The sequence below is a fragment of the Mesocricetus auratus genome, unplaced genomic scaffold, assembly GCF_017639785.1.
Source record: "Mesocricetus auratus isolate SY011 unplaced genomic scaffold, BCM_Maur_2.0 Super-Scaffold_100007, whole genome shotgun sequence".
NCBI classification, from domain to species: Eukaryota; Metazoa; Chordata; class Mammalia; order Rodentia; family Cricetidae; genus Mesocricetus; species Mesocricetus auratus.
Genome location: NW_024429191.1, coordinates 68,287,704 through 68,576,061, shown reverse-complemented (window position 1 = coordinate 68,576,061; position 288,358 = coordinate 68,287,704). Strand labels below are relative to the sequence as shown.

Below are 288,358 nucleotides of genomic sequence, written 5' to 3'. Positions count from 1 at the left end.
GTGCCCCTGTCTTGATTACTTTCCTCACAGCCCGTGGGGTGAAGTATTTCCCAGCTACAGACAGGAAAGCCTGTCTCCGTTGCCCAGTGCCCTCAGATCTGCTTTGGAAAGCATGTCGTTTCCATCTGCCCACTTAGTTGTGGTCCTGGCACTCTAGAAAAGATCATACGCTTTGTCTCTCTTCTTACATCGCATCTTCTCTTGAGGCAACGAATGTTAATAGGACTAGTCGTTTAAGTATGTGATAAAGGAGGGAAAAGAAGTGGAAAAGGCTTTGGTAAATTTCAGTTGTATATGCTTTGCATAAAATGCAAATCACTTGAAGGCTATAGTCATAGGTGTCTTGCATTGCATCCCTAATACTTAACCAAGTGCGTGGCACTTGGTGTCTCAGTGAATAAATGAACACAAATGGGTGGGAGCTAAACTGGAAACTGTGTCTTAGCTATGGGTGGTACATTATACTGAGCAAACATGTGTTGAACATCTACTGTGTAGCAGGCACCGTGCTGCATTCTGAAGGCGAATAAGATAGGCTAAGTTCCTGCCCCCGTGCAGCTTGGTCCATTATTACTCCCATTTCCAAGAGAGACAACAAAACAACATCATGACAAACCCATGAATACTATGAGATGAAGAAACCAGGGATGGGGGGGGGGTAGGCAGAGAAGTATTTCATGATGAGGGAATAGGAATAAAGGAAGTATTTTATGCATAAAGATTTACATTTATGTTTTTATTTTTAATTGTGTATATGTATGGTTTTGTTATGTGAGTGCAGATACCCACAGAGGCCAGAGATATTCAGTCTCTCTGGAGCTGGAGTTAAAGGTGGTTGTGAGCTGTCCCATGTGGAGCTGGGAACCTGACTCTGGTGCAGTTACATGGTCTTAACTGCTGAAAGCAAATCTCTTTCCCCGGGGGTGCTTTTGACACAGCTGCTGATCTGATTGCCCAACCTGCCCTGGAAGAATAAAAAGCAAACTTAGAATTAGTAAAAGTAATATGAGGTTGAAGGTAAAAGTCAGATGAAGGGGCTCTGGAGATGACACATTCAGTCAAGAAGAAGCGAGTTTAACCTCCTGGAATGCTTGTGGAAAAGGCACTGCCTGCTTGTGATCCCAGTGCCGGAGACACAGAGGCAGGGGTATCTCTGAGTTCAAGGCCAGCCGAGTCTACAGGGTGGCAAGTTCCAGGAATGCCAAGGCTATACAAAGAAACCCTGTCTTGAAAAACAAACAACAAAAAAGTGTATATCACTGAATTTGCAATTCATTTTGTCAACACAGAACATGTGTCTCACCTTCTACACCCTGGATCTTTAAGTCAAAGTCCATGTATTGTTGTTTTTTAATCTCACACTAGATAAAGCTCAATAGATATTTACAGAAGAAAGTGAAAGTGTGATTTATAACTTTCAAAACCTCTTTGAACTGTTTTCTGTTCTGGCAGGAAAAGACAAATTGAGCAAAAGAGAAAAATGAACTAAGCATGTCTGTATTAACTAGTCCCACTAACATTGGGAATATAATGGATTTCAATGAAGAAGGAAGTATGTGGCTATAGAACTTGAAACTTGGTTGTGGTGACAGATTTTAAAGCACGTACTCAGCAGTGTTGATGTGCCCAAGGATTCAAAAAGTCACAGCAGAATGACACTGGTATGCAAGGGAAGAAGATAAACCCTAAAACCAAAAGACAAGGTTGGTGTGTTTCAAGGCAACTTCTGTTCTTGTGAATTAATTAGTCATGTTCCTGAAGAATTGGTTTGGCACATGGGAGCTGCATATTGCCATAGTTACCTGAAAGTACAGAAATCATCCCATATATAATTAGCCCCGCTGGATTTCCTGACTGGTCTAATTCACAGTGGGGAAGTTCACCTTTCTCAGCATTTTTTCTGCAGGAAAGAAAAAAATATAAATCGATTGAATAATAATGTTTCCTTGGATATGGACAATCCAGGCCTAGACTTTCTGTAAGACATCAAACCAAAGGATATTTATGTTTAGATCTATTGGTTTATAGTGAGCAGCCTTGTCATCCCAAGAGAGATTCCATGCATTTAATTTGGCACCAGCTTTAGGTTTCTGTTTGATAACCACACAACAAAAGAGCTGGTCCCTAATTAAATGCATGGATTACTTGTTTAAGTGGTAAAAGAATTTAATATGAATAAAACCCGAGGGAAATAGAATGTACATACTACACACAGTATATGTTTGTGTATAGATGTATGTGTATGTATGCATAGATACATAGTATTCTTTCTGTGTTTGTGTGTATGTGTCTCTCTCATTACATACCTTTCTTAGATAACAGTCTCCCTTTCCCAAATTTTAAGACTGCCCCTAAGTCCAAATTTCATGTTCATAATAATACCTGCAGTTCACACTTGTATGGAATTTACAAATTAAAATCCACATGCCCTGATGAACTGGTGAGAGGGGGCAAACATTTTATTTCATACATGAAGAGCTGACGTTCATATAAATTACATGTCTTTTGTAGGCCATACTTAAGTGACAAATTGTTCAGATTTTCAGAGTGAAGGTTCTAGTTCCAGGCAGGCTGAGGTAAGAACGAGTGCTGTACCCATAAGGGGAGTCCCACTTTCCCACAAGAAAGGACAATGGCGCTTTCTAAGCACACTTCCCATTTTCCAGGCAGGAGAAAATACTTGAGTAAGTCTGCAGAAGTCCCACAGGAGCTCTAACTAGGAAGGAGTATAAGGGGTATTGAAATACAAAGAAAGAGAAATGACTGCTTCTTCCACAACTGTGTTGATAGTTTCTTCCCTAGGGTTGGAATTGCCCAAAAAGTGTCATCGATGAGAGTTGTTTAGCTGCTTTACTGTTAGGTTGTTATAATGTGAGTTTATTGTTTTCAGTTACCATGCAGAGAAATGGGCTTCTGACAGACATGTACATTCTTGTGAATTTTAACACATACATAGATACATATGCCATCAAGAATGCTAGGGGACTTCTCCAGCTTCTGTGTGTATACATACTTTTCCCTATTGTGTGTGTACATCACAGTTTGATTAGTTATCTACCTATTGAAGTTCATTAGGTTGTCTCCAGAGTGTTGTTTGTTTGTTTGTTTTTGTGGTTGTAGAAAGATATTTTTGTAAATAAGTCTATTAGTTTTTTGCATGAATGTAAATGTTTATCTCTCTAGGTGAAATACCCCCAGAGAATTACTAAATCACATATTGTGTTCCTTTTCTATTTCTGCCATTGCAAATTATCACAAGCATAGTGGGCTAGACAGTACAGATTTATTATCTTACAGTTCTGCAGGTCAGAAACAGCACTGGGATGAATCCAAAGCATCAGAAGGCTTTGGGAGGGAATCTGTCCAGGTTATTGCCAAACTTCAGCTCCCCATAGGTGTAGAACTTGGTGGATGACCCTTCTCATTCACAGCCACAGCTAGTCATGGCCAGTCATGTCATCTCTCTCTCTCTCTCTCTCTCTCCTCTCCCTCCCTCCCTCCCTCCCTCTCCTCTCCTCCCTCCCTCCCTCCCCTCTCCCTCCTCCCTCTCTCCCTCTCCTCTCCCTCTCCCTCTCCCTCCCTCCCTCCCTCTCTCTCTCCTCTCTCTCTCCCTCTCCCTCTCTCTCTCTCTCTCTCTCTCTCTCTCTCTCTCTCTCTCTCTCTCTTTCTCTGTCTTCTCTGACCTCGCTTCGTCACCACACTGTCACACTCTGAGACAGCCAGACCCTGATAATGCAACATAATTTCAACTTCTCAAAGCCTATGCCTTAGACACATCTGTAGAGTTTCTGGGGCTTTTGTGTATGTCTGATCCATGACATCTAGAGATGACAGGTGAGTATGCTGCTCATCTAGCTTTTCAAGAAACTTCCAAGACATTTTCTTGGAAGAAATAGAATGTCTATGACAATTTTTTATTCCCACTGTTTGTATATGAAAGTTCCAGTTGCCCCATGTCCTTGTTACCACTTGGTTTTGTTGGTACGTTTTAGTTTAGCCATTCCCAGGGGTATACACTGTGGAGCACAGACTCCAGGTTCAGGGATCTGATGACATCTTCTCACCTCTGCAGGCACCTGCACTCATGTACATATCACACACACACACAAAAATTAAAACAACCCTAAAAATAATAAAATACATTTTAAAGAGAAATATTGATGTCAATGTGTAATTCTAACATAGTTAGATACTGGGATTATATGAGTGTGGAGTGTAGATGTGACCTCCACCAATAACCACTTGGTTAGTCAAGTGACAGTCAAATGAAATCAGGAAAAATTTGAAATCACCAAGAAGTCATTACAAAGAATAGGGAGAGATTATTCACCATGCTGAATTATATAGGTGTACAGATAACACACCAGTGTGGAGGACTGTGATTTCTGAGATCTAAGGACAGCTGCTCATAGCAGAAATGGTGAAACTTAGCAGGGAGTAAAAATTTTATAGCAAGCTTTCTGGAAATTCTCATCTATGTCTGTATAATAAAGCAGCAATCTGGGGAATCTCTTGAGATTGACTTTCAAATGTCTGAAGTTGACAGAAGCCATCCCAGAGAACTTGGAAGTCATAATTTTACATGTACCAAAACCCAAGCAGGAAATAGAATCCGTCACAGATGGTCTGAATGAAGATACGACTCATAGGTAGGTTGGTGGTGGTTCAGAGAACAAGCAAGCGATGGTGAAGAACTCTCCTACACTACCAACCCAAAAGAGGTAGAAGCCATTTCTGCTTTGAGTACTTCAGGATATGGATACACACATCTCTGGGAGGCAGTGAAACCTGAGCTGTGGAGGAGAAGGCTTCTTGCCATGCTTACAGCATCAATGCAAGGGGCAGACAGACAGGGGGCAGCTCTGAGGTGACTCCCTTCCTTTTCCTTCCTGTCCTGCAATCTTTGGATGTTTCCCAGAATCACATATGAGGAAATCCCAGGGAAGGTGGTCCCCAGGGCTCTGCCTCATTCCAGGGCATGAAGATGATCCCAGATGGAACTGAAGATGCGGATGGGTAACAGCCAGGATAAGGAAAAATCCAGTGATTTCTGATTTGTGAGCCAGAAGACACTGGCTGCGAACCCAAGCATAAATGGGCCAACCATCTATTCAGTCACTGATGCATAATTACTACACATGTTTTAGGGACACTGGTGCTGCTTATGGATGAGATGTACATAGTTCTCGTCTTATGAGAGTTTATGACACAGCATAAGAGGCAAACAAGGAGGTGGACCCATCAGAGGAATATGGTGTGCTTAGATGAATGCAGTGGAGGCATCTAACCAGAAACAAGAAATCAGAAGGAATTCCTAGAGGAGATCGTATCTAAAATAGAGAGGAAACTCATTGGTGAACATTATCCGGTTGGATACAGGATGCTTTAGAGTAATGGCAGAATAGTGAGAGAGTGTGACACTGTGCAGGTTAGGATAGCCATAACATAGCTTTCAGGTGGGTGGTGAGACACAGATATTGAGATTTGCTTGAAGTAATCTTAGAGAAGGTTCCAGAGATAGCCGTGAAACTCTGGAGATGCTTGGGTGCTGTCCTAAAAATACAAGTAAAACAAGGAAAGGCATTCAGCTGGGTGCCGTGGTTGGTTTTATGTGTCACACTTCCTGCATTGAAAAGTATTCACAAAACAGGGGAAACATATTTCTGGATACGTCTGTGAAGGTGGTTCTACAATGTTAGCATTCAAATCAGTAGACTAAGTAAAAGGTGTTCACCTTCCAATGTGGTGGACATCATTGTATATGCTGAGTACGCAAGTCCAGTAACAAAGGGGAGAGAAGGGAGATTATTTTTGCCTCTTCTTGAGCTGGCACTCTTATTTTCTGTTCTCAGACATCAGGAGTCTGGTTCATGAGACCTTAACCTCAGGCGAAGCTCACACCAAAACCATCCCACACCAAGGTTCACAGGTTCTGGTCCAAACCTCAGCTTCTCACCATTGGCTTCCTGCTTCTCAGAACTTCAGATTTGCCCTGAATTATACTCTGTCTTTCTTGGATCCCAGGTTTATAAGCAGCAAACGTGGGAGAACTCAGCCTCCAAAATCATCTAAGCATCCCTGGTGTCTGTCTGTCTATCTGTCATTTATCTATCATCTATTTATCATTTAATTTCCTAAATATTTAGCTTACTATTTAATATAGATCTATTTGTAGCTATAGCTCATTTGTCTATATATATTTCTATCTCTGTAGTTGTACATATAGAACTGGTTCTAAGTCTCAGGAGAACTATTACTAATACACTGGGTAATGGCATAATAAGATGTGTGCATGTGTACATGTTCATATTTGTGTGTAGATGTACTATGTGTGTGCATGTACATGTACGCATGCATGTGTAAGCCAAAGGTTGATGTCAGATGTCATCCTCTATCACCTTCAATCTCATTTTTTGAGACACTGTCTCTCAATAAATCCAACCCACCAGTTGTAATAGACTGGCTGGCCAGTGAGCCTGGGAGCCATCTACCCCATCCCCCACAACTCATGATCTGTCTGTATGTGTGCACAACCACAAGAAGCTTTTAACACGGGTGCTAAAGATCTAAACTCATGTCCTCACACTTACACAGCAGGCAAGTGACCAACTGAGCTACTCCCGATGCCCCTTGTTCTTTTCTCACAGATATGGAGGACCAATGGGCAAGCAGCAGAAGTACAAGATTTACAGAGTGTTCTCTGGCCATGTGTCTCAATGTTTTTCTACCTGTATGAGAACAGTCAGATCTGCACTGTCAGCCCCAATGGACTGCTGAAGCTGTGCATGGATGTGAACAGTGCTTTGGCAACTACAGGACACAGTCACAAATCCATCTACTGTTGCAATGAAAAGCAAATGTGGCTGACACTTTTTTATTTTCCATGGAAATCTGTGCAATCCTCTGACCTATTTCCCAAAGCACAGAGAGGAAATGGGGAATAAAGCACACAGGAGCTGGTACCCCTAGAGGAAGGTGTTCATCCCATCGCTTTCCAAACGTTACCCTGTCCTCTTGGCTGTGCGGCATATGAACATCGTCCAACAGTACGAACTGATGCACAGCTGAGAAGAGATTTGTTGTGCTTTGTTTTCATTTTTGCAAACCTTCTTATGACCACAGAGGGGATAACTAAATTAATGCCATATGCCTGTGAAATCCCTCTGACAGCTTTTATTGTAATGGAAGATGACAATGGTTATCAGAGCAGAAGAAACATGCTTGAGAAAAAGTAAATATCAAACACCTTTTGGGAAACAAGGTCCCTTTCATGACCTTTACAGCTGCCTAGCTCTCTAGAGTGTGGCGCCCAGAGTTGGATGACGACAGTGTAACCAGGGTTTCCTCTTGCTTGAAGAAGTGTGCCTTCTCCCTCTGCCTTGGTTGTGCAGAATTTTAAATGTCACAATAATCACATTTTCCCCCAGGATAGCATGAAATATCACTAGAGCTTAATGGAGATGAACAAATGATCGAATTTAGTTGCTAGTGATATATTAAGTTGGAAGAATCAGATCTATCGTACAAGCTGTCCAACCTCTGAATTGTGTTAACACAAATAGGAAATCAAGTGATAAAATCTAGTGTTTCTGAGTCCCTTACCATACATACAATCCTGTTCCAAGTATTTTACACCTATCATTTAAACCCAACAGTCCTTTAGGGAGGCATTACCATCCCCATTTAACAGATCAATTCAAATGATACATTTGTTGACCTACACAAAGCCATGTGATTTGTGGGCATGTGACTGTCCCTCATGATAGCCATATGTGCTTGACAAAGTTATATAAGTGCTCTAAGCTTCATTGGCAGGAGACAGATAACATCTTAAGATGGCACAGGGTTGAAGAAAGTAGATTGATTACATGCGGCACATTGGTTTAGTTAATCGCTTGCTACATTATCCAGAGTTCTCCAGAGAACCAAACAAAAAAGAAAAAGAAAGAAGGGTGTATATAGAGAGAGTGGGTTGAAAAACTAGGTCGATAGGTGATAGACAGAAAATAATGAATGTATGAATAAATATGAAGATAGACAGGCAAGCAGATACATGCATACATACATACATACATACATACATACATACATAGATACATAAATAGAAGGTAAATAATACTTACAAAGATTTATTATAAATAATTGACTTGTGTGATGTACTGGCTAATTTGATGTCAATTTGGCACAGGATAGACTCATCAGAGAGGAAGGAGCCTCAGATGAGAAGGTGCCACCATTATCAGGCTGTAGACAAGCCTAGAGAACATTTTCTTAATTAGAGGTTGGTGTGGGAGCACCTAGCCCATTATGAGTGGCGCCATCACTGGGCTGTTGGTCCTGGGTTCTATAAGAAAACAGGCTGAGAAGCCATAACCAGCAAGTCAGTAAGCAGCACTCCTCTATGGCCTCTCCATCAGCTCCTGCCTCCAGGTTCCTGCCCTGCTTCAGTTCCTGTCTTGACTTCCTTTGATGATGAACCATAATGTGGAAGCAGAAGCCAAATAAATCCCTTTCTTCCCCATGTTGCTTTGGTCAAGGTGATTCGTCACCACAATAGTAACTCTAACTAAGACGTGTGATTATAGGGGCTGAGGATCCTGCAAACACTTTATCTTCAAGCTGAGGATCACTGGGAGCTGCTGAGGTAGGTCTAGTATCTGGAATTTGCAAGTCAAAGAACAGAAAAGGTAAGTCAAAGTGTAAAAGAAGAATGTTCCAACTAAAAAACAGTGGTGCCGCAAGGAAGAGTTCTTTCTGAACCCACCTCACCCTCACCCGGCCTTCAGTAGATCGGGCCTTTGTGACTTGAAAGGGCAGTCCCTTTAACCAATTCCACCCATTCAGTGCCACTTTTATCCAGAAACTCGTCCACAGACACACCCAAAACATGGGTCTAATGAGTTGTCTGAGCACCCCAAAGCCAAACCAACTTGACACATAATGTTAACCATCCCACCACAGGGCACTTTGTTAACAATGTCACTATCAACTGGCACTATGACTTGACATTCTGTGAAGCATTTTCCATATTTTCTCAAAACCTGAATCAACCATCAGTATAACGGCAATGAAACCAAAGACATACGTACTTTTCTTCCACTAGAACAATTTTTATGAGTTCTTTGAGAATGTTGTACAATGAGTTTTGATCATATTCAGCCTCCTTCCCCTAACTTTTCCGGAATCCACACCTTCTTCCCTTCTCACCCAGCTTTGGTCTTTTTGCTTTTTCCCTATCAAGGCCTACTTGTGCTGCCCAAATATTCTTGTATGTGTGATCTTCAGCAATTCACAGCAACAGTTATACCAGTGAGACTATTTTCTCAAAACTCTTGGTAAAAGTTGAATGCTAATTCAGATAGGAGAATACCACATGTTGATCCCTCCATATAAAATAAATACTTATGGGGCTGTAGAGGTGGTTTGGTGGTTAAGAGCACTAGCTGCTCTTCCAGAGAATCTGGGTTTGATTCCCAGCAGATACATGACAGCTCACAACCATCTATAAGTCCAGTTCCAACCCAACCAATGGCCTGTTTTGAATTCTAGAGGCATTACACACACATGACACATGGAAATAAATGTGGGCAAAACACTCAAACATAACATAAGTAATAAAATATTATTTTTATATAATTAAATAAATGCTGAGCAAACAGCTTCTTACTAGTCATTTAGGCTAGGCCTGTTAGAAAAAAATCATAGAATCAGCTAAGATCACATATTCTGTGCATGGGCATCTTATTAGACTCCCACATCAAACTACATAGCAATACAAATTAACTCAAACATGAAGGCAAGAAGATCACACATACACTACCACCACACCACACCACCACCATACCACAATGCTCTGTGCTATTTTCCTAGACACCAACTTATATCTCAGTTTACCGGAGAACTCAGTTTTTTTTCTGTCTATGTTCAGTGATACTGAAAGACCCCGGCCCAGTATACACAGACAGCTGAGGCTTATGGAAAATTCCGTTTCCCCCACAGCTCAGCTGAATAGTCATTTTTTTTTTATCAGAAGGGAGCTCAGCTCAAGGTCCTAATGGCTGAATAGTCACTACTATCAGAAGGGAACTCTGCTCAGGGACACAGGTGTCTGCTGTCTGCATAGCCACACAGAAACCTATTGTTCCTCAGATAGGGCCAAGGCCGAGACTTGAGTTCCAAGCAAAACCTCAATTGCCCTCGTTCTGAGCCCCAGCCTCATTTAAATTGCCCAATCAGGGTCCTGTAACTAGGCTTCTCGCTTCTGTACTGTGCTTTTTGCTATAAAAGAACCCCTGAGCCCCCAGCTCGGCGCGCTCAGCCCCCCAAGACTGAGACGCCCGGGTACCCGTGTGTAAATAAAGCCTCTTGCTGTTGCATCCAAGCTCGTGGTCTCGTTGTTCCTTGGGTTCGGGTCTCCCTCCCGTGAAAGTCCCCCGCCTGGGGTCTTTCAATACGGTTGAAAGGACTTAAGCACTGCACTCCAAATGCAGCACTACCACATATTGGCCATGTTACCTGGAGCCAAATACTCCCGTCTGTGCGAGAACCTTCTTCTGTGGTCATGAAGCCAACTGCACAGCGTTATTGTCGAGGTGAAGACGAGTACCCATCTGTGTGGCAGCTAGCGCCTTCTCCACGCCTGCAGCCTCCTTTCCCACTCTCTATTCCCTCCTCGATGAGAGAAAAAGCAGACTGTTTTTAAATCGGTACCGGTTGGGAAAGACAAAAAAGATGCTGTCCATTCCTCTCCACAGAAGGAGACTGCTGGAATGGGAAGGCCTGTGGGAACTATCAAGTTGAACTGCACCTGGTTTCCTTGGGATGTGGGGTGAGGAAGTGCATTCGGGTCCACCCTGGTCCACCTGTCCAGACATTTGCTATAAATTGAGATTTTAGTGCCACCATCTATCGACATGCTTCTTCAAACAATTGCTCACAATTTAAACAACAATGAATTAATGTCCAAGAAAAATAAAAAAGGAATGAAAGTAGTTAGGAGGGAAATGCCTTTTTATAGTAGACGCCGTGAATAAACTTTCAGAATAAAGCAATGTGTGGAAACAAAAGCTCTAGCTGTATTTTAAGCTAATACAAATATAGGAAATGAGTTTTCAAGAATGAATAGTTTCGGTTTTCAGCAGGGCCGCCAGTGCTGCTGGTTGTTTAGGGAGCCGAGCAGGGGCTGGAGGTGTGGGAGGCCTGCCACTCCGGCTCTGGGGTCGGATGGATAGTTTCTTCTTCAGTTGTGAGCTCTTCGGCCACATCCGCTCCTTCGCTTTCAAGGTTGAGGAAGAGGAGGATACGGAACTCATGCTGGTGTTGAACATGCTGTGTCTTACCGAGGGGGCCAAGGACGAGTGTAATGTGGTGGAAGTCGTGGCCTGGGATCATGACAACCAGGAGATTGCAGTCCCTGTGGCCAATCTCAGGTTATCTTGCCAGCCCATGCTCAGTCTGGATGATATCCAGCTCCAACCACCTGTAACCTTCCGCCTGAAGTCGGGTTCTAGTGCTGTGCGCATCACTGGTCAGCATCGGATTGATTGTATAAGCAATGATCTTTCTGAAGAACGTGAGGATGATGAGAGTGAAGAGGGGGGAAGTTAAGCATCCTTCCTGCCAAAAAGCACAAGGGCAGGCCGTAGCCTTCTTTGCCTAGGTTGCTGCTTACTACAGGTATCGTGTGCCGTATGTTCCTGGACAGGTTTCAAGAATTGTAAATGTTCTTCTCTTGTTGAAGAGGAGAGTTGGGGGAGGCAGAAGGTGGGATGTGGGAACACCAGACCTTGAGCAGAGACCCACTTCCCCTTCTGCCTGGGAGTAGGCAGCTGTAAGACAATGTTTAGTAAAAACATGTTTACTAAAAACGATACAATAAGTTCCTGGAAAAGGCCTTCCCACGGAAACCGCCCTGACCTCGACCTTGTCCAAAGACTAACCGCACCTTCAAAACCCACACACATCCACCTCTGGTCAGGGGAGAACCAGCCAGGGTAGAGGAGAGAGCAGAAGCTTCTCTGGTGGGAGCCTTTCTTAGGAAGTTTTCTTGAACCTTTTTGGAGCCTGTTTAAAGTTTTCTTTATATCGTTGAACGAGTCTCTGTGTTGTCAATCCCCGACACCCTCCGCACGTTCTCGGACACAGGCCGAGAAGCAGACGTGACAGTGGGAGGGACTTGGATTGGCGCTAAGAGAACTGGCATTCTCCATAGGTCCTGTGTTTGTTCCTACAGGTTACCTAAAGCTTCCCTTTTCTGTTGGGGGTGGGATGACCTTTGAACATCTCTCCTGACCTATCTCCCCCCACCTGCCCAGACTGAAAGTTTTGTGAACCCCCCAGGTTCAGTTCTCAGCCCTGCATAAAAACAAAAATGAAGTCAGAACAACTCGTTTTTTAACACTTTTTACATTTTTAGAAAAAAGTCTAAATAAAGTGGTGTGTGGTTTTTTACAAAAAAAAAAGAATAAACAGTTTCATTGCATACTAAGACTTTCAAAATGAATCCTATTAGAATAAACTTGAGTGATAAGTGAAAGCATGTAGTTCCATGAAGGAAGGGGTATGTAACGAAAACACTATGTGGAGAAAATATGAAAATATACATATATGATAACTCAGTTTTAGAGGAGTTAAGATACTCAGATCAAAGGAATACCAAAGTGGTACAAAGTGACTGATTTAGGAGTAATAATGAATTCTCAGCTTTGGGAAGAGGAAAGAAAATGGTGAATTTATTTTATTTGTGGGGCAGTGCATGGTTTTTGGATACAAACCTGGAGAGGAATTCACCACATCCTGTTGCCTTGTGTCCATCAATTAGCATCTCAAGAATCTGTTGTACATATCCAAATTCTATGATTTTCATTTCTCCTTTTATTTGTTGGTGTGTGGAGATAGGAGGTACTCATATGTGCCTACCCATGAAGGCACAAGTGGAGGCTATAAGCTGGTGTCAGACTGTCTCCTTCAGTGGCTTCCCTGCCTTGGTTTTTGAGTTCCCTGGTATGGCTAGACTGGCTGACTAGATGGGGTCCACCTTCCCACCCCTCAGTGTCGGAATTACAGACACACAGTCTAACTTTTACCTGAGTGCTGGGGATCTGAACCCGGGTCCTCATGCTTGTGTAGCAAGCACTTTACCCACAGAACTATCTCCCCGCCTTCCCCGTTCTTTTTTCTTTCTTCATTCTTTTTCACTCAGATTCATATGCTCATTTTTACAGTTGTCAAAAAAAAGACAGGAAACTTCAAAATTGACCCAAAATTTAAAAAAGCAAAAAAAAGCACATTCATCAAATCAAAAGAGATCACAAAAGGACTCTTTGAGGCACAGGAGAAATATACTGGTGTCCGAGATTGCCTGATGCAGATAGAGTGCTTTGAAAACGAGTTCCAGACCTCGAGTGAAGCTTCTGTCTCCCTTGGGAGTGTATTGCCAACACTGTAGCCCAGAGAGTGATGGACTTGCCTTCTGATTGGCTGTTCATAAAAGTAGGTAGCACACTCACTCCCAGAGAGGATGACAAACAGAAAGGGACTAGAGACAAGCATGGAGACCTTGCTGCTGAGGTGACTTCTTACATTAGAGGTGGTTGGGCTTCAGAAGGACTCAAAGAGGCCACTGAGCTGCTAAGAATTGCTCACAGCCAAGAGCATGCTAAGATGCACTGCCTGCATGCTGTCTGCTAATGCTGCTTGCTGCAGAGTGGTTTTTAAAAAATAGTTCCAGAGCTCTATGGAAACCTTTCTTTGACTGTCAGAGATCATGACAAGTCACAGATCTTGTGAGCCAGTACACACCTGGCTGGTCTCAGAGACTAATTGTCTAACATCCAAGAGCAGGCCCCTTGTCCTCCCAGGAAGGATTTAGAAGTATGGGTCGTGCCATTGACAAAGCCTCCTCCCAAGGTGATGAGGCTCTCATGAAAACACATGGAATTCCCTCCAGAGGAAGCTGTCAAAAACCTGAAGGAGGGGGCAGAAGAAAGAAGTACAAGTAAAAGAAGTCACAGCCTTCCGGAACTGTCAATCAGGGATTTGAGGGGATTTAGGAAGAAAGCAGTAAAGAGGAAACCAACTTTTCCTATCATGTTTATAGCAGCCAAGCATAAGATTTAAAGATGCTGGCTATGACATAACAGCCCAGAAAGATTAAATCAGAGCAACTTCAGTATTAAGTGTGCCAGATGCTGTGCAGAGCTCCACAGTCATTATCTTGTTCAATCTTTCTGACGTCTGTGATAGGTATGGTTGTCACTGTCCCCTGACAGGTGAGGAAACTGAGCCTTTGAGCTCATGCAACTGTAAGACCAAGCAGCAGAGCGTTAAAACCGCTGCTGGATGTTGCCTCTGCAATGAAGACATGTAGACAGCCGTGAGCATCCAGCAAATACTAATTAGCGATAGCTCATGTTGTTTGGGTCAGATAGAAGCATGACTGGATTAACAGAGAGCTGGTCCTGAACCGTTATGTAACACGGTGTATGTTACTTGGTGTATCTATGTTACGTTATCTTCATCAGAAAGGAGGGGGCTAGATTAGATGTTGTCTGGGGAAAAGGACATGAAGAATAAGTCATACGGCGAGCCAACAAGTCAGAGCCACGTGTCATGTCTAAACCAGAGGCCCCACTGTCACTTCAGTCCAAGTTCCAGCAGCCTAAAATTGCTTCTCTCCCCCCGAACGAAGATGCGTGGGGACTGGAAAGATGCAAACCTTCCACTCCACAGTCCCCTGTGGCTTGGCTGGGAAGGGCACTGCCATAAACGGAACGGCCCCTTCATCACAGCCACCATTGCATTCTCAGTCACCACATGGTCTAATTGGGCCCAGGCAAAAACACTGTGCCCACTCCTGACTTGGAAGGACCCACAGAGGATTTTCCTCTTTGCTCAGCTCCATGGCTCTTTTCTAGCAATTGGAATACAGAGATATTTTCCACCAAAAACGACCACATAATGACAGGAAAAAGCTGTTACAATGTGTGCAGAGTAAAACCATCATCTTGAGTATTTTCAGACATTCCTTTGCTTTCCTTTCAAAAGGAATACTCTCTTTTTTTCCTTTAAAGGCATTCAAGAGAAGCGATTGGTCAGAATTCACTGGACCACAGATGACTTTTATGTCCATCCTTAACCCACCCCGCCTCACCCATTTCTCATCTTTACTCCGGAGCCATCTGCTCTCACCTTCTCCTTCTTCTCATCTATCCAGACTCTCGAAGCCTGTCTCCTATGAGAGTGTGTCTCCAAGTTCCTTGGGTAGACATTGGCACACTTCACAGGAGTGAATCCTATACAAGCTGAAGTCCATTTCTTCCCCCCATGCATTTCTTGTTTTTCATTTTTTATTACTCAGCTGAAAGCCTGTATTCAGATAGCCATCCAACAGATACCTGGCAAACATGCTGGAAATATGCTTCAAAGTACCAAGGAAAGTATTAACCAATAGACTAAAGGAAAATACATTATGATGAATACATTTTTAATAGGGGTCGTCAAGCCGTCTACAACAGTAATTAGAGTAATGACCATATTTCCTTTTGAAGTTTCATGAAATATGTGCCATGAACAACCTGTGTGTACAGAATAGCCAAAGACAATGTATCTGGGAGAGGAAAAGATAGATTTTTTTTTCTGAAAATCCGAGTGCATTTACAACAGAGCTTACTTTAAGTCTCACCACATCCCAGCAGATGGGTGAGAGGATCAACCTCCCATCTGCAGGCTTCACCACGGAGGAGCATCACTGCCCTGGATCTGAGAGGACAGGAAGTCCAGGTCAAATTACATGTTCCCATTAGAAGGAGATGAGTTAGAGTGAAAGAGTGGGGGTTGAGTTACCACGTGACTTTTGTTGAAGATGACTCAGTAAGGAAGCTTAATGAAAACTGTCATTCCTGGATAGCTTTTAACAGTTCTATGAACCCTATTCAGACAGGATTCTCCACAAGGAATAGACGCCACAGAGAACCTGTGGTCTGTTCCATGTGCATTCACTGGGAGGCATGACTGCAAACTGAGATGATCTTCGTTGGAATTCTCCCCGGTACCTTAGGGGCTCCTTGACTCTGGTCACACATCATTTTCTTGTATTGGAAAGTGGAGAAAAGAAAACTTGTCGTATGTCAGTTAAGGTAGGGACACAGTTTTTACCCTCCTTCCCGCTGGTCAATGGGCAAAAACAGAAAAACTGACAGTGTGTTATAATTTGGGTCTTAAATGTTCCTCCCCCAGGTTCATGCGTTAAATTCCTGGTCATCTGGTGTGAAGATGTAGGAAGGGGTGAGACAGTTAGCAGATATGACCTTGTAGACATGGCCTTGAATGTGATACTGGAACCACCAAGCCCTTCATTTTTCCATCATTGTTTCCTGGCCACCACAAGTGAGCAGCCTGCTCAACCTCTTGTCCTACTGCCATAACATTTTACCAAAATCAATAGAGTCAGCCTACCATGAAATGTAATCTCTAAGAACATGAGCCAAAGTAAACCTTTCTCCCTGTAGGTTGAATGCCTCATGTAGTTTGTCACAACGACAGAAAACTGCCTGAGACACTTGACAAAATGGGAAGAATTTGGCCAGACTTCAAGTGTTGGGATAAGCTGGTTTTAGAAAGGAACCACAGAGGCAGACATCCTCAGACATCTCCTTCAAGTCACTGACTTTATCTACAACTGGGTATTAAACATCTAGTGTATGATAAGTGCCATCCCAAGTCCTGAGAATATGAAGAAAAACAGGATACTCGCTATGCCCTCAGAAATCCTACAGGCTACTTATCAAGACGTTCATTAAATGTGCACACACAGGGGCTGGGTTTGTGGCTCAGCTGACATGGTCCAGTACTTGCCTAGCATTCAGGAATCCTTAAGTTCTGTCATTAACACTGCATAAAATCTGGCATGTTGACTGCTCAATGCTTGTAACCCCAACCTCAGGAAGGAGAGTCAGGTAGGTCAGAAGTTCTAGGTCATCTTCATCTATGTGAGTTGGAGACCAGCCTAGAATACAATACAAGCTCAAAACAGAAAAAAATGCACATACATGTGTGGATAGCATTTTGAATGGGTTCCCTGAGAGCCTATGGATACACAGTGTCTTCTCTTCCCTGTAAAGGTGGCCTTATGAGACAAAGGTTCATCGACACTGAGACGGGATGAAAAAGTAAGGATAAGAAGACAGATGTTTTACTTCATTCACAGGTGATTATTGTTTCTTAATATATACCAAACTCTCAAAAATAGATAGAAAACATAACGTTGCTGTCTGGCCTAGGCCTAAAAATCCACAGAAAAGGAATGAAAGAAATTGTACTGCTGCCAAATAGTATTATCATCAATAAAAAAAACCATAGAAATATGACTAGGCAATCGTGCTTCTGTCCTCAAAGGAAGCCAGCAAGAACACCCAGGATGTACTCCAACATTGTGGTTTAGGTGACAATTTTCGCACTATCCCCAGAACTTTTGCACTGTGAGCATAAGTGATACTCGAAGTGCCAGCTGGTATTGTTAACAACTCGAAGCATTAATGCAATACAGTGACGCCCTCAGAGAAGAAATAGAACTGATGGAGAAATTAACGTGTTCAAAAATAAAGGCTTCGTCTGCTGATGCGCTTGCATCTTCACACATGGTAAGATTTACTCGGAGCTAGAAAGGCAACAGCAGTCAATTTAAGTCCATAAATGATAGCCCAGGAAAGGTCAATGCCTCCTCTGAAACATCATGAACTAAGTAATGAGGGTTCCTTTGAATCTAGAGCCCTTGTCAGTTTTTAAAGTATGTTTGTACATGCCTTGGAGATTTGGGTGTGGGAATATGAGGGTCTGGTATATGTGTTTATGTGTGCCCAGGGATGCCAAAGGAGAATATCAGGTGTCCAGTAAAGACCAGTCTTTCACTAAAGTTGAAGCTAGATATTTTGACTAGCTGACTGACCATTAACAAGCTCCTGGGATCCCCCTGTCTCTGTCTTTTATGCTGGGGTTATGAGCACACATAGCCATCCATGACTTTGTTTGTTTCTTTTAAAAAATGGTTCAGGGGGTTTGAACTCAAATCTTTGTGCTTGCACAAGTATTCTTACCCACGAAGCCAACTCTCCATCCCCCTTCAAAGCATCTTTACATTCCTTCTTCCCAACAAATTCTGAAAACAAGGGTTACATACAAATCTGTCACTCCCACTGCATGGGTGAGGAAGATAACGCTTGTGTGTGTGTGGGAGCTACAGGGAGATTATTTCTAGAGGGGTCTTCCTGAAGCATGGTGGAATGGTGGGACCTATGTTCCAGTTTTCACCCTAACACTCTCCTAATGGACAGAGGTAGGATTCTCAAACCATTGGGGCATATGAGACATCTGTGAATCAAAATGCAGAATGGGATTCAGGAGCCTGGGCTGAGACAGGAGAGTCTGCTTCTCCCGGTGACTCTGCTGGCTCTGGGGTGTCAGTGTTCCTGGGAAATGGACAGTCTTCACAGTCAGAGCCAATCTTAGACTATTTCTCAGGAGAAATTATTTAAATGATTATGACAAAATAACAAATCTCTGTCTTCAATGCCTTTTTCTCAGGCAGCACCTATCTCTATCTGCTTGATGTTTCTGGTGTCTGGATATTCTCTGTCACAGTGCATCTTGATGGGAGATGTCATCCTGTAAATATGTTTTTCTTATTGGTTAATGAATAAAGCACTGTTGGCCAATAGGGAAGCAAGATAGGTGGGACTAGGAGAGGTGGAGGATTCTGGGAAGATAGACAGATCGGCACCATGTAGGACCATGTAGATATACATAGATTAGTAGTTATGGGTTAAGAATAAGAAGTTTAGGGAAGGGAATGAAGATAAAAATAACTCAATAAAATGTGAAAATGGGGCCGGGCGGTGATGGCGTATGCCTTTAATCCCAGCACTCGGGAGGCAGAGGCAGGCGGATCTCTGTGAGTTGGAGGCCGGGCTGGTCCGACAGCCTCCAAAACAATACAGAGAAACCCTGTCTCGTAAAACTAACAAAACAAAAAAAAAAAAAGAAAGAAAGAAAAAGAAAAGAATAAGAAGCCCAACAACTTTATACTAATATAGTATCCATATGTTTCTTTTGGGCAGAGAAGTGCAGCAGGACCTGCCGTTAAAGCATCTATCAGGTCTCTTTCCCTGGCCTTAGCTTCTTATGTTCCCTATCCAAGTCTCAGTCTCTAATTTTCTGTCACTGTCCCTGTTTGACCAGCAAACCCTATCTTTGACTTTACAATGACAAGTTGAAGCCTTCTCCAAAACAACTAAGTCTTTGACTCTCTGGGCAATGACTGCACACCCAACAAATCAGCATACTTCTGATGCTAATTATCCTGTTAGAATAGACCTCCACAGTCGAAGTGCTTAGTCTCCAAGGCTCCCCCAACTTCTTTTACCAGTCACAAGCCCTGGACCTCCCATGAACATAGTTAACAGGTTACAAATTATGGATTCTCATGATCTCCCCAGATTCAAAATTTTACTAGAAAAATTCTTAGAACTAAAGAAAACAGTATTTTACTGACTACTGTTGGCTATTATTAGATAGTTATGAAGAAAACATACTAGTCATGGATAAATGGACATGAAGAATAGAGCAGTAGTGCACAGAGTTCCCATGCCTCTGAGAACACCTCTGTCAGAACGTTGGTGTATTCACCAACCAGAGGCTCCCTAAACACTAATATTTAGAGAGTTTAATGAAGGGTTTCTCACATAGACATGAATGGGTAAACCATTAACCGTCATGAGTAACCTTCACCGTCAGCCCTTCTCCCCATTCCAGGCTAGGAACCCCAGCCACAGCCTTTTTATAGCATATAGAAGACATTCCTGCCACTCTGGAGATTGAAGAGGTTTTCTTAGAAGGACCGTTTCCTTAGAAGGACCCAGAAATACAGACTTCATTTATGCCACCCATGGATTTTTCACATTTTGCTTTCTTCATTATGCCTTGCCTCCTTAAGCAAAGACCAAGGCACCATGCTGCTCTCCTATGCAACAAACAAAGAAGAGTTACCCTCACAGGGAGCTAGCCAGTCATCACCTCTTCATTGGGTGCTCCTGTGTGCTCCACAGGCTTAGTGTTTTGCCATCACCTTCCCAAAAATGAGACTCAAGTCAGTTTGGGACAAGCCCGAGATATCAAGGACTAAAACAATAGGATTTTGGTGGGTTTTAGAACACATAACACCCAAATACCTTAATGGGGAAATATTAAGATACACAAAAATAGGGGTGTCCTATGATATTTTATTGAGGAAGAAATCACTTACGTGAGACACCAAGAAAGTCGAGAACCAAAGGCTACTCTCCAGGCCTAAACCAGAACCCACAAAGAAAGAGTCTCCTCCCCCTAGCTCTTTTTATCCCCCATAGGTTCTCTGTACCTGTGAACATATCCAAATGGGCATGGTCATAACTGTGGGTACATAGACCTCTCCCTACAATATCTTGACAACCTTGACATTGGAAGACACCACTGCAAGTTTATAAACTTCCCCAGAGGAAACCCTGACCCTCATGTAGGAAGCACCTTTCCTTCACTCAGAGGTAAGGAACATCCTTGTTTCTGAAGCTGAAGGAATGAAAAAATACAAAAGAGAATTAGAATAAACAGGCCAGACTAAATTTTCCCCAATCTGTTGACATCAGTTCATGTCTTCCTTTTCTATTTGTCAAAAATGATCTCCCCATTACCAAATCTCTTATAAAATATACTCAGGTGCATCTTGTTGGGGTCTTCATTTCCTTAAGAAGGCTCCTGGACCACATAAAACTTATTAAGCATGTTTACATAAGTGGGTAAGACCTTCCTTTATCTAGATATACCTGATATACAATCACCCTAACCTACACACCTCGTGTTCCAAATTACATTCAGTTTATACAGAGTGCCATTGAGAATTCTCATACCTTTCTAACTATCTGATTTTTGCAAAGATCTCTTTCTCTCTTTTTCTCTCTATGTATGGTGGTGGTGGTGGTGGTGGTGGTGGTGTGTCTGTGTGTGTGTGTATGTGTGTGTGTTGTGTTTGTACGTGCATGGACTTGCTCATAAATGACATGAACATGGCATGCAAATGGAAGTGAGAGGACAACTTGAAGGAGTTGGCTCTCTCCTTTGACCATATGGGTCCCAGCATCTGAACTCAGATCATCAGTCTTGGTGGTAAAGAACCTGCAGAAACATGCTGCCTTCCCTCATGAATAGAATTTTTATGGTATGCCAAGACTATTTATTCACCCATCTTCCAACAACTAGACTGTAAGCTCCTGAAAAGTATATGCTTCCCCAGCATATGCCACCAGTTCTAGCTCATAGGAAGTGCTCAGTAATTGTGAGTGAAGAAAAAATGCATGGATGAGCCGGGTGGTGGTGGCGCACGCCTTTAATCCCAGCACTCGGGAGGCAGAGGCAGGTGGATTGCTGTGAGTTCGAGGCTGGGCTGGACCGACAGCCTCCTAAACAATACAGAGAAACCCTGTCTCGTAAAAACCAAAAAAAAAAAAATGCATGGATGGATGGATGGAGAGATGAATGAATTACAAGAACAGCCTCTCCTAACCCCAAAACAAAATGTTCCAACCAGGACACGAAGCACATGGAGGTAGTGTTCTTAATGTCAGCTAGCATCTGCCTTGTGTTTCCAACAGGAAAGCAAGCATTCCCCAACCAGGCTCTACTGATTCCCTCTCTGGCGTACTGTAAAAACCGAGAAATGGACTCTCCATGCCAGAGGGAGGACTGGACGAGCCCCTTTAAAATAACTAAGATTAATTTATAGATATATTTAATTAAAAATTTCAAGGAAAATAAAGAGACTTGAGACATTTGTAGATTTGAGCATGGCGCATGCAGCTAACATCCTGACCACGCCAATGGCCATTTGCTGTGCTGTTTTGGGTCGGCATCTGCTGCTGGTTAGCAAAAATTCCATTCACAGCTGTCCAGATGAATCAAATGTCCAATTAGCTTTCTTTTTCCTTCTGTGACAGGACTCTGCCCAGAAGAAAATCTTAAAACAGAAAGCATAATAGAACAGAGTTTTATGCATTTTCTTGCTGAAAACACTATTCTGTAAACTCTTGACTGTTTTAGAAAAAAATGACAGAGAATTATCAAAATCTTACAACACTGTCTTTTCCACACATACACTGAGGTTCAGATTTTTCCATTCACTGTGCTTGCTTTCTTGATAGAAAGCTTCGGTCTGTTCTTTCTTGTTCTTCAATTCTAAAAAGTCACCAGCATCCTAAGCTTGCCATCTACTAGACATGGAAGCAGGAGTGACTCCTCTCACAGAAAAAAAAAAAGCCATCTCCTGTCTCCAATGGAAACTCTAAGGTGACAGTAAACTGAGCTCAGCCCAATCTATCGATTTCCCTTAGTGATGAGAGCCAGAGCTGATTTTAAAGGATGTGTCAAGGTACTCCAAAAATAACTAGGATTTGAACTAGAAAAAAAAATAAAAAGACTGCAGCATGGCCCAGGAAAACGGTGGGTGTGCCTCAACTGTTATCAACTTTTTGAAGGTTTCCTGTTTCACTCAGAATAACACTGCTTGAGCGGATCACTGCCTGGCCCTCATCTTAACGGGCACCCCTCTTCCCTTGGCTCCCACACCCAGACACACTAACCTGTTTCAATCCTCTCTTTCAGTGAGCCAATGTCCTTTTCTCTCTGTAGCCCTTACCAGGGTGTCGGATTTTGTCTACCAATAAAGATAATTAGAGTTTAATTAATTTCCTGGGACTCATCCCGGGCTCATTCTTAGCACAGTGCCTTTCCCTTAGACATCAATGAGAAAAGGCTTCCTCACTTCAGGGTATGGCCACACCATGCCTGGTTGGGGGCGGGGGCGCAGGTAGCCTTATTCTCCCTTGCCTGGGAAAAGGGAGCCAACACTTTCAACCAGGCAATCACAGCCAGGTTGTAACCCACAAAGCACTTCCTTGGACTCTTACTCTACAGTCTTTCCTGTTTCAAAAGGGAAAATGAACACAAAATGCAGAGCTGTTATTCTTCTTAGTGGCCTAAGATCACCAGTTACTAAGGAGCAGACGGGCTCTGATGGAGGTCCTTATGTCCTGGTCCTTCCTACCAACCTTCCTCTTTGTCCCATCATTCTCCCTGTCTTGATGGCGACTACCTCCTGCCAAAATCTGGAGATGATTTCTTTGGAGGAATCTACCGTAAAGGAGAAATAATACAGTTTGCTTTCAAATTCGATTGAATGTGCAGCGAAGTCAGCTTGTAAGAGGAAATGTGTTTTCAGGGTTCATGTTTAACAATTAACAAATGTGATGCATATATTAAAAGCAAAGCAATTATTTAAAAGGGACTGTGAAGTCAACAAAGCTCTCTCTCCCTCCTTCCCTCCCTCCCTCGCTGGAGTACTGCTCTATCCATCTTAATAAGGACAGTTGGAGGAATGAGACACATCTGTATTTTCTTCTGCCCCCAGAGACGGTTTTACATATGCTTCGCTTAATGGAAGTTCCCCCATGGTCGAAATTATTTTCTATTCACTGTCACATCCCCGTGCCAGAGTTGATTTTTTCTGACAAGCTTCACTGTTAACACTGCAGCCCAGATGTTTCCATGGCAGCATGTAAGCCGGGGCTGCAGAACCAACCATCCTCTCCACAGCCACACTGGTATTTAAAGCGATAATCACAAGAACAAGTTTTCAATTCACTTAGGCTTCCTTGTCTTTTTGCACTGTGGTGGTATCACTTTATTTATAAGCAATAAACACCTCTTTTTAAATGATTGTTTGGTTGTTTATTTTCACTCAGTCAAGGTTAAAATTAAGAAAGAGGAAGAAGATTGGAGAGAAAGGGAGAGGAGGAAGGGTTCCTGATAGACAAGAGGAAGGGGAGTCAAAGAGGAGGCTACTACTGCTTTTGTTATTAATGACAATAAATTTAAATATCTAATTCCTTTCTCAATATTAAGTTACTCAGTAATTACAGCATTTCTCTTTCCCATCAGCCCTCAATTCTCCTCTCAGCATGCCTAGGAAATTTGAACATATTCCAGGGAAGAAATCCAATCAAGATGTAACTGCCAAGGTCACACAGGAGGAAATGTCCAACACAAAGATAGGGAAAAGCGAGATAAGTCTCCCTAGGACATCTGCTCTGTCTGCATTTGCATCCTCAGCAGTTTTCTTTCACAGTCAAATGTTCAGAACGGAGAGCCAGGCTGCAGGAGCAACAGCCCAGCAAGGCTGAGCGAGTGTGAACCCAGGTAACTGTTGCTGTCAATGCAACTTGCAGGAAACTCAGTCGGAAGCATATTTCATAATGATGTTTGGAGTTCTCATTAAGTGGTAGGGTAATTGGCATAAATGGTCATTGATTTATGTAAAGAATGGAGTTGCAACTGCATCATGAAATTCTTTTCCTGTATTTATTTATCAGCATTGTTTGGAGTAGCAACAGTATTTTGCGTTTAACTTGTTCAATAAAAGAGAAAGAGATTTGTGGACAGACAGACAGACACACACACACACACACACACACACACGAGTGAAATGATGCCAGAATCAACTCAAAAGATAAATAAAGCTCCCTCTATCCCAACCCACACTCTCTTCTTCATCATGACTCAAATTTCCATTCTTCTCTCACCAACTTAGTCCCCTCCAGGTACCCCTGGGGTCTCCTAATCTCAGAGAACATATATATATATATATATATATATATATATATATATATATATATATATCCCTCAAACATGATAATTTAGGTGCCAGAGAGTCTAAGAAGAAAAAGAGAAATCTACTCTACATATGTACTGTGCCTTGGAGGAAGCGGGTATATACTGATGATCTCATTTACTTTCTCAAGAATTTAGCCAATGTGACATTACACATAATTTTGTAGACAAATAAATTTAAATGACTTATTTGGGATGATACAGATGTTCATAAGTGGTGAAATCAGGAACACACATGCCAAATCCTATTTTTTTCACTATGGTAAGATAGAAAAATTCTTCAGAATGGAATTGCAAATGGCACTAACTACAAAAAGACAGAAAGGGTGTAACAGCCCTCATTTATTTGTAATGAATATTTCATCCATTACTGTCCTGTCACTTCACTACCATGTGTGATTCCACTGGAGGCAGAAATTATTGATCTTTTTCTACCCATAATGCATTTTCGAGTGTGCACAGACTTCCAAGCAGTTTAGTATTGGAAGTATATTCTTCTAGCACATCTACAGAAACATGGGCACACAGCCAAGCAAGACCATCCCGTAATCGTCTCTGGAATGTGGTAAGGAGAAAGCTCCATCCGCTCCCTGTGTGATCTCAGCGGGAGCATTATCATTCTCGGGGTACTGGAAGCTATATTGGGAAGGCAGGAAGAAGTTTGGCTACTATTGTTGAGAACAAGGTAGACCCGATGAGTCTCTCTTTAATTCCTTCTGCTCTTGCAAAAGAAGTTTGTTTTAAAGCTTAGAAAACTTCTTCTGATTTTCCTTCCAAAGAAAGAAAATATGGGGCTGGAGAGATGGCTCAGCTGTTAAGAGCACTGGCTGCTCTTGCAAAGGACCTGGGTTCAATTCCCATCATTGTGGCTTATAATCATAATTCCAGTACCACAGAGTTCTGTCCTCCAGAGGCACTGTATACACGTGATACACATACATATATGCATGGAAAAAACATAAATATAATAAATAATAATTAAAAAAACAGTTGACTCTTGGTCAGATCCCACTTGTCACTCCTCTAAGAACTGGGTCCTCTTCCCAGTTGAGTTGGATGACCTTGCTATATACTATAGTATCTTATGTCACATAACTCACATAAGCACACAGCACTAAAAGTCACCAGCACCACCTTTCTTACCCTTTTCATGAAGAGCTTGTCACAGAAAATGAATATGTCACAGTTACTGTATTCACAGCATTTAGGAAAGTAACTGGTACATAAAAGCCATTGGGTGTTTGGAGAACAGGTGGGTTATAGAGAACTAACATCAACTTTGAATGACGTTTCAGACTCAAAAATGTTGAAAATGACCTTCCACATGCAGGAAAATTGGCTCCATTTTCCATGAGGTGCTCATGAGAAAAAAATAGAACCAGTAGATAATTAAAACCAAACACACAGACACATCTTAACACACTTTTATATAATATATAATAAGAATTAGCTTCTGTGAATTACATACAGAGCCAAATGGAACTGGCTTTCTCATACCTGATGACAGGTGTTCAGGGAAAAGCTGCTGGAGTGTATATGTGAGACTCTTGGTGACACTCTCTCATCTTCTGGCCTCTCCTATTTCTATTTGCAGTATGCCAGCAGACTTGGGGATGTCTTTGGAAGGAGCCTCCTTTATGTCTTCTTTCACTGTTTCAAGATTTTTTTCTCTCTCTCTCCCTCCATCCCTTTTTCTCTCTTACTCCCCCTTTCTCCTTCTGTCTCTCTAGTAGTTTTACTCTGTTGTCTATAGGTACAGGGTTTTGATATATATTATAAAAGCCTATAGCACTACTTGAAAATAGGACTTCATTTTCTAAAATCATGGCTGGAAAATCTTAGTCACTGTCTCTACACAATGCTTCTTAGCCCCATATCCCTTCCCCTTATTTCAAGACTCTGGCTACATACATACCAGCCAGTTCTACCACACCTGCCCACTCTTAATGTTGTTCTGGATATTTTCTACTGATCTTTCCATCTACTGATTTCCTCTTTAGCTTTGGCTAATTTATTATGAAACAATTTAGCTTAATTTCATTTCCTGTATTTAATTAGTTCAATGTGGTTTTGTTGTTGTTGTTGTTTATTCTTTGCCATAGAATCCAATCCTCTACTGAAATTATCCATTTTGTCATCTAACTTAACACAATAATTATAAAATTCAAGTCTTACAAACTCTAATTACCTTGGAGTTTGTGTGTGTGTGTGTGTGTGTGTGTGTGTGTGTGTGTGTGTGTGTGTGTGTATGATGTTTGGTTAAGCCTCATCATTTTGCATACCTGTTTTGGTTTTGTTGACATCTAAATTCAGTGTTTGAAAAATTATGTCTAACTTTGTACTTGCCATAATCAGAGAAACAGTCTTGAATTTTTTTAAAAAATTGATTTTGCTTGTGACAACAATCATAATAGAATATAACCCTGATCTCCTTAAACCTTTAGAGCTGGGATTTCTACTTTTTTTAATACCTACTTTCAACTTGTAGTTCTTCAAGAATCTGAAAAGAAAACCACAGAGTATTTATTTACCAGGTTCAGTCCTCTTTGTTGGACTTGAACCTTGAGTTTTGACATTATATTCCCTGTAGAAAGAAAAAGAAAATGTTAATTATTTTTTTAGTAACCAAGTGACATCAACTGTGCTCAACTCTATGAACTTTCTCTTCTATGGATCTTTTTTCAAGCACTTGCTTCCTTGGCAGCTCTCTAATACTTCACACACACACACACACACACACACACACACACACAGAGAGAGAGAGAGAGAGAGAGAGAGAGAGAGAGAGAGAGAGATAGTTAGACAGACAGAGACACACAGAGAGATTTGTCTCTAAAACATATCATGGGACATTTCATATACAAACCACATATACCAAGTCAAGAATGGTGACAGACAACTGTAATCCCAGCATTTGAATGACTTTGGTGACAAAATTATGTTTGAGGCTAACCTCACTTTTCATTATGAGATTGATGAGAGCAGTAACAGAGTGTTGTGGTTTAATATATTGCTGCTATTTTTAAAAGCAGAGTCTTGCAATATAGCCTAGGTTAGCCTCAAACATAATTTTGTCACCAAAGTCGTTTTTTTCTGAAGTTTTCTGAAGAGACTTTGTTCCAAGATTGCTCAAAAGTTTAAAGTCCAAAGTCTCTTCAGAAAACTTACTCTCTAAGTATCAAAGCACAATGGTGTGGAGCAGACATTCCAATTTCAAAAGGGAAGAATAGGATACTATCAAGAAGCATTGAACCAAAGCACAGAGAAAATCTATTAGAATAAAAAGTCAATCCTGAAGGTACAGATCTGACACCCAGGGCATGAATGGCATGATGTGAACCCCAACCGGATTAGACAGTTTGTACCTTTGACCTTACTGTCTGAAGACCATATAGCTAATTTTGTGGATTGGCTTCATTCATTGCTCATGGCTTTCTTTGACTAACAGCCCACATCCCTGGGTCTCTACCTTCCTGGAATATTGTTATAGTTTGAATGTGAAATGTCCTCCATTAGTCATGTGTTTAAAAATTTGCTCCAGAGACATTTTCATAATATTATGTCACCATAATCGAACAATACATTGTTCTTCATATCCATCAAACAAGAAATTCAAATGCCCTCTAACTTGTTGGAACTAGAATTTTCATTGAAATAATTAATTGTTGTAATTCATATGTATCCCATTTTCACATTTTATTGAGTTATTTTTGTCTTTATTTCCTTCCCTATACTCTATTATTTTCAAAATTTTTTCTCTATTTTTGATTTTCTATCACTATAGGTATGAAAACCTTTTTATAAGTTCCATGTAACACTCATAGCATTGCATTTTATTCATCATTAAAATCTGTCTTTAAAAACATGGTTCCCAGCTAGGGGAGCTGTTTTGGGAGGGTGGAGAATCTTTAGGAGATGAGGTACAGCTGAGGACGTAAGTTACTGGGTTGAGGCCTTATGTAGCCTAGCTCTCACCCTGGTCCCAGCCTGGGTTCTTTCTCATCTTTCTTACCACAGAGCTGTGAACAAAAAGCCTCACATTCCTATTGCCACGAACCTAGCAGCTTCAGTCTCTCTGCCCTCAAGCTCGTGTGAAATATATATCTTATTAGGGGAACCCTGAAGACAAAGACAATAAAGGAAACTATTGAAATGGTTTGTGTCAAAGGTAACAATGGCTTGGGTCAGGACAATAGAAACAAGAAAAGTAGAGAAGGCAAGGGTTCAAAACAGACTTCATGTTTTGTGAGAGATGAATAATAGAAAGAAAAGACATAAGCCTCCACATTGTTCTCTACGGTTTTAGGAACATTTTATAGCAATTTCACACAAGTAAACACTTTGAGTTTGTCCCGAATCTGCATAATGGCATTAAGAGGACTGTAAAAATCCTAATAAAGTACAATAATTTACATTTGTATTTAAGAGATAGTAAATGAATATTAAATAAAGTATAAGGGTAAGCAATTTGTACTGGGTGACCCATTACAAAATTTTATGACAGGATGATTTAAATTCATGAGTCCATCAATTTGTACTAGGTACATAAATACTAATGCCCTCTTTTAATTAAATGTTACACACCATTAAAATTGCAAATTACATCCAAGCTTACTCATGAATTAGGTAAAATATTAAAAGTTAAGAAGGAATGAAAAAATAGATTTATATAATAGGAAAAAACAAAAATATTGATCCTGCATTTTATATATGAAAGAAATACTACACACAAAACAAAATGAATGTCAGATGAATTAAAAATCGAAACCTTCAGTTACATTAAGAATATAAACTCTTACAGGTCTGTGCACGTTGTGAAAACAAATGACAAGGTTGGGGATGCAGCTCATTGCTGGAGCCCTTGAGGGGCACAGGCAAAGCTCTGGGGTTTTCCTCCAGCCTTGAAAAGCACACAAGAAAGGTAAATGACAAACATGTCTGCATTAAATGAAACCTTAATAGAACAAAAGACATCATGAGCATTACAAAAGCCAAGATATAAAACCAGCCTAAATGCTCATCAACAGACAGATGGATACATAAGGCATAGTCTGTATGCACAATTTGAGTCTTCTGTCATAAAGAAGACTCGAATCAATCTTTTTGCATAAAATGCAAATTCAGAGAGACAAATATTGTCATGTCTTCTCTCACACATGGAATCAACTTTTTAATATAAAAATTGACACACATACATATGTAACATGAAAACGGGGCCTTTGAAAGAGAAGAAGGGGTCTAAAGGAAAAAGAATGAATAATAGAGGGTAATGTGGGGAAGAAACAAAATATCACACATTTCCTCACATATGAGAAATCTATATTTAACTATACACAGACGTATATCTAGTATAAGTATGTACATAAACATATGGCATTAATGCAGAAAGGACACCATTTGGAGTAGGTGAAGGAACTGATGAAGGGGAACAAAAGAAAAAGAGGGGTGGGGGAGCATGTGTGAGCACAGTAGAGTTACATATGTAAGTGAAAATGTCACCAGACACCCACCCATTATTATCTTTTATGCCAAGTAAAAATTAGTAACAAAACAAATATCAAAAAGATAAATATAAACATGTCTTTTCTCATATGTGAAAACCAGATTATATATCTATAATACTATATATACTGTATTAAAGTAAAAAGGGTCTATGATAGGGGAACTAGGGCTCTAAAGAAAGAGGAAGGGGAATAGCAGGATAGGGTAATGGGAGAGAAGAAGGACAATCATGCTCTCTGTCTAGTCAGAACCTAAATGCACCTGTGTGGGACGTGAAAGAGGACTGTTTGAAGCTAGGAAGCAGACCAAGGGAAGAGAGGAAAAAGCAATGGAGGATGTTTGGGGGCCTGAACAAAAGATAATGACATAGTATGTGAAATGTATGTAGGCTTAAAAAGGCAGAAAGAAAGAAAAATCATAAGTAAATGCTAAGTAGTACTAAGCAATAAACAAGCAATAGACTGGAAAGATACATAGCACACACATTTACCAGCTATGGAGAGAGAGGCAAGGATGGGGAGAGAACACTTACACAAGTCCAGAGAAAGTAAAGCACACTGTTCAATCGAAAGGCAGAACAGGTAAACAGACAGTTTATATAAAAGGGGAAATTGGCAATAAACCCACTCAAATGTTCAACTTCATGACAGTAAACATCTGAAAATAGCAATCAGGCTTTTAAGTTAATTGGTGTTTTTTTTCTCCTTGCTTTAATTGTTTTATTATTTTATGTGTCTAGGTGTTTTGCCTGCATGTCTGTCTGTCCCCCACATGCATGCCTGATGCCTGTAGAGGTCAGAGGAAGACATTCCGATGGTTATGAGCTGCTGTGGGGGTGCCAGGAATCAAACTGGGGTCCTCAGAAAAGCAGCCAATCCTCTTAACCTGAGCCACCTCTCCAGCCCAATGGGAATTTGTTAACCTCCAAGAACAAATATTTATTTAAACTTTTAATGAGGGTATAAGGACATATAGAAGTTCTTATACACACTTATAAGATAAATTGATACAAGTTTTACAGAAATAAATTGGACAAACTTAAAATAAGTATACTATCTTATAGCAGTGTCTCTTAAAATTTTTGATACTTGGATAAAAAAATATATTAAAGTATCATCTCTATTAGCATAAATTAGAAATGGCTCAACATCCTTAGCTATCAGGGAAATGCAAATCAAAACAACTCTGAGATACCATCTTACTCCTATCAGAATGGCTAGAATCAATAACACCGAAGACAATTTATGCTGGAGAGGATGTGGAGAGAGAGGAACACTCCTCCACTGCTGGTGGGAATGCCGACTCATACAGCCTCTTTGGAAATCAGTATGGAGATTCCTCAGGAAAATGGGAATTAATCTACCACTAGACCCAGCAATTCCACTCTTAGGCATTTATCCAAATGAGGCAGGTTCATACAACAAGGGCATCTGCTCCACTATGTTCATAGCAGCATTGTTTGTAATAGCCAGAACCTGGAAGCAACCTAGATGCCCCTCAACTGAAGAGTGGATAGAGAAAATGTGGTACATTTACACAATGGAGTATTACTCAGCAGAAAAAAACAATGGAATCTTGAAATTCGCAGGGAAATGGATAGCACTGGAAGAAACCATCCTGAGTGAGGTAACCCAGTCGCAAAAAGACAAACATGGTATGTACTCACTCATATATGGATTTTAGATATGGATCAGGATAGTGCCAGTCTGCACTTCCACAGATAGAGAGTCTGGGAAACAGGAAAGAACCTAAAAGATATGCATATATGCATAGTACCCAAGAGAAGAGGATGGAGACAAGATCCTCTGAATGGATGGGGAACACGGCGAGGGGTGGGGGGGAGTGGGACCTGGGAAGAATAGAGGGGGTAAAGAGGAAGGGAGTTGGTCATGGGGGAACAGGAAGTTGAGGGGGTGGGGGTAGAATAGGGGGAAGAGGGAATCATAGGATCGAAGACAGATCAGGCACCAGAGTGACCTGGAGTGATCTAAAGGTATAACACCAATTGGCCAGCTAAGCAATAGTGGAGGGACCACCTCGAATGCCCATTCCTGATAATGAACTTGATGTCTATAACCATCCGGGAGCCTTCATCCTGTGACTGAGGGAAGCAGAGGCAAACACACAATTAATCACTGAACTGAACCCAAGGAACCCAGTGACAGAGAGAGAGGAGTGATGAGCAAATTGGCAAAGAATGGGCTGGCAAAACCAGCAGAGACAGCTGATCTGAACAGGGGAGTGCTCTTGGACCCCAGACCGACAGTGGGGAGGCCAGCATGGGACTGATCTGGACCCCCCAAATGTGAGTGTCAGTGAGAAGGCCTGGGCAACCTATGGGGCCCTGAGCTGTGGATCAGTGTCTATCCCTGGTATACAAACAGTCTTCATGTGCCTATAGCACAAAGAGAGATGCTCTCTCAGCCTGGACTCTTAGGGGAGTGCCTGGACCCTACCAAGAGTAAAATGACAGACTCTAGATATCCCCTATGTGGAAGGATTTGGCAATAGGGTGGGAGGGGGGGGAAGGGGAGTGCGGGAGGATGGGAGGGAGAGGGAACTGGGATTGACATGTAAAACAAGCTATTTAAAATTAAAATAAAAATGATAAAAAAACAAAAAACAAAAATAAATAAATTAGAAATGACCTTATACTTCCAAAGTAAAAGAATGATTAGCTGCTGGTACATTTATTAAATAACATTATATATCTATTAAAATGCAAGATGTATCTATACATATCACTTTATAATATTTTCACTTGTTTTTTAAAATAAGTAAGTACTAAGAAATTTTAGGGTGGATAGTTCCAAAATTAAGAGTGTCTGCTATATAATCATAAGGACCTGGGCTTATATCCTCAGCACCCAGGTACAAAGCCAGGTTTGGCTTCACACACTGATAACCTGAACACTGTGGAGAGCAGAGATAGGAGGGCAAACTTCTAGGGCTTGCTAGCCACCAGGTTCGATGAAAAAAAAAAACCTATCTCGAAGGAATTAGGTGGAGAATGATAAAACAGAACACCAAATTTCTTCGTCTGGCCTGTGTACACATGCATACACTTGGGCGCATATCACACACAAACAACACGTATACATTTATGCACAAATGTGTAGTAAAGAAAAAATGTAGTATGATAGCTTTAAAATGTCTACATTTGTAATTATCTGTGTGTGTGTGTGTGTGTGCTTTGCTGAATAAGTTGAGCTCAGTAACCAAGCTGTACACACTTTCAAGTCACCCCTTCCTACTCATATACCTTCCTCACACAGATAGCTTCGTTTTGGACCACCCTGAAGCATTAAGAACTAGTTAGTCCAAATTACACTTCTGTAGGGTGTATTTTTCTTTGCCAGTCGCCTGGGCCCTGCTGCGCTGTCTGAACCCCCAAATAACACACAAGACACTATATTAATTATGAAGCTGTTGGCCTTTTGCTTGGTTTCTTACTATCTCTGACTTAAGTATTTAACCCAAAATTGTTAATCTAAGTATTTCTCTTACCAGAAAAAAGGGTCCGGACATCTTACCCCTCTGGCCACCTACATGGTGTCTCCCTGTCTCTTTCCCAGAATCCTCCTTGACTCCTAGTCCCACCTATTTTGCTTCCCTATTGGCCAACAGTGCTTTACTCAACAACAAATAAGAGACAGATTTACAGAATGACATCTCCCATCACACTTCTATTTCACTTTTCATTTAAAATCTCTCCCCTCTTCCCAGAACATGCATAATCATAGTTTGGGGGCCAGCATTGGAGATGATAGAGAAGAATTCTTTCTTTCATTCATCTTTCCTTTCATCTCATCCTGGTTGAGGACTACAACTGGGTCCCATCATGCAAAAGGAGATTTCAAAGGAATGTCTATGGTCTGGAGTTTGTTGTACTGATGATATCAGTCATTTGTAAATTTGAATGTTTTATAAGTTTTCATGTTTTACTAATACTGTCCATTTTGATGGTATTCATGGCTCTATGGTTACATCTTTGTCATAATAAGGAGTCAAATTATTTGCCCAGTTTGGTGAACATTCTGGTAGTGATGAGCTTAGAAACCAGTGTCACATGCCTCTCAAGAATCCATGACAATTCTACAGTATTTTCTCATCCTTTGCACCACTTAGCTAGGTAATGAGTAATGAACACTCAGGATTGTTGGTTTGATTGCAGATGGTGAGCTTCCCCATTGCTTCTGGAGCAGCAAACAGAGTCCTGTGTAGATTTCTACTAGATGTTTTACATGCTGTTGTAGTTACTGACCACACAACTTACAAGTTGAACAAGGACACTTCTGGGTGTGAAAGCAGAAGCTCCTCAGGAGCCTCACGACTGTTGGGGACAAAGATGATAATATGGTGGAAGAGTTGGAGGGGAAAGGATAGAGGGAGGAAGGTGTAGAACAGAGGTAGGACACATCTACATGTTCTGTATGCAGGTATTTAAATAATCAACTACTTTTTAAATACCATGAAGAGTGAAAATCCTGAAAATAAAGTAGACCCAGGAGAGAGAGCATTATTGAAAGTTAGAAATGTCAAGTATCATGAACGCAGAGGAATGGAGAGCCACCAGTAGGAATAAGGGAGAAAAGATGCAAGGGAGAGTCTGAGGGTTGGAAGGAAATGATCCCACTTGTTTTCAACTCATACAGACAAACAGTAAATGTAAAAGGAGACTGAAGACAGATGGAAGACAAAATGACTTTGAAACACAGACTATTCATCTGTCTGGGAGGAGAAGAGAGCAGGGAGGAGATCAGACCCTTGACAGAGGGTTGTGCCAAAGATTCTGGGAGGCAGAAGAAATTCCATGTTCAGCTCAGATAAGCCAAGGTTCACTTCATCCTGTCCTCTCTGTTGAGAGCTAGTGGGAAGGTCCCATGATGGGGAATCATATTAAAGACTGCAACAAATTACCTGGACACGTGGTACCCCCCTTTCCTCACCCATCTATTACAAATGAGAATAACCACCTCAATTGTGAACAACTGGGAAACTATGTGGAATCCACACATCTTTAGAGTCTGATCACTGTATTTAAACAGCATCTCATCTGTCTGAGAGCAGAAATTGATGGGGGAAGTCCTGTGTATATGTCAATAAAGCACTGTTGGCCAATAGGGAACCAAGATAGGTGGGACTAGGAGTCCAGGAGGACTCTGGGAAGGAGAAACACAGAGAGTCAAGATGTAACACCATGGGGTAGGAAGCCCGGAAACTTCTCCCGTAAGAGAAGTACTTAGATTAACAATTATGGGGTAATTACTTAAGTCAGAGCTAGCCAGTAAGAAACAATCAAGGCCAACAGCTTCATAATTAATATAGCCTCCTGTGTGTTTATTTGGGACTGATGCGGCTCTAGAACAACCAGGCTGGCGGGAAGGCTTCTCTCAAGGAAAAGGCTTCCCTTTACAAGAAATAACAGACTCTGTCCCACGATCAAGCAGTTGGTGCAGTTTCTTGTCTGATGTTGACACAGTGGACATCTTATCACTGTGGTTCTGTTGGTCACATTCTGTTGAAAGATAGATGTAGCCTCCAGACGAGGTGGCTTCCCATCTTACCATTCACTTGCCTCTTCTGAGAAGTTTCCACTCTTGGGGTCAGTCACAGTTCATTATTCTGTGCAATTCAGAGCATCCAGAAGATAGGCTAGTGCAGAGTATGTTCATAGACATACAGAAAGAAGGAAGGTGGTGTGTGTGTGCGTGTGAGAGAGAGACAGAGACAGAGACAGAGAGAGTTTGTGTCTATGTGCATCCATGCATTTTCATGTTTGCCATTTATTTAGTGGGGGGTGGGGAGAGACTTCAGATAAAAATGATTAAGGACAAAATATCTGCCAAGTGTGCCCAAACTTTATATCTAGAACAAGCTCTCAACTTCCCGAACACTGTGACCCTTTAATACAGTTCCTCATGCTATGGTGACCCCCAACCATAAGATTAATTTCATTGCTACTTCATAACTGTAATTTCACTACTATCATGAATCGCAATGTAATATCTGTGTTTTCCAATGGTCTTAAGCAACCCCTGTGAAAGGGTCTTTCAACCACCACCTCCCAGAGGGGTCACAACACACAGGTAGATAACTGCTGATTTAGAATACTTCCCCTTCTCAAATTTCAGGTGAAGACACAAAATCAAAGACAAACTTAATAAAGCTATATTTTAAAATGTCACTTTATGGCTTTCCTCCTTAATGAGAAGAGCCTGAACAGAAGAGGAGTCGGGCTTATTAAGCTCATTTTTTTGTTGTTCTATTTTTCTTGTTCCAAAGAGATCCAAGATTCAAAGCCAGGACAACAAAGGAGCTCTCATTCCCCTTTATGGGCTAATATGTTTGTTTTGTTCACTTTAAATTGGGCTTAAATTAGGCCTCAGAAGGAGGGAATTCATTAAAATCCTGATTTGTGGTGCTGGCAAGTTGCCATCTAAAAGGCCACTAGCATCGCTCTTGATACAGCTTAAAAGAGAACAAAACAAACCCCAAAACAAGATCGTGGTCCCACTTGCTGCCAATTTATAATGGTTTCATCAGATGGCAAAATCAGAAAGATGAAGACATTGATTTCTGATGGGCAGGCTTTGACCACTGAAAATAAGAGTAAACGTATGCCAGGTTTGTATCTTTCTAATAATTTTATGAAGATATAAACATAGAAACCAACAAATAGGCATTAGTGTTATAAAATTTATATCAGATACAATGCATAAATTTGTATTTTTCCACCTAATCTTATATTGTTACCCTTACTTTTTGCCACTGATATATTCTGTGAAAACCAATGTTCTGTGTCTAAATAACTTCCATCCTCAGCTAGTCATAAATCATCATTAACTTGAGAATTCCTTCTCACTGTCTGCAGAGATGATGCCCATTTTTACCATTTAGTGAGGAGGAGATGCTGCTCAAATATAAATTTTTTTCAGAAACAGGATTTTTTTCTGTGTAACTCCGGCTGTCCTGGAACTTTAGACCAGTCTGGTCTTGAACTCACAGAGACCCACCTGTCTCTGCCTCCATGAGTTCTGGAATTAAAGGTGCAGGCCTCCATAGCTGGCTTCAAATATAATTTTGACACCAAATATTCTTTAAACTCTCAGTAGTGGGTTTTTTTACATTCAGAGTGATGCGAATTCTGAACCCTTTGGAGCTCCTATTTGTCGCGTCTGCTGCGCGGCCTGTGTCCGAGAACGTGCGGAGGGTGTCGGGGATTGACAACACAGAGACTCTTTCAACGATGTAAAGAAAACTTTAAGCAGGCTCCAAAAAGGTTCAAGAAAACTTCCTAAGAAAGGCTCCCACCAGAGAAGCTTCTGCTCTCTCCTCTACCCTGGCTGGTTCTGCTCTGACCCCAGAAACTGATCTGGGCGTGGCAGAAGGGGCGGTTAGTCTTTGGACAAGGTCGAGGTCAGGGTGGTTTCTGTAGGCAGGCCTTTTCCAGGAACTTAATGCCCCCAGGCATTGTATTGTTTTTAGCAAACACGTCTTTAGATTGTCTTACAGCTGCCAACTCCCAGGCAGAAGGGGAAGTGGGTCTCTGCTCAAGGTCTGGTGTTCCCACAATTCACCCCTTTTTATTTTTAAATGAGGCACTCCTGGCTTAGGTCAAGTAGGGTCACCCTCCCTTTCCCGTCATTGGGGGACCTTGAACCCCTGTCTTAGGCGGGAGGGGTCTTCCCCACAGGTGGCCCGTCATCAGAGCACCCCAACTTTAAATCATCTGTAACCAACCTTCATGGCTATCGGGATTGCCATGGGCTAGGCTAAGCAATACTTGGTTACGGATCTCTTGCCTCTGGGACAAGGCACGTTTGAGCCCGGCATAAAGCCAGAATGCCTACCGCCACTGCCACCATTTCCAGGACCCCCATTGACATAGCGCCTCTCCATCACCGTACCCATCACCAGATCTGGGCCATAACATTCTACCAGCCTTCGTCTGTTACAAGGGTAACCCACACGTGATTTACATTCTGTTACAAGGGTAACCCGCATGTGATTTACATTTACAATTTGATGAAGTTTACAATTGTTCCAAGATCTGCTCAGGAAAGCATTTAGAAAGTGCACTTGCACAGATACATTAGGTACAATCATTGATGTTACACATGTAGCATTATGAAAAATATGAACAATAGGCTTGTTGCACTATCCACAGAGCACCAATTTGTTCCTGTGGTGATGCAGTTTGTTGATTTAACGTCAGCTGATTATGCGACTTGAGTCAAAGTCTCCTTTTTGTCGCATTAGGACAAGTTGCACCTCTCTAGAAAAATACACTGGCCTAGTCGTGATTCCAGAAACAGGAACCATCAAGTCTGATATTTCAAGTGACCATGTCCTGTTCAATTACTTAAAAGAGGCTTTTGCCCCTCATCACAGTCCATACGAATGTCCAAAGGTTTTAAATGGGTCCTTTTTTCTCTATTGGCTTCATGATGAAAACTCATGGGTCCGGAAGGTTGATGCAGCAGGTCTGTTGAGAAACTGGAAATCTCGAACCGACTGTTTTCTTTCTTTCTTGGGCTCTAGATTCGATGACAGCAAGGGTCAGGAACACTGATTTAGGAGATCTCACTCAAACTGGCTTAGGTAGGCTCCCATGGTCTCAGGTCCAGTTTTTCTCTGCTCCATGCCGAAGCTTTTATTCTTTTCCTACAAGAAAACACAAACATGCCCTCGACCCCAAATTAGGGTCTTCTCCACTGTTTAGTGCATGGATGTCTCCATTTGACCTGAGCAATGGTTGCTCAAGTTCCATCATGCCAGAATCTGTCTGAAGCTCACTGGCATTCACATTATAAAATTTTTAAATGAGGAGTGTATTATTTGATGAGTCATGTGGGGACTGGGGACATTATTCCCCCTTTTTTATTTTCTAAAAAAATTTTTTTGAACTGTTGAAGCTGGACCATAATAGTAGAAGGATTTGTCTACCCTCCTTGGTTAACTATCTAGATAAATTTAGATTATTTGTAGATGACCATTAAAAAGGACATATCCATTAAATATTTCCCAAAAACTTCTGAAAATCACTCAAAGATTGTAAACTATACTGTGTCCAAATAACTTTTGAAAATTATTTGAAGTCTGTGAGCAGTCTTTCCCAATCTAACCTGTAGAGCTCTCACTAGCTGACAAGGCCTCATTTGTATCTTAAATTTTTCTGTTAAAACATTAACAGACTGGCTGGATGTTCCTTTTGTCTATATTTCAAGCAATCTAGGTAGCTTCTTAACTATTTTTGAAGGGATTTAAGTATCCTTTTAATCATATAAGCAGTTCACACTCACGCATTCACAATCACATTTCATACATACCGGTGTGGCCACACCATACATTCAGAACATACATGCATCTTTCAGTCATCCTTTTTCCCTAGGTCATGATTAGTCTGTTGCAATGAAGCTACCTTAATTGAAATCTATGTAAAAGAACAACTCCAGCCAATCCTTGAACTAAAAGGTTAAAAAGTCCTGTATGTTCTTTATCATTCCTCCATTTGAGCTACAGTCATGGGGTACAGCTGTACCTACTCCTTGTAACTGTAGATGCAAGGTAGAGAGGCCAAGCTTTTGGCCAAAAGTTTTTAGAGATGACTCACAAAATAGAACTTAAATGTAAACAAAATTTTCCATTCTATATACCTTTGTCTTTTTCTTTTTCTTTACTTAATACCAGTACCTTTTTACTGTTACAAATTTTTTGTTTCACCCATTTTTTTTTTAAATCAGGGTTTCTCTGTATTGTTTGAGGCTGTCAGTCCAGCCTGGCCTCGAACTCACAGAGATACGCCTGCCTCTGCCTCCCAAGTGCTGGGATTAAAGGCGTGTGCCACCACCGCCCAGCTTGTTACCAATTTTTTTTCTCTGTATTATTTGGAGGCTGTCTTGGAACTTGCTCTGTAAACCAGGCTGGCCTTGAACTCAAGAGATCTGCCTGCCTGTGTCTCCCGAGTACTGGGATTAAAGGCGTGTGCTGCCAACGCCCGGCTATTCACCCATTTTCAATCCAACTTTCAACCCAGGATGTTCCCTCATGCAAAAAGCCTTAAGATTTACACAATCCACCCTCCAATTGAGGGCAATCTCTGGGTTCCCCTTTTTCCCAACCTTAGTGTCAGGCTAAGGCCTAGAGATTTAATCCAATCCCCCTCCAACTGAGGGCAATCTCTCAGGGTCCCCTTACTTTCCTGACCTTTGTCAGGTGAAGGCCTGGAGATTTAATCAAATCTACCCCCAACTGAGGGCAATCTCTCAGGGTCCCCTTACTTTCTGACCTTTGTCAGGCGAAGGCCTGGAGATTTCATCCGGTACCCCTTTTAACACATCCACATAGCCTTACTGGCTAGCCTTTTAGATCTCTCAGTTCCCCTTTACTTTCCTGACCTCAGTGGATCAGGCGAAAGACTGGAGATTTTTTATTTTATTTCTTATTTTACCCTTTTTTTTTCATTTCTTTTTTTCTTTTTCTTTTCTTTTTTTTTTTTTTTTTTTGAGACTGGGTTTCTCTCTATCCTTTTGGAGGCTGTCCTGGAACTTGCTCTATACACCAGGATGGCCTCATTCCTTCCTATCTCTGCCTCCCGAGTGTTGGAATTAAAGGCGTATGCCACCAACACCCGGCTCTCTGAATATCATAGCAAACATCCTCCCAATCTGGGACATTTAAGCCTTCCCCACTAATGAACCATGGGCTCCCTCGTTCAATCCATTTTAAAAAGCCTGCCATGGTTGTAGTCCCCTGTTCTTCAAGCAACTTTTTACGTGATACTGTAATTTAAACTTCCAGGGACTATTTCCCATTGTTTCTTTTCCTATTTTCCTCCATCTGTCCCTAGCTGGCAAAAGGGACGACCCCGTCCACTTACCTCGCTTTCACGATCTCGGTGGGACCTCCAATTGTCGCGTCTGCTGCGCGGCCTGTGTCCGAGAACGTGCGGAGGGTGTCGGGGATTGACAACACAGAGACTCTTTCAACGATGTAAAGAAAACTTTAAGCAGGCTCCAAAAAGGTTCAAGAAAACTTCCTAAGAAAGGCTCCCACCAGAGAAGCTTCTGCTCTCTCCTCTACCCTGGCTGGTTCTGCTCTGACCCCAGAAACTGATCTGGGCGTGGCAGAAGGGGCGGTTAGTCTTTGGACAAGGTCGAGGTCAGGGTGGTTTCTGTAGGCAGGCCTTTTCCAGGAACTTAATGCCCCCAGGCATTGTATTGTTTTTAGCAAACACGTCTTTAGATTGTCTTACAGCTGCCAACTCCCAGGCAGAAGGGGAAGTGGGTCTCTGCTCAAGGTCTGGTGTTCCCACACCTATTGGGAGATGTTTCCCATATCCACGGAACTTGTCACCAGGACTCCCAGAAAGGTTATGACTGGGTGAAAAGGAGTCTGGACACCAGAAGCTTCTCAGAGGAGATATCAGACCTCATACCACCTCCCATCCCAGCCTGCCTCACCTTCTACACACACCATGGAGAAAGGGATGGATGCTGTCATCTGTACTCAGGAAGTGGCTTTGCCTAGACACCCAGAGAACTACCTAAGTGTACCCTGGGGGTGGGGACCCAGCTGAATGGAATCTAATCCATACTTTGTGCACATGAGAATGAAGAACTGAAGACGGGAGCTCTTGGTTAAGATCTAAAAGAAACTGTGTCTCTATGGAGGATCCCAGGAAGGGGAAATAGTTAAGATCTCCTGGGTAAACTGAGAGGGGAAGTAAAAGGAGGGATGGGGGAATGGGAACATAAGTGTTCAAGATGGCCAAGTTAGCCGGGCCGTGGTGGCGCACACCTTTAATCCCAGCACTCAGGAGGCAGAGGCAGGCGGATCTCTGTGAGTTTGAGGCCAGCCTGGTCTACAGAGAGAGTTCCAGGACAGCCTCCAAAACAATACAGAGAAACCCTGTCTCAAAAAAAAAAAAAAAGTGGCCAAGTTGAGGGAGGGACAGAGAGGGAGAGCAATTAAAAGGATATCTTGATAGAGGGACCCATTATGGGGTTAGGGAGAAACCTGGCACTAGGGAAATTCCCAGGAATCCACAAGAATGACCCTAGCTAAGACTCCTAGAAATAGTGGAGAGTGCCTGAACTGGCCTTCCTATTTAATCAAATTAGTGACTACCGAACTTATCATCATAGAACCTACATCCATGAATTGATGGAAGCAAATGCAGTGCTCCACAGCCAAGCACTAGACTGAACTCCTGAAGTTCAGGTGAAGAGGTGAGGAGGGATCATATGAACAAGGGGGATCAAGAGCATGATGGGGAAAACCACAGAGACAACAGACCTGAGCTAGTGGGAGCTCAGGGACTATGATCTTGCAGCTGGGGAACCTATAGGGGACCAAAACTTGGCCCTCTGAATGTGGATGACAGTTATGTGGCTTAATCTGTTGGGAGTAGTGCTTGCAGTGGGACCAGGACTTATCCAGGGTACATGAACTAGATTTTTGGAGCCTACTCCTTATGGAGGATGCCTTGCTCAGCCTTGATACAGTGGGGAGGGGCTTGGTCCTGACTCACATTGGTATGCCAGGCTTTGTTGATTCCCCAAGGGAGGCCATACCACCTCTAGGGAGTAGATGGGGATGGGATGGAGGGAGGTAGAGGAGGTGGGAGAAGGAGAGGGAGAGGAACTGGTGCTGGTATGTAAAATGAAAGGATTCTCTGATTGAATAGTTGTACCATCTAGCAGCACAAGAAGATTTGACTGAGGATGTTGGAGGTGGGTGGCGTGACACTCGGCCACTGAGGGAAGAGTTTGGCTAACTATCTAAAGAGTTCATCCTGTCCTTAGAACTAGGAGCTCCTCAGAGCAGCCCCAGAACTCCCCAAAGGCTTTAAACATCTGAACCAGACAGAGTGGTGAACAGTACCAATGCAATAGGACATTTCCTGTCCTCTGACAGCACACACTTCCTCTCCTGTCCCCAGCCTTTGGGCTGTAAAGAGCAGAGGGACAGAAACCCCAGCAGATGATGGTGCTTTTGGTTCAATCAAAATTCTGGCTTTAGACTAAGCTGAGAATGTTTAGATGTCTAATGTGACCTGAAGATTTTTTAATGATCTGAAAGACACTTGAAGCATCATGTCTGCCTCAGAATACATCCAAAAGGGCAGGGAAGTGTTCCCTCCTAAATGGAGATGTAGAAGCAGAGAAAAAACAGGATAAACTGCTTTCAAATACTGATGTTCAGTATTCCAGTGAAGATTTCTTCAAATTATACTGTTTATATAAAAATAAATAAATCACAAAGGGAGTTAAACCAATTGGAAAACTGGAATTCAGCTAATTAATCAAAGAGAGTACAGACAACAGCAGATATCAAACCAGTCAGCCTGTGGATGGTTCCTTAATGTTATCAACTTGCTTTCTCTGTAAGTTATAATCACACCATCTATGTCAGCTGGAAACCTCACAGTAGACTGTGGCTTAAACTTGCTTGCCTAGCATGCAGGAATCCCCAGCAAACAAATACAAAGCAAATGCCCTTTGCTAAGAAAGAAGCTTAAGTCAAACCAGGAGTTAGTGAGTAGTTATTTTATCTTTTGGCACTGAGAAACTATAACATAAATAATAGGCATTAATTATCTGACCACAAAACTCATAGACAACAAAAAACATAATTTTGCAAACTTTCTGTAACTCAATTGAATACCTATCCAGTCTTTAGTCTTCCTGACACAAAAATGTCTACTCAATCCATCACTCATATGTAAAAGATACACTTCAGATTTCCTGTCATCCAACAGAAGTCACCACATGTATGCCTACTTCTGTTCTACTCAGAACCAGTAAGAAGGAATCCGGCAGTTATAGTTTCCCAAGCTCATAGCTGGGGAAAGAGACCGTCTGCCTCAGACACACATCTCCATCCGTTACCAAAAGGCCCATAGAGGAGATGTGCAGTGATAGAGGTCAGCTAGGTGTTGTCTCCTCCGGTCCTTTACCTCCTACATGGGATGTATCCCCCGAAATGAAGAGTAGAAATAAGGGCAGTCAAACCCCATAGGAACCACCTGTTTGCCTGGCATTTTAGTTCTCTAAATCTGGTAATGAGAAATGACAATGGAAAAATTCTATCCCCATAACTCCTATGTATCAGACAGTGAACACACTTTAACTTTATAACAAAGGCAGACTAATATGCCTGTAGCTTGAAATGACTTTGGAATTGTCTAGAAAGTTAACTGGGGAGGGCAAGGTCTCACCTCCATTCATCAATCACTTAGAATTATATGATTAAAAGCCCCTATGAGGTGAGGAACATTTTTATCATATGACTTAAACAAAGGTCTCACAGGACAGTTGTAAGTAGAGGGACATAGTCTCTGATCAATCATAGAAAGAAAATAGAATTCATTCCTATGCCCCCTCCCCATTTGAAGAAACAACAGAGTGGAAAGAAATTACTTGTCTGGGTTCTTTCTCCAAGAGGCACAATCAGGCTTAAGTTCATGAAGGAAGACATGCTAGCATGCTAGACGAGCGTCATCCCAGTGAGTGACACTACCAACCTAGAAGCTTCTCTTTAAAACCACCAACTTACTCTCACTTCTCCCAAGTTTCGTTAACATGGAAAGTAGGAGAAAATGAGATGAGAGAGGTCTGTTCCCACTCAGGTGTGGGTAATAATACAGAGGTTTGATATGCTATCAATTTTTGGCTTTTTTTTTCCCAAGATAGGATGTCTCTGTGTAGCCCTGGCTGTCCTGGTACTAGATCTGTAGACCAGGCTGGCCTCCAATTCAGAGAGATTCATCCAAGTACTGGCATTAAAGGTGTGCACACCACTGCCTGGCCTGAATTAGTGGCTTTTAAACCTTCCTTCCCCCTCCTCTCCCTGACAGATCCTGGCAAAGATGAGAGTCATGTACTGGTTTCTTGCTGCTGGGCTGCCATTCTGTCCTGTTGTGACCTCAGTCCATTCTATCACAACTACAACCATCAGAGCCTTTACTTCATCTTGCTGCTAAATTCCTAACTTCCTGGCTAGCCTCTGGCTTGATCTTATCTTCAGCAAGAGGGGGGACATTTTTTCTCCCTAACAATGTTTTAGCAAGCAGCCACAGGAGTCACCTGGCTGTTGTTTTCATTCATACATGCAGCAGGTACCTAAAAACGTACTCAGCTATCAACCACCACATGCCGGGCACTGGGCTTTCATGTGGCACACCGGGTAGGAAGACAATGATGGTAACTGTGGGTTTGGCAGAGTGCGTTATCTTTTGTTGGTATTATCACAATTTTCTGCAGAACATCGGTCAGACAAGCTGCTCACGCACAGAAAACCGTGGAGTGGCACTTTCCAGGCTGGCAATTTACCTGTTCATCATGCTCAGCATCTCCAGCCAGCTCACCTCTCCACATTGAAATGAATCTTTTGCTCACTCAGGCACTTCCCTTTTTCTGCACCTTTCATAAACATTTTTTTCGTTACCACATCACAGGAGCCAATACTTCATCCACTCTTCACTGCTGTCCCCAAGAGAGATTGGATATGCAATTGAAAATAGAATTGTGTATGTCCTGGTAGGACAGAACTATGTTTGTTACATGTGAAAAGATAAGAAAGAATATTTAAACCCAAGACCTGAATATTCATAGTATTTTAAAAAATATATAGGCAAGGAACTGTTGGAATAACAAATGGGGATACATTTCATATGCTTTGCTCACTTTTCTTGGGGATGAATAGTAAAGAAACCATAGATGATTTTTAGAAAGCAATGACAAGATCATGTTTTTGCTTATCTTACAAAATCCATTTATTATTTACTGAGCTTTGAAAGTAGGAGAACTTAACCAGGATTGTCCTAAATACTACGGGATCTCCAGATTAAGGTCAGATATCTAACTCAGTTACTTACCCTTCCCCTTCAGGATAGATTTCCCCCAGCCTCCTGAGACAAGATCATGTTATCTAGTCCTGGAAGGGCTACAATTTACAATCCTCCTGCCTTAATTTATCAAGTGCTAGAATTAGAGTTGTATGCCATCATTTCAAGCTATTTAGTATAGTTATTTTATTTTGCCCTAAAATCCTACATGGCAGAGACAACCAAAGTCCCTTTTTGTCTTAAGGAATTTTGTAGTTAGGTGTTTGAGGCTGTACTGTTGTAGAACATTATTTTAAGATGTGTTACATTTGTTTATGCTGTGGAATATTTGTCTTAATGATGCAAAGATGAGTTGCATTCTTTTATGTTGCGTTTGTTTAACTCTGTGAAACTGTGTTACTTTGTCTGTCTAAAACATTTGATTGGTCTAATAAAGAGCCTTATGGCCAATAGTAAGGCAGGAGAAAGGATAGGCAAGGCTGGCAGGCAGAAAGAATAAATAGGAAAAAAAGAAAGAAAAAGATCAAGGAGAAAAATAAAAAAGAAGGGGCCAGCCACCCAGCTACACAGCAAGCCACCGAGTAAGAAGGAAAGAAGGGTATGCAGAACCAGAGAAAGGTAAAAGCCCAGAGGCAAAAGGTAGATGTGATTAAGTTATGAAAAATTGGCTACAAACAAGCCCAATCTAAGGTCAAGCATTCATAAAAAAGGATAGGCATCTGAATGATTTGTTTGGGAACTGGGTGGTGGGCCCTCCAAAGAGCCAGGAAGTTAAAAAAAAAAACAGTCAACTACAATGTACTTCACTATTTGCCATAAATGTAAATTCTATTAATTGTGCAATCTGTTCATCGTTCTTTGGGATAAGGAGGCTGGAAGTTCAGACTTAAATGCGAAAACAGGAACCAATTATTTTCAGTTATTCCCAACAGAGCACATCATGATCCTTCCACAACAAAGTGAGATCCTCATCAACAAATGTTTCTGGATTGAAACCAGCAAGAAGGCTTGTTCTTCCTGTTTATTGTGAAGTTGCTTTTACACATAGATTTTTTTTTAGTGAGGGGAGCACGCCTGTTGGATGAACTAGGATGGGGTAAGAATGGTGTTGCAGTGTAGACAGGATAGAACCTAAGCAGCTATAAACATTTGTCATAGTGTAATCCTGTGCACTGTCATTGGCCCGCCTACTCCCATGATAGGCATGTACTCAAGAGGTCAGTAAAATTGACTAAACAGAGACATACAGATCTGTGTGATCTAGGGACTTCAGATTGTTGCAAACTATGACAGAACCTACTTGCAGGAACAACATAGAATGCTAACTTGACTGTCTTGAATGTCCAGGTGTAAAATAGATGTCAAAGACTATGCCAGTTTCCTGCAGTGATTTCATTGACGAAGGGCAAATTGTCTACATGAGAGAATCAATGAGTGTATGGACCCAAGGGTTCTGAGAGTGTGAATGCAGAATCAATGCAGGAGTATAATATAGAAAAGCTTCCTGAATAAAGCAAGTGAAAACTTGATCCCAGTCTTATAGATAGTATCCAACCTAAAGACATCCACCACAATAGAAGACAGTTGTTTAGCTAGAGTATAGAAAAATGGGCATCAGAAAGGCCACATTTGGCATTATGCACCCAGTACATACCACAGGATACTTTCTAGAGGCTGCATGTAATGTCCTTTAACAGAGCACACAGTACTTGACTAGGACTGTCTCTAGGATCATCTCACCAACTCAAGTTGAACACCAGAGCCTTGACTTAATTAGCAACTGTCTTAAGTAGTTAAATTCTCTGAGTTTTGCTTCTTCATCTGAAAAACTGAGACAATAATAATAGTTATTTGTCTCCTCTTTGACCTGAACACGTTGTGAACAGACTACATCTCCCAGATTCCTCTGTAATTTTAGGAAAGATTGATCATGAGATCGATTTCTGTGCAAGGAAGTATGAAGTGAAGTATTACATGACTCTTTCAAGTCTGCACATAGAATATTCCTCTGCATAATCTACCATCTTCTTTATCCACCTATGGAGGGATATAACAGAGCCTCCAACATCTGGAGTATTTGAGTGGCTATGTGATACAAAGTCCCATTACCAACCCAGAGCTACCTCTCATTTAGGAATTAATTTAACACAGAATTGAATCATTTTACTTAATGTGATGGTTTGAAAGAAAATGGCTCCCAAAGGGAGTGGCACTACTAGAAGGTGTGGGTTGTTGGAGGAAGTGTGTCAATGTGGGGGCAGGCTTTGAGGTTTCATATGCTCAGGATACTGCCCAGTGTGGCAATCAACTTCCTGTTGCCTCTGATTCAAAATGTAAGGACTCTCAGCTTCCACATCACACCTGCCTGCACGCCACTATACTTCCTATCATGATGATAATGGACTGAACCTCTGGAACTGTTAGCAAGCCACCCCAATTAAATGTTTTCTTCATAAGAGTTTTTGTAGTTGGCTATTTTTATTTGTTATTATTAGTCTTTTGGATTTTGGGGGCCTGTTGTCCAGCTCCTAAATAAATACATATGGAGATTAGATGCCCAGCCTTAGCTTGGTGTGTTTCTTGACAGCCTTTTTAAACTGTCCCATCTACCTTTTGCTTCTGGGCTTTTATCTTTTTCTATTTCTGTATACCTTTCTATACTTCTTACTATGTAGCTGGGTGGCTGGTCCCTGACATCCTTCTCTCCTTTTCTTGTTCCCTTATCGTTCCTACCTGATTTCCCTTCCTATTTATTCTCTCTGCCTTCCAGTCCTTCCTGTCCTTTCTCCTGCCTCGCTATTGTCCATTCAGCTCTTTATTAGACCAATAAGGTGTTTTAGACTGGCAAATTAACCCAACTTCACAGAGTTAAATGCAACATAAAATTATGCAACACAACTGTGCATCATTAAAACAAATGTTCCACAGCATAAACAAATGTAACACATTTTAAGATAATATTCCATAACAAGTTTCCATGGTCGTGATGTCTCTTCACAGCAATAGAAAACCCTAACTAAGACACCTAATTTTTCTCTTTTATTGTTGTTGTAAGACTTGAAAGACAAGCATCCATGTAAAATATGTGGAATAGTTCCAAAGGCCTTACATTTTGTGATCATTGTTCTTGTTCTGGACTAGACTGATGTTCCTTGAGCCTGGTGCAAGTGTGGGAAAAAAATGAACTTAATAAACCCAGTTCAGCTGTTATCTCATTCATTGACTTTAAGAATACCATAGTAGCCATTGAGCACTGCACAAGGTGTGGGTGGGTGGGTGGGTGGAGTACATGCTAATTCGATTAACTGGGACTCCAAAGGTTGGGTGGCTTAACGGCTGTACACAGTAGGAGGTTTGTGAGAACAGCCCAGCACTGTACATGTATCTTGTCTTTATCCAGTTTGGAATTGTGAAGTAAGAGGGATATGGGGACTGGTTTTGGATGTATTTTTTCTTGCTAAACCACTTTTATAATGTTTTGACTTTGATTTCTTGGCATTTTCCATATCTATTTAGCAGTTTCAAACGCAATAGAACAGACCATAACCTATTGCATCCTTTCCTCATCATATAAGTTACTAACTTCTCTTCTATTTAATGTTCTACCCTCATGTCCTAGAGTAAAGACTAATCCCCTTATAGATAAGAAAGCCCATATTAGAAACGAATTTAGTGACATGATTATTAACCCTTTTAGCTATTTACATCTTACATTATGTTAATTACGTCTACGTCCCATCCTAAATTATTCTGTATGGCATTTGCAAGTGTCTGAAGATTGTATTAATGTTTGTGGACATGGATGTGTGCAGGTGTGTGTGTGTGTGTGTGTGTGTGTAGGTGTGTGTTCTTGTGTGCATGCACGCATATTCATATGCTTATGAAATAGGAATCATTCCTCAGTTACCATGCACTGTTTTGTCTTAGTTTGTTTGTTTACTTTTTAATATGGTTTCTCACCAGGTAGTCCAGGCTGGCTGACCAGTGAGCTCCAGGGATCAGTCTGTCTCTGTATCTGTAGCACTGGGACTACAAGTGCACACGCGTGTGGGCACATGCGTGCACGCACGCACACACACACACACACACACACACACACTATGTTCTGCAAGGGTTTGGGGACCAGACTGAGGTCCTAGTGCTTTCAGGGGGAGCACTTTGTCACCTAATCTCTTCCCAACCTGACATGCTGTTTTCACCTGTCTTCCTGTCTGTATGATTGTTTTCACTAACGGGAGCTCTGTGAGGTCTAGGCCTTTGCTTGTCTAGCACTGTGCCTCAGCAGCCAGAACAGTGCCAGTCACAAGCAGAATCTCAAGGGACACTTTTCAGAATGTGCCGATGAATTTTTTTGAATGAGTAAATAATTTCTATGCATTGGTTTTCCTGGACTTTTTGGGTTCTTGGAGACTAATCAAAGAATTTCTAAGCCAACAAAGCTAATTGATAAATCCTGAGCCAAGAGTCCAGTGATTGAGTAGCCAGGAGGCTGGAATCTGAAGGCAGTGTGACAGCATGGCCATAAGAAATATTTGGGAATGAGGAGAAATTTGCAAATCAAATTCTGGACATGTCTGTGGAGATGGATTCAGCTTATTGTCACATATTACAATTCGTTATATTCATTGCTGGAGTCAGGAAAAAAACCCTCAGAACTCCTGGGATTACCTCACATGGGAGAAAATGCTGAGGTGAGATATCATCTGTGAAGAAATAAGTCTTGTCAAATTCACCTCACGTTTTAGGGGTTAGGGTTATTAAATGAGGCTTGTCAAATTCACCTCACGTTTTAGGGGTTAGGGTTATTAAATGAGGCTTGTCAAATTCACCTCACGTTTTAGGGGTTAGGGTTATTAATGAATGGAGCCCAGGACTGATCTACAGTAAAGGACTCTCTCACAAACAAGAAAGAAAAAGGTGATTAAACTGACAAAGGACTGAAGAACCATTGTGGAGGATACAGCAGGGGTGTTTGGTGATGGACCTCAGCGGATTATGGAATGCCTGGAATACATGCTGATCCAATCTGGACCACGGAGATAGGAAGGAGAACACGTGGGTGACAGGATCATGCCCCCACAAATATCTATGTAACAATGGACTGAATACAGCAAGTCTGAATTTAATAGATACATATCAAGGCACATGCGTGGGTTCTACAGATCAACCACATATGTGATCCAGCTGAACTCTTCTAAATTAACCAAACCATTTCCAAGCCATATAAGCAGTAATACAGAAAGTCCAGACCCCAGCACCAAATAGTGAGCCTTTGTGACCAATACAGCCAGATACCTTGTGCTTTGCACAGTTCTGTGCCTTGGTGCCTCCCTGAAGGGAATCTGCTGTCTCCAGCTATGATAGGTACAGTAACCCTCTACCAATATGATCCTTCCTGACGCTGTTTTGACTTCTCTTGCTTTACACGCCATCGTCTCTGAGCCTAGTCTCTGGCAGGCACAGCCATATACGTTCTGACCATAGACAGCTCAAGGATGTAAGATTTGGTGGATTGATCAATCTTTTCAAATAAGAAAATGTAGGCCCTCGGGGCCCTCACTTTTCTAGAAGTAAGTATAAACTGGATCTAAGCATAAAAATATACCAGTGCAGCCTGAATTGCTGTGTTCACATCTAAACCATCTTGTAACGGTTTAGAACTGAAATACTTTCCAAAGGCCCTTCTGCTAAAGGCTTGGTTGTCAGTGGGGCACCGTTTGGGATGCTGGAACTTTTAGGAGGCAGGCCTTAATTATCTTCCTGCCTCCACGAGCAGCTGTTGACTCTGTTGACTTTCTCACCTACTCTGTGAGGACCAGACCACATACTGAGCTAGGACTTGCATCTGGGCAAGTAACCCAGAAGTGTATCCCCAAAAGTGGAAATGAGAAGACCGAACAGTCTACCCTAAGAAAGAATCTTACTTCTTAAAAAAAATATATATATATATATGTATATGTGTATGTGTAATTATTATATGTTATATCCATACAAATATATATAATGAAAGCCTGAAGAAGATAGTTAATTTCAAATGTACATATATTTTCATTCTACATACACATATGTATTTATAGAATAAATGTTCCTCATACTTGTTATCACTGTCATCTTCCTCCAAATGTCTTATGCTAAAGGCCAGTTTGCTAAAGTGTGACAATATTTGAAAATAGTTGGGCCTTTCTCGCAGATAGGGCCCAGTGGGAGTAAGTTGGGTGACTGGAATGTCCTTGGAAGGGGAACTGGGGTTTCAGCCCCGCCCCACGCCACCTCCATTCCTGCCACACACATGCTTCCTGACCATCAGGAGGCAGGCAGCTTCCTCTGCCATGTACTTCCTGCCATGATTTTCTGTCTATAGGTCCAAAGGCACCAGAGTCACATAAGCAGGGGCTCAAGTCTCTGAAGTCCCAGAGCAACATATAACTCCTTTTTTAAGACCAAGTGCCGCTCTGCAGCTCAGGCTGACCAGAAACTCACAATGATTCTCCTGCCTCCTGAATTTTGGACTCCAGGCATGTAGGACCACAGTCAACCCTTTTATTTTGTAAGTTGTTTATCTCAGGTGCTGTGTCACAATGATGGAAAATGTGGTACTTTGTTGCTACCTTTTCTGCATTGTAATATATTAAGATGTTTTAACCATGAAAGTATTCTACTTCAAGACCATTGAAGAATGAACGGCAGAACTTTTTAAACAACAGTTTAAACTTTACTATGAAGAATTTGTAAATACAAAAATCATGTAGCAAAATTAGTCAGATCCAATGTCTAAACATCTCAGTGAACTTGAATGCATGCACTTAGAATTGTATTTTGCCAAGGTGAGTAGTTTGGAGAATAAGGCTTCACTACTTCCAAGTTTTCTTTAATTATGACTTGATTTTCTAAGCACTTATTATATCAGAATCCAGCCACTGTATAGTCAAGGATAGCTCTCAATGCCTCCTTCCCACTACTCCGTTTGGCACCTCTTCACCTTCTCTACAGAGAGAAGTGGAGGTGACTGGGGTTGACAATGCTTCATCATCTTCTCATCAATTTTTGAGTGATGTCACAGAACTAACTTGGAGAAGGGTCAAAAGCATAATAAACACCATCTTCAATATGACCTGGAAGGATGATAATTCCTTATGATGTTGGGTTGTTCTCCAAGCAAATCCAGAGAAGAAGGGAGAAGCCTAAGTAAATGACATCCATATAGCATATGGTGGTTCCTTCCCTATCATCTCCTTGGCTTCCTCCCCTGGGGTAGAGAGGAAGAGGTGAGATGTTATATTTTTTGGAAGCCTTCCACTGTCTCTATCTATAACTGGTTTCTTCTCTCTAGTGGCAAACCAGAATCCTCCTAAGCCACAGTCTTAGTTACTGTTCTATTGCTGGGAAGAGGCACCATAACTAAGGCAACTTTTTTTTTTAATTTTTAATGTGTAGCCCAGGATGGTCTCAAACTCTGATCCTCCTGTCTCTGCCTCTTTCAACAACTCCTACTGGTGTGCGCCACCACAACTAGCAACTAAGGCAACGTGGAGAAGAAAACATTTCACTGGGAGCTTGCTTACAGTTTCAGACACTTAGTCTTATATCATCATGGTGGAGAGTCTGGCAGCAGGCGGGCATGCTGCTGGAGAATGAGCTGACAGCTACATCCTGATTCACAGGGAGCAGGCAGAGAGAGTGAGATTGGAACTGGAAAGGGATTTTTAACCTCCAAGCCCACCCCTCAGTGACTCATCTCCTCCAACAAGGTCACACCTCCTAATCCTTCCCAAACAGCTCAGTTCCCTCCTGACTAAGCATTCAAATATATGAGCCTAGGGGTCAGTTCCATACAAATCTCACAGCTACCTAGAAGCTGTGGTGCTGTGGCCCACTCTGGTTTTCAAAGTACAGGGATGCCTGAAGACCCCACCTCAACTTCTGGAAGGGATGGGACTTAGTGTATATTTGAAAGCTATACCTAAGTGCTTTCAAACCCCCTTTCAGAACTAATGTGGACCTCCCTGTTCCCACCTCCCAATGAGCCCTCCTTGTCAGCTCTTGTCTGATTACCTATCCTCAGGTGGCAGCTCAGAGCCACCTGTGATGGGAGCACCAGTGATTGCCTCTTCACAAGAGTCTGCGGCATGGCCCCTGGTCTCTTAATTCTCATTGCCCCCTCTGTATCATAGTTATAAATGTGCACCTCTCACTCCCCTGCTGGGTCCTAGGCTTCTCTCTGTCACAACATCTGTTTCCTCTGTTTTCCCCTCACAGAATTTGGAAATGAATATTTACTGGAAAAGCTACATAAGTTCACGGTGACAGACAAGAACTGCTTCTTTCTGTTTCTTCTAGGGCACTTCATACATCTATACTGCCACCTGCCAGCTCTTAGGCTTCCTGGTGCTCCAGAGTGAATGCAGGTTTCTTACCCAGCACACACCCTTGGTCTTCATGCTTCCCCTAGCACCACCTTGCCCTGCAGGCAAGGAGTGGCTCTAAACACAATCCATAAACAATGGCTCCTCCCAGCTCTTCCTTCCCCTGCTCAGTAAAGCCATCAGATGGCACTAACCCTTTCGCTTCAAGAGGAAGCAAGAGCCCCTTCATGGCCACCACTGCAATGAGGCGGCTGGGCGCAGCAAGAAATGAAGTGACCACAGGTACAAAACCCAGGCTCCATCTTAACTTTCTCAGTGTGATATCCTCAAAAACAGTTTCTCACCCAGAATTCTTCTCTGCAAAGAAAAAAAAATTGCAGCTTCCCAACCATTCCCAGTTTGGGAATGGTTTAATGAAATCTTGTATGAAAATGAAGACCAATAAAATAAGTGAAAACCTGCTGCTCTGGTCGAAGTTTAAGAGAATGTGATTCACCCTTTCTTTCCATTTTCTCTCCTGCAGCTGCCTCTATAGGCCCTGGGAACCTCTGGAAGCAAGTTGAAGGCCATTGAATGGACAGTCTCTAAGCCAGTTCTCCTAGCCAGCGTGACTAATCTCACAAGGTTGACATCAGTGATGTCCCAACAAGGACAGGGGTTGAGGGAAGCAAAGCATCCTGGGGAAGATTCGAGAAGTCTACCTAGGGACACAGCTGTCTTTCTGTGCACAGGAGATGTGCCACACCCAGACATTCTCTGGGCTTTTGCTCAAGGGCAGGGACTCTGTTTTGTTCATCTCTGCATTCCCACATCTTAGCACTATGGCTAAGTCAAAGTTAGCCTTTCTCATTATAGCTGATGGCGCTCAGGAGGGATGAGCTGCTTCCCATGACTCCTCTAACAAAGTCTCAAATTCCACCTGTCTTTGCACCTAAACTAGTGGTACATGTGTCTACACACATCACTGTGGCACATGTATCCACATGTGGTGTCTCAGACAGCAGAAGACGGGACAGTGAGTCTTCCTGCTCTGCCTCACAGACAGCTGATGTGGTGACATAGTCCGTGGTGAGCACTCAGGGACTGTGACTGACTGACTGACTGAATGAATGAATGAATGAATGAATGAATGAGAATGTACAGATTCAGATGCTTCTGTCTTGGAGAGAAGTATGAAGCATGTGTCTCTCTGATGACTTACGTGGCACTGTCCTACCTTGCTCCCTACGGCGGCTGGACTTTGTTGAGGCACTGTCAAGAGCCACCCAAACCCACCCAAGTGTCTGTTCTTCATTGAACCTGCTCTGTCCCCTTTCTGAGTATAAGGAGTCCTTTGCCTTTTCTTTTCTCACAGATTCAAGCCATCGACATTTCCTTTTCCTCTTCTTTGAAAATAACACAGCATGGGTCAGGAGAGTTGGTGCAGTGGTTGAGAGCACACGCTGCTCTTGCAGAGGACCAGGGTCTGGCTCCCAGCACCCATATTTGTGGCTCACAATCATTTGTCACTCCAGTTCCAGAGCATTTAACTCCCTTTTCTGACCTCCATAGGCACCAGGCACACTTGTGGTGTGTACACATGCAGGCAAAACACCCGTATGTACCTAAAACTAAATAGCATTTAAACATTAAGATAACAAGTAATGTAACATAGACTAGCATACTATACTGTGATGTCATAACATAATAATACAACATTAACATAACCTGTCCAGTCCTGCGCTCTCCCCCTTCCCCTTAGAGCTTCTTATCTGGTGGTAAGGCTCTCAGGTTGGCTTCTCAGCAGCCCTTAGAGTTGTGCAGAGGGTTTCTGTGGTGATTCAGGATGGGGAATCCTGTTCCTGTCCCCCTCTAAGACAATATATACCAGAAAAGACACTGGAGTTAGGAAGGGGACTAATAAAAGGAGAGAAGAGAGTCAAGGGACAATGGTGCACATGTATGAAAATGTCCTAATGAAGCCCACTAAGTGACAGCATTAATACAAAAGGCGAGCAAGGCAGCCGAGCTGCAGGAGGTGCAGACAAGGCAACTAGGAGTTAACTATACACAACTGGGCATGCGGCTCCCTGCTTTGGATTAGCTACGCATTTTTTTTTTCACTAGCAATATGGGAGGAGACCCCTAGGGATGGGAGCAAAACCCTAATGAGATTTAATATGTCCAAAGCTGAGTTCCTGGCTTTGCTCCCATTATCTGCTTCTCTCCATCTCAGAAACTTCACTCTCCCCTGCTCCTGTGTCAAACGGGATGCCACCCTGGGCCCCTTTCTGTTTCTCACAGCCCATCTGCAGTCTATGGAGAGATCCTACTGGTCCTACCTTCAACACACATTCGGAAACTGGTCATCCCTCCCTATTACTACCAGTTGCCACTCTATGCCAGTTTCTCTGCCGCAGCCCTAGTGACATTCAGGTCCAATAATTGATAATTGTTTGTAAAGGGGAGGCAGCCGTACACTCTGCTGTGGCATCTCTCATATCTATGCACCCACTAGGAGCATAAACCAACCTCCCTCTCCTGTAAATTGTGACAAACTAAACCATCCCAGGACATTGCCAGATGTTTTGCAAGGGGAAAGAATTATGTAGTTGATAACCACTGCACTAGACTGAGCATTATTAGCTTTCCCCTGGATGGCTGCAACGGTCAACTGTGTGACCTCCCTCTAACAGCCCTGACCTCCCTCCCACCTACAGGCTATTCTCAGCTACTAGGAGAACTCATCTAATCAGGACTCCTCATCTTTCCACTCTTCTGTTCATCACCCTCCCAAACCTGTCTTCATTAAAACCCTATCCTTCAGCAGATTAAAAAGCCCCACCCAACCCCCACCAGCCCCACCCACCGCAATCACCTCCTTCACTCTTTTCTCTTATTCTGCGAGCTGCAGCCACCACATGGCCCTCTTGTTTCTTGAATGCCGGGCACAGTCCTACTTCAGGACCCTTATGCTTGACACTGCTCTGGGGTTCTGTCAAGGATGGCATAGCCGAATGTATGTAGAATAGTTAACATGGTATTTGTCACTCAGTACACTCAGAAATGTGAGCTAATGTTGTTTCATGATTTTTACGTTCAATTCATGAAACATCTTCCCAAATCACCATGAGTTGCTCAGAAATATTTGGTAAGTGATTCTGGGCAGAGGTTGTGAAAATGGCTGTAGAGGAAAGATTCTCAAATAATTTCTGGGTAAGGTATAGAGACATCAAGAGAAAAACACAAAGCACACATTCTCTCTCTGTCTCTCTCTGTCTCTCTCTCTCTCTCTCTCTGTGTCACACACACACACACACACACACACACACACCACAGCCTTTACATCTGTCTCCTTGATGGAATTCTACACAGCACAGTCATGCTCCAGTATTGTTCCCTGGGAATCACCCCTGAGTCAACGGAGATGCAGGAGGTACCATTGTTGTTTCCCTTGAGACTTTGTGGCTGCTTGGGATGAAGAAAGCCTGAGAAAACATGCTGTGCATGAATTGACAGAGTAACTAATATCACTGTGGACAGGACAGGACAGAAAACAAGGTCCTACAAATGTATTAGTGTCCTTGGATGTCCACCTCCATTGTCTCCTCATATACCAAACCCAGTCTTTAGACAGTGAACGTGGATGTATATCTAAAATCAATAAACACCAATTCTTAAACTTGCTTTATAAAATAAGCTAATTTTTCTACGAATAATAAAACCTACAGGGTTCCAAGTCTGCACTCCTCTCTACCCTTACAGCAACCTTTTCTGTTTTCAGTGCTGTCTCCGAGGTCATAGGGAAAGTGCTTAGACAAATGTCTAGCTCTATTCTGATAAGGATAGCACATATCCAGTGAATACAATATATTAGTATTCTTACCACCAATATCACACCTACTATTTCAACTTGCCCATGGAAGGTGGACTTGGTTGCACCACCTTGAGGTAAAAGATATACAGTCAGAGATGCTCACCAGAATTTGAGGTCCTTCTTCCTCAGACCCAGTTCCACTTACCTACTCTGGTTGAGTGGAGCCACACAACTAGCTCTAGCTAAGACTTGTAGAAGCAGCAAGAGTCACCTCCTAGCTGGAATATGTCGTTGCTGTTGCAGGTTCTTTGAGTTCTATTTTCACTCTGACAAAGAGACTCCAATAATGACTGTGTCTTCTGTCTCAGCCCCCAAACTAGAGCAAAGATGAGATGACAAACCAACCTGTAATGAAAAAGAGGTAAATCATTACTCTTTGAAACTTCTAGGATTTAAGTTTCTTTGTGACTGTGACTTACCCTGACTGACAAACATTAGTAACGTCATATCTGAGAACAAGCTATGGCATAGCTGGTGTACCACTAAAGTAGGAAGCCACAGCTTACAGGGAATGCAAGAAGAATTTTCTCATTGGGCTAAGGAAATGGCTCAGTGAGCATTTTCTGCATACACATAACTGTAAGTACCTGAGTTTGGATCTCCATCACTCAAACAAAAAGTCAAGTGGCGGGGGGGGCTGGAGAGATGGCTCATTGGTTAAGAATATTACTGCTCTTGCAGAGGACCTAGCTTCAATGCCTGACACCCACATGGCAGCTCACAATCATCTGTAGTTCCAGCTCCAGGGAGGTCTGATGTACATGGCACACAAGGCAAAAAACCCATACACAAAAAAATAAAGATAAATCAATCTTTTAAAAAAAGGTTTTCAAGGCAAGTGTAGCCACACACCTCTGTAAGCCCAAAACTTCACCGATGGTGGAGTGGAGACAGGAGACTCTCTGGGGCTTGATGGCCACTGATCTAGCTGCAGGTTCAGTGAGAGATCCTGCTTCAAGGGAATAAAACTGAGAGGGTGACAGTGGGCAGACAGAGGAATGCCCTCTTCTGACCACTGTGTAGGAGTGCACACACACACACACACACACCACACACACACACACACACACACACACCGGGGGGTGTTGAGGAGGGAGGGAGGCAGGCAGAGTGAGAAGAAGACTATTACAGAATAGATGTATCTGAGGGTTTGATTTGTTCTTTCTTTGTCACACAGAAAATGTAGAGAAAGGAAAACTAGACTGGATAGAAATGGAGAGAGGCATTGTGTGAAGCTCCTTACTACATCACAGCTGTTCCTTGTGAATACATCTTAAGATATCCTGGTCTATCTGGCATGTTTCACTCTCACTTTGATCCCTGAGGTCCTGTTGGCAGTCATACCTGTGCCATCACCTGAACACGTTAGTACCCTCTCATGGCAACCTATCAGTCGTTGGGGGGTTTTCAAATACTGTTGAACATCAAGAGGGAAAAAGAGGATCTCTGGTCTTAATACTTGCCACCTTCATGCAAGCATGGTCAGGCCCACCCAGTCCCTTTTAAACTCCAGGGTTATGGAATGGGTAGCTTTGTAATGCCCCCAGCTGACCTCCCAGTTTCTGAAATATGGACCTGGCCTGTTCGTCTACCCCTTGGTGAACGTGAGTTCAATTCTTAAGTGGTCATCTTTTAGGATTTGGGCAATTTTCTGCTTGTAAACCTGTTCCCTAACAGCCTCTGAGGGTTTTGGTTTTTTGATTTTTTTGTTTTGTACCCAGGATTTGAATATTACTTCTTTCTGTGACCGAGCTGTTTAACAGGAGCAAAATTTGGGTGTGGGGGGGTCTCACCTATGAAGACCTAACTCAGACACTATATGTTACATGACTGTAGGATGTTGACTGTGTCAGAAACACCCAAGCCTTCTTCAGCTAGAGACATCCTCTCTGAAAAGAATTTACATTTCCTTGTTGTTTTTATTTGTATATAAATCTGTGACTCACTCAAAGAATACAGCATTAGCTTCTCTCACCGCTGTGACAAAACACCTAGCCAAAGCAACCTAGGGAAAGATGGTTTATTTGGGCTTGAAGGGACACAGCCCATTGGGAAAGGAAAAGAATGGTGGCAGGAGCGTGAAGTGACTAGTCACGGTGCCCCTGGCCAGGAAGCAAAGCAGAGATGGATGATAATGACAGTACTCAAATCTCTCCCCCTCCTTCGTTCTCTCTCTCTCTCTCTCTCTCTCTCTCTCTCTCTCTCTCTCTCTCTCTCTCTCTCTCTCTCTCTCTCTCTCTCTCTCTCCCTTTTCTCTCTCCCACTATCTCTCTTCTTCCCTCCATCTCTCCATTTCTATCCAGTCTGCTGGACGCCTAGTCTACAGGACAATACAGAACACATTGTATGAGTGTGTGCAGGGGGAAAGGGTCTTGTTTCCTCAATGAAACTTCCTTGGAAACACCCTCACAGACACGCCCATAAGTGTATCTCCTAGGTGATCCCAAGTCACCTAGTCAAGAAGATAATAAAGATGAGTTCTCCTAACCACTTTCTCCACAAGACTTGTTCTTGGTTAGAGGCCAAGAATCCTGACCCAGCCTCGAATGCTCTTATGAATGTGTGCTTAATTATCAGATTCATATATGGATTTCCAGATCGCCCACATAAATCCACACATCTGTTGACACTTCGGCCTAGAGCAAGGCTTGCACTACAGCATAAAACAATGGATAGATAACAAAGGCTTTTGAAAGACAAAGAGAAACACGCAAGTAAAAGGGTCTGCACCTCTGCCATATGGTCACTCTTAGGATGCCCTCGGTGAACTGTGGTCTTGGAGTTTCTTAGAGCCATTTTCGGGCTGCTATTACTGGTTTTCAAGGCAAAGACTGCAACGTGGCATTTCTGTATAGTCACCATCCTGTGACCAGCCCGGTTTTGCACCTTACAGCATCGCTTCCCTCTCCTGGGTGCTGGTCCTGCTCTGGACACACCTTGGACTTGAGTTGATAGTAGTTAAATGCCGCAAGGACCTGAAGGCTGTGGGTGTGCTGATGGTGTGTGCTGCTATGGTCAGCATTTGGCAAACATTCTCAGGTCTTCCCTCTCCTTCCCAAACAGCTAGTTAACTGGTAATGAGGCCTGTTTGTCTTGTTTTGTGTGGACTATGGCAGGAACCAGAACTGGGGAAGACAAGTGTGACAGATATTCTTGGTGGCCACATGCGAGCACATACCAAAGTGTAGCTGCATGAGCAGGCGGGAAGGAAGCCGGCGTCTTTAAGAGCTTACAATGCATCTTACTCCAGCGCCTGAGAGTAGCACCTGGATACCCTGGATCCTCACCTCCCTCTCATCGCCTCTCATTCCTCTGACACAATGTCCCCATGGCACGAACTCTGGCCTCTTAAGAGTCTACCGTGGCTCCTGTGCTCACAGTGTCCAGCCGTATACACAGCCTTTCTCTTTGCTTGACTGAACCTGACCAGTCCTTCAGGACCCTCTCCCGCCGCCTGTCTTCTTCACCCACTCTCTCCGCCTGCCCTGAACACCTGCCACACTGCATTAGTCTCTACAGGGGCTCTTGACTGCTTGCTGTTGGGTACTGCTTTAAGATTTGTCAAGGGCCTGTCTGCTTCATTGTATGCCCTTTGACTTCTGGGACTTAGGCATACAAGCCCTTTGGGCTTTTTGTTTGTCTCTTTGTTTTGTTCCGATCTTTTGTTTTCCAAAAGCACTGTGCTTCTACATGTCGTAGGCACTGACTGCTGACTGTATGGGTAGACGAAGAAACAGCGTCTCCACCGTGGTGTCTGCAGACTCCCTTTTATAGAATTCTGCCAAATCAGCAATGCTGATTTCTCATTTCCCCGGTGGTGTTTTCAGTAGCAGGGAAGTTCTTCTGTTCTTATGCTAAACTGGAAAAGTGTACAGCTCAGGGAAGAAAGCAAACACACTGGCTGCAAATGTGCAGGAAGATAGAGGCTGTCATTCAGCCCATCCCACCTCGCCTGGAATAGCAGGAGTGGAGTGAGGGACACAGTGGCTGTCTGCCCACCACTCCTATCTTTGGTCTGTTTTTTTTTCTTGGTCCCCCAAAGTTCAGAGGCCAGTACACAAGCCCAGACGAATCGGCACGGTCCCTAATCCTGAGTTCTATGAAGGGCTCAGATATGCACACTGGCCCTAGCACAGATCAATGAGTATGAGGAAGCATGAGTAGGAACCGTCTCAGAAAGGCTGTCTTACTAAGTATTTTAGTTAGACAACTGTCTCATCAGAGTTCTTGCTTTGGTTATTTTCTGTTCTTTGCAGCCAATCCCAACCAGTATGGGAGTAACTGTTAGCTGCCCACAGAATAACTACAAAAATAATAACATCCTAACAGCTCGGAGCAAGCAGGAGAGTGAAAGCTAATGACAGGTGTAAAACTGCTTCATTATGCAAATATTTATCTCTGGGAATCCCTGGGTAATACCCCTTTCCTTAATAGGCAGGACTAGGGAGGTTTATCTGAGGAGCCCCAAACTTTCCATGCAGATTATAAGAATGCTTGAGACATTCAGGCGCAAGCTGAGTTGAGCTGGCAATGCGGCAGATTCTGTAAATGAAAAGGAAATGGTTTACATGAAACCCCAAACCAGTTGCCCCACACAGTGTTATATTGTTCCGTTGTTGTTTTTTTTTAATTTTTGTTTTTTGTTTTCTAATTCTAAAAACAAGTTAGTCCTGTAAGGTGCACAATTAAAGCTATGCCAGTGCCAGTAGTTAGTAAGTCTGTGTTTCCAGTCTCCCCACTCTTCTCTGGACCTTTCTAGAGTTAATGGGTTAGTGGAGGGGTAACTAGGGGTGGGCGTGCATGTCATCTCTCACACAAAAGCTAACATCTTGCACACTGTTTATAGTTGTTTTTTTAAAAAGTCAAGTCACATAATAGAACTTGGAGTCTGTAACCAGAGCTGGGGGTGGGCGGAGTTGAGGCAGGAGGATTGCAGCTAATTTGAGGTCAGTCTGTGCTCTGCTACAGTGTTAAACTGCCGCCAGCCTATTCCCTGAAAAAGATTAAAAGCACACAATGTAGTTTGAAGATTTCTCTGCTCGGATGCCTAGAGAGCTATTTCACAGCCACTGCTCTTTTCAAGCGTGGTCCAGCCATCTTTCTCGTTTCCGCGAACTGAGACCGTGATGCTGTCAGGTACTGAGGTTATGCATCCCTTTGCCTTGACAGAGCTGCTCTGATACTTCTTTAGGGGGGCCTCAAAATTCATATGATAAATTCCGAGTTACAGATTTCAAAGGGCAGCTGAAACTCCTAAAAGTCCTTGATCTGGAGAACTGAGTCTGACGCTCCAAACTTCAGGTCCACGGTGACCACAGCAGTACCCGTGAACCCCACGGTCTGCATCCGCTCCTCCTGCAATGCTACCCCAGGACTGTGCAGCCCTGGCCCGGACGCCCGGGCACGTGCGATTCCACGTGAGCCTCCCGCCCGGAGCGCAGAAGCCCAGTACGCATGCGCCTCCCGCCACTGAAAGTAGGTCAGGCTCCTCCTCTCACGTGACCTGCTCCCCTTAGCTACCCTCGGCGCCTCCCCGCCAAGGCGCAGCCGGGTGCGCTCGGCAGCCAACGTGATGGGGCTGGGCGCGGGCGGGCGCGGGCAGGGGCGGGCCGGCCGTGCGAAGATTTGTAGGTTCTCCTTCGTTCAAAGAGCTTGATCGGGAGTCGGGCGGGCAGAAGCCCATGCCGCGCGAAGAGGCTGGAAGCAGAGCTGCAATTGAATGGGGGAGGAACCTGGGCTAGGAGCTCAGACTGAGTCCACTGTTCCCCATCTTCCAGACATTCTGCAAGACAAGAGAGAACCTAGGTCACCTGGAAGTGAAAATAATCTCAAAGATCTTTAGCAGTCGCAGTGTGTACCTGGGACAACTCCAACATTCCTGTAAACACACTTGGAAAGAAAATGCAAAAGAAGTTAATGGTTCCAGGAGTTTTGCAGAAATATCTCACAGTCCCCATTTCTAATATCCTACCCACCAACCCTAGAAAACACTCCTTCTAATGCAGGCCCCCCTTTTCTGTACGAGGGGGCTGTGAACGCAGCTCCTAGATAGTTGAAACTAAGCTTGTGTGTACTGGAGAGAATTGATTCCTGCTCCCTCCCCATGATTTTGAACTTGTTGCATGGTATCTCTGTCTCCTGGAGTGCAATCCAGAGGGGCAATTGGTAAGCCAAATCAATGGGTTACCATGCGGCAGGTTATAAATCTCTTGACAAGAGGTGTACCCAGGAGTTACATAAGCAGGGGAAGAGGGGCGTCCAAGTGCAGGGGTGGATACCCTGAGTTTTGAAGGCTAAGTGGGAGTGAGCTGGCAGAGAAGCGAGGCCGAGGGGGTGGGAAAGTGTTCCAAACAAAAGGAACTACTAATAGTTACATAATATTTCCCTGGGGAGTTTTTACTAGAATTGTCTTAGCCATGCACGTGGCTGAGATGTATGTTATTTATGTGTATGTGAGTCTAAGCTGATCTGTGAAAGAATTGTCAGTAGCCATGTTTCTCTCCTTCCTTTACTTAGGTAACTCCTAGGCATCAGGTTGCTATGAAAAAAATACAAATATCTTGTAGCCCATTCTTTTCAGTGCTGAGGGTGGAGCCCAGGGCTTGCACATACTAGACCAGCAGTATACCAATAAACCATCTCCTCTTCCTTAATTTTTAATTTTTTATAAACACTGTCAAATATTTTCTAAAGTAGTAGCAAGATAACAAACATTGAGTATTACTGTTAAACATTAAAAATTAGCATTAAATTGTTATACAGTATTTAGCATTCAACTGGTAAATTGCCAGTTATTTATTTCAAACACAAGAGAGCTAGTGTGACTAACACTCAGCTTATAAGGATGACATAAATCCCAATGCATGCACTTCTAAGTTCTGTGAGCCATCATAACTAATTGAAATGAAGTTTGGAAATTGGAAAATGTCCTATCTGTTCATTTAATCCACACAGGGAATCATAACAGGAGGGGGGATATTAAAGGGTTGCAAATGGAATGAACTCCTTGTTGTGAATCAAGAGTAACAGAGATAAAAGCTCCCCCCCACACACACACCCCAGTCAGGACAAGTGACAAGGTGTGTTGGTGTCTGTTGCTATGGCAATCAACTTAAAAGGAGAAATTTTTGCTTTTGGCTTGCCATCTCAGAAGTTTCAATGCATGATCACTTGGCCCTGCTGTTAGGGTTAGGGTTAGGACACAAGTTTGGAAAGTAGAAGTAAGAATGAAGTTTCCAAGAGCCCATAAAAGACACACACCCAATGACATAACTGCTTTCCAGTACTTGCTAATAGTACCTCAGGCTGTCACCCAAGCCGTAGCATAGGACACTCTAAGGGCATTCCAGAGTTGTTTTAACCCCCTTGCTACAAATGTTAAGGAAGCTACAGCAGACCCCAAGGCATCTAGGTAACTTGACCAAAGACAAGACTATCATATACAATAGGGAGGCTGGGTAAACATTTGGCAATTTGCAAACGCAGGTTTGCCCCCCCCTTGTTAATCGCATTGGTATCTGTCCAAGGAGATAATGTTGTGACATTCAGCATTTGGAGCAGGACATGATGGCTTACACCTTTCATCTCAGCAGAGGCGAGAGAGGCAGGCAGATTGCTTTGAGTTCAAGGCCAGCTTGGTCTACATAGTGAGTTCCAGGACAGCCAGGGCAACACAGAGACTGAGATAACAATGCTTTGCCCGCATTACGTCGCACCATCAAGGAAAACCGGACCAGCTTCAGGCTATAGGCCACACTATCACTATGGCTATTTTCATAATATCCGTTCTGTGTTTTGTGTATCCATTCATCGTATACTTTCAGAAGGATAGGAAAATCTTCCTCCTCTCATATTCAGGGGTTGGCCTAGACCGAATATATCAGGATAGTGCTATTGCTTTTTGTTTTTTGCTAGATTTTTTTCTTTTATTGCTTTTAGTTTATTGTGGCAACCCTTGACATAAAAGTCACCACTTATATGAAATTTTTTAACTTTACAATGAATTATCATTGCTTAGTATTATAAGTCGTCACTCTGGAAATTCTCTTACTTGACTAAAACCTGATGCCCATCCATTTGCAACTCCCCATACTCCCCTTTTAACCCCAAACATCCTCCATCCCATATCAGATCTTATACAGTTTGAGATACTTCATGGATGCTGAGCCATGCAGAGTCATCTACATTGTCTCATATGGAAATTTTTCCTTCTTGCTAAAGGTTACAAAGTTATTCTACTGCATGTTCATATCACATTTTTCTTATCCTTTCATCTGTCTGTGGACCCTTAAGTTGTCCCATAATTCCCATCTCTCTTCATACACTCTTCATATGCGGATTTGGAATGAATGCAGCAACAGCTCTTAGAAAAGGCTGGCACACATTAAGAGTTCAGTGAATAGCAATTGCTGCTACTGCTGCTGTTATTTCACTAACAATGACTGCCTCATTCAGAGGCATTCCTGAACTTACTTTGGTGCTATTCTTTCTCCTTGAGTAAGGGTGAAGAAGCATGGATAGTTTTTATGTCGTTCTCCCACTTTGGGGGAAGGCTAACCTAGCCACTGACCTAATAAACAGAGGGATGGAGAAAGCCACCCCTTTATCAGACTACACTTGCAGACTTTTCTGTTGGTTGAGCCAAACACATGTTATCTATTGTTTCCATCTGCAGAATTCATTTTTTTGTTAATTGCTCACAAAAATCACCCTGATGCATGCATTGCTCTACATTTAGCTGAGGCACTAAATAATGATACTGGATTTTTTTTTCTTTCTGGGCATGAACATGATAGAGTGAGTGAAATTTCATCTCCATGCAGATGAATGCAATGTCCAGTGTACCCATTTCCTGGAGGTTGGCAGAACAGAGTGCCACAAAGTCACTGGAACTGCCAGGTTAACTCGATCCCTCCTCCCTCAACTACAGATGAGCAGCAAGAACAGAGAGACACTCTCAGACCAGCCAAGCTGTCTGGAAGAACTACCTTGAAGTAGTGAAGATCAGCCAAGCTGACTGGGAAAGGCTCAGACTAACTGAGCTACCTGGAAAGACACTCTCCAACCTGTTCAGCTGACAGAAGGTTGTCCAGTGTGAGCCAGGTTCCAAGCTTTTATGAACTATCATCCATACTGAGATGGGCTTTGGTGATGCAGCTGTCTTTGAGTCATTTCTGTAAGTATTCCTTACTCATACGACTGTGTGTAACCCCAATAAAACTTACTGGCTCACCAAGATGGACTTTTGTAGTATCCTTACATTGGTCTGTCATTAGTTCCCTGTCTGGGATGAGTAGACATTTATTCATGTCTCCCCGGGAATAGTGCCATGCAATGTGGCAAAGCCTTGCACATCTGCATTTAATGACACAGTTTAGCCTATAACATCCAGCAAGATGTTAAGCGTATAATATGCATTGTTTGGCGTCAGACACATGCCTGTATCTTAACTATCTCCTTTACGTTTTGTTTAGGGTTTGGAGACTGAGATTGGGCTTAGAAAAGTCTCATCTGAGAATAGATCTAGAACGAAAAACAAACAAAAGCGTGAAGTTTTGGTCAGTCTACCACCACTAAATGTTTCCTGAGCAAGCAGTTCATGTTGGTGTCAAATGGAAAGCAAATGGGAAAGGCATTCTGGGTGTCTTACTCCTTGTTTGTTGCTGTGATGCTACAGGACTTGCCTCAGGATGATTTGTTTTCCTCTTTCCCCTTAACATTTATTGGTCAGACTGCTGGTGTTCTGTTGGGCAGTGGGACCTCAGCTCTTAGCACTGTTAGACGACTGTGTGCACTTTCCAAGTCCAGTAAGGCAGCATTCCCAAAAGGAATAAGAGCTTGGCTTACATTTTGAGATTGGCCGTTGAATTGGGCAGATTGTGCTATAAGGGCAAACTGTGGAACACAGAATTCACTTCCCACTTTGGTCTCAGTTTCTCTCAAAGTGAAAGGAAGCTGTTGGAATCCATGGTTTCTAGTGTTGGCCTATTCATCAAATTAGTGAATGAAGAGAAGGCATTAATAAATGCCTCAGGTATTATTCCCCCAAAACCTTTCCCAGTATGCAAGTGGCCGTGAAACCTCACTTACGTCCCATATTCATGACAGACTGTGAATGTGTGTCCCTGAGAATGAGATGGTCCGGGTGTCTCATCTTTGTACATCTGATGGTCTTTATGTCATTGTATAATTCTCTAGTTTTCTGGAATGAGGGAAGGAAGAATAATTACATGTAATGGAAGACAGACAGCCAAGGAAAATATTTTATTATTGCTAACCAGTGTGCTTTGGATACATCCCAGGAGAGGAAAACTCAGTCTCAGAAGATCTTAACCAAAGATGCACATCAAAGTCACTTGTGAGATTTGCTAGATACGCTTGCCTGTGACTCCACTCCTCAAAAAATGTGACTCAGTAAACCTGGAGAAGGTACTGCATCTATGGATAGTTCTGCAAATGCAATGCTGCCTACCACCAGCTCAGAGCTGTGAGTTTGTGACTAAACCACCATTCCTTCATTTTTGTCAGATTTTTGCAATGTTCTTTCACTCGGTGTTTCTAAAACATCATGCCTTACCCAATACAGGTCCCATTAATGGAAACACATATATGTAAATAAGAGGGACAGACAACTCAGGGCTGGGACTGTTGTTCAGCAATAGAGCATTTACTTAGTGATGTGAGGCCCAAGGTTCAAACCCTAGTACTACCAACAACAGAAGGACAGCACATCTTTTGTCCAAAGACACACAGTAGAAGCCTCAGTTGATTGTAAGACATAAACTGAAGCAATTCAGACATTAGTCTGCCATTGCAAATGTGGTCAGCATCTCTTAAATTGTATGTGATGTTCTGCTACAGACCTTACTCATTCTAAGCAACAGCAAAAGTTTGTTCTTCACAATAGATGGGGAGCAATATTTGAAATCAGTGCTCTTTGTTAAGTCACCAAGGTATATTCTGGAATTACAGCACTGAAATAACAAGAGCCTTGATCCCATCAACCCTCCTGGAGAGTTTACTTAAGGAAATCCTATTTGTTTATTGAAGTGTAAATCAAACAAGTTCTAGCTTTCAATTCCTTCAACTCACATTTCTGTTGCTATATTAAGGAATCAAAAAAAAATAACACTGAAGGAGAGAAAAGACTCTCCAAAACACCAAGAGACAGTTACTTGTTTTCTCTAGAGACCTAACTTTTGGGGCAGCAGAGCAAGAAGAAGTTTTGGTGTCAAATGTAATGGAGTTGACCTCGGGTTCTCTCTGGCCACGTCTAGTTCACACCCACCATTCCTCTTCTGTTTTGATGTCTGAGCTTCATTGTGCTTACCTGGCTCCATGGCAGCGTTGCTATGGGGATCATAGGAAGGGCATTATAGATATAATGCCCAACACATACTAGGTATTCTTAAAAGATTAAAAGCATCATCATTATCTTTTTTTTTTCCTTTTGCAAAATAATAGGCAGCTGCAAAGAAGCTCTGTTTGCTCTTCCTTCACAGTTTCATCTCAATGAGATGAATTCAGAAGGAATTAGACTAAACTTGGAAAGTTCTTAACTGCCTTTTGTAAAGAGAGCATCAACTCTGATATGTATGCTTCCCTACAGACGGAGTACAAAATGTTAGTATGCCTGTGACATTTGCACAGGAGTCAAACTAAAGACTCCGAAATGTCTTTAGATTACACAGGAGCTGTAAATTCAGTTTCACTTGATATCTGCTGAAGACTCAGATTTAGTGAGTATGGTGGTTCAATCCTGTCATCTTAGCCCAGGGAGGGCTGAGACCAGAAAAGCCAAAGTTTGAGGAGAGTTTAGGATCCATAGAAAGACCAGAATGACAAAAAACTCAGTGGAGATGAGTTGCTGCTTTGATTTGGTTCAGTCCTTTTCATTATGGGAGAAAGGCTTCCCAACAAGAGACACACTTAAAAGATTGCAGGTTCTTACAGGACCTAATAGTCAGTTTAAGGCAAGTGGCTCTAAGGCATACTTAGTTGTTGTAAGGGAAGGGGAGGAAAAAAATCCAGACCTTTAAAGAATTAGCATACTCAGGTCTTGAACTTGCTTGAGAATGAATTTATGTATCAATGTGTAGAGACAAGAGGGAACAGAAGGGGATGATTTTAATCATAACACCAGACAGTTGGAATAGAGGGAAAACTTGAAGTATTTTAGAAGTGGACCTTTGCACCAAATGACATGGTAAAGTGTACAAAACGTAGCTAATTGGTTGAAATCGCTGGGCTACCATGAAGTTTAAATGGAAAATAAATCTTTTTAAAGTATTGATACAATTTTTAAAAGCTACTGCATCTTATATTTAAGGAAGAGTTTTATAAATGACCAACTGTGGACACAGAGTTTGTGTCACTTGACTCTTAAGATGGTTTTCCAAGCCGTCTTTTTTGGGGGAGGGGGTCTTTTATACCATTGGATCCCCTTACAGCCCACATTTACCATGTCTATAAGGCTGTTTTCATTAAAAGAAAAATAGTTCCTGAAGATCCACATGGCAACCCGGATATGAGTGGGAGAGATGACATGTTCAACGTCTCCTTTTCCACCTTTTTTAACATTTCTTGTGTTTAGGATATGGATCTATGGACTGGAGAAACCTATCAGAGAGAAAATACATGCTATGTAAGCATGTGAACTGGAGCTCAGACCTCCAGGATCCACATAAATGCGGGGTGAGCCTGGTAACCCCTGTAATCCCAGCAACTGCAATCCCCAAAGCAAGGTGCCTAGCTAGAATAGCTAAGTCGGTGAGCTCTAGAGTCAAATAAGAAACCCTGCCTCAACATACATGGTGGAGAGTGATCAAGAAAGACAACCAGTGTCAACAACTGGCCTCCACATACACCTGCACACACATGCCCTCACATGCAAACTCGTAAACGCATACACTCATGTGTGTACAAGTACAAACACTTATGGATGCACATCACACACACACACAGACACACACACACAGACACACACACACACATACAGATTTTAAGAAAACGTGGATCCAGCGGACGCAGTGGTGAATCTTATTCAACCAAACTGAAGAAGGCCATCCATTAGAGAATGAGCAACAGCAGAGAGGAAGCCTGTGTCTACCAACAAGAAGCCCTAGAGCAGCTGTGGAATGGTGGGGTATGATTTTTCCTGGGAAGGCATGAATGAATCTGTGTTCATCACAGGTGGGCTGCCAATAGCAGATCAAAAGGCCAAATTCACCCAAATCTAGCTCAGTGAACCCATGATTTGACTGAAGTTACTTTCAGGAAATTGGGGTCACTTAGAAGAGAATGGGTGATTCCAGGAACTTCACCAGTGAAACATCCACCCCTACTGGGGTTGATAACCCACAAAAACTGTATCACTGGAGTGCTTGGCACAGATTTAAAGCAATTGTAACCAAGAGTTTTCTCTCCTCCAGCAATTAATTGCTCACTGCTTTTATATGCCTTTGGGAGCATGGGGAGAGGGGTCACCATTATTTTAAGTTTCTTGTGAGTATCACAAGCCTTCTGCACCTCTCTCCCCCCATACAAAAGGGACTGTTTCAACACAGAGATAACAGTTGTGCAACAAATGATCACGTTCAGACTGTCATGAGAGAAGAAATAAACCTCTGTTTAGTTCACGATACTACAAATTTGACATGTGCATGCGTCAGCCAACGTCTTATCACTGTAACAAAATACCCTAAGTAAACTATCGCGAATGCTCAAGGTTCGGTTATGATTTCAGAGGTTTCAGCCCATGATCCTCGGCCTCATCAGTGTGAGGCCTCATCATGGTCAGGAATACATGGGGTGGCAAAGCTGCTCACCTGACAGCAAGGGAGTGGGAGGGCAGGGCGGGGGACAAGATACCTCTTTCATGGTGTTCCTCCATTGACCTACTTCACCTCGGCCCCAACATCTATATAACTTAACCCACGACTACATCTTCACTTGACCATTTAATTATGAATCCATTAAAGGATTCATCCACTGATGAGATGATATCCATTGTCTCTATTTCTGAAAAAAAAAGTAACTTATAGGCGAAAGAACTTTAGTTTCATTCACAGTTCAATTTTCAGTCCATCATGGCAGAGAAATCTAGATAGCAGGAGCTTGAAACAGCTGGTCACATCAAATCCACACTCAGAAGGCAGAGATGCATGCTCTGCCCAGAGAATAGTCTTCCCACAATTAACACGGATCTTCCCACATCAGTTCAGTAATCCAGAAACCCCTCCCTCACCCAAGGCGTAACTGGAGGCCTATCTCCCAGGTGATTCTAGCTTTGGTCAACACTAACAACACAGCTATTGTGAGCCAAGTGAGGCAAGTATTTCCCTAAAGCCCCACTTCTGAACACTGCTGCCTTGAAGACTGAGCTCTTAGCACAGGAGTCTTGGGAAGACATTTTGTAGCCAAACCACAGCACAGTGAAAGCAGCCAAATTTATATTCTATTATTACTTCATATTGTGTAACTTCCCTTCTAAGAATTATAGCATTTACGTTTCATTTTATGACCACCATTAGTTAAAATGTTCGGACTTTATTTTAGGTTTAATACATGTTAGTGCTCATTGGTAACACTGATATACACTTCAGCAACCGACACTCCAGCCATACAGAGGTCCTATGAATATAAGACACGGGAGTGAGGTACTTCCCAAATTCCTAAGTGCTTGAATGATAATTTGACTCACTCTGGGCTCACGCTTATTTTTCTCGTAAATCTCTAGAAACAGCCTCTGTTTTTTCTATTCTTTTACTAGTTCTTTAGAAGAACAGTGTTACAAATATATGTGACAATATCGATCAATGTTTAACCATCTTTAAAGAATATCATAAAAACCTGCAATGTGTAGAATCCTGACAATACCATGTTTTACTCTTATTTAATTTTTATTTTTCTTCTGTTAGCATCTTTAGACACATTAACTATCTTTTTTGTTTGTTTGTTTGTTGGTTGGTTGGTTGGTTGGTTAGTTCCTTGGTCCCTATAGCCCAGGCTGGACTCAAAGCCCTTGTATAGCAGAGATTAGACTTGTATTCTTGATCCTCCTGCCTCCACCTTTAAAATGTTAGGGTTACAGGCATGCACCACCATGCCTGGGAGCTCAACTATCTCAACACATTCATCCATTCAACAAATACTAAATAAAGTGGGCTTCTGCTCCCCTTATCCTCAGGTGTCAAGCACTGCTCAACAGGCCAAGACTAGAATAATGAGCAGGAAGGCAGTTTCCACTCCACGGAACATGCCTTTTAGCAAAAGTGACAGAAAATAATTTTGCAAATAGAAACTAAACAAGAGCATGTTGGATAGAAATACATTCCAGAAAGAGAATCCAAGGTGATGCCATGGTGTGACAGCCACAAAGCAATGGATCAAAAAGATATCCCATGGTTTCGGTGGAACCATGCAAGACTGGGGTGGGGGGCAAGCTATTCACCCGGGTTGTCTTTCTTTGTCATATTCAGTGTCCTGGTGGGGAAGTCCCGTGTATATGTTAATAAAGCACTGTTGGTCAATAGGGAAGCAAGATAGGTGGGACTAGGAGTCCAGGAGGATTCTGGGAAAGAGACACAGGCAGACATCATGTAGCCGCCATAGGAATAAGAGGTCCGGACCCCTTTCTCCAGTAAGAGAACTATTTAGATTAACAATTATGAGGTAAATGCTTAAGTCAGAGCTAGCCAGTAAGAAACCAAGCAAACGGCTAACAGCTTCATTATTAATACAGCCTCCTGTGTGTTCATTTGGGACTGATGTGGCTCTGGAAGCAGGCTGGCAGGAAGGCTTCACTCTACAGTGTCCAGCCCTTTAAAAGTCCTGCTGAGGAATATGGAAAAGTGATTTTTAAAATGCCTCTTGAATCAGACCACTTCTCACCATGTTAGCGGTCACACATGCAACTAAGCTACCGTTGTCTCGCTTGCTCCTCGCTTTCTTGATTGAGCTACCCTCTGGAGTTCCCTTCCCACCCAGTATCCACAGGGACTTCTGAAAATAAGTCAAATTATGTCACTGCCTTGCACATAGCCTAGCGATGGCTTTCTGTGATAGAGAGCTATTTTCCCATATTTCTTTTTCCTTCAGAGATGAAATCTAGTTGGGGCCAGACACATTTCTCATCTATCTTTATAGTCAATTTTGGCCATGTCACTAAAATCTAGCCAATGAATGGGTCATGAACAGAAGTGGTGTGGACAGTTTTGAGGTTGTGCTTGCAAGAAGAGGACTTTCCCCTTCTTTCCTCTGTTGTTGACTGCAATGAAGACCCACATGGGAGGGTACTGCCGTCTGCCATGCTGAAAATGGCAATTTCAGTGGATGACGAGCTGAAGGGAAATATGGTTCCAGGCATTGTGGAAGTGTCAGACCATTTATGCTCAGATTACTACACACGAAAGGAAACACTTCTGTGTCCTTCAGATCACTACCATTGGGAACATGAGTGGAGACGATGTGCAACATTTCTGGATTGTGTCCTTAGGAGACCACCTTGCCTTTCTTTGCTTCCACACAGTAGTAACAGATACAGCAGCCATGTTGCACTCAGAAATGGAAGCACCACCTTGAGGATGTCAGAGCCATCAGAATCCTGGGTTGTATATCTCTGAATAGTTATGTGACCAAGAAACAAATGTATTGCTGGATTTCCTTGTCCTGCCTGGTCCCGCCATCCTCTTTTCAGCCCCAAATAAACACACAGAGACACTATATTACCTATAAACTAATGGCTGATGATTAGGGCTTCTTATTGACTAGCTCTGTCTTAATTATTAACCCTTATCTGTTAATCTATGTATTGCCACAAGGTTGTGGCTTTCCTGTAACCTGGCATGTTACTCTTTCGGCAGCCTGGCACATGGAAATACATAGATTTATAGAAATGGGTTAATAATTAAGACAGAGATAACCAATAAGAAGCCCTAGCCTTTGGCCAACAGTTTAATAATTAATATAGCATCTCGGTGTGTTCATTTGGGGCAGAGGGCTATGGGACCTGCCTGGAAAGAAAGTGCCACCAACACAAACTTGTGATGTATTGGAACTTGGGGACATCCAGAATCTCTTGGCCACAGCCTCTTAGGTTCTGTGTAAGTGATATATTTCTTATTATAATTCAGTGAAACTTGAGGTCCTTAATTAGAAGAACATTGTGTGTCTCTCACAAGAAGACAATACAGTGCCTGGAATAAGATTAAAAATAGATTATTCCCCTTTCTCCTCCTCCTGTTCACCCAGCATACAATTTTAATGCCTGTGACTCTGGGGCCCTAGGTAACACCTGCCATTAGAGAAAACTGCTCAATGAAAGGATAGCCTCACTAGACGTGTATATCAGGAGGTGTTGTGTTACAATCTGAATTTCAAGAGGTTCTAGTTCTTGAGGAAGTTGAGAATTGTTGACTGTATGCATTACAGCTGTCACAGAGAGCTTTCTGTCCACTCTGAGGCTAGTTTTCCTGCTCTTCTCAGAGCGCATACAGGAAATGAGTACGCTGGACACTCAGTGGCAGAAGCTTGATGCGTTAGCAAAGTGTAGTACTGGCACTTTGTTTAGATAGTTACTATCTCTAAATGTCAAGCCCACTGCTAGCACATCAATTAAACCGTGCAGCTACCAGAGTCTTGCTTGGGATGTTCATGGGATCCTGAGGAGAGGTTTTACTTTACCTAGTTCCCACTAGCTGTTCAAACTGCAGGGAAGAAAGGAAGCCAATGGGCTTTCCACTAAATACCAAAAAACGATGTAGGTATGTTTGCATGCAATATTTCCATTATTCTCTCACTAGACTCCCTGAACAGCCATTATGATCCTGTGTTTACTAGTGGGAAAATTGAGGCTGGGAAGCACTGATCATTTGACTAAGAATGATGAGCAAGATGACTGTGAAGCTAGATTCACTTCCATGCCCGGATCTAGCCAATGTCCATGCCCTGCCCTCCATGCCAGTTCTGTCCCCTCTCTGCACAATCAGTGCCTCTGACTGTGGGAGATAGAAGTGACAACTTGCCGAGGAGACTGGAGATTGGCATTCTGTTATGTCTGCTCCTGGCTTGGAGCACTCTGGGCTTCAGTTGCCTTGCTGGAATACATGGGTTCTGAGACTTGAGGTAGATGGTCTCCATTCAGCCTCAGTAGGAAACAGGAGTGTGGAGCCCGCCTGCATCTGGTACAGGAGTGGCAGGAAGAGCCCCACGTTAAGCACTCTCGCCCAACTTCTCCTTCATTTCCTTAGACTGTCCCTCCTCCTTCTGGAACTCCAGGCACAGCTTTCCTGTGTTGTTCAAGAAAACCAAGAGTCGAGTGCTTCAATCACTAGCTAGACAGCAAGCATTATACTCTGATAGACAAAGTTTTCTGCCCTACTGGAACTTCAGTATATTTCAGTACTGGACACAGGTCAGGCAAAAACAATTAAGTATTTTTAAGTATGAATAAATAAGTATGAGCAAATAAGTATATAAGATGGAAAGAAAGGGAGGAGAGAGAGAAGAAAGGATGGGTAGATGGTTCACTGGGTAACATGTTTGCTGTGCAAGCATGAGGGAGGTTGAGTTCTACCTTCAGAAATTTCATTAAAAAGGTGATTATGCCTGTTTGTAGACCCAGTACTGGGGAGAAAGGAGGCAGGCAGATCTCTGGAGTTTGCTGTCCAGCCAGCCTAACTAAACAGCAGGTCAGTGAGAGACCATCTCAAAGAGAGCGGTGGACAACTCCTGAGGAACAACATCCCAGGTTGACCTCTGGCCTCCACATACCCACACATACATGCATATACCTTCATGCACATACATGATCGCGCACGCGTGCACACACACACACACACTCACACACACACACACACACACACACACACACACACACTCACACCCCCCAGAACATTCCCTCATGAATCTTATGAGTCTTCTCTCAGGCTCTGCTCCATTCACTTTCATACCCCAGTTGCCCCTTTGGTGCCTCTGAGAATCAATGTTCACATTTTCAGTTTAGAAGCTGATAATCACACACAGTCCTGTTAAAAAGAACTTCGTATAGACTTGCAGTTGAATAAAGCATGCTAAGTCCAGAGGTAAGAAATACATGGAAACTGAAAATTGATATATAGTAATAGAGGACAGATCTGTGTGATCTGGGACGGGAGGAGAGACGGAGGGACCAGAAAGGTCCAGGAAAAACTTTTTTTGGTGGGGGGGTTGGACATTTTTGTATTTTGATTATAGTGATGGTTTCGTGGGTGTATAACAGATGTCAAAACTAATCAACTTGCATGTGTGGTTTGTTATATGCCAATTAAACTTCAATAAAACTATCAAAAAAGAAACAAGTGCCCAAACTGTTGTTAAACAGCTGAGTAAGTGCGTTTTAGACTTGGGGATAGACCAGGAAGGTGGAAATCAAAGGTGTGGCTGGGCAATGAAAGCCAGGTTAATCCTGTCATCTCAGGTGACATGAGCTGTTGAAGCACTCACCTCAGTGGAGTGGGAGTTGCTGGGAAGATCTTTCACCGTGTGGACTTGGGTAAAAACAATTCACACTCATTGCTTCAGAGTTAATAAAGAAAGGTCCACTGTTGTTTGTCCTGTTGAAGTTGTTTGTCCCATGAAACTGGGGGAAAAGCCTCATACTTCTGTGTGATAGCCTCCTTTTACCAGCTTCATGAAAGTTAAATCTGCCATGGTAAGAGCTTTGACACTATGGGAACCAGCCAAGGCTGTTCACTTGCCCAAAGAGCCAGCTGTTGAACAGACATATAGATTCAACAAGATAATGGTAGTTTCTAAATTCATCCGAACTGTCTATAGTTCAGGTCTAGGGAACTGTCTCCGTGGGTAAAGGACATACTGTGAAAGCATAAGGACCCATGTTCAGCCAACCCCTTCTTCCACACCCCCCCTGCAGCTCCCATGTAAAAACCTAGGCATGGTGGAAGAGACCGATTGACATCCCCCAACATCCACACCAACATCTGGTGTCCACCCACAAGTGTTTGTGAGCACGATTGTACACGCACCTGCACAGAATGGCAGGGCATACTGTTTATAGTACATACTCTTGGGTTTTCTTTTCTCTGGCTCCATTCACATCATGTGAGGTTCATCCCTGCTGTTAACATGGTATGAAATCACTAAGAGGAGAATGAATCTCTGCAGGGAGGTGAGGGCAGAAGAGAGGAACAGTATAAAGAGGTAGTTTTGGCCAGAGTTTTGCTACCAAGAGCAGGTCTGAGTACAAAGTTAGCTGTGTTCCAGAAGGATGCTTTGGGCTAGAATCCCTGACTTAGGGGTCATTTGGAGGTCACAGCCTCTGGAGAGTCTCCTAGGACCTGGACTTGCCTTCAAGGAGGAAGTGGGGGATTTACAAAAAGTAAACTGTGTCTTGTCCCAGGAGAGACACCAAGGAAAGGATTTGTTGCTGATAGTTGGAGGATTAGGGACACAGGAAATGAACATTGGACCATAGGAGAAGGGGCTCTTGTGGACAGGCAGATAGCAGATCTAAGACTGAGCTTTCCACGCTTCTGCAGAAAAAGTCAGTAGCAGTGCAGTTCCTTGGTTAAAACCTTTGCTTTGAATTGGCATGGGAAAGGAGACTAAGGCACCACTGGAGGAGAAAGCAGAAATCTTATCTCATTGATAAATGTATACTGATAAGACACTGGGGTGCTGGTGTGTGTGTGTGTGTGTGTGTGTGTGTTATAGAGGGAGGAGGGGACTCCTTTACCTTTCAATACACAGAATCCTGAATGAATTAAAAGAAGAGAACGTTGTCCCCATGCCTCTGTGTTTGCTTATTCAGTTACAGATTTGATATTTCTATTTAAAGTCCTGGGCCCAGTGTCTTTGACTGGGAGACAATGTCTCCCCACAAAACTCTGCTGAAGCTGGTGGCTGGGAAGGAAAATACCAAGTGCTTGGGATCCAGAGGAAGGAAAGCAAGATTCACCCTCCTTGCTAACATGTTCAGTTCAGACTTTTTACTTCCAAAACCATAAGAGAGTTCTGTGGTTTCACACATCAAATCTGTGGTGTTAGGCAGCTCTAGGAAACAAGAGGCATCTCTGAGAGGCAGACTGGACAGCTCAGGCATTAATACAACTTGTTCTTATAGAGCAATGGTTCTCAACCTTCCCAATGCTGAGGCCCTTTAATACAGTTCCTCATGTTGTGGTGACCCCAACCATAAAATGATTTTGGTTACTACCTCATAAATGTAATTTTGCTACTGTTATGTATAGAAGTGTAAATATCTGATATGCAGGATATCTGATGTGCAATCCCCATAGGGATGGAGACCTACAGCTTGAGAACTGCTGTCATAGAGACTCAGGTTTGATTCTTAGCACCCATATAGCAGCTCACAATGAATTCTAGGGAATCTGATGCTATCTTCTGACCAGGCATAGGCATGGTACACAGATATACAGGAGCATGAAATGGTCATTCACATAAACTAAAATAAAACTTGAATAAATATATATTTTTAGAAAGCACATACATATCCTACCTCAGACAGTCAGACAGCACAGACTTCAGCAGTAGACCCAAGGATCTACACTCTGAATCGTTCCTCTGAACATTGGAACAATCAAGTTTGCCTGCTACTGGAAAAGAGCAGCCAGCCGAGTATGGCATTGGTCTCTCTGGACTCCAATAGGTCAGTACCGCAAGACGTTTTTGAAATAGAAGTGGAAATCTCATAGGCTGCCTGCCATTTTCTTAGCAAAATACCCAAGACAATTAGGCAGTGGTGTGAGATACCTAGATGATTAGTTACTGGGCCTCTGTAACTACCTAAGTGCTGACTAGTTGGCACCTGGAGGCACCAGGCAGCAAACACAACAGTGGGTCTCATTTGGATGGGAACCCATAGTGCTTGGGCGTGTTCTGAAAGGAATAAGGAAGGAGAGCTGAATGGTCAGGAGTAAGCCCCAGCAGGTAAACAGAAACCCAAGCCGGAGAGGTAATGGAGAGTGTGGGAGGCATTGATAACAAACACAGCTAGCCTTCAGGGGTGGATAGGAACTGACAGGCAAAGGAGGAAGGAAAAGCCTCCCATTCTGTAGTGATAGCTTTCGTTCCTTCAGAGGTGGGCAAGCAAGAACAGTTGAAACTGGAGAGGGAGAGAAAACAATCCTTCTACAACCGGACCTGCCCAAGCGTATGGCCCAGGCAGATGACCCTGAACTTTGGCACTGCTCCCACTACCTCCGCCCCATAGAATCTACACATACCTTCAAGCAATGACGGCCTGTCTTCCATGCCATTCCCAATGATGGTAATACAGCTCAGATAGAGTGCCTTGCAAGCATGAGGACCTGTGTTCAATTCCACGAATCCATATAAACCTACATGTGGCGACATGTGCTTAAAATCTCAGCACTAGTGGGAGAGAGAGGGATATCTCTGGGGCTGCCTACTTAGTGAGGTCCAAGACAGGGAAAGACCCTGCCTCAAAATAAGCATGATGAATGGTACCTGAGGACAGATGTCCAGTATTGCTCTGTGGCCAGTATGTAAGCACATGTGAGCACATGTGAACACACTCCACACACATGTAACAATACAACACACACACACACACACACTGTAACATACATACAACACAACACACACACATAACAATATAAGACTCACACACATATAGCAATACAACATTCACACACTGTACCACACACACACATATTGCACACCTATCTCTCTCTCACACACACACACAATACAGCACACATACTGCACCACATGTGCACATACTTAAAACACCACACACACCATATACAAAAACAATACAACACACATACATCACACTACACACACACACAAACACATATTCACACATACATACACACACACACCAACTAAAATCAAGGTAGAGAATTTTCCTGTCAGTGGAGGGAATCCAAAGATAACAACTCTTGAACTCTGGGGTGTGGCATGCCCCAGTGTGCACCTCAGGTGAGTTTGTAGAGAGGGAAGGAAGCATCAGGAACAGAGGTTAACAAGGCAATGAGGAGGCCTTCAATACTTGCCCTGTTCTGCACCAGCCAGTTTGACTTTGGCCTGGGGTACAACTCAGAGCTATGTTTCATAAGGAATGTTAGCAGCTGACTCACAGGGTTGTTTTAAAGATGGATGACCATATGGTATGCAAACCTTCTAGCAAAGCCTCACCAAGGTGGAGTATGGTAAACAATGGCTGTGCCTCTTACCATCATCCAGTAAACCTCACATTGCAGAAAACTGAAAAGCTTGTACTTCCAACTGTGCCATTGCCACCTGTCTGTCCTGACTGTCCTGCATCCTCATTGCCTTCCTCCTTGGTCCACTCATATCTTCGAAACCTTCCCCACAGCTGCCCTACGAAGACTACTCTGAGTTTCCAGAACAAATTGCCCTTTGTACCGCCATCCCCACCCTTCCATTAAAGGTAGATGGTCAAACTGCAGGGCCTTGGGGCTAAATCTGTACCCTTGCTCTCATCTTCAGGGCCTAGACCAGTGCCTGGTTCAGAAGAGCCCTCCACTGGCGGTGTGTGAATCCAGGAGAACCTGATGCTGTCATCTCAGTAAAGCAGTCCTGTTGAGAGCCCATCAATCTTAATGTTCTCTACCTGGCATTAACAGATGGAGAATAGTGTGCTTGGAGCCCAGTAAAGCGGAGGCTAAGACCTCAGGATTGCTACCTCCTGCCTGGTGCAGAGACCAGCAGGTGCCTGATAGGCATAATGAGCAGGAAGAGAATAACCTTAGGATTCATCAGTCCACCTCATGTGAAAAGGTCTAAATCACTTCAGGCCACACATAATCTTTCCTCTCATGTCTCTCCCCTCAGTCCAGGTCCCTGGGATGAATGCCTACATCCACCCAGTTGCTCAGCTAGAGAGAAACCAGCGAGGCTCTGTGCACCTGGTTGCTACTGCCTCACATCGTTAAGGTCATGCTGGTCACTTCTGGTGCTCTGATTCCATGTTTAGCAAAAAGGCTCCCACGAAGAGCAGCCCTACAGGGCAGAGAACACTCTGTCTAGGGACAGGGGGAACAGGGGGGATGGGGGGACAGGGATTTTTTTTAAGTATTGCTTGAAGTTCAACATAACTGGCATGTGCCTTTGAAAGAATTCTCGTCTAAAGAAAAGCTGTGCCAGGCTAATCTGGCTGCACATGGGACACCTACGTGTCTTAGTTAAACCAGCTTGCCCTGACCTGTACTAAGGGAGACAATTACCAATTATCCAACAGAGACATTGCATATATAGACATAAAATTGGCCAATCATTCATGACATGGCTCACACAAGAGCCCAGGAACTTCATAGGACGTTGACAATATTGATGAATCAGAACCTTATCTTGATGTTTAAGGCTCAGTGAATTGAGGGGAGTAAGCCCTGAGCTTTTGCATGACTGTTGGTTGTGATGGTTTGAAAGAAAATAGCCCCCAAAGGGAGTGGCACTAGTAGGACGTGTGGCGTTGTTGGAATATGTGTCATCTTGTTGGAGGAAGTGTGTCACTGCTCTGAGGTCTCATATATGCTCAAGATACTGCCCATACTGCCCATTGTCTGAGACTACTTCCTGTTGTCTGCAAGCCAAGATGTAGGACAATCAGCTGCTTCCCCGGTATCATGTCTGCCTGCATCATGTTGCCATCATGTCACACCATGGTGATAATGGACTGTATGGCTGGTTTTATGTGTCAACTTGACACAAGCTAGAGTTATCAGAGGAAGGAGCCTCAGTTGAGGAACTGCCTCTATAAGATCCAGCTGTAAGGCATTTTCTCAATTAGTGATCAACTGGGGAGGACCCAAACCAAAGTGGGCAGTACAATCCCTGGGCTGGTGGCCCAGAGTTCTGTAAGAAAGCAGGCTGAGCAAGACAGGAAAAGCAAACCAGAAAGCAGCTGTCTTCCATGACCTCTACATCAGCTCCTGCCTCCAGGTTCCAGCTCCACCTGAGTTCCTGTCCTCACTTCCTCCAATGCTAGACTATGGTCTGGGAGTGTAAGCCAAATAGACCCTTTCCTCCCCAACTTGCTTTTTGGTCATGGCGTCTCATGGAAGCAACAGTTGGCCATGGCTTCAGGTCCCCCAGCTCTACTGGAGGCACTGTCTGCGGCAGTACTTGATCTACAAAGCTTGTTTTGTAGTCTTCTCTTTATCCTTGGCCTAAAAGTGAACTCTGGTGATCTGAAGTTTAGAATGTAGTTATGCACGTTAGCTGTGGTAAACTGTTCCCCTGACCCATAGATTGACTGAATTACACATTTGATTCTGAATTATGGTAAACCCCTGCGTCCTTACCTTCAGTCTTTCCCCTCAGCTATATTTATTCATTTTAAAATGCTACCTAATCAACACAATTCTATTTTGTCACCCCTTACTATGAAAGAAGATAAGGGCAACTCTACCCTACTCTGGATACCTGGAATCTGCTGGATTTTATTATTATTAGTAGTAGTAGTATTAAATTTTAGGTTGCAGTTTTTGAGGTTAGGATAAATGTGATGAGGCTACCTGGTGAGAGGGAAAGAGAGTAAAAAAAAAAGATTCGTATTTAAATGCAAAATAACCTCTAGCAATGCGGACTTAAAGAAATGGGTCCAGGTTCATCTGTGGGTATACCTCAGAGGAAAGAGGAAATGAAGTCTCCAATAGCAAGCCTTCACCTTAGTCTATCCTTCAAAGTTTACCGAGCACTTGTCTGTGCATTGCAGCATTTCGGTCTCCTAGTAACTCTGCAAGCCTGGGAAACAGGCATCTGTTTACAGTGCACTCAAAGAGAATGGAGAGCAGATGGATTATCCTAGGCCACAGAACCAGAGTTGAACCAGTTGGAAATCCAATGGGTTTACTAAATGGATGTGTGTCATTTGTTCTCTAGCTAGAGTCCTGCAGAATTGTTTTTAACTCATAACTTGCATGTGTGCTAGCTAACCACAGAAAATGGCAAGTCTCTCATTTCTCCGGGCCTCATTGTCTTGTCTGTAAAATGGGATAATAATGCCATATAGCCTATACTGTGTGACGAGTTATAGATGACATAAGGAGTTACCAAGATTAATACTTTGTATCACAGTTAAAGAATACAGTTAAGTACATTGTAAACATGCTGCTGCCACTGCCTCTTCCTCCTTTTCTCCCTCCTTGCTGTTGCTGATATATGTATTTGTGACAGCAGGTACCCAGGAACCAATGTACATCTGACCTCAAATGGTGCTCTCACTCCGTGTAATACTCTACATTGTTTTCCTTTCTCTTTGCTATATATGTTTTCTTTCTTTCTTTCTCTTCTAAACAACTTCCTTGGTCTTCTACCACACCTTCATAAGTCCTTCCATCTATGCCTAGTGTCATTCTTTTTACACCCCTCTTAGTATTTGCCATTGACATTTACCAGAGCAGTACTGGGCTTAGGGAAAGGGTCGGGAAGCCTAGCCACTAACTATCCTTTCACTAGTCATCCTTGAAGAAGAGCCGAGCATTCCCAGCGCATGCCTTCGTCTTGTTTTCTATATCCGTGAATCCAGAGAATCCATTCTTCAGTAGTTAATGGAATTATAATAGTCCTTTTCAATGCTTTGGGTGAGTTGGAGGCCTCTAGAAGACAGGAAGGAGCAATCCTTGGTTTGGCAATTTGATGCTTTTCACTGTAAAACTAATTCCCTGGATAAACTGGCAACGGGATAAACAGGTTCACCTAGAGCTTTGGCCCCACCATACAATGCACCTCATAATCTCAGGGCAGTCTACCAAAGCACAGGTTCCCAGGCCCTGGGAGGGCACAGGAGCAGGGCAGGCACTGTGTGCAGAGCTGGATTTCACAGTCACCAGGAGTCTGAAACAGACACAATTCACATGGCAAGGACCCTCCACAGAGCTTCAGGGCCAGGGCCAAGATGACTCACTCCATCTGCCCCTCCCATTCCTCTCCACAGCCCCAAAGTGTCCCTACCTAACCTTAGTGTTAAGTCTCTTGAAATGACAACAGGTCTGTACATGAGGCCAATTTGCAAAACCTGAGCAGGGACTCACAGCTAGCATAGAACCTTCCTTCCTTCCTGTGGTCTGTTCTGTTCCACTGTCTGAACAGCAGACTGATGGGTCAGAAGAGAGACAATCAACAAAGTTCTAAGGACTCTAAGGATGCTCAGTCATTGTCCATTGGGATTCAGAGATGGGGCCAGGAAGGAAAGGCATCCCAGAAAAGAACAGCATGAGTGAAGATGTGAGAGACCAGGAGGCATGGACTGTAGTTATTCCCAACATAGCCCCTGAGCTCCTGACACTGGCTCAGTGTGGTTTATCTTTGCATCTCACAGATAGCAATATGCGCTCATTGTTCAGAATGGGTATGGAATGAATGGCTAATAGGTCATTCATATGAAACGAATATAACTGAATGAGTTAGGTGGTTACTCTCTCTGCTCCTGCTTAACTCCATGCCCTATGTACTCCCCGCCCTGTTGACTCAGGCCTAGCCACACACCTGATTCTCACAGATGGGACATCGGCAAGTTAGGGCTTCCGGGACACAGCACATTGGGGCTTATCTACTTTGCCGAGAAAAGACATGGGGAAAAAAAACTCAAGGAGGTCAAGAGAGAAGAGAGAGACATTGATATTACAGGGGGAAAAAAGAAAGGCCAACCATGCAAGCATCCCAGCAAAGTTTCACCCACAATACAAAGTGATGAGAAACAATAAAATGTTAGATGTATATGAACCACTAGTTTTGGAGTCTATTGCCCAATAACAGAAGATTGGGATGGAATTGTCAGGACAAAACAATAGCGTGGCATGGAAGGGTCTTGAAAATGGACAAGTGCTATTTCTTGGTGTAACTCATGATGTAAGTTCAGGTCAACCTTTACGGTGATTTGCAGCTCTATATCGACTCAAGAATAAGTCTGAGGGTGGGTGCCACCTTTCCTGGCAAATGGAGAGCATCGCAGAAGACCACAGCTGAATGCAATGAGGAGATAAATGACTCGTGGGGAGCATGGCCCCTAAATCACAGCTCTTGCATGTCTATGTCAGGGAACGTTTCAGAAGTGGGAGCCTAAGGTTTGTAAGAGAAAGAAGGCAAGGAAGTCTGCTGTGAAGCAGTGAGTCCTGTCATTGAAATTCTGGAACACAAATTATACACTTGAAGTAGAGAGGCAGAGCTGGAGAGAAGAGAGACTCGGCGGTTCTCAACCTTCCTAATGCTGCCACCCTTTAAGACAGTTCCCCATGCTATGGTGACCCACCCAGTCATAAATTGTCTTTGTTGCTACTTCATAACTGTAATTTTGCTATTGTTGTGAATGGTAATATAAACATTTTTGAAACTAGAGAGTTACCAAAGGGGTGGCGACCCAAAGGCTGAGAACTACTTGTCTAAGGGGATAGAGCCCCAGGGCGTCTATATCTGGAGATGACTAGGCCCACCGAAAGTAAATTATATGAACCCACTCCTCAATAAGCTGAATGATTAATCACCATGCCAGTTTATTCATCTGCAATGAGAAATATTTCAGAATCGCAGTGTTAGGCGCTCTCCGGTGGGAAGGAAAGGATTGCTCAGGGCAGACAGATTCCTTGAATCAGTACGGGTTTCCTATGTGGAACATGGGAAAGTGAGGAAGGGCAGAGAACCCTGACCAGGTGAGCACCGAGGAATGCTAATGCGTGGGCGAACAGGGGGGTCCACTCTTAGGCTTGGAAACTTCATTTGTTTCTAGTCAGAATGCTTGCACCTCTCTTGGTCTATTGACCCACAGGGTTGTGCAGAGAAATTAAGTTGGGAAGATACTTCCCTCTCTGAAAAGATTATGGGAAGGGAAACTTTTTGTGTGTGGTGGTGGTGTGTGTGTGTGTGTGTGTGTGTGTGTGTGTGTGTGGTGTGTGTGGTATGTATGTGTGTGTATGTGTGTGTGTGTGTGTGTGTGTGTGTGTGTGTGTGGATTAACAGATGTCTTCTTCTGTTTTTGAGACAGGGTCTCTCACTGAGCCTGGAACTCATCCATTGCCTAGGCTGACTCATCAGTGAGACTTCAGGATCTCCTTATTTCTGCCTTCCCACAATGGGGTTACAGACACAAGCTGCTGCTCCAGGCTTTTCTCTTTCCCTCCCTCCCTCCCTCCCTCCCTCCCTCCCTCCCTCCCTCCCTCCCTCCCTCCCTCCCTCCCTCCCTCCCTTCTTTCCTTCTATGTGGGTGCTGGGGGTCCAAACTTGTGTCTTCATGCTTATGTCCCAAGTACTTTATCCACTAAACCATCCCTTTAGCTCCCAGTGAGTCTCTTCTTTTGTGAAAAACAAAACAGTTAAAGGATTTGGGAAGTTCATGAAAAGACTCCAAGCCCAGCTCAGGCACTTCTCTGGAATCTCCCTCCAGGAACAAATGCCCTGTTAGCTCTATTGCTCTGTGTGTGTGTGTGTGTGAATGTGAGTGTGAGTGTGAGTGTGAGTGTGTGTGTGAGTGTGAGTGTGTGTGAGTGTGTGTGTGTGAGTGTGAGTGTGTGTGTGTGTGAGTATGTGTGTGAGTCTAGTTATGTTTGCTTCAATGGCAGTCTTTAGATGGCTCACTCTTGACAGTTAGATTTACATCTTGTCTATCTTCTGTAGACGAGACCCTGCACGGTCACTGGCATGCAGTGGTGCTCAATACATGTGCACTGAATTCACTGCAGAGGTTTGGGTTTCTGGAATCCAACACCACAAGAGCATCTCAGTTAGAATGTCACTTTACCATTCTGTCCTGGTTTTAGCCTGAGGAAATGAAGGCGGCGAAATCATCCATCCTTTTTCCAGGAAACTTGTGCTGGGGGAAAGAGCTACAGCTGGCCAAAGCCACTTGTTATGAGCTTCCCGTGCCCCGGCGAGTGCCCTGCAGAGTTCCCTGGATTTTAGGTTTCTTCTTTCCCCCTCTCTTGCCCTTCACTCTCAATGGTGTCTCCCATTAATATTTGCACCCCAGGGACCCCATCTATGGCCACAAAGGCCTTGATGTCTCATTGAAAGATTCTTGCACCCACAGGTCTGAGAATACAGCTCACTGGTAGAGCACTAGCCAGACATGGATTAGGCCTAAATTCAGTCATCACTACTGCAAAAACTACCACACAGACGTATGGGGCAGGGGGACTTCCTATTTGCTAGAAAATGTATAATGGGGAGGGGAGGGGTTAAAGGAGGAAGAGGGCTATGAGGATACAGCTGGTGGGTCTCCACTCACCAGCGTGAGATACTGAATCTCATCCCATCCATTCCACACCTCAGCACCGATGGGAAAAACACTGGCCACTCCACCAGCTTTCAAACGGCCAGAGGGAAGTGCAGCAGTCACAAATGACAGAATCCCGTTACCTTTTAACAAATAGTTTATAAACATGTTAATTGGAATTCAGACAATTACATCTGTGGCCAGTTACAGCTGTGCTAGGTCTTGTAAATACTCCTGAAATCTCATTTAGTGTGTAAGTCTCTCACGCCATCCTTCCTTGCAAGCAAATGTCTACCTCATTAATTCCCTCTGACAGCGTGGGAGATGGTTCACTTCAGCTCAGTCTGCCGCTCCCGTCTCCGTTCTACGTTTGCACCCTGCTTAGAATTCAGGAAAGTAGTTATTTTAGGTCGGATACGGAGTTGGGCTAAAAAGAAGGCACAAAGCTCGCCAGGGGCCAGGAGAAATACTTAGAAGTCGTCTACTTTAAGTCTATCCAAACGGACATTTCCTAAACTTAGCCTCTGGTTGGAGCCGCCCGAGAAGCTTTAAAAACCAGCGATCGCCAGGACATCACCACGGGGGTGAGGTGGGGGTGTTCTAATTTAAATCTAGGGTGCCATTAGCCACCTTTTTTTTTTCTTTTAAAATCACTAATTTTCACGTTGAAACCCAGTGATGCGAATTCCTCATTGCTCTACTCACTCTGGAAAAAAACTAAGAGCGAACACGCAAAAGGAGACGAGGTAGGGGTGAGTGGGGTTACTCAGAGCCCAAGGCAGCAAGTGAACCAGGAAATCTGGCACCTGCGCTTTTAGCAGCCCACCGTCGCTGCAAGGTCCAGAAAATCAGAGCGTGCGGCGATGCTACACACGCAGTCCTGGCAGGGCGGGGATAGTGGGCGGGGATGATTGGTGCTCCACCCCTGCACGCCTATCGGCGCGCGGTGCGGGCCCTGACGTCACTCTTGTCAGGGCAGCGGCACATGGACTGCCTGATGTGCTGAGCCCGGCGCTGCGGAGCCGCGGAGCGCGGGGAGCAGCGGCCGCGGCGGGGAGGGGGGTGGGGCGGGACGGCACCGCCTCGGGTGCTCGCGCAAAGGGTCCGCTGCCCGCGCTTTGCCTTCTGCTCATCTGCAGCCGTCTACATTTTTTCTTTTTTCTTGCAATTTTGAACATTTTGCAAGACTGAGTGGTTGGAGGCAGGTGAGAGCATCCCGCAAGGGCCTCTGAGGAGCCCTCGGTGCTGAGTGCGCTTTCCCGGGACTGTCAGCATTGAGATCCAGAAAGTTTTTTTTTAATTATTATTTTGATATTGTATGCTGATGTATTTACAAAGACAGAAGTAAATTTTTTTTCTTCCTTGTCTGCAACTGTTTGGAGAGCGAGTACTTTTGGTTGGCAAAGGACGGAGGAAAAAAAACTCATCAGCATTTCGGGGCGGCGATTGGCCTTCTTTTTAAAAGACAATTGAGTGCATCACGATGGAGAAAATGTCCCGACAGCTCCCCCTGAACCCCACCTTTATCCCGCCTCCCTACGGCGTGCTCAGGTCCCTGCTGGAGAACCCGCTGAAGCTCCCCCTTCATCCTGAAGACGGTGAGCGTTGCCTGGGCAGCAGGGCTCAGGGAAGGGACAACATTCCCAGGGATCCCCTGCTTGCCCTGGCACCCACATCTTTCTGCCCGTCGCTTGGCTTTAGTGAAATTGGGGGGGGGTCCACTCCTCACTCTTTCTCCTCAAAGCAAAGGGGATCCCTCCGGGGGTAATATTTAAAATAGCGCTGGTGACCTGGCCCGCACTGACTAGGTCTGTCCTCCTGCAGCGCAGGTGACAGGTGAACTTGACAGGTCTGGATCGCTGCCGAGGGTGACCGGGCATGAGCTTCCGCGGGAGAGCCTTGTCTCTGTGACTAAGGAGAAATGGGGGGACTTAGAGCAGGGGGTCCGAGTAAAGCGGGACGGGGGGCGTCTCACTCGGCAGCCTGGATATTTGGATTGTGTTACTGTTTCCGTTACTGTTTTGTCTTGTGAACTCACGCGGCTTGAGCGGAGAGGCTTTTTCTCTCGCAGCAGGGCAATTCACAAAGCGGGGTGGGGGTGGGGGTGGGGGAGTGGTCTGTCGGCGGGAAGCGGTGCACGCCTCCAGCGCTGACACTTTCTCGGTGCACTCTTCCCGGTGGGAGGGGAGAGCTGAGCAGGCTCACGTGTAACCGCGTGCAGGAGCCTCCTCTGGCTTGAGCCCTTTCTTGGTAAGTCTCAAACCTTCCCTAGGCAACCGTGGCTGGAGCTGGGAAGACAGGGACAGGGTGGGGTGGAGGGCATGCATATGAGACCGGGCGGGGGAACTAACTGATGCCCCACGGATTTGTGTTTTGGGCGGATGCAGGTTCTTGCCTTTGCTGGTATCACAATGACAAAAGCGAATCATGCGGCTCATGAATAAAGTCTTGAAAGATTATTTAACTGCAAATAGCTTCGGGGTGTTCGAATTATTTTCTCTGGGAAAGAACGCCTGTTGCATTGCGAGAGTTGCTGGTGCTTGATTGCGCGTACAGACCGCCCCCACCCCAGCCCCGAGCCCTCCTGCGCCTTAAGAAGTAGCATTTGGGAGAAAGCGGATGTGGTAGGCTTTTGCGGTGGATGTTTTAAGTCCAAATCGCTAATGAGACTGTGGAGGATTTGGAGATTAAAATGAGTGCCAGAGGAGCTGTATATCTCTGAGGAATAAAAACTCAGAAGCAATTCTGTAATCCTAGATTCCGCCCACACCTGGATATCGGCAAAATGTAGAGAGCTTGGTAAAGACCAAATCCAATCCGGGGGAGCTGTATTTCCCGGCAGAAAACAGCTGCATTCTTCCATCCTACTGTAGAATTCAGCACCTTTGCAATAACACTGCTTCAGATGGGATGCATAAATGTACACCTTTCTTTCTTTCTTTTTTTGGTAAATTAGGTAATATTTAAATGTTTGGGGAAAAGAAAGAAGAAACCACCGTTTAAAACTAATTTACTCGTTTATAAATGTCCCGGTGGCTTTTCAAGTAGATGGATGAGTTTCAAAGTGCTTCTCCTCAACCCCCCCTTCCCACCCAGCACCCATGCCCCACAGGCCCCTGACTCCTTCCGAGAGAGGAGCCTCCTTATCTTCCTTGTAAATGGGGATAGTTGTAGTCTTGCAAGTTTATTGAATTAATATATGGAAAGGGATAGTGTAAGAACTAGATACATAATATTAAGGAAATTGGGGGGGCTGCTTTACTAAGATTAACCCGGAATACTCTGGCTTATAAATCTGAATGACCTTCAAGTTCTTACTGTAATCAATTTGTGAAAGATAAAATCATGCCAGGTTTATTGGTGGTTTTCTTAAAAAAAAATCACATCAATTGTATATAATCTTGGGGGTTATTTTCCCAGCATAGATTTCAATGACTTATTCCTTCAAATAACACACTGAGGACTGTCCCCTTGTTTTTATTCCAAATCAGCCTGTAGCCCCGTTCTCCAGACCAGTGCTTTCTTTCCAAAGTAAATAGGAAGATGTTGAAACTCCAGACTCACAAAAGACAGCGGCACCCAGAGGGCCTCAGTGCCCCCGAGAAGTAGTTTTATAACAGATGGCAGGAAGGCTTTTCTTTTCTGTTTTTAAAACAAAGCTCACCTTTCCCTTCTTCAGCTTTTAGCAAAGATAAAGACAAAGGAAAGAAGCTGGACGATGAGAGCAACAGCCCGACGGTCCCCCAGTCGGCCTTCTTGGGACCCACCTTATGGGACAAAACCCTTCCCTATGACGGAGATACTTTCCAGTTGGAATACATGGACCTGGAGGAATTTCTGTCAGAAAATGGCATCCCCCCAAGTCCATCGCAGCATGACCACAGCCCTCACCCTCCCGGGTTGCAACCGGCTTCCTCCACTGCACTGTCGGTCATGGACCTCAGCAGCCGGGCCTCTGCTCCCCTCCACCCTGGCATCCCATCTCCGAACTGTATGCAGAGCCCTATCAGACCAGGTAAATTCTGGACAGTTCACCCTTTCAATGTGGGGGTCAGGGGAGAGGTTGTCCTGAGTAGGAGACCTTAGCACGCCTTCCTAGAGAGGAGCCCTCTCCTCTTTCTGTTTTGAACAGCCTTCCTCCTTCAGTGAACATGCGCAGCTCTCACTTGCAGGGTCGGTTAAATTCGGACTCTATGGACCTGCCCTTAGAAAGCTGGTGTTTTCAAGTCTGCGGTGCGAACACAGAGTGTTCATTTTAGCCAACTCCCAGGAGAACCAGCTTCAGACTGGAGTTAATGGCCTAATGGGTTTGTGTAAACATCCATCCTATCTCCTGCCCCCTTCCCCTGGTTCCCAAACACAAAGGTAATAGAATCTTGCTGGATAATTTGGGTAGACCCCAGAAGGTTGGGTTAACCCATATCCATTCCTCTCTGACCTAAAGAGGTCAATGCCAGTGGAGGTGTGGGACACTTGTTTTGGTTTTCCATCTATCTCCTCTTGTCATTGACTAAGACCTAGAATCCAAATACAAGGAGGCTGTCTTACGCACTGAGGCTGAGCCTCTTTCTTCTTAGCACTCTGTGTTCCTACGAGCCAGCTGCCTTTACATTACTTTCACTGGCATCCGTTCATCACATTTATCCCACCTTTATCAGGGCTTGTGACGGCCGGGGAGAGAAGCTTCAGTAAGTATGTGCTTGTGTGAGGATCAGAATTTGACACCGAGTCGTCATGTAAAAAGCCAGGCATGGTGGCACATTTGTAATCCTAGTGCTGGGGAGGTGGTTACAAGAGAATTGCTGAGGTTATTGGGCAGCCAGCCGAGTCAACTCAAACACACGTGCACCCACATGTACACATACACCCCTCCACTTAAACAGGCTCATACTTTTACACAGATGAATAATAAAGGGGGTTTTAAAATGACACAGAGGCTTTGCCTGGCATGACCTAGGCTTTAAAGCCCCTTGCCAAATGAGCAGGGATAACCACAGGCTAACGCAGCCCCGGATCCATATCTTAACATACCACAGCAGCATACAAGAAGATCATTTTATGCACAGGTACCAGGAACAAAGATTCAGACTGATAAAATTGACAGGAAGGTCACTGAACGGAAGGCCTTAGCTGCAGGGAAAGACAGAGGGCAGGACAATGAGAGATTTGTGTTAGCATTTGTGGTTGAACTCTGTGTTCTGACTCAAGCAGAAATTTCTGTCACCCACAGAGCAGGGTTTAAAGGGAAGGGAAGAAGGGGAAAGAGGAAAGATCGCACCTACCTTTATGGGTTAGTGCTAGAGTTCAAGTTCACCCTTTCATGTATCTCTGGGCTTTCAAATGTATTTTACCCCCATCTCCCAAATCCACTTTGGTTGATAAGTCTAGGCCATGGTTCTATTGGAATGACGTCTTAACCCGCAGCTACCCCCAGAGGCTGTATTACCCCCTTGATGTTTATTAGATGGCTTGCTATGAAGAAAGCATAGTGCCAGCGTCTTCAGTTTCTTTCCTGGGAGAGGCAGCTAGCAAAGCCCATAGCTCCTCCATGTCGGATGTAATGACGTATCATAGGGAGAGAGCAGAGTCCCAGAGAGTAGACACTGGCACCTCCCACATGCTGCTGCACAGCTGAGTGACCTTAGCAATGGCATAAATTCCTGAATCCTCAGTTTCCCCTTTAATAGCAAGGTATAATTTCAATTTGATGGGGTTCTTTCGCACCAAGGTCAGAAGGCTAGCTTCGGGTATTTTGTTAATTCAAGTGGTTGTGGTCATTGCTAACTTTTACTGTTATGACAGTGTCACCTGAAATACCTTCCTAAAGTCACTAGATACAGTACACAGCCTTTCTTTGGTGGGGAATATCAGGAGTTTTTTTCCCAGTGCTTATTGCCTAGGGTGTTCCTACTGAGACTGAGAAATTGGGATCTTAGAATTTGAGGCTCAAGTAATTTCTCAGAGCTCCTTAGAGACCACGGGGGACCATGACTCAGGTGATGGGGATTCCCAGAGAGTTGCTGCCTATAGCAAGGAGCTCCCAAGTGTCTGCGGATATCACCTTACTAAATTACAAAAGAAACATACCAAGGGGACTGGAAATAACCCCGGCACTTAAATATCCTTTAAAATAATAGTGGAATTGCATTTCAAAGTGATTTTATTTTTGAATTGAAAACCCAGTGATAGTTGTAACAAGAAAAATAATCAAAACTCTTTTTCAAATGACAATAGATAAAAAAATCACATTCTGCCATTCATACAATGTTGCTCATGATACAGATTATACTGAGAAATGAAATTCTAGGGGACATGGACTTGATGGATTTGTTATCTCAAGCCAACCAGAAAAAGGACAAAGTTCTTGACTATTCTGCATAGCTCACAGGAGTGACCAGAATAGAAGCACCAAGTGAATCTTGAGGAAAATAAGTCCTCAGAATGGAAGAGTGCAAATGTAGCCCTGAGCATTCTGGGAACTGTGTGATTTCAGACTCAGCTGAGATTTCTCAACTTTGGCACTCTCCCTTGAGGGCAAGGATGTGCTATACAGCCTTGTGGATTATAGGATATTAAGGGTATACCTATTTTTCCTTTAGATGCCGGTGACACCCACTCTCCAGTTGTGGCAAGTAAAAATGCCTTCAGTCATCTCCAAAAGTCCCCTGGAAATAAAATCACTCCTAGCTGGGAATTAATGACATGGACCTTCAACTTGGGCACAAAATCTAGACTTAACTTAAGCTACTAGCATAAAAAATGAGTGCTTTTTATACCCCCATAATATGCTATGGCAAAATTTTTGGGAAGTTGGAGACGTTGTGTTGCCAAGAAGAAAAAAATATGTATATTAATAAGAGTGTTCTGCACTTTTAGGGGATAGAATGAAGTCATCAAGATAGCCAGAAAATAGTGCAGCACTGTTCAAACATTTGCCTTAACTGCTTTCTCAGTATGCAACTTTTGAGTTATGCCCAATGGCATTGTGTCAATAGTGCTGCCTGTCTGGGTGAAAGGTAGGGACGCCAGACTGACAAATCATGCAGGATAAAATGGATCTAGCTCGAGACTACTTTGGAAAGGCAAGGTGAGCACAGTTGAAAACTGCTCATTGTGACCACTCCTCAGGCCCTTTCCCTATGTTATTTATCCTGATCCAATTCCCCCAAGCAGGTGTCTGATCAAGGAATGACTCAATATCTGAAGAAACAAAATTTTTCCTGAAGACCTATTCCAGAGACATAATGAAAGCTGTGGAAGTGGTCATGATGCCATGGGTTGTCCTGTTCTTGAAGGGGAGAGTGGTGGGTCTTGGGTGTGGGGGCTTCAGGGTGTCTGAATGCATCATCCTGGCTGTTTGCAGCCAGCCCAGCAGGACAGAGGAAATCATTCTGTAGATTCTGTAGGCTGTGTCATTTGCACAGCAGATTGTATCAGAGGTGGTGGGGGCAGTGTGCTCCTGGAGGTCATGTTCTGGTTACTTAGAAAAATAAGAATCTGTTTGCCCTGAGAACTGAGTGACTACTTTAAGGACAGCTGTCCCTTTAGGGACAGTCATCTGTAGCAGACAAAGGCAGAGTTATTTTTAAACCTGTGCTTGTAAAGATGGATTTGAAACTTTTTTTTATAGCTTTGGGTGTCCTGCTGCTTTAAGGCTCAGATTCAATGGAGAATTAAGGTTTTCTTTCCAGTCCTGAGCCCAGGAACTGAGCTGCGGTAAAGGCTGGGAGCACAGAAAGGCAAAAAATCCTTCCTTCCATGTGGTCACATGGGGGAAGAGGAGAACTCTGAGTGAATGGCACCGAGAGAAGGGGATGGATGGGGACATGGGCTGTAGCTTTGCAGCGGGCAGTTGGTGTCTTCTTTCTGCTTGTTGGTAGTCCTTGGTGGTAGGACTTCTGACATGGGAGGGAAATCCCAGCTATGGAATTTGTGTGATTATGTGGGGAGCTCTGGGCAGATGGTTTTAGGATTATGGGAAGTCCCACAGGGGAAAATGGATGAAGATTACTTTAAGGACCCATAGATCATGTATTTTCCTACCCAACGTGTGTCCGTCTGCTGGCTGGGAGTCCTGTGAGTGATGGTATCATAAATACCACCTTAAAATCTTGGCAGTTTCTACTTCATTTGGATCAAGAGAATTCTGAAAGAGAGACAAGAAGCCCTGTTTGTTCTGAATGTAGTCTCTTAGAATTACTTGTCTTGTCCACCATGCCCTGGGAGAGGCAGAGACTTAACTGTTCCCATGTCCATGTTGCTGACATGGACAGAATAGCAAACTCTTACCTGGGACAAGAGATATTTGGGAAGAGGAATAGAAAGCAAGACAGCTTGGTGGTAGGAATGCAGGCTTTGGTACTGGAGGTTGAGGTTTTTATCCTAGACACACCCTTGACTTGCCAGGTCATTTTGTGTCTGCTGCTTAACCTCTCTAAGCCCCAGTTTACGTGGAAGTAGAATGGAGGCTATAAATAATCTTTCCCCCTTGGAGTTTTATCAGGCTTAAACAAGATAAAGCATGACAAAATGCAGTGCAGTGCCCAGCACAGTATAAAATGCCCTTGTGAGAGCAGTGGCAGGGGAAAGGAATGGCTGGCTTCCCTGTCCCCATTCTCCATTTAGGGATGTGTTCATCTAGTCCTCTTCCCTCTGCAAAATTAGGGCATGCTTGCTTACTTTCTTCCCTCCTTCCTTCCCTCCTTCCTTCCTTCCTTCCCTTCTTTCTTTCTTTCTCCCTCAGCACGCACAAGCCCAATGATCATTCTTGCATCTGGTGTGACCTTTCCCTCCTGGGTTAGAATGAATTACTTCCCTGATGTTAGCCTAGCAGTATCGTCTCTAGGTTAGCAGCTCCTATTCTGCCTGTGGGAAACAACCCAGCATCTATCCCCCACCCCTAGGTCTCATGGGAGCCCTGGACACCCTGGCTGCCTGCCTGCAGGACCGTGTGCTCCAGGCACGTGGCCATGCCCTGTGGAGCTTACCCAACTCTGGGTGGTGTCCTGGCTGGTCTTTTTTCTTTTCCCCTCCTCCCTCCTGCTTCTCTTCCCAGGAGAACTATAGCAAGTGCCAGTGAGCAATTGTAACCCTGACCCCAGCATGAGAAAGCTGAGCTCCAAAGGGAGGGCCATTGATAGGCCAGGGAAACCTGTTCTGTCCAGCATCCAAGCCAGCCCATAAGCCTGGCCCTCTGGCCTGCCTCTCACAGGCCCTTTCTCCTCTGTCTTTCCTGCACCATGGCTGTGGGCAGGATTCCTGGAGGCCAGCTGCTGCCAAGGGTCTTGGCAGAGCGTTTTCAGTTCAGTGCTGTGCCTACCAGACTAGAAAAATAGCACTAGAAAGACAGAATTAGGTGGAGGAAAGGGAGCGATGGTGGGGGGGTTGGGAGAAAGCCTTGATGACATCCTAATGCAGAACGCCAGAGGGTGAAGAGACAGCGATGATTTATTATGTGACTCCGGCACCTCTCTTCCAACGTGCACTAATCACTTTTACCCAGGAATCATTTTTTATGTCTTAGCAGTGAAAATGAAGGGGAAAAGGAAGATAGAGGAAGTAATAAGATGGGAAAACGCATTAAGAGCAAACAAAAGGCGGGGAGGGACAGGTGCTACCGTGTGTGGTCCTGTGATGGTCATTCTTTGTGTTTGACACACATGCCTACCCCCTGCATATATCTTCACCTAAACCACTGAACCATTATTTTGCCATAAACTTAAATTTCTTAAGACCTAATGGCCTGGTGGCCCCCCACATATCATGTGTCTCAGGATGTTCTGGGTCTGAGCGTGGATATCCACAGACAAGGTAGCAATGGCTTCTAGAGCATGGGCTCCGAGAGACAGAGCCAAGTGTCAATCCTGACACAGCCACTTCCAGGCAACTCAGTTGATCTCAGGTAAGTCATTTAAGTGATGTGAGCTTCTGTGTTCCCATCTGGAATTCTGGAATAATCATCGGATCTCTTCCATAGGGTTGTGAAGGTCATATGAGACCGTGTAGAGCAGAAGCCCAGAGCCTGGTGCACAGCCACCGTAAGCAGCACCTGTCCCCAGTCCCCAGTGAGTGTCATTCTTTTAGGGGGTTGAGGCAGAGACTCAGAGTCTTGACACTGCCCTCTGGGTTTTTTATTCAGGTGGTCGGCCATGGCTAATTTTTCCCTTTCCTCCTTCTTCCTCACTTACAGGATTTAAAAAAACTGAAACAAGCAAACACAAGGCAGCTTGAAGAAGTTCTTGCTTAGATTTATCTTGTGAGTTATTTGCTAGGAAATCTTCCAGTGCCACAGCCTACATTTTTTATAGTAAGTTTTTAATAACCGCACTTGACCCTAGGACAAAGAAAAGCAAGACTTTTTAAGATGCTGGTTGATACTCCTGGTGACCAGCAAAACTGTTTATTAACATTTTAGAAGGTAATCACCCCCATGTTTTCCTTTATTGTGCACATCCTCAAACTTCCTGAACTTTCCTTCTGCAAAAAGGGCCCAGCAGACATGGTGTTTCCCACAAGTCAGCTCTGCCTCTTTCTCCAATGATACAGAGATTGGACTGGAGCAGGGAAGGCTGTAAGATGCCAGGGGCAGGATGGACAGGCCCAGAAATAGCATCAGGTTTTGCTTTGTTTCCGTTGTGCTCCTGGGGGAAGACAGACGAGGCAGGATCTGGTTGCTTGTCTCCAGGGGGGGTGGTCATTTCAGAGGGAAGTTCAAACCTGCAGCGCACAGATCAGTGCCAGGACAAACCGTGCTCTCGGTGCCAAGTGGTGAGTTTATTGAGACCTCAAGTGTCTACTGAATAAAGGATGGTGAAATGTTAATGAGGAAGATACATAACTTTTAAAACTAAGGAAGGGATCAGTGTCCTCCCTAGCTGACAGACCCCACAGGAAGTGCCCCAGGCCTGGCTTCCTAGAAGTGCTGGACCCAGTGCTGGGGCCCCAGGAGATGTGGGAGAACTAGGTTGGAGAGTGGAAAGTGAAGCCCACAGTGCTCGGGCAACAAGGTACAGATTGAGAGTGGCTGATGCAGAACGTTTGTCTACAGGAGACAGTAAAGAATGGGTGTGGTCTATGGTCGGTCGCCGAGAACCTCATGCATAGCAGTCTACAGAGCCTCAACTGTGTCCGGAGGCAGTGGGGAGCCATTGGAGGGTTATGTACAGGGAAACAGTGTGTGAACATTTCTATTTGGATTCAAGGTTAGATTTGAAACATTTTTAGAAACTTGACAATAGTTTCCTCTGGCGAACTAGGATTTCCTTATTTTTTTTTATTATTTTGAAAATAAACACTCTCCCTCCAACACCAAACAGCTTTTTAGAAACATGATGTTCTAATTGATCTAGATGAAGTAATTTCAAAACACAGGGTTTAAGTTTCACTTGTGAAACCCATAATTTTGGTGATTGGGGGAAGCACTCTCTGGCAAGAAAATAGTTGGAAGGATCTGAATGGTTTAGAATTGAAATGTCCAAAAGCAGAGCTGGCCTCAAAGGAGTAAAAAATAGATTGTAATAAACTCAGCCCATTAGTGTTCATTGCTTTTAAATGCCTCTATTTTATACGGCTTACTAGGTTTGCAAACATGTATATTGAACCAGTTTTTATGAGCACATTGTGTGTGTGCCTGTGCATTCGTGTGTGTGTGTGTGTGTGTGTGTGTGTGTGTGTGTGAGGTATATACACGCAAGTGTGGGAGGAGTGAATGCCTCAGTGGTACAAGCAGTCCTTGGTCATAAGGATTAACTGAAACAGTAATGCAAGCTAAAAAAATACCCAAGTTTCTGGCCAGATTATTGATTTTACTTGAGAAACAAAGGAATCATCATGGCACTGCTGTGCGCTTGTTATCTGACCTTGTATTTGTGGCTTCCGTCTTCCCTGAAACCAGAATGAACTGTCCCTCACGCTTATATCATTCATATGTATGGGGGCAGGTATTGCTAGATAAGACTTTGTGGAAGGTGATGGGATGGAAAAGAGCTGCAGAATCATACAAGCATGAAATCACTTCTTTGGGTCCCCTGAAGTATGCACATGTCAAGCTAGCATCACAGGAGACTGAACAATTTACCATGACCCAAACCAGATCCCTTAATAAAGATAAATAAACAACAGGCGGGTGGGTGTGCAGGGTCACCTCCAGCTGCACACAGTGGACAGTCCCTGGGATGACTCTACTAGAGAAGAAATCATACAGCACATGCCCGTTTCCCTGTGACTGTGTATACAAAGTTTCCTAAAACATTTGCGTTCCTTTAAAGGTGGCGCACGCCTTTAATCCCAGCACTTGGGAGGCGGAGGCAGAGGCAGGCGGATGTCTATGAGTTCGAGGCCAGCTTGGTCTACAGAGTGAGTTCCAGGACAGCCTCCAAAACAATACAGAGAAACCCTGTCTCGTAAAAACAAACAAACAAACAAAAAAACCCAAAAAACAAGCATTTGCGTTCCTTCTCTCCTGACTTCAACAAATATCATTACCATCTGAAACCACCAACCACCCAGTCTCATGTTCCCTCCTCAGAAAAGTGACTGGTCACATCAAGTTCCTAAAAGTTTTATTTTTTAAAATTTTAATCTGGCATGTTTATTGCTGTTATTATTGATGCAGGATGCTTTGGAATCTGCAGGTTTTATAATGAGATATAGCTAGTGGCTAATGGAAACCCCTTGGTACTCCCGCCTTCCTTGCAGACCCTGAATTCCAAAGAAACAATGAGTGCATGCTACAGAAAGATGCTCTTGGGACCCACAACACTAAATCATCTGTGACAGAATGTTCTTGCAAAGAGTGGAATTGCATAAACGGATCGGCAGAAATAAGTGCTTTGGCAGAACTCCTTGAGTGGGGAAAAGCGCTGTTTGCTCTTCTAATTAGCTCTGGGTAGCAGTCTTCCCTGATGTCTTTGCTGAGGAACCCAGGCTGAGGTCTCCTCAGTGGTCTGTTAGAGCTGCCATATTTTTAAAAGGACCCGTGTGTGTGTGTGTGTGTGTGTGTGTGTGTGTGTGTGTGTGTGTGTGCATGCATGCATATGTGTACTTGTGGGAGTCAGAAGACAACCTCAGATGTCAGTCTCTTGAATACAGTCCACTTCCTTTGAGACAGGCTCTTGTTGGCCTGATCTCACCAATTGTGCAAGACTGGCTGGCCGGTGATCCCCAGGCATCCCCCTGTCTTTGCTTCCCCTGTGTTGGGATTACACCACTGGCTTTTTATGTGAATTCCAGGGATAAAACAACATCCCCATGCCTGTGAGATAAGCAACTTATCAGCTGAGCTAGCTCCTCAGCCCAAGTGCTACCCCTATCATCGGAAAGGGTGAAGCATGCTGTCCACCCATGCACACAGAATGACTCTTGAGTTGGACTGAATGAGAGAGAAAGAGGAAAGTTTGCCGGTGAGGGAAAGGAAGCCACAGGGCCCTGACCAATGGGAATCAGTGATGGAAACTAGATGAGCAAGATCTCCCAGGTACACAGCAGTCAGCTCACCCAGGGCAGAGATTACCATACCCCTAGGATTATACGAGCTCTGTTAAGGATGTGGACAGAGAAAGGCTCATGCTTGGCACAGAAGACTTCATCCTATTCATTATGGTAAGGACTTAAGAACACACCTTGCATTTTGCTCAAAGGAACTATGAAACAAAGGAAGACCTGCTCTCTAAGTCAATCACAATAGCATTGCTTTACTTTCATTATACTTTTAAAAAATTACGTTTACTTATTTAGTCATGGGGGGGGGCGCTTACTGTGTGCCACAGTTCATATGTGTAAGTCAGAGGACAATTCTCACGGCTTCTTTCCTTTTACCACATATGCCCTGAGATCAAACTCATGTTCTTAGACTTAGCAAGTGTCTGTACCCGGTGAGTCATCCTGCTGTCCTTGTATTGCCTGTAAAAGACCAAAAGCCCTAGAAAGATCAAAGGCAGGGGGGGTAGAAAAGTAAGACAGAGGAGAAGTAGAGAGAAACAAAGTCTGGGTAGACTTTCTGAGGATGACAGCCCTGGAGTGCCGACTTTATAACAACTGCCTAGGTTTCGTTTCATTACAAATGAGTTCTTTATACTGACCTACATTTTCAGGGAGGTAGACTGTCACATTTCTTCATAGAATCCACAGTAGGTTTAAATGGTCAGCCAGCAACATGCATGGAAATGAACAACTTTTAAGAAGTTTTGATCCATATAAAAGTACATTTCGTTTTTAGCTCATGAATGAAACTCACCCAAATAGAGAAGGTCAGCCAATAGTATCCAAGTATTAGATTCCTTACATGTCTGAAGGTGTGCTGTCGCTAGTGTGGGTATTTTATCAACCAGGCATAAAGAAACATTTGCGCCTGCTTGTGTCTGTTTCTCGTTTTTTGACTTTCAGCTTGTCTGGTGGTGGCATTGCATTGACTTAGAGTTTATGATCATTTGGTCTTGAATCGGTGATACTGGAATTTGCATGCTTTGTTTTGTATGTGTGTAGTATGTTCATACATCTATGTTTGTGTGTGTGCATGTGCACATATATGTATGTAGAGCCCGGGGATTACTCTCAGGTGTCTTCTTCTGTTGCTCTCCCTCTTATTTTTTGAGCCAGCATCTTTCACTGAATGTGGAACTCACTGGCTGGCCACTGAGGCCCAGGGTCTTCCTGCCTCTGCCTTGTCAATGCCAGTATTATACATGTCCATTATCATACCTGACTTTTCATGTGGGTACTGGGATCACAAACTCTGGTCTTGACACTTGCACAGCAAACATTTCACCCAGTGTGTCTCTATAAAGAAAGATTCTATGAAAACATAATTTGGGGAGCACATTTGACTTACCTGAGCAGGAAATAGTCATTAAGGACTTTAGCCATGAGTGTCTGCATTGCTCTTTTTAACCACGAGTTTGTGAAGTCAAAGAATCTCTGACACAGATGTTTCTCTGATCACATTTGCGTCCTCTTCACATTGTTGCCCTTTGCCTCCTGCTGCCCCCTCCAGTGCCATTTCACATAGAAGTGTTTTCTACTTCTATACTAAAATTCCATGTAAGTGCATAAAAAACCAAATAGCTTTTTTGCATTGATTAGTCATCAGAGAGCATGTCGTAGACAATCCCCAATGATAATTTTTTTCTCGAATTTTGCTAATGAAATCTCATCTGTCTGAGCCACTTCTCCGTCATCCCCCTTTTTATTGAGACGTGATTGCTAAGCATCTGCCCTTGGCTTCACTGTTTGCCAGCCACTGCCTTTATTTCCTGCATTCCTGTAAGATAATGGAAATAGCTGCTTCCATGACTCCTCCTGGAGGAGTCAGTGAGGTGGCATATAGGAAGCCACTGCCTATGTACATGACAAATGGTGACTTCCATCACTCCTGTTCGTGTTCCGCAATTATTGTCTCTCCTCTTCCTCTTATCACCTGTGGGCACTTACGTGTGAACACACCTGTGTGAGTGGGAGGATGGTGGATACCGTTCCACACCTGTTGGGTCAAGCTAGGCAAGAGCCGGTGACCCGGTGTGCATTCGCACCTGTGGGAAGATGCACACGTTTGCAATGCTATGCCTGAGCTTGTTGCCGTTAACCCTTCAAGATACCACAAGCTTTCCTGGATAGCTCATCTTTGAAGCTAGAGCTTGTATTCATCTGTATCCTTCACACTGCCATCCTCCAACACTGCTGCAGTGTGTAGAGGAGAAAGAGTGGAGATACATGTCTCTTTATTCTTAAGATTGGTGGCAGTCCCCTCTGTCTTCTTTGTGGGGGACACCTCTGAGTCACAAAGGAGAGAGTTGACTGCTGTCTCTATTTTGGGGGTGACACTCTTCTTAATGGGAATAAACAGGATAGTGGGTTTCCAAAGCTAGCATCCCCACAGGTCCATGTTCCCCTTATGGTTATCTCTTCAATGCTAACTGGGGAGCATCCAGTCAGACAGAAAAGTGACTAGAAAAGCTCCCACAGGAAAAATGCTGTCCTTTACTTGATGTGAAATGGAAACATAAAGGGACTGCTATAAACAATTATTAAGAAAAGTGATTAAGCTGCTCTGTCTTTGCTTTCATACCATGGTAGAGGTGTGAGGTTCTTGGCGTAGCTATTGGCACTCTGTCACGTGCTGTGCACTCATGTGGCTAACGTAGGGTAAAGCAGAGGTATGACAACCCAAAGGGATTACACAGTAGTAGCATCACACCTCACACCATGCTCCCCTCTTAAGAAGGATGTTTCATCCCAGATAAAACACCCTCATAATTTCTTCTCATCCTCTCAAGTTTCGCTGGACTGTCTCCTTTTATAAAAGATTAGCTATGATCCTCCTAAATTTAAACTAGCAAAATGCAATATGGAGTCATCACCACATGCATATAGGCTTTTCTCTTGTGTGTGTGCGTGCGTGCGTGCGTGCGTGTGTGTGTGTGTGTGTGTGTGTGTGTGTGTGTGTGTGTGTGTGTGTGTACATGGATGCATAGGAGGTTGACCGAGGTAAGTTACATTAAACATGATATCCATGAAACAGCCTAGGACTTGGCCTACCTGGGAGTTGAGAGTGACATTTTAATTCAGAGTTCCATTCTATTGTTTAAGAAAACTTTCTGAAATGCATTTGTAGTTCCTAGCGTTGGAGTATCCATTTCAGGTTGCTAGATTGAGTCGTTACAAGTTTCCTGATCTCATGTAAAGTTCTTCTGTGTGACTAGTTACAAGAATCACCTTATGCTAGCCTCCTCTCTGGGTTTTACTTCTTTGTCTACAAAATGAGAACAATGCATGTCGTCTCTGTGTCACAGATGCAAGCTAAGCCAATTAGGAAGTGTACCAAACAAAACTCAATCCAAAGTTCAAATTGGGTTGGCTTTATTATTTCCACTGGATTTGAAATGGCAAAGGGGGAAACATGTAGCAAAACCACTTCAAAGGTAGTGAAGAACGAAGAGCTTGTAGTCAGCCAATTTAGGCTTGGCAGTCACTTTGGCAGGATGAGGATGTGTGTTTTTGGACAGGTGACCACTACTCTCAAGGCCCTAGCGCTTTTGTCTGTGAAATGCAGGTGCTGGCTTTAGCTTTGTGATTCTGTGTGCTAAGACTCCTCTGAACTGTAACATTAATAGTCACATTTGGGGGGCCAACCCCCACACCTCCAAAAAACAAAAAAACACTTTTTAAAAAATTTCTTAGAGTCATGGTGCCAAGGAAATGAATTGAGAACCAAACAGCCTGCCACTTATAAGAGTCAATGGTGTTTAAAAACTAAAGCTTTAATGCCAGGCATTTGACACCATTTGAGGTAACGAAACAATTAAACTGGGTTAAAAACAACCTTGACTCCGGATGAAAAACCACTGGCTTTTTAAACATTCCAGAGCTACTCCGATCCTCAGTAATCTGTCTGGAATCATTGCTCCAAGGTTAGGTTACATCAGCAGTGGTTCATCAGCCAGACAGCATACAAGGGGGAGGGGGAGGGGGAACACCAAGGTCCTCAGCTACCTCTTTTGATGGCAATTTTTCCGTCTGGGCTTTAACTGTTCTTTGCTGTGTCTGGATACAGGTTTCTAGTACTGTTCATGGTGGTAAGTTTCATCTCACAGCCAGAAATGTCATCTTGAAAGATTCTGTAGCTCGGCCTGGATCAGTGGAAAGGAAGAGTTCTGGGATTAATTAGCAATATCTGCCATGCTAAAGTGTGGTAGTACTGGTGCCAGATATTAGCTGTCCCTCCAGAGCAGGTTGGGAAGATCCTTTAGGAAGGATCCCCTACACTGGGCAGCAGATCAAGGACTTAGGCCAGTGTTGTTTCCGGTGTCCTGGAAAAAAAAAAGTGTTTTCCAGGCCTCCAGCAGGTTCTGTTTTATTCCCTAGGGGAGGTTCACTCTAGTTAAGTGAGAGAATGGAAGAAAGGAAGTCTGTTGGTTCTGCTCCACAGTCACAAGACAGGAGCTGCAAGGTCAAGAAAGTTGGAAACTTGACCATGTAATTCCATGGAAACTCCAGTGACGATCAGGCAAGGTGCCCCCTGGCCTAGCAAAGGCAACCGCAGACCACAGATCCTGCCTGCCTCTGGCCACAAGGTCATGGTTACAGATTCCCTGGACACTAGGCCCTTGGTAGGCAACCAGCCATACACTCCATATCCAATGGTCCTGGAGAATTTGCCAGTCTATTTAAAATTAAGGGTGCCTCTCAGTTACCCATGCTGATGGAACAGAGCGTCTGAGGTCTGTTTCTCTTCCGCTTTGGAATGTGATTTATGCTTTTATGCTGTTGATCTGCTTTCCCGGTGATGTTTGAGCATTTCAGATTTTTTTTAAAATAACAGTGGAGGGGGTGAGGAGTGCTTTTTGCACCTCTCAATGTGTTTCTCGTAGCCAGCCAAATATCTCTGAGCCTCCTCCCTTTAAGCCCATGAATGGTACCAATGGAATCATTACACCTACCTTGTATTGTATTGCTGTTACTATGTGATCCCTGGAATCCTGGTAGCTGTGCGACAAGGGGTATATTCAGGAGTGTGTTGGGCAGTGTTGGGGCCTGAAGACTAAACATAGTGAAGAATCTACTGAAGGCCTCACAGGGGCGCAGAGTGGCCCCGACTTCCTTTGTTCCTGCTGCTTCCTGTTGTTTTCCAGTGACTGCACTTGAGCTCTGCATACAATTAACTTTCAATTACCCTGAGCCCGATTAGTCAGTTTGCAGATTAACTAAGGTGAAGGCTCACCTGGGTCTGTGAGTAGCTCTTCAACTCAGTTGCTCTTGCTGATTAATTAGTTGGTTATGGCTGATTGCCTGATCTAGGATTCTGAAGTCCTGGGACCAGGCTACTTACAGAGTGGGGTGGTGGTAGTGGGCAGGGGGTGGCCAAGGGGCAACTTTGTCCATGATCTTTTACTCTCTTCAGCCAGAAGTTTTCACTAGTCCCGGAGAGCTCTCTGAATTCTCTAGCCCAAATCCCTGAGGGGTCCAGACATTCCCTGGCATCCTGCTGTTGTACCCTCAACCCACCTTTTGTTCCAACCAACTTTCCAAATTGGGAAATTTACATTGACCGCGGGGTGCCGTGAATGTGAAAGTCATTCTGATTAGAAATCTAGTATGTTGAAAGTAGGCCAGTACACAGCAATGGGGACGGCAATCCCCCTCTTCCTCCTCGGTTTGTAAACCTCCTCTCTTCACACATAGACTGACAGCACCGGATTCCATCAGAGGTCTGTGGAAGTTAAGGCCATGGTGACAATGGGGGCGGGTGCTGCTTGCTAACGCAGTCTCCTCAAGATCCTGATCTACCCAAGGTAATTGTTTGGGATGCTTGTGACTGGCTTTCATTTTCATTCTAGTTCACAGAAAGCTGACCACCTTTGCCTGAGTCCCCATGGGGTGGGATAGCAGTATGTATGCTGGCCATGCCTTACCCAAGATCAGAATAAACCCTGTAGCCTGGAGTCAAGCTCTCACCACATCTTGGTTTGAGCAACAGATACGTTGAGTGTTAGTTGTATTCCTAACCTTGAGAAAGTGTCCACTAAGGATTTAGGTCTGTGGATCCCAAAGAAAGAGGGAACATGCAGACATCGTGTTTGATGGGGGGGGGTCTCTTTGGGCTGCCCTTAGGACTTAAGCAGCCCTCCCTGGAGCACCTGACATGCCTTCCTCCCTGAGTTCTCATTTCCCAGACCTCCGTGCCATGGGTTCAGCATCCATCACCTCTTTCTAACCAGGCCCATGGGTTTCTTTGGTCCTTCATGTTTCCCTAGGGCTGTCAGTGTGTATGTACAGTCTAGAGATCACATTTTATTAACACAAAGAAATCTGCTTGGGCTGCCTGGTTTTACAGTCACGTGGAGAGAAATGTGTTTCTTTGGTCCGCCAGCCTGCAGCTCTCTGTGCAAAATACAGCAGAGAGCTGGGCACTGGGCCAAGCTTACATTTCACTTCAGAGCACACTTTCGAATCACTCCTTGGCAGAACATCCCTGGCGGTGTCTATTTGGGGAGTAAGTTAGAGAAGTGTTGTTTTTCTCTTATGAGCATGTCAGGAGATAGGACCTTTAGAACGTGTTTTACTTTCCCATCCTCACATCTTCAGGGTGCCCAAATATCGATGTGATCCAGCAAAAAGGAAACCACAGCAGGAGAAAGAGAAGCCCCATTTGTCCCTGGCTGCCCTGCAAAATCAGTAAGCACAGCCAGCACTGCCTGGGATGCAGAAAGTTAGGCCAGGGTAATAACATCAAAAGCTAAGTTCTGCAACTCCGGGGGCAAAGGAGCTCCTCTCCCAGATAAAACAACATTGTTGTCCAAATCTTTCATTCCAAAAGATCTGAGACTTCCCTAAAGTTGGGCCTTAGCCAGCCAGCGAAGGAAGGAACTCCAGCAAGCCTTTGGAATGGTGAATGCTATGAAAATAAACAAACAGAACTCTTCCATTCCCTTCTCCCTCCCTCGTCTATTTTTATTTCTCTCCCCGTTGTTCTTTAGCACTCTGCAGTACCCCGCCTGCTCTATACTGCTCCTTTCCCCACCTCCGTGTTCTCCAGGACCGCATTAACCATTCTGCCTTCAGTAAAACAAAATGCCTAACTTCAAAAGTGCGGAATCTTAAGAAGGGAAGTCTAATTTGGGTAACCTTTCTCGGCTGCCTCTTGTTCTCTTTTTGTGAGTTGGTGACCCCAAGCCTAGCTCGAGCCTGAACAGTGAAGTTGCTTTTGGAATTTTAAATCCCCTTAAGATCAGAATGGAATGGTTAATGCTGGCATAGTATGGGCCTCTCTACTCCCTAATGAGCTAGACCACTGTCATTGTCTTTGCCATCACCCCCGCTCAGAAGTCACATAAGGATTTGAAACTTGGGAAGGTTGCACTTCTGTCAACACTGTGTGGCCAAGCAGCAACTGGTGGGGACATAGAGAGCCTTCCCTGGCAGATGCATATGCCCGCTGCCACTTCATAGGCCAAGTAGCCACTGGGAAGGCCCCCTCCTCTTGTAGAGGGTAAGGAGACTCTCAGGGCCAGGCTGCAGCCTTCTGCTGGTCAGCTCCTGGCAAAGCCTTTGCCTTCTTTGCAAAAGGCAGGTGACAGAGACCCATCCACCTGCCTGGAAACCTGTTTGTTCGTAATTAGCTTTAAAAATACTGCCAGGTTCACACATGGCTGCTGGGTGTCTGGGTGTGTTAAACTCATTGGGGAAGTACATGGGTGCCACTTCACAGAATCAACGCTGTGGCCGTCACATTAGTCACTCCAGGTAGGGTTACATCAGGTTATCGGGGAGATGAAGTCACTTTGCACCTTCCAAGAGATCTTCTGCAAGTGTTAAGTGCTGAGGAATAGTAGGAGTTCAGAAATCTACTCAGAACCGCCTTCTCTTCATATAGGAGACTGGAATATTTCTTAAGTCTTAGTTTCGTTTTTGGAGGAGACTGGAGATTGAACCAAGGCTTTGAACATTCTAAAGATGCACTTTGTCACTGAGATACGCACTCTCAAACCCATCATGTTGTTGGTGGGGGCAAGTAGGGGGTGCTTGACAAAATTCCCGAGACAGGATGGAGAGTCAGCCACCTGTCAACATCAAGTGTCATTTCTCCACTGTGAATGTGTGGACTATTTTCTCCGTGTGCTAGGCATGGTAAATGAATACCTAGCTAGTTACTATTTGCCTCCTAGGGAAAGATGATCGACCTCTATCCCAGTTAGGCAGTGTTTGGGGGAATGTAATTTCATTTCACAAGTAACAGTGTACGTCTTTGGACCACTATAAAAATAGGACAATTATTATTCAGACTGTGCCTGGACTAGGAATCAATCATTAAGGTTGTAGGACAGGATTGTGGCCCCTCCTCTCACCAGTGTTAAACCTGAGGCTTGCAGGGATTTTTGCCTTTTCCCAAGGAAAGGAGTGTAGAAACTGATCTTCTAGGCTCCTGCAGCTTTCTATACTTCATAATGAGATCTTGTCAATCCTTTGTGACTATGTTTTTGTTGCTAATACCTCGGACATATGTTTTCTACCAGAAATGGTAGCCAGGAATCATTAGTTGAATGAATGAATGAATGAATGAATGAATGATGCATCAAAGACCCTGTTTTTGTTAGAAATGGCTTTAAATAGATGCTTGTGCTAGCAGAATTTTTTTTCCCAACATGGCGGGTCCTGATAGCACAGTGAGCTACCAGGTATACTTTCGTCAGTGGGTCTCAGGTGAGGTCAAATGAAGTCTCCTGCAGCTGATGCAGTGACAGGCTCTAGGATCCTTCACATATAACACTCACCATCTTCTTTTTTTTTTTTTTTTTTTTTTTTTTTGGTTTTTCGAGACAGGGTTTCTCTGTGGCTTTGGAGGCTGTCCTGGAACTAGCTCTTGTAGACCAGGCTGGCCTCGAACTCACAGAGACCCACCTGCCTCTGCCTCCCGAGTGCTGGGATTAAAGGCGTGCACCACCAACGCCCGGCCACGATCTTCTTTTCTTGTATGTCATTGTCTTCTGATTGATTGTACTCTATGAGAGTAGAGAATTTAGATGCTTGCAAATCCAGGGGGATATCAAATTCCAGTTCTCCCCCCTTTAATCACAGAGACATGTCAGGAAGCTAGTTGCCCACCTGCATATGCCCATATCCCCTGTTAAGAGTTCTTAGAACCACCCAACAAGTTCTTAGCTGGGATTTAACTTTTAACTGGGTAAGTAGACACAGTCCAAGTGGGTTGAGGGAATAGGGTGTTAATTTCTTTTTAAAGTAAATATCCACTAAGAAAATGGCTTACGTGGTAAAGTGCTTGCTTTACGAGCATAAGGACCTGAGTTCAAATCCCCTACTACCTACATAAAAAGCTGATGCAGTCACACACACACAATCAAGTTACATTTCTTTGATTAATAGGTAAAGGCAAGCACTTCTCTATAGACAATGCTAGCTGTAGCCTCTTTGCACGTGGGATATGACTGCTTTCCACCAGCCAGCAGTTGCCACTGAGACAGATGTGACCAGTGCTGAAGAAAACCACATCGCCATTAACTGCAGCCACCACTACAGTGTCACTCGAGGTGCAAGGGTTAGCTGTTTCCTCCCGATGCCCTCACTTCTCCCTGGATCCATTCTGAGCCTACCGTCCGGTGTGTCCATGCCACGGCGTGGAATGTGAATCTCTGGCAGTGATTGGAGTCATTAATCCTTCCCACATTCCCCATGCCTAGGCTCATCCATACGTTAAGGAGAGGAGGAGCCCTTTTACCTGCCAGGTCGAGTTCTTTAGATACAAGTACTGCATAGCATTATCCACTCACTATTATAGTCACGTGTGAATCTAACCACTGCAGGTCAGGCCTTAAGAACTTTGTTTTCACAAAAGAAACGTTTCGTTTTTCAGACCAAACTGCACTGATTCCACATCTGTTTTCTTTAATCTCTCCTAGAATTGCCCTTCCGTCTTATCACTACACACACCTGATTTTTGCCTAGTTCATGGAATCCTGCATTCCTTTTGTTTATTCTGTTTCAGAGGGCAAGAGACTGATCGACCCAGGCTGCTTCCGGGCTCCACCCTGGGGTGCAGAATGGTTTTGTCTTGAACAATATGGAGAGACCCCTTTCTCAGTGAGCCAGAGAAGCAGACATGTGAATAAGCAGAAGGGCTCCGTGCAGACTCGAGGCACAAGAGCAGCTTTGCCCCAGTGACCTCAGGGTGGCAGCAGGAGGACCATTGGGCATGGCAGCTGCACTAGACAATAGCCAGTCATCATTGTGCGCCCTTGACGGAGGATGGAGCTTTCCCTCCCCTTCTTCCTGGGAAGCCCTTACTCTGGCAACCGCACCCTCTGCTCCGAGTTTCGACCTTCTGTCCGGCAGGAGGTAGAAAAGACGTAACTCCCTAGCTACCCACCCCTTCTTTTGTGTTTATGATAATTCAGGCTCCAGGCTACACAGTTTTATATGTGTTATCTCATTAAACTCCAAAGCCACCCCTGGGGATTACTGGCGTTAGTATTAGATTTGTACTGTTATTGCTGTCCTTTCCAGATGAGGCGGGGAGAAAGTGAACAGAATGGGCCGGAGAGCAGTTCACTGGCAAGGCTGGGGCAGGATGCAGATGCCACCATCTGGCACTGCGGCTCTGTGTTAGGTCACTGCAGCCTCCTCCACTATTCAGGAGAGGTGGTCTCTTTGCCCACAGGGGCTAGCAGAATGCTGGGGGCCATCAGTGCACCTGTACCCATGGTATGGTATGGTGTGGTGGCTGCTAGGTCCTGGGACTCTGAATGGGGAGGGGACAAGAAGAGAGAAAGAGGTTTTGATCTGCAGCATCTCTTGAGTCCTAGGCTCTCTTCAGCCAGCAGCTAGGGAATCTAATTTTAAAGGACAGCCAGACCAGCTTGCAAAACACAAGGTTTATGTTTAAATCATGAAGGTTTAGTTTAAAAGTGAATTCTGTGCTTTTGTATGACTTGCAAAACCTCAGCTCCTTCTGACATAATAGCTGCAGAGATGTCCCCAGAAAGAAGAACTTGGCAATCAAGCAATATGTAGGAATGGCCGAGGGGAAGGTGGGACCATGGAATGATGTTGTGTCTCTGAGGCCGCTGGTACCCAACTCCCAGCATAGTCAAACAAGTCACAGCCCACACTGCCCAGTGCAACAGAAGATATGTGAATACGGTCAAGAGAGCCTCCATCTTTCATGAATAGGTTTCTCTCATATGGGCACATGCCCGTATGTCCTTAGCGAGACACATGCGTGAGTACCTGACTATGTTGCGAATGAGCTGTGGGTTTAGCACCTGGTGAGATGTGGGAGGGAGCTAGAGGCACTTTTTCAGTATTCCTGCCCATCTATTTCCCCGTGACACACCTTGCGAGGGTTCTTTTAGCTACACACGAAGGAAGTAGCCTCTTCCGGGATGCTAATGAGAGGCAGTACAGGGCGTGCAACCTCACTTGGTAAATATTAGTTTCCTTCCCCTTCCTGTGTGTAAGGCAGGTTGTAGGAGCGAGTGAGGCTTCAACAAGTCAGGGAGCAAAAATAGCTCTGCCTGTGAGGATGTGGTCTCCTTTTCCCCGAGTGTGGACCAGATGTCAGGCTGCCTGGTGAGGACTCAAGGAATGTGACAGCTTCCTTCTGCAGGGTTTCACTGCCTCTCTCCAGATGGAAGCCTCCCTTCCCATGTGATTTCTGGATCTGAAAAACAAGAGCAAAAAGGGAGGACGGTTCAAGAGGCTTGTCCTTTATCGAGAGCATGTGTGCATGCCTGGATTTTAGGCATTACCTTCAAGTCAAGACGCGGCCATCCTATCGTTCCCCCCCGGCTGTTTAGTGACGGTAAAAATGAATGGAAATTACAGCCTGTGGGTATTCATTTTGAGCAGCTTGTGCTCGTTTCTGACCTCACATTTATTCAGAGGCAACTGTCTGCTGTGCACAGAGCCCGGTGTCTATGGTTGAGATACAGGGAAGATGTCGTCCTCTGAGCTGCTAAAGCTTATGAGCTGCAAAGGAGACGAATACTTGTGACTGGAGTGTGACAGGAAGTAGGGGGAAAGCTATGAATGATAACCTCAGCACAGGTAGAAGAGGGATTAGCGGAGATGAGCCTCGATTCCATCCTCAGTCTATTGAAGAGTAAGCAAAAACGACGTCAGTAGACAGGAGGGATTTCTGACTTAATGAATTTGACATGACCTAATGAGTTTTTCCCAACAGGCGTTAACATGTACCAGTAATTTGTAGGGAAAACAGGAAATCTGCACCAGCGAATCACAGGTGAGAACCAGTCAGATTGTTATAGGACAGAGGACGTGGGTCAGAAAAGAAAGGGGGGAAAGACAAAATATGAAGGGGGAGGTTAATACTCATCCTGCCTGAGTCTCCTTCCCCAGATGAAGGAGTTTGTGGCACTCCCAGGGAGCCAACCATGTGTCTTAAACATGGTGTGTTTAAAGGTGTTGGGAGGTTAGAAGAGGCATGATTGATTTAGAAGTTGCTGTGGCAACACACCTACTTGTAGAGAGTCGGTGTCTGTGGGAAGGCAGGCAAGCGTGTGGCTTTTGCCCTGGACTATCTTGTATCCTGCTTTCACCTGCCCTGGGCCAAAGGTCTGAACAAATTCAAAAGAACAAATGCCCCACGTGGCTCATTGCAGCCAGTCTTTGTAAAACTGACCCTGGAATAAGATAAGGAGGTGCTTAGCAAACCAGCTAGGTTTATAGGGAAAGAGTGAGGGAGAGGGACCTGGAGCCAGCTTGCCCACTCTTCAGGAAGCATCTCTCCATATTGGGAAGCATGGAGTAGCCTGTGGATTTCCATGAAAAACAGAAATGCATATGACCTCCACAAGTGTAAACTGCCTTTGTTATAAGCAGTAGCACAGAATGCTTTGGGGACATTAAGTAAAATAGACTTTAGAGTGGCAGAGAGATTTGGGTTAAAGAAAAATTGGCTGTGACAAGTTTCAAAGACACCAGTGCTTGCCTCTGTGGCGCCACCTTCTGGCAAATCGTTGTATAATGTGGTTGGAGGCAAGCTTTGATTTGCAAATCCCTGAAGCAGAGGCTCCTTCTGCCAGTTTAGTAGTTCATAACTTTGGCCTCACGCGAGAATGACTAGTGGCAATTCCTGACATTTTCTATTTTTAAATATTCCATTACAAAAGTACTGCAGTATCATTCTTAAAGACAGGACTGTACAGCAATATAGCCTAAGTTCTTACAGCCTATTTCCAGACTGGCTTGAAACAGTCTCTTGCATGCTCTTTCAGAGAGTTCCTTTGCCTTTGTAAGCATATACATATATATGTGTGTGTGGGTGTGGATGTGTGTGTATATTGTGTGTTTGGAGATATGAAAATATATGTATATATACTTATGCACCTGGCACTTGCTGTTGCACAACTTGCCTTTTTAATATCTGTTGGAGAACTATCCATATTAGCACATAGAGCTCTGCCAGCTGCATGGAATGCTGTTGTCTGGGTGTTCCATGGTTCATCGTTGCTTCTAGGCATTTAGATTGGTTTCTTCCACAGATGCCATCCTTCATGTTTGTAGTAGACCTAAAATTTAATTCCTAGATGTGGAAATGCTGGATCGAAGTGTGTAGGCTCCAGAGGAAACGAACTAATTCACACTCCCACCAGAAGCATGCAAGAAAGCTCTTTCCTCTTTCGTTGACAAATCAGAGAGCCCCAGCCACATTTTCAGATCTTCTGATGGAGCTGGGAGGGGTGCTGGATGTTAGTGTGACCTCAGTGTCCCTAAGAGCCTCATAGGTGGATCTCTAACAAGGGGGGAGAATATGATATGGGTAGAGTAAGGGTAATTGCCTGGTCATGTCTGTTGAGATCTGCAAAGCAAGACCTCATGCACTGTTGTGTATTGGGAAAAACAGAAGAATTATTTCTTCTGAAATTCTCATTAAGCAGGGCATCCCCATTTAGATAGACATGACATTGGATGATTCTGTATTCATAAACATGGTATACTGAAGCAACAAGAGCCAGAGAAGTGCCTCACCAAGTTGCCCAGGCTGGCCTTAAGCTTGTTATGTGGCTCAACCTGGCCTTGAGCGTCAGTCCTCCTGCTTCAGACTTCCGAATAGCTGGTGTCATAGGCATGAGAATGGCTGGCGTTATAAGCATGAGAATGACTGGTGTTCTAAGTATGAGCCACCATGCTGGGCTTCTTTCTTTTTCATTCTGAGGAAACTTCCTCCTGTCCCCTCCTACCTAGGGTTTTCCTAGCATTCTCCTTTCATTTCCATTGTGAGAAAACTGTCCAAAAGCAACTTCAGGGAAGAAAGGGTTTATTTAACTTACAATTCCAAGTTTTAGACCATCACTGCAGGGAAGTCAAGGGTGGAACTTAAGCCTCATATCCATAGCCAGGAGCAGAGAGAATAAACATGTGGGTCCTTGCTGGTTTGCTTGCTGCATCTGGTATTCCGCCTTGCAACAGTTCAGGATCCCCTGCCTAGGGAAGTGTGCTGCCCACATTCAGGGTGGGTTTTCCTACATCAACGAACAGTCAAGACAATTCCCCCCCAGACATGCACACCCGCCAACCCGATCGAGACAATTCCTTAAAAAGACAGTGTTCCTGGATGTTTCTTGGTCATGTCAAGTTGGTCGTAAAGTAACCACCAAGCTTAGCATATCCTTTCTTTTCAGTCAACTCATTCCCATAGTTAGGTAAGGATTGATTGTGATATGGGGTTTCGTGTGGGAAGTATATACCAAATGGAGTGTTATCTGTCAACACATTGGAATGACAAAGGGAGTTGGAGGCTCTAGGATGTTCTTGCTCCATGGACATCTTGAAGAGGACTAAGATGGGACTTCTTTTTGGTGCACAGGCCTAATGGTCATGGGCCAGAGGATCTGAAAGTGAGCCACAGGCATTGGTGATACAACTGCTTCACGACCACTCAGTGCTGAGTTTCTGTTTACCAGGAAGTGCGCAGACCTCACCTTGTGTCTGTGAAAGAGAAAAGCAGGTTTTGTCCCATGAAGATTTCTGCACAGACTACATTATGCAGAAGCCAGATGGGTTCAGTTTGGCTGATCTTAGTGCAAGCTGGGAAATTTCAACTGAAATAGCACATTTCTAAGGAGTTGTCTGGTGTGGAATATTGTTCTCATGTGTGTATAAGAGAGCGGCAAGGCTGTAGGGCAAAGCTGAACTACTGTATGCTTAGATGAGGATGAGGATTTGCCTGTACCCCTCTTTCCTGTTTACTGGCATATTAAGAAGAGCCTTAAGACACCCCCCCTCATTTTTTCTTGCTTGCTGTATCAATGGCTGTTAAACAGTTTTTTTCTCTCACTCAAGACTTGAATTTATTTAGAAAATCCAAGTAGGCCTTTCTCCAAATCTTGGCTTGCATCTGAATATAGAAATCAGATGTATCCACCATGACTGTTGATTCAGATTAGAGATATCTGTAATAGACACGTGACTGTGTAGTGTTCCCTTTCCTACTGCCTCAGGGACTGACGATGGAGCTGTGCTTTTTCGTGATGTCCTCCCTGTTATGAAGAAAGCATACATCCAGGTACATATCAGTTAGCACAAGAAGACTTGGCCGTTGAATGTGTGTATGACGCTAACCAGCCCAGAAGTGAGTGCATTGGAGATTGGAAGCCTTGAGATCTTGAAAACACACAATTCATTTTGTGTAGGCAACAGTTGACCTTGTGGAATCAACTCGGTTTGTTCTCTGAGATCCATGTTCCTGACTAAGTATGCCACCAACCCCTACCCTCAGAACTCCCACCACCTAACAACACATGTTTCATAATCTTTCAGAATTATAAATAACAAATAATATAGAGAGGAAGCTACCGTTGCCTGTGGTATTTTCACAGCCTATGGGGCAGATGCCCCTGACAGCAAACCACAGAGGATGTCTCTACTGGCATTTCCCTTGCCATTCTTTCTTCTTCCATACCATCACTCTCCAGACCTAGATGTGAAAACACATAAAACGACGGAGTAGCACCATTAGGTCACAGGTTTACTGGACAGTACAAAGAGGTACCTTTATCAAACTAGGTTTCTCAGCCTGTTAAGATGCTCTTATGAGTATCCCACAGAGATGCAGGCACCTAACACCCTAAGACACATGTGAGAGCCCCAGCATTCCTGCCTCATGCGGGAGCCATGTGAGTGCTGCTTGGAGGAAATCATCTGGCATTAGCTGTTTGTGTTAATGATGTCTTTGGTCTTTGGTGGGTGTGTGGGAGTGGAGGTGTAGAAAGAAAGGACTTTGGAGTTAGCTTTGTCTTTGAATGTAGCCTTTTCCAACACACCGTTTAAGCTTCAGCAGTGGACTTCATTTGTTCAGTTGCATTGTTTGTCTGTTTGGTTGGGTTAGTTTTATTTAAAAGACAGAATCTGGCTCCTAGCCCAGATGGGGCTTGAACTTGCCACCCACCCTCTTGTCTCCACTCCCCCAGGGCTTTCGCAGATGTGCACCTGCACACTCAGCTTCTACTGTTTCTTACTTGTTTCATGGAGGTGATATGGTAGCTGCTTGGTTAGGAGGCGTGGTAACTGCTCATGGGCCAGCAACAGAGCAGTGAGAAGGATCTCTCTTTGCTCAGGCCCATTTCTGTTTTGTGAAAAAGCTAGTAGCCTTTACTAAGTATACCACCCGAGTCCCCACTTGCCTGTCCCTACAGGGTCAACACTCCTTCCCCAGGATCTTTTCTTTGACTTTCTTGTAGCTGCGTGTTCTCTCCTGGAGAGGCCTCAAGATCAGCATGTCTGTCGATGGTTAATGTGGCTTTTCAGACATCTAAATCTACCCGTAAAACTGAGGCACCTGTCCTTGAGGCTTCTCCATCAGATGTCCATAGGCAGACAGGGCCACCGGACTCTGCCTCTTCCCCTGAATGTGTCCCCTCTGCCTATTCCAGCCTCGGTGAGTGATAACACCTCCTACCCAGGTATCCACGTTAACATCCTTCTCCTCTTCCCATCGGGTTAGCTAAAACTCACACTTATCCCACACCAGTAGGAGTCTTCTTCCCCTAGTGCATGCAGACCCTCGTCCATTCTGGCTCTCTTCTAACGCTGCCTCCATGCAATAGCCGCATCCATCTTCCAGAAGAGAGTCATGCACATCATGTCCTCATCCTGATCTCCCCAACTGGCTCCCATCTCCTGGATGGTAAATCTGAACATCTCTAACTATTCCCTGCTCTCAATCCACACCGCTTGCCCCTGAGTTCCAGCTGTTTCCCAACTGGTTTATGACTTCTGTGTCTGGAGCCTTCATTTGTTCTGTTCCTTTCCCTTGATCTTTATCTCTTTACTTTCTGGCCAGGTTCCAGACTTGGTCTAACATAGATGCCAACTCCCTTTGAAAAGTGGTTCCTAATGTCCTGTAGTCCCTCTAAAGAGACAAATTAACAACCAACCTTTCGACTGTAACCCTTGGCTCTTTGGACAGAGTTCTTTCAATCACTTAACACCCTGAGCTCTAATCATCTGTGTACTTACTAGTCTCCATAGCCAGACTGCGTGTTCCTAGAGTTTAGATTTCCTTTTTATATTCTCAGAACCCAGTCCATAACAGGAACCAACCAACAAAGGTACTTATAGCAAACACACACATACACACACACACACACACACACACACACTCTCTCTCTCTCTCACACACACACACACACACACACACACTCGTATATATTATTTTATCAGCAAGCCTTTGTTATTGTCCTGTATAAGTCATGGCTATGATCTTGCCTGAAAAGACGTGCAATCAAGTCTGATGACTGGTAATTACTTAAAAGTCAAGAGTCACTTCATATGATAGAAACTCCAGACTGGCATGTGTTAAGTGCAAAATGGCATACATAGTAACCTGAGAGAGATCAGTTTGCCCTAACTCCAGCTAACTTTGTCATAGTTCAGGGCTTCTTAGGTGGAAGGAAAAGAGCTTGAGAAATGTGAATCACAAGGCAAAGGCAAGACACCAGTTTGGCTTGGGCAGATTGTACGAGGCAGGGGCGATACGCCTCACCTTGGAGGTAATCCACTATCAAAGGGTTGGGACTGAGAGGCACTGGAAAATTATGGGCTGCTTTGATCATGGGGAAGATGTTCTTGGGATAGCAGATGGCAGACAGACCAGGTACAAATACAACTTGCTTGTCTAAGTGAATAGGCCTGCTTCCAGCCCACGACAGGGGTCCAAAACACAAACGAGGGACTATACTGGACCCCTATATGACTCCACCCAGAGGGAACCTTGACTATTCTTCCAACCTTTTATCTCATTATTTAATGCCAGTGCATACTGGGGCTCAGGAAGTTGCCCCGAGGTCCCCGGAACTGAGGAGAGGGCCTTTGGAGTCCAGACCACAGCTCATTTCTCCATTCTGCCTGAGAGTAGATGGTTAAAGTTTAAAGCTGGACAGCATTGAGAAATAGCCAGTTTCCGGGCACGAGGAACCCTTCGAGAAGGGTGAAGGTCAACAGAAGCTGGAGGTGATCCGGGCTTGAACACATCCAGGCGGATGACAGTGAGGCTGGAGGCACTAACTGGCAGGCCATAGCTCATTTAGCACTCTGTGTGAACTTACGTGCAGGGGAATTGCGAGAGCACTTGGATAGAAGCCAAGGCAAGGAGGATTGGGGGGGAGGAGCACATTTACTTGTGGATGCCAAACTTGGTGCCTCTTGCAGAGAAAACTCTGTGGCTCTCCTTGAGATGCCACAGACACACCTGAATGCTATTCATGCTATCTAGAAGTTGACGTTTTAGACAATCCTGTCTTCCATCCTCCATTTTGTTTAAGTTGGCCTGGGGTTGGGGAGAGGGCAAAGGGTGTCACTGTGGAGAGCGCAGGCCCTTTGTTTGCGGTTCGGTCCTAGGTTCAGAGTGGCCGAGAGAGCAAACACGGTCTCCTCCTTTGCTCTCCTGCCTCACTGCCCCCTTCTAAATCCAAACCAAAGTCTGCACGTAGCCCAAAGGAAAACCATCAGTGTAATAACTAACCCTGGCAGCACTTTGTAAACTGCAGGTTTCAAATGACTAGGCCTGCACATTTCCACCAACTCCAGCGATTAAAGAGTCTCGGGGGACCCAGGCAGTGCTGATGCTAGTGCTGGGTATTGCCGCTGAAAAGGGGAAGAGCCACTTTCTGAAAATAGACTGCAGGTATGGGCCAGCTCATTTCCCAACTCCATAAGGAGGTCGCCTGTCCTAGGGGGAGTCAGGTAGATTGCTTACTGGCTCAATTTCTCTAACTGTAAAATGTGCCCATTTAGTCCCACCCATTTCACAGGGTTGGCAGAAGGGCAGGATGAGGTTATAGATAAAGGGCAGCAGATATCCAGAAAGTTCTAGGTGTTCATGTTGCGAGCAGAAACCCTCCACTCTTCCTCTGTGGAGATACGGTGGCATTGATGGCCATGGTCTCCTTGCGTACCACAGGGGGCGCTGTAGTGGGTTGACTGTAATCTATCTCCATTCTTCCCACTCTACTGGGCCCTTTGGCTTGCCCTTTACTATGTGGGGTTATTGAAAGGTAGCTTGGAATGGCCATTCTTTACTCCGCCTCTGTCACCTCAGCAGCCTTGGGAAGAGGGATCTATCTGACTGCTGCCCCCTTGCAAAAGGATCGCTGTTACGCCAAACAGTTGAGCCAGCCAGCAATTGGCTACCTGACTTCATCTTTTATTCCCCAGGACTTAACCCTACCCATGCATTCCCCACCAGTGCAGAGGAAACTAGGAAACTACCCCATTTCTGTGGGGTGGAGTGTGGACAGGGAATAGGTGTGGGCCGGGGATCAGGGTGGGGGTGGGGTGGACATCGTTTCCCATCCCATCCATGGCAACTGCATCCGATTGTAGGGCTTCAGAGCTGCAAGATCCCAAATGGAACTCACGCTGGTACTCAGCACGGCTGGCACTGTGAGTTCGTTAGTGGCCTCCTGAAGGGCTGTCACAGTGACAGAGAAACCACAGAGCCATATATGCTGACTTCTGCCACTCTGGGATGCCCCCACCCAGGTCTTCGAGAGGTTCTCAGTTTAGGGAACAGGATGCTCTGTTGTCCTCTTGATGATACAAATGGGAAGGCCTAGGGCCACACACACTCTGACCTCTAGTTGAAACATCTGTTCCCTCCCCACCCAACTGGCTTCTGCCAGGCTGTGGTTGTGAGCTCTGGTCCCACCGCTCAGCGGGTTCAAGAAGGCAGATTTTGCTGACAGCTCTGGCAAGAGGCCTGATGACAAACACCCTTGGAATGAGAGGCCTCGCTAATCCTCCAGGCCAAGCTCTTGCCAAGTTAGAAGCTGCCAAGTCAAGTCAGGGCTACTCTGAGTACCGATACACAGCCCTGGGCAAAGTGCTTGTCCTGGGCACAGGGTCACACTTGGTGGTGTCTAACAGGCTTAGCAAGGCTAGGGTTGGAGGAAATGGCATGCCAGGGGCATGGCAGGTGAGATGTTCAGGCTCCAGACCTACACAGGACCTTCCCTCTTTCTGTGTGTCCCATGGTTCTAGGTGAGGTGAGCAACATTATCTGTCTCCCCAGTCCACAGGCGAGGGGGATAGGCCTCTTCAGGATTTAGTGACTGGCCCCAAGCATCAGAGCTCTGTGGGGGAAAAGCCCTCATCTGTCTGCACTTTTTTTTTTTTTTTTTTTGAGACAGGGTTTCTCTGTATTGTTTTGGAGACTGTTCTGGAACTAGCTCTGTAGACCAGGCTGGCCTCAAACTCACAGAAATCCACCTGCATCTGCCTCCCAAGTGCTGGGATTAAAGGCGTGCACCACCAACGCCCGGTATCTGTCTGCATTTCTGATGACCGATGTTCCTTCCTCTAGGATAGGTCCACAGAGAAGGATCCTGTGTATGAGTGAGAGCCTCACCACACATTAATCATCATGCTAATCATTTATACTTTTATACTCATTAGAGTATAGACAAAACACTTCTTCCCCCACAAAATGACCTGTAAGCCAACTTCCTGTTTATATACAGAAGGTGTATGTGACATGTGACGCTCTTCAGGAACCCTGTCTCCTCAGGAGCAGGGCTGTCCTGTTTACACAGAGGTTTCTTACATACGCTGATGAGAGGGACCACAGTGGCAGGCATGCTAGCCCCGTGGGGCAGTGGTTGTCTTGATAAATGTGGTCCCCGCTCTCGCTCTCTGCTCTCTGCACAAGTTCACTATTCCAGAACCAGAGCCATGAGGCGACAGAGCCGTGACTCAGAAGGCGAGAGGAGCAAGGATGGAGGCCCGAATTTTCTGGGGCTTGTGTGCGTGACAGAGGCTGTATTTGTCTCTCTGGATTGCCAGCTCTTGTCTGGGCGCCCATTGAGCTGGAGATGGGATCTGAAGAGACCTTTCTTCCTCGGCTACCCATGAGAGGGAGGGTGAAGTAGAGGAGAAAGTGAGCCTGTAGGGGCTGGCTGACTGGTGGCTGAGTGACCCAATGTAAGTGGTCTCATCACTATGGCCTCTCTTTTTCTTCTGTAGGACATGAAACAGTGTCCCCTGAGCAGGGCAGGCTAATGATTCAATGTGGTTCCGTTCAGAGAATCCCTAGCCCAGTCATGATGCAATGCTGCCCCTAGCTTGCCCTAGAGGCAGAACCAGGCTTCACGGCCCCAGCTGTGGTACATCTTGCCTGTTGCAGAGTGAAGAAGAGGAGGTGAATCTGACTTTGTTATTGGGCATGCCCGGCAAATGACACTGTGTTTCAGAGCTGATTTTGTTCCTCTGCTTTCCATTCCTTTATTTCCAGAAACACCTAGAGAGTGAGGATACTGATGATTCCACTCTCAGAGAGATGGTGTGAGGATTAAACATGATCTTCCTGAAAAGCCTGGTGGAAGCAAGGGTTCCACCTGGTTACTCCTCGGTTAGGAACAATGCTGCTCAGGGCAGGGAGACCACCTGCTTGCCCCCAGGATGCTCGGCATCCATCTTCACACTAGAAGGAACAGAGCAGCTCCCCTCCTGCTGTTTACACACCAGGGCTCAGATGGCTCTGCAGATTTCCTGCTTACCCTTGTTTCTGCTGACAGCCTGTTACTCAGTGAATAGAGGTGTTGGATGAGAGCCTGGAGATCAAAGGCATCTTTACAGTGGGACTTTCTTTGTATTTATTCTGCAATCTTGAGAGTGAAGACTTCCTGGCACCATGTCTGAGTAGGTCTTGAAGTGTGTGTGTGTGTGTGTGTGTGTAAAGGGGGAGATTACTTACACACACACATGTGGAGAGAGAGAGAGAGAGAAAGAGAGATACATATATATATGTGCGTGTGTGTGTGTGTGTGTGTGTGTGTGTGTGTGTGTGTGTGTGTGTGTGTGTGTGTGTGTGTAGGCCAGAGGAAGATGAATGGACTACTGCATTATTCTCCATTCATTCCCCTGAGTTATACTGGTGGGCAGCACCCCCGCCCCCTCTCCCCCGGGATCTTGCTGTTTCTGCCCCCTCAGGGCTGTGATTATAGCAGCATCAGGACCGTGCTTGTTGTCCTTGTGCCTGAGATGCTGTGATCTGGATTCATCCCCATGCTGTGCATCAGGTGTTCTTATACAGAGAGCCATCTCTCCAGCCCCAGGGTAAAACTTTCCATCTATGTCTTTTTCTTTTTCTTTTCTTTCCTCCTCTGCCCTTTAACTCCTTTCCCCCTTCCACATCCTTTCTTTTTATTTAGTCTTGTTAAGAGAAGCTTTTTCTTTTGCTAGCCGCTTTGGTTTATCCCCCGCCAGTCGCCTGGGCTCTGCCGTGCCAGCCTGGTTCTAGATCCGCATGAGTCCCAAATAAACACACAGGAGGCTATATTAATTATGAAGCTGTTGGCCTTGTTTGTCTCTTACTGGCTAGCTCTGCCTTAAGTAATTACCCCATAATTGTTAATCTAAGTATGTCTCTTACCGGAGAATAGTTCCAGGCTTCCTACCCCCAATGGCATTACATGTTGACTCTCTTGTGTTTCCCCTTCCCAGAATCCTCCTCGACTCCTAGTCCCTCCTATCTAGGTTTTCTATTGGCCAGACAGTACTTTATTGACAAATGCACAGGCAAATAACAGGACTTCCCCAACATAGTCTGAATTTCTTCTTTCATTCACTCTTTTGTCCCTTCATTGGTTTCTTCCTCCATCCCATCTCTTGACATCTTTTGACACCCCCCACTTCCTCTTCTAACTTTCTAGCTCCTTGGGTGATCTTACTCAGCAACATTTAGTGCAGCCTCCTACAACATATCCAACAAGACCTGCCCACTTGAAAATAAACGTTTTTGTTTTTCAGATTTTGAGAAGCAAAGATTCCCCTTTTTGAAAACAAAATGAGAAAAGTCAGTCCCTGTTCGAATGCTATAAAAATAATAATGTGGAACGAGATAAATACTAAGAGGAAACCCAATTATATGGGCAGTGGGTGAGACCGAAGCACGTCAGAGGCCGGAAGGAAATGGCGCAGGAACTGGAATCAAAATAATGCAAAGGAACAGGGAAGCCGTGGAGGGAAGAATGCTGTGGGTAGAGACAATACCAAACCCCCAGGCCTGAGGCAGCGGGCGCTTGAGTGTGAGTGCAGAGTTGGGGCTAGTGTGGGAGAGGAGTCAGCTGTGCTGTCACGTGCGACAGTGGGCTGGTTCCGGAAGCTTTGATACCAGAGGAGACCTGCCTGGGTGTCTGCTTGCAGAATGTCTTCTGGCGGCTGGGTCGCATGGTTGGGGCATGGATGGAAGGACAGAGAACGCTAGGAGAGCAGGGGTTCCGAGGTTCTGGAGAAGGCTGGTGCTGGCTTGGAAACAGGCATGGGTAAATCTATGTGTGAGTCAGTCTCTATGATTGTAGAATCTACATTTTTGCATTTGTGGCTATATATAGACCACTCGCCAAGTTCTTTCCAGGTACTATGCATTATGTTAAACATTTTACTTGTACATTGTCTCATTCCTTTTCACATATTTCTCTCCCTGGTTGTGTCGCCAACAGTCTCATCTTTTATAGTCAAGGAAATCAAAACTCAGAAAGATACTATAAAAAATATCTTTGTCTCACTCCAACTCGGTCTTTCTTTCTCTCATTCTCCAACTCTCTCTCCTCCATCTCTCTCTGCCTCTCTCCAACTCTTTGTCTCTCTCTCTCTTTCTTTTTTTCTTTTTTTTTCTTTTTTTTTTTTTTGGTTTTACGAGACAGGGTTTCTCTGTATTGTTTTGGAGGCTGTCAGTCCAGCCCGGCCTCGAACTCACAGAGATCCGCCTGCCTCTGCCTCCCAAGTGCTGGGATTAAAGGCGTGCGCCACCAACGCCCAGCTCTTTGTCTCTCTTCATCACTGTGCATCTCTCTGTCACTCTGTGTCTCTGTCTTTCTATGTGTCTGTCTCTGTCTCTCTCTGTATGCATCTGTCTCTCTTTGTGTGTGTCTGTATTTCTCACTGTGTGTGTCTCTCTCTTTGCCTCTGACTCTCTATCTGCCCATGTCTGTTTCTGTTTTTGTCTGTCTCTCTTTCTGTCTCTCTCTCTGTTTGTGTATAAGACCAATCATTCCTTTTCCCAAACAGATTTTGATGGGGTGTGGAAGAGCAGTTTATTTTGTTCTTCTATTCCCAAGTGTCCTGACGTATAATATACTTGTGGCAGAACTGGAATTAGAAAGAACCCAAGCATGCCTCACTTTTCAGTTCAACATTACCTACTTAACCTCTGGCTTAATGTGAACGGGACCATAAACATCCCCCATGCACAGTAGCTCAGTTCCTGGGTCAGTCATCTGCTGTCATGAGAATGCTAACCAGTGGCAAAAACTCAGGAACATACGCAAGTGAGGATTTATTGTTCCCTCATCTGCATTTGATGTGAGTCAGTCAGTGGCTGTTCTGACCTTAGCTGGACCCATGCATCTAGGGAGAGGGTGATTGAGCTGATCCTCTGGCCTCTCCAGTGCCTTCGTCTTCCAGCAGGCTCGCCCAGACATGTGTGTGGTGATGACACGTGTGCTATTGAAAGAGAGAACCTGCGTAGTGCCTTTAGGCCCAGCTGCAGAAACACCAAAGCATTCTTCCCATATTCTCTTGGCCAGTGCAAGGTAGGAGACTGGTCCGCATTAGAGAGGCTTGGAAATAGATTGTGGCTAGGATTGCACAGCCACATGGAAAAGTCCTGGGCAGGAGAGGGCTGGGACCTTGGGCCACTGGGATATACCAGCACTTGTAGGGTGCTTATTAAAGGGAATTTCATCCCCTGCTATCAAAACAGAAATTAGCTGACCTGGACTCAGGGTCTGGGGAGATCCACATTTTTAGGATACGCCCAGGAGGTTTTTCTTTAATCTCTGTACATTATGCAAACTCTCCTTATTGATCCTGAAATACAATTATAGTCCCCTAAGGCAATGAGCTTCTTATATTTTAGAAAAAGGGATTTCCAGGAACAGGGGTGTTTTATATTGAAGCAGTCAGGCTGTGAACCCCCATTGTGGTTTTCTCCTGAAATCTGGGAGGTGCCAAGAGAATAAAAGGTGTCATTATGACCATCTGGGATGCCCAAGATCTTATCAAGCAAACAGGCCCAAACTAGTGGTGGAGAGAGAAGTAAGCACGAAAGAAAGACCCCAGAGCAGGCTTTGGATCACAAGGCTTTTCACCCTTCGGACAGAGAGGGATCCCATTGGCCAGTGTAAACACCACCTCTCCTTTTCTCAGCCTTTCTTCATAGAGGATGATTTCCCTCAGCTTGCTCATGCTCTTGAGTAGCAAACACTGAGCAATATGTCTCTGTCTCATTTTTCATGGATGCTTTAATCGAATGCCTGTCTACTTAGCTACCTGAATGAGGCACACACCAGAGAGGTTGCTGTTGCCACAACTAGCCTCGAGAACTAAATAATACATAAAACAATTATTTATTACTTGGATGCAGAACACAAACCAATGGCCTGAGCGGAAAGGACACAGGCTGCTGCTGTCCCCTTTCATTGCTGGCTGCCAGCTAAATCAGCTAACTGAACAGGGCTGCTAAACTCTTACTAATGAGGGAATGACAAGATGTCAGCTGGCCTCTGTGGTGACTGAAGCAGAGGCCAACTTTGGGGTTCACCTCTATTCCACCCTTTCCTCCAGAGTTTTCCTTGACCTTTCTGGAAACGTCATCACGAGGCCTGTAGAAAAGAACCCAGTGCCCAGCAGACTGTAGGATTACCTAGTGGGGTTGAGCCTGCATAATTTAAACCAAACCTTAGAGAAACATCAAGCTTGAATATAGAAAATACAGGGGAAAGAAACACACACACACACATAGTTATCTTAACATTTTTTTTAAAAAGGTGGCACATTTTAAAAAATTTAACATTCTTAATTCTGATTTGAAAAACAACTGCCAATACAATAAGGGTGGAACTAACTCCCTAACTGAGGCTGTGGCCCAGCAGGCTCAATGGGGTGTGTGTGTGTGTGTGTGTGTGTGTGTGTGTGGTGGCGGATGGTGTCAGCAGAGGTTTGTGTGTGTGTGTGTGTGTGTGTGTGTGTGTGTGTGTGTGTGTGTGTGTGTGGTGGCGGATGGTGTCAGCAGAGGTTTCCATTGACGTCTGGACAGTGGGATCAGACATCTCACCTCATTCCACCTCATATTTCAGGTGCCGCTGATTCAGTGAGATTAAAATTCTTCAAAAGAAACAAATGGGAATTATAAGCATTCACAACAAGCAAGCTGTAACTGGCCCTAAAGGTGGCTGATAAAAGTATTCACTAAAACGTTAAGAAAAGTCGGACTTGCTAAAACTGTTAGAAGCAGGATGGGGGGAAGTGGCTGGATATGAGTCTGGCATCTTTTGTTTTGTTTTGTTTTGTTTTGTTTTTGTTTTTGCTTTTTCAAGACAGGGTTTCTCTGTATTGTTTTGGAGGCTGACCTGGAACTCATTCTGTAGACCAGGCCTGCCTCTGCCTCCTGAGTGCTGGGCCACCAACGCCCAGCTGAGCCTGGCATCTTGAAACCAGTTCCTTTGTACACACCAGCAATAACTAGTTAGGAAATACGGGAACTAGTAGCAGCTCTAAAGAGCATTTAAAATGAATAAACACTGAAATAATGCATGCTTTTTAAGACCCCCCAAATAAAACTGGGATATTCACTATGTTATTGTTCCTGCATGGTTCACTTGTTATCTTCACCAAAACTCCTGATGGAGATTTTAAATAAAATGCAACAAATGCACTCTGAAACTCACCTAAAAGGATGTATAGATAGGAACAACCAGAGACATTTTTTACAAAGAACAATAATGGGGACAGAACTTGTCCTGTCAAATGTGCCTTACCAACATCAGTCATTAGGATCAAGCATTTGGGAGGCATTAGTTAAAATCCTTTTTATGTTGTACATGAAAAGAAATTCTGGGTGACTCAGAATAAACCAGCTATAGTTGTAACATATAAAGGTACAGGGTTATTTACAGATATATTGGCATACTGAACTCTAATTTTAAAATTGAATCAACACTGAACTCACAAGATGGCTCCGTGGGTAAAGGTGCTTGCCACTGAGACCGGTGGCCTGAGTTTGATACCCAAGACCCACGTGGTAGAGGGAAAGAACCCACTCCCCAGTATTGCCCCTGACCTCAACTCTGTGTGTACATATGAGCCCACACAAATATTCACACAGGCTCACAGAATAAAATACAACAAAAGTATTTTTAAATTAATAAACAAAATCTACTTCATTTTAAGTCTTTTTGAGAATTTCAAATATGTTTACATTATCATTTTCACTACTCCCTCTCCCCCTCCACTGTACCTGTGACCCCCTCACCCTCTCAAATTCATGCCCTCTTATTTAATTTCGCATATGCATATACATACATATATTTATATCCTGCTAAGTCTATTTAGTGTTGTTCCTATATGTGGCTAAGACTGAGAACTTAGGACTGAATTGGATAAAGTGTTGGTGGCTTGTCCCTAGAAAACACCAATTCTCCCTCTCTCAGAAGCCATTAATTACTGTAGCTCTTCATTCACAGGTAGGACCTTGTAAGATTTCCCCTATCCACGTTGGCATGTCAACTGGTGGTGTCATTGTGTTGGTCTTCTTCAGGCAATGGTACCGTTGAAATTTTAAGAGTGTGGCTTCCCTGTCATATAGAGAGGACACAGTCTCATAGCACATTCAGATCCTCCCAGTCTTCCAATCTTTCGTCCCCCTCCTCCTCCATGTTCCTGGAGCCATAAGTGTAGGAGCTGTGTTGTAGCCATAAGTGTAGGAGCTGTATTGTAGCCATAGGTATAGGAGCTGTGTTGTAGCCATAGGTATAGAGCTGTATTGTAGCCATAGGTGTAAGACCTGTATTGTAGCCATAGGTATAGGAGCTGTATTGTAGCCATAGGTATAGGAGCTGTGTTGTAACCATAGGTGTAAGACCTGTATTGTAGCCATAGGTATAGGAGCTGTGTTGTAGCCATAAGTGTAGGAGCTGTATTGTAACCATAGGTGTAAGACCTGTATTGTAGCCATAGGTATAGGAGCTGTATTGTAGCCATAGGTATAGGAGCTGTATTGTAGCCATAGGTATAGGAGCTGTGTTGTAGCCATAGGTGTAAGACCTGTATTGTAGCCATAGGTATAGGAGCTGTATTGTAGGTGTGTCAGTTGAGGTTGGATAAAGCTATGAGGGGCACAGAGAAGAAGTTGTCACCCAAAAAATATGTGGGATGATGAGGATGACTAGTAACCAGAGAAATGAAAATTTGTGCATATCAAACTGTCACCACTTTCAAAATGAATGTTTAGTTGTATGAAATTTGGACTCATTTATGTCTGTATAAGTATGAAGAGGATAACATTTTGGGCAAAATTTGAAAGTACATTCATTACAATATTAAAAAAATGTACTTGACTTTGTGTGAGCAGCCCCGTTTCTAGGGATCTCCTGTGCTTAAAAAACAGCTGAATAAGCTCATTAGCTGGAGAATTATTGGATAAATTATTATATTCAAACTGTGGGGCAACACTGATTCATTAACAACAAAATAGAGACTTGGGATGGAGCTGGGGGTAAGGTGACAACGCTTCATTAACATATAAGAGCCCCTGGGTTTGATCCTTACATAGCAATACGTTTATTATTGCATTTATATTTTTATGTCTAAAAATATGAAAAAATCAAAATAAGATATATAATCCCATTTGGGTTATACTGCTTATGTGTAAAAGCCAAGGCATAGTGGCGTAGGGGTATAGCCCAGTGGTAATGTGTTTGTCTAGCATGTTGGAAGCCCTGGGTTTGATCCCCAATACCAATCCCTAACATTTTTCAAATGTTAAATATTCAAGGCATAAGAGAAATCATCAAGGTGTTCATCTTGTCGGGGGTGGGGGAGTGGGGGGCTAGGGAGGGGGAGTTTTGGGAGGTGCTGTGGAGAAAAGAGCCATGGAAACTGCACATTCACTTTCTTGACATGCTTCTTCATCTGAGGTTTTGCTGTGAACATTTTTGATAATTTCCAAGTAAAATTTAACTCTCTGCTCAATGTCAGCAATTCTTACATTAGAAATTGGAAAGTCTATAAACGGTAGGGAAATCTAACAAAAGTCTTTCTCCCTGTGACCTAATGACTCTTGAGAGTGTTCCTTAAAGGGGAAAACAGCCTCAGCAGGAGGTAGTTTAGCAGAAAGGATGGCTTTGTCTCTCAGTGCTTAGCCCCTTTCTGCTTGACACTGGGGCAGCCATTTACTTGTGTTGAGGTCCACTTACATTTTCCCATTCTGCAGGAAAGGCTGACCTGCTTCTCCATAGAAAAGGGCTACAGAGATAGAATGCTAGAATGTTCTGTCTAAATGGGAAATGTCATTGTTAGAATGACCACGGATGCCGGTAGAGTTCAGGGTCTCAGCGGGCCAACCCAAAAGAGAGGATTGATTGCTCTTTGCCAAAGAGGAACATGGAAGCAGATACCATAACAAGGAGTTGGATGGATATGAAATGGTTAAAATGTGAAGAACTATGTACGCTGGTAGAAAGCGTGTGTGTGTGTGTGTGTGTGTGTGTGTGTGTGTGTGTGTGTGTCTGTGTCTGTCTGTGTCTGTCTGTGTGTGTCTGTGTGTGTCTGTGTCCACTCATACATGCATACTTCTGTGTGTAAAGCTTAAAAACAGTGAAGATAGCATAACAGACTGAAATCTGAAGGAGGAATTGGAAATAATGGAGACAATCTATTTGGGAAGTATTAAGAGATGACTCAAAGCTCAGCATGGGGGCACACGCCTTTAATCCCAGCAGAGCCTGAAGCAGGAGGATCTCTGAGTTTAAAGCTAGCCTTGTCTATAGAGTGATTCCAGGACAGCCGGGGCTACACAGAGAAACCCTGCTTTGAAAAAAATAGGAGCACAGCGGGGGTGGGGTGGGGTGCGTAAGGAAAGAGGTGGGTAAAGACACCAAGCCTGATAATAATAATCTCAGTTCAGGGATGGCATAAATTTAATCCCCAGGACTCACATGATGGAAAAAGAGAACTGACTTCTGCAAATTGTTCTTTAACCCACCCCCCATACACTATAATATATATATATATATATGTATATATATATATATATATATATATATGAAGATAGGAGAGGAGAGGAGATGCCTATAACGTGTGGGCATGGTGGGAGGGGGGCAGCTGGTGATAGGACGTTAGGAATATTGTTATTAAGTTAAAATAAATTTCCTTCATGAAAAATAACATCCCTATGTGATGGAGATGAGGTTCCTTTTAAAGGCAAGGTCGGGGACACAAGATGAAATTATATTATCTCCATCCTGGACGGAGCTCTGCAGTCCTTAGAAGCTAGAGCTGTGCTGCCGCTTGGCTTGGCTAATGAGAAAACCCCATCATCTGCCAATGCCTCAGGGGCTGTCTCTTCCTTTTTGGCAAGCAGTACACAAAGAGAGCTCAGAGCTGAGAAGGAACCTAGAAGGTCATCTGGGTCATTTATTTTTCAAGCTCCCTTCTAGGCCTTTTCAGAAACAGGCATGCAGGGGTTCATTTTCACTGCAATAGAAGCAACGGACTTCATGCTTCACCCTGGGGAGGGTTCTTAGATAAACCTAAAGATTTCTTCACCCACAGGGGCTACCTTTGGCAATGAGGAAGAAGAGGAGCTGGGCCAAACACAGTCAAGCTGTGTCCTCTTATTTCTTCCTCAAGCGTGAAAGGAGCAATTGTAAAACTCAGATGAAACCGGAAGTTAAGCTTCAGGACTCCCAGCATAAACATTTGGTCTGTTATTAAGTTCACTTTCACAAGCTAGACAAAGAAACACACTCCACCCATTGTTCCATGGATGTTTGTGTAGTTCAGTGGCTTAGTCTGTAGAGGGTTCAAGCAGAAGTTAGGTTGTCTCCATTATGCCCTTCCTGATCTATCTTTTTCTAACAGTGTGCCTGGTGTATCTCAACAGCCTTGAACCTGACCCGTTTCCACCTATGCCCTCTTCAGTCCATTAGACCACAGGTCTTTTTCTACGTAGCTATTTGTTCACTCCTCAAAGTCCTCCAGGGACATTCGGTGTCGTTTGTGATGTCCCCGCAGCTCACTTTACCTGTGGCCACATCTCCTGTAGTTTTACCTACACTTGTTCTGTGTTCTACTTCTGGGTTCCAACTACTGAAGACGATTTGTAGCTTCTCAAAGATGCAAACTGGAGGGGTGGGGATGGAGCACAGTGGCACAGCACTTGCCTACAATGATCAAGGCCCTAGGTTTGGTCCCCAGTATAAAAATAAAGGGAGAGAGGGAGGGAGGGAGAAGGAGGGAGGGGAAGGGATGGAGAGGAGGGAGAGGGAGAAGGAGGGAGGAACAGAGGGAGGGAGGGAGAGAGAGAGAGAGAGAGAGAGAGAGAGAGAGAGAGAGAGAGAGAGAGAGAGAGAGAGAGAGAAGGTGTTTAGGGAGATAGTGCCTACCACAAAAACATGAGGACTTGAGTCAGATCCCTAGAACCTATGTAAAAACCAAAAATGGAGAGGGGATGGAGAAAGGTGAGCCCCCTGAAGCTCATTGGCCAGCCAGCCAGCCTAACTAAATTTATGAGTTTCAAGTTCGGTGAGAGACACCGTCTTGAAAAATAAAGGTGGAGAGTGATGGAGAAATGGCCCCCATTGTCTGCTTTTTGCCTCGCATGCATACATGCACACCCATATGCATATGTCTGCATACATACAAGTACACAACACAACGATGCATACACTAAAACACTTGACAGTGTCCATTAACTTAGTGGCTAGAGTATACCTTTTTGCTGATTGCTGTCTATTCCAAGATGTAGCTGGACCAGGTGTCACCACCAGTTTCACCGCACTCAGCCTCATCTATGCTATGATGGTTTCCTACATCTGGATGCTTGGGAGATTTAGTTCCATGCTTCTACCGCTACACTCTACCCTAACTGGCTAACCATAGGTATGTCTCTGTGACTCACCTGGGAAAATATCTATTCCTAAAACCTTGTAACTATCCATCTCACCATCCAGCATTCCCAAAGTAAGAAAGTCCTTCCACAATCCTCCCCAAAACAGCATGGTCGGGTCAGTCCCAGTAACATTCCACTCTCTGGTATCAATTTCTGTCTTAGTTAGGATTATTATTTTTGTGATAAAACACCAGGACTAAAAGTAGCTTGGAGTAGAAAGGGTTTATTTAGCTTACCCTTCAACATTACAGTCTGTCATGGAAAGGGGTCAGGACAGGAACTCAAACAGAGCAGGACCCTAGAGGCTTTCCATCCATTGAAGTTTCCTCTCCTCTCCCCAAAAGACTCCAGCTTGTGTCAGGTTGACATAAAACTAACCAACACAACGAATGTAATAGGAAAGTAAGAATGTGTATTTTGTAAACTTTCTTCATCCTGTTTGTGAACAAGTACCCATGTGCCTTTGTTTTACCTGATGAGACACAAGTCAATCATGTTCTGCCTGCTGTGTTCTCAGAAACACAGTGAAGATGAATGAGGACAAATGACAGTAGGGTGAGATATAAGTTGGTTCAAGACACTCAACACGCCTAGTGAATCACTAAGTGGCTCTGTCCTGGGCTGGCTTAGAGTTGATATAAATTAAAATTCCTGTGTTGTTCCAGGCCAGCTGTTGCCAGCCAACCGAAATACACCAAGTCCCATTGACCCTGATGCCATCCAAGTCCCTGTCGGGTATGAACCAGACCCAGCAGACCTTGCCCTCTCCAGTATCCCAGGGCAGGAAATGTTTGACCCTCGCAAACGCAAGTTCTCCGAGGAAGAACTGAAGCCACAGCCCATGATTAAGAAAGCCCGCAAAGTCTTCATTCCAGATGATTTGAAGGTAAATTGGAACTGGTGACCAGGCTGTGGGTAGATGGGAAGCAGGAACAAGAGAAAGTAAAGGGTAATTCCAGCAACGCTGCACACACTTGGAAAGGAAGGACCCATGCGTTCCGATTGTGTTTGTTGGCATGTGACTTCTGGCACAACCCGTCCTCTCTAGGAGTTTTCTGAAATTTGCTTTCATGTCTTTTTTTTTTTTTAAATATTTTATTTATTATGTATACAGTCTTCTGCCTTCATGCCAGCAGAGGGCCATGTGGTTGCTAGGAATTGAACTCAGGACCCCTGGAAGAACAGTCAGTGCTCTTAACCGCTGAGCCATCTCTCCAGCCCCCTGCTTTCATGTCTTGATACTGATCAGAAAGAAGGAGAAGCAGTCAAAAGCTGGAGAGATGTTAAATCCCCAAAGGAATCACACTGGCTCCTCTTTACAAGGGGTCCCATGAGCCCATGTATCAAGCCCAAATCTTCCAAGGTTACAAAGGAAAAAAAAAAGATGACTTGAGAAGGGAAACTGGACCTCAGTTTTCTGAGACATACTCCTGTGTGCATTGTTTGTTGATAGTGAATGCTCCCATTTCCCTGAGTGCCTTGGAGACTAAAGCCTGAACTCCGCCCTCCATATTGCTGACTCTGGGTGACCAGGATAGCGTATATTGGGCAGAGATGGTGGAGTCACTGCTGTCGTTTGTGTACCGTGTCAGGTTCTCTTAATGTTATCTCAGCAGTTTGTTCTGACTGGGTTTTCTCGACTGTGTTGAAGGGGATACCCCATTCACCCAGGGAAACAGACTTGCCTGTTCATTCTGGCACATTTACCTTAGAAAGAGATATCCCGGAAATTACGCCAGCACAGAACTATTTACGATTAGCTATTTCATAGGACTTTTTCTGTTCATGCCTCTTTCCAATCACGAGAACAATAAATGCTTATATGTGTGCAAGGCATTAGGTCTAAGTGTCATTAGCCCCTTTTGACACCCGATCTCCATTGCCCAACCCTAAATATGCTTACTAGTAGAGACACTCTCTAGGGAAATGAGAGTTTGGGACATTGTGTGAACTGATATAGGCCAGTCTTTCTACCTTTTCATATCTAGAAAGAACATGGGAGGCAGATGTACACGAAAGATCCAAAGATGGTTGACATCCCCACATCTGAGAACTCCTTAATTGCTGCAGAATGGACAGGTGTCAGGGCTGAAGGTCAGAGTTATCACTTTACAGTAGGGGATATGGAGAAGCAGAAAGGGGAACTGAGGTGAACTCCACTTTTAGAGCAAGACCGGTTCTGAAAAGGTCATGTTAGCATGTTAGCCCAGACAAGGGGCCCTTGTCTTCGACTGTCACCCTAAGAATCAAAACCAAGAATGTTGACAGGAAAAATCCCAGAAAACCTAAACTTCTCAGGGCTCTGATGGTTAGACTGTAAAGGGCCATGGTATTAGGTCCAAACCGAGTTGAGCACCTTCTTGCAGTTGGTCATGTGTTCGTAGTCACCTAATTCTATGTATTTCAGAGTTTTAGCCCTTCACCTAAACCAGGAAGCCTATTCAGCTGGGGCTACTTCTTGACTGGAAGGTGGTTTAACAGAATGCTACTGAGTAGTAGTTTGAACTTGTAGTCAGACCTTCACAGAGTCTCCAAGTTTGCATGTTTGAAGAGTGAGCCTACTTAATGGCCCGTGTACCCTTGGCAGCAAGAGGCCTTGAAAACCATCTGTGCTGGAATGATATGTATTGCTGCTGTCATGGCTAAGCCTCCCTTTCCACATGATGGGTAGGAAACTGGCAGGAACCTTCTCCTTCAGTGTGCCCTTTGGGGTTTTTTCCAAATGCAGGTGAAGCCACAAGGCACCAATCTGGAACTGCTGAGAAGCAGGAAGAGCTGGGAGGTGTTCTTTCAGTAGAGAGGACTGAGCGGGGGTGGGCGGGAGACGAGGTATGTGTGCGTCCTCCAGAACTGGATGACAAGCAAACCCACAGCATTGGGTGGGGCCTACTGAGAATGGTTTTCCATCCCCTTGACAGACATCTTTCAGAGGTTTAGGGGATGCCAAAGTGAGGCAATCTCAACATCGTAGTCAGTCTCATAGAAACTCTAGTCTGTAGAGAAGAGGGGTGTGTTAGTCTGTTAGACGTGGCAAGGATGAGTAGTAGATCCCTGCTGTGTGAAGGTAACCCAGTAGCCAGATAGCATCAGCTCCTGGCAGGATGGAACGGGGGGGGGGGTGGCCCTGTGTCTATCATTCCTTCTAGAGGTCCTGCCTCCCTGTCTCTGTTCAGAATGATGAAAGGAGACAAGCTGATTTTTCTAGGTCAGGACATCCCTTCTTCCATCATTCCCATCTTCTCCAGCCTCCTGCTTAAGAGCTTTATTCTCCATTCCATACTTCTGCTACTGCATGTGTGGGCAGATGAGGCTGGAGCACCTTATGTGTGCTAAGAGGTCTGAACAAAAACGGAGCTAAGTCTGAAAAGAACAGAGTAAGAGGAGTTGATTGTTATACTAAGATCAGTTGGTGACTCCGTGGTCCCTACAGACATGATCAGCATTGTCACAGAGTGCCAAATCCATTCTACAACTTCCCAAAGGCTTGTTCTCATGGGCAGCCTCACCTTCTGCGCTCATGTTCCCTTGTGTGTAGGTTCTGATCTGTTCTGACTCAGCCCTTCATCGGAATGTTCTTGGAAACCACACTCCTGGGCATACTGACAAGTGTGGTAGGCTTCCTGATACTATAAAGGGGGTGGGGTGGAGGATGACAACCAAGTGAGACAAACAGCCCCCATCAAAGCTGGGTGCTTTACTGTTGTGAAGATACCTTTGGTTCCCCTCGCCTATGTGATGTCACTGGGTTTCCCAGGACCTCCCAGCCATTCTCCTTTTCTGCCATTCCCACCAGCTTTGAGAAGCACAAAGAACAAATTCTACCAACAGCCGCAGCATACCTGTCCACACTTGCTCATCTCGGTGTTCCTCAAAGGGCTGCTTCCTCCCTAAGACAAAGTCTCATGCCAGTCATTATGAAGATCACTTTTTCCTCTTGTGACACATTATGAAATATATAGCAGTCTAGAGACACTTTGTGAGCAAAGGGCAATCTTGTGAGCAGTCAATAGGAAGTACCTCCACACACTTTCCATCTCACGCAGCTGTCTTCACAAAAGGTCCATGTCCGCTAAGGGTAATGGACAGGTGGGTGTAGGGGCAGACCGCTGATCCTGAACTTCTTTTGCAGCCTTGAGCCCCACCCATGTGAGTGACTTCCTCCAATGTCAACTGTCTCTTGGTATCCGGAGAGAGGGGAGGGATTGGCCTCACCCATTTAGTCTAGGTGATGTGAACTACAGTATCACCTTTGCTAAGACAGAGGTATTCGATGTAGCAAGTCATTGATACAAAAGGAGTTAAATCATTCCTTCTGGCACTGTTGCATCAATGGATTTAGAAGGTCCAAAAGATCCCGCATTCGTCCTGGGAGCTTTCCTTTCTCTTGGTAGAGAGAGCAATGATGGAGGCAGATATGGGAATTCCAGATGGGGTAATTGAAGCCCAGCAAGCAGTTAAATAGGAAATTAGAATATATTGTTTAAATGGTAGCCATTAGTAGGAGTACATTGAGAGCTAATACATTTTTTAATTTCTGTTTTCAATTACTGAAGTATACATGCCCCTAATGTGATGTTCTGATAGCTCAGGATGTAAACTAAAAGGTGGGAGATCCTCCTTTTATCTGTTGCCTCACTGATTTGGTCCCTCTTATAGAGGCACCTGTATTGGCCACTATAAACCCACCTGGGCCTCCCACAATTAGTGAAGTATAATTTTAATCAAACTGTGATAAGCATGCATGTTCTCCAGCAGATTGATGTTGCTTCTACTCTCATGGTAGTGTACCACACAGGTCTTTGCAGTCTCCCCCACCCTGGTCTTTATTTGTAACAACTGTAGAGTAACCCTGTGTGTGACTCTATGATAACGTAGTTATCAACTCTATATAGATGATTCGATTTCCTCATTTTCAGCTTTTACAAACAACTCTATAATAAAAAATTGCACCCGTGTCTGCGTACATGGAGAATGTGAGGAAATCATAGAGGTGGAGTTGCTAACATCAACAGTGCGTTCGTTAAGATAGGTTTTAGAGAGACTTGGCGTGATGGTGCTGAGGAGGCAAGGGCAGGAGGATGAGGAGTTCAGGGGGGCCATCCTTGGCTACACAGTGAGTTCAAGACCAGCCTGGGCTATATGAGACCCTATCATAAGGGGGAGAGGGTAATTAGTTAGTTAATAAACAAAAATTATGTATGTATATTATTGGGAGAAATGACCATATTGGCTTCCAGCAACAGGGTCCCAACTTAGAAAAGCCTACATGTGTATTCATGGAAGAAAAATAAAATAAGTTTTGTTTTGTTTTTTAAGAAAAACTTTCAGCCAAGAGAGTGAAGAAATTTGGAATGGAATTTAGGGTGTGTGGTGAGCCTGCAGCTTTCAGCTGAGCTCTGATCTCTGCTGTACTGGGCACACAACCACATTGGGCAAAGCCTGTCGTGACAGGTCGGTCCTTTCCCTCGGAAGGAAGCCATGGCTGGCAGACCATTCCCTCAGACATGTAGAAGCTGTAAAGGAAGGAGACGGGAATTAAGAAACCCAGGCTGGTGTCCCAGCACACCCTTGGCTGACACCCAGTTATGTGCGGCTGAAACCTAATATCTTGTTTCTCTTTCCTTCTGTAACTAATGAGCAGGATGACAAGTACTGGGCGAGGCGCAGAAAGAACAACATGGCGGCCAAGCGCTCCCGTGATGCCAGGCGGCTGAAGGAGAACCAGATTGCAATCCGGGCCTCGTTCCTGGAGAAGGAGAACTCGGCCCTCCGCCAGGAGGTGGCCGATTTAAGGAAGGAGCTGGGCAAATGCAAGAACATACTTGCCAAGTACGAGGCCAGGCACGGGCCCCTGTAGGATGGCATTTTTGTGGGCTGGCTTTTGGATAGATGGACAGCTTGTTTCCTGTCTGGTAGCACCACACCCAAACCAACCTTTCCGACATCAGCACTTTACCAGAGGCATAAACGCAACTGACTCATATTTCGGTGTGCATCTGTGTGTATGTGTGTGCGCGTGTACACGTGCTTAGTTAGGGTCCCGTGTGTGGTCAGCGGTGTGCATGTGTGCGTGTGTGTATTCCTTCCCACTTGCCATTGAAAGATAGTCCTCTTGTTGTCCTTTAGTTCCGAACAAGAAAGGTGCCATCATGTTTTTATTAGATTCTGGAGACCCCTGTGAGGTTTCCTCCCCTCCCTTCTCCACTCCTGCCCCTTTCCCGCCTGGCTTCATGTTCCAGCCAACTGACTTTCCCAGGGTCCGCGTAGCTTCAGGAAGCAGGGCCCTGGTAAAGCAGTGGATCTCAGTTATCTAGAACATAAGCTCTTGTTTCTGTTTCAACCACGAGTTAACATGCTAAAAAGGTGCACAGCATACCCTAGCACTACGCAGCAGCTGAATTCCTTCATAGGTTGCCCCCTCTTTCCCTTCCTGCCCCCCCTTTCTCTCTCCCATCCTTTCTCGTTTTCCTTTCAGTTTTGGTGATAATTGTCTTCAAATTTAAAGTGCTGTTTAGATTAAGTAGATCCCGTATTTGCTTACTGCTACCTTACTAAGTTTCCTTTTAATTCTACCGACCCCAGATAAGTAAGTACCATTATAGAACACAGAGTGTGTTTTGCACTGTCTGTACCTAAAAGCAATAATCCTAGTGTACGCTAGAGCATGCTGCCTGAGTATTACTAGTGGACGTAGGAAATTTTCCCTACCTAGGAATTTCACTGTCTTTTAAAAAAAAATCAAAATTAAAGTAATGCATTTGCGCATGACCAGAATATTCTCAGGACAGGGAAGCAGAGGGCGATGGGAAGCCTAAGAATGAGGGGTTGACTTATCGGTGTGGAAGCCAAAAACTAATGCATCTTGGAGAAGCCTTTGCCATGGATGTGCTTCGTTTTGCTGTCTCCCTTCTCCCACACCCAGCCCACTTCCGCTTTTCTAGTTAACCTTTTCCATTTCCCTCTTGATATTCAAAATGATTGAATTACTTAAGATTCAGTTCACCCCCCTTTTTTGTAATATATATATTTTTTGGGAGGATATTTTGCTGTTTTTAGAACTCAGTTAATTAAGTTAAAAAGTTGATGTTTTTGTAAAGCTCCCTTACCCCTGTGGTGTCCTTTGAATGCCTCACAAATTAATGATTCTGGAGCCTGTGTTTCTTACCCTCTCTGTTTGCTTTTGAACATATGTGCGCCTATCAAGTGGACTTCTGAAAAATGAATGTAAAAGACACTGGTGTATCTCAGAAGGGGATGGTGTTGTCACAAACTGTGGTTTATCCAATCAATTTAAATGTTTACTATAGACCAAAAGGAGAGATTATTAAATTGTTTAATGTTTATACAGAGTAATTATAGGAAGTTCTTTTTTGTACAGTATTTTTCAGATATAAATACTGACAATGTATTTTGGAAGACATATATTATATATAGAAAAGAAAAAAAGGAAAACTATTCCATGTTTTAAAATTATATAGCAAAGATATATATTCACCAATGCTGTTCAGAGGAGTGCTTGGGGGTTTTTGAAGTCTTTAATATTTTAAACCTATTACTGACACATCAGCATGTTTTCTGCTTAAAATTAAAATTTTATGACAATATTGAGGCTTGCTGTGACGAATCCTGCTCCAATGCTTTCTTGTTTCTTATTAGGTCTCAGAAGGAAGTCAGTTAACATCACCAAAAGCACAAAATGGATTTTAGTCAAATATTTATTGGATGGTACAGTGTTTTTTAGGAAAAGCATCTGCCACATAAATGTTCACTTCAAAATTCTGAGTTGCTGGGTTGGAGTGTTGTTGCCAGGGCCCTAAACGACTTTTGTTCTCTTTTGGCCAGTGCATCTCACGCAGTATAAGGTTGACCTCGGTGCTATGTGTATGGCTTATAATTTGATAGATGTTTTGACTATAAAGATGGCTGTTCTTTTGTTTCACTGAGTTGTATAATGTCAAGAGAGTCTGCTGTTTCTTCAAAGGCACAATTTCGTGCTTGATTAAAATCCCCTTTCATCCGTGGATGCTTTCCAGTTTCCTGCCTCCACAGTATCTGAATTCTCTTCAGAACTGGTGGTGCCCTTCCCATTCTGTCAGCCACCTTTCTGTCTAGTGTCAGAGTTCTAGAAAATGAGACCTTTAGGATCTCTTCCCAGGTACCTGTTTTGTTCCTAGTCATAGATAATGGTGGGAGATGAGAGAGTATGAGACTTGCAATACATTTCCCAAGTAAACTACTAATAAAAAAATACCTTGACAATCTCACATGGAACTGAATAGGAGATGATTCGGTAATAGCCATGAGATGACACAGCATTGGTCTTTTTGAAGATAGAGAGGCTAATTGCAGAACTGTTCAATGACAATATCCATCAGAAGAAGATGAGTATATTTAAACTTAGTAGAGAAGTGTGAAGTGTTGTACTGTGGACCATCCAGATTCATGGAACTATTAAGTGGTAACTGGCAGAGAAGCAGACCTGGTCTTTCTTGGAATTGTTTGTACCAAGTGAACATTATAAATATTTTCTGCAGAAGACATAAAAAGATCATAATACAACTTATTCTTGTATGCCAGGAAAGGTTTTAGAAACCTACCTCATTAAAAAACAAAACAAAACAAAACAACAACACTTTGGAGTCTCCACAGGTGCCTTATATGAAGGTCATTGTCACCCCTCCTTCCCCAGGCTGACTTTTGTCTGTCCATGGACATTAACTACATGAGGCAATACTGTTCAATGTCCTGAGAAGCTAGGACCCGGGGTCAGATGATTACAACAGATCACAGCCATTAGGAAATCCTGTTTTCAACTGTCACCATGTCACCTAGGCATCTTTCGGTGATTATTTGACCATTAAAAATGCATCCAAACGGTAGCATTTAGACATAATTTGGAATGAGCAGTATATCACTTCCTTATCAGACCTTGTCATCTTATTTTTCAACTGTTATCAAGGAAAGTAAAAAATGAAAACAAAAATGGAATCAGTGTGTCTCTCTGCTCATGCTACCTTGAGGGGATAGGAGGGCTATAAATGATCACCTCTGACTCTAGAGGAAGTGGCACTTTGGACCATTCACAAACCACAGCAGGCATGACTGGACCAGGTCTTTGTCTCTAAATGTAACCGCATCTAAGGAAGCATCATCCCTCAAAGCACGAGGACCCTGTGTCTGAGGACATCATGATGGATTCAGACACTGGGTGAATGGGAAGCTAGATTAGAGAACTCAGAGGTTCCTTAACCCATTAGCTCAGTGTGGGAACTTACATCAATTCTAAATATACTTCAAAAGGTTCACAGCCTTGTTTTTAGAAGAGCTGGGAGGCAGTTTGTAGATGGGCAACTTCCCTCCCACCTAAGGGTGAAGCAACTGACATTGTGCAAGTTGGACTCTGATGTTTCTAAGAGTCCACCTATTTTTGTCCTTGTTCCTTTGAGGAAAAACTCAAACTTTGTCAGAGTTAAATATGAGGTCCCTAGGCAATGGCCAACTGGCCTGTGTGTGACTTGTCTCCATAGGCCAGTATTTAACGCTGAGGTGTGATACCCTCCCTGTGGTAGATGCTTCCATTCCGCTTTGGTTCTGAAGTTGCTTGTTTCCTGCTTGAGGGCTCCTGAGTACATCCCTCTGGTGAAGCCAAATTCAACTCCAGGTGTTTGGTGAAATCAGGGTCATTAACAAATGGACAAAACATAGGTCTCAACAGACTGAAATTTTAGGAACTACAGCCAATGCATTTTGCCAAAAATGTACGCAAGGTAGCGTGTATTTGTGTATGGACATTTAAGTGGAGACATAAAATCTGTAGCGTTGTTAGCACCTCACCAGACTTAACAATTAGCTATTATCCTTTTGGCAACACCACACAGACTGCGTCTGTTAAACAGGTTCAAGCTAGCTGGACGTTAGTGTAGTTGTACACCATGATGCTGGTGGTATTTATGCTGTCAAGTCCAACATTTTATTGTTCTTCTAAATGTTTAATAAACTGACTTTTTTCCTTTTTTCATGTTTTTTGTGTGTGTGTGTGTGTGTGTGTGAACAGCGGCTAGCAACGATTCTGTTTCTGTCACCATAACCAATAGATCATTTACAGATATTTGCATAAATGATAATTATACTATATACAATTAATAATGAAGTATCATTTATGGGTAACTTATGTACCAAATACTGCACTGTACACATGGAATATTTAAGTCCAAAAATAACCAATGAAGTAACAATTGTCCCAGAAGAGAAAATGACAGTGTAGGCAAGTTAAGACATTTACATAAGGAGGTGGAGAGTTGGCTCAATGGTTCAGAGCTGTGGCTGCTTTTCCAGAGGACCCAGGTCCAATCTCTTGCACCCACATGGCAGATCACAACCACCTATAACTCCAGTTCCACATCTGATACCATCTTCTGGCCTTTGCAAATGCAGACATTTACACAAGCAAAACTTACCCATACACATAAGATAAAAATTTAAAAAACAAAAATAAAAATAAAGCGTTCTCAAAGTGACGAACATAGAAGCTACAGAAATGATTACTGATCAGGAACTATATAGAGGGAGATCGCAAAAGCTAGTCTGGGTCTGTGTTCTTGTGTAAACAAATTCACACAGGGATATATTATAGGGACGCAGATCAAGCAAGTATGACGCTGGTTTGAGTTGGGGCCCAGAAATCTGATTTTTTTTAATGCTCCCAGCTAATTGCCACATATGATCAAGCACAGCTGACCCTCCGGTTCTGAAGGTGATTGGTTTAGGACTCTCAATGGTGACCAAACCTGCGATGCTCAAGTCCTTTATATAATATGGTACAGTGTTTGCATGTAACCTCTATATGTCCTCCAACTAATGCTGTAAATCACCTCTGAGGTGCCTATTCCTACTACAATGTAAATCTTATTTAAGAAGATGTGTTTATAGGGAATGATGAAGAGGGAAAATGTCTGTACATGTGCAGTGTAGACGAGCATCCCAGACCCAACTACATAGCATATAAGAGCAACACCCAGCTTGAGTCTTCATCAAGTGCTTTCTCAGATCAGTTTCCAGGACAGAAAAATACATATAAAGGTATCGGGAACTCGTTAAACTTTGCCTGTGTACAACTGTTTCTTTGGAATACTTTGTCCTCCACCAGGAGTACTGTAGTGACCAGCCCCTCCCATTTCAGAGGCCATGACAGGCCAACGTGTGCTTGCATGACCTTGCCACTCCTGTCCTAGTCACTAGGAGGTCAGATGGCAAGGAGCCGATCAGAAGTTAGCTGGTGGGGCTGGGGTGTGCTTTACGGCTCTGGGTGTGCTTTACAGACAGCGCACAACAGTGACATGCAGAACACAGCAACTGCCCTGGGAGGGCCTATGGGCCATAACAACCAGTTGACCAATCAACACAGGACAGGTTCTCCAAACTTGGAAGTGCACCAATCCTGAGACTGTTTCATAACCCTAGACACTCCCCTTATGCTGCCCTTTAAGATCCCTGCCTCGAGGTTGCTCGGGGTCTTTCTCCAGTCATCTACTGTGGTGGGGGATGAAGGGCCCGAGCTAATGGGTTTAGCTCGTTAAACAACTTCAATAAAAGACTCTTTGCTTTTGCATCGAAATGGGCCTCTTGGTGATTTTGGGCTTCAGAATTTGGGCACAACAGTACTAATTTGACAGCTAATCCCAGTGCACCCTTAAGTCTGCAAAGTGCTCCTCGAAATGATGGTGAGGCTCTGAAGAGACAAGTGCAGCAGTGAATGACAGACTTCTAAAGACCTTTGTGTTCCTTCAGTGTCCTCAGACTTCCCAGGTCTTGGCCTTTCCAGTGGCTCATTGTTCAGATTTCCTTAAAATCAATAGCCCTATAATTACCCTCCCCAACTCCACCCTTTGAAGGGCTGGTTTGAGAGGGCTTCAGTTCCTTACAGCCAGTTCTCCCTAGCTGGTAACTGTATAGTCAATATTTCTGCATTGGAGTATTAATGTTATTTTAATATCATTTATATTACACCAGACTATGTATGTATGTATGTATGTATGTATGTATGTATGTATGTATGTAGCACTTGGCAGATATATAATACCCAGCAAATATGAGTTGCTCCCCCATACTGTCCAGTCTCCTCTCCTTTTGCACATTCCAAATGATAGATAAGAAGCCTCTAGAATGAACTGACTCAGAATTAGTGTCCTCTATCTGGCCTTTGAAAATCAAATGAGTAGCAGGAGGGGCATAAGGAAACAAAGCCCATTTAGCCATTTTGTCCCTCAGGCTAGATTCACTTGCAAGGTTTCTTTAAGTGTATTGGAGGGCAGGAAGTGGATTAATGATCCGACCATATCCATGTATCTGGTATGATCCGTATGTCTGTAATGTCCATCACAGGGTCATGCCTTGAATGTTAGGTCGCCAACTGGTGAAGCTACGCTTGGAGGTTTCAAAACCTCTGGGAACTGGGACCTAGAGGGAAGACGTAAGTCACTGGGATGGATGCCTGGGAGTACCGTTTCCCTCTTGCCTTCCTCCCACAGCCCCTGTGCTTCCTGTCTGAGGTGAACTCCTCCCTCTGCTGCATATTCATGCTGCCATCTTGTTTTGTCAAGCATTAAGGACCAGGTGACCAAGGACCAAATGCCCTGCAACCATCGAGCAAAATGATTGCTACATTCTTTATGTTTTTAAAATATATATATTTAAATATTAAATATATATCCGCTATCTAGCTGGTTACCTCAATGACAAAAGTCACCAATACACCCCTGTGATGGTTAATGTCAACTGTCAACCTTGTGATGCCTAGAATTAACTGGGAGATGAGCCTCTGGGCATATCTTTGTGGGGTGACCATAGGTTAATGGAGCTAAGAAGACTCACCCACCCATCATAGTGGCACCATTCCGTGGGACAGGACCCTGGACTATGAGCTGAGCATTCATGACTCTCCATTTTTGACTACAGATGTAACCTGGCCAGTGGCCTCAAGTTCCTGTGACTGTCCCATTATGATAGACAAAACCCTGGAATTGTGGTAATAATTAAACCTTTCCTGCCTAAGTTGCAAATGTCTGAATATTTTATCACCATAACTGGAAAAGTAACTAAGACCTAACAACCATCACCTTCCACCCCCAAGGTGAAGTAGTATAAACACTGGAGACTTTTCTACCTCCATCATCCCCAAAGCCACCCCAATTTTGTATATGCATAAATAAACAGTACTTTTTTTTGCCAACATAGCTTTGTTTCACCTCTGTAACCTCTCCACTCAGAGTGCATCCCCCAATTCACTATGGAGAACCTCCAAACCACTACTGACAATGAATTCCCAGATATAAAAAACTGGACATCTGTGCCCTATAGTTGAACCTGCAGTCATCAGTCAATTAGAAACTGAGCAGTTTTCCTTGGAAGTAGATCGGGGGACCTTTTAGCATGAGTCACAAGGCACAGATACAATCCAGCTTCATTCTCCAGAAACCCGTTGTCTTTTTGTCAGGATCTTACATCTTGGAAAGGAGTGCGAGGGAAGAGGGAATGTGAAAGGTCTTTCCATGAACTTGTCCGAGGAAGCAGCAGTTGGGGAGAGAGGAGGGAGATGACTTGCTCCCTTCTCTATGATGAGAATCCCACCATGTTTGAATATCACTGAGCAAGATGAACAACATTCCCTCCCTCACCTGGTTTTCATCACAGCCCTTTTAGGAACCCTGGGAGGTATTCAGGGCAGAACAAACAGAGAAACAGATTTCCTGATGGCAAGCCTCAACGTCTGAGAACTGGGACAGACCTCTGTGGCAAGACGAGCTGACATCTCTGTTCCTAAGTGGCTGCATCCTGACCCAGCCTCAGTCCCTGTGGGTTGCGGGCGGCACGCGTCACTCTAGTCCTCTGCACACACACTCAAATGTCCTCAGCCATAACTAAATCATCTCGAATAAACTAAATCATCTCAAATAAATTCAAGAAAATGAATGCGGGAAGCAGTCTGTTGAGTCCCCAGTATGTGCCCCAGTGCTTTGCCATCCATTCCCCCTGAAATGGAAGACTGTGATTTGCAAAGGAGATGACAATTTGGGGCTGACTCCATCCCAGACAGGGCTGCCTTTTCCAAAATGAACCTCCTTCACCTGGAATTGAGTTCTCCCCCGTTTTTCTGTTCAGAACTTTGCAGTTAAAATGAGTGCTCTTTGACAAAGCTTCCTGGCAATGCAGCTGTCTGCAGCTGCCTCCCTCTTGAGTGGGCAGCACTGTAGAACCTTCCTTTCAGGTCGCCTTCTCCCACAACTACAGACAGACCAGAGCAGGAGCGGAGACACGGAAGAGACTCATGAAAGAACTCTTAGAAGACCAAAGGCTTTTCAGTCTTTTGAATGAAGATGACACTTAGAAATAGGGGGATGCGATTTGAAAGAGGAGACAGGTGGGCGTTCAGAAAGAAGGTGAGCCGTTCCTTGGTCTCCCAGCTCCCGGTAGGAGCCTTGGATCTGAGATATTTGTGTGCTGAGGGCCCTTCCCCCTCTCAATCTTATGGTCTTTCATCTCCCCCTTATCCTCTCTTATCTCCCCCCGCCCAGCTCTCACCCTTCCCTCCCTCTGTGTGCAGGAGGGTAACTGCACATGGACACGAGGAGGGAATGGCACCAGGGAAAGTGAAGATGAGTGGCATGTCGCTAGGCAGAGGATGGCTGCCAAATGGCAGCCAAGACCCCTGGCCCTTTGACAGTGGCATCATATATGTGCCATGGTTTTGAGACCCCGTCATCAAAAAATCAATATAATTTCCCATCTTCAAATACTGACCCCCTAGCATCACAACATAATATTTGAATCTGAAGGTGCACTTTCTACATTCCATTTAGCAAATGTCTTCACTCTTTCCATGAGAAGTCTATGGTTTTGAGAAGAAAGGTGCCTTGCAGAATGCTGCACACATTTTGCAACACACAATCACATTCCAACAGCTCCTGCTTTCCAGCCCAATGTGGTATCCTCTCTTACTTTGCCTATTTCCTCATACTAGGCCAAAATAACAAAGCTGGACTGATTCTTGTTTTACAGATGGAGAAATGAGCACAGGAAGACCTTCATCCCTTCTGTCTACTCTCTCCTAGGATGGAGAATACATACACTCTAAATATCTGTATCCTACCTACTCTTCATTATAAATTGAAATCACTTTCTTGGAAGTGTCCCATAGTCTCCCATGTTGCCAGTGGTTGCTCCTTCCTTAGAATTCCATCCATTTCCACTCAAGGCTGCGTATGTCCTTCTCTTATGATGCTTAACTTCCTATAATAAAGATTAAGTGCATTGGTCCATAGGATGGCACTAGCCCAAGAGATGCCAGCATCTCTGAGGACACAGACTTGATGCATGGGCTGTGACTGGATCAAACCTTAGCTACCTCATTGTGTGATCTTTTTAAAATGTGTTTCTGTGTTTGCACAGATTTGGCTTGCAAAGATTTTTTTAAGGAAACACAATAAATCCTTCTTGTTTTTTGATGAAGGATTAAGTGAGAAACACAATGAAGGAATGGGAGGCTGGTTTCAAAAATGAGGACCTGAGTTTCATCCCCCAGAATGAATAAAGAAAGTAGTTGTACAGCCGGGCATTGGTGGCTCATGCCTTTATCCCAGCACTCAGGAGGCAGAGGCAGGTGGATCTCTGTGAGTTCGAGACCAGCCTGGTCTACAAGAGCTAGTTCCAGTACAGCCTCCAAAGCCACAGAGAAACTGTGCCTCAAAAAAAAAAAAAAAAAAGGAAAAAATTAAATAGTAAGTAGAAATGGAAAAAGTTGGGTGTGGTGTTGGGCACTTGCAACCCCAGTTGGCCAGACAGACATCCTAGCCTACCTGACAACTCCCAGGCCAATGAGAGACCCTGTCTCAAAACAACAAAAACAAAACAAGGTGGATTACCCTTAAGAAACAACAACTGAAGTTGGCCTCTGATCCCTAAATCCATGACATATACATGCTTGTAGACATGTATCCACATGATGCACACACATACATACACATGAAACACGACAAACTCAGAGAAGAATTGAATCTTGGAGCACCATTATTTACTGCAGTCTACTTGCCACAGATAGCCCAACCCTAATGAAACACCTCCTCAAGGGATCACCCTCAATAGGAGCACACCAAAGGCTCAGGGCAGAGATGGGTCAGGCCCAGATACAGGTAGTAAAAGGTCAATTGTTCAGAAGTGAATTTTGTTTCGTTCTGTCCCGTTGTAATAGGATTTCATGTATCCCAGACTGGCTCTTAACTACTTATGTAGCTCAGAGTGACACTGAACCCTTCATATCGCTGTCTTCACATTACAAGTGTTAGGCTTACAGGAGTGTGCCACCATGCCTAGCTTGACGTGATCTGGAAGGAGATAATGTTAATATTCTTTATTGTCTAACTATTTTATCTTTTCTTAGAATAAATTTATCTAAACATTTACCAAATATAATCAGCATTATGAAATTTCTGCTGAAGGTATTTTAGTGGAAAATTTTAGTTGTAGAAACTTGGAACACTGCTAGACTAGACCCCGGAGGGAAACAAAAGCTTTGGGAGTGTCATAATTTGGAAGAATCTATTGGGAAATGGGATCTTTTTAAATGAATCACTGCAGATCTTGAACACACATGAATATTCAAATTCTTTTTGGAAAATTCCTATTTGTAAACCTGTTGCTATATGTGAAAGAAAATTTTAGAAATTAGATTATTGAATGTTCTCCAATTGTCCGCATACAAAAAAAAAAAAACCTGATGTGAGAAGCTACCCTATTAATGGAATGGGCTAAAAAGTGCGATTTTGACAGTCAGCAAAAATTCACCTATGTTAAGGCATAAAGATAAAATCTATAATAAAAATATTTTTGAAACAAGCCAATACTCAAGTGTGAGTTTTTCCCTTTAAAAATATACTAATGAGAAACTGGGGAGAATACTGAGTCAGTGATGTACATGTCATCCAAGCTTTAGGACCCAAGTTCTTCCCCAGTACCCATATAAAAAGCAAGTGGAGGCAGCACTGGGAAAACAGGCAGGAGGATCCCTGGGGCTCAATGGCCAGTCAGTCTAATCAGCAAGTCCCAGGTACCAGGTAGAGGCTGTCTCAAAAAATAAGGTGGATGGCTCCTGAAAAATGGCACTGGAGGTTGACCTTTGGCTTCTACACACATGTACATGCATATGTACCACACATATACAAACGTATTAAAACACACACACATGTATACACTGCATAAACACGAAGTATACTACAAGAAAGATCTAGTAGTGCGTGCCTATAATCTCTGCACCCTGAAGTCTGAAACATCCTCTGCTATATAATGAGATACTGTCTTAAAAACAACAAACAGAAAAATTAATGGAAACTTAAGAGCATTATGATAACTACTCTTTTTTCTGATTTATATTTATTTTACTACCTTAAAAAATAAGACAGTCAGTAGAAGAACCAAATTATGGCTTTCTAGCCAATATTATTACTTTTTAAAAGTTGCCTCGTGCTAAAAATAATTACACTAGACAGAAGAGAGGAAGTTAAAAGCTAGCTGCTTTCCAAACAATGCTAGGTATTCTCCTGCTGTAGAGATTCATTCTTTGGCAAGACCTCCAACACCCCCACAGAATTTTGGAAACAAAACTCAAATAAGGTGATGTCTCTAGCAAGGAGGTTTATTGCTTGGAGCTTATTAAATTTCTGATCCTTGTCCATTTTCTTTTTTTTTCTTTTTTTTTTTTTTTGGTATTTCGAGACAGGGTTTCTCTGTAGCTTTGGAGGCTGTCCTGGAACTCACTTTGTAGACCAGGCTGGCCTCGAACTCACAGAGATCCGCCTGCCTCTGCCTCCCGAGTGCTGGGATTAAAGGCGTGCGCCACCAACGCCTGGCCTCCTTGTCCATTTTCTTAAGTGTGGAAAGAGAGAGATGTTTTCCATCCTCAGAACCTTTTGTCACATGGTAGAAGGTTTCTTCACATTGACACTATTGACATTTCTGGCCAGACAATTTATTAGGGGGAACTGCCTTGAGCATCACAGAATGTTCAGCTACATCCCTGATGTTTACCCACTAAACCACCAGTGGTAACAGGATTTCCCATCAGAAATCATTCAGTTGAAAACCACTATAAGAGACTGAGTTCCAGCACTACTTTGTTGAAATGGCTCCTTTATGTTGCTGAACTTGGTCAATGCTCCTACTGTTGTTGAGCTTTCTTCCTCTTCTTCTTCCTTCTCCTCCTCTGTCCCCACACCTAGAAAGTGAAAATAATACCATCTATTCTGATTTTCATGGGGTTTGTTCTTATGTTAATGTTTTCCTTATTGGTTAATGAATAAAACACTGATTGGCTGATTGGCCAGACAGGAAGTGATATAGTTGGGTAGAATCAGGATATAAGCAGGGACAAACAGGAAATCGCTCTCTTCTCTGTGGAGATGCTTAGCAGTCACAATGTCAACTGCCAAAGGAGTTAGAGGTCTGAACTCTTCTCCAGTAAAATTAGACCATGTGGAAATACATAGATTAATAGAAATGGATTAATAAGTAAGACAGAGCTAAACAATAAGAAGCCCTAGTCATCAGCCAACCGTTTCATAATTAATACAGCATCTGTATGTTCATTTGGGGCTCAAGGGCCATGGGACCTGCTGGCCCAGAAAACTCATGCTTACAAAATGATCTCATATAAAGTTCACAAACGTTAACACACAGGGAAATAGCTTGTACAGTTGCAGAAAGTTATTATGATAGACAGGTCAAGAATGGATGTGACAACTCAATGGTGGGGGCAAATGAATCTCTTCAAAATATCTATAACTGATTTCATCTTCATTTCAGTCCCTCAAAACTTAATTATCAAATTAAAGGTAATTTCTTCTTTTCTAAATTAAAATAGGTTCAGCAATACCTTTGAAGATAAATTCAAAAGACAAATGTTCACGATCTTTCTCCCCTCTGCATCTTTCTAAAGGTCATACATTAGAGTCGGGTGTAAATTATCAGTCCTATGATAGTGAATGGTAGAGTTTCAATCCACATGTTGACCTCAGGCCTGTGCTAATCTCTGGGATATTTGAGACTAGGTTCATGGAGTTCATCTTGTTCTTTGAAGATTTAGCTGTCTTCCTAGACATGGCCTCTAGGAGTGGGGTCTCTGCATCCCGAAGTCATCTTATTGATCACCTAGTCTGTTCTTGTCTTCCATTTCTTTCAGCTTTGGTGTCCCCCTACATCAACTAGAATCTGTACATATTAGCATATAGGGCTTCAAGCCAGCTTACCTGGACACCTTCCCAGCCCTTATTCTGTTGCCTAGCAGCTATCTTGGAGGTTGAGCTGGGTGGACCAAGGACTCTTCTTTAGGTCAGATGTAAGTGATTTTTCTATTTTCTTATCTTTATTTTCCTGCTCATCATCCTTTCTTCCTTTACACTTTAAACAATCTAAGTTGTTCTGAACCTCCTCAGAACTACAATGACGACAACCACCACCACCGCTCTCCCTGTTGAGTAGGGAATCCCTTTATCTTTTCATTTTGAGACAAGGTCTCACTATGAAACCCTTGATAGCCCTTGAACTCATGATGTTCCTGCATCCACCTTTCAAATACTGAAGATAAAGGCATGCTCCATGTTTTTTCTCACTATTCTAGGTTCTTTTTATTGTTGTGATAAAATTCTAGCCAAAAGCAACTTATAAAAGGAAAGGGTTTATTTGGCCTGTGCTTCTAGGTCATAGTCCATCACTCAGAGAAATCATGGCAGAACTCAAGCAGGACCTTAAGGCAGAAACCATGGAGATTCACTTGCTGGGTCATTTGTTGGTTAGCTTTTCTTATATAGCCCAGGATAACATGCCTAGGGAATGGTGACGCACATAGTGGGCTGGGCTCTTCTATACCAATTAACAATGAACAGAATCCTCCAAGGCCATTGTGATCTGGAGAGTCCCTCAGCTGGAACTCCTGTCTTAGGTGACTCTAGGGTATGTCAAGTTGACACCTGTAATTAAGTATGACACCACCTTAACAATTTATCTACCCTAATCTATGTAACATTGTCTTCTCCTTTCAAGGAGTAGGAGCTTTATCGAAACATTGATGTCCATTTGAAAAAACACAGAGTGATGGTGAGGGTTCATGGCCAGGTGATGGGAAGAATTCTGTGAAAATGGAAAGCATGCTCCAAATTATCTTCAGACTTCTGCCAACAGTCCTCCCACACAGGAATAATCTGTTGCCCTTGAAAAGCAAAACCCACCCTCAGAGAGACGCAACTTAAGCTTTGAAAAGCCCCTTACTTTTCTGAGCTGTCCTTTCTCTGCCCTCCTTCTACTGTCATCTGCCCTCTCTCGATTGGTTTCCTGTGTGGATTGTCCCTGGAAGGGAGCCCCTGGGTGAGCAGAAGGCTTGCTGACTGCCTTCCTTCTTTTCTAGGGAAGCCAGACTGATACAGCTGCGCTGGCAACCAGAGTTTCCAAGAAGGGTCGCCAAGCATGTGGGGCCTCCGCTGAGAGAGCTCAGACAACATTCCCTCATGGAAAAACCATTCAAGTGTGTTTCTTCAGAACCACCAGAGAAGGCCAGGGCAGACTGCAGGTCTCTTTACCAGCCACAGGAACCTCAAAGGCAACTCCCACTAGCTCTGTCAGCAGTTGCCTTTGGAAATTCAGATCCCTCGACCCTCTCAGGACCAACTGTGCATTCCTGGTAGCGTCCCCAACTTATGCTACATGCATATGATACACACATGGGTGGCACATCTCCCCTTGGGCTTGGTTTAGAAGCTTGGATTTGTATAATGGAACTTCCTCTGCCACATCGACTAAAATAACTCTGGAATCCCTTTTGGGGTAGATTTTAATTAGGAAGGACATAGCACTTAAATTATGTTTATTACTTTCAGTGGCTTGTACAGATTGTGGATTAAGAAAAGACTACAAGCGTCATGTGAACTATATTTTTTAATGGGATGATGGATCTGGTAGGGGAAAAAAATTCTACCCCATTCCAGAATCCTACGTAACGGGCATCATGGTCATTATCTTACCTAAGAAAGAGGAGAGAGTTTAAGCAACTGATCTAATTGGGAACTAAATATTTCAGGAGATATCAGGGAGCATGCCCTTAGCCTGACTCAGTGACTCATCCCTGCAGTCACCGTTTACCTGTTATGCTGTCTGACTGCTAACAATAGAGGTAGGATGGTGCCTATGTGTAACTAAATGAATTGTGAGTGTGGTGGAGATATTCAGAGTGAAACAGATGCATAGGAAGTATATACATATACATTCATACATACAAACATGCATACATACTTACACACATTCAAGGCCTGAGCAACAGACTTCACTTTTGAACCCCTTGGGGTGTACAGTTCCGTTTACGAATGAATGCCTATCATTTTACTTAGACTTACGTGTTTTTAAAAATTTCTTTCTCCCACCTTTCTTTCCTAAATCTTGATGAAAATACATTTTTAGCCTACAATTATGATTTTAGTAACAATCTTTATGCTACCGGACTTTGCCCTCCTTTGTGTGTACGTGCAGGTGCATGTGTGTACATGCATATATGGAGGCCAGAGGGCATCACTTGGCATCTTCCTCAACTGCTCCTCACTTTATATTTTGAAATAGGGTCTCTCACTGACCACCTGGGGCTTGCCGGAGTAGCTATACTGGCTGGCCAGCAAGTCCAAGGGGTTTTCCAGTCTCAGCTTGCTGGGGCTGGAATTACAGGTGTGTGGTACACACCCAACTTTTAAATGGGTGCTTTTCTGTTTTGTTCTTTTCTTTTTTTATTAATTTATTTTTTACATTCCAATCCCAGTTCCCCCTCCCTCCTTTCCTCCGGCTGCCCCCACACTCCCACCTCCCATCAGCTCCTCAGAGAGGGTAAAGCTTCCTGTAGGAAGTTTACTAAGTCTGTCTCATCATCTTGTTGAGGCAGGACCAAGGCACCTCTCCATCCCCCACACCCCTGTGTCTAGGCTGAGCAAGGTAACCCTCCATATAGAATGGGCTCCACTACGTCAGTCTGTGCATTAGTGTTAGATCTTGGATCCACTGCCAATGGCCTCATATACTGTCCCAGACACACATTATCACCCATATTAAGGGAGTCTAATCCATTCTTATGTGGGTTCCCTCTTTGTCAAACCAGACTCAGTGATCTCTCACTAGCTTGGGTCAGATGATTCTGTGTGTTTCCCCATCATGGTCTTGATTCCTTTGTTCATATTATCACTCCTCTTTCACATCAGTTGTACTCCAGGAGCTTGGTCCAATGGTTAGTTGTAGATTTCTGCATCTCCTTCCATTTCTAGAAGAGGGTGCTAGTTTCTCTGGGGTTGTGGATTATAGACTGAGTATCTTTTGATTTATGTCTGGTATCCACTTATGAGTGAGTACATACTATATTTGTCTTTCTGACTCTGGGTTACCTCACTCAGGATGATTTTCTTCTAGTTCTGTCCATTTGCCTGCAAATTTTAGGATGTCATTGTATCTTACCACTGAGTAGTACTCCATTGTGTAAATTACCACATTTTCTTTTTTCATTTTTCAGTTGAGAGAGGCATATGGGTTGTTTCCAAGATCTGGCTATTACGAATAATGTTTCTATGAACATAGTTGTGATGTGAATGTACCTCCTTTGGGTATATGCCCAAAAGTGGTATTGTAGCGTCTTGAGGTAGGTTGATCCCTAATTTTCTGAGAAATCACCATACTGATTTCCACAGCAGCTGTACAAATTTGCACTCCCACTAGCAATAAAGGAGTGTTCCCCTTTCTCCACATCCTCTCCAGCATAAGGTGTCATCAGTGTTTTTGATCTTAGCCATTCTGATCGGTGTAAGATGGAATCTCAGAGTGGTTTTGATTTGCATTGTCTGGATGACTAAGGACGCTGAGCATTTCTCCTTAAGTGTCTTTCTGCCATTAAATGTGGGCTTTTGAACTGGAATCTGGTCCTCACGTTTGTGTTACAAGCACTTTACCAATGGGGCCATCTCCCCAGCCCCTGACTTTGCAGATCTTTAACAGTCGCATGACTGTAATTGCACTGTCTGCTTAGCTTTTCTCAGGGTCATAGACGATTACCTATGCAGCCATTTCTCCTTTCTTTGTTTTTCTGCTAAAGAAGCATGGGGCCTCAGACGTATCACATGTCTTTCACCATAACCATTCAACAAGTATTATTAATCCTCTCTTTGCCAGCTAGTCTGTATTCTAAATGACAGGGATGGAGCAGTGAATGGTAATGACCATGGCAGGGAAGACAGGTAAGCGAATGAACAGGGCGACTTCAGATTCTAATGAAAATTGTGAAGAGACACAATTCATAAGGGGAAGAAACCAAGCCTCCATCTGAGGAAAGAGCAGAGAAGTAAGGCAGCAAGTGGGAAGAAGTTGGATGGAGGGATGAACACATCAGGGGGCTTGGTGGGATGCAGAGGGATCAGGTACAGGGACGGAGAAGAAGGCAGATGCCAATGCATGGAAGAGGTTACAGGGCATGGTCTGAAGCTCGGGTTTTATCCTGGAAGCAGTGAAAATATTTGGAAAGTTTTAGCAGAGGGGAGGCTTGCTCTGGCTTACATTTAAAAATGATCCCTCTGGCTGCCATATGGCAAATGAATTAGAACGAGACTTGCACGCAAGCTGAGTGGAACAGACCATGGCAGAGGTGGTGGTGGCCTGGACTGCAGGTAGTGACATTATGGAAAGGCCTGGACCCTACGGGTAAGTGAGAGAACTGGGACTGGTGTTCAAGTCCACTGTACAGTCTGTCCCGGGCCTACCATACACCAGTGTAAATACGCCTGAATCTCTCCCTGCATACCCTCCACAACAGTGCTTTTTGATGGGTGACCTGGTCAATGGGGACTGCTAATGTCTCCACAGGAACTAGAGTAACATGGTGTGAGCCATGATCATATAGCAGCATCTCTGACATCCACCTTCCTGGAATGCTGATCATAGACTAGGTCATGGGAGGCCACCAGGAAAGGGTGAGAAAAAAAAGAGAGCTGAGAAACCTTGTGGAGTATCTGACCCTGAAGAAGTCTGAGGAAGATGCAGACAGACAGGAAAGAAGAGGCCCATGCCCATCGAAGATCCACAATGTGGATGGCAGCAGAAGGAAAGAGACAGACAGGCGGTGCTGGACACGAGAAGGCCACAGATGAACTTGAGGGTGTAGGCTTCCTGCGGTAAAAGTCCCCAGACTCCTCTTTTTCTAACAATTCACAACTCCTCTGGAGGTAAGACAGAATTTCCAAACATTCCTAAGAGTTCTATGTTCCCCAGACATCCTGTGAGCGTCATTGCTGTTCTACTGAGGATATCACTATTATATCTCGTTGTATTATATGTTACATCCTATGCAATCCTTTCTCTAAAGGTCTGGAAGGGGTCTTATTTGCTTTTGAAGCCTTGGGCCATACCCAAGGACCCTGTGTGCAGTAGGCAATCCACAGAAAGCTGCTTGACATTTAGGTGCATGACATTCCTGAAGAACCAAGGGATCGCTCTTAGTTATTAATCTCTGTTGGTTACAGATGCTTTGGAGAAAAGTCATGATGGCCATGGATCCCGTCCTCCAAAAGAACCCATACATAAGAGAATATTTTCTTCCAGGAATGGTGGTGTATACCTGTGGTTCCATCACTCAGAAGGCTGAGGCAGGGGCTGCCAAATTTAAGATCAGCCTAGGCTGTATAGGAAGAACCTTCCTCAATGTAGATGGTAATTAACACAGAGACCCACTGCTGATAAAGGTATAAAGAATAAGAAACTGTGAAGTGTTCAGCCCTAAATGGGACATCTACACACACATCCCCAAGGCTCAGGGATCATCTCAAAAGAAGAGGCAGAAAGGTTTAAGAGCCAGAGGTGGTAGATGACAAGGAAAGAATGTCTTCCAGACACAACAGGACAGTTGCACGTATGAACTAACAGTGGTTGTGACAGTGCACGACACCTCAAAGCAGTTAAAAAACCCAACATGGAAGGGAGTAGTCACTAAGTTCCATCCCTCACTGAGGAGCTATTGGCATTTGATAGCTGCTGGGAGAGGAAGAGACTGTTTTCTTTAAAGGACGTGACCCCTGATAGGTCAGCCATACCTTAGGGAAGATCCCATACCCCAGTATTTGAAGAATACAGATTGTACTTGATGAATTTTAAAGAAAGATGAGGGGAAATGAGAAGAGAGGAGATGGAAGAGAGGAGAGGAGACAAAAACTAGTAGAAAGATGTGGAATCTGAGAGGAGTTGGGGAGTGAATACGATCAAAGTACATTGTATGGAATTCTCAAAGCATTAGTAAAATATTATTTTAAAATAATTTCATCTTGCATCTGAAGACTCTGTCTCCCCATAAATGGGTTGTTTATTCACAGTTATTGTCCCAATATCATTGAGTTCAATTGCGTTCTTGGGTCATGTTCTTTCTAAATTGTTGCTTTCGTGAGTCACATAACAGAAATTGTCTTGTAACGGAAATTGGCAAGGTTCTTCCAAGAACAATATGATACTTAGGATGTTTCTCTTCACTATCAAGTCAAATTATTAAAATACCTAATGCCAAAAAATGAAACACAAGATTTCCATGTGTGCACATGTTCCTATGTGTGGGAGTGCAGATGTTCATGTGTACATGTGGAGCACAGAGAACAGTGGGTGCTGTTCCTCAAGTGCCATCTACCTGGTTTTGAAACGAGGCCTCTCACGGGTCTTGAACTCACCATGTAGGTTAGGCTGGCTGACCAGTGAGCCCCTGAGCCCTCCTGCCTCCACTTCCCCAGCAGTGGATTCTATCACAGCCAGATTTTTTTTGTATGAGTTCTATGGGTCAAACACAAGTCCTCATGCTTGCTAAGTGTCTAGAAGACATCTTCTCAGCCCAATACATTGTATTTTTACTTTTATAGTTGGCAAAAATTGAATACCAAAAACCAGAAGTGACTTATTCAAAGCCACCAGAGCTCAGATATCCAGATCACCAAATCCTTTCCCCCTGCTGTGATTCCTAGCCAGACTGCACATATCATATTCATTGAGGATGCAAAGGTAAGAGAATTGTACCAAGAACTGGTCCCAAAGTCAGTTCTTAGGAAACAGATGGCAGCTAAGAAATGAGGCTCCTACCCTGGGCTGTTGTAGCCAGGTTATGTCTGTCCAGGGCAGAAGAGCCCAAAGGGTGCTAAAGTCCTGAAGATGGGTGACTATTCACTCCACTGTCCCTGGGAGCACGGCAATAACTCCAAGTGTTATATGCAGAAATTCAAATCTAATTGAGATTACTAATTAGCTCATTTCAACCTCCTGGGCATGAAGACTTCCAAGAAACACCTCCATGTCCTTGGAAGCCAGCTGGTTTAGGGCAAAGTCCCAAGAGGATGGAACATTTGAATATTCCTTCACCCCTGCCTCCCTTGTCTATAGTAGAAGGAAGCAGATGCTGGCAAGTTTATCCTGCACTCTTTCTGCTTCTAAGAGAGAGACAGGAAGGATGAGAGAGAGAGAGAGAGAGAGAGAGAGAGAGAGAGAGAGAGAGAGAGAGAGAGAGAGAGAGAGAGAGAGAGAATGTGAAAATGAAAAAGGAAGGAGAAGAGCCATGATGCTGGTGTGAATGGCAACAGGAGTAACTGGAGTATCTAGTATCTTCCTCTACAGCGTGAGGTCTTTACAGCCTGGAGAACTTGTTCTCAGTTGTTGATGCTGAGCACTTTGTCCCCCAACAGCTTTGAAGATTTGTGCCTCATTTTACAGATGAGAGACCTTGAGAGGAGCAGAGAGACAACTCCCAGCCACTTTCTGCTTCCTGTCTCCACCTGTTGACTGGACATATTTTGGCAAAGAGTCCTAGGGGCCTCAGACAACCAAATGCTAGGAAGTGTTATCAGCCCTTGCTCAGACTGACTTTGGGGTTAAGAACTGGGTGACAGAGTGTTGGTTAAAATGAACAATGATTCTTGTTCCTTTCCCAAATCAAAATTATCTAGGCAATAATTCAAGGTTTTTTTTTGCATCAGGGACCCTTTTTAAAAATTAATAAAAGCTATGGAGTTTTTCCTCTGGAATCTACCCAGGAGCTCAGAATCCAATCTCATGTAGATGCAAGTTTTAAAGAGAAGGTCAAACTGGATTGGACTGGGTCCTGAGTTCAATGACTGCTGACCTTATAGGAAGAGGAGAGGGTGTACAGACAAAGTGCCAAGAGTTCAGGGTTGAGAAGCTATGGGATGATGGAGACAAAGGCTAGTGACAGAGTGACAGCCCATGGAATGCCAAGCCTTGCTCATGGGATATGGAGACAGAATCTAGTGACACACTGGCAGCCCATGGAATGCCAACGTTTGTTGGTGGAATGATGGATACAGGGGGTAGTGACATTGCTACAGCCCATGGCTGTCAAGGCTCGCCCGAAGTCACCACAAGCTAAGAGACCAGGAAGGACCCTCTCCTAAAGTCTTCAGAGAGTAAAGAAGCCCCATTGGAACTTGGATCTTGGATGTCTGGTCCCCTGAACTATAAGAAAATGACTTTGGTTATTTTAAGGTACCAGTTGAAGCATCTTATTACCCGGTACCCAATATCTCCTCTACACACTACTCACTCAGGAAAAACAAACCATTTTCATTTTTCTGAACATGTATCTTGGTTCCACACAGCACACCTTTATCCACTGATTACCATTGTCTCCTATGCTCCAGTCCTTCTCCAATTCAGTACCCACTCCACCCTTAGTTTTTCTTTGCCAGAACTTTCCTGATCCCTTCTCTCTCCCAGGCTGGTTCAATACTTTTTTTCCATGTTCCCATAGGTTGCTTTCCTGTATTATGATGTTACTCTTGACCCTTGTCTATTTATTAGACCTGGATTCTCATGAGGAGGTATCCTGCCAGAGCCCCAGCTGTTGATAGAACACCTGGCATCTACTGGACAGTTAAAAATGTGACTGCACATTTACTTGTGGACAACTCTGGCCTACTTACAACAATGCAGATCTTCCGCAGCAGGCTAGCACTAAGAGCTGCACTGAGTTTATAGCCGGTGAGTTGGAGCCAGTGTAACAGCAGGAGGCAGACACATGGCTATTAGATTGTGCAAAGGCCCCTGGCTGTTTCCCTACAGCTATTTCATATGTGCTTATTGCCCTGGGGAAATGAGACCAAAAATTCTTCCTCAGATCTCTTCTACTGCTCATAACCCATGCTCTGGAACAACATGTTCTTCCAAAGCCTGGGAGTCCAGGAGCATTGGCCCTTGCTCCAATAGAAGCTACCTATGTGGCCAACATGACCTGAACATTATGGCAGTCACGACCTTGGTCTTCTTCTATAAACTGAGGAGCTAAAAGTTGTCATTCCATCCCTGAGAGTCCCCTCTCTGAGATGCCACAGAGTAAAGAACAAAATGATGGTGGTGTCCTGTTAAGGTGATGTGCCTCCCCCCAAACCATTTGAGAGCCAGAGCACCCCCTTCTTCACCCATGCTTCCAAGCTTCCTTTTGCCACATGACTACGTCTCTACTGGTTGGAGCGGATTAAAAGGTGTGGATGGGAAGGCAGCATCCTCTGTAACTCCTCTCACCATTTTCTTCATCCGAGAGGTACTGTTCTCAGTCCTGGGGAAAACAGAACAGAAGAAAGCACACTTTACAAAACAATAAAAGGACAACTAACTTCCCACTGAAGATTGCCATTAAGTGCCAGATGTCCAGTTGGGAAAGCCTATAAAACAAAGCAGCTGTTTGGACACTGCTCCCCAGGCCTCCCTCCCCTCCAGACGCTCATACCACGAGTTCCTGTGCTTTTGGGCTGAAAGGGAACATCTCCACTGCATGGGCCTTGTACTTTAAAATCACTGTGTTTGATGTGTGGGGGACCATACAGATCTTTCAGCGCTTGTCCAACGGAAAGACTCCTTCCTGTTTCTGGCTCTCCAGGCTCCTAGAAACCTCATACTCAGCTTAATTCAGCTCCAAAGTTTCCTCATTGTGGCCTTCGTTCTTAGACTGACTCTTCCTCTGTGCTCCGAGATGAGGGCAGCTAACACTTAGACAACCATTGTACATCCTCCATGTGCTACTGAGGCTCAAGTACCGGGACTAGGAAGAGCTGGGTTTCTTCTCCAGAATTCCTCTGCATGTATCTCGGCACTGTGAGTCAGCTAACCAACCATATTTCCCTTTCTTTATTGCCTCGGATGCTCAGACACTCCAGCCCCCACCCCTCAAAAAACAAAAACCTGTGATCTAACCCTAGCGTATCTACGGAATCCTGTGATACAGTATATAAAATGCTAATCTCACCTTTATTCTTTTCCCGTTTTGCCTCTGCTTTTCTTCCATATTCATCCTGACAATTCAATGAAATTAATATTTGGATAGACTCCCCTCCCCCACTTTGGAGACATATGCTCAAATCCTGGCTCAAGGAGAACAATATTAAACAACAAGTAAAATATATAGCATATATACCTCTGTAATTTTCCCAATATTCTGCAACTCACAAGGAAAATGGGGCTCTGAGGTTGTGCTAGTTCGTTTTTTCTGTTAGCTCAACAAAAACCGAGACACAGCTGGGAAGAGGAACTCAGTTGAGAAAATGTCTTCATATGATTGGCCTGTAGGCAAGTCTACAGAGCTTTTTCTTAACCAGTGATTGGTATAGGAGGTTCCAGCCTAGTGTGGGTGGGGCCACCCCTGGGCAGGTGATCCTAGGGGGCAGGCTGAGCAAGCAACTGAGAGCCAACCTGCAAGTAGCACTCCTCCGTGGTTTCTCCATCAGTTCCTGCCTCCAGGATCCCGCCCTGTTTGAGTTCCTGTCCTGACTTCCCTTCATGATGGAACGTGATGTGGAATGGTGAACTGAAATAAACTCTTTTCTTCCCAACATGCTTTTCATCATTGCGTTTTACCACAGCAATAGAAACCCTAAGGAAGACAGAGGTATAACCTAACAGTTTTAGATCATACAGCTTCCAGGTGAAAGAGCTAGGATGTCAAAAACGACATCCATCTGACCCCAAAGCTCACACTCCAGTAAGCATCATCACTTAGACCTAGTGAACACTTCATAAGTACATGACATTGTCTCGGTTTTCATCAAAACAAGTGTCACATCACAACAAAGCTGCAAATGGGGTCCGGAGAGACCAAATCATTTGTCCAAGCTAACGCTGGTACAGATACATGAACTCACACCGCCTGGACTTGAATTTCTGAACTCTTTGCAGCCTTCCCAGTGTATAACAGAGGTAAGCTTACAGACACAGATGACTAATTAAGTGTTGTCTGGCTGCTTTAATGCCCAGCTGCACGGTTAGCTATCACCAAGTTTTATCATCTAAAAACTCCTATGGATGCCTGGCTAGGAATAGGTATTTCTGAGTTTCACAGTTCTCCATGGAGCAGATGGATCAAAAAACACAAAGTCTGTGTGTGCAGCACTGGATTTTTAAATGCCAGCCTGAGCACTGGCAGAGAGGAAGGATTACCTAGCGTCTAGGGTGAAAAATAAAAGCCTTTGGAAACAGCAGCTCTGCTCGTTGCTGCCACCTAGCAGTGAATGTTGGCAATTGCTCGGAAAAAGAAAATGAAAATCCCTATGTACAATTTATTGAACCTCTTGGGTGTCAAGTGTTGCCTGCACATCTTTTTCTCTCCTACAAATCCTAATCTGAGATGTGCTTTTATTTTAAGAATTAGACACCTATAGATACCAAGTAACTTGCCAAGGAATTTGACCCTAATCTGTGCTCTTGGAACCCTTATTTCCACTATACTGTGTCGGTTCTCAAAAAGTGTTATTTCTTGGTAGCCTGTGATTTCTCCATCTTGCATTTGGGATTGCAGATTGTCCACACTCCATTGGAACTGTGATGATGCTGTCAGGAAACATATAAGCTGTGGGTGTCCATAGGCGAGGGCTCTCCACACCTACAGTGTTGTCCAACTCTTGTCCGTCCTCATGATGATGAGGACCTACCTCTACTTACTGATTAGGTGCTGTAGTGACTAAAAACACTGGTCAGCCTCAGAGCACACCAGAGACCTCTGAATAAGTTTAGGAGCTGTGGAGGGCTCTGTGGCATGTTAACTTACTTTAATGGCTAGTATTATCAGTCAATTTGACAGGATCTAGAATCACCTGGGAGATGAGCCTTGTGATGGTTTGAATACAAATGAACCCCCCATAGGCTCACAGGGAGTGGCACTATTAGGAGGTGCGGCCTTGTTGGAGTAGGTGTGTCTTTGTAAGAGGAAGTGCGTCATTAGGCACTAGGGGGTGGGGCTCTGAGGTCTCAGAAGCTCAAGCCAGGTCTAGCTGCATTCACTTCCTGTTGCCTGCAGATCCAGACGTAGAACTCTCAGCTACCTCTCCAGCACCATGTCTGCCTGTGTTCCATCATGCTTCCCACTATGATGCTAATGGACTAAACCTCTGAACCGTAAGTTAGTCCCAATTTAATGCTTTCCTTTGTAAGAGTTGCTGTGGTCTCGGTGTCTCTTCACACCCTTTAGGCATTCCTGTTGGGGATTAACTTGGTTGAGTTAAATAAGGTGGAAATGCCTACTTCGGGTGGCATGGTTTCCTGACTGGGATCCTGGACAGTGTGAGCAGAGAAAGGGAGTTGTGTTGTGGAACAGAATATCCGTTTAACTATGTGAAGATGTGTTGTATTTGTTTGTGTTGCAGAATAATCGTTTAACGATGTAAAGATGTTACTTTTGTTTACACTGAATTTGTTTAACTAGGTAAAGATGTGTTGCTGTTTTATCTTGTCTGCCTAAGGCACCTGATTCATTTAATAAAATGTTGAACGGCCAACAGCTAGTCAGAGGAGGGATAGGCGGGGCTGGCAGGCAGAGAGAAAAGGGTAGCTAGCCAGCCAGCCAGGGGCCAGCCAGCCAGTCAGGGGCCAGCCAGCTAGGGGCCAGCCAGCCAGTCAGGGAAGAAGCAGGAAAGCAGGATGCTCAGTACATATATGAGGTATACGAGCCATGGGGCAGCACACAGATTGATAGAAATGGGCATATTTAAGTTAAAAATAGCTAGAAATAAGCCTGAGCTGAAGTCAAGCATTCACAATTAATAATAAGTCTCCATGTCACGATTAGGAGGTTCAAGAAAGCCTGCTACAGAGCGGAGCACAGGGAACATGTATCCATGGCTCTCTGCCTCTTGACTATGGGTATGATGATGTGGTGTGGCCAGCTGCTTCAAGCTCCTGCTGCTGGGGCTTCTCCACCAGGGCGGGTTGTGTCTTTGAACTGAGAGTCAGAATAAACACTGTCTGGCTTAAGTAGATTCTGTCAGGGTGTTTAGTCAAAGCAACAGGAAAAGTAACTAGGCCATCTACCTCACCCCATTATCCTTTTCCCAGCATCACAGTAGCCATGGAACCCAATGACTTCACAATCTCGGTGGCTTTTAAAATCAGCATTCTTGTTTATATGGTGGGTTACACTGATGGATTTTCCTATGTTGAACCATCCCTGCATCCCTGGAATGAAGCCTACTTGACCATGGTGGATGAGTTTTCTGATGTGTTCTTGCATCCGATTTGCCAGTATTTTATTGAGTATTTTTGCATCAATGTTCATGAGGAATATTGGTCTGAAGTTCTCTTTCTTAGTTGTGTCTTTGTGTAGCTTGGGGATCAAGGTTATTGAAGCCTCATTGAAAGAGTTTGGCAGAGACCCTTCTGCTTCTATTGTGTGGAATACTTTGAGAAGAATTGGTATAAACTGTTCTTTGAATTTCTGGTAGAATTCTGTACTCAGGCCATCTGGCCCTGAACTTTTTTTGGTTGGGAGACTTTTGATGACTGCTTCTATTTCCTTAGGAGTTATAGGTCTATTTAAATTGCTTATCTGTTCTTGATTTAATTTTGGCAAGTGATATCTATGCAGAAAATTGTCCATTTCCTTTAGATTTTCAAATTTTGTGCAGTACAGGTGTTCAAAGTATGACCCGATGATTCTCTGGATTTCCCCAGTGTCTGTTGTTATGTCCCCTTTTTCATTTCTGATTTTGTTAATTTGCATGTTCACACTCTGCAGTTTTGTAAGTTTGGATAAAGGTTTGTCTATCTTGTTGATTCTCTCAAAGAGCCAACTCTTCGTTACATTGATTCTTTGTATTGTTTTCCTAGTTTCTGCTTTATTGATTTCAGCCTTCAATTTGATTATTTCCTGGCACCTACTCCTCCTGGGTGAGTTTGCTTCTTTGTATTCAAGAGCTTTCAGTTGTGCTGTTAATTCTCTAGTGTAACTATTCTCCAGTTACTTCATGTGGGCATTTAGTGCTATGAACTTCTCTCGTAGCGCTGCTTTCAAAGTGTCCCATAAGTTTGGGTATGTTGTTTCTTCATTCTCATTGAATCCTAGGAAATCTTTAATTTCTTTTTTTTATTTCTTCATTGACCCAGGAATGGTGCAATTGTGCATTATTAAATTTCCATGAGTTTGTAGGATTTCTGCAATTTGTGTTTTTGTTGAATTCTAATGCATGGTGGTCTGATAAGGGGCATGGAGTTATTCCAATTTTTTTTGTACCTGTTGAGGTTTGATATGCTGTCAAGTATGTGGTCGATTTTTGAGAAGGTTCCATATGGTGCTGAGAAGAAGGCATATTCTTTTTTATTTGGATGGAATGTTCTATAGATGTCTGTTAATCCCAATTGGGTCATAACTTCTATTAGTTCCTTTGCTTCTTTGTTAAGTTTCTGTCTGGTAGTCCTGTCTAGTGGTGAGAGTCGGGTGTTGAAGTCTCCCACTATAAGTGTGTGAGGCTTTGTATGAGATTTGAGTGGATGCCTTTGTATTTGGGGCATAGATGTTCAGAATTGAAGCTTCATCTTGGTGGATTTCTCCTGTGATGAGTATGAAGTGCCCTCCTTCATCTGTTTTGATTGATTTTATTTTAAAATCTAATTTGTTAGATATTAGGATTGCTACCTAATTGTTTCTTGGCTCCATTTGATTGGAAAATCTTCTCCCAACCCTTAACTCTGAGGTAATGTCTGTCTTTGAGGCTGACGTGTGTTTCTTGTATGCAGCAGAAGGATGGAATCCAGTGACAGAAAGGGAGAACTGATGAGCAAAGGAGTTAAAACTGGGCTGGTTTAACCTACAGAAACAGTTGACCTGAAAAGAGGGAGCTCTTGGAGCCCAGATTGATGGCTGGGTGGACAGCATGGGACTGATTCAGACCCCCTAAATGTGGGTGTCAGTGAGGAGGCCTAGGTAATCTATGGTTCTTGGGTAGTATTTATCCCTGTCGCACAAATAGACTTTGAGTGCCCATGCCACAGTGAGGGATGCTTTCTCACCCTGGATTCTTGTGGGAAGGCCTAGGCCCTGCCCTGGATGAAATGACAGACTTTGGAGATCCACCATGGAGGGCCTCATCCTCCCTGGGGATTGGAGTGGAGATTGAGTCGGGGACTGAGGGTCCTGTTGCGGAAGGTGGGGGAGAAGGGGAGCGAGAGGGAACTGGGACTGACATGTGAAACAAGCTTATTTCTAACTTAAAATTTTTAAAAAAAGGAAAAAAATTAAAAAAAAATAAAATCAGCCTCCTAGCAGCACAGTGAGAGCAGAGCATGTTTGGGGGACCACTGTGGTGATACATTGTTTATGATTTAATAAAGTTTGCCTAGGGTTCAAATGCAAAGCCAAGCACACTAATTAGCCATAGAAGTTGGGCAGTGGTGGCACACACTTTAATCCCAGGACTCAGCAGGCAGGCAGATGGATCTCTCTGAGTTCAAGACCACCCAGGATTACATGAGAATGAATCAGTCTAAAAGAGTAACAGAGCTCATGCCTTTAATGACAGCACTAGAGAGGTAGATAAGGAAGAAGCAAAGGGTCTCCTGTGAGATTCAGTTTCCAGTCACAGGGAAGACAGGATCTTCATGTCAGCCTTGGTAGAAGTAAGAGCTACTGGCGGGCTGCTTTGCTTTTCTGATCTTCAGCTTGAAACCCAATGTCTGTCTTTGGGTTCTTATTATTCGTGCTAGTGCCCACGCAAAACCTAACACAGAGAACTGTTGCTATGCGGCTGTCGGGAACTCCCTGAAGACCTCTACTTGCAGAGCTTGTCTTTCATATAAAAACTAGCACTAAGTTTAGTGTCTAACATGGACCTAATGACAATATTTTCATACACACACATCACTGTACATGGATCTCAGATAATATTTTCATACACACACATCATTGTACATGGATCTCAGATAATATTTTCATACACACACATCATTGTACTTTGCTCATGCTCACCCTTCCACTGCCTCACTCCTATTGATTGGTCTTCTCTTTTTTACTCCTATTGATTGGTCTTCTCTTTTCCCTAAATAGCAGCATCCCTTCTGTTTCTATGTTAGATAGATGACAGAGAGATATAAGTAGATAGAGATATGTATATATATGTATATAGCTAAATCTACATTTTTAAAAGTTTTATTATGTATGCAGTGTTCTGCCTGCAGGCCAGAAGAGGGCGTCAGATCTCATTTCAGATGGCTGTGAGCCACCATGTGGGTGCTGGGAATTCAACACAGGACCTCTGGAAGAGCAGCCGGTGCTCTTAACTTCTGAGCCATCGCTCCAGCCCTACATTTTTGTATCTGAAAGAGAAACATTTTGTCTTTCTTTTCCCCATTATTTGCTCTTGTTCCTATGACCTTCCCCTCTTTGAGTTCCTTTCGCCTCCCTTACAGTTTTATTTAATTTTATGTCATGTGTGTATGTGTGTGTGTGTGTGTGTGTTGTCATATTTATTTAAATCTATATTTCATGCACGGGAGAAAGCATACATTATTTGTTTGAGTCTGGACTATTTTACTTAATATCATTACATCCAAATCCTTCCTTTGGTGTAATTTTATTCTTCTTTATGGCTTAATGAAACCCTACTGTGTATATAGGCCATATTTCATTTATCCATTCATCTATTGGTGGCCACCTAGGCTGGTCCTATATCTCGACCATTGTGAATAGTACAGCAACAAACACAGCTATGCAAGCATCTCTGGAACATGTTGACTGGGGTATTTACACAGGAGTGGTTTATATGGTAATGCTATTTTTCGTTTTTAGATAAACCTCTATTCAGATTTCCATAATGGCTGTGTCAGTTTGTACTTCCACTACCAGTGCATGAGGGTTCATCTTTCCACACATCCTCTCCAACATTTGTTATTGTTTGCTTTTGATTGTTGTTGTTGTTGTTGTTTTGGGTTTTTGAGACAGGATTTCTCTGTGTAGTCCTGACTGTCCTGGAACTGGCTTTGTAGACCAGGCTGGCCTCAAACTCATAGAGATGAGTCTGCCTCTGCCTCCCGAGTGCTTGGATTAAAGGTATGAGCCACCACTGCCCGGCTGCTTGTTTTCCTGATGATTTTCTTGACTCTGTTGACCAGTATGAAACAGAATTTCAACGAAGTTTTGTGGGTTTTAATTTTTCTACAAATATATTATTTAGTTTTAAAATTAAGATATAATTATATCATTCCTTCCCTTCCTCTGTCCAACCCTTTCTGTTTATCCCCCTTGCTCCATCTAAAATTCATGACCTTATTTTCTTTGCTGTTGATTTTGTATGTATATATTATCCATGTACATAGATGTGTGCATACGTTTGTATATATGCATAAATATGTAAATGAAACCTGATGAGTCCACTAAAGTATTGCTTCTATGTATATGATTTCAGCCCTGACCATCTGGAAATACATAGCCATTCAAGAAGATCATCCCTGGTGGCAGCTAAGTCTTTAGCTGTCTGTCGTTCTTTGTCTAGGGATGGGACTCTGTAAGATTTCCCCCTTTGCAGCTGGGATTGACATGTGAAACAAGATTGTTTCTAACCTAAATAAAAATAATAATAATTAAAAAACGATTTCCCCCTTGCACATTAGCACATCTACTGGTATTGCCTTCATTCAGGTCTTTTTTAGGAAGCCACATTATGGAGGTATCACAGGTGTAGCTTCTCTATCATTTTAGGAGATGTAGTCTCACAGTAGACTTTTCTGTTCCTCTGGCTCTTACAATCTTTCTGTCCTCTTTTCCTCCATGCTCTCAGAGCCTAAGATGCAGGAATTGTGTTATGGGTATATGTTATGGATTGTGTTATATCCACTGGGCCTGGCACCCCTGATTTGTTGATTTCTACAATATGATCAGGTGTTGTTTTCTTAATGGTCTCTATTCACTGTCAAGAGAGTCTGCTCTGATGAGGTGACAGCTACACTTCTCTGTGGGCGTAAGGTTAAGCTGTAGAATCTAGTTAGGAATTATGCTAGTCTAGTAAAGTGGCAGCAGTAGGTTTTCTTCTAAAATCCATGACCTCTTAGTGTAGTTTTACTTTGAATTTCCCTTATGACAATGGATGTTGAATACCTTTTTCAAACATTCATTTGCAATTTGTATTTCTTTCTAGAAGTCCACTCCATTCATTTTCCCATCTCTTGATTGGATGACTCATTTGAAGTCGTTATAGAATATACGTATTAGCCCCTGCCAGATGAATGGCTGGCAAATGTTTCATCCCATTCCGTAGCATGTCCCTTCTCTCTGCTGTTTCCTTTGCATGCAGAAGTCTTTTTTTGGTTTTCAGTGCTTGCTATTACTTTATGAGCTATTGAAGAATCCTTTCCAGAAAGTCCTTGTCTGTGCCTGTGTCTCAGGGAGCTAGAGTTTAACTTTCTTTGATCTTTTCAGGGTTCTGTTGATAGGACAAGTTGGGGGCATTTGTAAACAGTCATGAGCAATGGCTCACCATTGAGGTTGCTAGAGCAGAGGGCACATTTGGGACCAAGAGGAAGCTGAGAAGACTCAAAAGGAAAAACTCCAGCCTGAGATACTCCCAGGAGATGTTGGAAAGCTACAGCAGCTTTAAAGAGATCTAGAAGGCCATACATGTGTGCAAGGCTGTGCCCAGCACAGACCCGAGAGTATCCCAACTTCTTACCTTCGGCTGACAGCGATTCTCCACATCAGTAGGGAGCAAAGGCTGTGGAGGCAGACTTGTAAATGCCCTGCCAGAGTAGAGAAGGTGCATCAAAAAGCTCACAGAGAGGTCCTTGGCAAATGGTATACTGCATTTAAGATCATCTCTACTGAGTACTTAGCTGACCACCAACTGATTGGGTGGAGAATTCTCAGATTTAGTTTTTTTGTTTTGTTAATGTTTCTTTGTTTTGTTTTTTCAAGGCAGGGTTTCTCTGTCTATGAGTCCCAGCCGACTTGGAGCTCACTCCAGGCTAGTCTGGAACTCGCTGAGATCCGCCTGCCTTTGCCTCCCAAGTTCTGGGATTAAAGGCATGAACTGCCACCACCCGGCCAGAATTCATTCAGAAACACCACTATATAAGCAAACAACAATGCAATAATAACAAACTCTCAAGAGGAGATCGTATCTGACTTCCATGGGTGTCATATTGTACTGTGAAAATTATCCAGATAACAACAACAAAACCTGTTAGGCATGAAGAGTACAGCCTGTGTTCAGAGAAGGAAGTGTTCCATGGAAATTGCCCATGAGGAAGCTCAGACTTCAAATCGGCCATTATCGCTATGCTCAAAGAACTAAAACCATGTGCAAAGAATGCAGAGGAATCGTGAGAACAAACCTTGCTGAATGGAGACCGAAATACAGAGCCAGAAGTTGTAAGGAAAGAGCCAGACAAGTTTTGTAGAGTTGAAAAGTATACAATAAATGTGATGGCTTGAGGAGCTTGCCACAGACGGAAGCTGCAGGGTGGATCAATTGTGCTTATGAAGTCTGGGGAAAAGAAAAAAACTCATCAAGATCAACAGGGTTCACCAGAGACCTGTGAGGAAAACAAAAAACAAAACCAAAAAAGCAAGTGGAGAACATGCTAGAATGTATGAATAATGATATATCTAAAAGGAGAGTGGCGAGAAGAAAATGAAACCTTAGTAAAGAAGGACTAAAGGTGTGGCCCAGTGTTGAGCATGTGAAACTTGGCAAATTTTAAAAAGACAAACCCAAGCCAGATGCGGAGATACATGCCTGTAATCACAGCACTGAGGTGGATGAGGCAGAAGGATGACATTTTAGGTTAGCCTGAGCTACTATACTAGTTACTTTTCTCACTGTTGTTAACAAAATACCTAAAAGCAATACTTTAATGATGTCCTTTCTTTGGCATACTGGGGATAGACTTTAGGACCATGCCCACGCTAGACTAGTCCTTCACTACTGAGACACATGTCTATCCTACCTCACCAAATGATTTAAAAGGAAAATGATTTATTTTGGCTGATGTTTGCCCCTTTGCTCAGTAGCCATTCCATGTTCGTGGGCATCTTCACAGCCTCCACTGATCATTTCCTTCATCTTCACATCCTGGTACCCTGCCCTCTCAGGGGCTGCCTGCGGGGATCTTACCCCTCTCTAACATTGTGCCTATAAGCCAGAGGACAACCTGCCAGTTCTTTCCTTCTAAAGTATTTATTTATGAGTACTCAGTAGATTATTAATGGTAGGAAAAATTAAGAATTAATTTCCGTTTCTGTTTGTAAAAAAAAAGAAACCCAAAACAACTACCACCACCAAAACCCCCCACAGTTCATAAAATCACTGTTTCTGTCACGACCAACCAGGAAGACTGTGGATGGTACTGAAAGAAACCAAACCAGGGTGCTGAAAACTGTATAGCCATAGCCCAGCAGTAATTTCTTTAGAGACAGCTGAGGGCATGGGATTGGCTTCATTGGATCTGGATGAATTGGTAAGGTTTGTTTGCTATGAGGCAGTCAAACTATACTTGTGTTTCTTCATCTCTAGGAAAGAGATAGCCATACCTGTCATGCCTGCTGCATGAGATACCATGCAGCTGTAATGAGATGGGTTATGAAGGTGACTTGAAATATTCAATGTCTGTATACTTTTCTTGTAGTCAGTCTCTGATGGGGGAAGTCCTTCTGTGTATATGTTTGTCTTATTGGTTAATGAGTAAAACACTGATTGGCTGATTGGCCAGGCAGGAAGTGACATAGCTGGGCAGAATCAGAATATAAGCAGGGACAAACAGGAAATTACCCTCTTCTCCTCTCCTTTCCTCTCTTCTCCTCTCCTCTCTTCTCTTCTCCTCTCTTCTCTTCTTTTCTCTTCTCTTCTCTTCTTTTCTCTGCAGAGATGCTGACCCAGCTGTCATCATGTAGCAGGCAAAGGAGTTGCAAGTCTGGTGAGCCAAGACCCTGTGGAAATATGTGGATTAGTAGTTATGGGTTAATAATTTAGACAGAGCTAGCCAATAAGAAGCCATAGCCAGCGGCTAACAGTTTTATAACTAATACAGCATCTGTGTGCTTCTTTGGGGCAGAGAAGGGTGGCAGGCCTGGCCAGTCCTGAAAGCTCATGTCACAAGTCTCTGATAGATAGTGCTATCATTCAATAAGGGTTTATTGAACTTCACTAAAGTGGGGTCTGTAATCTGAGATAGTGTGATGAGTATCTAGAGTAATGATATGGTACAGGAGCTCTCCTGTGTTCATGCTAGTGGATGCCTTCTGACTAAGTGTGGAAAATAGGGTAAGATTTTTGGAGTGGGATCAACTATGGGCAGTTTGCCAAGCAGGCAAAGAGGTCTAGAATCTACAGAAAACCAAGTGTAAGAGGTTTGAAGTCCAATGTGAATTTGAGTCTCATTCTACTACTTCTAAGTTAGCTATTATTAGGCAAGTGCACCTATGTATGAGGGCACATATGTGCATGTGTGTATATAAGTGTGTATGCATGTGTATATCTTAGCAATGTATCCAACCCATATTAAACATCATTTATTATTAGCTTACCAATAACGCTCCCATCTTTCATCCTTTGTTCTGACTCTGAGCACAGGCAGTAGCTAGGTGCTTTTCATTGACTTCTCTTCATTGTCATAAGCTAGAATATCCTTGTAGAATGAGTAGCCTTCTAGGCCCATGCTAGCTAGTGATCTTGTGTATAGCGTAGGGTCAGGCAAGATTGCCTTTGGAGAGTGAGAGGCAGCTGTGAATTAGAATCAGTGACAAGAAGCAAGATTAATGCCACAGATTGCACTCAAATGCTGAGGCTGTGCTAGCCCAAGGAAGTGGACTGAGTATAAAAGAAGACAGTGCCAAAGAAGGAGATGAAGAGTATAGGAAATGGCTGGACTGAACAAGGGCACCCGTGCCGCCACTTCGGGTACAGCCATTCCATCGCAACCTGCTCCATCTTCCCTACAACCATCCTTTACCTGGAATTTTTCCAACATTCGATCCAGTTTTTAAAAGCCGTAACCTTCTGGTATGTTAGAAGGTAAGAGGGAGGCATTGTAGGTGGAGACTTGGGTTTTCTATTATTGTTTCAGCCAGAACAAATGTTCCATTTTCATTTCTCTTAAATTCAGATATATTAACAGTGTTTGCAACAGTCTATAGCGACCTTTCCAGGAGCACACACCCTGCAGCTTGGCCAGCCTTCTTGTTTCTTGTATTCCACTCTAAGTAAATCATGTGAAGTGCTTTCTTCATTGAGTTTACCTCTCTCTGCTGCAGAATACCTTGTTGTCTTTCTTTAATCATCATTTGGCCACAGGTCAAAGCCTTACCCTCTGGGGACTTGCTTCAGTCAGCATGAAAGAGATGGGCCAGGGTGTTAGGCTGTTTAGAATCGTCAGTACACAGCCCGCCCCCCAGTGAGTGAACCCCAATGTAGTGTATGGTATTGCTCCTTAAGGGAATTGTTGCCTCTGTTCAGTTCAGTACCTTTGTACCTGGGAACTCACAAACAAAAAATAGAGTCCCCTTTACAACATATGCATATGCTAACTTTCCATTTTGAGAACATTGCTCAGTGATTTGGGGAAGGATCATGGTCGTTTATTTTTTGTGTGAAATGTTGATAGTTAGGAAATGATTTCAATGTCCACCTTCTGTTGTCAGGAAAGACACTTCTGCTAATGTAGCTGTTGAGATGGCTTAGAAACCCTTCAACATTACACACGGGGATTGGTGCCCCCTGGTGGTGATCTGTAGCCATGCAGATGTTTCTAAGATGGCCATGACAGGGAGCCCAGTTCTAAGCTCCAAGGTAGACTGTTTTTCATAGGTTAGCTTATTCATCTTCATAGCAATCCAGTAACAAGTGAAGTAGCTTAGTAACTCATCCACAACAGCATAGACAGTGAGTGGCAGAAGAGGGGTTTGAATCTAGGCAGGTTAGACTGCAGGCTTTGCCTCTAATTCCTATGTTATGGGAACAGACACTACAGTCTGTTTATAAAGATGAATCAATGGCAGTACCTTTGGAATGATCGCACAAAAACATTGGTAAAGATTCTCCAAAGAAAAAGAACAACCAAACTACACAAAATTATTTAATATATGCATTACTTAAAAGTATCCAGAGAGTGTACAAGCAGTATTTGGGGAGGGGGCTGCTTCTCATTTTTTCCCTTATGTGTAGGTCACATGTCTCTGCTTCTTTGAATATCTCACAGCCATTTCTTGGAAAGTGGATAAATTTGATAAACCACTGTAGCAGCTCTGGGCATTGGTCTCCCAAAACTTGCTTGGGGAAGGCCTAGATGTTGCACTTAACAGACAAAAATCTCAAAGTAGCTGCTTTGATGCACCACGCCTGCAGGGTAACCTGTTCTTGGAGTAGGAGAAGGTGAAGGCATGATGAAAATCTCACCAAATACATAATCTCAGTAAAGAGACAATTTATTTCCCAAAGAAACAAGGAGAAAACAATAAGAACCAAAATGAATATTTCCAGAGAGAGGCTCCATAGTAGATATGAGCCGGCAAAAGAAAGAATTAATGAACGGATAGACTGATTGATAGACATTAAATATCTGTGAGGTCAAAAGAAAAAATAAAGTAACTAGAACCCCAGTCATATGTGGGACCATTAAACACACCAACATACATGAAACGAGGTCAAGAGAGGGATGGAGAAGAAGGGATGGGAGAAACTGAAAGAAATAATGGATAAGATGCCCAAAATTTGGTGAGAAGCATTAATCTACATCCAGGAGATCAGTGAACACCAAGACATGCAAATGCACAAAGACCTGCACCCAGGCTTATCCTAGTCAGATGTCAAAGAAATGAGAGAACCCCAAAATCAGGGCTCTCTAAACACTGAAAGTCAGCTTCTCATAGGAAACAGTGGAGGCTGGAAAATTGAAAGAAGTCAATTCAAAGACCACAAAGACAAATCCACAAAGAATACAAAATGATTTTTATTATTTTGGGAAACCACTTGGCACACACTCAAAAAGCTGAACACAGGACTGCTACATCACCTGGTAAGTCCACTCTCAGAAAAACAAAACTTTAAGCTTACACAAAAAAACGTACATACTAATGTTCAGAGCAGATGGTTTATGAAGCTAAAAAGCAGAAGCACTGCAAATGTCCACCAGTGGGTGAATGGCTAAACAACATACACACGGAGTGGTATTTGGCAATAAAAAGGAATGAAGCACGGTCATGTTTGGGTTGCCAGTGGGGATGTGTTCTGAGCACCGTGTTGTTTAGTGATTTTATCACTACATAAACATCACAGAGTACCTTTCACAAACCTACACCGTACAGGTGAAGCTGTTGACATGGCCTCTTTATGCAATCAAGAGGTTCGGTAATCACCAGCTGCATAAGGCTTATGGTGGTGTAGCAGGGCATATTAATTTACACCAAACATTTTTCAAATGTGCAGGAGTACACTTTAGAGCAATGACAAAAGAATAGCATAAGAAGTTCATAAACAGGGACATGGACGCTTAATCATCACTACCAAATATTATGGTGTGGTTGTTAATTACATGTTCCGTACTTGCATACAATTGGTAACACAGTACACCAGTATTATCACAAACACACCAATAACATGTTGTACCACTATAACTACGCAATAGTTGTCAGGGGGTTTTTCAATCGTATTGTAATCTTCTGGGACCACTGATTTACATGTAGTATCTTGACTGAAATGTCCCTTAGACATGGTTCAGCTTTGCTGAAGATATATGATAAACATGGAGGAAAGAAACTATAAGGAAAAGAAAACAAACAAAAATAATTATTCTGGGTGGTGAGATAGTTCTATATCTATGAGATAGGCCCCTGTTGCCAAGCTTGAAGACCTTAGTTTGATCCTCAGAACCCGCCTGGTAAAAAGAGAGAACCAACTCTGACAAAGTCCTTTTACCTTGACAATGCTCTGTGGCATGTGTGTGCCCCCTACAACAAAATAAGTATAAAAAGTATGCTAAATGAAAAAGTATCCATTCACAAGAGGTCACAAAGTGCACCAGTCTATTTCAGAAAATGTCCAGAATAGATAACTACATAGAGATCGAAAATAGATGAATGGTTGCCTAGGGATGGAGTGGTGTAGGATGGGGTAATGGTTGTTGAAGGGCAGTGATTTGTTAGAGGGGGAAGAAAATGCCTTAGAGTTACAATGTGGTGAGTGAGTTGTATTATGCTTGAGTCCTATCTCCATGAAGCTGAATTTTTAAGATGAATTAGACAGGCTCTTGGCCCTTGGGAAGTTTCTAAGAACAGTGTGCCTTCAGCAGTCTTTGTGAATTAGATTAGAAGTCAACACAGAGCCAGCATGATTTCTCTGGGGGAAGAATTAAGCTTTAGGAATTCCAAGCCCCTGATAAACTCTCAGAGCACAGTCCTCTCTTAATTGAGAGTGCATTGTACTTTGAATAGAACAACATCCTTAGGGTCTGTGTTGAAACCAGCTCAGAGAAAGAGGCATTGGGACAAAGGAGGGAATGTTCAATTTGTGATGAAAATGAGAAGGATGAAATAGAAGCAATGGCAAGGAGGAGGCTCGTCTTGTTATATCCTGTCAGCTCAGCATAAAATGTAGATAACTTCATGAGCAGTGGACCAAGGATAAACAGGTAGTTCAACTAACAGACTGAAGGGCTCTTTGAAGGTGAGGGATTGCTGGTAAGAAGGATCTGAAGATGAGAACTTCAAAGCCTTGGTTTGGGAAGGCGTGCGGATCTGTGAGAAGGGCGACACCCAGTATGTTTGTGAGCAGATGAGCTGAGGTGGAAATGAGGAGGTCCGTGAGTTCAGAATGCCCAGGAATTAAGTAAGCAGCTAGCCTGCTTCAAAGTTAGTGGAGTGTGTGATTGAGGGGACAAAGATAATGCTTTAGGTCCTAAATTCTTCACTCAAAGAGTAACACGTGAGGAGAAGAAAGGGGTGGCATAAACCAGCCCCAAATTGGAAGAAGTTGTGTTTATAATGGCTGTGTGGTGTTGTTTCCTTTGGTTTTTAACAGGAGTGATTGTCTGGAAGCGGCAGTGCGGACAAAGAAGACACCAATCCCACCATCTAATCTTGAACAGTGGTAGACTAGGACAATTGTTGAAAAATTTGGGATACTATTTCAAAATACCATAAACCAGGTGCCTTATAGACAACAAAAATGTAATACTCAAAGTCTAGAGATTGGGAAATGGAAGCTCATGGTATTGGTAGACTTTGTTGTCAGCTGAAAGTCCACTCCTCATAGATGGTGCCTTCCCTCTGTTCCTATGCTCAATGGAAAGGACAATCTCCTTCCACTTTCTTTCTGTATGTGTCTCAATCCCATTCACAAGGACTCCTGATTTAAGAGGTCCCTTCCTCTCAATACTGTCATTGAGGTTAGGGGTTCAACACATGAATGACAGGCCACAGACATTTGGGTCATAGCAGGTGACACAGTTATCTTGAGTTTCACCAAGGGAATGAAGTATAGCAGATGCTCAAAGAACATCTGGGAATGTGGGTGAGTTTGTTAATCACCTAGTAGGTTCTTGGTGACAAAGTGATGGGGGCTGGAGGGAGGGCAAAAGTCAGGACTATTTAGAAGGGATGTTACATAGATATGTGGTATGTTTATGTTTATGGATGCATGCGTGTATGTGGTGCACACATGTGAGCATGCACATGGGTGTTTGTTATGTGGGGACACTAGAGGGCAACATTAGCTGACTTGCTCTCAGTCTCTACCTTATCTTTTAAGCCAGGGTTTTTAATCAAGCCTAGAACGCATAGATTGAACTAAATTTGCTGGCCAGGGAGCCCTAGGGGTCCACTTGTTTCTGTCCTCTGCAGTGGGGATTATGAACATGTGTTGCTGCTTTTACGTGCATACCACTCAGTTCTTTAAACCTGTACAGCAAGTACTTTACCATCCCTCTGTCCTTAGGCAGAAACCTTTTCAGTAGCACCAAAATAGCTGGTTGTTTGGTATACAACTTAATATGAGAAAATTTGTTGAGGCCATACATTTATATGCATATAAAACAATTCTCCCCATCCTTTAATAAAACAACTGCAGAGAATCCCAGTGGTATCTGATTCGGTTTTATTTTTAGCCCTTTTAAATGGCTTCCTTTGTTCTTTTAGATATCTTGGGTCCTCCTTGGTGGTTTGCGGCTTTGATTCTGTTCAGCTCAGCTGGAAAATAAACCATTAGGGAAGTGCACTTGCTCTGTACACCCAGCAGCAACCCAAAAAGAATATGTATTTCATTAGTGCACCAGGATGTGGGAAGAAGTGAGAAATCTCTGGAAATGAAAAGGCGAATGACTAGGAGAGATGTCAGGCCAGCTTTACAAATTTCATTTGGACTTTTTCCAGACATCTTAGGAATCCAAGCTGCTGGAGTAGATAAGGCAGGGAAGATGCTCAGGTGTGTATTCAGCAGAGGAGGAATCTTCTTCCTCAGGTGGGAAAGGGTTTTGTTTGGTGCAAAATAGTATGTGAATCAAAGGAAGCACTGTGGTTCCCAAAGAAAAGAAGATAGGAAGGCCACAGGGAAAAGAGGACACACAGGAGCTGTGACTGTCCCCCTGGGTAGGGCCCCATCTGTGGAGTCAGAACCAGGTTCAGCCATCCACTGATCTGAACACAATACTATATGCCATGTGTGAGAGCCCAGCTTAGCTTTTATGTGTGTATGTACATGTTTGTGGATGTTCATGTGGGGGCTACATGTGTACATGTGTGCAAGTCTGTGAGAGGTTAGAACTTGACATCTAGTCTCTTCTTCAGTTTCCTCACTCACTTTCTACTTTATTTGTGTGAGGGATGTGTGTGTTGTACGTATGTGATCTGTATGTGCATGTCTGTCTGTGTGTGTGTGTGTGTGTGTGTGTGTGTGTTTGGTTGTGTGTGTGTGTAGTCTATGTGTATACATGTCTCTATGGTATGTGTGTGTAGTCTGTATGTATATAAATATCTCTCTGTATGGTATGTGTATGTGTGTGTAGTCTGTATGTGCACAAATGTCTCTCTGTATGGTATGTGTATGTGTTTGGTAAATGAGAATAGCAGTATGGCAACCATATGGAGGCTGGAGCATGACTTTGGGTGTCCTCTTCCATCACTCTCTGCCTTATTTCTTTGAAACAGACTCCTTCACCGAACCAGAAGGTCACTTTTTCAGGCAGGCTGGCTGGTTAGCAAGTTTTCGGGCTCTACCTGTCCCCAGACCCCAACCGTGGGGCTATAGTTACAATGTGGTCTGGTTCTTGAATATTAGGACTCACTCAGGCCTCATACTTGAAAAGCAAGTATTCTTGACTAGCAAGCCAGCTCCCGAAGGCCTTGGCTGCATTAGATGCCTGTGAACCCTGAGGACCTTCCTGTCTCTGCCTCCTTAGCATGGGGACTGCATACGTACACTGCCGTGCCTGGAGTTCTATGTGGGTTCTGAGGATGAAACTCCAGTACTTGTACTTGAACAGCAAGAACTTTACCCATTGAGCCATCTCTCCAGCCCTGGGCCCAGCTTTTGATGAGCTTGGAGAAAGCACTTGTTGAACTCTTAAGAGTCACTTTTAGGGTCATTCACTGGAGCCTCACTTAGAGGTATTACATTGGTAATTAATTGGTAATCTAAATGAGATAATGTATCTATTCTAGCAAGAAGGAACACTGTTTTCTTTCCAATTTGGTTACCATAAAAACTACATATGTTGCTCTGGTAAACAGTTGTTTTCTCTCCCTAAGTTCAAAAATCATGGTTCTTTAAAACTGAAATTACTGTTGTTATTTTTGACTTTTAATCACTCTTCGGTAAAGAAGCAGCTTTATCAACACACTTATCTCACAGCAATAATAACAATTACCTTTCTTGAGATGTTTCTGTTGGTCAGTCTGGTGCCATGCATACACAAGTTATCCCCACTTTCCCAATAACTCTGTGCAACAGTTATAGACACTCAATTTATAGACGAAGTACTTGGAACATAGACAATTTCTGCTACTTAGCCTGGACTCCTTCACTAGTGATAAAATCACAGAGAAAAATTTTACTTAACTCACTTGGTATCATGGACAAAGCATAGGCAACTGTGGGTTAGACTCCTAGCAAGGATTCCAAATCCCTGCAAAATGTTTCACTAGTCCTGGGTCACTGTGATCAAATGTGAGTGGCATCCCATTAACCATAGCAAGTATAAATTCACTCATTTTATTTTTCTTGGATATTGAAGACCTTTATTAAAATGGGGGTGTAATTTGATCTGTGTGTATAAGTATGTAGTGTGTGGTATGTGGAGAATGGAGGAGAACTCTGGGCGTCCTCCTCTGTTGATCTCTGTCTTAGTCTCTCGAGACATTGAACCCAAAGCTTGACATGTGATAAGGCTAGCTGACCAGCAAGCTCCCAGGATGCACCAGTCTCCATCCTTCCACACTGAGGTTCCAGGCCCGTGTGGCTGTGCTCAGGCTCTTATGTTGATGCAGGGGATTGAACTCAGACTGTCCATCTTATACTTGTACACCAAGCTCCTTTACCCACTGGGCCATCTTCCCGGGCACAAATGAAGCTTCTTTAACTGGGGAGCCTGGCCTTTGATTCATTCTCTTCCTGTTTCCCACTGTGTCTCTGGGCAGTTTCACTTGTATTCAAGTTGGCTGTGATGACCAATGATACCTTGGTCACCTTAGAATTGTTAATTATACTTTAGTGTCTTTTCAGAGTTTAAAAAAACCATAGATAGCCAATGCCCAATAGATATATTTCCCAGAGTTTCTAAAAAAAAAGTCTAAGCTACAGATATCCTGAACTGAGTCCATTGTATCCCAAACAAACTTCTACATTGTCTATATCTTCCCAGTTGGCAAGAGCAGGATCCTGGAACTTTATTGACTTTTCCCTGTGCTTCTATTGGTCACCAAGTCCTGTTAAGGAGAATCCCCAGAGTCTCCTGATGGCCACTCCCAGCAGCATAAGGCAAGTCATCAGAAATAAAAGTATTTAAGCCCCACGCTGGTTCTCTTGAATTAAAATCTCTGAGTACAGGACCCTGAGGTTTATATTTTAATAAATACTCCAGGTGATTCTGGGCCACTCTATAAATTCATCTTCATTTACATCTCTCTATTTATTCCATCCCAGGAGCTGCTAAGACATACATTCATTGTTTCACACCTGAACTGCTACAATCACTTCCCAACTAGTGTGCCATTCTCATGAGGCCCCTGCCTCCTACAGGTGTACGCGCGCGCACACACACACACACACACACACACACACACACGCACGCACGCATGCACGCGCGTACAAACTTCAATCGTCTAGCATATCCTTCTCCATCCTTACATCTCTCCAGGTTATTGTCCCCAAATATCTGATCATGTTCAATTCTACATGAAACTAACATTATCCTAACACATAGTTAGTCAGGACTGTTCCCAAGTGTGGTGGTTTGAAAGAAAATGGCCCCCAAAAGGAGTGGCACTGTTAGGAGGTGTGGCTTTGTTGGAGTAGATGTGGTCTTGTTGGAAGAAGTGTGTCACTGTGGGGGTGGGCTTTGAGGTCTCTGTGCTCAAGCTATGTCCAGTTGCTTCTGCTACCTGTGGATCAAGATGTAGAACTCTTAGATCCTTCTCTAGCATCATGTCTGCCTTGAAGATAATGAACTAAACCTCTGAAACTGTAAGCCAGCCTAGATGAAATGTCCTTCATAAGAGTTGCCGTGGTCATGGTGTCTCTTCATAGCAATAGAAACCCTAACTAAGGCATCAAGAAATATGGTTAAGACATATGATCTTAGGTGACTACAGGGACATTTAAAATGTAATGAGAAACAACGAAGTGGTTGCAGGTAGGTGAAGGATGGAGAGGTCTCAAAAGCAGTGAGAGAGACCAGATGGAGAACTCTACCCAGTTTTTCCCGCTTTTGCCACCATCGGTGCAGGAATTTGGAGATGACACAAAGTATGTCTGAGGAAGTTTATTTCAGAGTGAAAGCAGACACCAGGAGAAAGTGTGGATGTCTCAAGAAAGTTTGCCAGCCTAGGATTTTGGATGGCATTGTGCAATCCAAATTATTAGTTATGAATTAAGGTGTTGAATGCCTAGTCAGTACATGGAGATCTGTAACTCAGACACAGTCCTACAAACAAGGGCTCAAGAGAGACAAGGACCTAAAAGAAAACTGTGCGTCCCAGTCTGGAATAGCCTTGACCAAGTGTTCAGTCATGTGGAAGGAACAGGTTAAGCCGTGCTTCCTGGAGAGGTACATTTCTGTTGCCTATGAAATGTATCATACCATGTGAACAGTTACTTATCCTCCCTGGTTATAAATTTTTTGATGGTGTATTTTGTATCTTATGTTTTTCTGCTTCTAAACCCAAGTTAGTTTGTGAAGCTGCTGTTGGAAATGCACTGGGTTGGAGACAGTGTGTTCTGGCATCCTCTGCTGTGTAGTTGTGTCTGTCCAACAGTGCCCCCACCAACCCCTCCCATTCATTCCCACCTGCCACAGCCCAGGAAGCAAGGCTGTACACTTCTGTTCCCTAACTCATTCACAAATTCAGTCTGAGAATTTAAAAACTCACTTATTAAGTTGGAACTATGAAGCTCTAGCAATGTTGCGGGGGAGCAGAAGTGGTTTTAAAAGGTGCTTAGGATTCCCCCGTGTGTGTTTCACTTTCTAGGGTCCTTTCTTGTTTAGGCTGTCAGGGCAGTGTCACCGCCATAGCAGAAGAGAAGATGAGCAGATGGCATCAACCTGACTGCATAGGCAAAGGATATGAGAGATAGGCTGGGACATGACCAAAGTGACAGAAGAGTTCGAGGTGACAATAATCCTCTCCTGTCCTGACTTTTCACAGAGACATCTGGACATCTGTGTGGGTTAAAAGCGGTGGTGGCTCACGCCTTTAATCCCAGCACTCGGGAGGCAGAGGCAGGCGGATCTCTTTGAGTTCGAGGCCGGGCTGGACCGATAGCCTCCAAAACAATACAGAGAAACCCTGTCTTGTAAAAACCAAAAACAAACAAACAAACAAACAACAAAAAAAAGTTCAATCAGCCAAAGGAGAGAGCCCCCGGTGGTGGCCAAAGCCAGAGCATTTTGAGCAATAGAGCAAATCAAGTAGCATATTTCAGAAAATAAAATAAAACCCTTGACTATATATGGATGGAAACAAATGATGGAAGAAGCCAACTGCCTGGAGAAGTCCAAGTAATTTCACGTACATGTTCCATGTTCAAGGGTGCGGAGCCTAACTCCCTATTCCTTAACTATGGGCTGAGCACTGTGATGTCTTTCCTAAGGGCTTTGTGGGGAAAGGGGGGAAGACTACTTAGAGAGAAGCCATCTGACAAACACTTCCTCAGCCAGGGATGAAGGTCAGCATTACCGGTGATGGGTTATGAAGGAAGAACGTACCCTCGATAACACAGAATGCAAATATCATTGGAACTCTACAGTCTCCATCAAAAACCCAGAACTACTAGATGATTGTAAGAAAAATGTCAGACAAATCCAAATGAACTCACCTTATACAACATAGTCAACTATCACTTTTCAAAACAGACCACACACACACACACACACACACACACACACACACACACACACACACACACACACACTACCACCACCACCATCAGGACCACATCACCAGCAACAGCAGCAAGAACAACAAAACTGAAAAACTGTTAGAGCCAAGAAGAGTCAAATAAGACACAATGACTAAATGTAACATGGTTTCTGTATGGGGCCCTGGATCACAGGAAGGGAATGTGAACAAGATACACATTTTACTTACTAGCAATTTGTTGATTTTGGCGCATTAACCATGATTAATAAATACATTCTGATGTCTAAGATATCAGAAATAGGGCAAACAGGGCATGGGGGTATGTGGGAACTCTGTATTATCATAGCTTTTTCTGTAACTCTAAAATAAAAAGTATACCAAAATAAAATAAAATTTAAATACAAAGGTGAATTACAAGATGGAAAAAAGCTTTCAATTTGCTACCATTAGAAGGCAGAGGTCCTCTTTAAAAATCCTGTGTGTGTGTGTGTGTGTGTGTGTGTGTGTGTGTGTGTGTGTGTATGTATGTGTATATTACTGTGGTTGGTTTTAATGTCAACTTGTCACAAATTGCAAGTGTCCTGACTGCCCTGTTTGGTGTAAGATGACCCACCTGGATGTGGGCATAGCAGAACAGCTTTTCCTTTTCCTACCGTGGCTGTCCCTCTTGCTACTGACTTAATTTGTCCTCTTGCTGTTGCTGTTTGTCTCTTCGTTGACAGAACCAGCATTTCCAAGCTTCCTTGTAGACTAGGGACCAACAGACTTCCAGAAACTTTCTGGATTCTGGCACCATGTTGAGACTGCTAAGAAACCATCCAGTCTTAGGAACTAAGCGAGCAATGACCAGGTCCCCAGCTCTCAATTCTATTGTTACATATGTATTTCATCTCATTCGTTTTATTCCTCTAGGGAGCCCTAATACGTGCATGTTTGTGCATGTTCATGTTTGTGACTATGGACATATGTATGCCAACGTGGAGGTCAGAGGACAGGTTGGTGGAGTGTTGGCCCTCAGATTCTACCTCATGTGAGAAAGAGTCTGTTGTTGTTTGTTGCTGAGAATGCCAGGGCAGTGACCCCCAAACTTGCTGGATTCTCTTATCTCCATCTCTATCTCTCTTTAGGAGAGCTGATACTAGAGACATAAGCTTTGCATCTAGGGGTTTGGTGGTTCTGAACGCAGATTCTCTTGCTTGCATGACTAGCCGTGAGTCATGCACCCAGGCTGCATTACAACTTTCTGCCCCATAAGTCTGTTGGGTGTGCAGTCAGCTTTGGTGGAACTGGAGGGGAAACAGGCTCTGTGTCTGGAAACAAATATGTGACCTCACCAGTGCTCAGTGGATTCCAGACACACTTCCAGTCCCTCAGTCTTGTTCCCTAGATCAGTAAGCACATAGGTCATTTTAAAGACATATCTAGAGCCTGAATATCAACTGCGTCACCCTGTTTATTTACAGAGACCGGCAACGTGTGGGAGGCAGACTGTCTTTGAGTGTTGTTTAAGTGCCATGCTGACTTAACCTTGCCAACGTAACCTTTCTTATTCTATTTCTTCATCTACAAAGTGAAGATAATGACAGTCCCTGGAGTAGTACAAGGTGAAGGTTAAATTATACAAGATATGCGAAAGCTTTCTGTGACCTAGAAAGGACTTTGCGATCTTATTTTGGAATGTCTTGGGGGAAATGAGGATCTCCTTCAGTTTTTCACCTTTTTAAGCAGCCCTGTGACTTGTTCAATCAGTTTGGTCTGTCAGACATCCTCCAAGTGTCATTGATATGCTGGGTACATTAAGAAGTGTCTCAGACTGCTAATGGCATCCCTGGAAATAGAAGATGACAAACTAGTCTTTTTCGATTCTCATGACAAGAACAATAGGTGACGAGATGGGTAAACTACCTGGGGAACCCATGAGAGGCATAGCTTAGCAACAGTGTCTGTGGCTGCTGGGAACTTAAAACCCCAACCAAAATGGCCTGAAGAAGTTGTTCACTCAGCCAATCGGAAGGTCTCAATGTGGGTGATCATCAAGGTTTAGTAAGTCATTGTCTTAATCATAGCTTCAAGGACCCAACTCAAAAGCATTTTGTTATCTACACTGACATCTTGCTTCACCTTTAACTTCCTTAGTATTGGGAGGACTGCCAGCAACTAGCAGGGCTTCCTTGGCCCTAGTAGATACGGTAAGATGGCTACAATCCTTGACCTTAGCTACCATCTGAGTTAACTATCCTCTAGTCTAAGACTTCCTAAACCTGGATTGCTTCCACCTGAACTACTTATCATTTATTTTACTGTCACTTTTATCTTTTCTTGTTCCTAGTCTCCCCCTTTGGACTGTAACTTTCCATGAGGTCTTGTGTTTCACCTTGGCCATCGCTGATCCCAAATTCCCTCATAAAAAGACCATGTCTCTCCATAGTCCACAACAGAGAGAGCTAACATCTGCCTCAAGGGCTCTTTCTTCTCTGTTCTCCTTCATGTGCCTACGCTACTGCTTTCTTGGGTTCTCACTGCTGATCTGGGGTTCTGTCCATTAAGGATATTCTGGAATAAGAAAATGCTAGCTGTTCTCTGGAGAAAGTCTAACCAGAGCAGGCATAAGTTGGAATTGTCTGGGTACCAAAACCAGGACCTGTGACTGGAGGAGCCTGGACGGAAGTTGGAAGAGAAGCTTGTTGGAAAGATTGTTATGAACAGAGAGGTAAAACAAAGGTACCAACAAGGTGGGTAGTGAAGTAGGCAGGAAAAAAACCACAAGATGGTGGGTGTTGATCAGTTCAGCATGGCGGAGTCTGAACGGAAGCTGTGCCCTGCAGAACACCTACTATCTATGTTCTTGAACAGCTTTGCATGTGGAGACTTCAAGAATCCTGTGAAACAGTAATAATTTTTCATATTTAAGAGCATTGTATAACTCACTGAACCCAGTCTTCAACATCTCTCTATTATTTGATTGTCACAGTTTCTAAAGATTGGTTAACATGCAATCAGACAAAACAAGCTTCAGAGTACCTTTCCCAACACCACACAGGTTGGGGTGGAGAAAGCTGGATGGAGACATTCTTCAAGTCTTGAGCTTATTCTGCCTCAGTGCAGCTGGAAATGGGATAGTCTTGAGACAGTAATAGGTTTATAATATCTCTGGCCTAGATTTCCTGTGTAGACTTGTGTTATTGTGAACACCTATATACATATGACATTATCAATAATGCAACCTTAAAAAAATTATAGGACCACAGTTGAAGCACTTGGTCAGTTCCTGTAGAATACATCAAGGAGAGGTCAGGCCTAAGGCAGCCAGGTGCTGAGAGGCTTGGGCTTTAGTGCTCTAAGAATTAACTTTTAACAGGAAGGGGAACATTTGGGAATTAAAAAAAAGAAAAGAAAATCACATGCATGTTCAAGCAGCTAACAGAATGAAAGGAGAAAAACACAATGGAATGATTTGCTCCCCCAGGGTTTTATATTCTCTTGCCAGATCCTTTAATTATATTTCTATTCTTTTTACCCAAATTTAATTTCACCCGAGACTTAAATAAAGAACACAGGGTGCCTCATAGAGGACTCGGTAAAACAGTCTTTTATTGTGCCTGAGCTCTGGCCCTGCTGGCTTTCCATCTCCCTGTGGTCCTGGGTCATTATCTCCTAGGAGGCTCTGCCCCTCGGCTGTAACATAGGATTTAGGACATTTGCCACTCAGTGGCTTCCAGAAAACCTGAACAGGAGCCAGAGTGACAAGCATAAAGATGCTCAAGCAATTTCCAAAGAGAGTTGTGCTTACTGCATCTCTCAGAATCCCCATGGATTCCGGGGTTATTATAATTCAGGAATCTCAGCTTCCCTGGCATTAAATGTGACAGGACCCTATCAGCCTGTGTGGTTTTAAAGGGACCTTAGCTCTCCAGAGTCCCATGTTCTTTCTGATCCCCTGGCTGGTTTGGTTTGACACAGCTTTCCTCTTGTTAGGTGTTATTAATTGCTCTGATGCATCATGGACAATTGTTCTTTGAGAACGCAACTAATTCTCCATATGCTAAGGGAGACAGAATCACTTCAAAAGACAGTTCATTTCATGAATCCTTCTAATTCAGCATTGTGATAAAAGGCAATAAGGTTATTAGTGTCTTAATTTTGCTTGGTTCAGGCTGAACCTGGAAAATGGAAGAGGTGTTCTTCATAGGTAGGGGTGGTTTGAAGATCACCTGGAATTAAGCCTGCTTCAAGATCTTTCCCCTTATTCTCTGCTATGATTCAAGATGTCAGTACATGTGCTAATAGCTCAGGGGACAGCCTGGCCTCCTTGATTCTTGTCTTTTCATAACGTTGCATGCATTCATTTCAGTGAATGCTCCCTCTGATATGCTGACCATCAAGTCTTCATTCACACCTTCAAGTCATTCATTCACTCATTATAGAAACAAGTTCTAACACGCCAAGAACTTCTCAGAGATCAGGACTACAGAGATTAGAGAAATTTCTTTACCTTGTGGTTCATTGTGGAAACAGGTGAGTAAAATACAATGTGATTCATGACTGGCATAATGAAATATACAAGGAGATCGTGATGGAGGAGTGGACTCCAATCCTAGGGCAGTCATGTTTAAAAAGGTGACCCTTGAAGTTGGCCTTGAAGGATGAGTAGAGATTTTCAATGTAGACAAAGGTAAAGCTGGGGGCAAGAAATGCATCCTGGGAAAGGATCCGTCGTGTGCACAGGCTGGGAAGGGAGAGAAAGCACTGGCATTTTAGATGGGAGGGACAACAAGCAGTTTAAAAGGGAGAGAGAGATGATGTCCTAGCAGGCGATCTAGTGGCAGATCCTGTCCCAGGCTCATCTTGAAGGAGAAGTGGAACACTTGAGAGGACTGAATTAGATTCTCACATTAGAAAGAAGACTTTGCAAAAAAAAAAAAAAAAGGGTAGAGAACTGATTAGTGGTGTGAGAGAAAGGCAGAGCATGGATTAGTGGCGTGAGATTGAAGGAATGGAATTGGCAGCAGGCAGGCCTGCGGGAGCCATCAGAATATGCCAGCTAAGACTTGAGCAAGACCGTAGTCCAGGGAGTCTCCTCGGAGGTGAGACTCCAGGAAACCATGTGAGCAGAGACTCAGGGACCATAGAGTACAAGCAAGGCATACACGCGACAGAGGGAGAAATTCTGAGTCACTTCCAGGTCTCTGGCGTGGGCCATTATACAGATATTTACAGTGTTGGTTTGCATGGGAAATATAGCAGGAAAATCCAGTTTAAGAGACAAGATGATTACCTTGAAAATACTGACTTTGAGGTAGGTGTGGTGGGGCACCTGTGTAGAAATAGCTAGTAGATAAAAGGGTTTGGGGATTTGGAAACCAGGGCCTGGCTCGGGGCTTCAGGCTCTTACTGTAGATGTCAACGAGATCGCCAAGGGATAGTGGATGGAGAGGGGAAGGAGGATCATGGGAAACAAGATTCAAGGGCTCTTAGAACAGGAGGAAGCAGTAAGAAGATTCAGAAGGAGAGGTCAGAAATGCACATGGGAAACAAAGGTAGTCATACCAGGAAGAGCAGGGCCGAGGCATCCATTACCATGCCCAGACCTCAGGGAGGTTCTTAGAGGGTAAATACAAAGAAGAGGTGGTGAGACTCAGGGGCTCAGTAAGGGCCAAGAAACTGATGTACTTAAGGAAGCATCTATACAGGACCAGGACTGCTGCCATTAATATGCCGTAAAAGGACCTAAATAAATGGTCAACCCACCTGCATTGTCTGTCCTTGTCTTTGCCAAGGACAATTTCACAGTTGTCAGAGCATCCCTGGTTGGGAAAAAAAAAGAAATGGAGATAGAACTTACCACATACTGATTGTCAGGTCCTATGCTAGACACTTTATGTAAATAACTACACTGCAGCCCTTGAAGCCGGATGCATAACCTTCCCTCCCTATCGATAGGAAGAAATCAAGCCTCAGCATGCTGCTGGCCCCTCTTATTTTCTCTCCAGAGGTCACCAGGCTACAGTTGCCTAAGGAAGACTTCACAGAGCCTCTTCACTCTCACTGATACACTCAAGCCCTTAATGCTAAGCAAAAACAAGAATGTCTGGATGTAGGAGGTTATCTCTCGGAGAGACATCCACAGCAATGCAGCTACACCAGCCTGTAGCAGGGAGGTGCCATCCTCTACAGAGATACCATCATTCAGGGGGGCAGAGGACAGCTAGGGTAGGGCAGCTCCGAGCAGAGTAAGGAGGAAGTTCAGCTGGTATCACAGATTCCTCCTCCTGCGTGGCAAATCTATCCCCAGTCTTTTCCCCACTCGCCTAAGAAATTAGACTCTCGGGGCTCTTAGGAATATGCTGGCTCACACTCATGTTTCGGATCAGGGTCTGGGGAGATGCCTCAATCTATGAAATACTTGCTGCAAAAACAGGATGATTTGAGTTCAGATTCCCCAGCACCCTCATAAAAAGCTGGGAGCAGGTCGATACCACTATAACCTTAGCATTGGGAGGTACAGACAGGTGGTTATTGGAGGCCACTGGCCAGTCAGTCTAGATGAATTGATGAAGTCCAAGTTCAGTGAGAGGTTCTGTTTCAATAAAACAAAGTAGATGATGATAGAGAAAGACATCTGATGCCAACCTCTGCCCAGAAATGCATATGAACAGCTACACATAAAAAAAGATGATCATTTTTAAACTATCGTCTTCATAGTGTTCTCCTGTTCTGTAATGTTGATGGCCTTAGTCAATCACATGCACACGTGCATTTTAGCAGACACTGAGTTGAGACTGAGGTCTTTGTCCAAGTATCCTCAACCATTTAGGAGTCAGGGCTCAATGTAGTATTCTGATTAGAGATGCCGAGATAATTATACTACCTACTACACAGGAGACTCTACAAGAAATGTCACCAATAACAATTATGCCATGCATGTGCCGCTGGACCTTACATGGCCCTATGTAGCCGGCCATTCAAAACCATTGTTGAAAGGAAAAATAATTCATGACATTTCTCAAGGATGGCAAGGCAAAGTTTAACCAGTGAGGCTATGAGGATGAACTCTAAAAACCAAGGACAAGTGGAGATTTATAACCCAGAAGGAGCAGTGGGGGTCCACAGATGGAAAATTACTAAGAAGAAACATCAGTAGGCAGATTCTCGCTCAAGGCCGGGCAAAGAGGGACAAGGAGTTCAACTCACTCTCCACTGCAGGGAGTTTTTATGAAAATGACACAGGAGGTTAGGAAGAGCCTGACTCAAGCCTGGTTCAGGGCCTTTGTCACTCCTCTGTCATTGCCTCATCCTCAGGACTCCTGCTGAGTCTTTTGTACTTCCTGTGGCCTCTGCCTGGAATTTCCCAGCAAGCTTCAGGGTGGCCAGGGCCTTTTGCCCCCATGCCCTCTCTCCCAGCAGGCCTTTCCTAATCTGTGCCTCTATCACCCCATCTCAGCATCCCCTGTGACTCCATCCTGACCCATTCTTAACCCTAGAAGTCACCACCACCTGCCATACTGTCTGTTTCCTCCTGGCTACAGTGCCTACCCTGCGAAGCAGCACCTGGAAAGACACGTGGTTCTTAGGAAGGGCTCTCTTAGTCGAACAGATTCAATGGCTGGATGAAGCCCCCATAAACACCTTCAGTCTTGATTATGAATGTCAGTAGCAGAGCACAATAGCTCCCAATGACAAATGACCTGTGACTCATTCAGAATGTATTTCACCATGCTTTTATTTTTGGTCACAATTTTAACACAGGCATTAACTCTGATGGACCATATAATATTTTCCTTTCATAACAGTTTTAGAGAGGTCCGTGACCATAGGGGGTAGATAAAAGGCAAAGAGATTCAGAAATATTGAGACAAAGAAATTCACTAGGCTGGAAAAGAATTTACATGCTTACAAAATCACCATCCTCGCCCTCAGCATAACAGATGAGTCAATATGGATGAAAACTGTGAAGAGCAGGCCAGACTCTGAGTGGGAGTTCAATCATTATTAGCTGTTATTATTGTCTCCCCTTCCAGACATCCCTGCAGTGTTCACTCTCCCAAATGCACCCCATGCTGCTCCCCTACCCTGCCTCTGCACACTCACACAGTTCCCCCATCTCCTTGCCAAGGCCTCAGTCTTGTTTCAAGTCTCAGCTAAGATGATGTTTCTTCTGGGCAATCTTCTGACTCCTTAGGTAAGTTAATGACACCCCCCTGTGGCAATAACACCCAATATAAACATAGCATTAGAACTGTTCATCTATTCTCCTGCCCTTCCCTGGATGAGCCATGTAGCAAAGATTCACCTTAATCAGTTCTGTTTCTCAGCCACGACTACCAGGATGACACTTAGAAGGACTGGTGTGGATAATGGAGAGACTGTAGGCATTCCAGAAACAAGGAAACGATCTCCACCTAGGCAGGTGTTTCTTAGGCATCATTTCTTGCCTGGGAAATCGGCTCCTACTTCCAATGAGCCCGTCAAGCCAAAGTACTGCTCAAGTAGAGGGTGCACTCACTGGCTCATGAAGGTTTGTCATTTGAAGGTTTAGTTCATCACAGGTTCCCTTGAAATGTGCGCTGTTTGGGTGCCCTCAACAGTGGGAGCTATTTTCCAACTGGAAATTGTACACAGTCTAGTAGATAAGCAAATGTATGGCCTCTCCACTGAAAATCTAGGTAAATCAGCCTTCGTTTCTCTTCGCCTACACATACTATTGTATCTAATGGCCACTCATATGGTGTCAACAAACAGACTGACAAAAGCTCATGAAGACCCCAGTAAAGATTACAGAGTGAGGCAAGGAAGGATGTGGTCTGCGTCAGGCTAGAGCTCCGGCTTTTGCTATTAGTCTAGCATCCCAATATCTTGACCAGTCTTTGACACATAGTTGAAACCCAATAAACACTTGTTGAATGAAAGTGAGATATGCCACTGGGAAAGAAACAAGATAAAGATAAAGGCCCTACAGTACGATAGATGGAAGGTACTCCTGGGGGCGGGGTAAGAAAGAAAAACCACTAGTCTCTGAGTCCCCAAGAGGCAGGCTTAAGTAACAACAGATTTTACTGAAGGCCTGATATGTTACTAAGCAGATATCACCAGCTAGGCACAAAATAACTCACCCAGGTTCCTCCATGAATACGCAACCTCTTGCCTGGAGAAATACTGAATATATAAAGAACTGATTTTTCAAACCACACAAAACCTTTAGAAAGCATGGGCCATTAAAAAGAATAGGTTTGCATGTGCACACGGATGCATGAGGGTGTCCACGGAGCCCAGAAGAGGTTGTCAGATCCCCTGGAAGTGGAGATAAAGGCAGTTGTGAGGCATGGGTGCTGGGATCTGAACTTGGGTACTCTGCAAGAGAAACAAGTACTCTTAATTGATGATCTATCTCTCCAGCCCCCATGGTTATATTTAAGAGTTAAAAATGCACAAACATCTTAACAAGTTCCTTTAGGCTGCTTCTGCGTGAAAAGTCTCTCTATGTGGACCCTACCCATGATTTCAAAATCTTGGCCATATGGCAAGGAAGCACATGAATATTTCATCTAGTGCCAACAGCATCCTAGGATGCCATTTTCCCCTCATGATGAACTGAGAGAGGCCCTTTTAACAGATAGGAACCGAGGTTTGGTGTAACTTGCCTGAGCTAATCCCGTCAATTTGTTCCAGGCGCTCTGATGCTGTGCTGACCTGATTATGTCATTCACCGATGGGATCCAGAAAACCCTGATGCAATTTTAAGAAAACCAAATACATGGGATGGAAATAGGGCCTGATCTTTTCATTGGCCGACACCAACCAGATATATCAAGAACGACCTAGAACAACAGGGAGTTCGAACATGGAGCTAGCCTCCAAAACTGAGTTCCCCAAATGGTCTCAGCCTACTCAGACCACTTGGACTTTTAACACCTTTTGACTGCACTGGAAGTCACTGTGATCATGAGCTATGCAGAACGAGAATGGGTTTTGTTGGACCAAGCAGGCCCCGATGAGAATAGCTTCAATCCCCATGCGAAGCAGCTTGAGTGCACAGTGGCACCGTTTCTTGGAAAATACCACCACTGAGACACTGCAGGCATGTAGGTGGGAACGGCACAGAATGTACGAACATATTGGCGCTGTCTATTTAAAACAGCAAGAACAGCAGAGGCTTGAGAGCAGTAAACCTAGGCTGGCTAAACTAAAAACGCTGCCCAGGTCCTCTGGGGAAACTCTAGTTTGCTTCATCAAAGAGGGGGAAGTTGTCTCTTTGGGGTTGGGGTCATTTCCTATTCCACACTCTCTTTAATTGGCAAACATCAGGAGCAGTAACTCAGACACCAAACACACACACACAAAACGGAGAGATACAGAGCGAACTATCTTCCTCTAGATAAGTCTATCAGCAAAACTTTGACCTAGAGGTTGAGATGGCAAAAGTGAAAAACAGATTCTAGGCTTCTTGGCTCCCAGGCTATCATCACTAACCCAGGGGCAAAATCTCATCATGCTCTGTGGTTACTTCCTCCTGTGTCAAATGGGGACAAGAAAAATATCCAACACTAATTTTTAAATTGGTTGAACGACATAACTTAGGTAAACTAGAATAGCATTTTCCCTATAAGAATCACACAGAGGCTGGAGAGATGGCTCAGTGGATAAGAATACTGGCTACTCTTTCAGAGGACCCAGGCTCAAGTCCCAGTGCCCACATAGTGACTCACTGTTCAAACACTCTTTTGACCTCCTGGACATTGTATGCCTGTGATACATAGACATACATACTAACTACACAGCCATGTGTCTAAACATATAACCAAATAAGCACAGTTGTTTATTGCCTTTAAACTCAAATCATAAATATAAACAAACTTTAGGCTCCTTGCAGGACTGTTTGTAATAATAAAATATTGAAAACGCGCCCTAAAAAAAATCCAAAGCTAGCTGCATGGTTAAGTAAAATTTTTATTTCTGGAAAATGGCAGAGCCACAGAAAATTCTGGTTTTTTCCTCAGCAAGCATGAGATCTCAGCTTCAATGCCCAGTATTACACCAAAAAATATTCTGCCTATTAAAATGATGTATTACAACATATATCATACACGCTTTGAAAACATTTACGTGTGCGTGTGTACACACCTGCTACAGCACATACAGGGAGGTCAGAGGAAAACTTTTGGGAGCCAGTTCTCTACTTCCATCATGTAGGTCTTGGGAATGGAGCTGAGGTTGGCAGCAAACGCCCTGACTTGCTGAGCTACATAGCTAGACCCATCGTACCAACTGAGTAGATAACAGTTTTAAACACATGTGGCTAAGTGTGAAAAGATGCAGAGCCATATAAGCATTTTTAAAAGGTTTGTTTTTATTAAAATTTTAAATTTGGTTGTCTGTGAATACAGGTGTGCCAGCAAAGGCCAATGGCACCAGGTTCCACATAAGCTGGAGTTACAGGCCGAGTCATCTTTCCAGCCCTACAATGTTTATGTATGGGATAGATAGCTGCGTGAAACCAAAACCAAGTCCTATAAATATAGGAGGAGAAGACTGACAAGATGTAAATGGAAGTGTGTTCTGATGAGTCAATGCAGAGGTTTAAATGTTTTCTATCTTTATTTTTCCAAGAATTGTACACTTGTATGACTCGGGGACAAAATATATGGTATACTACCAATAAGTGTTTTATTTTAGCATAATCTGCATTAAGGCCCCAGGGCTGCAGAACCAAGCGCTGATTCTGTTCATTTTATTATTAAGTCAGAAAAGGAGGAGAGACCACAGGGAAATAAGGTAGGCAAGGACCATTTTCTAAGCTTGTAAACTGTGGATGGGTTTTGTGAACGCTTCAATAAGCAAGTGTAACTTTTCTTTATCTAGGGTAATGTCTAACGTTTATACCCCCGTTCCTCAACTTCCTTGCATCTTATGCAAGCTTTCTGAAGCTGAAAAGTCCAAAAGCCAAGCTCTGAGATCTAAAACAATAAATACCCCGGTCTCCCCACACCACTCATCTTTCTCGTTCACCCAAGAAACTTTCACCTTGAGCCCAGTGCCATACTAGAAGCTGAGAAGAGAGGTAGGTAGAACCCACTTCTCTTTTGGAAGGCTTCAGTTCTCAGGGGGAGAACAGGAGATAGCAAACACCATTTTTATGTGATAGGCTGTGAGAGGAATGTCAAAGTCGCTGAGTTAAACGGGAGGACCTTCTAGCCATGCCAGGCACCTGTGTCCATGGCAAGGTAAGGCTTAGCATCCTTTGGCGGTTGGGAATGGGCACGTTGCTGGGTAAGAGGGGCTTGGGTAAGCACAACTCATGCCTAGCTGCAGCAGACACAGAAGCAGCAAGAAGACACAGGCATTGGGGTGGGAGGTTGTGAAAATCACCAGGAGGCAAGATCACAAGGAGTCTGTATGAGAAGGGTTCAGGAAGAAGCGTTGGACAGGAATCTACAGTCTGGCAGCAGCGGATGTTCAGAAGACAGTAGACATGAGCGCAGGTCCTATTTCAGGAAGATGATGTTGCTAGCAGTGTGGAGACTGCTTGCTCCAAGAAGGTTCAGCAGGGACAGAGAAACAAGAGAGTAGCTGCAGTAGTCTGGGGATTAACTAGAGCTTTCTAGAACCTTACTGGGGGGGGGCTATCTTGGAGGGGTGAGGAAGGTTACAGATTGCTGCTGTGAAGACTGGTTGTGGGGAATAGTGGGAAGAGAAATCAAGGTTGGTTGGACTGGTGGTGGTGAATTAGAGAGATCTAGTCTTTCAGGACAGCTTTAGGCAGGAGACATTGAGGAGGCAGCACCAGATAGATGGGCATGGGTGACAGCACCCTGGGGCTAGGGGACAGAGTTCCTGGAAATGACTTCAAAGTGCCATTGAAGGGTCATCAGGTGCGTACTGAGGCGCTCAACTGTATGGAAATTATTTTCTTTCCTGTGTCCATGCTTGGTGAATGTTAAGGTCAAGTTCTTTGATTTTGTTGACTCTAGCAAGGCAGTGGTACATGGCAAAAGCAAGGCTTTGGTACATGGAAAAGCAAGGCTTTGGAGCTGGGCTGACCCCAGCCTTTCCTCCACTCAGGATAAAGCAGTCAGAACCAAGTCATCACCCTATCTTACTGCCTGAAATACAGAGGGGCTAGGGGTGTCCTTCAGTGCTAAAACACTTGTCCAACATGTAGGTGTTCAGTTTGATCCCCAGCACCAGAAACAAAAGTCAAGTATTATACCTAACACTTGAGTTGTGCTCAGGGCTACAGTGTTGTCTAACATAGCCATTGGTCACATGAAAGCTTTTAATCTGAATCCCACAATGCATGACATAAGCTAAGCAAAAGGTAAAGACAGATCTACAAATGTAAAACCTTCAGGTCTTGAGGTGGGAGGAAGAACATGACACAGGAGATGTTACGTATAATGAAGAGGGAAGAGTGACAGCAGCCTTAAAGGAAAGAACTGGAGAGAAGTTCCATTTAAGACTGAAATGAGGAGAGGGAGAGACAGAGAGCGAGCACTCAAGTGTACACTGCCGTCAGAAGTGTTGATGGGAGAAGGCCAGAAGGGCCTCTTCAGACAGCCATTTTCAGAACTCCTCCTCGAACAAATCCCCAGTGAAGTCTCTAGACCAACCCCCACCAAAGGAGAAATCGGACTTTGTACAACCTATTAGGGGAAGTTTCTCATCAAGTGATTTATGAGACAGAGCTTGGAAGAGCCAGGTGCTGGTTAGGACCATAAATCAGGGGCTACAGCTAGCCTACAGCACAGACAGCTCCTTTGGACACACACACACACACACACACACACACACACACACACACACACACACACACACATCTATCTATCTATCTATCTATCTATCTATCTATCTATATATATATATATATATATATATATTGATCTCTCACTATGTAGCCGAGACTGGCCTCATCTTCCTAGCTCAGTTTCCTAATTGCTAAGGTTTCATGTGAACATCAACACACCAGGCAAGCAGGCAAACTGATAACTTGCTGATTGGTGCTTGAGTTAGCTCTGACAAGTTAGTATTTAGCAGGCAGATTAGAAAATTGGGCTGCATTGTTTTCCTCTACATTCTGAGTTTTGGAAGACGATACACAAATTACAAATGTGTGAGAAGCTCAAGCTCTCAAATACCAGCATTATTTTCATTCAACTGCTCTAGACAACAGAGTCAACCCAAGAAACAACTTTATTCTAATCTACAGCACAAATTTTTACATACATTTTAGTGGTTTTGACAGTGTTGCTTATGGGCAGACTTTAAATGAATCCACAAAAGTTAATATATTTAAAGTAAAATATTATACACAGTAAAACAACAGGCAGCTAAACGTTCAGGATCATGCATACAGAGTGGCCTGGCTGGTGTTATCCTTGGGTACCATTGCTTACTGAAGAAGTCACCAGCAAGTATCCATTCTTCTATCATCCCTCAACAATTTACCAAAACCAGAGCCTGAACAGACACACAAAATAAACTCTTTTAAAATTACAATGGTACAGAACTTCAATGAATAAAGTGTATCTTCAATCTGACAGCTCCATTGAGCAAGCCTATTTCTAAACAAACAGGTTATATATTTAATGTCTGATCTAAAGGCAAGGTGATTTCATTTCTTTTAAACACCAAGAAAGATACATAACAAAGCAAGTAATACATCAATCTTAATATAAGACATTGAGAGAAAACTAGAAATAATATATAAATACCACTCCACTGAGTCAGCATAAAACCATGGACTACTGATACAAGTTTCTACCTGTCAATCAAAGTTTTATATATGGTATGAAAAAAATAGTATATTGAGAAATGCAGAGGAAAAGGCAGAAATGTGAATTTATGCATCTAGTCCTACAATTTAAAATGACTATCAAACTGATACAATAAAATTCAGTGACTTAACCACGATGACTGAACCGTTGGTCACCGAAGTGACAATACAACAATTCATCATAATTCAGAACGTGCATGAGAAGTGTCTGGCAGATGGCCAGCCCAACAATACTATTATAATATATGTAGGATCCTCCTCCGCTGTGGAAAGAGACCCTGGAGAAAACATGGCAAAGGCAGAGAGGAAAGTAACGTCGTCTGAAAAAGTTGATGATGTCAAAATACTTTCTCAACCCTGGTGGACTACACCAGGTCAAGTATTACAACCCCACAGCAGCACTGAATTCAGGGTCAGAGATTGGCAGAAAGGTTTGGAAAACTTCAGGTTTATTTTTTATTAAAATTGGCAAATTCTCCACACAATAAAGCCATCAGAAGAGGTATGTTTGTTTGTGGAATGTTGACCACTTGCTGCAAAACTTCCCGTGACTGAGGAACCAACCGTGTGGGTGCAGATCAATGGAATAGTTCTTTAAAAATTTACAAAACAACTAAAGCCTCTTTTTAAAAAATAACCATGTTGTGTCAAGATGAAACATGGTAAAAAGTAGTGTTACGCTTCCATGATTCTTTACATAGTGACCGGGAAAAGCGATAGAAACAACTTTTGTTTTTCTTAAAAAGGAAGTTGCGTTACCGCACTGACTTTGACAGCCTGGCCTAGTAATTTAGAAAAAATCATCTAGTAAAATCTGTAAAACGAAAATACAAAATTCTGGTTTGTAAACATCGGTTGGCCAAGTCTACCCAGAGTCCTTCATGATAGTGGAATGGAATGAAGAATTAATTCACTACCTTATCTGTTGGCTGCGAGGAGGAAAACTCCAGGGCACAGCTTTTATATTTTCACAGTAATTCGATTCAAGAAAACTAAAGGAAGTCAGTGCAAGTTGCTTATTCTTCTTCCCTGTGCAACGCTCAGCTCTTACTCCTACTCAAGTGCCTCAACCGAGCTAATACTGATTTGGAGACCCGGCACAGAGTGGTCATAAGTGCCGAATGAAGTCGGTGGGACTTCGGTAGAGGTACTTCCAAATGGCATAGTAGTGCACTGCAGCTGCTGTGGCCACAAACAGGTGCCAGATGGCATGCGCAAACGGAATGATGCCATCGCTCTTGAAGAACACAACTCCCAAGCAGTAAATCAAGCCCCCGCAGGCAAGCTCTTGAAGTCCGTCTGTGTTATTCTGTCAACAGAGGGAAAGGGAAAGGCTTGGTGTTACTTCCGTGCCACAAGCTAAGAGTCACCTTGCTTCCCCCAAAGGCTCCTGGTTTCCTAAATAAGAAGAAGTTTGGTATGAACAACACCCTAATCTGGAAACATACAGCAACCCTAAAACGCCTCGCCTCGCCTGACCTGGCATACCCTCTGGAGCTGCAGGCAGGATTTGACCATTGGACACATTATAGGCTCCACGGGACAAAGCCGCGATTCTGCTCATTTAACTGTGTATCTAAGCAGACTGTAATCACATCTGGCCATAAAGTGCTTCTGAAGCCTACGTAATCCCCACTTCCCAGACTGCCCTTTGGAAGCTTCTTTCACAGGCCCAAGAAACCACTTTATAATGTATATCTCACCCGGTCTCGTCACAAGCCTTTGACCTCTCTAGTACCATCTACACCGATTGCTTTTTTAGGTCTTTGCAGCACGTACGAACTGAGGACATCTGTGCTGCTGACGGGGGACATGTCATACAGCCTGAGGGATTTCCTAATTTGCCCTGTGCTTCCAGGTGGTAAAGTTAAGTCCTGTGTATCTGAGGTCAAAAGCAAGAATTTTAAAGGCTGTCTTGAGAGATTAGACCCAGGCCGATCTACAAGAGGCAACTGTAAACCAACTTGAATGAAGGAGGTGATAGAGGAGGCCCTAAGCCGGATGGTCGCTAGACTTTGCAAGAGAGCAAGAATATAGATGCCCTAAAATAGCTGGGTGCTAGTGGCAGCAGCCTTGGGGCAAGCCCATGTGGCTCCAAGGTCCTAGTGGCCAAGTCAGGCAAAAGCGAGAGGAAATTCCAGTTTAGCCACTTGCTAGCAAGGAGCACAAGGGCCTAGGCAGAAGCAATGACAACAGCCTAGAGGGAGCTAAGTGCCAGGTGGTAGGACATGAGGCCAGGTGTGATGATTAGCCTTATTTTCAACCGTCACATGAACCTCTGGGTTTTATAGGATTAAAAGATTAGGGAGGACTCTAAAAGACTGACACCAGGTTTTCTTTACTCTTGGGTAAGAAGAGACCTCAACCAGACTTTAAAAACAAAAATAAGAAAACAACAATGTCAACAAAAAAACAAACAAAATTACCCCAAGCCGATTTATCACACACATGTATTATATCATACAGTTTATAAGGCTACCAACACCCAGCATACAACATCCTTGTATGTACATTCTAGCCCCGTTCTAGAAAGATTAAGGCTGCCACAGATTCCTAGGGGAGCAGGAACCCCAAGCGGAAGTGCCACTCATGTAACACCACCTCCTTATTTGGAGGGAAGGAGACTAAGAGTAGACTGACCAAGTCACATGGCTGGCCACCACTCCAACTGATCTCAGACACACCATGATCTGGTTTTGGCTTTTGTTTGTTTGTTTGTTTGGCTGGGTTTTTTGAGACAGGGTTTCTCTATATTGTTTTAGGGACTGTCCTGGAACTGGCTCTGTAGACCAAGCTGGCCTCGAACTCACAGAGATCTGCCTGCCTCTGCCTCCCGAGTGCTGGAATTAAAGGTGTGCACCACCAATGCCCGGCTTGGCTTGCTTTTTGACCTACTCCAATCCTCTTTGTCCAGATAAGCTAGAGACCAAACCAAGTATACCAATAAATTTTTAAACACATTGTTAAGAGACAGTTCCTTGAAACACATTTACTTCATCAGACACTCAAAGACTAGAGCAGACTTAATTCTGGGGCAAGCCAAGTATTTGTGACTCATGATGTTGCTGGTGCCACCTGGTAGACACACTGTGAGGCACTCATATGTATTTATTCACTCTGATCTTCATGACCCTAAATCTGTACTAGCAATTGTCAACAGCATTTACAAGAAACGGAGATGTTAGGTTCCATTCTCAAGGCCATGGCGTTTCCTAGAATTGGGATGTGGACTAAATTGCAGTGACTTCTGAGCTTTGGTTTGGGACTGAGGAAATGGGTGTTTTCAAAACAGGTGTTTATGTGACTAATTGTGTGAATGAGCAGGCAGAACAGAATGAGTTTGATTACAGTGATTACATCCATATAACCCTAACACCACTGTAAAGTTCTTTGGTGCCCCCTTGGTAACCAATCCTGGACTCCTCCAATCACCAAGTCAAGCACTGTTCTTTCTTTTTTTAAAATGTTTTTTCAAGACAGGGTTTCAGTCTTGTTAACAGTAGACCAGGTGAGCCTTGAACTCACTGAGATCCTCCTGCCTCTTCCTCCCTAGTGCTGGGTTTAAAGGAGAGCACCAACACTGCCAACACCACCCAGTGCAAGCACTGTTCTTAATGCTACCATCACACACAAGGCCAGCCTGCTCTAGAACTTCACATAAATAGAACTATATTGCTTATTTTCTGGGTATCACATGAGTGTAGTTTTCAATTTTTTTTTTTTTTTTTTTGCTTAGTAGTTCCTTCATTTAACATAACTTACTAATTCTTGCCTTTTGGAGGACTGCTAAGAGTGAGACTAATCTTAATTTTATGAGTCTTTCTGAAGATGTATGTTTCCACTTCTGTTAAGTAAACCACCAAGTAACAGGATAAATGCATACTTAATTTGATTATAAACCAAAAAAAAAAAATTCAGGAGACGAAACTGCTGGAGGTGGGCCCTATCATTTTATACAATATACAGAGGCGGGCACAGCATTACACATCCTGGCTATTTGCATGGTTCTCATCTTTTTAATCATCACTGTTCTTTGGGGGTATGCTGTGGCATCACAGGGGTTCTAACTTCCATTTTCTTGACCACTAATTATTCGTATGTGTTCTCAAAGGATTATGGGTTCTTTGATATAACTATTTCTTTCTGTTAAAATCTTGTACCTATCTTTAACGGACTTTAGGATTGATTTGGAAGTTCTTAGACGGAACTATATTTAGTAGATGGCTGCTGTCAGGACACATGTCCTTTATCACAGACTTCCCGCCTGACTGCCACTGCCTGTCCATTTTCTTCATCAAGTCCTCAGAGGTACAAGGACTTTAATTCTGAAAAACTCCCCAGCATACTTTTCTTCTGTTCTGGTCTTAATTTCTGTGACTCACAAAATCTGCCCCAGTCCTGAGACTGATGACAAGATGTTCCAGGTTTCCTGAAGTTTCTGTTTTCAAGAAACCTTATGCTTCCTGCTCAATAGCTAAGCCTACACTTCAAATTCAGTTTGTGCGTGGCATGAAATTGACACTCAAAATGTTCTAAAACTTTCCCTAAAAACATTTCCCTTCTTCCACTGAGTTGTGTTCATATGTAAACGCCACTGCTTTCTAAATCAATGGAAAAGGTCTATATTCATTTCTTCCTGGACATACCCACAGTACAGTCCCTGCAGTCGGCGGTCTTACGTGCTGACCATGGACAACTGAAGACTCCAGGTGTGGTACAGCCCTGTGTGGGCTCCAGTCGTCTTCAGCTGTCCTAGGTCCTCACAGAACTTGTCTAGACCATTGGTCAGAACCTCGATGTACTTTCCACCCTTCTGTCAGTTCGGGAACCTGCCTGGGATCTTGTACTGACCTGGGTTCTGCAGAATGGTGGTCATGTGTTCCGCCCCATCCTCACTGAGTTCTCCAGCCCTCTTGGTGAGGTCAATGTCTGCTTTCCTCATCACCACACAAACCTATCTCCTCACTACACCCTCAGGAGCAGTGGTGGCTGTTTTCTCCATCCCATTGAGTGTTGAGTACTCACAAAATGTGCCAAAATTTCTCAGGGATCACTAGCGCCATGACAGTGACACAAGCTGGTGTGAGGCTTCCCAAGGAAGGGTGCCATTACTTCTTGTAACCTTGTATCCAACTACACTGTTAAACTCATTCTTCATGTCTAGGACGTTTCTGTAAATACCTGTGATGGACATTTACAGGTAAGTCTGTTTCCTGTCCTTTTCCATTGGCATGCTTCTGTTTCTCTCATCTCTTATTCTACAGCCAGGACATCAGTTGCATGTTGACTACAAGTAGTAAGGGTTACTGCCTTCTTATCCATTGCTGTCTCTCACCAAAAATGTATCTGCTGGTGGCATTTTTATTAGAGTCCTTTGCCAGATATGTGACGTTTCTAAGTTTGCAAAGACTTTTGGAATTATGGTTGAATACTTGCCAAACACTTCCCCTCCATCTGTTGTGCTGACCCATCTTTCTCCTTGATTCTCTCAATGTGGCAAATTTCAATGACTGATTCCTAAGTAGTGTATCAACCTTGCATTCCTACAGGAAATCTGACCTGATTATGATTCTTTCTACATTCTCATGAAACTAGATTTGCTGATAATTCTTCTGGAGGCTTTTCTGTGCCATGAATACTGGTTAGTAGCGTTCCTACAACATGCATTTTATTTTCACAGTAATATTGGCCTTAAAAATGAACTAGGAGTGTTCCCTCTACTCCAGTTTGTTTGTTTGTTTGATAGCCTCGGGTACCTCTGGCTGGCTCTGAACTCTTGATCTTTGTTTCTTTACCTTCCAGGTACTGAAAATACAAAAGTATCCCACCTCACCAAGCTCTACTCCACTTGTGAAAGTTTATGTAGAAGTATTATTATTCTGATTCTAAGTATAAAATTCACTAGAATGTATGAGTAAAGTCACCAGGCTTTGGAAGTTTATTTATTTATTATTTGTAGGATGCTTCTGGCTATGCATTTGGTTTCCTTACATATTATTATAAGGATGACAGATCTTTATTGCTTCTTCAATCTGTTTTTGGAAAACTATTCAAGAAATGTGTCCACCTCATCTAAGTTGCAGTATTTATCAATATCAAGTTGCTCACAGTATCCCTTCATCATCCTTTTTACAACTGCAGGCTCCATGGTGATAGTCTGTATTTCATACATCATAATTTTTTTCTGCTTACTCTACTTCTGGTTCAGTCTACCAAAGTTTTGCTGACTATAAACTTTTCAGAGAAACAGCTTTTGGTTTCATTGAATTTTTTTTCAGTTGTTGATTTGATCTCTCTCTCTCTCTCTCTCTCTCTCTCTCTCTCTCTCTCTCTCTCTCTCTCTCTCTGTCTGTCTGTCTGTCTGTCTGTCTGTCTCCCTTCTTCCCTCCCTCCCCCAAACCCAGGGCCTCCCATATGCTAAGTAAGCTCTATACTACCAAACCATGTCCACAGCCCTCCAATTATTTCTCCACTGTTAGGCTTGACTTACTTTTCCTTCCCATCTAAAGGTAGATGCTTACACCACTAATTTAAAACTCTCTTCTTTTTAATAATATTACTTGGAGTTCTTCTCAGAAATAGCACTGTGGAGAGCTGAGGAAGCGCTGAGTTAATGTGTGTTACTAACACGGGCACAGACATGTAGTAGACACCAATGGCCCAGACTCATGACAATTGGCAGAGCCTTTCTCTGGGTGAAGCTCAGAGGGATGGCAAAGCATCACTTCGGTCCAAACACTAGTGTTTACCAAGAACTGACCTACAGGGTGTGCAAGAGCTAGCAACTGTGGCCTCTTCCTTACAAATGACTGCAATCTGAGACTGCTCCCCTATGGAGACCTCCTACCAAGGCTAGTTAAGTCCTCCTCATGAACTACACAATAAACTCTCTGCAGTTTTAGGTTATAGAACTGGAGAGTGAACACAGCCCACCTGATCCCAGCTTTTCTGTATGTGTATCTGTTCTTTCTTCATTCCCTCATCACTCTAGCAGGGTTTCCAGGGCTACCCTGTGCAGGACCAGGTGCAGAATCAGTAAGACACATGTGTACGTCTACATGCAGCATGCATGTGCATCTGTGCACTGATAGACTGTAGGACACTAGCTTGTGTAATTATGGAGCAACAAGGCCAAATTCTGCAGACTGCGGTCCAGGTCATGCTGCTGCTGCTGTAGTTGACATCCAAAGGCAGCATAGGATTGCTCCTAGCAAGGCCTCAGTCTTTTTCTCCTAACTCCCTCAGGCGACTCTTTGAAGACCACCACATTCCAGGGAAATACACTCTGTGTCTACTGAATCAGATGCTAACATTACTGACGAAGCACCCTCACAACAATTAGGCTGGCAATTGACAAACATCTAGGTATCTGGGCCTGGTCAAGTGGAGTCGCACAATTAAACTGCACGCTCACAGAGGCGTCTAAAGCACCACACTCCTTCCAATCACCCCTTGGGCTGCAGCCCACAAGCTGTCAGGTTGCATTTTCATTACCAGTCAATTCAAAGACCCAGGAGTTTATACAGAAGTGTGTTGTTTAATCTTTAAATATTTGGGAGTCCTCTATCCTTTTGGGGTGCAGTTTCAGTTCTTTAGCATCAAAGATTATTTTACAGTCTAGCATGCTGACTATTGTGACCAAAAGAATTTGTATACTGATCTATTAGAATATGGAGCCTTCCAGGAGGAAGCAGGTTGATGGGGTGTGTGGGGGGGTATGCCTTTGAAGGGTTTAGATTGTCCTGGCCTCCTTCCTAACCATTTCTTTGTCTGCCATGAGGTGAGTCACCCTGCTCACCATGTGCTCCTTCCACATGTGCCTTGCCACGCGCATGCCCACAGCCAACAGCCAAGGACTATAGACTAAAGCCTCTGAAATTATGAACCAGAAGAAATCCTCCCTCCCTCCCTCCATCCATTTTTTGTGGCTTTTTAAAATTTAAATAAAAAACAATCTTATATTACATACGGATACCAGTTCCCTCTCCCTCCAGTCCTCCCATGCCCCCCACCAACCCCCTATCACCTCCCCAGTGTGGATGAGGCCTCCCATGGGGGATCATGAAAGTCTGTCACATCATTTGGGGGTCTAGGCGTTCCCCCATGTATATAGGCTAAGAGAGTATCTCCATAGGGTATGGGCTCCCAAAGTCCATGCACTGGTTCCACTGCCAGAGGTCCCATAGACTTCCCAGGCCCCCTAACTAATACCCACGTTCATGGGGCCTGGTTTGGTCCTATACTGGTTCCCCAGCTGTCAGACTGATGTCTGTGCACTTCCACTTGCTCAGGTCAGCTGTTTCTGTGGGTTTCTCCAGCATGGTCTTGACCCCTTTGCTCATCCATCTTCCCTCTCTACAACTGGATCCTAGGAGTTCAGCTCAGTGTTTAGCTGTGAGTCTCTGCTTCTGCTTCCAAGAGCTACTGGATGACGGCTCCAGGATGGCATTTAAGGTAGTCATCCATTTCATTAAAGAGGAAGGGCATTAAAGGTAGCCTTGTGTCACAGTGATAAACACGGGAGCAGAGGAACTCTGGCCCTAAGTGACTCTGGTCATCTGAAAGCCGGAGATGTTTGATGTCCAGTGTGGTTTCACCACTTGGGATGGTAGGGACTCCACTGTCCCCAAAGCAGGTGCTTCTGGAACCACCATTTGCTCATTGCCTTCCAATGGTTACCCTTAGTGAGGGCTCACACAGTTTTGCCCTGCACAAATCCAGCTTGATGGCTGGCCAAGCATACTCCTTTGTAGATTTCTGGAGCTTTCTCTCAGCAGCTCTCTCCTCCCTAGGCCCTGCCCTATGAACTGTCTCATGGCTTATCTCTGGGCAGACTGCTGCTCTCTGGGCTTGCCTTTAGTTGCTATTGGGAGTCTACAGGAAAACAATGGGGGAAGTGGTAGAATACATTACTCAGTTTTGGGCTTCTCTCTCTTCAAGCATCTCAGTCCTGCACTGTCTGTGCTTGATGCTAAAAACCCAGTTGCTTTAATTCATTGCCTAGTTCTCTAGCTCTCGGTGGCAGGAGATATAAATCTGAGATCCACAACTCACCAGCTCAGAGTGTTCATTCTTACATAACCCCTTTGATCTGGACTCTGTCTAGATAATTATCAATTCTCCAAAGGCGGTGGCACTCTCCCCGAGGCGGGCTGTATCCTCTATTAGTAACACCTGGCTCATTCCGACCACTTCCTAGTTCCTACTTGTCTTTCTGAATCAGCTTACCTATCACTTATTTTAGTACCTCGCTCTCGCTCTCATGTTCCCATAGCAACCTGAATCATCCCCCCACACCGTCAAGGACATTATAAAATTTTATTAGTCTCCCACTGAACAGAAACTGTATCTGCCGTTGGATCCTAAGTTCTGAGACAGCAGTGTATGAATTATCCTGCTTCATTTTCATAAACATTAGTCACTTGTTATTATGCCACCTATGAAAAGGCCGACTAAAGATTTGGGCTAGTAAAAAAATACCGGATAAACCTGCTTTTATGACAGCCAGAGGGAACTGACTTGAAATTCTGTTCTAATAATTAGTAACCAATCCCCACACACTGCTTATATGGCTCTGGCTGTCCTGAATTGCCCTCTAACCATAAAGCAGCCATGGCCCATTTTCTCATTTCAGTCGGCTGCTTCCCTCCTCTTCGTTCTCTGGGGCTTTGCCAACTGAACTATACGCACCTGTGTATAGGCACAGCACACATACACATCGATGTACGTATTTATAAACACAATGGTGCCACATACATCAGCAAGCTCACAGCTCAAGGCTGTATCAGTTTTCACATTTTCATAAGCCCTATTTCTGGAATATTCAGAACAAGGTTTCAGCTCTGAGAGGCATTTTTCTGAGGAGGATGAGCACTGGGAAGTGGAATTACGTTCTCACACTGTACGTAAAAACTTAGTAATGACATCTCAAGTACAATCCTGACTCAGGGCAACCTAGGGGAAAAAAAAAGGAGCTCAAACTAAACAAGCTGGACTTCTTTAATTAACACAGTGGCTAATGCCAGGTGTTGAACACAGGCACCAGCGAACAGAAGCAACTAGCCTAGCCAGGAGCACTAAATCAAACTGCAATGTGTATTTTTGATTCAAGGTGAGAGATGTGCATGGATTTCTGAACAGTAATTCAACTCAAAAGAGAGTTTAAACTACACCACATGCAAGAATCCACTAAAGATAACATAATACTTTAAGTCCCCTAAAGTTATTTTAAAGCAAAGTTGAAAGTAAAATAACAAACAGAAGCAAACAAAGGCCACTTTCCTTTTTTAGAAGGAGAGAGAATATTACTTAAAAGAAGATGGAAAAAAGAGTAAATGAGACCGAAATCTATACAATAGGATACTGAAGCAAGTTGTATATTGTACACTTTTCCCTTCCTTCCTTCCTTTCTTCCTTCCTTCCCTCCTTCCTTCCTCCCTTTCTTCCCTCCCTCCCTCCTTCCTTCCTTTCTCCTTTTTCTTTTTTAATTTGGAGATAAGAACTTTCTGATCTCAAACTTGCCATCTTTCTTCCTCAGCTGGGTAGGGACCAGAGTTGTAGGCCACCACAATCCTAATTCTTCAAATTTTGAGTCTGTAATTCAGGTTTTCTTTCCTGCAATAAATCCCCAATATCCTCTTTCAAAGATTCAGGCTCAAACAGCTCCATTATGTAACCAGAAACAGCCACTTCTTTATAGTCAAATAGTTTGTCTAGACGTTTCTTTGGTAGAAGGGTGATGAATTAGTGAGGGTTGGGGGGGACTAGACCCATCATCCAAAACAAACAAAGAACAAACCTAACATACTCAGCTTCACCAAGCCTTGGGTGGTACCTAGTACAACTTGGTGGCAAGCTGCATTATCTACATAGGTTTCTCTTGGTCTATAGTTATTGAACACATCACAGTTCTGTAAGGCAAAACTGTCTATCATTGCATCAGAGTATCAGGAATTTAGAAGGAAGTAACTAAAAATATAAAGTTGTGTCTCACCATTGATGTCACCACCAAGGCTGGAGAAAATCCCATTGTGAGATAGAAGAAAAGTTCAACCACTTTATACCTGCAGGAACACAAGAGGAGTTGGACACACATTCCAGGGATTCTTAGATCGTGCACATGCCAGCTTCCCCTTTCATTTTGGAAGAGAAACAGAAGCTTTGAAACTGCTCAAAGAATTCAGTTCCCAGTAGGAAAGCACCGAGCTTCTCCCTAATATACCAAACTAGGTAACAAGGAGGTAACATTTCTTCTAGGATGAAAAGGAAGGAAATTGACCCAGGCTGCCTAGAACAGGTATACCATCAAAGCTAGTTTTAGTCTAGTTCAGTATACCATTTTTCCTTTCCCAGCTGGGGTTGGTCTACCACCGGTTCCATGCAGAGTTAGAAGGAATGGGTGGAAGCATGGCTTTCTTCAGGGTTGGAGTAGCAGCCACAGATGTGTTTACTGTTTCTCTGTATTTTGCATGTTTATTACCAGTCTCATCACATCAGGCAGCAGGACATTTGAGATCCCCAGCAGAGGAAGAATGGCTGCAGAGCTCGGCTTACCAGAAAGGCCTGTCTTGACTCGCTATGCTGTCTGGAGGGTATCACCTGGGAGTGTGAACCCAAGAAGCAAATGTCCCTTGGGTTGATATGCATTCCATAATACACTTAGTGATCATTACATTCAAAGGGTACTTGGAGTCAGGTGTCTGCCATGAGCTCAGCATCAATATGTCTATTTGGTATTCTTTATTTAGATATGGTTCAGGTGGCTGTGTTTGTAAGCTCAGCATCAATATGTCTATTTGGTATTCTTTATTTAGATATGGTTCAGGTGGCTGTGTTTGTAAGCTCAGCATCAATATGTCTATTTGGTATTCTTTATTTAGATATGGTTCAGGTGGCTGTGTTTGTAAACTGCAGAGGTGTGGCTTCTGACATTCCTGGAGACACAATCTCACAGCAAAGTTCATTTTCTTTTGGCTCTTACTAAGACTGTCCCAAATGGTACATTTCAATATGTCTTTGTTTATACTGTTCATACTTTTGACTACAGCTATGAGTGGGGGTGGAGCTATGTCCAGTGTTAGCTTCTTTTCTCAAATATTCTCCAGATTTCTATCTAGGTAAGTTTTGTTCCGTGACACTTAAATTGTTATCCTTGATCTCCATGGAAACTGAAAGAAGGTTATTTTCCATGTGAGATGTCTATGAAACAGATGAGGCTAGCTTGCCTCCGGTTGAGAAATGAGGTCCCCATGGCTCTAAAATGACTGGTCGCATTGCCTTTCAAGCTCATCATGACATACATATGCCATTTATGCCTTCCCACCACTACCTGTCCAGCAACAGTGAATACCAAGTGGAGGTAAAGATTTACTAAAAGCAATAATTTTCTATTTATGTATTTCTACTATTTTGAGGTACAAGAACAAAGGGAACTGCACTGTAACACAGGAATAATTTAGGCAGTTAATTGTTAAGAGATCAAATGGAAGTGATTTTTCTCTTACTTTTCATGGTAGAGAAATACATAAATGGTTCCTCCAGCTGCCATGAGCCAGATAAACCAACGCATATGAGATGCCAGGGGTCCAAGTTCACGGAGATTTAACCTATAAATGTAAATGACAACAAAGGGGTAAATGACAGGAAATCAGAGCCCATGCTCTCCTAGTCACAGCTAACAGAAAACAATAGGATAACAGTCCCGCAATATAGCAAGGAGGCATTTGGGAAGTCTGGGTGAAATTAATCATCCAAAGGTAAGACTTGGTCAAATTTTAGTATTAGGAATTAAGCACAATTTAAAAATAGCACCAGCTAAAAACAGACATGCCAGTATGCCTGTTGAGCCTGACTTTCCGTAGCAGGGCCCACTGAAGCAAAGACTGCTGGCTGTTTTATTTCTGACCAAGCTTCTGGAATGTTTATCAAGCTTATTGAGAACCCAGAATAAAACCCTGAACCAGGATCACATACCCACAGTAGACACCTAATATACACATCTTTAGCAACCTCTGCCAAGACAGAGCATGAGGAGAACTCCTCTAGCATGTGCTACGGGGACGTGTCTTGTCACAGTTTAGCATACCACAACATCATGTGCCCTGGTATATTAAGAATAAATATGAAAAAAAGAGCTCAGTTTAGCTATAGCTATAAAATTAATATTCCCAAATGGAAAATTAACTGCAGACATATCTAAAACTACATGGGAACAAATTCTCTACTCTGCGTGTGATTGTTCAGTTCACATTGAATTCTTGTTATGTATTTACTTAAATTGCTTCACAAAAGCTTTTAAGTACGCTTACTCTTATATGAATCAGACCTATAATTTAGCGAGAGGTACTGGGGAGGCCTTGCACTTCTTTCTATTCTAACAGATAATTACATTTCTTTTGAGTGACTGAGCCTGCATGAGCCAGATTCTAGAGGCCTGCTGTTTCTATTGACTACATCAGTGTACGGCTCAATAGGACGTTCTGCATGTTTAAAACCGGGCCAGGTCTTGATAGACCAAAACTAAAAGTTTCTTTAATTTTGGCTTTTAAAGCAACAAGAGGCTGTATTTGACCTGTGTCTGAAGGGCAGTCAGATCAAGAGGACTGCACAGGAGACTAGATATTTTAAGTAGTTAACTAGTTTAATTCCTTACTTAGCAAAAGAACTGAGAAATGTACAGATACGCACTAGCTACTGGGTGAGCAGAAACGATGTAAATTACAAAAGGAAGCTTGCTTTTCCTCATACGTGTTTCCAGCATTTCCATGTGCCAAATTTCATTCTCAAATATTCCGAAAAGCAGCAGAGGGAGATGGAAAGAAGATGGAGGGGGAAAGGGAGCCTGCTAGCTACACTCAAGTCTGCAGCTCTGAAATGATTCCATGCCAGACAGTCCTTCCAAATAATGTCAACAAGTGCATCAAACTGGGTGGTGGGGGGGTGCGAGTGTGTATGCATTGTGGGAGGGGCAGAGTCCATGCAGGAGGGCTGCGGGGCAGGATGGAGAGGAAGAGAGGAAAGGAGGGAGGTCTTCTAATCATTAAGATGCTTTTCCAGAGCCCGCAGATTCTCTCTCACCATGGAGTGTAGGAAGCAGCAATGAAGAAATAGATGACCATCCGATCGCACATGTGGAAACAATGTTCCACCGTCCTGGTGGGGGGAAGTCAATAAGTCAGGCAAATTTGTCAGAACTGTCAGACAGGGCTACCACTCTACAAGGTCACCACCTCCATGCTTGTTTCATGTTTTCATGGCACTCGTAGTTTGCCCTTCAAGGCTTCAGCTCTCCCTTTTAATGACAGGGAGCCACAGTAAAAGCTTTATATTTTTAGGCTGTACACACAACAGGCATGAGACAGTGGAGCCCCGAGACACTCAGGTAAGATGAGTCTTTGCTGATGTTTTCCTTTCTTTTGGAAGATGAAATTCTGTGAGGGCAGACCACTGCCTGGGTGGGTGCTATTACAGATCAGGGCTCAGTCCTAGTGCCCAGCTAGAATGCCCCAGCTGAGGGCATATCCTTTCTCTAAATGGTTTTTTGACAATTTTATTACATAGCACATTCTGTCATACTAATTTCTCCATCTCTTACTGGCCCTAACTTCTCTCCCTTCCTTCTACTAGGTCCCTATCCCATTATTCCATTTTCAAGTCTTTTTGTTTTCGCTGAGTTCACATTCTTGTTGTTTTTTTTTTTTCACACATCTCTTTAACTTTAAACATGCCAGGGTGGGCAGTAAGTGGTAATAAGGGAAACATCAGTAATTTAGGGCCAGCAATCACAAGCATAGGTATGGCATATTTGCTATGGAAGGGTAGCCATTGCATTTCTAGATTGGCCCAGAATCAAAGCCAGGAAGTATATATACAAAGATTCAGCTCACTGAGGTCGACTCACAAAACGTCAGGAAGACCTAGTATTTTGTTGAAGTCATATTAAATTAGAAATGCAGGGGGCTGGAGGGATGGTTCAGCAGTTAAGAGTGCATATTGCTCTTCCATGGGATCTGTTCTTCCAAAGGACCTGCATTTGGTTCCCAGGACCCACATCAGACAGCTGACACCCACCTACAACTCCAGCTACAGGGAATCTGATGTTCTCTCTGGCCTCTGTCAGCACACACACATGGCATACATTAACACACAGGTGCATACATACACATAAATAATCTTTTAAGATAAGAATTAATAAATAAAAATATAAATACAGAGGATGGTCTTTATTATTTTGTTTGGAGACAAAGTCTCATGTAGCCCAGGCTGGCCTGGAACTTGTTACGTAGCTAAGGCTGGGCTTGAACTCTTGATCTTCTTGCCCACCCCTCTTGTAGTTCTGGGATTACAGGCATGTGCTATAATGCCCGGCCCCACAACATTATTTCAAGTCTATTTTTGGCTTCTAGGATGTAAAAGTTATCTATTGGGGAGCTTCAGTACTCAACAGAGCCTCACTATACACACCGTTGGGTGAAGCAGACTGACAAGGATGTGAAGAAGCATGGTGCAGAAACTGCAGTTTACTCCCTGGTAATTGAGCTGCAGGTCTAATGCAGCAAATGTCCAATCGAGCTTCACCACCTCTAAGAATCCCCCAGGAATAAAGGTAGTCATGGACTCATGGATGGAAGATTCTACTTTGAAAAGGCTGGGAAAACAGGGTAGAGGAGGAAAGGGAAGAATTTTCATTTCTTGTTCTGAACTCCTGAGATGATTTTGATTCCTAGCAAGGCTTGAGGAGTCTACAATTCTGCTTTCTAGACATGGTTAGGGCAGCTATTCAAACCAGCACCTAGCCATAGTGACACAGGTCTGTGAACTCAGCTACTGGAAGGCTGAAGCAGGATAACATTAAGGCCAAGGTCTACCTGGGATACACGGTGAGTTCAAGACTATCCTGAGTATCAAATGCAATGTGTTCTCAAAATAAAAGGTAAAAAGAGGGCTGGGGACGTGGCTCAATGGCAGAGCACTTGCCCAGCATACATGAAATCCTAAGTCAGTCTCCAGTATCACTTCTCCACAAAACGAAGCGCGCCGCTGGCCATCATTCTGACTCCCACTATCTCACACAGAACACTCAGTGTAGTAAATGTAGGCTATGTTCTCAGCAGAGTACCCAGCACAAACTTGGAAATTGGCACTTTCCTTCTCTCTCCTAATTCTGACTTTGTTGGGCATTTAAAAAATAGTCATTGAGTGCTGAGCAAAAAACAAACAAAAACAAAAAACCCTACGTATGGTTTGTGATTCTAGCAATGCTCTTTCAAGGTTCAAGAGTGTCTTCTTTCTATTGTACCCTCTCCTCTAGCCTCTGCCAAGGAGGCCCCAAATACTGAAGTAGGCATCTACAACTCTTTTATTGATTCAGAAATCTAGACATCAGAGCCAAGACAGCAGAGGCAACCACAAGCATCAGGGCGTGCCAAGAAGATAATGAAGTGCTCTGCCTCCACACGGGCCCCTGGGTCCCGTGACTATGTGTCCCAGGAAGCCAGCACAAGTACTTTTGTGACTCTCCCATGAGTGTGTTCCACAGTGCCCTTGTGGTTCAGTGCTGTGGTTTTCTTTGAATCCTAGGGAACTGTCACTTTATAGGAAACAGTAGCAGAGAGCAAGCTTCATGCAGTATTTTAAAGGACATGCTGAAAAAGGACAGGCAGGGTGAGAGTCTTCTCCCCACGCCTGCCTCCTTGCTAGTACTGGGTTTTGTTGCTTGCTTTGTTTTGTGGAGACAAGAGTCTCTCACTCTGTAACTCACTGGGACTCACTATGTAATCCAGACTGGCCTCAACCACATGACATTCCTCATGTACCGAAGTCCTGAGTGCCACTGTGTCAGGGGAGACTTTTTTTTGACAGTTTATGAAACCAAAGGTCTTTTCTTACATTTCTGTTTCGAAGCCCAGCCTCATTTGCATAGCTCAAACTGGCCCCAAACTACTGATCTTCCGACTTCTGCTTCCTTCATGCTAGGACTACGGGCGTGTGCCATGCCCAGCTCAGTTTCACGATCCTCTGAATCACCTGTCAACTGCTCCAAGTCTTGTATTCTTCTGAAAATTGTTTTCCTCTTTGGAGCTTGATCTACTCAAGCATCGAAGGTTTTATTTGGTAAGCGCTCATTTTCACATGCTCTGGCCTCCAGTCTAATACTAACAAATACAAACACTTTGACCTTCTTATTGGTAGGCCAAGGACCATGATACAGTCTGGAAAGTACCTCCCAGTTAATCTTCACTACCATGTATCTCCTGGTTACCATGTCCTACATTTGTCAACTTATTTTCATATTTATCACCTTATTCACTTTATTGCATCATAATAACCTTAGTTATTAGTTATCTTTAGTTTCATAATGAAGAAACTGGGGCTCTTTGGGTGAGGTGGAATTACTTACTCAAGGTTAAATTCAGGAGGACTGGAGTGCAAAGTTCAGTGTCCTTGCCAGGCCACAGCTGTGGCTGTCCTAGCATTTCTGGTGTGCGTGAGAGAACCAGAAACTAACTCTCAGGGTTTTAGCTGTAAGACCTAGAAAGCCAGCTAGGTTACTGCTTTCTTAGACACAAACAAGGCATCTGGGTCTTCAAAACTCTGTCCAACCCAAAGAGAATGCCTAGAATTAAGGGACAGCTCAAAGCCTACAGGAGAGGAAAAGGTTCTCTCTTCACCCTCCCAACTAAACTGTAGTAGCCTGGGACTTGAGAACGCGTTGAGTCAACTGCGTTGACGTAGACCAGAAGTGCACCGCCCCACATACCTTAAGTGGCTCTTTTTCCATGATACTATGTGAAACACTGTGGAAACGATGAAGAGGGCACAGAGGCCCATCCCGTAAATCCATGCTGTTATCTTTTCCCAGCAGTCGTCAGACAGCCGATGGAGGAGGGCACTGCCCACAATGGCTGGAACAATGAGGAACTGGGAGGAAGGGAAAGAGAAATAAATGAATAACTTGACGTCTACAGGATCAAGACTTCCGCTTAAAAAATGCAGAGGTTTGCCAATTCTTATGTTTCAAGGAAACATTCATCTCCCTTGGATAATCAAAACGAGAGGTAGGTGAAGTTGTTGCTGCACTGGAAGCAGGTGTTCCTGCTCCGGGGAACTGGGCCAACCAATGAGTGCACCAAGACACAACATTGCCCAACTGTTGCAAAATAGTTGTTCTTTATCCTAATTTCATTAAACAAGAGAGGTCCTGATTTCCAAACATTCCATCCTGGCTGCAATCTCACTATTTAAGTAAAGGATACATGAGTGAATTAAGTCTATATTATATTACATTACATTATATTGTATAAAACACCACACACACACACACACACACACACACAGCCAAATCAACTGTTTAATTAAAATGTCCTGGTTTTTACTTTTAACTTATTCATTTTTATCTATTTGAGAGTACCTGCAGAACAAAGGGGTTGGGGGGGGACTTTCATCGCTTTAAATAGTACATGATGAATAATCCATCCCTGAAGCCCAAAGTTTGAGGAAACCAGAATCTAAGAATTCTGACTGCCATTCCTTCTCCCTGCCTCCCTTCCACCCTCCCTCCCTCCCTCTCCTTCTCTCGCTCCCCCTCTCTCCTTTCTAAGCACTAAGTTGGTAAGGGCTACTTTGAGTTCTCCCTTCTCTGCCTCCTAAGTGATGCCACAATGGTCAGTTTCTGTGTTATATCTTACACCCTAGACCCAAATTTCAACATCAGATGCCAGTTTTCATTGGTCCAGGACAAGACAAGAGCAGGGAGAGTAATAGTGTAGTGGTTTTTCATAAAGAAAAACTTATCTGGAAAAAATATCCTTAGAGATTATATCCCTTTTACTCTTGTTGTGTGAAGGCATCCCCTCTGTTTATATTTGTTTGTGGTACTGTTGTGTTTTGAGACAGGCTGGCACAATCCTTACTAGGCCTCCAAATTGTTAGCATGTATCACCACACCCAATAATACCTTCCCTTTAAAGAACTGGTAGCCATAGATACTTTCTGTCTTTATAAATATCTTGGGTCTATAATACTCCTGAATATGCATATACTTAACTAGATCACTGTTCTAAAATATTAGCATGAAGCTTTTTTTTTTCCTCCCCATTCTGTAACTTGTGGCTATTCAGGTCCATCCTACACAAATGTTATTTCTGAAGGTAGGCTGTGTATCTGAACACCCAAACCACTGCACTGGCCCAACCCCATCTGTAATGTAAGCCTTGTCTAAATACTCATCACTGAAGGGACAAGTTCATCACCTTGCCTACTTCTTGCTTTCAGAATATCTCAGTCACAGTTTCTCTCCCAAGGTCTCACAGCATGAAATTTCCAAACAGAATAGTAAAACCAAAGGTAAAGGAAATGCATAATGACAGGAAATGGCCACTATGAAGGTGAAAAGATTTAGCCTGTCCCTGTCTCAGAGAATCATTTGGTGAAACAAAACAAAAAACCCAAACAATGTCCGGGTGGTGGAGGCACACGCCTTTAATGCCAGCACTTGGGAGGCAGAGGCAGGCGGATCACTGTGAGTTCAAGGCCAATCTGGTCTACAGAGTGAGTTCCAGGACAGGCTCCAAAACTACAGAGACACCCTGTCGTGAAAAGCAAACAAACAAACAAAAAAAAACAACAACCCCAACCAACAACAAACCCTCTCCTTTTTCAACAAACCATTACTTGCCCTTGCCAAATCAGCCCAGTAGCTAGTTTCTTTCAAGGCGCCATAGCATCCATAAGAAAGCGGCCCATTGTCCCTTCACTAGGCTACTGCCTTCCTCCTCTTCTTTTGAAGATGTATTGAGGCACACAAGTCCAGGAGAACATGGGCTACAGGTTAGAGTGTCCAGAGCACTCTCCATGCTCACAACTTTCAGACTGTGGTGGCATAACCCAGCACTGACATTCAGGTACTTAAAGTCACAAGGCTGAGCAGTTCTAATCACTTGTGTTGAAGTTACTAGAGAAGCCTTTTGTCCCACCAGAGGCCCGTGTAAAGGACAGTGACAGAGAAGTTTGTACTCACGGCATGTGTGTAGCAATTAGCAGCATGTTCGTAGCAAGTTGGTTTGTAGCGGCCATTGGCTGGGGCCCGATGGTTCATGAAACTATGGAAACAGAGAAGCCATCACATGAGACACACTCGGACCCGACCATGCTGGAAGCCTGCAGTGGTCATTCAGTCTCTTCTAAATGAAGAGGTTGCTGTTATCAACAAGAAAACCAAAGCCATTAAAAGGTGTCAACTTGGCCCACAGCATTGAATCTAAAGTAAACACCTAGTTTATTTGATGAAACAGCCCTTGAGTTTGCTCAATAGATAAACCTTGTGCCAAGCAAAAGCAAACAGAAACCACATCAAACTCAGCTGTGCACCCCCAAATCAAAGGGGTGGTGCACAACCAAGTTTTAAATCTTAAAGGAAAGATTTCTGTCCCACCCCAACCCCCCGACTTTTAGTTATTTCATTAAACAAAAGGGTACACACGGCATTTGAAAGGTTTCTGCTTTCTCACTCGGGACACGCAGGGCTTTCTGTATGCAGATCTGTACAGCCTGCATCCCACATTAGAGGGCCTGCCAGACTAGTTCTCCTGTATTGTATGACCTGTTCTGGCACCAGGCAGCTTATTTGATACCTGGCTAAGTCCAGGCCACCTAAACAAGGAGGCCCATTTTCACCTCCATTCTCCCCAAGTGAAAAGAGTTTGCCTCAAACACTGCATACATTATTAGTACTTGACACTGTGGCTTTAAAACACATACACGCAGCCTGGCACAGTTGCACGGATGCTCATGGCCCAGGCTTCCCTTCAAGCTAACCTTACCATAATCAGCAGAAGGGTGAAAACATGCATTCCAGAAGACTGCCGCTCTATTCTAGCAACAGGGCGAGGAGAACTCTCCAAACCTCACCCCACATCCATGCCAGGCTGATGTCTGCATCATTCTGACTATTCTCTGGAGGTTACCTCTCTCTCTCTCTCTCTCTCTCTCTCTCTCTCTCTCTCTCTCTCTCTCTCTCTCTCTCTCTCTCTCTCTCTCTCACACACACACACACACACACGGCAGGGGGTGGATTGAATAAAAGAGCAAAGGAGTAGGTACAGAGAAACAAATGGGTAAAGGCCTTGACAGCTTTGAAATCCCAGGGCTCATTGGTAGCGCACGCCTTTAATCCCAGCACTCAGGAGGCAGAGGCAGGCGGATCTCTGTGAGTTCGAGGCCAGCCTGGCCTACAAAGTGAGTTCTAGGACAGCCTCCAAAGCTACAGAGAAACCCTGTCTTGAAAAACAAACAAACAAACAAAAAAGAAATCCTAGGGCTCCACCTGTCAGCATGTTCAGTAATCCCCGAAAAGAAACCCAAAATCAAACCAAATAAACAAAACAAACAAAAACCAAAGCAATACAGATAGTCTGGAGGTCATTTTTGTTTGTTTGTTTGCCAGTATCTTTTTTTTTTTTTTTGGTTTTTCAAGACAGGGTTTCTCTGTATTGTTTTGGAGACTGTCCTGGAACTCGCTTTGTAGACCAGGCTGGCCTCGAACTCACAGAGATCCGCCTGCCTCTGCCTCCGAGTGCTGGGATTAAAGGCGTGCACCACCAACACCCGGCTGTTTGCCAATATCTAATCTGGCCGATCTTTAAACTATTTTTTTCAAACAAAAGACAAATATTTTCCATCCTCCCATTAGAAGGAACCTGGTTTCCTCAGATCAACCAATGAAAGACACAACAGATAGTTCCTAAAAAGTCCATACCCAGTACAGGCTGGACACAGGATGGTAAAAATGTTTTACTTAGACTAGAAACTTCGCTAGACACTAAATGAACTGAGTGTATCCACTGGCCAGCTTGAAGAACAAATGACCTACCTAATAGCTTCAGAATTTATCCAAGCTACTCGGATGTCGATGCCTCAGCCTACTCTCCTTTCCCCTGGCAATCCCCTAAATTATATCACTCATTTCCTATGGGGCGAGAGAGCTGCAAAAAGAAAAATAATTACACCCTGGGGAGGAATGCTTCCATACTGCCCCAAGCACCTGAGGAGCCACCAGATCCTCACCCTGCGAGGAGGAAACAACTGAGCTCCGAGGCTCACACCCTACTAGGAACTTCAGAGGGTGGAGGCCGAGCTTCCAAAATGGTTGAGGTTGGATGAAATGGAAAGTGCTCCATGTAGGGTGAAGTAGGAGTTGTCTACACACCACCAGGCTGAGGACTAAAATAGCAACTTGTATCTCAAGCAGCTCCAGTCTAAAAATAGTCAGACCATTACACAGTGTGAGGGATAAACTTTCACATTTTCTCCTGCAAGCGAAGAAGCTGCATGACATGACCAGGTCTCCTCGTCTCTGCTTGACTGAAACAATTCAGGTTAAAAGTGAAGTGGGAGGGAGGGGAGATGGCTTAGTAGGTAAAGTATTTGCTATGCAAGCATGGAGACGTGTTCAATCCCCAGTATGCATATTTAAAAGAAAAGAAAAGCCAGCATAGAAACAAGCATAGGTTCATGCACCTGCAGTCCCAATGTTATGGAGATTGAGACAGGCAAATTCCTTTCACTGGTCACTTAGCCTAGGTTACTTGGTAAGCTCCAGATTCAGTGAGCTACTCAGTCTCAAAAATTACTGAAGTGATTGAAGAGGATACCTGTTGCTGGCCCCTGGCCTCCATGGCATGCATACAGTACACATGTGCACATGAACACACAGATACACATCTGTGCATACACATGCAGAGGACAAAGAGAGAGGCAGGGGGTGGAGGGGAGAAGCTAGAGAGAAAGAGATTCCTCTGTTGTGGCTAATGTACCATGTCCTGGTGGATGGATGAGTTTTATACTATAAACAAAGGGGAAAAGCAACTGTCCTGGGAGCATTTTACTGTCCGGGGCTCAGGGAGAAAAGACAGCACAATTGTTCTGCTGGGAAACAATAATGCAAATTTTCAATTCCTCTCAATCTGCCAGAGTGCAATCAAGCCGCCGCCTCCAAGTTTCTGAAGAAACCATTCCTGAGGCCTAAATGGAAAAGCAGATGCAAAATGCAAGTAAACTCCTACACCTCGAGCCTACTCTCTCCAACCCCCAAAAGAATGAGAAAGGTTTACATATGAGAGAAAAGGGAGCCCCAGCTATGGAAGCCATCTCTACCTAATGAGAATGCAACGGTACTCAGTGCCCTGGGCAGTGGAGCCAGCATGCAGGGGTGCCCAACCTCCTGACACTGTGACATGATACTGTCACCCACAGATCTCTTAGGCCTCATTCACAGCTGTCCTGAAACATATGTGGGTCACAGACTGACACACCTGCAGGGCTCTTGCTTTAGTTCTGAGCGGTAACCACATTTAACAAGACCAAGAGTGAAGCAGGCTTAGTCACTTCCTTTTCCAGTATTCTCTTTTGCCTCTGGCTTTTGGGTTATTCTCACATGTCTTTCCCCCCACAGCAGAATTCCACAGCTATGGAGGGAAAGAACAGTTCGTCACCGACCTTTACACGTCATTAGCACACTAAATCCAGACCCAAGCACTGAGCTCTGCAGGACAGCAACTCCTCCGGCAGAACTCATAGGCTTAAGACCAAACCCAAGCTGAGTCTCCTGTGCTCTCCACTCCCTGAGTCCAAATATTGTCAACAGTTCTTTCAAAGTATATTCCAAATCAGCTCACCACTGCAACTCCACAGTACCCAACAGAAAACAAAGCCAGCATGCAACATCTCTGTGAAATGGTAGTCTCATAACTGACCTTGTTGCCTGTCAACAAGACTCTTCTTCCTTTGGCAGCCATAACTCTCTATTAAGAACAGATCATAGCGTGCACCTCTACTTAAAGCTATCTTTTAGCTTCCCCCAATGCTTAGGGTGACACTTCAATGCAACCCTGACCCACAAGCCTGGATAGCTACTCCCACTTTCTTGTCTTATCCGCTTGAGGGCACTGGCTCTTTATTTCTCCTTAGAACATACACTTGCTTCTCTTCCTTTGAGCTAACTCATGTCACTTGCTAAGAGAATTTCCAGACATCACCAGTACCACCGTGGCCTTTCCACCCAAGCAGAGAGCATACCATTACAGTAAGAATTTGGTTCCTAAACATTTTTTAATTCCATCTTTTCACACAAAGACAAATCTACGAAAGTGGTCTTCACTATTTTATTTCCAGTTTCAAGCACAAAGCTCATCTTTTGCTGAAGCTTAATAATTGTTGAATGGATGGATACAAACACAGTCCTCCCAGCTACAGAGATAACCCATAGTCAATTTGGTTTTAGTGGAGATGCCACAGGTTCTAAACAGAAGGGCAACAGGCAGCCACAGAGCCAAAAGAACCCTGAGCCTTATGAACAGAAAACTCAAAGGCCAACACAATGGATTCCTCAAGGCCACTTCAACACCACTGGATGTTGCAACTTTAATTGACCGTATGCATAGAACCCTGTACCATGCCAGCTTCCTCCTAGGCCTGAACATGGCATTTGCTCAGACAGTGCCACCGTCAGTGATGGCACCCTTGGCCATCACTAAAGGGAGAAGGAAGATAGAAGACCCCCATTCTAGCCGGGCATTGGTGGCGCACGCCTTTAATCCCAGCACTCGGGAGGCAGAGGCAGGCGGATCTCTGTGAGTTCGAGGCCAACCTGGTCTACAGAGTGAGTTCCAGGACAGTCTCCAAAATAATACAGAGAAACCCTGTCTCGAAAAAACCAAAAAAAAAAAGAAGACCCCCATTCTGTGGCTCAATGCTCTAAGAACCGGTCCAAAAGGACATCAGACATGCTTTAGGTTTTGAAGGAGATGCTTTTCCATGCGCTCAATCTAAAATCATCAGTAGGGCAGTCACAGCTAGGACTGAGAAAGCACGATCCTTTTCCAGTGAGGAGACAGAAAGGGTGAACAAACGGTGGCTGCAGAGATAAAACTGAACTCCGAGGTCTACCTCTGCCGACCTGTACCACTCTGGGCAAGAATTGTGTTACTCTCTAAACCTTTCTGCTTTTCCATGGCTTGTAAGTTGAAATTTATGCAAGTACCCAGTCAGTCACTGGCACATACAAACAGGCAGGAACTGAATGGTAATAGTTATTATCATGCCAGTGATGTTAGAGAACTCTGTGTGTGTGTGTGTGTGTGTGTGTGTGTGTGTGTGTGTGTGTGTGTGTGTGCAGGCACATGCTTAGGTGTCTGGAGAGACTAGGTTGAAAGGAATAAAGCAAGGCACAAAATATGCTGCATCCCAGAGGAATTTTTTCACATCCTAAGTTGTTACCTTACAATCTTCCTCCATATAAATGGCAGAAGTCTGGAAGAAGACCCAAAGCCACAGTAACCGCTGAGTTTCCACTTTGAGTGGATCTGCAAGGTGTTCTTGTATTTAGGCACAGCATAAACTATGGTCTAATGAACTGTTCCTCAGCGGAGTCCCAACACATCCATCAGGAAAAAGAACACACTGTGCAAAGACAGCGCGTCAGTCTCCCCGCTCCCACAGCCCCCATGTACTTTAGCCGCATGCAGCCGTGGTGGACGCCCACCAAGATGTTTAGTGGACACAAAGATGTGTGGAATACTACTTCCAACATTTTAATGTGTGCGTCACAATCATCAGGACTCTTCTAACATCGCTTCGTATTCACAGGCTTATTTTCAAGTCAAATTGATGCTTATAAATAGCCTTCCAATCTAGACTATACTAGAAAAGCAGGTAATGAAGGGATTACTTTCGTCAATCAAAATCAAAGGAGACCTAGGGATCATCAAGAAAGACACAGCCAATATTTGTGGAGTACAATAACATGTAACCACTCAAAAAATTACATTTTATGATACTCCAAAAGATAATCCCTGTGTTTTCTAATTTTTGAATAGGTAAAAGATTCCAAAATAGGATGAGAGCAAATTCAGCCCATCAAAGAGATTGCTCAATCAGCTGAAGTGGTTTTTATTTTTCCATTATAGAGCTCTTTGAGTGTTGGTGCAACAAACAAAACCAGACACTTTCCTTCTTTTTACAGACGTATTCAAAGGGACAGAAAAGAAATACAAACTCTTCATCAAAAAGGGAAGGGGTAATTTTTCAGAACATAGTCACTGTTCTCTGAAAGCAGGAAGCCCACAGACATGCAGAGAAAACCAAACCAAACAAACCACACATACAGGGCATGAGGAGGTTCACACACATTACAGTCTCTTAAATTCATGAGGTTCTAAGTGAGACCAAGTCCCTTTTGCCTTTGGCAGGGATACGGAGTTCCCCTCCAAGAATAGTGTCAGGCATTCAGCCACCAAGTAACAAGCAATATTCAGAAGGCAATCCAAATCTTCAAGCTGATCCCCCTCTACTGATGTCAAAGACCACACTCATCCTTTGTATACATACTGGCTCCTTCACACTTTGGGGCTGGGGAGGAATGAGATAAGCATTATTAATGGAAGAAATGACCAGATAGGAAAACTAAATTGTGGATTTACATTTTGAAATAAAAAAAAGACTACTTCAAACTCAGTCTGTGTGGATGATTTCACACATTTCTGCTTTTGGATTCCCTGGCACCTCACAGTAAGCTAGCCTGTTGGTGGTGAAGGGCTGGGAACGGGTATGGCTGCCAGGCTCAGACAAAGGGATGGAGAGTTACCAGAAACCCGACGGGTGAACTTTCACCCACTTAAAAGAAACAGAAAAGCCCACAGCTTTCTTTGGAAACAATAGGCCAGAGCCTACATCTCATCATTCCGTCGGGACAGGTACACACAGAGAAGGGCCACCGTGTCCCTCTAGTTCGGGCGGCCCCCCCACCTCTCCAGTGTAGAGCAGCCGACCCACCTTCCGGTGGCGCCTCCTTTCTCCCCATTTCCTAAAAATAGGCGTCTCAAAGGCAAGTCTCTCCACCTGAATGATAACTTACCCCTGCCCAAAGCCCCCAAAGCACCCTATTGGGCTCTTAGTCTGAGAACCCCTAGACCTGACACCATCAGGCAAAGCTGGACGCAGGGAAGCTTGCCTCAGTTTCCCTCTATACAGACAAAACGCCTAAAACGTTCAGGCCAGACTCCCTACCGCACTGTAAGACAAATATCGCCACAGGGTGTGGGAGCAGCCCCAAGAGACCTCACACTGGGGTTTGTACAAGGATGTTTGCATACGGCCCTGAGTGGGCTCGAGGGGCTCTGGAGCTGGGGTAAGGCACTTGGAGCTAGCAGAAGCCGTGTCTGGATGGGGAGCGCAAGGGCCAAGCTGGGCGTGCAAGCCGATGGAGCAGGCAAGGAAGACGCGGAGTCCCGGGGCACAGATCTCGAGCGGCTTGGAGGAAGGGGATCGCGGGATTGAGGGTCTCCCCGGGAGCTGGTCCCGGCCAGGGTTCGGGATTCCCCGGGATGGAGCACGCGCCCTGCAGCGCTCTCACCGCTGGAATCGATTCCTGAACCGCATTGATCCTCCGCTCCTCCGCCGGGGCCGGGAGCTCCGTCTCGTCTGCACCGGCGGCGGGGCGCGCGGGCCTCATGGGTTTGAGATGCTCCCGAGGCCGCCGGCGTGCCAGGCGGGAGCGGCGCAGCTGGGCAGGGCCGGAGTGGGCCACGCCGGGGGTCAGCACAGGGCCGGAGCCAGAGCAGGCGGCTGGGGGCGGGAGGGAGGCCGCTTAAACGGCCCGGGAACCTCCCGCCTCCCGCCTCCCCGGCTCCTCCGCCCCCGGGTGCCCACGCCCCGCCCCGGAGCCCGGCTCCGCCTCTCACCCGCCCCGCCCGCTGCGTGCGCCCGCCGCCGCCTGCGCGTCACCGCGCCCAGTGGCCAATCAATACCCGGAGCGGCAAGCGGCTCCGCTGCCATTCATTTCCCCTGAAGCTCGGAAGGTGGGGCGGAACCTCAGGGAGGAGGGGCGTGGTTAGCGGAAAGGGGAGGAGCGCTGGGAGGGCGGTGCTCTGCATTAAGGCTTTGAGCCGTGCGAGCTGAAACCGAGAGGAAGAAACATTGTGTAGGACATGGCCCGGTGATCTTAAAAGCAGCTGTGCAGGAAGTGGCAGCGAGCAAGGACCTCTCTCTCTGCCTTCTAAACCTGGCCCCGTGCCGTTCATTCATCCTTCATGCAGTTCTGCATCCTTCCTTTCATTTATTTCTTCGGCGTTTACGCTGCTGGGAAGACAAATTATTAACCTGCCTATCCCGTGAGAAAGAGATTGGAGTCGCTAAGAAAGGGGGGGAGGAGTTTTCCTGGTGAGATATTCTTATATCATCCATTTTGTTTTCTATTCTTCCTTTCATTCTTTTTTTTTTTCTTTTTTGTTTGTTTGTTTTTCGAGACAGGGTTTCTCTGTGGCTTTGGAAGCTTTTCTGGAACTAGCTCTTGTAGACCAAACTGGTCTCGAATTCACAGAGACCCTCCTGCCTCTGCCTCTCGAGTACTGGGATTAAAGGCGTGCACCACCACCGCCCGGCTTGTTTTCTTTTTTTTAACCTAAGAAATAACCAAAGAAATCGGGGCCCTTTTGCTACCCCCTTTTAAAACTAAGAGGACTTGCCAGAAGACTTGTTTATAAGACAGGAAGAGAGAAGATAAGAGGTAAAGAACATAGAGGAATACTGGAAATGGCAAAGTGGTTGACATTTGCGGGGCCGGTGTGGACCACTCCTGGAATCTAGATATGTTCCGCTCCTGCCCACACCCATCCCCCACTCCTCAAAACACCTTCTTGAGGTGCTTAGGGCCAGGTTCGTAAGTGTTTACTCTGCTTTCAATGGATGAAGCATCCCGAAGCTGGGGAACTGTTTCACACACTATTCCAGTTTCCTGTCCTTAAGTGCCCGGGGGTACTTTCCAATTGCATAGATCTTGGCAGGAATGGACAGCGTGTTCATGTTACTCATTTCACAGGTAAAGACGCCAAGGCTTTGAAAGGTGGCATTATCCACAATAGCTAAGTTATTGAGTCAGTCTAGGTGCCCATCAAAGGATGTGGAAAGAAAATGTGGTATGTATGTAGAGGCAGCATGGAAAATTAGTCAACCATAAGGAAAAATAATCTGACTCTGATACGTCAGGCCATTGATCTGCACGGTTGAGTGGGCTGGTTGAGTGGGCTAGTTGAGCTGGCTAGACAGATGTCTATTTCCTTGTTTAATTCCAGGTGCTTCCATCCCGAAGCTACACACTTAGATTAAAAGGACAGCCACTCCAATAGAGGCCCGGATCATTCTTCAGTCAAGGGTCTGAGTAACTCTTTCTCTGAAAGAACTTCCAAACAGGCTGTCAAGAGGAACAGTGCTATGTCCTCACCAGGGAAATGGATATCGTCACCACACAAACTGAATTAAGCCAGACTTTGAGAGACAAATATTGAACATAGAGAAAGAAAAAAGTTTTCAATATAGAAGGGAAACAGGGCCAGCCTGGTCTACAAAGTAAGTTCCAGGACAGCCTCCAAAGCTACAGAGAAACCCTGTCTCAAAAAACCAAAAAAAAAAAAAAAAAAAAAGGAAACAGGGAGGAGACTTAAAAGAGGGAGGAGGACAAATCTGCTAAAAGTATACTATAGGCACACATTCTAGTTTCATATCTATGGCTGTGCTAAAATATCCTGACAAAAAGCAGCTGTGGGGAGAAAGGAGTTTACTTGGCTTTCAAGTTAAGGGCAACATGATGGGGGAGTCCAGACAACTTCAAACGCTGGTCACATCACATCCACAGTCAAGAGGAGGACAAAACGTAAGCGCATGCATGCTCACTTTGCTGGTTTGTTTGTGCTAGCCTCAGTTTCTCTTCTCATACAGTTGGGGGGGCCCTGCCTAGGGAAAGGTGCTGTCCAAAGTGGGCTATGTCTTCCCACATCAATTAGCTTCAATTAAGACAATCCTCCACAAGCCAACCCAACATAATCAATCCCTTACTGAGAGTCTTCCCAGGTGACTCTAGGCTGTGTCAAGTTCAAAGAGCTAACCATCATGGCACATATGAAAAATATCACAATGAAGCCTATTATTTTGTACAATGAGTATCTGCTGAGTGAAAAAGAAACCTGTCTCATGCAAAACAGATTCATATGTAGCTTCCTGTAACACTAAGCCCCAGATACCTTCAGTATGCCAACGGCCTCTCCCTAAAATTTAAAACAGTACAGTTCTTAAAACGTGCCTGAGGCAGGGTGTTAGTGGCACACGCCTTTAATCCCAGCACTCAGGAGGCAGAGGCAGGCGGATCTCTGAGTTCAAGGCCAACCTGGTCTACAGAGCAAGTTCCAGGACAGCCTCCAAAACAATACAGAGAAACCCTGTCTCCAAAAACCAAAACAAAACATGCTTGATTTCTTTCCACTCACAGTAGAGCCTGACAATTAGCATAGATTGACCATCTACTAGTTGGCTAACAGTCAATGGTTCAGGGGGTGGTAACAATGGAAGTAACTAAAAAAGATAAGTGAAAATTAGCCACATGAAATGATGACATAAGGGATAGGAACAAAGAACCGTAATTATAACAGATGTACCACTTCCTTGGGTAACAAAGGGGAAGTTATCCGTGAGAGGGCATGAGACGTCTCTTTACTTTTCTGTCAGTCTTGTTCTGAACCTAAAACTGTGAAGATTTGTTTTTAAGAGAAATAAAATGCTGATGCATACCTCAACATGAATGAGAAGCTTGAGAACATTTTGTGAAATGAATGAAACCAGTTAACAAAGAAAGGGTCATATACTACATAGCTGTAGAGCCAGCCACGCTAAGTTCAGTGAGAGACCCTGTTTCAAAAGTAAGGTGGCAAGGGAGAGAGACATCTGACATTGATCTATGGCTTTTGTACATGTGCACATACTTTTGCACATGCCCTCATAAACATGTCGGCATCCACATTTGAAGTGAGATGCTGCTTCATATCTATTTATGAGGAGAAATCCCAACTGTAATTGCAGAAAAGAAGTACTGGCTTTTTAGAAACTGAGATTTATTTACTTATTTTTTGGTTTTTATGAGACAGGGTTTCTCTGTATTGTTTTGGAAGCTGTCGGTTCAGCCCGGCCTCGAACTCACAGAGATCCACCTGCCTCTGCCTCCCAAGTGCTGGGATTAAAGGCGTGTGCCATCACCGCCCGGCTAGAAACTGAGATTTAAGACAGTGGGAGCAGAAGAAAAGGGAGTGGTTTGACTGTTTGTTTATTTAGGTTATTGGTTGTGAGTTTTCTTTTGTTTGTTTTGCATTAGCAGAACATAAGCATTCTCGGGTTTGGGGATATAGGTCTTTGTACAAAACTGCAGACACATGTATTAAACAACCTGTTCCTTACGTGAAGAGATTTGTCATCGTGTAGACACCAGATGCTAAAGCAGCTTTTGGGAAAACACCTGCTCTGCTGACTGAGGCACACAGGGTCCCCAGACAGGATGCTGATGAGACTAGCAAGCACCTGGATCCTGCTTCCCTGACAGTGATGGGTCAATAAGAAAATAACAGACTTGCTCAGACTTTGCCTTAAGATGCCCTGGGAGGAATCAGTGAACTTTTCACTCAGATGTGTTATTGCTTCATGGTTTATCTCTACAAATGACAGAGTAGAGCAACTACTTTAATGGAAGTCTCCTGGCCTTCTCCCTTTCTTCAAAGGAGGAATGCTGCCTTTTCCTGTGCTGCCTGCTTTCTCTGAGCTGGGAAGATCTTTTGTCCCTATGTGCTCAGTCCCTAGGCTTTCCTGATGAAAGTAACCGAAGAGAACAATGGGAAATGAAATGATGACCTGGGGAAATGTAAGGAACATACATACTATGATGACTGATCTTTATTGTCAGCTTGACTGGATTTGCAATCACTCAGCAGGTATATCTCTTTGTGTCTTCACTGGAGTTTCTAGGAAAGGCTTAACTAACCAAGAAAGACCTCTATGAATGTGTCTGGAAGCATCCCATGGGCCTGGATCCTGGGCTGAACAAGAAGGGAAATGAGAAACCAAGTTGAGCACCAACATTCTCTGCTCAAGACCATGGACAGTATGATCAGCTCCCTCTCAGCCCTGCTGACATTCACTCTTCTTCATAACGGACTGTATCCTTGCTCCCATAGCTTTTCATTTGTTTGCTTGTGGCAATAAAAAGCAGCAACTAGTACTGGTACATGATCTACACTGATCTTTCTGGTGAGGATGAGTAAGAGAAAAGAACAGACCATAATCCAGAGGATGTTAGTTAAGGTATTTTAAGAAATATGGAGGGATTTGGCAAAGTGTGAGGGTTCAGACATGTAGGAAGGGACAAGAATGACAGGAGTAAGAAAATGATTATATTTCCCAACAAATAAAATTTAGAGGACTATTTAAAATTATTTTTGCCATTGTCTGTTTGCTAGTATTGTTTTGAAAATTCTTTCTGTGATGGGGTCAAATGGAACAATCTATTAAAGCGGTTACTCAGATTAGCTTCTCTGATGACCTATTTTTACATCCTTTATTTCATTTTATTCCCAAAACCATCCTGCAAAAGCCAGGCAAAGTGCCACATTCCTGCACACCTGCAATATCAGTTAATCAGAAGCTGAAGCAGGAAAAATCAAATGTTTAAGCAGAGAAATTCCAAGTCTACCTAGGCAGCATAGTAGAACCTCATCCCACCCACCCCAATAATAATCCTTCAAGAAAACTTTGTGTCTATTTTATAAATGAATACATGAAAGCATTTAGGGAACTTCGTGAATTGGTTAGATTTGTAAGTATAAATGAAAAAGTTAAGAGTACAGGCTTTCTGACCCTGAGTTCATGCTTTGTCCCTCTAAGTTTCGTCACAGTATATATGTAACTCTTCCCTTAATAAAGCAGTACTCCACTCTCACTGGAAAATCAACATATGACAATGTGCTGGCTGTACCGTTTGCCCTCCCACCACCCAATTTCACTAGATTCATGTAGGATACTCTTACAGTCCATGATGCTCTTGCTGAACATGGAAGATTTGGGCTAGCTGCAGCTCTCTTTTTTGAAGAAGGATTGGTAGGTACAGATTTGGGTAAGCAAAGAAATATTCCTCAAAAAAAGCAGAAGTTATGGCAGTGTTTGTCACCATGTGGTTTTGAAGCCACAAGAGCATACCAAGGACTTACACTGGTCTGTATAAAACCATTGTCTCTGTTTTATTTTTTTTTCCACTGAAGGAAAAATAGTAATTTTTTTTTGTAAGAGAAGCTTTCCTTGAGAGGAGTCTTCCCGCCCGCCTGGTACCAGATCCGCATCAGTCCCAAATAAACACACAGGAGGCTATATTCATTATGAAGCTGTTGGCCTTGCTTGTTTCTTACTGGCTAGCTCTGACTTAAGTAATTACCCCATAATTGTTAATCTAAGTATGTCTCTTACCGGAGAGGTTTCCGGGCTTCCTACCCCAGTGGCGTTACATCTCGACTCCCTGTGTTTCTTCTTCCCAGAGTTCTCCTGGACTCCTAGTCCCTCCTATCTTGGTTCCCTATAGGCTCAACAGTACTTTATTGACAAATGCACAGGACTTCCCCCAACATTTTTTAAATCCAGATGTCCTTGAATTTGGATGGCATAGCTGTTTAATTCAACAATTCTTGCTCTGATAGGTAGGGGTATTAGGAAGCCAGTAGGGACAACCATGGCCAAAATCAACCCTGAAAGGAAGGCCTTGAGAGAGGCCTCATGTCCCTGTGTGTCTGGGGTAGTCTTGCCACTGGCTGGTCAAGATGAAACAGAACTTTGCTTGAGGAGAGAAAAGTAGAGTTCTGAGACAGGAGGCCACTGACACCAGCTGAGGTGGGAGGCCAATGCAATATGGAATATAATACATTTATTTACATACAAATTGGGGGGGGACAGAAAGCATGGCAGGCTTCCAGAGAAAAGAGGGCTTCCTTTTTCTTTCCCTTCCTTTTATCCTCACCTGTGTAATCTCCCTATCTCTGCCCTTTTGGGCGGATAGTTTTGTGGGCTCACCCCTACAGAGTTCTTTGGTGGAATTATCCAAGAGTATTTCCCCATGCTCACACATTGCAGGAGTTGCTCTGAAACCCTGGCCTCTTGAGAAGATCCAGACACTGCTCAAATCATCATTGAAACCTCCTGTTCAGCTGGACCATCTTGGACAAGCCAATGCATCTCCCTGACAGACTTCTGTAGTTGAAATACAGTTATCTTTCCATGCAACCAACTGTAGAATGAAAGTACTTTGTAAGAACAATTACAGAAAACTCCAGAGTGTAAAATCTTGAATTTACTATGTTCCAGTTGCTACAAAGAATTCATATAAGTGAAGTGATGTGGGTAATAAGCACTGCATTAGGATTTATAGGTAATTTAGAAATTACTTAAAGTATACAAAAGGATGTGCACAGATTATATGCAAACTCTATGTATATATTTGTGTATATTTGAACATCCTGGGATTTGGGTATCCTTGTGGGTCCTGGAACCAAAACTCATCAGTACCAAGGAAGAAATATGAATTTAAATGATACTTCAAAACCATAGCTAAGTAGTACTAATTGTTAGGAGTTTTCTTATGAATGTGAAAAGGGAAATATTTTTCCTATGATACATGTTCTGAATGGACACTCTCTACATACAGTCTAATGAGTATACTGATGCAAGGTAGAAAGTTCAGCAAGATAATTCATGGAGAAGATAAACATCTGACATTCAATAACAGCTTGGTGTGTGATGCTCTGGTGGAGTATTGTTGAGGATGTTCTAAAAGCAATGGGGCAGGGTGGGCTAATTTTATCAGCACATGACAATGAGATTTAGGAAACTAGGCAGGAGAGGAAGGTGAGCAAGGGAAGAACATGGAACATGCAAAGGCCTAATGTGCTTGAAACAATCCCATGTGATGCAAGCCAGAAACTTGTGGAGATGGTGGGTACACATGCTACATAGTAAAGAAAGGATGGATGTATTAAAACAGCATTTGGAGTTCATATTGGAAAAATTGTAACATCCAGGTGAAGTGATTAATTTCATGTCTACAGAGATGAATAGGAAGCAGCTGGAAGGAGCACAGTTGAGACTGTTTGTACCAATAGCAACTCTAGCCAGTAGAGTATCCCATGAGGATTGGAATGGTCTAAATCAATATGTCACCCTTAGCTATTGAATACCTTAGAGGTGCTCTGAGGAGTGTGATGTTTACTGTTACCGACTTCTAATATACTTAATTTAAATAGTTATATGTGGCCTCTGTATTACACAGTACAGTTCTATATCCTTTTTGTCTTTGTATGAATAGAAATTCCAGTTTTTAGCTGAACACATGACTCCCCAGAATAAAGATTATGTTTTTCAGCTTACCTGGCAGCAAATGTAGTCATGTGGCTGAGCTCTAGATAATTCCATGCCAGCTGCAGTGTAGTGTCTGCGTCATGCTTTTAAGGGCCTCTGCCTACTTGACCTCCTCCACAGGTTGAAATGAGGGCACAGCAGATGCACAGGGTGACTCTGGCATGACGGAATAGCAAGACAGATGAACTTAAGTTCAATGGCTTGGACAGGACTGCCATGCTAGTTCTTCATTTTACTTAAATAAGAGGGAAAAGTTTCCATCTTTCTCAAATCGCTTTTATTTGGAGATTCTCTCACACTTACCCTATCCTAGCAAAAGTGTGAGAGAAACTGACAAATTGATTACAACAGTCCAGGCAAGAGGCAATAAGCTGAATACTAAGGCATTATCATGGGAGGAATGAAGGGGAATCATCAGAGAAATATAAAAGAGTGTGTGTGTGTGTGTGTGTGTGTGTGTGTACACGTGCCAGTGTGCATGTGAGACTACAGTCAACCTAGATGTCATTCCTCAGGGTGCCTCTACGTTGTATTTTAAGAGAGTGCCTCTCCTTTTACTGGAACTCACTGGATGGGTAGGATGACTGGCTTCTGAACTCGTCAACACATCTGTATCCACCACCCCAGTGCAGAGAACAAGTGCACACCGCTACTCACAGCTTCTGTGCTGAATTCTGGAGAGGAGATTCAGGTCCTCATGCTTCCACAGCAAGTACTTTCCCACCTGAGCTAACTCCCCCAGCCACCCATCTTCTTTAGATACTTACTCTGAGGTTCAACCGGCCTCAGGTTCACAGTGATTGTGTCTCACCCACCCAAGTGTTGGCATTACTGGTGTGAGCCGTGGTTGTTTTTGTGTGCATTGAGCCTAACTCACCTTTTAAACTTCCTTAAAAATGGAAACCTAATGAGTGTAGAGAACACACACACACACACACACACACACACACACACACGTGCCTGCGTGTGAGTGTATACATGCAATTTTTAAACTACATATATATTTGATTATGTAAGACCTTATCCTGCTTTAAGCAAGTAAATAACTTTTCTGTGTCTTTTATTTGTGGTTCTTTTTGAGACAGGGTTTCTCTGTGTAACAGCTCTGCCTTTGTGTGCCACCTCCTCCCAGCAGTTTTTCTTATTTTAAGACAGGGTCTTCTCACTGTGTTGTCCAGGATTATCTCAAATTTCTGGTCTCAGGAGATCTTCTAGTTTCAGCCTCCTGAGTAGCTGCAACTAGAGGTTTATGTTGCTGCTCTCAGGCAGGAATGATACAAGTGGACATGTCAAGAACTTTTGAGAGTCAGAGCTGCACACAAGAACATTTCTAGAGCTAGGTGGAGTGGTGCTTACCTGTGATCCCAGAATTTTGGAACTAGAAGCAAGAGGAAGTAGAAGTAGAATCAATCTTGGCTGCATGATGACTTTGAGGTCAGATGAGGGCACATAAGACCTCAATTCAATAAATAATAAATAAACAAATTCCTTCAGTACTGGCACTACTGTTATGGGGTTAACCAACATATCTCTAATTGAATTTGAAGATCTCTCCACAGAAGAGAATCCCTGCCTGACACTATAAACTTGGTCAAAAGCCATAGTGGAGTAAGTCATTTGGGAGCTGAATAAGGCTGTTTAGCTGAGTTGACATAATATTAAATGATCTTCTAATTATTTATGCTTACATTCATAGACAAATGCTACTCTCAGCCTAATCACATTTGCTCTGTGATTTTTTTCACTTCCATAGCTCTACAGGAACTCAGTAGACTACCATTGCCTACTCCCTGATCTTCCCTTTAAAACAGCAGTCACCAAATCAGAGCTCAGCACAAACACCTTTCCCTTATCCTCACCAATTACCTAGTAAAATCCGTTTCCTACATACTGGCTTTACTTATCCATGACGGAAGCATGAGCCAGGTCATTTATTGGCTGTGTAATTCTTACTTTGAAGATGAAGAAATTGATCCACCAAGAGATTAAGTGTTTTATCTAACATCACTCTTGCAACTCATTAGTATTTGAGTCATAGGATTACATAATTGCAGAGCTGCAAAAACTCTAAGGATCCATCTTGTTCAGCCTTGAGGAGTCTGAGGGCCGGAGAATTTGAACACTGTCTGCTAGAAGAATTAAAACACGAGCCCTTGGTAAAGTTGTCAGATCTGAATATAGACACAGGATACCCAAAGAAATAGGAATTTCAGTGACCAGCATTTTTGTTTAGTATAAAAAAAAATCTGCTTCTGCCCCCTAGTGCAATATTAGTTGGTAATTAATTAGTTCTCTGAAATCCAAATTTAACTCAGCATCCTTTACCTGATGTAGCAGCCCCCACCTCAGGGAAACACTTTCCCAGCGTCCTTTGCACCCCACAATTTAATGTGGGGTACCTCAGCCATCTCACTTTTTTTTTTCTAGACAGGGAAAGTTAAAGTTTTATTTACTCACCATGGAGCTGCTTCGTTCTTACGTTCTCTGTTTTCATAATACATCATCTACCAGAATTGTCCCTACCCCTATTGTCTGATGACTAGCCAGCCTCTATAGACCTGAAAAACTTTGATACATATCCGTCTCACATCTTGTTTGTGTATAGTTCTGCTCATGTGATCATGACATAAAGATTGGGATCAGTGAGTTTTGCAATTTTGCCAAGGCCTAAAACCTTTTCAAAGTCAGAAATGACCCCAGGTAATATTTACAAGACAGGCATGGTTCATTTACAAATAAATCCACTACAAAAGCGCAATTAAACGTGACCATTTTGTGTCTGCATACTTAATTGTATTAGGGAATTATAAGGTTGGCTGAACTCGGGCTGATATCTATCTTACCCATTACCCAGTGTTTTCTTCCATCTGTGTTGAAGGGATGGAGGGGTACAGAAGGGAAGTGGCCAGTTTGGTCCAAGTGGGTGGGAAATAAGATTTGACCAAGCAGAAAACAACAAGACTAATGACCAGCACAATAAGCGGCCAACCTAGGAAGAATGGAGTAGATAACAAGTTAACCGAGCTCTGGAAAAAGAGACCTGACTCACTGATAAAGAAGAGCCCATTGCCTGCAGAGCTGACAGTGACAACAAAGGCAGCAAGCATTCTCTGGAAACACCCGTGACTTTGTAAACAGTCACCAGAGTGAAATGAAACCCGGGTAGATAAAATTACCTTCTTTTTCACTGACCCGCCTGGCCCGGCCCGGCCCAGCTGGTAACATAGGCTCTACCAAACATGCTCTAAGTAATGATATACAAAACAAAAGAAAAAAGCGGGAGGTAGGAGTGAGGGCGGGGGGGGCGGGGGGCGGGGGGGGGGGGTGGGGGGGGGGGGGTGATGGGGGCGTTCACATTAAATGAACAGTTTAAATGAAGTCTCAGCTTTTAGCCGAAGACATAGCAAATGTGATTAGCCTTGGCCATTTTATGCACGAAACTGTGGCTGTCCAGACACATTAAGGAACAGACCCCCCTGTGAATTTAGTAGAGCGTCCCAATAAATCCAAGTCTGACTAAGGGATCTTTTCCACAGTGTGACAGTCTAGAGACTTTGCTTTCTGTCTCTGTGACAAAACACCGGCCAAAAGCATCTTGGGGAGGAAAGGGTTTGTTGGGCTTATGCACTTGGATCACAGAGACGGGAGAAGTTCTTATCGGTCCTACAAAGCTACAGTTGGCTCCATTTCACAGATGAGGAATTTGGGGCGTGGAGAAATTGCTCCACCAGGCATCACACTCATTCCATCGGTGTGTCAGTTTGATGAGAAAACACAGTCTATCATGAAGGGAAGCTAAGGCAGTGCGTGACGCTGAGGCCACGGAGGAACGCTGGCTGTCTGCTTGCTGGCTAGCTCGGCTAGGTTTCTTACACAGCCCAGGACTACCTTCCGAGGGCATCCCCCCCCCGTCCCCCCCCTCCCCCGCCTCCCCGCCTCCCCCCTTAGCATGGACCACTTCAACATCAACCATTAAACATGAAAATACCTCCAGGCAATCTGACAGAGGCATTTTCTCCATGGAGGTTCCCTTTTCTCAGATGTCTCCAGGTTGTGTCAGTTTAAAAGGAACTAACCAGCACATGGGTGCATCTTGGGTTCACACATGTTTTTATTAAGTGTGCATGTGGTTCTTCTTTGAGAGAAGCCCCTCTGTGTAAATGACACAAAGGTCAACCGGGGTTCACAGACTCAAGGCAGGAAACACAGCATTGCCAAACCCCGGGGATTTCCCAGCTGATGAGAAGTGGAGCTCTCTGTTGTTTTTCTGCTGCATACGTAGTCTTTCATTTATTGTTCTCCATGATAGTTCTGGTGTTTTCTCATCAAACTGACATTTTGAAACCCTTCAGAAAAAAAAAAGTGCCCTGATAAAATCTTCAGGACATTTCTCCTTCCCAGCATCTTCCTGGAGAATCACATTTCCATAGCTGTTAGTAGGGATGCTGCACACCGATGGAATGAGTGTGATGCCTGGTGGAGCAATTTCTCCATGCCCCAAATTCCTCATCTGTGAATTGGAGCCAACTGTAGCTTTGTAGGACCGATAAGAACTTCTCCCATCTCTGTGGATTTGATAGCTGAATTATTGGACTGAACTACAGTACATAGATTATCATCAGAGAAGGTGTGCATCTTATGTGGTGAAGAGCCAGCAACTCAATGAATCTTAGAAGTATACACACCTTCATTACAGCATATAGAGAATGGGAGAAGTGGGAGACTATAGGCATCTCAGAAGAGAAACAAATTACTTTTAGAGTGGTCAATGGGCCTGAAGAATAGAAAACAGGAACCAGTTCATCTGGGCTCTGAAGTGACGATAACCCTAGCCTTCCTTCCAGCCAGCCACTTATCTTCTAGAAGATCTGGCCTGTAGTCAAATAGAGGGAATTTAACAGTGCCCCCCTCTTGAGCCTCAAGGGGAGGAAAGAGTGAAAAACGGGGTGCTGGAGAGGGATAGTGAAATATTCAACACTCCAAAACACTGTATTTTGTGTTCTGATTTTCTGGACCTTTAATAGCTTCAGCTTCACAGGACACTTTGAGAAGTAAAGATAAATGCCTCACATGTTCAGCACAGTGGCTGGTATGTAGTGCATGCTCAATGAATATAGTTACTATCATTGTTACAATACCACCTCACGGCAATTTGCTTCATAGCAGAAACTCTGGTCTTTCAGGAATATAGTTTATTGTATTGTAGTTTTTTCAGGAATATAGTTATTGTAGTTTTTGCAAAAGAAGGTGATGTCTTTGATAATCATAATGAACTGAGCTGAGGGGACACTGTAGTGACCATTTTAGCAGCCATTACAGGCTAACATGTGCTTGCATGACTTTGCTGCTCCTGTCCTGGTCACTAGGAGGTCAGATGCCCTCCTTGTGACAAGGAACCAATCAGAAGTTAGCTGGCGGGGCTGTGCTTTAAGGCTCTGGGTGTGCTTTACAGACAATTGCACAACATTGATGTGCACAACGTAGCAACCGCCTTGGGAAGGCCTATGGGCCATAACAACCAGTTGACCAATCAATACAGGGCAGGTCGTCCAAGCCTGGAAGTACACCAATCCTGAGACTGTTTTCATACCCCTAGACACTCCCCTTATGCTGCCCTTTAAGATCCCTGCCTCGAGGTTGCTGGGGTCTTTCTCCAGTCATCTGCCATGGTGGAGGGGTGAAGGGCCCAAGCTAATGGGTTTAGCTCAATAAATAACTTCAATAAAAGACTCTTTACTTTTGCATCAAAATGGGCCTCTTGGTGATTTTGGGGTTCAGAAACTGGGCACAACAACACCTAGTTTTTGTTACTTAGTCACCCATGGCCTATCTCTGGACTTGAGAGATAAAAACAAAAACCCACAACAAGAACAACAAGAAAGTGCAGCCTCCATCTAGAGATGGCTAGATAGAGAAAGCTGCCTCAATAAAATTTCAGAGAGCAGTTCCCTGCAGGAACTGAAGCCTTGAATAATTTATACAGTGATTCATTCCCTTCTTATAAGAGACTTTTACTTTCAAAATGAAGCTGAGATGTTTTCTTAGAATCCTGGCATATTAGGAGAGGAGAACCTTAGACTGTTGTGTAATTCCACATGACGGCTCCAGAGTCCACCACACTGAGTGGCTACGTTTGTGTTTTGGCCACCACAGCACCTGACAGAAACAACCTAAAGGAAGAAAGATTGATTTCAACTTGTGCTTTTAAAGATTTTTGCAATCCATTGTGGCAGGGAAGACAGGGCTCAGATCACGGCAGTAGGAGCATGTGACAGACTCAGATCATCAAGGACCAGTAATAAAGGACAAACACAGGAAATAGACAAGGATGAGCTACCTCAAGGGTAGCCTCAGGGACCATCTATTTCAGTAAGGCTCTGTCTCCTAACAGTTCCACCACCTCCCAGTGTGGTGCCATCATTTGAATAACAAGTGTTCAACTTGTGAACCCATGAGGGGCATTTCAGACTCAAAAACCTCAACACTATATCATCTGTCTCATGAATCATCAGTCTCTGAACATAACATTCTTGTGAGAGATGCGTTACTTCTGCATTCGAGATAAGACTTTGCAGGGTGTGTGTAATTCTGGTCAGGCTTATCTTTTGCCCTTCCTTTTTCTTTCACTCAACGTGAATTAATGCTGAAAGCAATTAGCAGTGACAGCTGTATACACAGGACCTTCACAAGTTCACGCCAGACAAAAATGCTAGCACCGCCTACTGAGAGAAGGGGAAGTGGACGCGAAGTCCCACCCCTCATTGCAAAGCTATTTGCAATTGGTACCTCCCCATAAAGGGAAAACCAGTTTTCTACACTGGAATGTCACTGGATATATCAACCACACTCCAAGGCAGACGCTGTGTCCAAGACAACACAAAATGGACTCTGTATTTGTTTGGTGTGTGTGTGTGTGTGTGTGTGTGTGTGTGTGTGTGTGTGTGTGTGTGTGGTGTGGTGGGGGAGTTTTTTTGTTTTGATATTTTTTGTTTTGAATTTTGATACTTTTCTTTTTGTTCTGTTTTTGTTTTCTTTGAGAGAGAGTGTGCATGCTTGACAGCATGAAGTTGGGTGAATAGAGAAATGAGGAGGATATGGGAGGGGTTAGGAGAAGGGAAAGGATATGATTAAAATATATTAAAAGAAAAATTAAATAAAAAATTTAAAGGGAGCATAATAAAAAATAAAGTAGAAGGGAAAAAAGTGGGATGACTGTTATGTAAACAACATTTATTATGTACTAAAATATTTTTACAACCATGTGCTTGCAAAGGTTGGATATTTAATACCCCAAATGACTAATAATACTCCCTTTGGCTGCTCTTGATGCATATGGGATTATTTTTTTAAATAAAAAGTGCTGATTTCTCCTATGGTAGAGATCCTGACACTGGTAATTCCCTATATTTGATGTCAGCCCAGGACAGTTTGCAGTTTCCACTGTCAGCAAATTCCTCCTTTTATTCTGTAAAAAAAATACTTCTAACCACAGCTGGCCCTCTGCAGCTCCGGGAAACCCATTTGAGCCCTACTCCGCATCTTCCCCTAGGATTGACAGAACTGATTCTAAACGGTCACGGTTCTCTTGAGATCTTCTGCTTTACTTTTGTGTCCCACGTTGAGCAACTGACACCCTCCCCCATGTATGCTGAGAAAGTTTTCTGTCTGAGCATCTTTCTCTGTGAAAGAGCATGAATACCCCAAATTCTAGATTGGACCTGTGATGGCTACTTTATTGTCAACTTGAGAAGATTTGGAATAATCTCTGGCGTATATCTCTGGTCATGTCTGTGAGACTGTTTCCGGAGCTGTTTACCTGAGGAAGGAAGACTCACCTTGAATGTGGGTGGCACAGTAACATAGACTGGGGTTCCAAACTGTCTAAAAAGGAGAGCATCCATCTCTCTCTGCTTCCCATCTCTGGATGCGGTGTGAGCAACCACCTGACCCTCCTGCTGTTATGCTTTCTCCACTACAACGTACCTTCAAACGCTGAGCCAGAATGAAGTCTTAAGTTGTTTCTTGCCAGGTATTTAGTCACCGAAATGTGAAAAGGAAGTAAGAAAGGAAATTAGTGATAGAAGTGGGGTATTTCTGGATCACATGGCTCATAGGCCCTTGGAGCTGGTTAGTAGGACTGTGGAAGAGTTTGGAAGTGTGGTCTAGAAAAGCTCTAGAACGCTAGAAGCAGAGTTTCATAAGCCATTATGGTGGGAGTTTGCTAGATCAGGGTGAGACAATAGGGGAGGTACCCTGGAGGCAAGATCACACCCTTCAAAGGGAACACGACCCTAGTGGTGGGGATGGTTATTTCTAGAGCTAGCAACAGAATTTGGCAACATCATCCACGTATTATTTTGTGTGTGAATGGTAGAAGAGTGAATGGGGTCACAGGGGCTTGCACCAACCTTCCAGGAAGCCACCAAACCAAGGCAGTGTGGCTCAGGGTTGAATCTCCCATAAGGACATCTTAAAGAACTATGACATGAAGCTGTAAAGGTGAAGCCTATGTGACAAGGGAAAACCCAGGAGTTGGGGATGCCAGGACTGTGGGATGTTCACTCATGAAAGCCACAATGGAGCTATTCCAGAAGAAAGGTTGCATGCCCTGCAGGCAATTGGACTGAATTTAGAATCACCCAGAAGACACACCCTTGGGCATACATGTGAGGATGTTTCCAGAGAGGATTAACTGAAGAGAAATAACTCAACCTGAATGTAGATGGTACAGTCCTATGGGTTAGCGTCTCAGACTGAATAAAAGGAGGAAGTCACCTGAGCACTAGTCTGCCCCTTCTTCCTGACTGGGGAGACACAGTAGCTACCAGTATTACCCCCTTCATATTATGGTTTCCCCACCATGGTGGTTAGTACAAAATCACCCTTCATCATTTAATTTGCTTCTCACCAGGTATTTGCCCACACCAAAAGTAAAGATTGCCAATACAGAACCCTAACAAATTCTGTTTCTCTTCTTGCCTCGACCTCAGAGGAAGTGCTGATGTCTTTGACACATTTCCATTCATCTCCATGGGCTTTTATATGATCTTACTTGGGTAATTCAGGGCCCTGTTTATTTTACACATAAGAGAGAGTATTATTCTTCTCCGATAGGACTATTTTCTTCCCTGAAGGACAATTTTGTTTTGAGAGAAAGTTTCATTTCAGAAACTTGAGAAGTGAATCCTCAGAGAAACTTTTCTTTCACCCGTGAGATACTGTGCTGTACACTGTTCTAACGTTAGCTGCTTGTCAGTGTTGCCTGGGGAATCTGTGAAAATATTCTGATGTTCAAGCCACACCTCAGGATGAGGAACTGGATGGAGGTGGGGAGAGCAGGAACTAGGCATCAGTGTTTTCATAGTTCTCCAAGTGAATTCGCATGACTCCAGGCTGAGAACTACTTTTTAAAACTCAGTCTTCCTAAATATGGTCTTTGGTCCATGGTCAGCCTCTTTCAAGAGCTTGTTAGAAATATACAATGTCAGGTTCTGTCTGTTGAGCCAGAATCTGTATCTTTACAAAACACCCCGGGGATGTCTAAGAGCATTAAGATTTGAGAAGCCATAGTCAAGGCCAGACTCTCTTGGAGGAGCCAACAAGCTAACATTTTGAAGCCAAATCTAAATCCCTGCCTTCTTTTATAAACAAAGTTGTATCAAACAGAGCCATACCCATTTCTCTCCATCCAATTTCCTACTGGTGTTATATTTACAATGTCAGAGTTGAGTGAGTGTGACTGAGATCTCACAGTTGATGAAGATAAAGTATTTATGAAGAGTAGCAGGATGTGTCACTCCAAGCCCCCAGAACACATACGATTACTGGCAGCTAAAGACATTTGAAAAATGCAAGAAAGGTGTCTTAAGCTCCTCTCCTTTCTCCATTAAAATACCTAAGGGAAAGATGTGGTCTTTAGTGTTAGTCTTGCCCAGAGAATTTTCATCAAAGAGACCTCGTAAAATATACATTACCTTACTCTTTAGCTTCCTCATACCATTTCATTACTCTTGTAGATTTGGGCATTTCTTTGAGGGTTTCCATATTATGTAAAAACCTTTAATGAATGCTTATGAGTTTCTGCTGTTAATCTCTCTCATGATAATTGAATTCTTGGGCCCAGCTGGAAGTCCTGAGAGGATGAAGTTTTACTTCCTTTATGTTTACTATAGAGGATGCAATGATGATACCTAGCCAAGAAAGCATCCCTGGTCTTTCTTTAGGGCTTGTATGGGCAAAAGAAGGGAAGCAAAGATATAAATTTGGCACATGGTCTTTTTCTATCCACTCATCAGGGTCATCTGTCAAAGTGAGTCCGTTGTTTTCTAGTCCCTAATAGAATTAATTCTGCGTAATTTCTCTGAGGAACAGATGGGTTGGCACAAGTCTGCCCTTTTGAGTCATGCTCAGACACAAGCAGATGCCTTATGTCATTTAAATGATGTAGCAGAACTCTGATTAATGCAATACTGCAGAGTCTTTACTGGAAAAAGAGACTGACATGAATCAGAAAAGTGAGTTCCAGTGCTAAAGCAACCAGACTTTCTCTTTCAGGCTATTCCTCTCCAAGATAAGAACATTTCCTCTCTTCCTCCCCTATGCACCCTCTATGCACCGAAGCATCTAAAGACTGTGTGCCTTACATAAACCACTGGCCTCCCGTTAGAAGATGAGTATTTGTTGACTTGACCTTTGAAGGGGAGCATGGAGTTGGCTGCTCTATGCAGCACACCTTTGCAAGACAGCTGGCAGAGCCCTAGTCTGATCTTTCCTTGGTAGTCACAGAAATGGAGATGCCCACTTGATGTCATTGATATTGACTTCATGAAACCTTGTCTCAAAGGACACTATACTGAAAGGATGCTTAAACGCAAAGCTGGTAGGAATTACTTGAGGATGTTAAGATTCAGACTACAGCTTGGCTTGAGCACTGGGTCTGAGACTTGACCTGTGTAGCACAGTCCAGATGATGCTGATAAACCTTTGGACCAAGCAGTCGTTAAGGCAGGAATTGGCTGTGTGGAGCTGAGCACCCAATGCAATCCCTTGTAGAGTAGCTTAAGTCTGATAGGAAGACAAAGTACTCACCTGCCTACTATGTTGTCTGTGGCCACTCTCTTGCTACAACTGTAGTAATGTATAGTGTGACACAGACTACACAGCCTGCCAGTTTTAAAACTTCCCTGTTTGCCTCATTATGGAAAAGCTTGCAGTGCTCATTTTCCAAGAGTGGTCCAGCCAGCCAGGCTACATCAGTATCACTGGAAGCTTTTGTTAGAAATACTGATTCCCAGTTATAACAAGTTTTTTTCCATCCCACTACTCAGCTCCCAATAAAGACAAGGAGACTTATTATTGACTTTTTACTAACTAGCTCTTGTAACTTAAATTAACCCATTTATATTACTCTACATCCTCTCATGTGGCATTACCAACCTTCCTTCTAGCACCTCTTGTTTCCTGTCTCTCTTGGCATCTCCCTGGAAGTCCCACCTATGCTTTCCACCTAGCTATTGGCCATTCAGCTTTTTATTACAGCAGTACATCTTCACACAGTACATAAATATCCCACAACACTTAGTGTCTCCTGAGACTTGCTTCTAGGTAGGGCTGGCAAGTCCCACGGCTGGCTGATGCTGAGTCACCATACGGTGTGCACGAAGCCACATTGTGTACTGCTGTAGTAACAGGGTTTCAGTGGGGAGGACATGTGCTCGCCACCCGTGAACCTCTTTAAGGAACTCATTCTCACCTGTAGGAGGACACCCGAGTCTTCCCAAGGCACCCTGAGTCCTGCATGCCTGCCTTTCCTGCCATTCAAAATCAGGACAGACGATGGACTGGGGGAGCCAATGTCACATCAGGCAAGTCCCAGAGAGTTTGTCTGCAGGGGCTTCATAGGAAGTGCTTTTTAGTTGATGGCCATGGGAAGGAAGGAACAAGGAGATGAAGGGGAAAAGAACAAACAAAGGAAGATGAGAGGAAAAAAGACCAAAGGCTGCCATGGTCTCATGAGAACTGCTACTAACTCTATGGGAAACTCAGAAGTTAAAACATCCTTTTGATTTCTGCAGACAGGGTGAGGGAGCTGGGTTGTGAAGTCTTTTCCCCTGCGCCCCTCCATGCAGAGCTGCTCTAAGGATAGGGCTTGCTCTCAGGCTGGATGGACTGAGAGAGTTTCATTCCCAGCAGCCAAGGAAACAAATCACCTTCATCCCGAAAGTGGGATCTGGGAATGCTTTATCAACTCCACTCTATGAGATGCCATTTTTGTTCACGACAATTTCTGCTTCTGTCTGGTACCCAGCAAAGTGTTTTCTTATTTCACCCTTGCAATAGTTTTATTGCATTAGAACATGAGCTCATCCTTTGAAGACAGCAGTGCAGAGCTGAAGGTTCAGTAAGTGGGTGATCAGGCAGAGATTTAAGTGTAGGTTTGCTGACTCCAAAGGTCACCATTTTCCATTCTGCCACTATTTCCCAAAGTAGATAGATTCCCTAGAACAGATGTTGGCTGTGTTACATAAGAGAACGGAAAGAAAATCCTGTATGGTCTAGTAAGTTTTTGGAAGTTTTGCACTAAACATAAACAAGATTCCTTCGGTTGTCTTCCTTTGTGTCTTTAGCACGCTAAGACACAGTGAGACTTTGCAAGACTGGGGAAAATATGTGACCCCAATCTCATTGCAAAATGGAATCGTTGGGGCTGGAAATTTCTCAGTGCTTAGGGAGACCAGCTGGTCTTCCAGAGGACATGAGCTCAATTCCTAGAACCCACAAGGAGGCTCACAACCATCTGTAACTCCAGTTCTAGGGGATCTAATGCCCTCTTTGATCTCTACAAGTACCTGACGTGCAAGTTGTGCACAGATAGACATCCATGCAGGCGAAATATTCATACACATAAAATAATTTTAAAAAGTAATTGTTTTGAAGCTGTCACTTTAGGGCATGATATAAGACCCTAACCTGATGAGGGGGTGGGGGTGTGTTGGGGTGTGTGTGTGTAGAAATGGCTCAGCCATTAAGAGCTCTGGTTGCTCTTCCTGAGCTGAATACCAGGGTCCCACATGGTGGCTCACAGCCACCATGGTAAATCCAGTACCAGGGCATTTGATGCCTTCTTCTCGTTTCCACAGGCTTTGCATACACACAGTACACAGACATACATGCAGGCAAAACACTCATATACACAAAAACAAATAAATAAACTTAATAAAAGAAAAACCAGCCCCCTAGCCTGTCTCCTTTGGAAATCTCTTTACAGTAGAAGATCTGGGAATTTGCTCTTCAACTTTGGGGTAAAGAAGCAGCTTTCAAGGACTCTCCTGCCATCTCTTCGCCAAGTGGGGGAATTTTCACAGGGCTTTCTTACGCAAGGAATGGAATGTAGAGCTTGCTCTCTATTGCCTTTGGTCCTGATTTAGAAATCCTGGGGCAGGATGTCCTGGAGGAAGATGGGGTGTGGTCAGCCTCTGAGTGAAGCTGAGACTTGTCAGCAAGAGCAACAATGCCCTTCCACATCGCCATTCAAGCTGGCAAAAGGTAGGGTCCAACTCCCCAGAGCTGCTGTTCTGGTGGCAAGGGCTCAGGCACTCATCCCAACCCTGGAGGGCTTGGGTTTAGAGCTACGTAATGATATAGTCTCAAAAGTCACAATACTGTGCCAGTAAAAATAGAGGTTAGTGTTGAATGTTTGAGTTAAAATGGGGAGGCTTGGAACACTGAGGAAGAGAAATAAGGGACCTGTAGCTGGGTAGGAGACAGCCAACTAGATAAGAGGAAGGATGGGGCTCTGGGAAAAAGCCGGTGCCAACAGGTTTTGCCTGGCTGCCTTGCAAGCCCCTCTCTCTAGGAACACGGGCAAGACAGTTGTTCTTCTACATACTCTCGCTTCCAAGCAGCTAATTGTAGCAGGCCGAATTGTGAGTTTCTACAGTACCTTCTCTTATTCTAGTCTGCCCCCAAGTCCAGGAGGCACATGGGAAGCATCTGAGAAAAATCACAGCTATATCCTGATAGCTTCAGTAAGATTTAACTCTCCTGAGATCGTGAAGGAAAAAGGACCAAGATTAAAACTGCAAGCTGGCCACATGAACTAAGAGAGTACACTTTAAAGACTAGCAGAGCCCAGCAACACTTGCAAGGTCAGCAAACAGCAAGGTTAGCCAGAGAAAATGTCGAGCAGGAGAGCCAAGGTCAAATGGGAGAGGAGGAGAGGGGAGCTTCAAAGCCAAACCACTCTCCTAATCGGGTGAGTAAAAAGTGGAGACCAGCCTGGTCTACATGAGACCAGCCTGGTCTACAAGAGCTAGTTCCAGGACAGGCTCCAAAACTACACAGAGAAATCCTGTCTTAAAAACCAAAACCAAAACCAAACCAAACCAAACCAAAATAAAACAAAAAACCAAAACAGTGAAGAGTGAATGATGTCTCCCTGGTTGGTAATGATCCAGAAGATCATGCCAAGAGTGTGCAGACCCCGAGTGTCTTGGCTTGCTATGCGCTGAATTAACTCATCTCTATAGACATCACCACAGTCTTTGTCTACTTTCTGCTACTCATCTTAGAAGAAGCCACTATAATATAGTTCTGTGGGTTCTTTCCTCACTTGGGCTCCCTGGGAGTGAAGACCCTTTCCTGAGACCCTCTTGTCAGTCCCCTCCAGAGCCCTGCTTGCTTTCTGGAGCTCTACCTCCTGTAATAGAGCTTTAAATATTTCTCTTTCAAGCTTTCTTTCTATAACAAAAACTCCCTCTTAAATGTGCCATCATCAGTGAAACTTATTCTTGAGTATGTGAGACCAGGATCCAGTGCTGCCAATGCCGTGAAATTTCTCCATGACTGTGAGAGTCTGGAACCTTGACTTCTGAGTTCAACCTACCAGAGATAGAGAAATCTTTATACTTAAGGACCATTGGTCTCTTGTTCCATTATTCCAATACTGGCAGTCTTGTGTGTGTGTAAAAAGACTGTGCTTGTGTGTATGCATGTACATATGTGCATGTTTGTGTGTGTGAGTGCTAGCTTGCATGTGTATGGCACATGTGTGGATGTCAGCACAGCCTGAGCTGTTGGCCTTCACCTTGTACCTTACTTGAGACAAGGCCACACATGCCAGGCTATCATTTGGGAAATCTGTTGTTTCTACCTCTCCTTTCACCTCAGGAATGCTGGAACGGCAGATACACACTACTGTATCTAGCTTTACCTGGGTTCTGGCGGTCTGAGCTGAGGCTTTCAGGTTTCCATGGTAAGAGCTCTTCACTCACTAAACCATCTCTCCAGCCCTACACCATAGTTTTAGTACCTTAGCTTCTCTATCATATGAAGGTGAAACTCAAGAGCAGTGCAAAGCATGCAAGGTTGCTAAAACAAGCAAGCAGACATGCTCCCTTTGTAGGAACATGCCAAGGAGTCACCGGTAACACACAGGCAGCGGTGGTCAACCAGATGAGAGTTCAGTCACCGGTTTTGCAACCATTGTTCCTCGGCTCAGGGAGGCCTTACACAGAGCAGTTTGTCTTAGGGCAAACCTCCACCAATGCAACACGACCACAAGCCTGCAAGGGACTTGTGGACCTCGATCCAGTGGCTCTTTTCCCAGATTTAGTCAGAGAATTGGAACCGGTGGTAACTCTCAGCACTGGAGTCATCGGCCTAGGTGTCTCTTGTTGACTTCAGGAGGAAAACACTCTGCCTGGCCCAGTTTTGGAGACAGAAGAGTTTTTAGCTGGATTCTTGTGCTGCCCTTACCAACCTGATTTTGCTAGCCCATGGGTACTTTATGGTGTATGGTGAATGTCATATGCCGGTGGAATACGGCATTCAGGAAGTGAAGGGAGCAGAGGAGGAGTGGGGCATGCTTGTGCTGACCATTTCTAGCCCAAGCAATGAACTAGCTTTTGAAAATCCCCTGCAAAGCTCCAATGCTTGAACCTTGAATCTCTTGCTTAGGGTCAAAAGAGAATCTTTGCACCTGGACACTTGGTTATTAGATAAACAGAGCCCCTAGCTAAAAACAGAGCAATAAGAGCCATATGGGGGAAAATGATTAAGCCAGCGGCAAAGAAACTTTCTTTAAAATTTCTGTGACTGAATAAAATTGGTTGTGAAACAGATATGCTGGTACAGGTAAGTTTAAGTCACAAAGGTTCTTTTCATTGGCTGGTCCAAGTCATCTCTATTTGACAAAAGAAGAGTTGAGAGTCTAGATTCACTGATCCACCAGGATCACCTAAGAGACAGTCTTACAAAAAAAGTCCAAACAGATGAATAATGTCTTAGGATCAACATCTGAAGTTGTCTCTGCTTTATACATGTGCATGAGAGAGAAGGAGAGAGAGAGAGAGAGACAGAGAGAGAGAGAGAGAGACAGAGACAGAGACAGAGAGAGACAGAGAGACAGAGAGACAGAGAGACAGAGACAGAGACAGAGACAGAGACAGAGACAGAGAGACAGAGACTCAGGGAAGTAGAAGCTCGCATACTTCGCCTCCAGCTGTTCGGAGCAGCAGTGGAATAAACAAACAGCCTGCTGAAACTGCTTGACAACTTCCTCTTCCTGCTGTCAAGACAGTGACCTGTCCCCTAAATTAAAACCTAAACGATATCTGGCAGGATTGAGGTCATTTTGTTACACACTTTTCTATTGTGAGGAGTGTTAGCAACTGTAGCAGCCGCGTTCCTCAATATTTAAGAGATAAAAAGAGGAGGAGTGAGTTCTGTGGGCTAGGACCTCACTCCCAGATCAGGAATTTAGGTGGAATTTTTTTCATTTGAACCTTGCACCCCGTGTCTGATTTTTGGTATTCCATCTGAGTGGAAATAATTCATTGCAGGCCCGACAAATGCTAGCTTAGAAATGACTACATATTGTCTCATTGGGAAATGTGTCTGGTTGATTGAATATTTTGAGTAGCAATATGAAGTGGCCAGAAATGAATGCTTTAGCAACTTTGTGACCACAGGCGAACTTTACAGCTTCCTTAGCAGGGAAGAGAGAAAAACGTTGTTTATCTAATAACTCTATTAAAATAAAATGTTTATCTCAGAGTTCTAGTGGAGATTAAATGGACCACTAATGTAGAGTTAGAACACTGCCTGGATCATACCATGAGCTCCCTGGTGTTTGTTTTTTCTTAAGTGACCTCTGGCTAACTGAGTATGTGCAGGACACGGTACCAAAATGGAGATACCTTTGTACATGATGGTGGTGGCTGTTGAGGAGAACCCCAAATAACACTGCAGATCATTGGTCAAGTACTGTCCTAAAGACCTAGGAATGGGAGACCATGATGATGACCTTGATGATAACCTTGAATAGGTTAGTGAAGGGAAGGGGAAGAATGGGAAGGGGAAAAGAGTGGAACAGGGGCTGAATATGATCAAAAAATATAATACACATATTTGTAAGTGTCACAATGGTACCCGTTATTACGTATAATTAATGTATGCTAATACAAACTTTTTAAAAAGCTCACACTAAAAACAAAATAACAAAATGATATATCTTACTGACCTGGAAAGTTCCATAATCTTCCTAAAAAGAACCAGTGCACTTACATTCATTCACTAATCCTGTTTCTTGTAGGCATTAAAAGCCATACTTATTTTTCATCTAGTTCTTTAATTATTTTCAAAGCTCAAATAGAGGTGGAACCTGGGGACCAAGTAGCAGATGAGGCCAGCAGCTGAAGAGACTCTTGAGGATGTGGTTAGATAATACTCAGTGAAGCAATGTATTAGCCTTGCTCCTGGCCACTCAGCCTTGCTCTGAAAAGCAACCCTGGCTTAGGAACTTGGCTGGGTTCAGACACAGGGAGCTACTGTTGACTCACTGTAGTTTCTGCCTGGTGTAGAGGCTGCTGCTACTGTTGATGATGAGTCTCCTGCATGTGGCCAATTCTTTATTTAACTGATGCATGCTTGTGTGTGCATGTGAACATTATTTGTCTACTTCAATCTGGAACTCTCCATTTCCTCTAGGCTAGCTTCCCAGTGCATTCTTCTTTGCCTGGCTCATTCCCCTTTTTCTTTTCTTTTCTTTCTTTCTTATTTTTTCATGGGTGATGGGGAAGAACTCAGGTCCCCATGGTTTTATAGCAAATGTTTTACTCTCTAAACTGTCACCTTATCTCCCCCATAACATGTGTGAAATAGGTTCAAACACTGGATCCCTCTCCTAGTAGTTACAAGCTTTTAGAAGCAAATATCACAGTTCCATTATCCATTCATTGTAATGTACTAAAATATACACAGCATGGAATCTACCAGTTTAGCCGTTTTCAAATGTACTGTTACAATGTCATATAGCTACAACCACTGACCATCTACAGGCCTAGTTCAGAATCCTGAGGGATACACTAGCCATGTTGTGAACTCTCCCATCCCCCTGTCCCTCAGCTCTATGTACTCTCTGTCTATATTAATTTCTCTCTTCTGGAAACCTCATGTAAATATGACTGTTTAATATTTGTCTTTTGCTGTCTGGTTTGGTTCACTCACCCTAATGTCTGAATAATCATGAGGATTTTATTACTTTTTCATGTTAGTTTATATACACATATAATATATATACATATATGTACACACACATACATATATATATATATATATACATACACATATATACATTTCTTAGCTCAGTTGTGCATGACCCAAAGATGCCACACTTGTGGACAGCAAACATTGACCGGGGGCAGTTGTTCTAAGTTTGTTTTCTCATCACAAAAAAAATAAAAATGTTCTTCTCATTGGAATAAGCAAAGTAGAAGCAGACTTTAAAAAAAAAACAACTCTTTACATCAAAGCAGGCCAGGGAGACATCTCAGCAGATGACAGTTGCTTATTGCCAAGGATGTCATGTGAATTTGACCTTCCAGACACACCTGGTAGAAGAGTCAACTCCCACAAGTTGTCCTCTGACCTCCACTTGTGTACACACACACACACACACACACACACACATACACACACTCACACAATGTAATGAACAATTTGAAAAAGAATTATTACTGTAAAGGGAGAAGTTGAGAAAATGTGATAAATGAAGTAAAACTGAGAAACTTCTGAGAGTTGGAAGGGGTTTCAAAGAGGGAAAAGGGCATTGTGTTTCCTTTGTCTGGGCTTTTTATAGGGCGATGGAAGAAACTACACAAAGGCTAGGATAATATATATTGAGATTAACCAGTTCTCTGGGCTATCACAGGTTGAGCCTTAAGAGGGCCCACATAGTCTATTTTTGTCTTCTTACCACAAAAGGGAGATGATCATGGGCTGCCCACTCAATTAGGACACCTTGGATCCTAGCGTTGTCCTTGACTGTGTGGTGACTCTTAGTCACTTAGCCAGTATCACTTCCCTCTGACCTTGCAGGTGTCTCAAGTGCTGTTAATTATCCTAAGCTCTCTTCATTCTCACATTTACATGACCAGCTTGTGCCTTTACCCTGGCAAGAAGTTAACTGTCTTATATACCAAGACAGCCCAATCTCTCTTGGTTATCTCATATTTAGCTCTTTGTCATAGATGACAGATAGATAGATGGATGGATAGATAGATAGATAGATAGATAGATAGATAGATAGATAGACAGACAGACAGATAGAATGATGCCACACATGGTTACAAGTTCCTCTAGGGTTGGTTGGGAAACCAGCCAATTTGCCATTATTGTTCCAGAGCTCTGTCCCTCCTCTTATCTCGTTTAACTCATCACATACAACTACAAGTCCTTTTATATATCTTCTTCAGTATTTCAGATTGAGACACCAAGACATTTAATCTTCCTTTCAACTCGAGCCTCTTCTTTCATTGGAGCATGTGTGAGCAACTTGTAGTTTTCACAATGGGTCCCTTTGCCTTACTATCTACAGAAAGCTATCTCTTGCCTCTACATCTTTAAATGGGGCCTATAATACCTATTTCACAGAGTTGTGAGGATATGGTAATTAGAAAAAGGTACAGTATATAACTGGCACTTAACTATAAAACTTCAAATATTGCTTTGAAGGCTTAAGGATGGGAATGTGATTATGAAGGTAAGATAATTCTGGTTTCTTTGTTATAATATCCTCAATACATAGCATAGTCCTTACAATGGTGTATGGAAGGGCGTTTCTCTGAAGATGAGACTTAAGGTCCCAAAAGGAGAGTTTGGGAATTGGGTAGGAGATAGAATTGGGTGGAAGATATCCAGTTGCCATACATTGCTGGGCCAATGAATCTTTATTAGTTGGAGGACCTGCTTTTTTCCAAAACAGCAATAGAGCTTAGAGCAAAGATAGAGATCTTTGAAACTCAATTCTCCTTGTTGCAAGAGCCTCAAGTGTTCAGATCTGGGCCACTGGGACTGGAAAATGAAGATTCTTATCTCCCTTCAATGCTTTTCTTCTTTCTAGGGCAGATGGCTTTCTTCCCAACTCAGGAGCCAGAAGGACAAAGGACTGTGTTTTTCTCCCTATAACTTAAAAGAAGTCTGTATCTCAAAGGATCTTGAAGGCAAAGAATCTATTTTATCTTGAATTCTTCCTGTGGAATCTAAGTAGCGCAGGGCTTCTAGAAACATCTTCTGAGTCCTCTTTGGAAAGAGAATGCAAAGTCAGCTTGCGGAAACTGCCTGGCCAAGGTCATAGAAAGAGGTTAGTGTAGAGGAGGGAATAAGCGCTTTGTCTATAGCTGAGCTCCACCTTTTGTTGCTTTTTAAACCAGCTGGTGTCGAGCTGACTTTCCAAACTGAACGGTAAGGCGAATAACCGAGATGTCTTTATTAAAAGGGTTTCTGGAAGTTTCCATTGGGAGTTCCACTCATTACAAAGTCCTAAACTGGGAACTACCAAGGAAAAGAGAAAGGAACAAAATCAGGCTGACTGGGGACCCTGGAGAGAAGAAAGAAAATGAAAATAGTGTGAGAGGGGGTTTAGGGGTAAGGTTGTAATCAGTATGGGTGGTCTCTGTTCCCTAAAAGATGCATCTGCATCCCAGTCCCCAGTAAATGTCAGTGTTATTCTGTGTGGTGGCAGGCCGAGTAATATAATGCCTTCTGTGGCAAAAGATGCGATTCAGTAACGTCTTGATGATGGGTCCTGATCCTCGGTGGTCCAGATGGGCCTTAATGCAATTCCAAGGGTCTTCATAGGAGAGAAGCAGTAGACGCACAGGAGGGAACAGTGTGGAGTTCGGCATGCCCATAGAGGTTGCAAGGGAATTGAGGTGGCCACAAGATGAAAAACCCCTAAAGATATCAGAACTGGGAAGAAACAGGATCCTTTGGAGGGAATGTGACTCCATCAGCTCCCTCTGCACGGGTGTCAGACTGGTCAGCAAGTGAAGTTAGAGCTCTGTTTCCTTCCTCTTCTCACTAGCAGAAGGGTTCCTAGAAGCTCATGTCATCTGTGCAACTGTTGCCAGATGCAGAAGTTACTTTCTAAGGAATCTGCCATCAAGTGTTTGGTGAGAATCTTTGTAATATTCCTAATCAACTATTCGTTACAACCCCTTGGGGAGAGAGGGTCTAACAATCCTTTCACAGGAATCGCCTGAGACCACTGGAAAACACATTACATTATAATTCATAGTAGTAATAAAATTACTGTTTGGAAGTAGCAATGAAAGTAATTTATGGTTGGGGGTCACCACATCATGCAGAACTGTATTAAAGGGCCACAGCATTAAGAAGGTTTAGAACCCCTGGTTTAGGGGTTAGGGAGATTATGCAGACATTAAGATTTTGTATCACTCTCTAGTAGGATCCAACTTTGGTTTCTGGCACCCATGTTATGTGGCTAACACTAGCCTGTAACTACAGCTCCAGGAAATCTGATGCCTTTTGGACTCCTTTGGAATCCACCACACTCATGTGTGCGAACCAAACTGACACATCGGAACTGGAACTTCACACACACACCTAGGTGCACACACACACACACACACACACCAACTTTAAACTCTTATTTTTTAAAGGCTGCTTGATGGAGATCCTCAGAAGAAAGGGAGGGAGGATAAGCAGGTTAATGAAACCCATTTTTTCATGGATTAAAGTCTCTTAAATGCTGAGTCAAAAACGAATGTTTTCTCTTTTCAAATTTGATGTTTTCCGGTATTTGTTGTTACAGTGATGGGAAACTGACTAGCAATAACTGAATCTAAAAATTTCACGATGTACTATGCATTAACTCTGCTTTTGTAATGTGATTAACAACCATTGTCTTTCTGTCATAAAAAGTAACATAATTCATTTAATCTGAAGGTGATTTCTATTCATTCATTACTGGAATAGACCCTGCAATGGATTGCTTAGAAAGAAGTCTGTGTGAGAATTCTTCGGAATGGATTGCCAGATGAAGACATGCTCAGTCAAAAACTGTGCCCTTTTGGAAGCCTTTGTGTACTGAATTCTAAATTCCTCTTTGGAAAGACACTGTGGACACCCTAGCATCTACCGTGATCATTTGCAAAAGCAGAGTAGTAGGAACACTGAAAATATTGCCAATTTGATAGGAGATTTATTCTACTTCATATTGTACAGAGTTTAGGTCCCCGTGTTGTGAGATTTTTTTTTTTTGCAACAGTGTCACCATCTATCTTTACAGATTTACACATTGTTCCAATAGAATTCAGACACTCCTAGTTTCATCTTTCTTTTGCATAACTGTTCTGGAACTGGGTGTAGGATGACCTATGACAGCTGTGCTTTCAATCTGGAAACAGGAAACAAAAGTAAAAGAATAAATGGTAAGTAACATATAGAGAGAAGCAGTAGGTCAAAGCGTCACCAAATCAGACCCCCAAAACATCCAGCAGAGACAACTGGAATAGCCAAGGAAACATTACTAAAATGAGGGTTTACAAATACCAGCAGGAATTGACTGGGGGAGCCCTGTGAATGCAACCATTAGGGGTTCCTAGTGGAGAAAGCTTGGGGTGGATCAGAGTGTTCCCGTGGGTAAGGCTTCAAAGTGAAGAATGAATCCCAGCAGATAGACACCACCGTCAAGCTGGGTGCCTGTAACCATCCAGCAGAAATGACTGGGAAGACCGGCTGAAGCCATCATGTTGGAGTTCCAGTTGGAGACCCTTGGGCAGAGCAGAGTCATCTCCCCATAGATCAGCTCCAGGCTTCTCTTGGCCACTGAAGGCGTTTTTATATCACGCAGGATAAGTAATGGCAAAGCTTGCTGGAAATGTTTTTACCTTCTAACTGTTCTCTAGGACACAATGTTATTATTCTTGGGCTCTCTTAATGTTTTCCTTTCTCCCTGTTACAGAGTAGAGGATTGGCCTGATCCAGGACAGGGGCTTTTGTATGACACTTGCATAAGCATATCTGGGTCTAAAGCAGAAGAAGGAGACAATCCAGTTTCCACAGATGGTGTCTCAGTGAGCTCAAAACTGCACAAGACAATCACTAACAGAATGTACATTGTATCACTAACAGTTATGTCAGTTCACCTCAGCCTTCCTGGAAACAACTACTGTCTGCTACTTTAGAAAAAGGTATCCTGCATCAAGTCTTTCTGACAGCAGCTGAATGGAAGCTTTCCTTCCTCTACTATAATCCCCCATCAGCGCTGTCTCACCCTTCTGGGCCACATCCATTTTAGTCACAGAATGAAGGCTGTGGTCCCTTTTTAATTCTGTCCTACACAAGGAGCCCGTCATTCTTCCCCACGTGTCTTGGCTTTCTCATCTGTAAACTGGGGAAGGTTAATTGAGACCTGATGGCTTTCCTAAAAGATCTATTTATTATGTATATAGTGTTCTGCCAACGTGCCAGGAGAGGGCACCAGATCGAATTATAGATGGCTGCCAGCCACCATATGGATGCTGGGAATTGAACTCAGGACCTCTGGAAGAGCAACCAGTGCTCTTAACTTCTGAGCCATCTCTCTAGCCCAAGACCTGATGATTTTTAAGCACTGCTCACCTTTAACAAAGTAGTAAGTAAATTTTTTGTGTATGAATGAGTCTACAACCACAACTGTGATCTTTGAACCTCCTGAGGTCACAGTTGTATTTGAGAATCTGATGAAGTCATTTGGCCATATGAAAGCAATGTTGGGAGTCCAAGGTTAAAAAGTTTGCTGCTCAAGTCTATGCTTATTTCTGTGTTGGATGGAGCAAGAAGGGTCAATATATTTCTGTCTGTCTGTCCATCCATTCATCCATCTATCTATCTATCTATCCATCCATCCATCCATCCATCCATATTACTGTGAATAATATTCAAACAGGGGGTGATGAGACTAGCAACAGGTTCTGTGGGCTTACTCTGGAACTTCAGAACGATTGTCAACACTCTCTACTTGCCTCTGCTATTAAGTCTCTATTCATAGCAACAACACCTCAGAAAGAAGATTGAGAGGTTTTCCAAACTGCATTGGAAACAGGCCCTGACTTTTAGTCGTTTATGCACCATTAAACACTAGGTGCCTCTTGCTGAATTTGCCCTGGAAGCTTGTGATTTTAGTTCCTGAATGAGAGGGCTGCAAATGTGGAGCAATCCTGATGGCCTGCCATTTCTCAAAACAGGGGCATGGATGTTTAAGAGATTAATTCTTGGCATAGGAGCACATTGGGAGAGGATAAATAAGACTTCAATGTTAGAGAACACATATATGGTTTCTAAATGGTGAAGAGCAGGTTTTACATATGTTTCTATTTAAATTATTTCTATTGACAGTCATCAACATTTATATATGGCAATTTTCCTGATGGGGAAAACATTCATTCCTGTTCCTACCCCCTCAGAATTGTGCTGCCTTTTGGAGACTATGGGATAGAGACCTTGGATTTGCCTTCCATCTAAATAACTGCATGTGGGTATATGCTCCCTGCTTTTATTTGCTATTTATTGTTCCTGCCTGAATTTGCTTATGGATTCTCTAATGTGTTCATTGGCCCAGTGTCTATTTTTAGTTTATTTTTATTCATCGAGAATTTAATAAATATATATAATATGATCATATACACCACTCTAATCCCCCCCATATTATCCCAACTTGGTTTCCTTTTTCTTCCTCTTCATCATCTTCCTCCATCTCCTTTACATAGTCCACTAAGTCCAATTAGTGTTTTCCATATGTGTGTGGGCATGGGACATCCACTGGGTGCTCCCTGGTTTTAGATTGCAAATTTCTTCTTCCATATCTGCTACTTTACATTAAAGGGAAATGAATGCACTGCACAGCGCTTGCTGTGAGGACTTTAACTCTGTGTTTGCATTTGACGTTTATCTTTCTTCAAGGCCAATATTTGATGCAATTTGGCCGTAGAGCTGAGACTGCAAACTGAATCCTTTCACCTAACATTATACGTATTAATGTCTTTAATGCAGGCTACACTTAAGCAAATAAGTGGGCTCACAATAATAATACCCAGTGAGTTGGTAACACTGACATAACTGCTGATGACGTTCACTTGTGTTGGAATGAGACTCTGACTCAGGCTGTCTATTGATGACTTCAGTTTTCAGGGGTCTGTATAGCTCTCAGTCATCTCTGGCTTACTCAGGGTTGAATCATCTCTCTATAGCAGTCATGATGCCCAATTTCATGAGGCAAAGTTCTGGATTTATTTTGCTAAAGCTTATTCTTCTGAAAAATGAAAAAGCAGCCTTGCCTAATACTCATGGCTTAAATTGGCCTGCCATGAACCCTGAATGTAAAGGACAATGACTTGACTTAATTAGTGTTTTTGCCTCAGAGACTCTAGCACTGGATTCAGGACAAGGTTGGTACCTACTGGTAGAAATTCTCATTCAGATAATTTCCGTGAAGTTTTGAACTGTGTTCCAGATCCTGTCCCTTCCTGTCCCCTCCTCCTCGGATCAAGTTTCCTAGACAAAGGAGTGGAGAGCAGGGTCTCTTACTTGGAGCTCTTCAGCAGGTCAGGCACTTAATACTTTTCCTAGCTTTCCTTTTAGTGAGGAATAGGTTGATTTTGAGACTGAAAGGGACTTTCAATGTCAACTCTCCTGCTCCAATAACAAGACATTCATTTTCTACTCTCCCTCTCTCTTTCCTTCCGCCCTCTACCCCTCCCTCCCTCCTTTCTCTGTCCCCTTTCCCTTTCCTTCTTCTCTTCCCTTTCCCCTCTCTTTCCTCCTCTCTGCCCTCCATTCTTTCCCACTTTGCTCCTTGCCATACACTCTGAAAATATCTTCATCCCAAACACATAATTATCCACACAAGGCCACACACCCTATAGTTTTGTTAATCTCATCCTGGAAAAGGTAGACACACAGCAATAGAAATCAGGTCAGTGGTTGCCAAGGACTGGCACTGGGGAAGAGGTACTCGAGAAATGCTTGCAACAATGGAGATGCTCTCAGTCTTGATTGCCATGGTGCTCACACAGCTGTGTCATTTGTCTGGGGGCTGCCACAGCAAAACATCACTGACTGGTTGCCTTCATCAGTGGAAATCCGTTACCTGACTATTGTGGAGGCTAAACATTGCAGTGCTCATGGGCGCTCTAAGACCTCCTTTCTCTGCTTATTGAAGGTTGTGTTCTCGCGGTATCTCTGTGTGACTTTTTCTCTGTGCAAAAAACTGTTGGTGTCTTTTCCTCTTTTATAGAGGGCGTGAGGTATACATGTGCTTATAATAGCAACCGAGAGGCCAGAAATGTTAAACACACAGGCTTGCTTTAATGGAAGAGATGTATATACCTGTTTTCCATGCAGAATACTAAAGATGGATGTGTTAATAACCTGGTAATCTTTGCGATTCTGTAAAGCCAGGCCTTACCCGAATCCCCCTCATCCTGAGCATTGTTTCTCAGTTCACAGAACTAACTCTTGTGGAAGAGGTCACCGGTGCTTTGCAAAAGATATGTGCTTTGCAAGGGAATTTCAATGCAATCATGCTTTAAGCTTTGTTGCAAGGAAATTCTCCCCAAAGTTTTACTGTGTTTAAATATGTAAAAAAATAATAAACTGCTTGGGGTCAGACTCCAGAAGTTTGAACCAGCCTAACTAAATAAGTCGGGCTGAGCTGTATTTCCTTCTTGTCTCTCTGTGGATCATTTCACCATGGACAGTAGCATTTTCAGGGACCCCCCTCCCACATCCTTCCTTTAAAGTCATCAGACTGTCCAGCTAGGATCCCTTCCCTTATGACTCTGTTAAACTTAATTACCTCCTGAAAGGTCCTAGCTCTAAATACAGCCACACCCTACATAATGGTGGTGAAGACAACCATGGGGCACATATTCAATGGTGGTCCCATAAAATTATGTCATTAAGTCTCATCATGGCATCTCAGGTCATAGAAATAGGTCCTGGTGTCTACACAGCAACAAAAATCTCTCATGAAACATCTCTTAGGGCATTCCAGTGCTGTTTGTGATTACATGGCTACTGTTCAGTCATTTGGATTTAGAGCTTCAACATGGAGATGTGGCACCCATACAATTTAGATAATCACAACCATATAATTAAAATATGTAGAGTTGAATACCTGAAAAGAGTACATCTGCTTTGTGGGTATTTTACCTCAGTGAGCAATGTAAGCATCAGTCATCATGTAGAAATTGCTATGCACTTAAAACCAGAAAACACATTTGTGTAATTATCCAGAAAAATATAACTTGTTTGTTTTTTAATGACATTCATTTTTTTAAATGAAGAACAATGACAAAGAAACAAGAATCACAGGCTACTCCCGGTAGTTGTGCTGAACAAATTGCATATCCCTTCCAAGTGATACTGCTTTTGACTCTGTGATGTGATTAGGAAACAGAGCAATCCAGGACAGAGCATTCTTGTGGAAGAAATAAGTAATGTAGGTTACATTAGAAATTAATTGGGATGGGGTCTGGAGAAGCAGATGGAGTTTGTTGCTATGGGTGACAGCCAGATTCATGTTACTTTTCTGCCTACCCTGTTTGGGAGATTGTTGAGGTCAAGGTTGAAAAAATTTAGGACAGATTTTAGGGCGGGTAGCCAAATGCAGAGAGCATAAGACTTTGATTTTAATCTTGGATTTAAGTGAATCAAATTGAAAAGTCAATTCTTCTGGATCTGCATTCTCTCATCTAGAAAAGGGGCTCACAAAAGCTGGCATGAAGTGTTGTAGTGAGGACTTGAAACAAAAAGCAAAACCACAGATATAGGGACTGTCATTAAGAGGCATTTTTTAATTTTGTTTTTGTTTTTTGAGACAGGGTTCCTCTGTGGCTTTGGAGGCTGTCCTGGAACTAGCTCTTGTAAACCAGGCTGGTCTCGAACTCACAGAGATCCGCCTGCCTCTGCCCCAAGGCATTTTTAAAAAGATTATTATTTTATTGTATGGAGGTGTTTTGCCTGCATGTTTATCTGTGCACTACATGCCTGTAGTGCCTGTGGAAGTCAGAATAGGGTGTTAGATCCCCTGGAACTGGAATTACAGAAATATCTGAGTGGCTGTGAAAGTGCTGGGAACTGAATCCAGTTCCTCAACCACTGAGCCATCTCTCCAACCTCCATCCAGTAGGATGTCCTTGATATTTGGTATCGAGCATTGGTTGTACAGCAGACTTATAATGAATCAGGTACAAAGATAGTGAGAGACAGACTATTCCAATTTCTGAGGACAGATGTGGTCTAGCACCCTGGAGAGCTCCGTTTGAAGGCCAACGGCTGTGCCTGTGGAATGCTGGAAGACTTTTCTCCACTAAGACTCCAGAGCTGGGAAGTCTTTGTTGGGAATTTTTCTCGTATTATGATTAGTTTGATACCCATGAATCTGGAGACCTCATTGTTCACCCAAGAATATTTATATTCTGAGTCAGAAGGAGAAAGTATATCTTCTAATTTAATTGAAGTTTTCATGAGATCCCCCAAACTAAGCAGCAGTAGTTTAGGTAGAGATGAATAAAAATAACAAGGAAGTGTTAATATGTCCACTGCTAGGTATGGTTTCTAGTTCTCTGTGTTGAAACATTAGATGCCTGCATAGTGATCTGGTTTTGCTTATTGTTGTTTTCCAAAACAGGCGACTTAAAGCAAACAGTTGCTTTTCACTGAGCTTAATTTTTTGAATACTTGTGTGTGTGTGTGTGTGTGTGTGTGTGTTGTATTAGTGTGCATGCATGCATCTGCATGCCACAGCATACATGTAGAACTTGGAGAATAACTTTCAGGAATCAATTCTGAGGCTCAGTCATCAGGCTTACATAGGAAGTGCTTCTGCCCACTGAGTCATCTGACCAGTCATCTAGAACATTCATTGCACAGTCTGAAAATGGAAGTGACCATAATCTGTTTAATGTAGTATTTACTCTGTTGCAAAGCCTGTGCTGTGTCCTGAAAAGCTAACCAGTGAGTTAGACACTGACAGACCTGTCCTGGCCTGCCTGGCTTGAGCTTCTATCTCATCCACAAATAAATTCACTCCATTGATTTTTTTTTAATCTATGGTGTAGAAGACATTTTAATTTTATACATGCAGAGTTAGGGAAAAATATTACAAAAAAGCAGGCATGATGGCATACACCTCTAATTCCAGTACTTGGGATGAAGATAGTGAGTTCTAGGCTAGCCCAGGCTACCTAGTAAAGCTCTGTCTCAAAACACAAAATGAAGCTAAACAGCAAGAAAGCTAAGTAAAATAAAGCAACTCTGAAGTCTGAAGATTAGCAGAGATTTAGCAGGTAAGTACTCTTTGTATACTTAAGTACAATGGTGTTCTCAACTCAGTTCTTAAAGGCACAGGGTAAGAAATACAGTGCTAACTCCAAGTATCTGGTCCATGGTTGTGTTCATCTCCAATATGGGCACTACTTAGTGTGATCATTGTCTTTCACTGTCAGTTCCACTACTATGGAGTCAGCTAGGAAATAAACTCCAGGATGTGTCTGTGAAGACATTTCCAGAGTGGCTTAACTGAGGTCACACACACCCTGACTAAGGGGGCAGCACCATCTCATAGGCTAAATAAGAAGGAAGAAAGGAGGAAGCCATGTGGACATACCATTATCCCTCTTCTTGACAATGGCAACCATGTGACCACTTGCCCCACCCTTCAGCCGCTATGGCTGCATTACCATGATGGGCTGTGTTCTCAAACTGTGAGCCTTTCCGGAGTTTTGAAGTATTTTTTATCACAGCAATGAGAAACATAGCCAAATGTGCATAGACACACAGTAACAGTAGCTACAAAGTGAGAAAAAGGCTCAACTCTCCCTAAGATCTGTCTACACAGCTTTACAGTGTGAAAGGTAAGATGGGAACTTCCTCCCTAATGCCTTTGGATTATATCTCCTCATTCATTTCCCTCCCACTTGCTCGTTTGAGAGCAGAGAATGTCTCACACAATGTGGTATTTATTTCTGTATACCTAGTCTGTAGACCTTTGAATTACAAGTGATAAGCAATTTAATAAAATTAGAGCAACACCTGACTTTACAGACATACGTGTTAACAGGAGACATATTTTTTGTTTGTTTATAACCAGTAAGTTAGCCAGGGAGTAACAAGGTAATTGTGGGCTACATTAGCAGAAGATGTGGACACTGGGCAATAAGAAAATTCAGTGGGTGAATTCCCAAGCACTATTTACTATTCTAGATAGCACTTGTAATGAGAGATGGCAAAACTAGAGATTATCCAAGGAAGAATGAACAAATGGGTGGCAGGACAACGTAGGGGTTGGTGGCATCCACTTTGGAGTCAGACTTGATCAATTCCAGTCTTTGACACTTACCATGTCACCCCAGAGGAGTCATTCAATCTACTCAGTTTTCTCACCTAAATCCTGAAACTAATAACAGCATCTCTTTCATGGACTGGCAAGGATTATAGCTATGAAGATATATTTTGATTTACATTAAAAAAGTGGGATTTTGTCAGAAATGTTGAAGATTTGGGAATTGGGGTTGGTGTAAATAGGAGATGATATCTATCTCTAAGTGTTTGAATGGACATCATTGGAAAGATTTACTAGAATTATTTTCATTAGATTCAAATGACAGAATTCAGCCAGCAAAGAATAAGATGAAATAGCTTCAACATATTACCATTTTTAAAAATATAATGCAAATTGTTTGAAAGCAGAACTCAAGCTTCTAACCAGGTGGTCGTGTTTAGACTGAAGCAAGTTCAAGTGGCTGATTTCCATGTCTTGGGATTGATGCAGAGGGGGGCCCTGTACCAGTCATTGGCTAAGTGAATTTTGACTCTTAGGGGCTCTAGACTGTGCCTGAGAATAATCTAGGGGTCGGGAATCACTGCTTGACAAGCACCTTGATTCTGATAAGCCAGTCTCTGGGTGGGTGTTTCACCCCAATGGGACTGGAGGGTGGGGGCTCCTTTTGCCTGTGTTAGGCGAAGATTGAATTCCGGTGTGAAAGTTCTTCAAGCAGAGACAGGAAAACAAGTAAGGAAGGCTGAGGGTGGCCTCAGTTCATGAAGTTTACGAAGCAAACAAAAGTTCTGAATGTGTTCCCCAGCACCACAAAAAAAATGGGTGTGGTGCCTACTTTTAATCCCAGCACTCAGAGGGTGGAGGCTGAAGGAGCCCTGCTACAATAGAAGCATCACTCAGAGGTTCAAAATCAAGGTCATCCTCAGCTATATGGCTGGTCCCAGGCCACCCAAGGCTATATGAGATCTTTTATCAATAAAAAAGAAGAAAAAAAGAAAGGAAAAAAAACAAGCATCAGGCATATTGTGGAGTTACTCAGTTAGAAGAAGTTGTTGTGTTAAGGAGTGCAATGAGAAGGCAAGGCCAGTGTGTGGAGAGCTTTGGGAGCTAGTGAGAGAATTTGCAGGTCACCCAGTTAGGTTTCTGTGACAAATGAAGCAACAAGCACTTACAAAGAATCTCTTTGTGGAGGGATGAATGAAATGATGAATAAAAGCAATTGCAGACCTATTATCCTCCTGTCTCTGTTGTGGTTTGATGTAAAGTGACCCCCACAGGCTCCTGTGTTGAACGCTTAGTCTTCGGATGGTGGTAGTGTTTTGGGAAGTTGTGTAACCTGGATAAGACGGGTCCTAGCTGGAGAAAGTGGGTGACTGCTCTGTGTGGAAGTGGGGATCAGGTTTATAGCTGAGACCCACGTTCTGTCTCCTCTCTGGTTCCTGATCCTCCCAGATTCAAGCACACTCCAGCCTTCTGCCTTCCCAGCCACAATGGACTGTATTCCTTTAAACTGTGAGCCAAACTAAATGTTTCCGTCTTCATTTGCTTAAGGCAGATATTTTATCACAGCATGGTACAAATGACTAATGCTCTCGGTGTTCTCAAGCTTGGATGCTGGAACTTGGGTTGTCACCTTGTCATCATGCCAATGCTAAGCTTAATTATATAATGTGTGGCTAATGACCCAAGACCTTAATGCTCCCTTCCTTTCATAGTATACAGGAAGGTGGGGGCATTCTGTGAAATCGTTCTCCCAGCCCTAGTGGACACAGGAAGCACTTAGAGATTCTTTCAACACAAAAGTGACAAATCACAGGACTGGAAACCACTGGCCAAAGTTTTCTCTGAAATGACGAGTTGTTTTGCCTATGGTGAACCCAGCTTCTGGCAAGTCAGCACTTCTGTTTTTCTCTCAAGGCAATCCTTAAGTTAATTAGCTGCAATTATTAGCCCTGCTGCAGCAGAGTACACAGTAACAAAGGAAGGAAATGAAGGCACCAGGGAGAAGCAGTTGAGTGTTCTGCTAATGGTTAATGGCCACACTGACAAATCAAACCCCATCCTAAACCCCTCCAAAGCCCAAAGCAAAACTGACCCCAGAACACAGAGAGAACAAAGGACAATTTGAACTGAAAAAAAAATGTGTACTTACACAGTGTTTTCTCTAGTCTCCTCCCACATTCTGAGGCTAGGAGATGTCCCTGAAGATGGATTCCTGTGGGAACGGATCAGAGCAGGCAAGAAGAACAATGAGGTTTGTTGGATGCTCTATTTGGGAGACTTCTCTTATTAGATGTGTGATTTGGGGCCAGTCGGTTTCATTACTGTGGAATGAAGATAGAGACACAAAATTCAAAGGGTATAGCAGCCTTCTATGCAAAGCACTCATGGATAGCCCTGTTCGTTAAATTAGATACAGGAAACTGAGTTCTCCCTGTGACTGAATCAAGCCTAGGAAGCCGTATTGTTAATAAACATTTGTATGATTTTGGTGAAGTTTTTTCTCACTGCACTTGGAGATGGGTCTACCTGTAAGCTAGTACCTCACTCTACCAAATACACCAATTAAGTGAACTACCTTATTCTACCATAATCACCAAGTCTGATCTCAAGTCCCTGGTATTCACTTTAGTATGACACGGGAGGCAGCCCAACTAAATAAACTCATCCTAACTGAGAATAACTGATAGTATCTGCAAATTTTCAGTTACACTTTCCAAAGAAGACTTGCAACCAGGTTAGAGATGGGTTGATTTGTGGATGCACTCATGTATTGAGGACAAACATGTATTGATATCACATAATGACCTGGACATTGGTGATACAAAGGAGAATGCTTCTTTTGCAGATGCCTAAGAAGCCAGGGGTGCTGTAGGAATATGTCCACATTTCCTATGATTTCAAAAGTTATCTCACTTAGTGATAGCTTTATGGAGATTGGCTGCCATCCTGTCTACCCTTTAGTAAGATGTCTACAATTGGAATAAAGTCAACCTCAAACCATAAGAAAAACATTTCTATTTTCAATGTGCTTCTTCACATTAGAATTAGAGAAAAGAAAGCAGGAAAGCAGTTTATGGACTGTAGGACAGGTATTCAGAGGTCAACAAGAGAGTCACCAACACAGTGTTGGGGGAGTCTAGAGACTGAGGACAGATTGTGTTGAGAAGGGAATACCTCATCTTAGCCTTGGAGCTATGAACATTCCAGACTCTGAAACACGCAAAGCTAAACCACAATGAAAACATGTCAGAACCTTTGAGTTTGTTGAATTAAATTAATCACAATACATAACACACTTCCACGGAAGGACGGTGAGGTAATAGCAAGAACTGAGGCTGAATGGGTGGGTGCGATTCTATGGCTGTGACAAACACCATGACCTAAAGCAACTTCGGGAGGTCTGAATCTATTTCAGCTTATAAATTACAGTCTGTCACGGAGAGAGGTCAGGGAGAGCTCCAGTAGGAACTTGAAGCCGAGACTGTTTGATATTCCATACATCATTATCTCCAACTGAGGAACTCTCATAGTCAAGGACATGGACAAGCAGAAACTGGAGGGATGCTGCATGTTGGTCCACAGAGTTTTAGCCTGCCTTCATATACACAGCCCAGGATCATCCTGCCAGAGAATTGTGCTGCTTACAGTAAGTAGAGCCCTCCTCTATCAATCAATCACCAAGGTCCTCACTTCCTTTCACAAGCATGGCATTCTTGTGTAGGAATGTTCCATATAGGTTCACATGTCTCTCGCATCACTGAACCAGGCTGTAAAGTTTGTAGATCTAGAGCACAAGCTCCGGGCACTTAGGGAAGTTTTGAGCTTACAACATCTGACCTTTGAATGGAAACAGGTATTTTGTTTTCTTTTTTTAAAGATTTATTTATTATGTATACAGCATTCTCCTTGCATATATGCCTGCAGGCCAGACAGGGTACCAGATCTCATCATAGATGGTTGTGAGCCACCATGTGGTTGCTGGGAATTGAACTCAGGACCTCTGGAAGAGTAGTCAGTGCTCTTAACCTCTGAGCCATCTCTCCAGCCCCCAGAAACGGGTATTTTCTATAGAGTATAAGTCCTCTGAACAGCTCAGTGTAGTGAATGGAATGGCCAACAAGAAAAGCTACCTCAAACAAGTGCAACTACATATCAACCAAGTGCAACTATACACCTCCGCTTAAATGATGCTGTATGAAACTGGATAAGGTTGACTTGGAGACCCTGGGAAGCCTTATCAATGTGTATTTTTGGCAACCATAATATAAAAAGTTACATTAAGAATAGCATGTAGAGTGGAATAGAAAGGCACCTTGGTGGCCTGAGTTCTGGCAGTTAGCAGGCCAAGTGCCATGCTACCAGAGGATTAAAACAATCCTGTGTGTGTATGTGCGTGTACATGTATGTGTGTACATGTATGGAGGTCAGAGGATAACTTCTGTGTCAGTCCTTGAGACTGTGAATACTCCTGATTCTGCCCCGTCCCATCTTGCCACAGGAGAGCTGAGATTTCAGGTGTCCACTATGGTGCCAAGCTTGTATGACCTCTGAGGACCAGAGTCACATCCTCACATCATGACAAGTGCCTTCACCACTGAGCCATATCCTCAGCCTCCAATCAGAACACTAATCATTTCTATTTGTCATTGCATTCCTGGTTTGGACTGCTGGACCACGAGGATCCTCCCTAGCTCTGACAGCCTCCGATGTCCAAGCCAACACAAAATCCACCTTTGTGAGCCAGAATGTGGGAATGGGCCTGGCAGCTCATGCTCCCTAGAGAATACTTTTAAGTCTTGGTTTGTGAGCTTGACATTTCTTGGGGATGGAAAAATCCTTAAAGGAGAACATATGATATAGTCTCAGAATGAGAGTGATGAGTGCTCCAGCTCCACCGTACAGTCTCCCAGAAATGGTGCAAGACAAAAATCAGTCCATGCTATTCATGCCTTCCCACCGCAAGCAGCGTCCAAACACACTTTAGTCACGATTTGGAACACTCCGTTGTCAGCTGCCAGGGGTGCACTAGGTAGGCATATATAAATTCACTTAGATTCAGAAAGTGAAAAACAGTGCAGCTGACAATACGCTGAATATATATATATGTATATTATATATATATCAGCAGGAAATGAAACAAAATAGTAGAGTACAAACTGAGTAACAGGATTGTGAATGCCTTCCATCATTTTTCTCACTGTTTCCCAGATGAATAAGCATTTCTTTCACAATAAAAAAAAACACGCCATGAAAGTAATGTCAGTGTTGAATAAAAAGACACAAGCAGTGTACCACAAACTACCAGGAGAGCAACATCATCTCTTTCTTTGCCTTGTCTGCATTTTTCAAGATTACCTTAACAAACACATATTAATTTTGGAAGAGAAAACAGCAGTTGGGGTTGGCGAGGCTGTTCATGCCCAATTCACACTCTTTTTCTCTTACAGTTCGTAGAGAACGTCAGTGTTCCTAATAAAATTCTGCCTCTTCCTCCTTCCTTGCAGACGGAGGCAGACTTTTGCTTAAGGACTGCTTAGTGAAATGTAAGCAGACACACTGGGGGTCCCTGGTCTAACTCAGCTGGCCCATGCCTGTTTGCCTTACTTTTCATTCCTTCACTTGTCAGGACCTCAGAATTCAAGTTTGGAACTGTAGTGTCCAAAGTCCACTAAGAAAGAACCCTAAAGACACTGACACACACACACACACACACACACACACACACACACACACACGGACAGACTGGGGAGCAGAGAGGCAGTGACCTGGGATGCAGGAGCCATCTTGGATGCTGTGAACTCAGAGCTTCTGAAACAGGTCCCTGCCAACAATGAGCTGGCTGCAGGAGACAACAAATGCTACCCCGTGTTTCAACCAGTGTATCCTGTTCATTCTCCTTTCTTTCCTTCCTCCTTCCATTTTCTTCCTCCTTTTCTTGATTCTTCCCTCCCTCCCTCCCTCCCTCTTCCCTGTTTCCTTTCTGTCTGATTATTGTTGTTTATCTGTTTGTTTGTTGTATGGGGGGCTGAACTGAGGACCTCATACATTCTATGCAAACGCTTTCTGAGTGAGTGACATCCTCAAGGTCTGATTCTTTATTATATCTGAGCATACTTTTAAAACAAATACAACCATTTTTTAAATGAAAGCAACATACACTTCAATTCATTTAAAAACTAATGGTTTTCGTGGAACTGCAATGAAATTTACTTAAAATAAGAATACAAGGCAATGTTCTAAAAATTAAAGATTGTCTGAGGCTCCAACGAATCTCACATGTTTCATATTGTGAACACTCCCCGAATGGTGGTGAGCTCATTACTTTTGCATTTTGGAACATATTTGTTAATATACCCTAGCAACTAGAAAATCAATGTACCACCATATGCCTAAGCTGGGACCATTTGTCATGGTTTGCATTCCCTCTAAAGAGAGCCAGACAGACCTTGACTTGAAGAAGCTCCAGCATGGGGGATAGTTACTTGAAATGTCAAACACAAAACACACTAGCAAATGCTGGGGGTCAGGGATGTGGGGGGAGTTAATTCTGATCTGCTGAAAGGAGGACTCAAAATTCTTTTGACACTTCCTACTGCTGTTCACCAATCAATGACGTCACAGCTCTGCATGGGTTTTCAGGACCCATCTTCCTGTCACTAGTGGATTCATTCTAGAAGCAAGAAGAAAGGCCAGGAGAAAGAAAAGCTGCAGGATCACACACACCCATGAGCAGGAACAGCCTTGGGAAGCTGCTAATGAACTTTCCTCCCGTGCTCTTTATGCAGCTGGCAGGAGGCCCTACTCCTCCCAGGAAGACAAAGGCTTGCCTTGATTTAGAATCCAGAACTTAAGCTCCAGGCTGCAGCCCCAAGATCTAGTTGACCACTTTAGTCTTTGAACTCTTCTTGTCACTGCACCTGGGGAGGGTCAAATGACCACTGTGGTGGCTGCCACTCACTTTGTCTCACAAATTGCAAAACCATAAACTGCCAACCCCTCCCACCACACAGACACAGATACAGACACAAGACACAGACACACACCCTCCTCTTTGCCTAAGGACAGGAGGCTGAAGCATCCCAGATGCCTCCCTGCTGGTCCTGCAGCAGTTCATTTTTATGGGGTAGTCATTCTCATTCAGTAAAAGAAACAAAGTTATCACCAAAGAATGGAGACTCAATGTTGTGTTCAGCCCTGTATGAGGTATTTTGTGTGTGTGTGTGTGTGTGTGTGTGTGTGTGTGTGTGTGTGAGAGAGAGAGAGAGAGAGAGAGAGAGAGAGAGAGAGAGAGAGAGATCACACATGTGTGGGAGATTACTCAGTCTATTGCATTAGATATCTAATATTCAGTCAAGAGATTCAAAGACTAGAACTACCAATTAAGGGGGAACTTAGCCTTTGTTTACATTTGCATAGATCTAGTCCAACCTAAAAATTGCCAGGGTTTATTTTCTTTCTTTCTTTTTCTCTTGTTGTTGCTGCTCTTCTTCTTCTTCTTCTTCTTCTTCTTCTTCTTCTTCTTCTTCTTCTTCTTCTTCTTCTTCTTCTTCTTCTTCTTCTTCTTCTTCTCTCTCCTCCTCCTCCTCCTCCTCCTCCTCCTCCTCCTCCTCCTCCTCCTCCTCCTCCTCCTCTTCTTCCTGCTTCGCCTCCTTCTTCTCCTTCTTCCCCCTCCCTCCAGAGACAGAGTTTCTCTGTGTAGCCTGATTATCCTAGAACTCACTCTGCAGACCAGGCTGGCCTCAAACTCAGAGATGCACCTGCCTCTGCCTCCTGAGTACTGGGATTAAGGGCACGTGCCACTATGATGACTTATTTATTTTCTTAACAAAATCAAATGTATATCATGTTCTTAGACAGGACTTTGACTCTCACTTACCCAGACTAAAGCATGAAGGATGGTGGGGGAAACCAGAAACAGGTTGCTCCTTTCACACACAGGCAAAATCAGAGGCAACATGGTGCAGTGGGGTAGACAGTTAAGTTCTGACATACAAAAGGATGCATAGTGCTTATAAGAAGGTGCGTGTAGCATAATAAACAAATTCACACACACACAAGAATACACACTAGACTCAGGTTCACTTAGAGGAGTGCTTATTTACCTCTTGAAGACATTTAGTAGGCACTGGTTTAGAGAATGGATTTTACAATTTCAATTGCCAAGTCTGTGTCAAATTGGGAAACTGTTATAACATTTCAGCATTGTAGTAACAGTTCAGAAGACATGTGCCCTGTGTTCTGGTAGCCTTTTTCTTGCTTCTTGTTAAGTTTCATGAGGTTGGAGTTCACATCCATTGTGGGAGCTGATGTATCCTGGGAGCCTTGCACTGAACTGTACTGTATGAACATTTGTCAGAGACATGGTCTACAGGTGCATGCAAGCTTTCCCTGAACCAACTGTGCCTCCTCCTGTATCTGCTGTAAAAATGTACCCAGCGTGGCATTAGCATGTTGCTAATCTTCAGTTACCTCCTGTTTTCAAATGGATAAATCATTCACAAGCTTAGGTAATTCATATTAGTAACGAATAAGTCTCAGCACAGTCCGCAACTGAAGGTGACTCACTAGTGTGCTATGACTCTATGGCTTTTGGCCACCTCTGTAACCACAGTTTATCAGCCCTTTGCTCTAATCTGATTGGATGCCTTCACAAGCCTTGTTTATACAAATCACTATGTGAACAGTGCTTCCTTACAAAATGGAAAACGGGCAAATGACTGGAAGTGGGTACAAAGTTCAAGAGCAAACTGACATAGACCAAATATCAGGAGACAATGTGCATGTGTGTGTGTGTGTGTGCATGTGTGTGTGTGTGTGTGTGTGTGTGTGTGTGTGTGTGTGTTGCTTCATTTCTCTGGAACCCTGTGCCTCCCCAGCTCTGGGATTACAAGTCTGCACTAGCACACATAGCAAACACCATGAACTGAGCTCTCTCTCTCCTCCAGCATAGGGAGATACTCTGATTTTCCTCCTGCGAATGATTACAGTTCTATAATATCAGGTTTTTCTCCTCTTCTCCATAGCAAACAGCTTCTTATTGCTAATCTTCAGTGATAAGAACACTGTTATCAATCTGACTGTTACTCTAGATTCCAAATTCCATGAACACATTTGCTCCAAGCTTCTCCTGAACAATGTTAAAGTCTCCTAAGGCAGCATGCTTCCTCTTCCTCGTGTGGCTAAGGCTTCTTCTGAACCAAGCCCCTCCTCCCTTTTAAAAACTTTTTCTGAGCTTCCTATTACATGCCTGCCAGCTTTGGATTGCACTTGAGGCCGCTAGCCTGGAGATACGCTAAATGGGGAATCAATGATTCCCAGCATAGGGCTGGGGCTTAACTAAATATCAGATGAGTGTAGGAGGGAGAAAACACAGGTGCAGACTTCCTGCTATCTTGGAAACAGATTAAAGTTGGACAGGACAAGAAGGCTAAGGTTGAAGAGAACTGCTACAGCAGATTCAGATCAGCGCGTCTTACTTCCTATGTTGCAAACACTAGTAGGGGCTGCTGCAGCCCAGAGGTAGAGCATTTGTCTAACATGGCAGCATCCTGCATGTTTTTTGCAGTGCCTATCAATGTTGCATCTTGCTGCTTCCCAGCAGCCTTGGTTCTGGACACTGTGTGTGTGTGTGTGTGTGTGTGTGTGTGTGTGTGTGTGTGTGTGTTACACAGTTCACACTATCATGCTCTGTCAAGCAGTGAACGTGGTCCGAAGCACCTCAGCTCATATTGAGACAACTGTTATGAACGGCAGTGTTTTTGCTGCACATAGTTTTCTTTCTTATAGAAGCATAGTAATGCAGTTACAGAAAACAAAGACTTTCAGCCTTTGCCAACCCGCATTCCCCAGTGTGTAGCAACTCAGGTCTTTAACTTCTTAGTTAAAACATTGCCTATAACCTGATGCTTGTGTTTTTCACTTGAGTTTCATTAAAAAAGGTATTAAATTAATTTTGGCTTGAGGTTATGACGAAAGTTCCAACAATATCTGCGATGTTCCTAAATACTATGCATTTGTGTGAAATAAAGTTGCTAACACTGGTGAATTAAAGTCAAAACCTTAGAGAGCTGTGAAAACTGCTGAAGATACTCTTCAACTATGTCAGTAGTCTCAAATATTCAGCCAAGACTTAATTATTTATGCAAAACAAGCCCACCTATCTCATTAGTATGCAAATTTGTCCTTTAATAATAGTAAAATCTGTGTACAATCAAGAACTGTTTTAAAATAAATGTGTTATTTAATCTCAGTAAATACATAATTTCTATGTCCTTTTGATGCGCCTGTATGGCCTTAGCCACACAAAAACAGTGTGGATGAGGGGGTGGTGAGTGGTGACAGTTTGAGAGCCTCTGCTGTTTACATTTAACATTGCCCATTTCTAGAGGCGGGACGTCCAAGATCAAGGTATTAACGGGGACTTTGATCTCATGCCTTCCAGCTCTTTTGTTTTAGATTGCATAACTCTAGTCTTCCCAGAGTGGTTTCTATGACTGTCTATGGCCAGTCATTACTCCTTTTAAAAATTTGATACTGTATCTTACTATGCAGTCCAGGTTAGCCTTAAACTCATGATTCTCATGGCTCCTAGTCCTAAGAGCTAAGATAACAGACTTGCATCATCTGGCCTGGCTAAATTTGATAACAGCAGTAGCCATATTAGATTAGTGGTCCATCCTGTTTCCAGGATGACTTTATCTTGATAATTATGGCAGAAATGACTTTATTTCAAACCGAGCTCAAATTTTGACATTCTGTGTCTAAAGATTCCTATAAGTAAATTGGGGTGCATGTGGTGGTGAGAAAAACTCAACTCCTAACCTTTTCCCTTTTTCCCAAATTTCCACTGTGTGTGGCAACATGTCCCTTACCATGAACTGACCTGTGCCTTCAAAGGGATGCCATTCCTTCTTATGTCAACCTATCTATCAGTGTACTAACAATGGCTTTCTTGTCACTGAGAGGTCACCATGAGTCAGACGCTTTGCATATGCTTCATGGACATCACTATTTCACCCATATTTTAGTTTAAATAAAAAGGCTTGGGAAGTCAAGCCATGCATAAATGGCTTACCAGCAGGCTGTGACAGAAATGAACTCAGGTAGGCTTGTCTTGTAGAATGCCCAGCCTCAGTCCACTATCCCCTGGAGACTTTTGAATCACCAGGGGGCATTTTTTTTCTGTCCAAACCAGGAGAATTAATTTATCCCCCATTGGCAACTCTGGCTATAATATGCAGTGGAGCAAATCTGGTCATTACATTACTTAATAGGCATGTGCTGAACAGCATCCTAGGTATTGAAAGTGATCCGTAGGCAGAACAAACAAGGGTGGCTATTATCTGTTGTGAACAAAAAACAGCACAAGGTGAGGCCAATAGGAACGGGTTCAGATCCTGCCTGCTGAGTGTGCTAGCTACTGGGTGACCTTGCTGAAGCTGTATCTATTCTTTGAGTCACATGTCATTAAATTTAAACCCCTTCTTTGGTCGCTCTCATGTAAGAGTGTGAGAATTAAATGACACCATGAATTAAAAAAAATACCTAGCATCTACTGAGGTTCTTGAAAACCCCTATTCTTCCTCTCCTTTTCTGCTGCCCACCAGGTGTTTTACGTGCCTGTCTCCCACAGCTGTTGCTGTGGCCAAATTAGGCAACATATTGTGTTTGCTTTAACAGTGATTGTGCATGATGGCAAAGCAACAAATTAAAATAATGTGAACCAAGGGAGTGCTAATCCCCAAGGAAACAAAAATAAGATGGTATTTGAAGGTCAGAGGAACCGAATGTTTCTTCTGGTTGGCAATCTATCCCACTGGGCTTCAGTGGTTAATTTATAAAACCTAAGAGCCTCACAGTTGTGAAACTAGTTCCACTAGGAAATAACTTTAATTAAAAATAAGAAGCAGTGAGGCTGGAGAGACGGTTCAGTGGTTAAGAATGCTGGCTGCTCTTCCAGAGGACCCAGGTTCAACTCCCAGCATCCATATGGTGATTCACAACCATCTGTAACTACAGGCCCTGGGAATCCAACTCCCCGTTCCGGCCTCTGTGGGCACTGTGTACATATGGTGTGCATGCATACATACATACATACATACATACATACATACATACATACATACATACATGTAGGCAAAACACTATTCACTGAAAGCAAAAATAAAGAGTAGCTAAAAAATTATTTTCTAGGATTTGAAGTGCAAGCAGGTGGAGAGACAGTGTTCTAGAAAGAGCATGGAGGTTGAGATAGATAAAAGGTCCAGCTCTGCACTTTCTTGGCTTCCTTCCTGACCGCTGTGGTTTGAGCACAGTTTGCGTGAGTGTGTGTGTGGGGGCATATACACACAAGTTCATGTGTTGGAAATTACTCTCTGAACTTACATGTTAATGGTATGTGGAGACCCGACCTTTGGGTAGGGCTTGAGGGTTAGCTGAGAGTGGGCATGCATATCATAGCGCCAGTGGCTTCATGAAACACATGTGGGTATCATGACACATGGATACTTGAAACTAGGTTTTGTTTGTTTCAGTATTTTGCATGAAGTTATTTGTGGTGGGTTTTGGTCATTGTGAGCTCTGAACATGTTCATAGGAGCTTCTCAGGTCAGTGCTGTTAGCAATCAAAACGAACAGTATTGTGATGCAATCTAACAGGCAATCTAATAAACTAAAGTTAGATTGCTTTAAAGAAAAAAGAAAACAGACGAGAGATACCATCATAGAGGGAGTCATTATAGGTTTGAGGAGAGATCTGGCACTTGTGAAATTTCCAGAGATCTACAAGGATGACAGACACCAACTGGCAAACTAAGCAATAGTGGAGAGACTACCTTAAATGCCCCTCCCTGATGATGAGTTTGACTACTTCCTTATATGCCATCCTAGAACCTGACTGATGGAAGCAGAGGCAGAAACCCACAGCTAAACACTGAACTGAACTCCTGGAACCCAGTGACAGAGAGGGAGGATTGATGAGCAAAGGGGTCAAGACCAGGCCTATTTAACCCACATGAACAGCTGACCTGAACAAGGGGGAGCTCTTGGACTGATGATTGGGAATCCAGCATGGGACTTATCCAGATCCCCTGAATGTGGGTGTCAGTGAGGAGACCTAGGCAATCTATGGGACCTTGGGTAGTAGATCAGTATTTATCCCTCTCTGGCATACAAATGGACTTTGGGTGCCCATCCCATAATGAGGGATACTCTCTCAGCCTGTACTCTTGCGGGAGGGCCTAGGCCCTGCCTTGAACGAAATGACAGACTCTGGATATTTCCCATGGAGGGCCTCACCCTCCCTGGGGAACAGAGTGGGGATTGGGTGGGGGGGTTGGGAAGTTTGGTTACGGAGCATGGGAGGAAGAGAGGGAGAGGGAGCTGGGATTGACATGTGAAGCAACCTTGTTTCTAATTTAAATAAAAAACTAAAAAAGAAGAAGAATAATGTAAAAAAGAAAGAAGGAAAAAAGAAAAGAGACCAGGGCTAGCATTCTTGCTTCAGACAACGTCCTCTGCCGTGTTATAAAATGGCACAAGATGTTGACCAGCTGCTAGAATCGTGCTCTTGGACTTCCCAATCTGCAGGATCATGAGTCGAGTGACCCTGCTGTCTTTATAAATCAGGAGATCTGTAGCACTTAGTTATAGTCACAGAAACAGACCAGGATATCAACAAGAGGCTTATAAGATATGTACTTGTCATAAAATTCTGAGTATGTACTATACAGAATAATATATATATATATTATATTTAATTCTGAAATTAGTTCCTGTTTGGAGAACACAAATTGAATAAACTGCAAATAATATGATCTGGGGAGGTTTAGAATAGTTCCCTACTACCTATTCCAGCCTTAGCTCAATGTAGTTTGTCTCCTGGTTTCCTTTTTCTCTCTCTGTCTTTATTCCTTTCATTCTGGTAGTTATTATTACTATTTTCAATGTTATTTGACTTTTGTTTTTTTCTTATGATGATGTTCTTTTCCCTTTAATTCCCTGTTAATTTCCCTTTAAAAAAGGGATTTGTTGTTTATGTGTGTGGTGTATGTGTGTGTGTGTGTGTGTGTGTGTGTGTGAAATGCCCTCTGTGGTTATAGTAAAGTGTCAGATTTTCTGCAACTGGAGTCACGAGCATTTGTAAGTCACCCAACACAACTCTGGTTCTAAGAGCAGCAAGCACCTATAACTCCTGAATTATCTCTCCAGCCCCTACTTTTTCCTTCTTGAATTGGCCCAAATATGAAATTGAAATGTAACTACCTAGTATTTTATGTAACCTTTTTAAGCGAATGTGTTTTTTTTTGTTTGTTTGTTTTGTTTTTTGAGACAGGGTTTCTTTGTGGCTTTTGAGGCTGTCCTGGAACTAGCTCTTGGAAACCAGGCTGGTCTGAAACTCACAGAGATCCACCTGCCTCTGCCTCCTGAGTGCTGGGATTAAAGGCGTGCACCACCACCACCACCCAGCTTATTTCATATTTTTAATTAAGAATGTTCTTGATACTCTTATTAGATGAGTTGAACATTTATGTCCATCAAAAGCTAAATTAATTAACATTACTAACATTAATTTTTGATGGCTCATTGACTTTTCCTCCAGTGATATATTTTGCATCCACTGACACAGGGTAAATAAATGACATTAGTATAAAAAGAGAAATTTTTAGAAAGAGTATGTGAATTTTTTATCCTATACAGTTACATTTTACATTTTCATTTTAAGAGCAGATATTGCTATTTGACCATATATCAGAAAAATCCTTCCATATGTTTTCAACATCATTTTCAAATTGTGTATGTAAGGGAACAAATCTGTCTTCCTATTTGCTACAGCTACTTTAACAATGTAAAGACTGAATAGGACTAGGAGTTAAAGCTGGCAGGTATCTGGGGCTGGACTTTCCTCTGTTCTTCCCTCATAGAAACTATAATTCAGTTTCTCATTTTTTTTCATAGTTTTGGAAGACACCAGACTTCCACAATCGATGGCTTCTATAAGTTTTTGCTTCTAAGCTTTGTTTTTGCCATTCTTTATACTCAAAAAACGTTACCTCCTGTATTCCTAACACTTTCGCTCCGCAGGGAAAAAAGCCATTTATCTTAACAAGTTGAGTCACCTTCTTGTTGAGGACCTGTTGATGAGCCTGGCCAATCAACAGTGAGCAAATGCATCTCCATTCAGACAGCCTATACAGACCATGGAGAGCAAACACAAATGCTGTTTCCATCTACTGTCTGGGTCATGGGAGACTCTTTTTCCCGTTAGGTAGCAAAGGTCGGAGGGCAGGGGCTCATGGCACACCACACAGGTCCTCACAGGAAAAAAGATTCAGTAAATCATGAAGCAGACCTGTACGGGAGGGAGGCATGAAACAAACATGTACAATGGAGATAATGATGCAGGCTTGTAGACAGAGGTGAGAGAATAAGCAGCAGAAAAAAAACTATTAGTCAACAGCAACTATGGAAAGATCAGGAATGTTGTGGGTTCTCTTCCAGGGAGTAAAACACAAAGCTTTAAGACCTCAGACTTTTTTCCTTTTTAATGAATCTGCAATAGGTTTGTATTAAATCAGGTCATTCTTGAAGACTAAAGGTAAAATGTTTTGTGTTCGTGTGTGTGTGTGTGTGTGTGTGTGTGTGTGTGTGTGTGTGTGTATTTGTGCATGTGTGGGTATGTATACATGCATAGTGCACGTATGTGTCAGAGGTTAGGTATCTTCCACTTTTCTCCATTTTATATTTTGAGATAGGGTCTCTCACTGAGCCTGGAGCTCACTGAATCAGCTACACCAGATGATTGCCATGTTCCAGGGACCCAGCTGTCTCTGGGATTACAGGCACGCACCACTACACCCATTTGTTTTGTGTCAGTACTTGGGATCCGAACTCAGGTCCTCATGCTCTTGTGGTTAGCGCTTTACTGACTGAGCTATCTCTCCAGTTCCCAGAGATCAACCTTTCTGATGAGAAGTAGACAGGAATAAAACCAGCATTCATCACAGCAAGACTAATTGCCAAGCACTGTCTCAAGTAGTTTTAGTGAACGGACTCATTGGAAACTGAAAATTTCAAGTTAGGCCTGAGGTATGAAGAGGTAACTCAACCCAATCTTGGTCACACAGCTTGTGATTGGAGAGGGAATGGAATGTGATGAGCTATTATATACAAAATAATAACCTGAAGTCTGGGTGCATAAATGTGATCACTTGAGAATAATCAAGTTATAAGGTATAGACTTGAATTAGTTTCATTATTTATTACATCCTCACGTCTTTCAAAGCCTATGCAAAGTCAGCCCCTCCTAGCACAAAGGTATGAGTAACCAGCCTCACTATAAAATGGTATCTCTGAGATCTTGCATTTGGAGAGCACAGCAAGAGACCACTGGGCCATCTTACCTTAAACAGTTGCTTTGTTCACCAAGGGATTGACCAGAAGCAGACAGTAGGACAGAGCCTTGGTTTCGTCATCTAGTCAGGATCTGCATTGGGGGAGAACTAGAGCCACAACAGGGACAGCTGTTTTCTGTTGCATTTGTTGGTCTCTCCCCAACGTCCCTTATCCAGACTCATACCACAGTGCTTTTCTTCCCTAGTGGTGCAGGATCCTTAAAGTGAAGGCTGGGTCCCCTGGTCCATGATCCATGAGCGCTGTGCTGTGTCACCACCACTCGGATGGAAGGCTGGGCATTCAGTGTGGTCTCGGGTGCATACTCTTTGCTGGGATCTTTGCCTCGGCAGTCATACAGCACGCAGGAGATGAGGAACACCAACAGTAAGATGATGTAGCTTGCAACTAGGATGATGAGGTTCAGGGTGACAGGGTCGATCTCCAGGTAAAACTCCATCACCTCTTCCACGGTGGGGAAATGTGTCTAGAGAAATGCATTTGGGGTCAGCTTGGGCATTGCAGGGAAAAAATACAAAGGCTACATTGACTCTGGAATAAAAATATAATAATCCCCTCTGCAACAGGAAACCTCGGGGATTAGAGCTGCTCAGTTTAATAACTTAAGCTCTTTCTGTTAATACCACAGCCACCGACACTGGAGAAGGGCAGGAGGGAGAGGGAGTGGGAGAGCTACTTGAACACAACTGCTGCTAATGAACACACATCAAGACAACAGTCACAAACCTGAATTTCTCTGAGAGTCCACGAAGTAGGGTAGCATTGTTAGCCTTCACCTAATGGATGGTTGATGTCAAATGTGGAGTGATTTGGGGTGCCAGGCCTTTGGGGTTTGGATAAGCACTTTTACTCGGGAGGAATGTACCAACACCTGGTAAATTCACTGTGGTAGTTTGAGTAAGAATGGCTCCCACAGGCTCCTGTGTTTGAATACTTGGTCTCCATTTGGTGGAGAGGTTTGTGAAGGATTAGGAGGTATGGCTTTGTTGGAAAAGGTACTGGGAATGAGCTTAGAAATGTCAAAAGTCTCAAGTGTGCCTCTGTCTGCCCCTTGCCTGTGGCTCAGGATGTGAACTCTCAGTTGTTCCTGCCGCCATGCCTTTAAACCATTACAGACTCTAAACCCCTGAAATGGTCAGCCCAATTAAATGCTTCGTTTTATAAGTTGCCTTGCTCGTGGTGTTTGTCACAGAAATAGAACAGGAACTGAGGTATTCACCATCCTTTATTTTTCTCGTTTCACTCATTAATCTAAATATCCTCTCAAATATCTCCTATTGTTCATGCTCTTCGTCAAACATCTGTGGGGCTGTGGTAAAGGTAAGAGAGTCCTGCAGAGAGATAGATGTTAAACAATTGGCTGCATAAATCACCACTTAAGGATAATAGGGCGGGCTGAAGGTGGTTAAGAGCACTTGCTGCTCTTGCAGAGGAGTTGAATTCAGTTCCCAACCCCCACACTGAGTGACTCACAACTGCCTGTAATTCTGGTTTAGGGGGATCTAATGCCTCTGGCTCTGAGGGCGCTTGCACTAGTGTGTACATACTCACACTTAGGCACACACACGTATACATAGTTAAAAATGAAATAAGGCTTAAAATTTAAAAACTGAAGCATAGGAATACATTTATAAGGGACATAACAAGAGAAGGTCCCAGGATGGGTTAAAAGAATTCCACAGAGTCAGTTAGATGACTCAGCAGATAAGGGAGCCTACCAATAAGCCTAACCCCCTGAATTGAGTCCCAAGACCTGAATAGTTGAGGGAGAAAACCAACTTCCAAAAGTTGTCCTCAGGCTACCTGGAGCAAGAGCATGCTGTGGCATGTATCATCCATCTACAAAATAAACAGGTAACTAAAATGTAATTTTAAAAAGGCCAATAAGGAAGCAATATTTAACCCATGACCTGAGGATAAATTTTATCTAGCGAGGACAGTTAGGAAGGGTTCTTCTAGTCACAGAAAATAGAGTATGTAGGAGACCTGAGAAGAAAGAAGCTTGGAAAATGAGAAGAATGGAAACAAATGAGTGTAACTTGATCATTGAGAAAGAATGAAGAGCATGGGAGATCAGTGACTTTTGGGCTTGCTCCTAGAGGGAGGGTCCCTTTGGAATTTTGATCTTGTTGTGCATTTTTAAGAGATCACACTGGTGGCAAGTTGAAAGGAAGGTTACATATGTATTAGAACAAGCTCTTCTTTTATTTATAATTTTTCCCTATCTCACTTGTAGTCCTGTCCCACTGTGCTAACAGACCCATCTTCATTTTATGATTTACATACATGCACAAGACTCTATGCTCAGAATGACCTGCTGTTGCCATCTTGAAATTATCATGAAGTTAAAATTTTGTATTGGGCTTCTCTAGCAGCAAATCTTCATTGTTAGCTTGACTGGATTTATAATCACACAGGAGGTCAGTGAAGCACATCTAGGGGTGTCTGTGAGAACATTTCCAGGAAAGATTAACATTGAATATAGGTGGTACCACCCAACAGGCTAGTAGTCTGCACAGAGGGAAAGGAGAAAGGAGCTCAATGCTAGCATTCCTCCATTCTTTGCTTCTTGGACTATGACACGACCTTCTCTCTCTGCAATGCCTTCTTTGCCTAGATGCACTGAACCCTCCAAGTCCATGAGCCAAAATGAAGGCTTCCATAAACTGCTCCTATGAGGCATTTGGTCACTATGCTAAAAATCTACTTTATTACATTCCCACAAATCATTTCCTTTTCTTGGTTTTGGGCATGAATGTTTGGTTGCACAGGACATCAATTGCTATTTCTTGAATGATAATGGCAGTCTTTGGATACTCTTGGTTAAAGACTGATGCATCCAGAGTTGAGGTTGAGGTTGAGGTTTTGTTTTAGTATTATGAAGCTCTACTGATCAGCTCCCTGTCATACCCATTTGTACCCATCTTCCACAGGAACCCAAGAATTCAGGAATGCTTCAGAGGGTCACTCTTAATCCTCTGGAGATCTTTTTCTCAAATAAAAGACTCTGACTCTGAGGTCCTGGACTCAGGATGAATGTTTCTTGTATTCTGTAGGTTTAGTGTCAGCATCCGTGGACTCCACTGGGCTTCTTATTAACGAAGACACCTGTATCTAACCCAGATGAATTTGTTGAGGATCTTTGGAACTTGAGTCTTGGAGTTTTGCATTAACGGAAGTCTTCATGGGTATTTTACTAAGCAACTATTTTGGATGAGCATAAAATATGAAAGTGAAGTCTATGGCCATATAACTCTGGCATGTCCAATCTCATCTAATCTTAGAAGCCAAGCAGGGCTGGGTCTGCTTAGTATTTGGAGGGGAGAATATGAAAGTAGAGGGTGAGGGAAATGGTCAAATGGACCTTGTATATCTGCCAGAAGATACTCCAGGATGTGTTCGATACACAGTTCAACAACTGTTCAATACATTCAGAGAATTAATTTTGTCAAGAGAAAGCCCTTTCCTGGAGACAATTCCCATTTACCAAGCTCCTAGTAGACAGCTGTTAAAAATAGAGTGTGAATATATTGAGTTCCTGTGGCTCCCTCTGGAAGGACCAGGGTTTGCCTTCTTACTGAAGGCAGATCTACGGACAAATCCATTTGCAATCAGGAGGTTCCTTGGTGAGCACAGGATCCCAGGAAGTGGGGTGATCTCTCACATTTGTCAGTCACATGTAATGTCCCAGGCTGAAGCCAGGCGTCAAAGGCAGGGGTCTTTACCAGTCCATCGTGTTCTTTTGCCCACTCTGAGCTCTGACTTCTTAACTTGTGTAGTCAACTTGGACGCCCAAGGCCCAGGTGTCTCCAATGGAACTATATGTAGGGTCACTTTGGCACCTTTAAACAGATGCATACATACTTGTTAAAATTGGCAGTGACATGAGAATTCCCTATGGTGTGGTCCATGTAAAATCAAAGTATATGTAACCACTCTGCTCTTGTTGTGTGGGGTTTCCCCACCAGTTCCAGATTCCTTTGGTGATAACCCTGAATCGTGATGATAACTCTGGTCTGGCTTCTCTTCTTTAGTCACCTGGTTCTGCTGACCTTACACTTGGTGTCCTGTAATATTTGATTAAGATTATTGCTTTTGGCTTCAGGTTTTAATACTACCAGCATAGACTTTTATCCTTGTTCTTATTGTCTCATTGTTCTATTGTTCTATCTCTGCTTAAACTTCTAGGGACCGTGGCTGGAGAGATTGCTCAGTGGTTAAGAACACTGGCTTCTCTTCCAGAGGACCCAGGTTCAAGTCCCAGCACCCACATCTGCCTGTGGCTCCAGTTCCAGGGCTTCTGAAAACCCCATACAGACATACATCATACATACAGGCAAAATACCAATGAACATAAAATGGAAGTTACACACACACACACACACACACACACACACACACACACACACACACACACAAACCAAAACAAAAAGCAGACAAACTAAAACTTCATTCTGTGACCAAGCCTTTCTGGTAGATCTTCCTGTAATGTCTACCAGCTTCCTCCTCCTCCTCCTCCTCTTAATGCCTAAAGCCTTTTCCTTTTGTGCCATCTAGTGGTTACTGGGCATAGGAAAACAATTTGGCAATAGGCCAAATATGATGCTTGGCAGGGAAAAGGAATACAAACACTAATGAGAAGACATGTTTTAGAACAACCCTTCAGGGTAGGCAGGACGCACTTACTCCTTCATTCACTGCAAACACGAGTTGCACACTTACCATGCTGGCAGATACTCCGGAGTTTTGAGCTGAATATGTACAGTTGTGGCACGAATGTACGCTTGCAGTGTTACAGAGCTGGGGGGGGATAAACTTCAATCCCACTATTTAATACTTATTCTCTGAATTTAGGAAGACGGAAGGTTAGAGAAGTCATGCATTTTATTTCCCCCTTCCTGTCTCTTTCTCCTCCTCCTCTTTTTCTTCCACCTCCCCCCCT

General features: G+C 43.6%; 2 protein-coding genes, 2 long non-coding RNA genes and 1 pseudogene across 8 annotated transcripts; 3 read left to right on the top strand and 2 right to left on the bottom strand.

Moving 5' to 3' along the window:
- The first annotated feature begins 10,561 nt into the window (after nucleotides 1-10,561).
- Nucleotides 10,562-11,645, top strand: LOC101837604 (annotated as a pseudogene).
- Nucleotides 11,646-89,584: 77,939 nt separating this feature from the next.
- Hlf (HLF transcription factor, PAR bZIP family member) lies at nucleotides 89,585-144,461 on the top strand. Of its 2 annotated transcripts, none has more exons than XM_021230506.2 (4): nucleotides 89,585-90,133; nucleotides 92,215-92,550; nucleotides 135,114-135,334; nucleotides 140,087-144,461. In XM_021230506.2, the coding sequence occupies exons 1-4, from the start codon at nucleotides 90,019-90,021 to the stop codon at nucleotides 140,303-140,305; spliced, it is 891 nt and encodes a 296-aa protein (XP_021086165.1). In that variant the 5' UTR covers nucleotides 89,585-90,018; the 3' UTR covers nucleotides 140,306-144,461. The 2 variants fall into 2 exon arrangements, with proteins under 2 accessions (XP_021086165.1, XP_005075872.1); XM_005075815.4 differs by having other exon boundaries at nucleotides 89,588-90,133; nucleotides 140,090-144,461.
- A 7,981-nt stretch (nucleotides 144,462-152,442) lies between these two features.
- Mmd (monocyte to macrophage differentiation associated) lies at nucleotides 152,443-228,804 on the bottom strand. 4 transcript variants are annotated; one of them, XM_040749466.1, is made up of 9 exons: nucleotides 228,523-228,802; nucleotides 221,134-221,215; nucleotides 218,875-219,035; nucleotides 215,193-215,267; nucleotides 213,620-213,721; nucleotides 212,110-212,179; nucleotides 174,558-174,715; nucleotides 162,960-163,096; nucleotides 152,443-152,710 (listed from the first exon to the last, which is right to left on the bottom strand). In XM_040749466.1, exons 1-8 carry the CDS (start codon nucleotides 228,546-228,548, stop codon nucleotides 162,991-162,993), a joined length of 780 nt encoding a protein of 259 aa, XP_040605400.1. In that variant the 5' UTR covers nucleotides 228,549-228,802; the 3' UTR covers nucleotides 152,443-152,710; nucleotides 162,960-162,990. The 4 variants fall into 4 exon arrangements, with proteins under 4 accessions (XP_040605400.1, XP_040605401.1, XP_040605403.1 ...); XM_040749467.1 differs by having other exon boundaries at nucleotides 163,063-163,096; XM_040749469.1 differs by lacking the exon at nucleotides 152,443-152,710 and having other exon boundaries at nucleotides 162,951-163,096; nucleotides 221,134-221,312; nucleotides 228,523-228,804.
- On the top strand, nucleotides 219,004-224,207 carry LOC121141465. Its single transcript, XR_005878391.1, has 2 exons — nucleotides 219,004-219,172; nucleotides 224,085-224,207. It is a non-coding gene; the product is annotated as an uncharacterized LOC121141465 (long non-coding RNA).
- A 29,956-nt stretch (nucleotides 228,805-258,760) lies between the features above and the next one.
- LOC110341972 lies at nucleotides 258,761-283,981 on the bottom strand. Its single transcript, XR_002383984.2, has 3 exons — nucleotides 283,407-283,981; nucleotides 269,156-269,327; nucleotides 258,761-259,077 (listed from the first exon to the last, which is right to left on the bottom strand). It is a non-coding gene; the product is annotated as an uncharacterized LOC110341972 (long non-coding RNA).
- Nucleotides 283,982-288,358: the final 4,377 nt, after the last annotated feature.

Excerpts from the sequence above, each read along its gene's own strand:
- Hlf (XM_021230506.2), top strand. The coding sequence starts at position 90,019 with ATGGAGAAAATGTCCCGACAGCTCCCCCTGAACCCCACCTTTATCCCG. Across the intron at positions 90,134-92,214 it reads CCCCCTTCATCCTGAAGACG|CTTTTAGCAAAGATAAAGAC; the intron begins GTGAGCGTTGCC and ends TCCCTTCTTCAG. Across the intron at positions 92,551-135,113 it reads GCAGAGCCCTATCAGACCAG|GCCAGCTGTTGCCAGCCAAC; the intron begins GTAAATTCTGGA and ends GTGTTGTTCCAG.
- Mmd (XM_040749466.1), bottom strand. The coding sequence starts at position 228,548 with ATGCGGTTCAGGAATCGATTCCAGCG. Across the intron at positions 215,268-218,874 it reads TGGAAAAAGAGCCACTTAAG|GACGGTGGAACATTGTTTCC; the intron begins GTATGTGGGGCG and ends TCCCCCCACCAG. Across the intron at positions 212,180-213,619 it reads GTATTTCTCTACCATGAAAA|GTATAAAGTGGTTGAACTTT; the intron begins GTAAGAGAAAAA and ends GTGTTCCTGCAG.